Source organism: Saccoglossus kowalevskii, chromosome 4 (genome assembly GCF_978046115.1).
Source record: "Saccoglossus kowalevskii chromosome 4, keSacKowa6.1, whole genome shotgun sequence".
In the NCBI taxonomy this organism is placed as follows: domain Eukaryota; kingdom Metazoa; phylum Hemichordata; class Enteropneusta; family Harrimaniidae; genus Saccoglossus; species Saccoglossus kowalevskii.
This window is the reverse complement of record NC_140644.1, coordinates 20995012-21283369: the sequence shown is the minus strand read 5'-3', so window position 1 is coordinate 21283369 and position 288358 is coordinate 20995012. Positions and strand designations below refer to the sequence as shown.

Genomic DNA, 288358 nt, shown 5'->3' with positions numbered 1-288358 from the left:
ACGATAACTTGGCATCATGGATGAATTCTGTTAAAGATCCAAAACAGGATAATTGTTAATATATGCTAATTAGACAAACTCCAAAGCACTTTCGTGGGAAATGTGTTATATTCTTCGCATAATGAATGAATTCATTCAGTAAACTGTAGTAACAATATAATTTTACTGCTATTAGAATATAATAATTTAGTATTCTTGTAATTAATCTATTGAAAACTGGAAACTTTATACGCTCATATGTATATATGTATATGTACAGATTATGTATACATATACCGTATTATTGGGCCTAGTTAAGTTTATTTCGATTCACGTTGTCCATTGTCGAATTTGTGTACATTCTATGTATACTTAAATAGTACTAAATGTTTGTCATAATGACAAGTCAATATTTTGTACAGTTTATGTATACATAAATTATTAATACTTCATTTTGATTCTAACATAATGTTGGGTTGTTTTTTTCTGGTTCCAACTCTTGATATTGTACATTCTATGTATATGTAAATTATACAATATTTAGACGAGTAATCCTTTGCGAAAAATCTGTACATTTCTAGTATAAAACAATTATACATTATTGGATTTGTATAAAGTGCGAATACAAATAATTTACTTCTGTCTTCTTATATATATAAATTTTGTATACATATAATGTACACAATTTAAGAAAGTATACTTTTTGTATAGCATATGTAATACAATTAATATACTATTGAGGCGTACAATTTCGTAATACATGTTCAGATGGCCCCCGATACGTTGAGGACCGTCATTGCATCTCTTATGTCATAGAAAAACGTTTCATGTATATTTATTGGATAATGAATATGCATAGCATAGACTGAAATGCTCTCTTGTTCCAAGGAATAATCCAACAAGGCAACGTTCGTCACATATGACCTAACCAAGTTTGTATTACACAAATGAATATTCGTAATTTTATGGTCCGATGCGACTTATTCTATAATGGTTAGTTTGGTTTACAAGCAATGTATACGATATGTTATAAGGTAAACTTGGATGAGCAACATTGTGCACACCAGAGCAGACAAAGAAACCCGTTGTCTTAAACGATGATCGAAATTTCACCGTGAGGCAGAAAAGAGCCCACACTTAAAAATCGGGTGGACGATCGAGTAAGCTGCTATGTAATGTTCAGTTTCAAATGTTGGTGATTGTTTTAAAATGTTGTTGTACGGAAATACCGCTGTATCAAAACAGTAATGTAAAAATAAAAAAATACTTGATACCTGTGTTCAAAAAAAGACCATTTTTTATTACAAACTCATAACTTAACTTTTTTGGTAGGTTACATCAATTGATAATGATCGTCATGAATACTGGTATATATATTATACCAGTTGAAGAATAGGAGCAAGTGTTATTCAAGAAAATGAGAGATTGTCCCAAAAGAGGCTGGACACGCGGAAATTCTCTTTAATGTTATCCAAATGTGTATTGCAACATGATATGGGAATAACGCGACGTGAAGAATATTGAGACTGGATTAACCTTGATATTGAATTATTCACGTCTTCGCTAATTCATCAAAGATATTCAAAATCGTTATATGTGAGCTGTTTACGGCAAATCTTAATGATTCGCACGCAATACAATTCTGATTTGTTGACATTGATTAGTACGGCTACGTATGCAACTATTCCATTTTCAAACGTAGCTATCTCCTAATAGTATAGTTAAATCTACCATAGATTAAATAAACTGGTTTGTGTGATTAACCTGTGTAACAGTAGGTGTGTGAATAGATTAGGCTAGTGTGTACATCAATTTGGGGTTTCCAGTAGGTGTGTGAATAGAGATGACTAGTGTGTGCATCAATTTGGGGTTTCCAGTAGATGTGTGAATAGAGATGACTAGTGTGTGCATCAATTTGGAGTTTCCAGTGGGTGTGTGAATAGAGATGACTAGTGTGTGCATCAATTTGGGGTTTCCAGTAGGTGTGTGAATAGAAATGATTAGTGTGTGCAACATTTTGAGGTTTCCAGTAGGTGTGTGAATAGAGATGACTAGTGTGTGCATCAATTTGGGGTTTCTAGTAGGAGTGTGAATAGAGATGACTAGTGTGTGCATCAATTTGGGGTTTCTAGTAGGTGTGTGAATAGAGATGACTAGTGTGTGCATCAATTTGGGGTTTCTAGTAGATGTGTGAATAGACATGACTAGTGTGTGCATCAATTTGGCGTTTCCAGTAGGTGTGTGAATAGAGATGACTAGTGTGTGCATCAATTTGGGGTTTCCAGTAGGTGTGTGAATAGAGATGATTAGTGTGTGCATCAATTTGAGGTTTCCAGTAGGTGTGTAAATAGAGATGACTAGTGTGTGCATCAATTTGGGGTTTCCAGTAAGTGTGTGAATAGAGATGACGAGTGTGTGTATCAATTTGGGGTTTTCAGTAAGTGTGTGAATAGAGATGACGAGTGTGTGCATCAATTTGAGGTTTCCAGTAGGTGTGCGAATAGAGATGACTAGTGTGTGCATCAATTTGGGGTTTCCAGTAGGTATGCGAATAGAGATGACTAGTGTGTGCATCAATTTGGGGTTTCCAGTAGGTATGTAAATAGAGATGACTGGTGTGTGCATCAGTTTGGGGTTTCCATAGGTGTGTGTGAATAGAGATGACTAGTGTGTGCATCAATTTGGGGTTTCCGGTAGGTGTGTCAATAGAGATGACTAGTGTTTACATCAATTTGGGGTTTCCAGTAGGTATGCGAATAGAGATGACGAGTGTGTGTATCAATTTGGGGTTTTCAGTAAGTGTGTGAATAGAGATGACGAGTGTGTGCATCAATTTGAGGTTTCCAGTAGGTGTGCGAATAGAGATGACTAGTGTGTGCATCAATTTGGGGTTTCCAGTAGGTATGCGAATAGAGATGACTAGTGTGTGCATCAATTTGGGGTTTCCAGTAGGTATGTAAATAGAGATGACTGGTGTGTGCATCAGTTTGGGGTTTCCATAGGTGTGTGTGAATAGAGATGACTAGTGTGTGCATCAATTTGGGGTTTCCGGTAGGTGTGTCAATAGAGATGACTAGTGTTTACATCAATTTGGGGTTTCCAGTAGGTATGCGAATATAGATAACTAGTGTTTACATCAATTTGGGGTTTCCAGGAGGTGTGCGAATAGAGATGACTAGTGTTTACATCATTTTGGGGTTTCCAGTAGGTGTGTGAATAGAGATGACTAGTGTGTGCATCAGTTTGGGGTTTCCAGTAGGTGTGTGAATAGAGATGATTAGTGTGTGCATCAATTTGGGGTTTCCAGTAGGTGTGTGAATAGAGATGACTAGTGTGTGCATCAATTTGGGGTTTCCGGTAGGTGTGTGAATAGAGATGACTAGTGTTTACATCAATTTGGGGTTTCCAGTAGGTATGCGAATATAGATAACTAGTGTTTACATCAATTTGGGGTTTCCAGGAGGTGTGCGAATAGAGATGACTAGTGTTTACATCATTTTGGGGTTTCCAGTAGGTGTGTGAATAGAGATGACTAGTGTGTGCATCAGTTTGGGGTTTCCAGTAGGTGTGTGAATAGAGATGATTAGTGTGTGCATCAATTTGGGGTTTCCAGTAGGAGTGTGAATAGAGATGACTAGTGTGTGCATCAGTTTGGGGTTTCCATAGGTGTGTGTGAATAGAGATAACTAGTGTGTGCATCAGTTTGAGGTTTCCATAGGTGTGTGTGAATAGAGATGACTAGTGTGTACCTTAGTTGCTTTACAGTTGGTTTTCGAATAGAAGTATGTGCATCAAATTCATACAACTGTGTTCGTGAATAGTTCTACAAATTACTCTTTAATAATCGGTATCGGTAATAACGTGAAAAATATCACCCATTGCCTAATACGGGAACTACAATGGGCCTGTGACGTGATTCCTTACAATCGGTAGGTAATTTGTTGTATCTCACTCACGCTTCTTATTTGTATGGAATAAAACATGTCCCAAAGTCAATCGATAATCTCGGGCGTGGAATACAAGTAACATTCTCTGTGATAATACCGACCCCATGCTTTCAAGTCTTGAAATAATATCGGTATTAATATCTAACAATATAATATTTGCGGGAACTACAATGGACCTGATATGTGATTTCTAACAATCGCTAGGCAATTTGCTTTAAGCCCCTTTCACAATTGGCGCCTCACTCGTGCGATAATTTTTTTTTTCGAAAATATTTTTTTCGTCCTGTTGTAGAAGTGTTTTCTTTGATTCGCAAGCAATATATAAAATCGTAAGGCCATCAATATGACATGTCTGTCTTGAACGTTTTGGATTTGCCTTCTCAGACTTAGCAAACGCAAGAGCCTCCCAGGAGCTATTGGTCGAGCAGCAGCCATGTTTACAGTATGGATGGTCCAGACATTTGGGATGAAAGCTCAGGAGTTCTCGAGCTTATATTGGGGGTGAAAAAAAATCGTACAACGTTGCAAAGGGGGCAAGACAGGTCTTCCAATAGTCGTAGGGTGGTACAACGGGCTCGTACGACAGGACGCATCATCGTACGACATGAAAATACTCGCGCAACACTCGTTCGGGGTCTTACGAGTCCGTGCAAAGTCGCACAACACTCATACTGCCTGTCGTGCAATTATTTTTCATCGCGTCAGTCGCTCAAAATATCGGAGCAGCACGGTTTTTTTTCCCGACCGAGATGCGACCATTTTGTCGCATCTGGATCGTACAATAAGTGGAACAACGGCTACAACGAGTCGTACAACGGGAACAATTTCGAGTCGCAAGCCGTTGTAGTCTGTTTGGCACCAATTGTGAAAGGGGCTTTATCTTACTTACGCCTACTATTTGTGTAAAATGAAACAAATCTACGCGTCAATTAATACTCTTGGGGCGTGGGGTACGAGTAACGACCTTTGTGATAATACCGTTACTGTGTTTTTTAGATTAATATCAATGTTATTACTTAACAAATCTGTGTTGCATTCTGAACAATGTTAAGGACACTCATATTAGATTAATTAAATATACATGCAGAAAGGTGAGAGGGGAGTATTTGTCATTGCATAGGAACTAGAGGTAATTGTCGAAGTTTAAAGCGTAATAGTTCAATCATTTTTAATACCGTCATTTACAACGGATTCGTGATGCGATATATCCATCTCCGTTCGCAAAATTAAGCCCGCTTGGACCCAACGCATCAATTGCGAAAATAACAATACTCCACAAACGTGACTTCGAGGCAATGGCTTTATGTCATAGTATCCGCTATAAATAATATAATTAAAAATACATCCAATAAACGCGTTTCATTTTCATATGACTGGGTGGCGCCGTCTATCTAAACCATGTCCAAACCCATTGTTAAGCTCAATCCTTCCCTGGTAGCACCATAGATTAAAACATACATTTTAATTTACGATCGTAGTGATAGTAACATAGATGCATTTAGCACTAGCATGATATCTTGTGTGCTATTATTATTTGGGAAATATATCTGCAAAATGATTTGTGTAGATTCCACAATACATTACTGTATGCACAGACCCGTATTTATACACACCGTCTACCTAGATACAGTTAGGGCGTCAATCTCCATCAAATTGTTCAAGTGATATATATTTTGTATCGACTTGTCAACTTTATATTCTGATAATATATTAATTAATTAATTAATTGTTGTTATTGTACAAATAATATTAAATAATAATGTGCGCCGTGTACATTGCATAAATAATGTAGGTATTTCTTTATTAAAACTTCGCGATTTTTAATATTTGCATGTTACATTACTATGCATAAGATTGTACCTAGACACATTGATTGACATTATTTTGATTTACGCGATTTACGAGCTCTTACCATGTTTATTACAGCCTCTTTTATTCGAATAGAATGAACCACAATATTGGTCTCGAGATTGGACTGAGTATTTGGATGATATTAGTATTGAATATATCATTATTAAGTCGGAAATATGTCTAAATATTGTTGGTACTAAAATATTGTTGGGGTAATACAAGTAAATAGGAGCGTGAAGGTATATTTGGCTTAGGTCTGGGGAAGGTTTTTCATCCGCCATCGACTTTAATCATGCACGTGGCTCGAATTGTGTACATCAGTATGTACCGTCGTTTCGGGTAATCCGTCGTTTTGTTTTTATTAGTATACACATGCTATACACGTATTCGCCATTATCGCTTGATAGGAGGGCGATGACGTGTATGTGCGCAATATTGAGCCATGCGCAGTCGAGCACATTATTCAAGCAAATATATCTTCGTCCTTGCCCTGTTATTTACAGAGTACATGCCCTGTTATTTACAGTGCCATATTGGATGAAAAGGGTCTATAGCAAGATAATGTATGTGTGCTTGCACATTGAAATACAAATGTATTTGGCTGAAATACAACAACAATTAAATTACAACAGTTGCGGCCGGTTTATTTAAAAAATATTTGGGTAAAGTGAACAAGTTGTTAACATCCTGTCAAATTATCTGAATGAACGAAAATGTTATTAAAAAATTCTGAACTTTTGAACTGCACTAACATTTCCATGGCATCTGCCTTGGAGAGGAGGGTTGTCACGCCACGCACATAAAGGAGTGACGTCACCCCACACACATCAGCACAGTTGATGGCGTTGGCTATCGCTTGCGATAGTTATATGGCCAAGCCCAGCACCTTATCTCGTCTAGACCCTTCTCCGAATCCAATATGGCGCTGTGGGATACATTTATTTTATTGTTGTCATAAATCATCAACATCGGAATAAAATAAATTTAGTTAAATTTGAGCTCCGTTTGTTGAATATGAATTTACTTGCTAATAGAAATTTACATTATCGTGAGCTAATACTGTAAGGCTAAGACGTTATAACAATCTTTAATTTCGTTGGAATGGGAACACACGTTAGTAAACTATGAAAGCACGGGAACACATTGTAATTAAACAAAAAACAAAAACGTGTTTGATAATGTTCCTGCGCAATTTAAAAACGAACAAAGGTACAGTTGCTTTAGTAGGGTCTTCTTTCCTTGCCAGGGCACATGACGCAATACATGCGCTCCGTGCTCAAATGTATATTGCGACAAACGCTATTAACCAGGTCTCATGGCGCATAATTCAAAAATGCAGTAAAAGACATAGCCACGCGCATGATCAAAGACAATGGCGAGTGAACAGTCAATGAAAACAAAAAGCCAATATCCTTTCATAGAAAGAAGCCAAATATACCTTCACGTGCTTATTTACTTGTATTACTCCAACAATACTAGTAGTTTTAATCCTTTACCGTTTTCGTATTCCTATTCGTTGATACAATATGACTAGGATATTTTAATGTTCATACTTGAAAGATTGTGTTTCCAATACGACTTAGCTGATATTAAAATTCAGACTCTGTGCACTAGGTCTGGATACGCAACGATTATCACCCTCGAGTTCTACAATATAATTCCCAAAGTTTAAAGAACGACTATTAATAAAACACATATTAATTAATAATTAAAAGTAATTAATTTATAACTATCCATTTTTCTCATACACCTGCAAACACTGACGTGTATAGATGATTGAAAAACAAATTATTGTCTTCTGGGTATTATGTTTTGAAATATACAATCAATTATGTATTGTCATGGCTCGAGAATGGTATGATTCGTTTTCACGAATACTGTTAATATCTTTAAACAAACTATTTAAACATTAGATCAATGTTACACGACATGAAAATAAAAATGAGCGCAATGGCTGATATGTATGACATTTCAATATAGATTCTGACCACATTCGCTGACGTCTCTTTAAACACAATTATAAATCACATTCAGTGCTGTTGTAGAAATGATATTCACAGTGCACTATGAGATAGTAATAATTTAACTTTAACGGTATATACTTGAAACATTCCGTGATAATATAAATTACAAATTGACTTCGTTATCTTGGCGATGCTATTGATATTGTAGCCGACGTTCATAAATACTGTTCTATAATGACACACTGACGCCGTTTGAGAGTAAACACAATACAGTAACTGTAATTAGTACTGTCGATAACATACTAGTCATATTCACGTCGATAATTTGAAATGCACGAAGACACTCTTTAAGACATAGATACAGATGTGTGGGCACTTGTAGTCATAATAAATGTTGTGTATGTGTTATATGTAGGCCTTCTTGGCCTTACAATGTTAAGTACATATTAAAAAAAAATTCCAAATTACCGTAAACATACGAAAATGCTTGTTTCCGAATATTCTGTGATAATTTGCGATACATCAATATTGAAATGAGTAATAAGTCTGTGAAAAATGATATCGGTATCTCAATATAATGTACTAATAATAACAATTTACATTACAGTAATCGGTCTGTTCATGTGAGAGTTGTAATTGTCTGTAAAATTTGCACTGGCTGAATAATTATGCAAATTGACCATGTTTTCAAATTGTGTTTTACAGTTGGTCACTGCAGTTCAAACTGCATAGCTCCTACGGTACCGATTAATTCTTTGTAAACCTTGCACAATACGTCAGCGTTTATCTATACAAGAGAGCACCAGGGATTGCTGATAGTGTATTTAGCGCCATTTTACATTGTGTCAAAAAAGAGTTAGTCACATATAATTAGGCGAAATCAAGTAATAAACACTTCTGGCATTATTGACTAAGAACAAAAACCAATGTTAAAAATCAGACGCGAATCTTACTGTCCCCACACTAGCCATTTAATAATTTCGAATAGATGTAATGAACGCAGTCTTAGAGTGCAAAGATGTACATGCACAAGCCGAATCGTGGACCTTCAAGATAATTACGAATAGATGTAATGAACGCAGTCTTAGAGTGCAAAGATGTACATGCACAAGCCGAATCGTGGACGTTCAAGATAATTACGAACATATAAAACTGAATATTATACACGTATAGCAAACAATTTATGTCTTCACATTTAAATACATGAAAATTAATCACGATTTCTCAAAAACGATAAATTTAGACTTTCAATAATTGTGAAATTGAGGATTATTGTTTCAACTGTGTAACTATGTATGTAACTGTCATAGAAATATATGACAGTAATAGTAGCAATGAGTTATTTACCTATCAATAAACTCAGAGTTTGGTACATTTTTTTTTGTAACGTTTTGTATTGTATTTGGTGTATGAATCATATAATTAAATTCAAAGGAGCAAAATACAAACCTAAATTAGGTCATTAGAATATTTTAATATATTTATAAACAAAATTATACATGGTTTTATGCTAGATAAGAATGTTTGAAATATAATAATATAATTGAAGAAGCAATGTGGATATTTTCAATATCAATATTGCTCCGAACAATACCCCCACATTATCTCCGGTATTAGCCGGGAATGACCTACTTATCATATGTGCAACAGCCTTTGGAAAAAAAGCAAGGAATTGGCCAGGATACGAGCGGACGGCGTAAAAAGTAGCAGCGTCTATCTTGACTTGTAACTTAAGTTCTTTGTTGAAAACGCGAAAGATATCGCGAGTAACATACTGATATGCATGGCGCAAATCAAAACCGAAATAAAAATGAAATGGAATGTAGAAATGCCATAGAAGAGATTCTGATTACCGGCGTTGTCAAAGTTAAGCGATTGTGTTTGAAATTAAGGTGAATGAGTTCAGCATAAATATTTTACAGATCGACTGGGAATGCCCTAATTGTAAAAATCGATAGTAAATAAAGGCGCTAGTTTAATTGAAATAGAAAATAGCCACAGTTAGCAGTTAGCAAACTGTTATTTATATATGCAGACACAAAAGTTGGAAATAATGAGTTGACTTCTAATTCGTATTCACTTTGCATGCTTGGATGCGACTGATTGGTAAAGTGAACGAAGATGATTTACGAGAACTGAAACTTACATTTATCATTGCAGCTGTTGTCTTGCACATTGTAACTTAAATAACTCACATTTATAATACTCGGTAGATGTATATATATATATATATATATCTAATTTGTCTGTGTCTTTACTGAAAAGCAAGATATTGCACTATTCGATTTCAAGACCATTATTTTAATTCTGCTATTATTTCTTAACATTTTATGAAACAATCTAATAGACTTGCCAATATGCTAATATGCTAATATAAATATAAACATATCTTTGTTATTTGTTATTGTGGTTTAGTTCTATAATGACGTCAGCAACTTAAAGTACCTTTTCTGATGAACGTGGACATACAGACAAATATTGTGATAGTTGATAGTTAACTAAAAACTGTCACTGATGGTATTGTGTGCACGAAACAACATGCAACCAAACCGACGTCGCTAAATTTAATTGTAAGTCTAAGCGCAGTAGCAGTCGTTTTTCGACACGCAGTGGGATGACTGTGAGTGGCAAGTAACGGACGAACGCAGCGCTTCCCACAACACAGTCATCGCACAAATTCAATCCTGGCCCACCCTTGAGTAGTTCAAATCTTTTCCAGCTAGATTATCTAAATAATGCCCTTGGCAAACAAGGAACTTAACAAAGGAGACCCACTTTAATCTAAATATAGGTACATCGTACAACTCAAAACAAAGGAAACGAAGCTGACATATTAACAAAAAGGGGAGAGGAAAACAACATGTGTATATATGCAATAATATAAATTACAAAAAAAACAGCTGTCCCAAATCAAAGCAAATTCTTATTTAGAGTAGCTGTGGCCCTCGAGTTGGTCAAATATGTTAACGAATACACCCCATTCGTGCATCGTACCATACTTAAAAAATACCTAGAGCCTCTTAGCCAATCACAGAGCGCCATTGCTGTTTTTTATGTACACTGAATATTCAGTTTCTCGTCAAATCGTTTTGTTCTCATCAAATGTTCTAGCATGTTTTATATAATCGTTCTAGAACACTGTATTCATCTTTGTTCTCATGAATTGTTTTGAGGCTTGTATAGAGATCACATGATATCAGTGATGAAACACTGGCCAAGTTACTGTGTTAGGAGAAAACTGAAAGCTGTCCATTAAGCTATGTGGAACGTGACTTCATTCTTTGGCTTTTCAGCTTTATATGATTTTACGGGGAAGATCATGAATATTTATAATTAAATAATTATGCAGATCTTGCTTTAAGAATACACCTACTATAATTTCAATATGCAAATTGTACGAGAACAGTCACTATACATTCCTCCGAATAGTCGAAGCTCACAAACACGTGCACTGATTTACACTGCATCTGGGATATTAAGGTAGCGAGACTATTATTTGTGTTGAAAATTACGATTTTCACGTTTATTTATTAATTGATGAAATGCACTATAAACTTTCATCTGATAAAGTCAACGTAACCTAGAATGTCATGTAAGTTGATTAAAATGTAGATTTTCTGAAGGGAAGCAAGGCAGCTTCAGTTGTGTTTTCTAAAATCAACAACACAGGTTTAATCTGTGTGCCTATAAGTTTCAAAGATTAACTCAAGACAAAGCAATGTTAGGATGTGTTATCAGTAGCTATCTGACACACAATGAGTGTTTCCAAACATTTGAGTGGTTTGTCTCCGCCCCTGTTTATTTCACAGATTAGTCATTTGCATATGAATGTGTCAGACACAAGTCACACAGCCACTGAAAAAAAATCATTGATTTTGGTGTTTTCATCTGCCGATTTTATCTAACTATAGCTATCCTATTCCTTTATTTTTTGGTTTCTAATAGCCTTACACATTTGGATGCCCCTACACATGTTAAAACAGACCTTGATGGGAAAACAAATCGCTTGTGCAGATAAACAAGCTTAAAGATCTTTGCTTTGACTTCATCAGCGTTTTCTAGGAGTTTATGTTTTTCAAAATACAAGGTCTTTAACAAAAAATAACGTATACTTATTGTCGTCGGATTAACACCAAATTTTCACAGCTTTAAGGTGACAATGAGAGGAACTTGAATGTGTCCAGACAAACTATTACATGGATTATTTACCAATGTGTTATGGTTTGAGTTGGGGGCATTGCGACTAAAACAGAAATTAAAATTCAGGACACTACTTTTCAAAACGCGCTGCTTGAAAAAACTGACCAGACACATTCAATTTACCAGACTATTGAACAACTAGGAAAAGTGAAAAAAAACTTCTTATCACCAGCATAAATGCGTAATTATTTTTTTTACAAAAAAAAGTAATTTTTCACTTTTGAATAAGTAACACACCGTAGCATGCATATACGGGCATGGCAATATCACGGGTAAAATCTTCCCCTCGGGTTCTCCACACTTGCCAGGGGGGAATCTCGTCTCGTCTCTCTATCTCGTCCCCTTGAGGTACGGGATCGGGAAGTCACTTTAACTTTACAGTCAAATAAGACACACACAACGAAATACGTTTCAGTTCTCGTCTTAGTCGATCTTTTGGAGCACTCTATAAGACACAGCGCCCTGGGGAAAAGTCCCCAAGACTAATCACAAGGCTGAACCAAGACTCGCCCAAGACTGGACTGCCTCAAAGCTCGCCCCTGGACTGGGCTCGACTGCGTCAAGGCTCGCCCCAAGGCTCTCCAGGACTGCGTCTGTCGTGGAGTCTTCGCCAAGACCAACTCAAACTCTCTTTATTCATTTTCAAAACTCTGACCAATTACAAAACAGTAAAAAGACTCTAGGGCGTAACCTTCAATCATAAAGCCAATCACACTAAGTACTGAATACGTCATATCTTTTGATTAATCGTTCACTACATTAATAACTATGAATATAAACTGTCAGAATGAGTAGTCTAAAAAGCGGCGGCTATCTGGTAATTAGTTCCAAATCACTGAGCCAAGTTCCGTCCAAAACTTCAAATAGGCCTACACGATGACAGACATAACACAGCAATTCGCTAATAATCAGTTAATTAAGTCGGTCAACAGATACGCGAAATCAAATTCATGACAGCAAACACATCTTTGAAAAGCTTGAAGTCTGGCGATTCCAAAAATATATATTTCCTGGGTCTATTTGCAGTCATTTGGTCACAATTAGAAGATGAAAACAAGTATGCAAATAATAGTCCCGCTACCTTAAGTCTAAATCAGTGTATATTAATCTTTAGCTTATAAAGTGATCCCGCGTCGTATCGGTAATATTAATCCTTACAGTTGGCGACACGCTAATATTTACCCACAGGGAGCCCAGGAACTATGATCAACTGTACGCACTCCCTATGAGCGGGGGGGGGGGGTATCGGCTGGTATCTAGTGTAAGAAATAGACAAGGGGTGAAGGCTCCAGCCAGCTCACATTTTTTAAACTCGAAAATATAGACGAAAAGAATAAAAAATAAAATCTAAAAAAATACCAGGTTGAAGAATATTAGTTGCTCCTTCGAATTTCGCCAAAGCCTTACCTACATTTTACCCATATCTGCAGAATAAATCAAGAAAACTACACAAATTTACTCCATTTAGGAATTCCTAACGAAACTGTACGGACATTTTATATACATGTGTTTTAGTTGTAAATAGACGAGTGTTCCTAGTTAGCAGTCAAACAGTATACCTCGTGTCTTTACCACTTTATTTACAAACCTACCCACTACTATACGATCTACCTATACGTGCAGCGCAGTATACCAATGTCTACCAGCGTCGATTGCACTGGAATCTCAATTTATACTATCAAGCGAGGTATTGCAAGTAATTCCCCGACTCCAAAACTAAACCGTTGTATTTTTATAGCCCTTGGCTGAAACCACGACCACTCTACCTTACGTTAAATCCGACGACAAACCACATTTTTGAAACAAATCGTGAGCAAACTTGTCTTTGTTTTAGGGTTGAACGTAATTAGATATATTTTGTAAATAAATAAATAAATAAATAAATAAATAAATAAATAAATAAATAAATAAATAAATAAATAAATAAATAAATAAATAAATAAATAAAGTTGTAAATACAGAATATATACACAGTGAGTTGTTTCGGTTCTGTTATACGTGAAAGGGGTGGGCCGAACGTCTGCCGCAATAATAGAATGATTTGATTTTTAACTTGATATGTTTTTGTAGTTCAAGGTCGAGATGATGAACTGGTCGAAATGACGTTAAGATATAGTTATTTAATTTAAATTGACCATAAACAAATGCGTATAGTGAACGTGAAAATACCAAAAGAATTCTTTGTTTGTCCGTTTTTCACGTTCAATTTCACGCATAACGCAGGATTTCGCAATGAGTGAAAGCTCGTCTATTGTAAACACGTCTGCAGCTTTATTTCAATACAGATACAAATGTCAATTGGAAGTTTCGTTTAATTTTGCGAAATCATAAAAGCAAGCATCAAGACTAATCAGTCAACGAAGCGACATGCCCTTGTGGTACATACCATACTTGAGTATATTTTGGAACAAGTAAGCGTTAATGTATGGACGATCCTAATGCGGGTATGCTATGGACTCAGCGCTTTTAAGTACAATGTAATACACTGCAATAATACATCATGAGCTGTGTACATATTCGTACGATAGACATTCTATGCTTGTTGACTCTTCTTCATGAATACACTTGATCCTGCACATGAATGTACGATTCTTTTAATGGCTTTTTTTATATTTGTATGTGAATGACAGCCTGAGCGACAATAATATTCCTAACGATCTGATTCATGAGAGTACAAATATAAGAGCTACGCATTTGCAATATATATATTGTCATTATTCTTTGAAGTACTTACCTTTCCAGAGCTATGACCAGCAACGTATTAACAGAGACGTGAAGTGAGACTATCTTAACAGTGCCCACCACTGAACACATGACATCACCGAAAATCCACTTCTGGTGCAAATAGTAGTACAAGCTGAACGGTGCGCATAGAACAGCTACCATCGCGTCCGAAGCGGCAAGGCTGGCGATGAATAGGTTAGTAACAGTACGAAGATGCGCCTGGCGGAATATCGCAAAACACAATAAACTGTTACCAAAACCACATATTAAAATAATAGCGACGAAGGAAACACCTAAAAGGCATTGTACACCTGGATGAATTTCTGGCAAAAAGTTTCCCTCGCCGTAGTACTTATTGCCTGTATATGAATCGGTCATATAACGATCGAGATATTCCCATAGTTTGGGATCACTCCAGTTTAAGGATCCGTTTGAAATACCCAAGAAATTACCAATGTTCTTGATCTGTGCCATTATGTTCTTACCACAGTGTCGTTCAGTCAATGGGTGACACAATGACACTGTAGCTCGCATATACCAGAATCAGTCAACGAAGCTATTCGTGTGATGTTTTGTAGGAAATGGGCGGGATAAATGTTGATGAGTGGGCAGGGTGGAATTTTGCTCATTTTGACGGAGGGGTGTATTCGTGCAGCGTGAGTCTGGAGAACTTTGCGCTTTTGGGTGAACACTGATTTTTCTATGTACGTGAGTAATTATATCATGTTTCCTATTAGCGTAATTTCTTTTGGCTAAAGCCCCTCCCTCCAAAATATATATGAAATTAGTGCTGTCATTGCTCAATCTTGTGTTCTTAAAAATATTACTTTAACGCTGATACAAATATTTTAATATAAAGTTCTCTTTTTTTTCAAAGATATTGCAGCTACAAAGTACTTCCAAATATAGAATAATACAAATGAAATAATCATAAACCGGAAGACAAGCAACCATAACCTCACAGTAACAGCGATTCGAATGGAAGCGAAGCAAACATCCAAACGGGGCATGGTTGTTTTATTGCGTTTCGCCTCCTCCCGCATTTTTATAATAATGTATATTTAGCGGATATTTACTGTCACCGAGGTCATTTTTATAATAATAGCACCACAATTTATGTGTCAAATTGTAAATTATTTGTTTATAATTTAATTATGTTGTTGATTTTTTGCAAATGTCTAGCGGTATGGCTGGTGTATGTGTCCCTGGTTGATCTTTTCTGTGTAATAATGCGAATAAAACCGCGGGGCATTATGGGAAAATATCAGCCAATGGGAATTTGAAATGACAATTGCATACCAAATGTTGATTTTAAATTTCATAAAAAATCATAATTTGGGCAATTTTCGGACGTTTTGGTAACGTTTATAAAAGATTTCCGGCGGAGATGAGAAGAGCGTGCTGTAAATGACTATATATTATGTTAATTGTGATTAAAGTGGACAGGTTTGATCAAAGAGTTGATATCAAGCTTCCATTCAAATTCAGTCTTGTCCTTGGTGCAATGTAGTTAAAATACTAGAAGGGGCACATTTTCGTAACGCTATGTTCAAAAAAGGTCTTTGGTTGTCTGATGAGGAATCAAAACAACTAAAATTGCGTTCATGGCGGTCTGGGGAGTTGTGTAGGGTACGATTTTGGGGTACTGTAATTCACAACTCAACGAGCTTCATCTAATATTTGAGTTGAAATGTACAAACGTCGCTCGCTGACTACTTCTGACGTACGTGAAAATCAGCTAACCACGTGTTAGGTGGTAGATGTTTGCACAACGCCTGGAGTCAGCGTCGCGAGATACATAATAACGTGCCGCGAATTGTTACTTACAATGCATAAAAGTGCCGTTCATGCATACGGGGGTACATACGGTTTATAGATACAATAATTACGTTGCTCTGAAACCATTACATATCGTATTTGAAAACATAATCTAGCTGGTAAATGACATAATGCACATTGATTGAACAAAAATTGGATAAGTCTGCAGGCGTGGATTTATATCATATGTTTTACAAGTTATGGCCATGTCATTATAATCATTGTTTTATCAGACCAACATACGATTGCCTGAGACAAATTACGTCATAAAGATAGCGATATGACGCATTCAGTCGTAAAAACAACGTGTCGTATTACAACATGGTGTCTTGCACATGTATGAACGGAATATCCTTGTTTAAACATACATCTAATCAAACCATGTATATTTCAAGTCAGAGCCTTTGGGTCTGGCTCGTGAACGAACGAATTAGGAAGAGACTCGATCTGATTTCACCATAGTGTTAAATACTAATAAAGTATATAAACTATCCAAGTTACGTTTCGTCCATTTCGCTTGAATTTCCCAGCCTGAGATCTGAAGGGTACCCACTCTACTACAAGCAAAGCGAGTCCTTACGTGCATGTTGTTACGTATGGGAACCGATATCCGCAATACGAAAGCTCCGTAGAGTTGCTTTGTTGTTCCCGTCTGGCACGTCATGATTTGGTAAATGATGGGCAAGCCAATTTAGAAACCGTTTTCGTACAACGTAATAAAATCGGTATGCTATTTTGTTCGAATATTTAATAGCTAAGAGAATTGCTTCATTTAGTAGTCATATTTATTTTGCTACTCCGCCGTTTTAAATAAGCGTTATGTAGAATTGCCTTTTGTAATCACTAAGTCCGTCTACTTGTCTGTCTGTCTGACTGATAGCGATCCGCTTCCAGCTAGGATTGCCTTGTAATCACTAAGTCCATCTACTTGTCTGTATGTCTGTCTGTTGGCGATCCGCTCTAAGCTAGGGTCCCTCTAAAATCATGTCCGCCCACTTCTCTGTCTGTCTCATACGCATAAACACTTCCGTGTTGTTGTTTTTCGTTGCACCGATTACGTTCAAGCCTGGCAGACAGGTTACACTTTCCTTCTAGTCAGGAAGAAACATCTGTAAAGAAAATCCGCCCAGTTTGCCATAGCAACTGGCAAAAAATAAAGTTGTCTACCTTTACGCTAAATGTATCTGCTTCTACAAATATTGAAGTAAAACTCCCGGACATATCTCATTCTACTTTTCTTGAGTGTGCTTCCAAGTTACTATTTGTTTTTTGACATCGTTCTTCGTTACAAAGAAATTTGATCAGAAAGTTGGGATAATCTTTTCATCAATAACGGGGTTTTAACTTGTTTGTGATTGTTTTTGTTGGTCGATTTTGTTCAAACGTTGATAGACTGGTCACACCTGCAGAAGTCTGAAAAAATTCTGTCCTACATGTCTGACATGGCATCATCAAAAAACCTAAAAAATGTGTCGTGGCTTCGCGGAAAATAAGAATATTTCATTCTACTGTTTTTGAATGTGTGCCCAATGTTACTATTTTATCTTTTTAGTCGAGATTACTGGTCCACTATACTTGAAGCGGGGGAGTCGTCACCATGCGCATGCGCCAGATGGCCATAGCGTGTCATTGTTGACAAACAAGCGTCTACCCGTGCGTTTTTAGCGTGTGTTTTTATCGTCGATTGGGACTCAATTCCCGCGCGTGCGCAGGTGACGACCCTCCCGCTTTAAGTAAATGCCATTATGTCACATCTCAATCGTACCGTGCTGTGCTGTAGCCAACTCTAGCTATGGAAACTATAATGCAATCAAAACCTGCAAACTAAAAAGCGAGGTTTCAGTACTCAACCGTTACTCCATTGGTTATAACACAGGTGTTAATAATGGCTTCTATGAAAGTCAATTTCCAAACATTTTCTGAAGTCGGCTCAATGTAAGTATTGTCAGCTATATATTGTCTGTATTAACTTTTTCTGCGATTTGCTTGGTCCGACTTTGTTCAAACTCGATAGACTGGTCACACCTGCACTCTAATTAGATGAGAAACAGCTGAAAATAAAACCTACCCAACCGTTTCTATGACAACGCAATTTTGCACTTACAATTTTGTAGTGAAAATTTCGAACATATTCAACTTCACTGAGTCATATAATTCATTGAACGTTCAAGTAATACAAACAAGTTCATCGAGTGATTTTCTGAAGGCCGTTCAGTCGGTCTGCGTGTCTGTACGCATTAGCTTCACTGTGAAACAATTTGAGTTTTAAATATATTACATCGATTGTCCGTTATTAATTATGTCGTGCATGGCAACTTGAGTAGGAACATGGAACTACCAATGACGGTCAAGTGTTTATTTAAAGAAAGTATCTTTATTACACATAATTAATTTTGATATTTGGGTTTTAATTCGAATATATACATTGTGAGTACCCAAATTCGTTTGTTAAAGAGCGCCACCACGCGATCATTGACAGTTACGGTCACATTGATCATGGGAGGTGTACTCGTTACATGCCCTAGACAAATTATTACTGAAGACCAGCATAATCTGTTCTTAACGGAATTTATCTACGACATGAATTACGTTTTCAATTCAAATGAATGTCCCATGGCTTGTATATACCATTAGAACAATGTATTCGTATTTGTTTCCCCGATTTAAGTCGGATAAAGCTCTGGTACTCAGACTTTTCTGGAATATAAAGTCCTCTCCGCGATGTATTGGCTTGCGGATTCGATATTTTATCTTTGTTCGGACAAAAATGTCCTTGTACTCAGGCTTTATCCTATACTTTTTACTAAGTCCCCTCCCCGTGGTAGACGTTTTATCTCGGGTCAGTAGTCAGGGAGCCAAATCTCAGAAGTGGCCAATTTTGGGTTTTACCTTACCCGACATGACCCACTTTTTTATACTACATTTTCACATTCTATACACCTTTCTCTTAATAGAAATGCTTGTTGGCAAATGTAATTTGATTGCGCAATTGTTTTACAGGCATTTGAATCATAGCATGTGAAATCGCATATGCGGATTACAATCACCAAAGACTGACAGTTTGGGGGAATGGTGTGTATTTATCATAAATACTCATTCATTGATTCAAACCTACTTTGGTATATTTGGTATCAGTGAACAGATTATGACACAAGCAATCAAAATATCACCTTTGCTAGATTGGTAAATGTACAGTGACGTCACAATGACGTCAAAATTCGGGAATGTGGGAAAATATGTAAAATTTTATTCTTGAAAAAATAATTTTCACTCAACAAACTTCATTCAACCATTTTTTCAAAAACTAAATTGCACAATTGATGATTTTTTTTATTTCTAATTGTTAAGTTAGCCATTGTATTCCTAAAATAACAACTAATGCATTTAAAATGAATCTCTTTGTATGTTAATTAACATATATATTTACTTTTGTGCTGTAGGTTGTAAATATTTTATAGAAGCAGTACAAGGTGATTTAAGTACAATTATAACTAACCATATTGGGGTTACTTGAAGTAGACAGCATCATTTTGTGCCACCATCAAGTATATTTAGTAGTCAGGTTCGTTTTCTTAATTTTATATCTATGTATTCTTGATTTATTTCAACTGATAAAATGTTCTATTTCAATGTCTGGTAATTATAGATTCTTTTTCATTGTAATCTAGTCATGAGTATGGTGTTATCGGAATTCAAATAATCACAAGTGAATTCATACAATTTTCACATGTTCTTTATTTGATGCTTAATCTTTCGCCAACCTTATATTGTCTGCAGACTTTGTTATATATATCCACTTTGATTACTGGTGATTTGTTTGCCTATCCCGGGATTTCACAGTAACTGGGCATTATACGCGTTAGTAATCTGTGCCTCGATATCAATATGAAACCCGCTTTTAGCACTAAAAGGCAATTGACGGATGCACAGGCACATGTCAATTTCACTAAGTGTGTAATTTGTCAGGAAATTGGCAGTGCTTCAGAGATGACAAGTCAACTAACTGAAAGAGGGCTGCCGAAATTACGAGAAGCTATGGAAAATAGACAAGATGAAGTTTATCAACGACTGTCACCACTTATTCAGGATACTGTATCCTTTCTGTCTGGTAAACCAATATGCCATAGATCATGTCGTAGCAGCTACACGCATAAACGAACAGTTCAACAGTCGGGTATAAAAAAGATAAAGCTTCAAGTTGATGAAGAATCAGCGGAGCCACCAGACTTCTGCTCAAAAGTGCGCAGAGCTAACACCCCAGTGAACTACAAACAAATTTGCTTCTTGTGCGAACGAGAACGTGACATTAAAGGTGGTCGCCTGCTAGTGCTTGTTGCTACGAAAGAAAGACAGGAAGCTATTCATAAAAAAGCAAGAGAATTGAATGATGAAAAAATACTATACAAAATCCAGGGCCATGGAGAAGAAACCATTGATATGATAGCTGCAGATTTCAGATATCATAGAATATGTATGGACGAGTTTCGATTACGAAGACCTGGAGGCAATAAAGAAAGTGTGTCAGGATACGACAATGCATTTGCTACATTATTATCAGAAATTTCGTCTAAGCTACTTTATGATGAATGTGTATTTTACATAACGCAACTCAGAGATCGTTACTATACTACTACGCTATAGAACACAGCATTTACAAACGCGTATTCTGAATCATTTTGGAACAAAGGTACAAATTTTGCCACAGAAGGGAACGGCCAGTCTACTTTGTGCTTCACATATCACAATTGAAAAGCTGTGTACACTGACAACGCAACTGCAAAAAGACCTTACACAATCTCAGATTGATCCAGAATCTGACAGTGATGATAAGCTTGAAGGAGAGGTACACAATATTCAGTCTGATTCATTTGCTTGTGCCAAATATATGAGAACTGTGATGAAATCAAAAGCCAAAAATTTTAGGACCAGTGTTGGTACTAATGAACAGTTGAATACAGCAGATATGGAACCATCTACATCTTCTCAAAGTCTTCATATAACATATGAAGAGGCAACATCTAGGATACTTGCTGAACTATACAACCATATTGCATGGATGTTAACTGATGCAGGTCCAACACTTAGCAAAAATGGAAGGGTTCTCCTTGACAGTAGTAAAAATGAAAAGGTCATAAATATGGCCCAAGATGTGATGGCTGGTACAACAAATGTACCTATGCCAAAACATGCTGGCCTGGCATTACATATCTTAAAACAGACAAGAAGTAAAGATACAGTGACAATGCTTAAACGATTTGGAAACTGCACTAGTTATGATAATGCACGACGCTATATTGCCAGTATGGCAGAGCTAGCTGAAGAACAGATCAATAAAGATGGAGTTTTTATTCCAGCTAATTTGATAAATGGATGTTTCATGCAATGCGCTCTCGATAACTTAGACTTCCATGAACACACAAAAGATGGCAACACACTTCATGCAACAACGCACATTTTCTACCAGTTCTCTGAAACAGAGAGATCTTCTTCCGTGTCAATCATGAAAAGTAGAAAGAGAACCATTGCACAACCACAATTGTTCTCGCCAGCTAAGAGTCATCTGCACTTGAAAGACAGGAGAAAGCTAGGTCACTCTATGGTATTCCTTTAATGTCCGAGGCTTCAATTGCACAAGTAATGCATAGTCTATGTGATGACAGTTATGTTTGGCACATGATTCGTATGCTCCCAACAAAGTACATGACACTTGAAGAGGAAACACAAGACCTAATACCTCCCACATGGAATTCATATAATGAGCTGCTGAGAATGCATAACTGGCCAAAAACTACAATCGCTTATGGTCCAATTTTTCCCAAGAGTCCCACAGATCCAGATGTTGTTAAAGAGTCATTAGACTATTTCATTGCTGTCACAAATAAACTTGGCCAAACACATACAGTAGTTACATGTGACCAAGCCACATATGACATAAGCAAGGGTCTTGTTAAGAAATATCAGCAGAGATACACACATGTTATTCTGAGACTGGGTGGTTTTCACATTGCTGAGAACTTTTTGGGGGCTATCGGATTTTTCATGAGGAACAGTGGCTTGGAAGAAATCGTCATAACCAGTGGTATCTGTCTTAAGGGCACTATTAATAAGATCATGTCTGGTAAGGACTACTACAAGATGATTAGGATTCATTCACTTGTAAGTGAAGCCATGATAGGTTTGAAGTGGGATTCATTTGAAGACTGGCTTATTGAGGAAGGCAATGCCGATTGCTTATTGAATCTATCAGAGAAATTAAACTCTGTTATTTTGTACATTTCTGACAAGAATATGGAAGAAAGTGTCATGTTGGTGCAAGAAGTGAAAGAAATTCTGCAAAGCATTGATAATTTATGGAAGGAATATGAAGCAGAAATGGGAATAACAGCACAATACTGGCAGATATATATAGAGATGGTGAACATAATCACACGTTATATTCAGGCGGAAAGATCTAGTGACTGGCTGCAACACTTGAAAGAGGCGGAAAGCATGATTCCGTACATGATCAGTGCTGGTCATAGGAATTATGCAGCATGTCTCCCCATATATATCCATGATATGAGAGCCTTGCCTGACCATGCACCAGAAATTCATCGTCAGTTCTTAGATGGTAAGTTTAGTGTTCATAGGCTTGATGGCAGGTTCAATGGTATTTGGACAGATTTGGCTCTTGAGCAAACTTATAACAAGGAAGGTAAGATATCCCTGTTAAAGGGTGTTACTCAGGATGGTGCAACAAGAGACAAATACATCAAAAGTGCACCATTTCTAACACAGGTGTCAGAAGAGTTAAAATCAATGGTACATATGGATAAAGTAGCATCAAGTCATCATGGAGAATCATTGAAATTAGCAAAGGAAGAAAGGGATGCTGTGGCACTAATAAAGAATAACATTGATTCACAATTTATCAATCCTTTCACGACTGACAAGAGGGATCATTTGATCAATATAGCTACTGGACAAAAGGCGACTAGTAATGATTTGCTCACAATTAAACAGAGGGGACTGGAAGCAATGAGAACAGCACAGGAAGAAGATTCGGAGAAAATTGTAATGCCAAGAATAATGACATTTGCTTCACAGAAAGTTCCTATTGCACAAGGTTCAATACTTCATATATACAGAGATGAAAGCGCTGTAGCACGCACACTCTGTTTTCTCAAAGATAGTGACACAAAGTACAAAGCATTTAGTCATGAATGGACAGAGTACCCACCCTCACTGTTTGAATCAGATCCTGAATTCCAACAAGGGTTCAAGATGCGAAAAGGTAACAAGTCGGACTTTTTGATGCAGCTTCGCAAAGAGACTACTGGTGCATACATTGAACAGAATACACCTCCTCTCTCTCATTTATCCACAGCATATTTTGTTGATGCAATGGCTTTTATTCAGAGGTTCCAGCAACTAGGAGCAGTCACCTTTGAACAACTTCAGCAACGCTATTTCGAAAAATTGCTTCAACTTATGCCAAGTACAAGCAACTGTATAAATTTTATTGGAGACCGTTACGATGTTGACCAATCTAAAAGTTTAAAAGACGAAGAGCGTCAAAGACGAGAAGGGATGGCTATAATTGGTCCTGAATATGTGCCCACTGAGTCGCTCAAAATACCAGACTGGAAACATTACATGAATAACCCAAGAAACAAAGCCAACCTACTGAACTTTCTGGCATGTACGTGGTTAGAAAATCACTCGCAACTCCCAGAGCACATCACACTTGTACTAGGTGGTACATTTGCAGACAACAGGAAAGCTGTAAAGCTGACGAGTGCATCAGTTGGCTGCCAGCGAGCTATTGTCAATGCAACATATACTGATGTGATAGTCTTGTGCATGCATCTGCTGGCTACTGGCCACGGTCTTGTCGAAGTGTGGGTCAATAAGATGGATACATGGATGCCACTTCATGACTTGGTGAGAGCACTATGTGAGCAATATCATAAAGAATCAACAGACGTGATGGAGACATTGCTCTCTGTGTATGTCTTGACTGGGTGTGACACAGTCAGCTATCCATTTAGACAAGGGAAGAAGAAAGCTGCAAAAGTTGCCCTTACCATGATTGGGGAACTCAAAGCACTTAGTTCATATGGAAACAATGGAGTACAACTAGCTGTAGGTGATAATATTGTTGATGAAGCACGCAAGTTCTTTGTCGCACTCTATGGTCATAGCAGCTTTGATTCACTTGATAAGCTTCGACAACACATCTTTGCATCAAGTAAAGCAGATCTCCGAACCTTACCTTCTACCGAAGATGCTTTCAAACTGCACTTGTTGCGTGCTTTGTATCAGCTGGTGATCTACAGAAGAGCTCATTTGTGTGATCTGCATCTTCCTTCAGCAACTGAATTCGGTCGTAAGGTTGTGAATGGAAAATTAACTGCAGTTATGATGTTAAGGTCACCAAGGCCAGAACTAGTAACACCAACATACTGCAAATGTATGAAGTCAAAATGTCTACAACAGTGTACCTGTGCGAGAAAGTCACTGCCTTGCATAGTGGCTTGCAAGTGCACTGGAGACCCTAGCAAATGTGGACGGATACAAGAACGCGATTCTGATGATGAATAACACGTGAACCATGTATATAATTAAAAATTAGACATATTTGCATTATGTAGGAAAATAAATAGAAGCTACATCTTAGTATTTGAAGTACACTATCGGAAATAATATAGCAGTACTGTAAAATATTGTATTATAGTTGGAATTATTTTTCGCTGAAAAGACCTTTTGGGTGTTTTGTATGGAATTTATTTTCACTGATTTTTGGCGAGTTGAATGTAAAATATAGGAAAAAGGTTATATTTGCTAGATTTTATTTTCACTGAATCATTCCGAAAGTAAAGCATTTTGCAGCAATATATCATCAATCTACTGTAAAACCATTTATTCTCACTGACATTTACTTTCACTATTTTGATGTTTTGAGCATATTTACTGTGCTTTAATGTCACGACTTTGTCAAAGAAACAATGAGTTTTATTGTTATTTTACATATTCATGTGAATTTAATTTAGCGGATTTTACCTACCAGCGAAAATATCAAAATTAAAGCCAAGTGAATAATTAATGCGTTGACAGTAACTAATGTCATGCAAATTTATGCAAATTATAAATATAACATCACAAAGTGACATTCTGTTATTACATGAATATCAATGATGAACACGATTAGACGGTGTTTTGCATATCTAATGTAAAGAATTTAAGACAATAAAGATAATTCAATCATGAAAAATGTTAAATATTGTTTTAAGCTGACAAGCAGTGGATAAATATAAACATAGGTTCTGTGTATTTGCGCAAGAGAATTAAAATTGTCAACAGGCAATTTCAAAACCTCCAAACCATAGTTGACACAGAAAAGTGGTTTTAAAAAGTGGGTCATCTCAGGTAAGGTTACCATATTTTCAAGGTCTTGGCTTCCTGACTACAGATTGTGTTGTCAAGATAGAAACAAGTAACTCTCATTTCAAAAAAAAAAAAAAACTAACTTGGCAAACACCAAATATTATATTTGTTAAATATAAATGCAATACTTTCACTTGTTCTATCCTTCAATATTCAATAAATGAAGCAGGATTTTAGTGAGCATTCATGCATGACATTCGATGACATTTTTGAAGACTAAATTATTGTCGATAAAACGAGCTGAATTTCAAATGACTATCATTGAACATTTGTTTGAATTTACCTCGCATTGCATCGTTCCGAAGCGGTTTCGTGGTTTCTAATCTACCACGAATTCGAACCCGTGCGTGAATTATACCGAGCGGTTGCATAATTGACTTCGTTAAAATACACATACCTGATTGGAGGCCCCTCTAAAGCATGAACCCAATCACACTCGTTGAACATCATGTAACAGTACTGAAAACATACAAAACGTCGAACTATTTATGTAGACTATCACTGATCCTGTAACAATGCGTATTTGACGCAGGTGTGTTTTGATGTGCTTCGTCTCAAGCGTAGGTCGGATTACGTTACGATTTACAAATCATTATGTTTACTTTACATCAAAGTCTGGCCATTTCACAGTTTCTACCCCAGAGACCTACCGTAAATACCGTTACATACGGATATCCGTTTGCACCTCACCCTAACCATTGTCCCCAACTCTTAGGCGCGCGCTCCTCCCTTCAGCCCGCAAAACAAATTGACAAATCAATTGACAAACCCAGCCCAGCAAAGGCCTCGTCAATAGGAGCGCTTCCCCTTACAGAATTTCTGGATCCGCCAGTGATAGACGTCCTTATACAATTGGGGTTGGGGGATTGGGAGGTGGGTTCCAGTTTGGGTTAGGGTTGGAGAAAACAGTTACTGTGAGCATGCCAACTTAGATCGTGCACACGAATATTATATTGCCGTACGCGTGCATTTAACGTGCGTTTCACAGCTGTTTTCTTTAGTGTGGTATACTAATTGGCTTTGAGCCCTGAGTAACCGATTGTAAAATGTCATCTCAATTTCTTATTTCTAGTATTGTCAAAGAGGGCGTACTCAAATACACGTTGACTGAATAGAATTTACCAAGGTATAGAGGTCAGGTGATGGCTGGCGAAAATATTCGCACCGTAGCGTTGCTTTTCTTTGTTTCAGAGCTGCAAAGTGTAATTTCACATATTGAGCTCGTATATTGAATGCAGGTATTTAATTTGTACCGAAATATATTGATATACAACATGTATGTACATCTTCTAAATAACACAATGGTCAGTGTATTGCACCTTACTTAGATGTTATAGTGTAAATCTTTTGTTTTAAATGTTGAGGGCGAACTTCTAGACTATGAATATGTACTGAGCCCAACCAATCATAACTTGACGCAAAAAGCTGGGAACAACCAACCACTGGTGGCGTTGTATAGTTTCAAAATCTAGGCTTGTAAAGATAGACATATAGTATACGAAGCAGCGACACTTGTGAACAGTCTTCTAATAGCCACAACAGAGAGGTCGGAGGCCAAGGCCAAACATGTGCATGCGGCGTTTCATAATAAATACTTTCTATTAATAATTTTAACTTAAAATAATAATCATGAGTCATAATCTTATTTAAGTTATTAGCATAATATGTACACAGTGCACATTCAGGTTGTTCTTATGCATTCCACAAATAGTCCAGTGGATTTAGGGTTTGACCCGGAATAAAATAGTACATTAGCGAATTTTGTTTCAAACTTTGGCTAAGGTCATTGAGAATAACCAAAAAAAAACCCAAGACCTAAACCGTTGGGCAATTTTTTTTAGAGCATGTTGAAGATTTATTGTTTTTTAGCACTGATTTTACCTACCGCAGATATTAAATCATGCAATAACCTCTAATTACCATTGACATGTATTACCGTATAGCAACCATATTTTAAAAACAATGAATGAAATATAAATCTACATCTGTAACAGATCACTGCAACATGCATTATGACGTCATATACATGATGACGTCATTGCTGACGGCATAAGTCTGTCGACCTTGTGAAGCCGATGTCTTTTAAAAGCTAGTAGTCCAGTCAATCTATTTTGATTTTAGGTCAACCCGGACAAAATTGCAACAGAATGTTTCTTTGCAGATGTAGCAACAAGAGACATCTATAAACAACATATGAAAAGTCTACCAAAATCGGACAAAGGGAAAGTTGATTTTTTTCAGGTATTGATATTGCCCATATGATGGAAATATTAAGCAATTTTATTGATGCAGTAGCATAGAGAAGAGTTGTTCGTGAATGGAATTTTTGTACGAAGAAACTGTACCAACTCCATTAAGTCATTATGATTTCTAATTTGCCTGGTGGTAGACTTCTGCACATACATGTGTTGTATTTCTGACATACCTCTACCCCTTGTCAGCCTACCACTTGCTTTGACACTCCTCATCAACACTTGTTCAATTGCAAAATCATATACCTGCCCATTACCTGTCTGTCCGCCTAACCACATGATATCCATTAAGGAATGATCGAAATACATCAGCATTACTTTCTGGTAGTTTTGACATAATCTGAAGACATATGCACACTGACTTTGCATAAAGATTATGGTCAGATGCAGCAAAGTATGGAAGCATGTCTGAAAAAGCTTTTAGGTGGAGAGACCAGTTACAAGTTCTTTCAGCTTTAATGAACTGCTGGAGTATTTCAATCATCTCTTTGTACTGTAACCATAACTCGGATGTTCTAAGGGAAGCGACTGTTTCCTTGAATTGTTTTTTTTTCCTGTCAGTCAGTACGTCCTCCGAACAAACCGATTTTATCTCTGTCCCATGTGCAAGCAGCCTCTCTAGGATGATCCCTGCTTCTTTCAACTCATTTGTTGTATCTTCTGTTTGTGACTGATTTGCATTACTGGAATCGCCATGTTCGGGTATATCTGTTAATTCACTAGCACTGGTATCTTCTTGATTCTTTTCTTGGTGATGGAAGGTCATACATTATTGACAAAAGCAATGCATATAATGCTGCTTCCCCTAGAATGTGACCCCTAATAGCCCTGGAAATGGCCTTGCCACTCAATATATGTCCAATAGCATTTTCGGCATAAATTCAACTCAGAAAACTCATTTGCACATGCAGACCACCCAGTATGAGAACAATATTCCTCACACTGCTACTTGTGGGCTCATTCTGTTGGATTTCCAGTGATTTCCACCACAAAGGCTGGTCGAAGGTGATCACTGGTGTTACATCATACTTCTTGGCTTGTTCACTGATGAAGCACCTAGTTGAGAAGATACATGGTTCATCAGTTGATTTCATATCGATTGGCATGAACATTATAGATGAGACCCCAGGATGAGGACCTTGATGTACCATTTGCGTAAAACCATTCCAAGATGGTCTAGATGGACGTAACAACCAAGAGATTTTCCACAAAGATCCACATTCAATGTATCATCACCTGCTATTAAACTGGGTAACTGGGCATACTTTAATTTGATCATGCCCTTTGATACCTGCTTATAATATTTAATATTGAATTTTGCAACGGAATCTATAACCTCGGATGTGACATGAACTTTAGGTATGGTGTTGTTCCACAATATTCCTGGTGTTATGGTCGTTATTATGCCCATACCATGAAACGTGTTCAGCTCATTAATGGTCCGGACATTATGGTCAACATTATCAGCTACATGTTGTATAAAATGTCCGGGTGTGAAACCAGGAATGTCAGTTGCTTGGTGCAAGGTGGCACTACGTTCAAACTTCTGTACCTCTGCATATGGTGAACAAAACCCATGACTATGGAGAGAATCAATGAGAAATCGTGGGCCAAACTGGCGATGCATTTGAACAGCAAGTCCTATTTGTAGTGGAGTCAATATAACTCGTGGGCATGACGGCCTGCCCTATGGATGCCTCCTTAACATCAGTGTCTTTTCCAACAAGCATATCTTGAAGTAAAACTTTCATGGTGTACGGAAGGTACTAATGGCTTTCTCAGTCCATTGCATTTCTTCAGTGTTTGGGTATAACTGACTAGTTGTGATTTTATATGATTTTTAATAAGTTGTGCATAAGTTAATAAGTTGATTTTTTTGGATTCAGGGTCTTCATTCATTGCATGATAGTGGAATTCATGTAAAATTACTGATGCTGAGAAGTCTGGCTTGTACCTGTTGCACCCACTCATCTTCGTGGATCTTGAGTTTTGTTGTTGCAATGTTGCAATTCAGGGATGCGCAAATCTAAATTTATCACAAGCATAAACAAGACGCGTTTAGCACGCACAAAAGCCTTCAAATCTTGGTAAAAGTTGTCAGTATTTGCATTCAGAAAGTCTGAACGTGTTCAAGCAAAAAAATTGCGACATAATCTTGTGCTACTTGAGGTTCGTCTGGTTGCCATATAAGGAAATCATGTGATGATAATCAAAAGTCATATTGACTTTACAAACTGAGCAATTTATTATGATTGACAGTCATGCAAGGACTTGCAGATGACTTGTTTTAACTATATTAAATATGATTACTCTAAACAGAGCAAATAATGCAGAAAGGAAAAAGAGAAGTAATCATAGCAAGTGTTTATATAAGTCTTGCCATAACAATCTTCCTTGTGTAACAGGATTCAGCTATATTTTGGGAATATCAGGGTGTTTGAAAACCCCTGGAAATTACAAACGAGTCATTAAAAGTTAAAACAGTTTCCTAGATGCTGGTGCTTAGAAATAAAGGAAAGATATTTTATTATACCGATAGGTATCTGGTAAAACAAAAGATTGGTTGACTACTTGACAGGATTAAAATAATTGTAAAAAATGCTGACGTCAGCAAATTTCTGTTCTATAACTAGCGGATAGTTTCTTCAGTTTATCTAAATAAAAAGTGTATAGAAAACACTAGCAATATCTATATGAAATAATGTGTAGGCTGTAAGTAATATCAATTACAAAATATAAATGTAAGAAAAATCTCAAATGTACGAAAAACACTACCCCTTACTTCTACCCGTGTAAAAAAATTGCCCACGTTATCAGTTCTTGGGGTTTTTTTGGTAAATCTACAAAAAATTCCCTATCTTTTGATACCAAACTTGTTAATGTACTAATTACTTCCCGGTTCGGCCTGTTTCAGGGCTAAATCCACTGGACTAAACGTATGATACAACCATCTTCATTGTCTTCTTCTTCAACATAATGGCACAATCCTACCAACCCTTAAAACAGTACAGATATGCTAAATAATACCCATAATTCTTTATTAAATGATTTACCTCACCTTAATGATGGTTACCATGACAATGAGTGTAGAGTTTACCGTACATTTTGGAAAATTATTATTCAAGATATGTTTGAAGTTTTGTACTGAGTGATTGTGGACATAATGTCACTCACCTGTCATTTAGCATATTTACTTTGCATATTGAGTATATTCAGAGGTATCGGTTTGAAAACAGCAAAAATGAGGGTTATATACTATTTAAATTAAGCGAGGAATATTAGGGGAGTGGGAGCAGTTACTATGCACCACAATCAACATATTCTTAACTCATAACACACCTGTCCATTTGTTACTCTTATATTATGTAGTATTGAAATCTTTTGAAAAAAATCCAACTGCAATACTCAATAAATCGTTATTCAGCAATTGGTCCGTGCTACATCTCAACCTCAATAAACATGTATACTAAATCACCTTGTAGTTGCTTGCATTTACAGGCGTTCGGGACTCGATCCATGAAGTAAATACAAGATTTTAACTCCGACGTGTCCGACCGACTAGTGCCAGAATACTGTAAAATCATTTTAAAAGTTAAAAGTATAGGTGAGCAGATACCATCTAGAAAGATTGGACACTGTGTGGCGTGATCATCTCTGTTTCTCTGATTATCTCTCCGTCAGAGAGCTCATGATCATGCCCATTCCCTAACCAAAATAAAAGGAGATCCATGCACGTTGCTTATACAACAAGTGGTTTTCTGTTTAAAGCTAATCTTATTGATTTAGATAAATGTTGGCCTATTGTATTACTTATATCTCTTAGGATGTAAGTTTTTTTAAATATCTGTGTTTGCTGAATAAAACTAGTATGACTACTGTTGGCATATGAATTTGAGTGCGTCTGCGCACTTTGTACTACATCATAGCTACTTCATAGCATGCACAGTTCAACGTCAGCGGACGCGCTAATCAAAGCGAGACTTTCATATTTGTTCCACATGCCTAGCACACGGAAGAACCCTTATTGCGCAGTCTAGGACTCAACAGAGATGGAGACAGAGAGTGAAGAACAGAAATTCGCTTCCGCCACAACCTGCCACGGAATAGTAAAGATTAGCGAGAGCCGATGCCTTTCACGACGTGGGTTTTGGTCAATGATCGTGATAACATCGTTGTGTGTATGTGTTTGGCAAATTGCAGAACGAGTTTCAAATTACCTCGAGTTCAACGTGAATACGGAGATCTCCCTAATATATGAACACAAACTTGAGTTTCCAGCTGTAACTATTTGCAATTTCAACAGGTAAATACCACGGCAATATTCTCAAATAAGTTGTTCTCTATTTATATTTATTTGTTTGTATCTTTCATCTAATGGGTTATGACATTCATGTCAAAAAAGAGGAGCTGCAAGAAACACAAGCTAACTGCAAAGAAACCAAGATTTCATCTGTATCATCAAGCTTGTATTCCTTCTAAATTTTAATTATATTATCCCAGGTTCTACAAGAAAGCCATCATGTGCAGTGCTGGAATAGTCGCTGTACAATAACTTATATCTCGATTTTGATTTTCAAGTGTATAATATGTAAATGTCAGCGAATTTATATTCTATTAAAAACATGACATGACAACCTTCACATGTCACGTGATGCGTATTATTCTAATTAGTGAACAATGATAATGTATGTACAAGAGTAACATTTCAATAAAACAGGAAGTGAATGCTGGGCAAATTTGATATTGTTGAAATCATATAAAAGTGAAATGGCATTTGGAATCACAAACCAAGCAAATTCAAATGCAAAATATCCTTCTCTTTCTACTACAGCGTCTATGGCTACTATTTATATTATGAGTATATTATTATGGGTTAAATTACTATTTGCTCGTCAATTAGATCAACCGTTATTAGCCTGAAAACCTTTACAAATGCCAAAGAATTAATCAATTTTGACATGAACGACAATATTAACCGCTATACCGCTGTGAATAATGCATTATGTTGTCAGTATCATTGAATAAATGGCGTTTTTTAAATTGTCGTGATAATCCTTTTAGTCTAATTGAACAGTCGCTCTTTGAGTTTTAAACTCCAACTTTTGTGATGCCATTCCATGCACGTCTCCTGGGTATAGGATAACTGTTAACTTCACTGTCACGTTAGCATTATTACTGGCTACTGCACATAGAACATTAATGGTGTATACGATACTGATCGAGTGTGACTTTTTTATTTACATTATTAAAACAGCGAATTTTAGAATCACCTCTTTGTGTCAGTTCGTCTGTGACTGACCCAAACAACTTCAAGCTCACACGTACATCATACATTTAAACATTCATTTAAACTTCCATTTGTTTGACTATTCAATTAAAGATGGCCTACTGACGGCCATCAAACATGTCTATCATTCCACGAACAGGTTTCCTTTACAGTATTGTATTCAAGCTTGGCACATATGTAAAACATTATGGTCTACAGAATATTTTGTTACACACTACCTTTTCTTGAGTAGAACACATCAAGACACTTTTTTTTCGATCAATTACATCAGGGATTCAATATTGCTTACTGATACAGGTTGCGATTGGTAATGACAAAATTCGGCCGTTAGACCTAATATGTGAATTTCATACTTAGCATATCATCTCGGTGATTTGGTTTACTATTTTCCCACTGGCATGTGGAGTATCAATGACTTATTCCTAGTAGTTCTCAATATAGAAACAGTAGCAAGAGTGGATGTAACTACAGCCTTTCATGTAAATATTGCGATTATGTTTGCTATTATATTTTTATTATAATGATTATGCGTGTCGTGACTCGTCTTTGTATTTTTTAAGAGTTTACACTTATTTTCATTTATTTATTTATTTATTGAAAAAAAACATGTATTAATTAATTATAGCATTATTCAAATAAAAGCATGTTTTTATGAAAAAGTATGTCATCAATCTAATGTTCAACAATACATACGTATTGTAATTCAGCCAGACTAAGTAGGTCATCATGTCGAAATTATTACTGTCTAAAATCAATACGTGCGTTTGATATGAGTTACATGCGATATGAGCATTTAGTATCAAATATATTTGGTGTGTGTTCATGTAATTCAAAAGCCGAACGATGTGAGAGGATTATTGAGTTTTAAATAATAACAAGAGTCATACAAAAACAATTTAATTATTATTTATAATGATAAATAGGGGGTGCCACATGTGGAGTAAGATATGCTCACTTACTTGGAAACACCTTACGTCACTCGATAACCCCCCCCCCCTCCCCGTTGAAAAATATATTCAATTTGTTTTTGTATAATATAAAAAAATCATTAACTTAGTCTGTCGATTTGGACCTCCCCCATACAAAATCTGATACATTTCTAAGCATGAGTCATATCATTCATATTTCACAGGTACAGAAAATCTGCCCTCACCGATGAGGAAGTTCGATATGTCGGATACCTGACACAGTCCCAAAGTACACGTGACTATGATACGACATATTCAATGTACGACGACAATATGTACGATGATTTCGTCAATAGCACAGGGCTGTCCTACCCGGATGAGTTCGATTTTGCAGCGTTTACCCGTCGTGTTGGATACCAGTTTACGATGCACGACGATCTTCTACATTGTGTATGGAAAGGTGGTCAATTATGTACGTCAGATGTAAGTATTGTCAACGCATTCTTTTTAAGTACCCATCATAAATAGAACAGTTCTATTGATTGGTCAATTTATGTGTGATCAGGTGATACACATTATACAGTTATAGACCTCGCCTGGGGCCAATATCAATAATTATTTTTTCTAGCGACTGTTATTGATCGAAGCAACACAACTGAGTTTAGTTACAGCGACACGAAAAGAACGGGACAGGAAGCTAGATGAATGACGCCAGCAGCAAGAAAGCCAATACAATATTTATCGAACGATCATGTGACCCCTTGTGACCACTAACATTGCATGCTTCATAGTGTCAAATATTGGGAAAATAAAACACATATTTGATTTCATCTGCGGCGATATCAAGAATCACCACCCAGGAAGCAATGCCGAAAGAACAGTAATTATCGGTCGAACTCTACGCTATTGAGTATATGAACTGTCAATGACCCATATTATAAACGTATCGTGTCGCTAAATTGTGATTGATTTGCTACATCATATATTATATCATGTTGTTATTTAGGTCAATAGTCGTTTAATTCATTAGTTGATATGACATGGGTTGACGTTTCAGTGACGTCAGTCGATATTACACTCCCTTACAGGACTTCGTACATGTTTTTACACGTTATGGTAACTGCTATACTTTCAATGCACCTGCAAAACATCAATACTTGACTCAAGACCATGTCGGTGCTGGTAATGGATTGGTTATGTTTCTCAATGTAAAACAGGTAATTATTTCAAATTGCATTTGCGCCGCTGCAAAATGGAAACCTGCTCATTGGGAAAAGATTATTATCTGTATATATATGATACGTGAAATTTAGACATACAACAATGAATTGGATGATGTGTAGATGAGAAGAAATTGAATTTATTTTGGGGAAAACACATTTAACCTTATATATACAATAAATATACCCTATATTTATATGACTATTTAGTATCCCCTTCATCGACCACGAGGACTGCCATTTTGTTACCTCCAATAAGAAGGTTATGTGTTCGGTAGAGTTGGTTTACTGTTTTGTTTGTTTGTCAAAACGTTATTCTTGGTTCTAGTAGTTTTTTCAAGAGAAGCTGCCCTTGACACAATGACGGAACCATTACATTTTTTTAAAACTGGTTATGGATCTGGTTACCTTGGAAACAATAGTTTTGGGAATGCTTTTTCATTTATAACTTGTGCATTAATTCTCGTGAAATTATCGGAAGGGGTCGCTCTAAATAGAACCAACTGAACATATTTTGGTAGTGATTTAGATATGGTCGCCATGCAAACAACAATTTATTAAAACAAAGTAATAAACAAAATTCTGTAGTTTTTTAGTATATATTTATATATTTATATTTCATGAGAAATCTGAGGCTTGAAAGATAATGTTTATAAAGAATTCCTCATCATTCTTCATCTTTTTAAAAATGAAATTATATGCTCATTTTCCGAGTATGATGAATGTATACAACAGGGTAGAGATATTAGTGAAGATATGTAATGTGGGTCTATGGCAGAGGTTTGCACGTTTTGAGACGTATAGGGCTAAATTAAAATACAATACCAGGTGATTTTTTTAAAAACTGTTCTACCCGATACCAACAATATTCACATCAATATAGGTTCATTCGATTACATGAATATATCCCTCCTATATGTTTTACCATATAAAGGAGGAGTACACGGAGACGGCGTTCGGTAACTACGCGGCTGGTCTGAAGATATATGTTCACAACAAAGACGAACCTCCTTTAATAGAGTCGCAAGGACACGCCATTACACCGGGAACATTGTCGTATGTGGACATAACACAACATAGGGTATGACATGTTAAATACTAGAAATGTTAATATTACATTCAAACGGTGATGATATGACGATTTGATTCAATTATATAATGAGATTACTTTTCGTAGATGTCAATAGCTATATTGATATTGTTATGAATCAGGTGCATATGGATGTAAAATATTCTATTCTATGTCATTATATTACAAAACCAGAGTATATACCATCGTGATATAAAATGAAAACCCCGCAATGCTTGTAAATTATATATCATACACAATGTACATACCAATATACAACGCAAATACATGTTTTTATAATTGTTGCAGTCGTTAAATTTGCCACCGAAATGGGGTCAGTGTAACCCAAGTCAACAATTAGAGTTCTATGATTCGTATACTATTCCTGGATGTCTCCTTGAATGGTATTCTAAAATAATGACCAGTGTGTGTGGCTGTCGTCCATTTATATACCCTGGTCGGGCTCGTCATTGTACACTGTGGGAAACATTTGAGTGCGTACAGCCTACAGAAGGTAATGCATTTCATTTTGCAAAAACAGATAATTTGATTGCACATACCACGTTCTTTGTTTATGCTTGTGTTTGAGTATTGTACATACATGTTCATGTTTTTAATTTTAAATTCATTCGTCTTATAAAATTATGCTTATTATCGTGAATATAGATACATACAACGTTAAATTTGCGATTAGACTGGCACAGTCTGGGCGATTTATTTCTTTTTAAATTTAAAATTAAATAAAAACAATAGCGAAATGGAGGTGTTAACGCAAACTTTCCTGTAACCGCGAAAACCGTTGTGGTTTCGCGTTTACCCCACTTTTTGCAAAACTATGTTTTCCATTTTTTTATTATTATTATTATTATTATTATTATTAATATCAATTAACTGAAAAAAATCACCACAGCTGGGCCAGTCTAATTTGAGATGTATGCTAGCTATCAATGCGACCACTGAATATTATGAGTTCTTGTCCAGTTTTTAGTACACTGCTGAAAATATTTTTGCTAAATATAACACAAAAAAACAATTCATATAATTGTTTCACAGCTGCTATACAGTCAGGAGAATACGGTGACATGCCATGCCCCGTACCATGTAATCATACAACCTATCCAACTACGATGTCATATGCTAATTTCCCAAGCAAAAGTGTGGCGTCCAGCATGGCACAATTGTTTAACATATCTGCAGAGTATGCAAGGTATGTCGTAAATTGTTCTGATGATGTTAAGAAATTAAAAATAATCATGATAAACATTTCAAACTTACGGAAAATACTGACCAAAAAAAGTGTATATATCAGTCTTTGAGTATGGTTGCCATAGAAACCAATGTGGTATCTTCGTACCCCTACGCTATAATGAATATTTAAATTTCTTACACATACATATATAGATAGATACACCAGAATTTAAAGTAAATACGTATTACCCAGTGAAGATTCCACGAATTGCACGATTATTAAACGTGACTTTGAATTATTCAAGGAATGGCTCGTGTGTTTATGTCATGAAACTGGTTTAAGTCTCGTGTTATACTCGACCATGTGATGGTTATTCCTATTATATTATACCAAATTCATTTTAAAAGTAATTCTGAGACACAGAAATAACCTTAAAACACCAAATTGCACCCGGATTTCGACGTTGCAGAGGTTTAGTTACGTGTCGGTGGTAACACGTGTGTATGTAAAATTGACATAATAACAAATACAGACTCGATTGGCGCCGGACGCTCGATAACGTTTGGAGGATCGACAACGTTTCCGGGTTTACATTTTTCTCGCGCTTGTGTCTTGAACCCCAAATACCTGAGAAACGCATTTACGACCCCACATCCGTTACGCAAAATATAATTCCCATTTGCAGAAAGCCCTTCTGTATGTTATTCACGTTTGGGGTCTTATTCTAAACACTTAAAACCGTGGTATGTCTCTATTCGACCACGACTTGCATAATTAAAATGCACTCTCGATCAATCACAACGGCGTACTCAGGCAATTGAAATACTTGTATATTATTATTATTATAAATACATTGAACAAAAATTAACGGATAAACATATATCTGTAACGCACTAATCGTAGTTGTTTTTTCAGTGAAAACTATGTTGCTGTTGATATATTTTACGGGAGAATGAGTTATCAGCTCTCCAAGCAAACCTATGCGATGACTGCTTCTGCTTTAGTTAGTAAGTATTTATCAGTTCGCGTCGCACGTTTGGATAAAAATTTTATACATTATATATTGCGTTTTATATAAAATTCATAAACAAAACAATTTTTATACCATATTTTGCTTTTCACGAAACAAGCAAGTGTATTATAATGTATATTTGTTCTAGGTGATATTGGAGGACAAATGGGATTGTTTCTCGGTGCAAGTGTTATAACATTGATGGAGATCGCAGAGTATATTGGAAACAAAATGAAGCATTTATTCTGTTTTAAGAAAAAGAAAACGAGAGCAAATAATAGCAGCAATGCAATACATACAGAGCAATAAATGCCTTTAATATGTCACAAAAATGTGGTTCTACGATTCATGATTAATGATGATTAGTGATTGGTTACTAAAACATTAGATGACATTACAATTGATCATATAATTTTCTCCAAGTGAATATTTTTGCTAAATTGTAAATTAATGAGAATTTTTCAATTGCAATGTTTAACTTACTGTATAGTTCAGCAAATTTTAGTGCACGTAGCAGTGGTTACAAACGTGTTACTCCCACATACAGCAATTAATCCCCTCTAAGAAAGTAAAAAGCATACCTCACCGTAGATCATTTAATAAAGGTGTGCGCAAACATTGATAACTGTTATGTATGTTATAACATCATACACATATTTCTCTTTATTGTGTTATTCGTGTTATGCATTCGAGCATGTGAAATGGCAATATAGGCACAATTGGGGTCCAAATTGTGCCTAAACTTGAGAAGGAAGCAATTTAAATGATTGTAATGTATTCCTGATTCCCCATTTTCTGCTCTTTGAAAAGTTGTGATAAAGATCGATATTTAAATGTATAGGGTTAAACACTCGGTAATTGAGTGCTTCTTCCAAACAATTTAACACTAGTGGATCCTCGTTGAAATGAAACTTATTAGCAAAGAGCTGAGGTTGCTCAAGCAACCAAGGTAAATCCAATCGTCCAAATATGCATATTCCGCGTTTGACACGACGCGACTTGCATACATACGAGTTTGGCTCAGTAACCCACACTTTAGCTCGACACAACAGTTGATTATTAATAATGCCAGTTGTTCCTGGTGCGTTGTGCAGTACATTGAGTGATTGGTAGTAGTGTTCGTCTGGACAATATGTATCATTAAGCCAATTGTAGTATGCAATAGCTATGGGGTCTTTATGCAGGTATTCAACAAATTGTCTTGTTAAAGCAGTATGAAGCTCACCTTTGTAAATAGCGACATTACCCGGAATGGGTTCAGTCTTTTTGTTGTTCGTTCTCTGTATTCCATTATACGGGTCGACAATATATCGCACATGTTGTCTCCAAGTGTTGTATCCACTTCCATCTGGATTTCCTAAACTCATAACATCATTAGTACCGTTCAATTCTTGCAAGACTTCGACAATTTCCAGGTTAGTTTTCAATGGAAATTCCTGACCAGATAGGTTGAGAAGATACTTCCACTTGTCGCTATGACGTAGCAAGTCTCTTTGGCAAATCCTTTCTGCTTCAAGTACGTAAATGGACGCCCAGTGAACTGTAACAGATTGCGATGAGAGTAACAGGTTAGGAAAACACTTCGTGATTGTTTTAATCCGTCGATGGAATTGCGCCGATGATTTTCCATCAATATGAACACAGTAAAAGTTCCAGGGTCTGTAAATAGTTCGTAGTAACTGTTCTACCTGGGGAACTGATGTATATACAAGGATGACAAATGCCAGAGGAAATTGCGTTTCAGTTGTTGTCTCTGGTTTATTATAATATCCATGTAATTGCCGAAACTCCTCGCAGTTTTTGATCTCCTTTCTTTTGTGGAACGAGTGCGATCCTTTTATTAACTTCACGAATTGTCGACATGTGGCATTGCCTGGGACATGGTGACAATGTTGGCTAATTGACAACGTTTCCATGATTCCAGCTCGGTCGTTTGAAATACACCCGTCACTAGAATAGTCACGACGCCGTCCACTGCCTTGATTTACTGCACTTCTGAGACTGCCATTTTCTTCATCATAAACGCCTGGAATTGTTTCGATTACTGGTATCTTCGTTGTGCCTGTTCCCTTGTGTATCGAAGTGTAATAAATTACTGGTATAAAGTCAATTATTCCGACTAAAATCAGAATGACGATGCTCAGTTTTGTCATTCTCTGCAATGCTATCACCATCGTCAGGGTAACTGATTCAGATTGAAATTTACCTGTGAAAGCTGAGGAAATAGAGTCCAACAAATAAATGAAACATGGCTTATTGAATTTCAATAATACCGCTATATCGCGTATAACCGGATTATGTGTATTTCCTCCTTTCCGAATACCCTGAAACATATTATGTCGGTTATATGCTCAGCGCAGTCCGTTTGTGGCAAACATGTTGATAATGAATATAAACACTATTTACTTGGGGGGAAAATCACACTCATTAAATGGTTGCAATTGTGCGTTGCAGCAAATGTTGTATCTGTCAAATATACCCAACAACTTATGTGTCCATCATTTTAACGTGTAAACACGTCACGATGTGCAACAGATATTTTATATTATCGTTTAATATTTCATATAACTGTTACGTTATGCCCGAAGTGGGCGAAGAAGGATAGTGTATATATTAATACTGAGTATAATATTGTATCGATATATAATTAATCCAAGGACACTTTGATTACAATTTTTATGATACAGGTCGAACGTATTATCTACACCTTTCGTAAAAATCGACGATACAATGAAAAATTAAGAAAAAACCTTGAAAACGAGTGGCGGTGGTGCATAAAATTATCAACAACAGCCAATGGAAGCATCGATATCTGGATTTTGTTACAAGAGGTGTACTGATTGCCATCACATAACAACGTATTTATTTCAGAGAAAGCTTCATCAATGCGAATATCTACCACAGTTTTCTTCAAAAAAGAAAACAGTATATGAATATTACACTAGATATATTTACTCTGCCATACAGCTACATTCTGTTCAGTGCACAACATCGAAACATTCTCAGTATAATTCTGTGCACGATACATGACTCACGCTCACTGTCACTCGTGTTCTCGGCGTTTGTCAAAACACTCTGGGTAACTGCTTTCACTAAATGAAATTATCTCTGTGAATGGGAAAAATATTCGACACTGATTGACGCATTGCCAGCTTCTATTATAGGCCACTTTCTTATGTTACAAGGTGGTATGTGTGACATTATACTTTGAAAATTCAAGATGTTTAATTAATTATTGATTCCATAAGTAAATCCGATAAGTCAGACATTACACCGGATATTCAGCATATACATTTCGCTTTGTCGTGAAAAGTTTGTTGACCTTGATCTTTAAATAATATGAGTCTTCCCCACAAATTTATATGGTATACTAAATCTGTTATATGTGAAGCTGACAGTACGTTCGCATTCATTCCACGAATAAATTTTTCCTGACTTGTAGGAATCTGAAAAACGCGTTTCACAACTTGTCTCTTATTTAGTTTTATGCGTCATTCAAGATGGCGGCCCCATATAGTAAACTGAATGTCGCATTTATTTTATTATATCAGGTGTGCGCCAGCTGACTGTGGATGCACCACACAAACTGTAATCTATTGATTAATTAAGAATTAAAACCCTTCAATGTTGGTCGAATGTAACCTCACTGAATCAGAAATGTTATTTTTGTTCCCTTCATTTTACCCTGCGACTCACTGAGTTCAAAATTGCAAAATATAACTTGTGGCAGCCAAACTAATTTTGAAGATGCCGAGTCTCAGTTTAAGAATATTGACCAATTTTCAATTCAAAATGGACCCTAAAGATTAGAGTTAAACTCTATGGGAAATCATAATGCATTGTTCCCATGGAAACAAGTTTGGATATTTCCTCGTTATATTTGCTTTGTTATTTATATCACTCATGTCTCCCTTTCAGCTGAATAATAAATATTTGTTGTGCTTTTAGAGTCACTGCATTTCACACTAGTTAGTCTTTAAACAAAATCTCCAAGCTGAATCAAATATTTAGTCGAATAGATGCAAATTCCAGGAAAAGGGCCATGAGTGGAAAGAAAACGAAGGTTACAAAACACAAGATACAGTGATTTTCGAGTTAAAGAGATATGAAAATAAAGCAATTATCACTATTCTTTTATTAAACGTCATTCATTGGCTTACATTGAATATCTAAATTCCATCATTCTCTCTCAGCTCAGAGCACATTGACATTGTTTTATGTTACAAAACCGTGTGTAATCAATCTAGTTATACGCAATACTTATTCCGCTTCAAACGGCCGGTTACTACTATCGTCAAATAAGTAGTCTGTTTGATGTCTGATGATGTTTTAGAAAAAAACTAAAATGAATAACCAATGACAGGATCAGAATCCCCTCCCTGTGACTAAGTAAAAATGTACAACTTCAACTTGACGTATTTTTTAGGGTGACCCCTCTCTGATTATGCCGGCCAACGTCCGCTCGTAAACAGTAAACATAAGTGCACTCACAGTAATGTGCATTGTATGCACTAACACCAACTGAATTAAAGTCACTGTGCATAAAGAGGCAAGCTATCCTTACCGCGACATCGTTCACACACAGTCTGGTTTTAACTCGTACTTAATAATATGGTTTAACTGAACACCATCTGGCCACTATTTGTAGCTCAAAGGGCGATCGGCATTAACGTTCACATCTCAGATTCTAAATGAAAAAGTATCCATATCGAATAAGCTTAGACACACGCAGCTCACAAACATATTTCATGAGCTGATTTGCTGTGTGTTGCGGTAGATGAAAAGCGACACAGAAATACAAATATCCTCATAAGCTGTCTTTCTGTTACTGAAAAAAGTTGTTGGATTTACCTGAACATTGAACGATAAGCGTATATCCTTGTAGGAGATTGACCTGCGTGCGTGTGTCTCACTTGTATCTCAGACGTGCCTGGACTGATTACATTCAAACTTCGCACATATCTCATACGTTTCAGATACATAAGCACCTCCATTGATTCCTACGATTTAAGAATATTCTGTGGTAAAAAAAAAATGATCAAAATTGAGCATTTCTGCTATTCCGGAACTGGATTTCAGTCGTGTTAGCGAACTTGCTAAATTCGTGGACGAAACGAAACGATACATGTGATATAATTAACCAGACGCTGAGTTTTGTGTTCCTTTCGACTCCTTTCCGTTCACAGTCTTTGTCTTGATTGGCCGAACGAAAGCGACGGAAGATTTGCATCTTCATTTTTCTGATTGGCTGCATGGAACGTCCGAAAATTGCTGCGCCTCGCACTAATTATATATTCATCACGCCATATACGCCTATCCTCTAACTCACATTAATTTGCTGCTTTACTCGGAGTTTTAGAAAACGTACGTCTGGCGCGTAAAAAAAACATGGCCGTGCAAATTTTGGAAGCGTTCGAATATGATGAAACGCTTTCAACGCGCTTTTCATATTAAAACAACGGGGTATGACAGATCTCCAACTGACCAATAGGTGATTGCCATATGGAACAAGTGCCCGACAATTTTTCGTTCACGCTTGTACCCAGAGCTCGTTTACTCGTACGATGCCCTGCCTCGCATTGTGTTGCACGCTTGAGGTTTATAAAACAATGCACAAATCATGTTAAAACATTTGAAAACACAATCCGTTCATATTCGCCGTAAAACCCAGATGCTCGCTGCTGTGCGATCACTCTTTATCATGTATCGCAGAGCTGCATTAATTTCTGTCGCAATTTTAAGTTAGTGCATGGCGGGCGAACTAACTTTTCCAACGATAACACATTATAAACCATTGAAGCACTGCAGATAACGATGCGTTGTTAACAACTCAGTAACTAACTAATGTTTGTGCCACCGAAGACAGGATGTGAAAACTTGAGAATAGGCTCGATCAAGCGAACTTTCCAATAAGTACATGAAAACGGTGTGTTTATTTCTGTATTTCATGTCATCGTCGCAGTCTCATAATATATTTGTTTTAAACCGGCACATAAACATTACACAATGTCAGCATTTCACACTAAAATAATGAAAATGTGGTTATATGGTGTTTTCTACGAGTAACATCTTTCTCGTATGAGATATGGCTGGTACGTGGTGTGTTATACCCCGTCTCTATTTTCCGTTAGCGGCATATCATAGCGCGCGCAGTCGTAGAGATAAAGCGCAATCGTTCTTCGTCGTTGATGGCGCTGTTAAATATTCTGTATGCAGCTCTTCATTGTAGCGGCTCCAACGATTTCTCTGTTCACGCGATACGTGTAAAATGTGAAAGCGCTTGTTTTGACAGATGTACTAACTGGCGAATTTCAGTTTATTTTACTATGAAACGTTCACATCATTTAGCTAACGGTCGTACAAATAACAATATTTCATTCCAAATGTGATGGGTTGTAATTGAGTAGGATTGAAGCATAGGTCAATTATCGGTAAGTAAATACAAACCAAAAAAACTCATCGAATAATGATTTACGTTGGAAATAATCAACCTTCAAACAATCAAAGTTGATCGCGAAACGAATGAACATGCATATGTAACATAAGATGCATGATGTATGTGTGGATTCTTAATGTGATTGGTCGAGGCCAGCATGTCTGAGGTACATGTGGAACCGCACGGACACACGGTAAAACGGACGGAGTTAAACAATGAAGAAAGTAAAATCATTCCTGTTATATGTCGGTAAATATAGATATATATTGATATCAAATTGAGCGAAGAATTATTACACCTCAAACAAAGGAGTATGTTACGTGAATTATATACCTAGCCATGATTCCCAATATTCACCACTCCCCTTGGCCGCGATCACCTTTCCCCTATTTAAATGAACTTGTATAGTTCCATTGTGATTCAATCCTAATACAATAGTGCATGCAAGCATTTCGTTAGACCTGTGAGAAATGTTTGAGCAGCACGTAGCAGCTTCCCCCAAAACTGGGTAACTGAGTTGAATGAAGTCGATTGGTGTTTCAGATGTATTAGTAATCAGTGGCGGAATAAGGTAGGTAGTCCGGTCATTTCAAGGTACAGATTAGACGTACATACAGTCACTTGAATACGGGTTACCCGACTTTCGCGGTAACTCGGCTTCCGCCATTTACACTCCCACAACATTTTATTTCATTGAGAAAACAACAAATAAACGAGGGACTGTATGCAAGTGTAGGTACAGATAGTTGTATGAGGGGATTAAATTATCAACTTACACCTAACCAGTGTACTTCCACTTTTCGTTGTTTATGTCTCACATTTGTTGTGCGATAGTGACTAAATCATGACCATGACATTAAAACTATGGCGACTGTCGACGACGTCAGCTTTCTGCCGCACTGTGAAAGGCTTTCTTCCATGCCTTTGTAATTGAACCGGGTCAAGTTGTATAAGTAAAAGTGGCTAATGACCCTCGGGCCTTTCGGTCCATTAATTTTGAATTCATAGAGTATTATATGTTACGTGGAATGTTTTTTTCAGCAGAATACAATTTTATGTATCAATAAGCATTTCGTTTGGTATGCCAATTTGAATACATAGTTTGATTGGAACAGAAACCCCATTGAAAAAAAATAACACACTCAACATTAAAGGTTATACGTAACGTTACTTTGTGTGAAGTTGAGAAGTGTTATTCTAGTTCGGCTTAACTAAAGAACACATCGCTGACTTGATATATATGTTCGTATGATAAATTGCAAACAATTCAAGGACTTGAACATTTCACTGTTTAGTATGTTAATGTGAGAAAATGTCACGCTCGCACATACGTAAACATGGATATGCATAACATATAATTATACATCTGTCACCGTAACGCCATAAGTTACAGCGTGCCGTAATTTTGTGGTATTTTACGGGGTATTTTCATACTACCATATTAGGAAATGCGAATTCCAAATATGGAATGATTACGTAAGCGTTCTCTAATAATACAAACAAACATGGCTGCCACCATTTAGTACGTCTACCTGTAAACATCATAATGAAGAATCCGCGAAAATAAGATTTAAAGTAAAACATGAACATTTTATAGACATTTAGAGAATAATAATGTGACATAACGCTTAGTTCGGGAAAAACCTAATTCTACATGGCATACTACAAATTCATTATCGATGTTTATTCATCTATGTAGAATTAGTTGTCATTTTACACGTTTTCAAAATCAACGCGCAAGCATTATCAAAAAATCTTAATCCAACAAGGATTTATTTTTGCTAGCACGACGTTGATTAATAGTGTCTTCAATGTCGTCGTGTAATAACATAACGGAATGCCAACTATCAGAAACAATAATTTCAAGCAGTCTTGAATGAAAATTTTCCCATCTAGCTATTTTAATTAAATATGAGTCATAAGCTAGTTAGTGCAGCTTGCGTTGGTAGTGTCAGACATGGTTCTATCTCGCTGGCACAATTGGGCATAAAAAGCAATAAAGTATAGTAGGTCGCGATGGGAAAAAATATAACAAAGGCCGGTACTAAACATAGGCGCTCGGACAAAGGAGATGACACAGGAGTAACACTGACTCAGAGGACAAATACGCCACTGACCGGACAAAGACTAAGTAGACCAAGACGTGTAGTCAGGAACACAACAAACACAAGTCGAGTAAAATGCACGGAGCCATACCTAAGCAAGTTTTTGTTACGAAGACTGTACCCACCCGTTGGTGTGGGTGTGCTTACATCAACCACACAAGTAATATTATTCCTAATCTGAGTTTGGCTCAATTTGACTTTTATTATTTTCTCTGCCCTTGAATTTGACTGGGCTTAGTGTGAATAAAACGTTTTGGATGCGATCATTACTATCATGTTGTAGATTACCTAAATATGAAGGTACTTTCATTCATGTGTTTTTTCCTAAACAGTGGCCGAGTATACGCTACATTTCTCGCAGATATCCAAGTATAAGTTTATCCCGAACAATGGCTGACTCTACTGAAAGCATGGACTACAAATTCGCAACAAGTACCACGATGCATGGAGTTGCCAGGGTCGCAGAAAACAGTCGGTTAAGTGTACGCGTGATTTGGATTATCGTTGTGTTGGCATGTATTGGGGTTTGCGTATGGCAAATCTCTTTACGATTTATCAACTATATGGAGTATAACACCAATACAGAAATTTCAATCAATTATCCAGGCCGGTTGGAGTTCCCAGCAGTCACATTTTGCAATTTTAACAGGTATGGTGTAAATTTCGCCGCACCCGCCCTGACGCATATCATCTAATGTTCTAAAAAAATACCCCATCTGACAACTGAGTTGTACTCAACTTGCTCGCCTCGTATAATTACCCCCAGCATGTACCCTCAAATTACGCTTATTTTAGACCACACTGTTTGTCGTGAATACGTTTATAACGGTGATAAATAACACGTACGCATTTTGTAATTATTATGAAGTTTTGTAAAAAAAAAAATGCACATATGAACACCCTACTGTCATTTTAATTGGGGATTGCTGTAGTGTAATGGTTAAACTATTTTGGCACATGTTGGAACCATCTAAATGCTGCCGGAGATTCTGTCTGCAACAGTGCTCTATGGTGTGAATTGGCTAAATCAATGTGTGCACCAGAGTCTTTGTGTTCCCCGGCCAGCAGTGACATTTGGAGCGGCCATAGATGCGGATTCAATGCCAAGGGCACTGGTGAATGTTGACGATATACCCTGCATATTTCCAATCTGGCACTAGGGGGATTCATTGTTTAGAGAATAAAGAATTCCGCATGGCCCATTATTGCGTGACGACATGCCAAGGACATTGATCACACAACTATACAGCATTCTCAACCTGAATGAATCATTGGGATTGTTAATCCATACAAATGTAGGTAAACACTGAATGTTGACAAGTCGCACGGACACGCAAACTTGTTCGTTTACAAATCACTCAAGCTTCTAATAACAGAGCTGCACGTGGTACCAATCGACCACTGAAAACGTGGCGTTTTAATTAGAGGCAGTACACACTATTATAATGCGCGTAAACATTGAAATATGATGAGTCACACACACACAGTTACTCAGGTCTCGTTCGTATCTGCGTTCATTGACCTCGAGCCTCGAGGGCTGCACGTGGTATCGCGAATTCAGCGTTTAAACAATTGGCAACCAATTATTATAGCATATTCATACGGTGTTATATAAATATATCAGAAAACACATCGGGACAATGTTAAAGATCGTGTCACATTTATGATCCGGAATGACAGAATAATCAATTTTGATGATTTATAAGCTGAATAATAGCGAGCGCATATGAAGTTTGAATATGATCGGTTCAGGCATGCCCAAGATATAGATAAAAAATATAAGTCGCAATTTTCGGAATTTGCAGACGGCAAAAATATATTAGTACTATTCCATATCTACAGAACAGCGTAGTTTTTCGTCCATATTGCATCTTCAATAATTCATTCGTCGTTTTTTTATAGGTATACTTATTCACTTCTTAACAAATATGTGAACAATAGCTGGAACATTTTACTGTATCTCCAGTTAGCTAACACCCAACAACCCGTCTATCACACTGAAATGCTGCAACATTATGGAATTACACTAGAGCTACTACAAAGAGATTTGGAACGTAAATTCCCGGATGGACTTGACGTGGAAAACTTTACCAGAGCCATTGGCTGGCAGTTAAACGACTTTACATTACCATTGTGTCAGTGGAGAGGACATAAATGTTTTCCACAGGTGTGGTATACAGTCAATAATAATAATATAACTTAAGCGAAGCTAATTAAGTGTAGGAAACATCACGGGACAGAGAGTCCGTCCAACTGCCTTTAAGTTTGCAATGGGGAATCATGACCAGTAACACCATGGCTTGTCTCTCATCAATGCAAGAATTCACCAGCTGCAACGCCGTCGCCGATTGGCTACTCGCTTTGTTAATCAATTTGTCGGTGTACAGTTTGTTATGTTGCTATTTCTATTTCATTGAATTTATGTTAATTTCACTTAATTAAACACTCATGTATATAGTGGTGCATTTTAATTGAATATCATTATATTTAAATTAAATTGACTTTAATATAATTCAACTTAATTCAGCTTCTTAATGATATACGTAAAGGTGCGCGCGCGTGGTTCGTGTGTCTACCAATGCTATTTCAAGACCCACAAATCGGATTTCAATCAAATTTCGTACACATATTATCTTGGATAGTGCTCAAACCTGATTAGTTTTTTTTTTATTTCAATCCGCTATGATGTATAATAATTACCTAGTTTCACTTGCGTCTCAATGCTGCCCATTAGATTTCAATGAAACTTTGTGCGTAGGTGTTCTCGGATAATCAACCGATCTGATTATTTTAGAGTTAAAATACATGCATAATAATTAGCCAATTCACACAAATTTAAATATAATTCTCTTGATTTGCTTCAATACCATGGATCACGTTGATTTCACATTTTGCATTTCAAGCTTGTATTGGTCACCAGGCTTCTTTGTTATTTTTCTTTAAATTAATTGTAAACCTTCCCTATATCGTCTTCATATGCTTCACATACCCTCAACTCAAAGGATATCTTTCAAAAATGTGAGTGAAAACACTGTGTAAAAAAACGTTACATATGATACTACATTACTTACATTTTTTTTTTATTTTTTAGAATTTTACTCATACATTTACACGATTTGGAAACTGCTATACGTTCAATGGTGGAGATGAATATATAGATCAAAGAATCCCAGAGGCTGGACATGGTTTGTCAGTAGTACTGAATATACAACAGGTTTGTATGTTGTTTAGGTTGTCGGCTCAACATGTTATTATGTGTATGTTGTTCACCGCCCAAGCACAGTTCATCCTACAACCACAGCGAGTACCAACACCTATTCAATCGTCAGTCTGTTTGTCAATAATGTAATATGGAATTAAATTTCTTCTCCTTCTTGTCAACTTGAACAGTTTGTTGGGAATAAGATTACGTAAATTTGGTGGTAAGATCTAGAAACCAAGGGCCACATATTATACAGCATATACTATATTCTTATACAGCATTCACTTTTCCTGCCATGCTTTGGATTCTGTGTCCGTACTGATTATACGATTGTGTCCCTACCATCCTATGCCCGTACTGGTTACAGATTATAACCAATTACACATCCAATACAATCTGCACCCTACGATATGTGCCGGTAATCATACACAGTTCGGCATTATACACAGTTAGGTACATACACAGTTCGGCATTATACACAGTTAGGTACATACACAGTTAGGCATTATATACAGTTAGGTACATACACAGTTAGGCATTATACACAGTTAGGTACATACACAGTTAGGCATTATACACAGTTAGGTACATATATACACAGTTAGGCATTATACACAGTTAGGTACATACACAGTTAGGCATTATACACAGTTAGGTACATACATAGTTAGACATTATACACAGTTAGGTACATACACAGTTAGACATTATACACAGTTAGGTACATACAAAGTTAGGCATTATACACAGTTAGGTACATACACAGTTAGGCATTATACACAGTTAGGTACATACACAGTTAGGCATTATACACAGTTAGGTACATACATAGTTAGACATTATACACAGTTAGGTACATACACAGTTAGACATTATACACAGTTAGGTACATACAAAGTTAGGCATTATACACAGTTAGGTACATACATAGTTAGACATTATACACAGTTAGGTACATACACAGTTAGACATTATACACAGTTAGGTACTTACAAAGTTAGGCATTATACACAGTTAGGTACATACGCAGTTAGGCATTATACACAGTTAGGTACATACACAGTTAGGCATTATAAACAGTTAGGTACATAAACAGTTAGGCATTATACACAGTTAGGTACATACACAGTTAGGCATTATACACAGTTAGGTACATACACAGTTAGGCATTATACACAGTTAGGTACATACACAGTTAGGCATTATAAACAGTTAGGTACATAAACAGTTAGGCATTATACACAGTTAGGTACATACACAGTTAGGCATTATACACAGTTAGGTACATACACAGTTAGGAATTATACACAGTTAGGTACATACACAGTTAGGCATTATAAACAGTTAGGTACATAAACAGTTAGGCATTATACACGTGAATTCTAAATATACATGATCAATATTTTCATTTTAAAAGTTCCGATTTGTGTCTAACTGCAATTATAGTTTGTGATCAATTTAACAAATTAGAGTGAATATACAGAGAGTCTTTACGGTAATATCGAAGCAGGAATCAAATTCTTGGTACATCCGAAAGAGGAACCTCCACAAATAGGGTCACAGGGATATGCATTACATCCAGGAACCCGGGCATTTGCAGATATTAGACAAGTCAGGGTGAGTTCAAATCTGAATCAAAATAAGATGTATTGTACGAGTAATTTATGTCGTCTCTACCTGCGCTGGTTTCCCGCTCATATTTTTCTGACCAACTCTTTTGAGAGTCCATGCTCACCGGGATCGTAAATTAGTAAATCTCTGAACGTTTTAATTCCACTGCACCGTACTATACAAGTTTCGAGTTCCCTGATGTCTAAAAAAAATGTCATTGTACTAAAAATCCGACAATAGATTTTATTTTAATCAGACAGAGTGAATATTATTGCAACGAAAGAAAGAGTGTGCATTATATTCTAGTTCACAAAACTATCCACTGACTACTTTTCCGATATCGTTTATTTTTAGTTCCTTTCGAACAAATTCCCACTCCATACGAATTAATTAATACTAGTATACGAAGTATTTGATTTAAGAAATGGACAGATTATTATGTGACTGTCTGAGTATTCCTGATAATATAAATTGCATTGTGATGTCATACTGGGTTCATTATTAATATCAATGACACAATAAACTTATACTGTCTGTCTAGCCTAGTCTGAAAACAATTAATTATTTACCCAAGATGAAAACTACACCATGTGAACATACGTCAAGAACTTTTCACATAATAATGACCTTTGACCCAGATATCCCATAAAATGAATATATCAGATCAATTGGTTGTACATTTTGTGAGAAATATTTTGTTTTCAATGTGTCGAATCAATGTTTCCAGTATTTATTTTTCTAGTAAAAAATAATGCAAAGAATTGATACACTTTCCAGTGATGCTATAATAAACATAGTACCCCATAGTATGAGAAGTAGTACACGCGTGGGTTTTATTAAGTACAAAATAGTCGCCGAAACACGCGGAGATTTTTTGTAGCAAGTAATATAAATACAATACACTGATTGGTCAAATTAGCTCCTCAAAAAATTAGAATTCACAACCATATAATAAACAGACGATATTTCGAACATTTAAGGTATTTAAGAAACGTTTTGGGTGGAGAATTTTTTCAGTTGTATTCAACTCCAGATGGCAGCCAGACCAATATTCACAATATTTCAATGTAGATTATATCTATTCACACATTGCTATATTTATTTTGTTTCAAATTTAGTATATTTCCTTAGAACCACCATGGGGTCAGTGTGACAACAATGCAGCTCTCGACTATTTTACTTCCTACAGTCTTTCTGGTTGTTCATTGGAGTATTTGAAAAGTCTTATTTACAAGGATTGTGGATGCCGCCCTCTATTTATACCGGGCAATGAACCAGTCTGCTCTCTGAACCAGAGTTCAACATGTGTTCAACAAATATCCGGTAAGACGGCAACTAAAAATATGTACATTTCATTGGTCGTCACCGTCTATGTTTTTCTTAATGAAACATTTACTTGTATTTAAGGTAGAGATGCAGGTTCGTGGGCACTTGGGAGTGAAATCGTTTTTTTTGTGTTTTTTTTTTGCTTTTTATCATCCAAACAGTCTTGGCTATAGACTGTTAAAATTTTGTAGAATTTTGAATAGTGGAACATACTCAAAAGACGATTTTAAAATATAGATAACAGGTGCAAACATTCTCTCTTTTGAATGCTTAGCAAGATTTAGCAAGGCTGTACATACATAATAAAAAAGAAACATGGTTAAAAAAAGAAATGACGGGATCTCCATATTATGCACTATATTTCACTTTTTACAAAATGATAATACATTCAAATTTGGAACTGTTACAGCCATTTTAATTATGAGCATTAGCAAACTTCTTACTGAGTGAATTGTTATGCAAATTAGCAATTATCTCAGCTTCTGTTTAGTGCACATCCAAGGACTTAAAAAAAATAGCCCCTAGACGCTTTGACTTTTTGTTTTGAAATTTTCACAAATGATTGAAAATGTGTTTATCTTCAAAACGCCTTTGGGGCATTGTTTTTGGTTGAACAGTGTTACAACAATCGTACAGACAACTAGCCTGGGTGTTAATTTATGCATAAACTTGGAGTAGTGAAACTTGAGCTGCTGCCCTGCAAAACTGGTAGACAGTTTTCAAGACGGCACTTTCTTCACAGTTAACAGATGTACCCGTAAACCAATTTTGACAGGAAACAGCAGCATGGTTTAGAAGCTATTTTTTTTAAATCACTTATGACCAAAAAAAACAACACATTTCTGTGCATATTTCAAACTACAGTGTCTATAAAAAAAATACTAACAACATTTTTAAATTCATACAATAAGCTTTCCGAAAATATATAGTGTTGTGTTGTGGTTTCCTAATTAACTAATTAAAATACCTGTCAGGTAAACTGCATCTCTACCTTAATGCAGTCTATTTAAGTTGCAGTACCAAATAACCGTTTTGTATCTTTTTTGTTATCGGAATACGTCACATAAACTGAGTAAATTGCTCCTATCTTTTCCTATGCGTTCACTCCTACGTTTTCCCCGTTTTCATCTATTTATAGCTGAATGGGCGTCAAACGCCCCGGAACTTCCTTGTACAGTGCCGTGCAATTATACACTGTATCCCACGTCCTTATCGTATACAACGTTTCCCAGTACTAACGTCGCTGAACAATTTGAAATTTTACTTGACATAACATTGGAAGATATGAGGTAAGACACATACACGTAACAGCAATGTAGCGCAGTGAGTTATATCTCAAAAAGCCAGAAATGACAAGAAATTAATTAAAGCCGAACATTTCTTTCAGAGAAAATTATGTATATCTTGATGTATATTATTCTCAAATACAATATGAGCAATATAAACAGACAAAGGCGATGACGTCATCGGCTCTTCTCAGTGAGTATATAAGTAGTCTTGTCAAACACACCCGTATTACAATTACTTATTATAAATTAACTTCTGAACGAAAATGCAAAAACGTATTTGATACAATCGGAGAAATTAAATAAAGTTGCTTCATTTTTGTCTTCAATATACTACGTCACAGTAATCTAACATTTGTGTTATTTTAGGTGATGTTGGTGGACAGTTTGGACTATTTATTGGAATTAGCGTTATCACATTCGTTGAAATAATAGAGTACATTGCTAAGAAAATAACAAGAAAATGCTGCCGCGCAGAAAAATCTATGAAGGTGAACTCATACAATGGTGAGCCTCACTCAACACGAAACTGAATAGTTGTTCCGCCCTGGCGTTACTTTGGGGGGCTTGTCCTCATGGGTGCGCCATGCAACCGAATTTTCAATAGATTACGACACACCTTGTATGGCATGTTCAGTGTTTTTGAAACAGTCTATAGATGTTAACAGAGCTGTGTGTGGGGTACATACAAGGTCTCACTGAAAACGAACACCTCCTCATTCACGGACGTTATGTTATAATGTAGGTTACTAGACATGACCACTCCATTCAAATTGTTCGTATGAGTTAACGCAAGGGCACAGACAAATTTTAAATTCTGGTCGATGATTAATTTTATTCTATTAATATGCAAATGTCGGCATATGCTTTCTCGCCACGGTGTTTTGTCGTTGTATTAATGACGGGGATGTATTTTAACACTGATAAAAAAGTGAAATAAGTGTAACTATTGGTGACGTCACGCATGTTCATGAAATAATACAATTGAAGGTATCATTATCCAAATAATAAACATAACATTCAACAATAATTACGTATTGTCAAAATGTTATGCAACGACAGTTAAGCTATAAAATGATCTTATTTTCTACATTCAAAAGAAATATTATTCAGCAAGATTGTAACCACAATCTGAGCTAATTGTATATTGTACTTACAATGCATAATTATAATGCCAGAAATGGTAACTCAAAAATGTTTTAAGTTATGAAAATATATTGAATGTTTCATAAAAACAACATCTTTGGTTAAAGATAATAAAAATATATGTTATATCCGATGTTGTTCTGTCTGGGGTCATTTAAAAGGATACGACAGATTTTTATTTGCAGCCGTTTTGAAATTATGATGTTTTTCATAAATCGCGCTTTTATATATGTTTAAGACAAAAAACGCAAATTTTGTGAAACACATTGCGATAGATAATTGCAATGTGATCAAGACAGGGTATACGTGTGATCACCTGATCATCATTGGCTACACGATATAAAGACTTACCAGCCGTACGTGTCGGGTGGATTCTCAGGCTGTTAGCGGATGGAATAAAATGAGCCCCAATGAGTTGATATTATGCGTCTATGACGGCGATCATAAAACGGGTGCACTATTCAGGTTCTGATTGTTCCGAGACACACGAGTGTTTGTTTATTTATATTATTGTACATCGTTTTGAACATATTAATTATTTAATTCGCTATACGATTTTTTTCATTCAAATAGAAACATGTCTCTTTTGGTTATAATGCCATGCCATGGTTTAGGATCATTTCAATTACTTAATTCACCATTATAGAATTCGCATTCCGTTGAAGACACGTGCAAATGCCTACTTACTAGTATGTTCCTCAATAATCTATTTCAGTAAATATTTGCATTCTATTGCATTAGAGCAACATAATATTACATTTTTATTCAGTTGCATTTCCCATTTTTCAAAGGGTCATTTGGATCATTATTGATTGTGAACTTTAGCTTCTGTCATCTTACCAAGTGTACGTGTACTGACGTAAATTATAAAACTTTGAGTCTTTTGTCAAGAGATAATTGTGAAATTGCTCAATCACGTTCGTTCACAAAAAATATTAAATGTCTTTAACATTTATTGAATTATTCTTTCCATGTGAACCGAGTCGAGACATTTCTTATATAGTTTATATTCTTGTTTTAGGTTTTACTCATTCTATAAAATACATTTATCCACGTAGGTTATTTTTTTATTCAAACAATAATGAACGACCCTCCAACCCATAATGGGAGAAATCACGATATGTGCTTGAATCCATTATGGGTTGGCGGGATTTTATTATTGTTATTATTTTGTAGCGTTGTCAATACCAAGGTTCCCAGTTTCACAGTAGTGGGCCTCACTTAAAAGTACAAAAAGGTGTCTCATTTTTTATCTGGACTCGCTACACGGAATATCCCTACGCATGGCACAATAACGGTTGAAGATTATTAGATAATTCTAGAAAAAACTGTGATGATTGAATAAAAACTTGACTAATTGTTGTGGAACTACTGTCACATAAAATTGATTATTTTAATCCTGCCAGAAACTTAGAAAGTCGTAACCGTCGTATTCAGTTCACCCTACGTTATTTGTATGTTTAATTTAAAAACTGTAGTTTACAAATGCATAACTTGAAGTCCCGACAACCCATCGATAACATCTGAGAATTCTATTACGATGTTTTGAAAACATTTCTATAAAATTCTGTTCATATATTCAAAGTGGAGTCATACATTAAAACTCAGAATATAATATATACTTCTACCGTCTCCATTTGTATAACTATCCCAACCAAATATCTCATAGCCAATAGAGGGTTAAATGATGGTCTTTATTGCAATCAAATGCCTGTGGCCCAAAATACATAAACTATAAATAAAATATAAAGTAACAAAAACAGTAATGTCACACACTGTGTTTATAAATTTCATAACGTAATTTAAGGGAATGAAAACGGAAGGCTGCAAAAGATTTCAATTCGTATCTGTCTTCAGTCAATAACAAGGTTAAAAACTTCTCATATGAGGGCGGGGTAAAATAAAATCTAGGGATGTATGTTTTCCTAAATTCATCAAAGAAGGGACAAATCGACAAAAAGTGTAATTCATCTTCAATTTCTACGTTTTCACAAAGTGAGCAAAAGCGTTCATCTCTTGGGATATCATTTCTCCTGTCGGTTTCTATTCCATGACAATGAGAAGAACAACGAAAACGGGATAACATAAACCTATGATAGGGAATAGAAATAGCAAACAAATAACGCTCGGGCTCAAGCCGCGTTTTAAAATTACAATAATTAATAAGTTTGTCCAAAGTTGTGACATCTCCTTGTCAATCTATATTTTAGTCTAGAAACAAAAAAATGTTAACAAAATTACTGGTGTTCGATATCTAATGCGACTCCCACACCCCATGCATATTACAGGAAAATAATAAATTTTACCATTGATCACCCAATTTGGTTTGTATCTTGCCTGTGACATATCTAGATGAAGTAACATAACATAACATTCCCGGGGATATCTGTGTGCTGGCATACTCAGTAACTTGGCCCAATATTTAACGCATCTTTTTGCCGTGCTAAGGAAAATGTTGTAACCCCCACACTCCCCTTATACTGCACAATTTGGTACATTTTGGGAAACACCCAAGAACATTTTACATGCAAGGTGCTGGACACGTTCAAGCGTTTCATAACCATGGTGACCCCAAATTTCAGACCCGTAATTTAAAATAGGGAAATCATAGTATCAACAATTCTAAAGAAATGTTCATAGGACAAGGGGCCCAATTTACTGACGCGCTTACGTAAACACATTAACGACTTTTTAGCCTGTTGGGCGAGGATTTTAGTAGCACTGAACCAATTTAACCGACAGGAAAACAACACTCCCAAATACTTATAATACGAAACAACATCTAGTCTTTTGTTATTATAAAACCACTTTTCAGTAATTGAAATCCTACCTCTCCCTTTAAAAACAACAACTTTAGTCTTGAAAAAATTGACAGACATTTTCCAAAGATTACAGTATTCACTTAAGCTATTCAACAGCCTCTGTAGTTCAATAATCGAATCAGAAAATAAAACAACATCGTCTGTAAATAATAAACACAGAATTTCCACGAGATCGGGAGATAACTGAAACCCCCTCTGCCCTGATGTCTGCAAATGAGAAGCCAACTCATTTATAAAAAACGAAAAAGGAAAGGGCTCAGCATGCACCCCTGTCTAACACCAACGGGACAGTCAAAGGATTCTGTGAAACCATTTATAGATTTCACATATGTTTTGACATTACTATAAATATTAAATACCATTTTGAACATTTTCCCCCTGATACCACCCTTTAATAGAATATACCAAAGTCTTTGTACTTTGACGCTCTACAGTGCCAAAGGCTTTGGAAAAATCAATAAAGGCACAATAGAATTTCCCTTTTCTTCTGGTAATATACTTTTGAATGATTGCCTGCAAAATAAATACATTATCTATTGTTGAATAGCCTTTACGAAACCCGGTGTGACCCTCTGTAATTTTATCAAGAGCAGCTGACCAATTAACTAGGCGTCTATTTAAAATACCTGTGAAAATTTTACTGATAATGCTGAGCAGTGAAATACCCCTATAATTCTCAGGGCTGTTTGGAGACCCATGCCTATACAAAGGAATAATAATAGCTCCCGCCAACTGCTCTGGGAAGACACTTTTTTCCCACATGTTATTAAAAAGTACACGGAGATAGGGGATAATAAAATCACTTGTCTTAAAAAATCACCAGGGAGGCCATCTGCCCCCCCCCCCCGACTTGCCCCTTTTAAGATTGGCTATGCCTAGCTTCCGTGCTAATTGGGTAATTAATCAATTCAAGCTCAAAATCAAAATCAACATCTGGAAAAATATCATCCACCTCGGTCAACATAGTTTCTAACTCGGCAGCTAAGTGAAAGCCGTAAACAGCGCCACTACAGTCAAATAAATCACTAAAGTAATTAAACCACTGGTCAGAATGTATATTGGAATATAATGGGTTGAAGGTAATAACCAACACTAAAGTTGTATTTCAAACCCAGAGGGTAAATGTCGACGTGTAATATTCGTATCCCATGCCTCTCAGATGATATACAGAAACGTTACTTTCCAAGACATTTATCTCCGGTTAACGCGAACCTGTTGAAAAGTTTCAAGCGTCCGCCTTCATGAACAACTGTCCTCTGCCGCTCAACGGATTATCCAATTGGCAATGGACACGCTTCATTCACAGCTTTATTGATGCATGAAAATAGATGCATGTAATAATTGCAACATCTTCATTGAAACATCGTCAAGTCATTTACATAAATTGAACAATCCATTTCACAGCAGATGTTGATACAGGAATATGAAGTAAGAAGTATTGTTCTCTGAGTTCATCGAGTCCCGAGGTAAATCTAAGGTAACGTACGATTGTAACATGCGATTTGATGTTGTGTAACGTGACTATCTGTATTTGCTCAAGCCCTTGTTGTAGAGGGGGTGCTACGAATCAAAGAGCTCTGGGCTTCCAGACTAAAATGTGTGTATTCAAGACGACCACCGTTTACTCTTATTCTCAGGATCAATTTGTAGCCCGAACAAGTGCGAGGTAAAATACTTCCGTGGTATTAACAAAATCAGTAAAAATGGCCCACTGGACTTACATGAGTAAAACAAACTAGATACGGAATTAGAAACTACCAACAGTATACTCCAATTCAGTAACCATATGTTAAATTCCTAGCAAATTTGACATGTCTCGGCAAGTACCATGTACCTACAATGCGAAAGAGAGGCGTTGAGCCAACCGTACACTGTCCAACTGGACACGCCGAACTTGCACAACAAGTTCCCGGGCTAGAGAGCGCTCATCGACGCTTTATCGACGACTTTTTAACATTGTCGTTAAATTCCGAAAATCGCACTCATAAAAGTAAAACCCGATTTAATCCAATAAAACGATTGGGTATGTTATTTGTGGTGTTGGGTCGTAACAACATAAATATACACATCACGATTTGGTTTTGTGTGTCTGAAATTTAGCAAAGGTGATCAAGCCGGCTGTCGTGTCTTAAATATTCAACATCGGGTGTGTACGAGTTTGGCCTGATGTCCTTTGTTAGACGGTGCTTTCCATGTACACTTACCAGTTTGAAAATGACGCTTCCAATGTATACATGTTTTTGTTCGCAAAATTCCGTAAGGAAACCTTTCTCCCCGTGTAATCGGTTACAACGTCATCAGTAGTTTCCCAATTCTTGGCTGACGGATTTACTATTTCATATTGTCGATACTAGTTGTGTTGGAAGCTAATATTCACGACAACCAAAAACCAAACGGCGTCATCGTAGTTCTTATCACCGAGTCGCTATTTCGAGTTTAAGGAAACTAAACTGTCCAGAATTGAAAATAGAGAAAACGGCACTGTTGTGAATCAGTACTTTTGGGTAAGGTTATCTCTTGTTTTAGCACTCAAAGTCTAACATTTATAGATTTTTGAAAAAAGGGTTACCGAGGATGTAGTTGAGGTTTCAGGAAGTAAATTCACACCAATTATTTTAATTAGACCCAAATCATACTATATTATGGTAGCTCATAATTCACACTAATCAAAAATCTATCTTATATTAGATTCAAACTTCATGTGGTCATGTGACTGCTAAGTAATATTTTAAAGATTCAAATGAGTGCTGTGAAGAATTCTTTTCATAAAATGTATTTAATTTTTTTTATTTTTACATTCAGATAGCGAAATCTCAAGAATGCGTGAACACAAATCGCTATGACTGTTATGTATGTATATATATATATCACATCTCAGAAATAAGTGGAAAGATCTGATTGGCGCCTGATGTGCAGTACTCATTTGATTTTGATGTCAGAATTAAAACAAAGATATGCAACAATTTGCATATCAATGAATAAATAGTCGAATTGATGTATTACTTATTAAAATGGTAATGAAATCTTCTGTGACTAATGTTTTGACGTCAATTAAATTGTAGATGATAGGGTAAACATATCAAGATTTACTAAAATTATTTTATATTTAACTGTGTAAGTTATTAATTATTCGAAATACAGGGGAATGTGGTGTTATTTTCAAACATTAGGATTTTTATCGACACAGAAGAGCTATGGTTCCTCCCATTGAATTGAGTAACAAAATCGTGCGACGCCAAATGTCACCGCAAATAAAAGACGATAAAAGTACACTATTTTTATATAGCATGCAGCAGAAAGTGGCATCAATCGATAGTGTGAACATTAAACACTCGTCAGCGTGAAAACCGTGACAAAAATGATCTGTTCTTTTCCCGGCAATTAGCTCGCTAAACCGTACGTTTCCCTAGTGACAACCGTTTTCTTGGTGTCGAACGAGGACAAAATTACTTGGCTAAATGACGTCACTGTATTAGAACTTCCCTCTAAAACGACAGGAAATGGTCGTCTGCTACTATTAGTGATTTTTGATTTACGGGTATGTAAAACGAAATTACATTAACTGATGTAACTGATAACTTTTCCAATGAAGTCCTTAGCACCCCGTTGGCAGGCCAGTCACACTGGTTCTCACCACAAGAGGTTACGATCCCCCCTGCCAAATGCTAAGAACAACTGAAACTAATATATACATATTTACATGAAAAATTTTCCACCTATGCGGATCTGTTTGTGCAGGAGTTTTACGACCGTGTGCCTTTACTGACGTCAACCAAACTTGATATATGGGAAGTTGGCACCCAAGGCTCACAGGTGCTACACCTTGCCCAAGGGTGACCTGGAGGTAGTTGTGGCAAAGGGTAACCTCATTCTCCCGCGTCCATAGACTCCACAACCGGATGTAGTTTAAAATCTTGCCCAGGACACATATTTACATATTTAAATAAACGTAAACGTTGCCTTTAATAGGTGATACGTCACACGTGAGGCTGAGTTGGTGCAAGGCTTTTATGACCGTATGCCCTTACTGACATCAACCAAACTTATTATGTGGGAAGTTGGCACCCACGGCTGACAGGTACTACACCTTGCCCAAGGGTAACCTGGAGGTAGTTGTGGCAAGGGGTAACCTCATTCTCCCAAGTACAACAACTCCACAACTGGATGCAATTTTAACGTCTTACCCAGGACATGCCAATACAACTGAAAACCGACTAAGTCGTGAGGTCAAACCTGTAAAAATTCGGGGAGCGCTGAAAAGCACTGCGTTCACCCGCGCGTTCATTGTGCCCAAGGGTGACATGGAGGCTGCTGTGGCACATGATAACCTCATCCTCCCAAATTCCAAGGGAAAACTAAAACAATAAAAGCACAAAACAAGCAGAAAAGAAAAACGCGCGTATGTTTGCAGATAATCCACCAAGAGGACGAAACTCTTGGCTGGAGTGAATCGCAACTTTAGCCATGCACGCTAAGAAGCAAAAAATGCTTTGTGCCTGGCTAGAATGAAACTGTTTTGAGCGACGGAGTGGTAATATTATGAACCACCAACCAGGAATCCGAAAGTCTTGTTGAACCAGACGAGATGCGATGTTCGTAAAAAGGTAGAGTAGGTTATCATTAGACGTGCAATCAAAAAAGATATGTTGAAGAGTATCGACCTCATCACAGAAAGGACACTTATCAGAACTGTTCAGACGGGCTTTGAACAGAAATCTTCCAGTTGGAAACGCACCATGAGAGATACGCCACTGCAGGTCCCCATATTTTCCAATAACTGGTGCTATATAACAATCATGGAAATTGGGCTTGGCATTTTCACGTAGACTCAGTATGTCACGCCAAACAGTATCTAGTTTTTGTGGATGATGACTGACGTAGAGAACCTGAATCAGATATTTATAAATTGCACCCCTTTCAAATTTATAAAGTGGTAAGTTAAGGTCATCAGAAAAGTGGAGTTGAAAGCTGAGGTGTGATAGAGAATGGTTGCACTCTTTTTTACTTTTGAAATAGGTGTTGATTGTGTCTTTCCATTTAGTGGGGATGGAATCATGAGCAACCTTTATACTGAGCTGAAGAATACGATGGGAGTGGATTTTAATTCTATCTGCCAGATCAGCAGCACCCAACCAAATATATTTTTTTGTTTCCTGGACAAGGTCCCTGACTTTGTTTACTCCTGCATCCACAAATTGTCTAAGTTCAAACGGTTCATTTCTTATGGGGTGTAGAATGAGTGGATTGTGAAACAGTGGTTCGTTGAGAATATCAATAACGTTACTATCATTAAAATTACGCATTTTATCAACAGACTTCCAACACTGAAGGAGTTCACAATAAAAGGATGGCAGATGACGTAGAGGTGCATTAATATTGATACATAGAAGTTGACTGGCAAAGTGCTCATTACTTACTTGGTTAAAAAAGTAGTCAGTGAATTTAAAACAAGGACGGTTATGGTTGCTGTACAGGTATCTTTGAATGTAACCGAGACGCATAGCGCTGATGCGCGTTGGGAGGTGCGTGACGTTTTGCCCACTTTTTTCCAAGGGGAGGTACAGTGTTTCGGCAGAAGCCCAATGTCGGCCTTGCCAAAAGAATTCAAGCAACAATCTCTGCACCTTCAGAACTACGTCCATGGGTGGTGCTAGGCTGTTAATACGGTACAATAGCTGTGAAGAAATCAGGTTATTAATAACATGTGTGCGCCCTCTGTAGGACATGCTATGAACGAAGTGATTCCAGAAATTAATTTTATTATTCACTTTTGACACAAATTCATCCCAGTTCTGGTCGGTATATGTTTGGCTGTTCCCAAGATAAACACCCAACACTTTCAATCCCACACTGTTCCATTTGATGTTAAGAGGAGTGTCAGTGTTGTTGCGCCAGCTACCAGCCCATAGCCCTTCAGATTTTTGCAGATTTATTTTTGAGTTTGATGCTCGCTCATACACTTGTAACCAGTGAGCAAGTAAACTAAAGTCCTGTTTACGGGTTATTCAACATCATCAGCATAAGCAGTAAGTTTACAATGTTGTTTATTGCTGTGTGGTATGACTAACCCTTCAATGTTTTTATCATTTCTGATTTTCTGGAGTAGTGGTTCAATGGCTATAACGTAGAGGACAGTGGACATTGAACAGCCTTGTCGAATACCCCTAGCCACTGTGATGGGTGCAGTGAGGGCGCAATTAACGCGAATCAGAGACTGGGCGTGTGCATAAATGAGGCGAACGTATGAAATGAAGCGGTCACCAAAACCAAAGGCATAAAGAGTGTTAAAGAGATAGCTATGGTTTATTCTATCAAAAGCCTTTTCTTGGTCTAGGGCAACAATGGCCAGAGGAGAGTTAGTAACGTTGGCATAGTCAATGCTGTCACGTAGGAGATTAATATTATCATGAATGTGCCTGTTGGGAACGCTACAAGTTTGGTCTGGGTGAACAATGGTGCCAATGACCCCGCGCAGTCGCAGTGCAAGCGTTTTCGTGAAGATTTTATAATCACTGCATAACAGACTTACTGGTCGCCAGTGTTTTAGGTTGGTGACATCACCTTGTTTAGGAAGGAGAGTAACAACCGCTCTAGTACAAGATAGAGGAAGCGCTTTTTCGTTGATGGCAGCATTAAAAACTTCACACAGATCTCTCCCAATAATATGCCAAAACGTTTGGTAAAACTCGTTTGGTATCCCATCAATGCCAGGCGTACGCCCATGTGAAAGCATTTTGACGGTAGTGCTCATTTCGTCAAATGTGATCGGTTCGTCAAGGTCGGTTTCATTAAGCTTTGGTAGGCCTTCAAAAACGTTATTTTGAGCCTCGATGTCGGTGTTATCGGGAGTGTACAGGTTATTGTAAAAATCATGTATGAGTTTGCGAATTTCAGTTTGATTTTCAGTGAGCGTGTTATCTTGGCGCCTGAGCTGAAAAATCGCCTTTTTATTGCCATTCTTTTTCTCTAGCTGGAAAAAGAAGGAGTGACACACATCACTTTCGTTCAGAAACTGATGTCGCGCACGAGTAGTAAGAACAGTATTTTCATGTTTAAGGAGGCGTGCAAGAAGTTCCTTCTTTTCGGTGTAGGTGTTGGAAAGCGGTGCATTGCGGGCAGTAGTGCGTTCAATGGCTTGGATTTCCATTTCCAAAACGTGTTTTTCTGTTTTGTGTTTATCTTTTTTAAATGTGCAATATTGCTTTGTTAATAATTTGATTTTGTTTTTCCCGATGTCCCACCACGCCTGGATATTCGCATGATTGTTTCGGAACGATTGCCACTTCGCCCAAAACTCAGTGATAACAGCTACGTATTCATCATCTCCCAAAATCCCGGTGTTCATACACCACACAGGACTCTTATGTTTACCACCGTCTCTAGCGATGATGATGCTGACAAGAGAATGATCAGAAAACGCTAGCGCACCATTACTGGTATTGATATTTTTAATTTTACCGCGCAAGCACTTGCTGATGTAAATTCTATCTAAACGCACCAGAGTACCACCACGACCCCAAGTAAAATTCAACGTGTTACCATAGTGCTGACGCCATGCATCACACAGTTTGAGGCGATGTATGACAGATTTGAGCAGCCTGGCTGTGCGCATGTCAGGTTCTCAACCTTTATTTCGATCTATTTCAGGTTCAGTAGTGCAGTTAAAATCTCCTCCCATTATCACAGGGTCGTTGTTTAAATTACTAATAAAATGTTCAAGCTTCGAAAAACATTCCATGCGCTCAGCGCCGTTGATGGGTGCATACATATTTATAATGTGAAATGAGATATTATTTATTTGAATATGGGCGTGCACAATGTACCCAGGCATGATTTCATACTGTGATAAAATATTTACGTTTGCTGCTGGGGAAAACAAGATAGCTACACCTGCGCGATTAACAGTGCCATGAGAAAAGATACCAAGGCCACGCCACACAAGTTTCCATATGTTTTCATCTGATGCAAGAGAATACGTTTCCTGTAACATATACAAATTGCATGGGTGGTCACGCTTAAGATATTCAAATACACTATATCGTTTGAGAGCATCTCGACAGCCATTAACATTGTATGTTGCGCATGTTATTGAGCTTGCCATCATGAGAGTGAAGTTTGTTTGTTTTTAAATCGGCCAGTTCTGATTTGTTGTTTTATTTTTTTAATGAGTCTGTGAATGCGCGTTTTGTCTGAAGTGTTCAATTGTTGTGAGTTTCGGTAGTTTATTAGGTGTCTAGCAAGTATCTTAAGATTGGGACAAAATTCAAAGCACTTGTCTATAAATCTACGAGAATGTAGCGTGGACACCAAAAACTCTTTAATATTTTCATTTGATATAGCTGTTTTATTACTGTCAGTACACGTTGAAATCTCGGATATCGTAGACCCTTCATTGACGCTACATTCACTAACAGTTGCCTCCATTTCAACATTTGTTTGATCTGGTAGATTTGGTGTGTTAAAAAGGTCTTGAGACTGATCGGTTAGCCCACTTAAGTCAAGCGGGATAGCAGAAAGCGGTGAGTAGCGCGGGGATGTAGCAGTGAAATCAAGTGAGGGGGATGGTGGAAATGAAGACAACACAGTGTCATCGGGTTGTGGCACAGGGTTGCACTGTCACATTGACATAAACATGTGGTTTGGAGGGCGAACAGGGTGGGGGAGGCGAAGGTGATGCAATGGGCGGGGAAGGAGGGGTTTGTACCCTCTCTTCATCAATTGAAATATTTTCTTCAATAGTTTCTATTTCATTTTCATTTCCATCGTTGCGCTTTTTGAGGATCGGTTCAGTCTTATTTTCATTATTTATGTCACCACTTTGTGTTTCTCTGCTCTCTGGCGATTTTGAACGCGTGCGCTTTTTTGTCGTGTTCTTGGTTGAGCCAGTAGCCATATCAGTTTCAATGTTTTCTGTTAGATGGGTCACATTACTTTGTATAGCAATATCAGCTGGTGTTGTAACATTTTTATCGGTTATGTCATCGTTTTCGTCAGTCAGTGTGTCAGTGGTATTTAAGTTACCTTTTACCTGTTGCATATCTGTTGTTGAGTTATTTTGATTACCATTGTTTTCACTGTGTGTCATTTGCATATCTATTGATTGTGAGTTAGGACATGTTTTTCGTGTGTGCCCCTTCATCTTACATGAAAAGCAAGTCAGTTCATCGGATGAAACATAAATGTTGTATGTTTGACCTTGGAATGTAATAGGCAATAAACCATTAATATTTAGATCTTTTAAATGAACATAAACCTGGCGGCGAAAAGACTTAACGTGTTTCAGTGTTGGATTTTTACAACCGAGTGGGATCGCTCGCACCGCGCTCATAACACGCCCATAGCTGGCCAAGGCGTCAGTAATACATTTATCTGGCAAAAAAGGGGGTACATTTGATTTTAGTTGAGGGACGGACTAGAGGTTCGACTGACACATGCAAATCTCCAATATCAATGCCAGCGGTAGCTATGCCAGCGGCAGAGACCATGTCAACCCATGAGACATTAGATCGAAAAACAATGACAGATCGGTTCATGCGAGAGGCCGCCACAATATCAGTAGCCCCGATCAAATCAGCAATTGCCTCCACATAGGTTTCGACTGGAATTCCATCAATATTTTCACACCTTATCGCATGATTTCTCGTTAACTGACTTGTTGGCGTTGAAGGTGGTCGTGTGTGGGCGGCAGCCATCTTGGTCGCCGACCACCTTGCCAAGGCAGAGGCAAGGAACACTCCAAAAGGCACCAAAATATGTTAAAGTAAACCAAAAAGTTACTCACGTAGTGACAATAACAACAATATAGAACGCCCATAACAAAAATCACAACTCAGACGGAAGCAAGACACCAAAACCAGGCGAAAACGCACGGAGCGCTGGAAACGACGTGCTCACTCGACCAGTATTGTATTGTATTGTATAATATTAGTATTTTCCTATAGACTTCGTGGTGTTTACTGGTGTCGTATATTTTTCCTGCATCCTACATGCATGGAAAGACATTTATTTTCACTTTTGTCTAAAAAGAAATGTGTGTATACGCATGCATCTCAAGTAGACGACGACGACTAGTTCGCTTTACGGGAGTATCCAAAACGTTATTTGGAATACCTTCTCCGTGTAACGTCATACTGTTCTTGTTCCACCTGAAGAAAATGGCTGCCGCCGGAGTTACATGTGGTTCGGGGCACTAAATCCCGGGGGGAAAAAACATCAAACTAATTGTTTTTGTCACGATTTTGGTTTTGGTCAAAGTTTAATAAACGTATTATTGATTTGCGTTAGCTTCGATGGTGTGATGCGAGAAAATATTCTGCTTTTGTCGACTTTTCTTTGCTATGCCCTTTAGCGTCGACGTTTGTGTTACGCAAGTCTATTGGAGGAACCATAGCTCTTCTGTATCGATAAAAATTCTAATGTCAGAAAATGTACCAGAAATGCACCAAATGTATCAGAAATGAATAAAATACCATCACAAAGACTAAAGACCGACACAACAAGAGATATAGACCCACAACTACAACTATGCGGGTTGTTAATTTGTTGTTGTTAATTTTAACCACCGTTTAATTGTAGATCTCTGAAATTTTCATAGAATAATAACATGTACTTATAGTGTAAACCCGCAACATTACGTGTTTTTATATTTGGAAATTAACATCTAAGTCACGTGTGTACTTCCCCACTGACAACCATATGATTGCATTTCCCCTTTAGTTCATTGTATTTTGTTACCTTCTAAGGACAGTTGTTATTAACTGACAGTGAGCTTGGACTATGAGCAATCCATGACAAAGTATATAGGTGTCTCAAATTAGAAACTACGCAATTTGCTTGCTTATGTTTACAAAAGGTAAGAACTGTTGTTGAATAGAGAGGAACATCAGAGCAGTAACGAGTGGGTCGACATTAACATCAGCTCGATTGGTGACGGGGAGGGAGCTGCAGTCAAACGGACTGTCAGCGAACCGTACAATTTTACCAATTTTTCCGCGGCCCGGTACATACCTCTAGTCTACCAACTTATGAAGCTGAACTACGATTATTGAGCTCCCAAAACTCGGTAGAAACCCCTACCACAATAAATCGAATCGACCATTACTTAGTATCCTATAAATAATAGCGTGGTTTTAAATTCAACGTATATCATGTCAAAACACACGTGCGTATTTCTTCGACTGTGACTTTGGTGTTCATCAAGGTTCGGTACTGTTTTCTATTACTATTTTAAGTATCTTCGTGAATGATATTGAAAAGTACTCCCAAGTGTCCGTACGTTCATGTAAGTTTGTTGAAAATACTATATCTCTATCTACTATATGCAAGAGTGGGGGTTTTACTGTCATGATAACAATAATACTAGTTTTCTTTATTTTGTTTCTGATAAAATATTAAGCCTCATATATTTAACTTTTGTTTTCGATTGCCAGTGGGCATTGCAGCCGGACACTTCGAACTAGACGTGATAATAAATACAACAGGATAATGTAATCTTGATGAGAATTAATATTGAATGAAAAATAGTGTTTTATTACCGATTTAAATATATCAATAGATGTAGTCTGAAACGGGAACTTATGTTGTAGGTACCAGCTGCCCGTCTCACGTCATTTCCCGAACAGTGTGTGACTGATTTTTTCAAAGTTGATAGTGTCGAGTAACACTGGACTTCAAATGCACGCTGATGTGTTTGTCGTTTGATTAACATTTGGCTGGCTGGCGGACATTTTTGTCTCTAACAGTATTTAAACATGTTACCATTATATTGTTCCTGTACTGTTTTGGTTTGGATTTATTTCGTTTGTGTCGCGTTGTAAGTTTTTGAATATTTGTCTAAAAAAATTTACCGACGCAAATTTGTTATTTAATTAATTAAACTTTCATGTATGTGTTTGTCTCAACAGTGGTCGCATATACATACCATTCCACGGAGATATCCAAGTGCATTAAGAGTCAACTCTGAGTAATGGCTAATAGTGAAAGCCTCGACTATAAATTCGCGGCTAGTACATCGATGCATGGAGTTGCCAGGGTCGCGGACAACAGTCGATTTAGTGTACGAATAATTTGGATTATGATTGTGTTGGCGTGTTTTGGAGTTTGCATCTGGCAAATATCGTTGAGAATAATCGCGTATACGGAGTACAACACCAATACAGAAATTTCAATCAATTATCCAGGGCGAGTGGAGTTCCCAGCAGTCACATTTTGCAATTTTAATAGGTACGTACGTATATGACTGTATACATCGTGTGTGGTGTTCGAGCTAATATTTCAGATAGGAGTCTGGACTGACAAAGAGATATACAGATAACAAATATGTGTTTCCTAAACCAGATTTCCCCACAAAAAGTAATACAGCAATGTCAAACAACATACATTCAACTATATACCCAAATTTGGTCAACTTCGTGTCATATCAAGCTTATATTCACAATGTATTTTCTATTACTGTACTGTGACAAACGAGGTCATCATTCTCATGTTTATCCAAATCATAATATAATATTAAAACTGCAAGAAGCATTACGGGATGCAAACAAGTTATAAATGCTAGAGGTGGTTTGTAGAATTGTCCTAAATTGTCAATACTAGTATTAAAATACACTATATACTATACACAGATATAACTATTATTATTACAAACTGTTATTTTGTAGTAACCTGAATATCACAGATATTTACCCACAAATGGCAGATGAATACTAAAATGTATGATTTAGATGTTGTCAGTGAATGCCTCAAACGTGCCACAGATAATCTTTCCAAAGGTCATCTCAACCAATTGTTTATTCCAATGTTTGTTATTTATTCCGCCAATGAAACAAACGTTTATTGCGACCAGAACGCAACGTTCTAGACCAGCGTGTGCTTTCCCCTTTGACAATGAATGGTGCATTATATGCTGCAGTGGCGATGGCGCAGGGGGAGTAGGCAGAGGGGTCGTTCCCTCGACAAAACTGTTAGGGTGTCGCCCCTCCAAAATCAAGCTGAAACCCTTTGTGTCAGCGAAATTTGCCCTTTGCAAAAATGCAGAAAATAGCGTTTCAAAGAGTCTAGATCCCCCCCCCCCTGGATCCCCTAGTAAGGTCGGGCCTTCGGCACGAATTGGTGAGCAGACCCCCCCCCTTGCAAAATTGTGTTCCGCCACCCCTGTGCTGCAAACTACAAAATATGTATGCAACTAATCAATAAATTATAAAAAGTCCATTTTCCATCTGTACTACAGACTACAGACTGTACTATTTTTTATTGCATTAACGGTTACTTTTCCTATTTTCTGCAGATATACTCAATCACTTCTTGACCAATATGTGAATGATAGCTGGGCCCTTTCTCTATATCTCCAATTAGCCAATAGTAAACTTCTTAACGCCCATATTTCATTCCTGGAACATTACGGAATCACCTTGGAGAAACTACAAAGTGAGTTGGATCGTTATTTCCCCAATGGACTAGATGTAGAGGACGTTACCAGAACCACAGGCTGGCAGCTTAATATTATAGAATGTTTGTGGAATGGACATCGATGTGATGAGAAGGTTTGACCTTCAATCAGTATTTTTAGCATAGGTGTAGTTTTCGGTAGAAACGTCTCTATATTTTAAAATATTTTTAAAAAAAATATAGCAAGTATGATTGAAAAACAACAACTCATTTTAAAACTCATATTACATATGATATGATATATATATAATAATGTCTTCAATCGGTTACCACAGTAACGGCAGAATAAAAAAAAATCCAGGGTTTGTTTAAGGCAATGGCAGGGAATACATTTAATAGTTTCCAATCAAGATATTCTCGATAAATAATATATAGCCATGGCTGCAATGCATATATGCTAAGAGAGCTGGATATACGTGTAAAATTTACGCACTGAATCAAATCGTACAGAAGATTAATGTTTTTTTGTTTTGTTTCATACTATAACAACACCGAATTATTGTATGTTTTTATATGTGTTTGTTATTGACAGAATTTTATCCATACTTTCACACAATTCGGAAACTGTTTTACGTTCAATGGGGGAGATGAATATTTAGAACAAAGAATTCCTGGTAATGCCCATGGTTTAAAATTAGCACTGCATATACAACAGGTTAGTCTGGCAACTTTAAACATAACGTTGTGCTTATCTGATAAACATGACCATTTCACGAAATTCCTTCGTCTCATTCAAACCCATATACATGATATGCACTCTATTAGAATTCTCATTCCAAGATGATTAATTTGATTCTATGCTTATGGTCTATGAATATAATTGAGTTTTTATATTAAAATTCTGCCTTCATTGAAGATTTGTCATGAAATTAATAATCGTACAAGTACTTTATATACCATGCCATACACATTACAATATACTCTGTATATCACTGTGACATCATGCACTTTGTTTGACCTACATAATCCATCTGAGGACTGTTTCAGGACGAATATTCAGAGAGTATGTTTGGAAATGTTGAAGCTGGCGTCAAATTTATGGTGCATCCAAAAGGCGAGCCTCCAGCCATGGAATCACAGGGATATGCATTACAGCCAGGAACCCGAACATTCGCAGATATAAAACAAGTCAGGGTGAGTGTATTTAGTTCTTGAGATTTGCTGCACTTTGAATGGAACTTGAAGAAAATATGCGGTAGTTACTGACTGGCAAAACACACATTTCTGGAAAATCAATACTATTAACTAGTAACTCTCTCCCAAATTCAATATTATGCAACAAATCTCCAAATCCAGTCGCCAATGTATTGTATGTGACAATATATTAATTGGTTCCTATGTACTATGTTGTATCTACTGTCTTTAAGAATATATTTACTGGTTACTATGTACTATGTTGTATCTACTGTCTGTCACAATATATTCACTGGTTACTATGTACTATGTTGTATCTACTGTCTGTGACAATATATTCACTGGTTTCTATGTACTATGTTGTATCTACTGTCTGTCACAATATATTCACTGGTTACTATGTACTATGTTGTATCTACTGTCTGTGACAATATATTCACTGGTTTCTATGTACTATGTTGTATCTACTATCTGTAACAATATATTCACTGGTTACTATGTACTATGTTGTATCTACTGTCTGTGACAATATATTCACCGGTTCCTATGTACTATGTTGTATCTACTGTATGTGACAATATATTCACTGGTTCCTATGTACCATGTTGTATATATTATCTGTAACAATATATTCACTGGTTACTATGTACTATGTTGTATCTACTGTCTGTGACAATATATTCACTGGTTCCTATGTACTATGTTGTATCTACTGTCTATGACAATATATTAATTGGTTCCTATGTACTATGTTGTATCTACTGTCTGTCACAATATATTTACTGGTTACTATGTATTATGTTGTAACTACTGTCTGTAACAATATATTCACTGGTTCCTATGTACTATGTTGTATCTACTGTCTGTAACAATATATTCACTGGTTCCTATGTACTATGTTGTATCTACTGTCTGTAACAATATATTCACTGGTTTCTATGTACTAGGTTGTATCTACTGTCTGTCACAATATATTCACTGGTTTCTATGTACTATGTTGTATCTACTGTCTGTCACAATATATTCACTGGTTCCTATGTATTATGTTGTATCTACTGTCTGTAACAATATATTCACTGGTTCCTATGTACTATGTTGTATCTACTGTCTGTAACAATATATTCACTGGTTTCTATGTACTATGTTGTATCTACTGTCTGTAACAATATATTCACTGGTTACTATGTACTATGTTGTATCTACTGTCTGTGACAATATATTCACTGGTTCATATGTACTATGTTGTATCTACTGTCTGTTACAATATATTCACTGGTTTCTATGTACCATGTTGTATCTACTGTCTGTCACAATATATTCACTGGTTCCTATGTACTATGTTGTATCTACTGTCTATGACAATATATTCACTGGTTTCTATGTACCATGTTGTATCTACTGTCTGTCACAATATATTCACTGGTTCCTATGTACTATGTTGTATCTATTGTCTGTTACAATATATTCACTGGTTCCTATGTACTATGTTGTATCTACTGTCTGTAACAATATATTCACTGGTTTCTATGTACTAGGTTGTATCTACTGTCTGTCACAATATATTCACTGGTTTATATGTACTATGTTGTATCTACTGTCTGTCACAATATATTCACTGGTTCCTATGTATTATGTTGTATCTACTGTATGTAACAATATATTCACTGGTTCCTATGTACTATGTTGTATCTACTGTCTGTAACAATATATTCACTGGTTTCTATGTACTATGTTGTATCTACTGTCTGTAACAATATATTCACTGGTTACTATGTACTATGTTGTATCTACTGTCTGTGACAATATATTCACTGCTTCCTATGTACTATGTTGTATCTACTGTCTGTTACAATATATTCACTGGTTTCTATGTACCATGTTGTATCTACTGTCTGTCACAATATATTCACTGGTTCCTATGTACTATGTTGTATCTACTGTCTATGACAATATATTCACTGGTTTCTATGTACCATGTTGTATCTACTGTCTGTCACAATATATTCACTGGTTCCTATGTACTATGTTGTATCTATTGTCTGTTACAATATATTCACTGGTTCCTATGTATTATGTTGTATCTACTGTCTGTAACAAAATATTTACTGGTTCATATGTACTAGGTTGTATCTACTGTCTGTGACAATATATTCACTGGTTCCTATGTACTAGGTTGTATCTACTGTCTGTCACAATATATTCACTGGTTCCTATGTACTATGTTGTATCTACTGTCTGTAACAATATATTCACTGGTTTCTATGTACTAGGTTGTATCTACTGTCTGTCACAATATATTCACTGGTTCCTATGTACTATGTTGTATCTACTGTCTGTAACAATATATTTACTGGTTCATATGTACTATGTTGTATCTACTGTATGTGACAATATATTCACTGGTTCCTATGTACTATGTTGTATCTACTGTCTGTCACAATGTATTCACTGGTTTCTATGTACTAGGTTGTATCTACTGTCTGTCACAATATATTCACTGGTTCCTATGTACTATGTTGTATCTACTGTCTGTAACAATATATTCACTGGTTCCTATGTACTATGTTGTATCTACTGTCTGTCACAATATATTCACTGGTTCCTATGTACTATGTTGTATCTACTGTCTGTCACAATATATTCACTGATTACTATGTACTATGTTGTATCTACTGTCTGTCACAATATATTCACTGGTTCCTATGTACTATGTTGTATCTACTGTCTGTCACAATATATTCACTGGTTCGTATGTACTATGTTGTATCTACTGTCTGTAACAATATATTCACTGGTTCCTATGTACTATGTTGTATCTACTGTCTGTAACAAAATATTTACTGGTTATTATGTACTATGTTATATCTACTGTATGTGACAATATATTCACTGGTTCCTATGTACTATGTTGTATTTACTGTCTGCAACAATATATTCACTGGTTCCTATGTACTATGTTGTATCTACTGTCTGTGACAATATATTCACTGGTTTCTATGTACTAGGTTGTATCTACTGTCTGTCACAATATATTCACTGGTTCCTATGTACTATGTTGTATCTACTGTCTGTAACAATATATTCAATGGTTTCTATGCACTATGTTGTATCTACTGTCTGTCACAATATATTCACTGGATCCTATGTACTATGTTGTATCTACTGTTTGTAACAATATATTCACTGGTTCCTATGTACTATGATGTATCTACTGTCTGAAACAATATATTCACTGGTACTATGTACTATGTTGTATCTACTGTCTGTGACAATATATTCACTGGTTCCTATGTACTATGTTGTATCTACTGTCTATGACAATATATTCACTGGTTCCTATGTACAATGTTGTATCTACTGTCTATAACAATATATTCACTGGTTCCTATGTACTATGTTGTATCTACTGTCTGAAACAATATATTCACTGGTACTATGTACTATGTTGTATCTACTGTCTGTGACAATATATTCACTGGTTCCTATGTACTATGTTGTATCTACTGTCTATGACAATATATTCACTGGTTCCTATGTACAATGTTGTATCTACTGTCTATAACAATATATTCACTGGTTCCTATGTACTATGTTGTATCTACTGTCTGTAACAATATATTCACTGGTTACTATGTACTATGTTGTATCTACTGTCTGTGACAATATATTCAATGGTTCCTATGTACTATGTTGTATCTACTGTCTGTAACAATATATTCACTGGTTCCTATGTACTATGTTGTATCTACTGTCTGTAACAATATATTCACTGGTTACTATGTACTATGTTGTATCTACTGTCTATAACAATATATTCACTGGTTCCTATGTACTATGTTGTATCTACTGTCTGTGACAATATATTCACTGGTTCCTATGTACTATGTTGTATCTACTGTCTATGACAATATATTCACTGGTTCCTATGTACAATGTTGTATCTACTGTCTATAACAATATATTCACTGGTTCCTATGTACTATGTTGTATCTACTGTCTGTAACAATATATTCACTGGTTACTATGTACTATGTTGTATCTACTGTCTGTGACAATATATTCAATGGTTCCTATGTACTATGTTGTATCTACTGTCTGTAACAATATATTCACTGGTTTCTATGTACTATGTTGTATCTACTGTCTGTAACAATATATTCACTGGTTCCTATGTATTATGTTGTATCTACTGTCTATAACAATATATTCACTGGTTCATATGTACTATGTTGTATCTACTGTCTGTGACAATATATTCACTGGTTCCTATGTACTATGTTGTATCTACTGTCTATGACAATATATTCACTGGTTCCTATGTACAATGTTGTATCTACTGTCTATAACAATATATTCACTGGTTCCTATGTACTATGTTGTATCTACTGTCTGTAACAATATATTCACTGGTTACTATGTACTATGTTGTATCTACTGTCTGTGACAATATATTCAATGGTTCCTATGTACTATGTTGTATCTACTGTCTGTAACAATATATTCACTGGTTTCTATGTACTATGTTGTATCTACTGTCTGTAACAATATATTCACTGGTTCCTATGTATTATGTTGTATCTACTGTCTGTAACAATATATTTACTGATTACTATGTACTATGTTGTATCTACTGTCTGTCACAATATATTCACTGGTTTCTATGTATTATGTTATATCTACTGTCTGTAACAATATATTCACTGGTTACTATGTATTATGTTGTATCTACTGTCTGTGAAAATATATTCAATGGTTCCTATGTACTATGTTGTATCTACTGTCTGTAACAATATATTCACTGGTTACTATGTACTATGTTGTATCTACTGTCTGTGAAAATATATTCAATGGTTCCTATGTACTATGTTGTATCTACTGTCTGTAACAATATATTCACTGGTTCCTATGTACTATGTTGTGTCTACTGTCTGTAACAATATATTCACTGGTTCCTATGTATTATGTTGTATCTACTGTCTGTAACAATATATTTACTGGTTCCTATGTACTAGGTTGTATCTACTGTCTGTGACAATATATTCAATGTTTCCTATGTACTATCTTGTATCTACTGTCTGTAACAATATATTCACTGGTTCCTATGTACTATGTTGTATCTACTGTCTGTAACAATATATTCACTGGTTACTATGTACTATGTTGTATCTACTGTCTGTGACAATATATTCAATGGTTCCTATGTACTATGTTGTATCTATTGTCTGTAACAATATATTCACTGGTTCCTATGTACTATGTTGTATCTACTGTCTGTAACAATATATTCACTGGTTCCTATGTATTATGTTGTATCTTCTGTCTGTAACAATATATTTACTGATTACTATGTACTATGTTGTATCTACTGTCTGTCACAATATATTCAATGGTTTCTATGTACTATGTTGTATCTACTGTCTGTAACAATATATTTACTGATTACTATGTACTATGTTGTACCTACTGTCTGTCACAATATATTAACTGCTTCCTATGTACTATGTTCCATGCACAAACAGCACCCAATACCCATGCTCAGTTTGCTACCAGTCGGAAATATATGTGAACACTAAACTCACACCATTAATCCTTTATATTTTTAGTATATTTCCTTAGAGCCACCATGGGGTCAGTGTGATAGAAATGCAGCTGTTGAATATTTCACCTCCTATAGTCTTGCTGGTTGTTTATTGGAGTATTCCAAACGCATCATATACAAAGAGTGTGGATGCCGCCCTCTATATATGCCTGGTGATGAACAGGTCTGCTCTCTGAGCCAGAGTACAACGTGTGTTCAACGTTTAGTTAGTAAGTCATTGACTACAAATACTAATGTATAATCTGTATTAGAAGCTGCGGTTTTTTTACAGCAATGGTACAATGCAACAGAGGGGATGTTGCTTCTATTAGAGCATCTACACATATAAGAAATGGATTGTGAATGAGTTTTCGGCCTCAATTGTTCAAAAAGAATGGATGCCACTTCTTTGAGGGATGCATATTTCTAATACAGATTTTACGGTAGTTGTGACATCGATAAAGTAATGTACATAGTCAATTAACTGATTTTAATTCATGTATTCATCATCGTCTCATCCATTTACAATGTTTGTCTGATTATTCTATTTTGTAGATAATTGGACATCAAAAGTCATTGAAAATCCGTGTGCTGTATCTTGTAATTATTCAACGTATCCTATGTCCCTATCTTATGCAACAATTCCAAATAACAATGTTGCTGAACAAGTGGAAAAGTATCACAGTGTTACATTAGAAGAGATAAAGTAAGACATTTATGAAATGCTATAAGTGTGGGTTTAGATGATTATCATATCATATGGTAATATTGAAATTTGACAATTCTAAAGAGTTTGTATGTAATTTACATACATTAATCAAAGCTATATACACTCCTTTCAGAGACAGTTATGTATTCGTTGATGTCTATTATTCCCAAATACAATACGAACAATATACACAGACAGAAGCGATGACGTCATCTGCACTTCTCAGTAAGTATACAATAATATGACAAATCGCAGATATTTATATCATTTCTATAGTGGTGGCACGCTTTTGTGACAGCAGCACAATTACCTATATGAGGGAAGGCAGTGTCATTCAAAGCGACCAGTGTTTTTGGTTTTGCGGTAGTTCAGTATCTAGAATACAGTAGACTTTTACAAAAAACATAATTTGCATAGATATCGATGATGGCCTTTGTGGTACCTTTTTACGTCATAGAAAGCTTCGTCACTAGAGGGCGCAATTTATGGGAGAGGTGTATTATATTTTACTGCAAATACTAGTATCAAATAAAAAAGTAAAATAAAATAAAATATGAACAATTATTAACATAACCATTATTATTCAAATATCTGAATAGGATATATTTGTAAATCACCCAATTAATATGTTGTAATTCCCTTACCAGCCCTTTCTTAAATTCCAGCATTTATTATTATTATTTGCAGGTGACGTGGGTGGACAGCTTGGACTCTTCATTGGAATTAGTGTTATCACCCTCATTGAAATATTTGAATACATTTCTAAGAAAATAGCAGGTTTATGTTGTAAGGCTAAAAAGGTGAACTCCATTGATGGCGAACTGGACGAGATTCAAAACTAAACGACGATTAGATATACCTAGATTATAATACTGACATGTATGTAGACATTATCTTTTTATTTCGAATATTGTTCATGTTAGAATGAATACCTTTTTTCCAGTTACATGTAAAGTCAATGAGAAATTTATATAAGAAATTACTTATCACTAATTATTTTTTGGTGATTGCGATGTCAAAAATATAGTGCAACTTGTCATACTCATAGTTTTTGAATAACTGGTTACAATTCTAGATACATGATGGTTTAGATGGTTTCTTCAAATTACATTGTTAAATTAGATACTGCACATACAATTTTATCTCTCTATTTTGAATATTGTTCATGTTAGAATGAAGACATTTTTTCCAGTTACATGTAAAGTCAATGGGGAATTTATGTAAAAAAATACTTATCACTAGTTAACTTTTGGTGATTGCAATGTGAAAAATATAGTCCAACTTGCCATACTCATTTTTGAATAACTGGTCACAATTTTAGATACAACATAGCCACCAGTCTGCATAGCCTACAATGGTTTGTGTCAAATATAATCAAAGCAGATATCTAATCATTTGTTGCGTTATCAGAGAGCAAACACAGATAGATAAATAAAAGTCATGACGCTACATCATGAGTGGCTTAAACTGACATGCTAAATTTGGATCCATGTAATATTTGTGCAGATATTGACGTCACCTGATATGTCCATCAAATATGATTGTATATAAATTCAGTTACTAGTAATTATGATAAAATTCATGCAGTATTGTATATCATGTACACGTGGGCCATCAGCTAAAACTATGTCTTGATGGGCATAGTGGTATACATGTATATTATCATTCTATGACCTAACTGCAGCATACTAGCAACAGAAGTGAATCTGTGAGGTTTACAAACATGGCAAAGATAGAAGTTAAACGTTGGCTTAGATGCCAAAGCATTGAATAGAACATGTGTAAAAGCCACCACAAGTGTTAGATAGCGAGGCCATAAATGGTTGTAAAAAATGCACCATTCATAACTTATATAGCATGGCATTTGAGTGGTCAGCATCGTATAGCCATGGCATTCAAGTGGTCAGCATCATATAGCCATGGCATTCAAGTGGTCAGCATCGTATAGCCATGGCATTCAAGTGGTCAGCATCATATAGCCATGGCATTTGAGTGGTCAGCATCGTATAGCCATGGCATTCAAGTGGTCAGCATCGTATAGCCATTGCATTCGAGTGGTCAGCATTGTATAGCCATGGCATTCAAGTGGTCAGAATTGTATAGCCATGGCATTCGAGTGGTCAGCATTGTATAGCCATGGCATTCAAGTGGTCAGCATTGTATAGCCATGGCATTAGAGTGGTCAGCATTGTATAGCCATGGCATTAGAGTGGTCAGCATCGTATAGCCATGCCATTTGAGTGGTAAGCATCGTGTATATGGCATTCGAGTGGTCAGCATCGTATAGCCATGGCATTCGAGTGGTCAGCATCGTATAGCCATGGCATTAGAGTGGTCAGCATCGTATCGTCATGCCATTCGAGTGGTAAGCATCGTGTATATGGCATTCGAGTGGTCAGCATCGTGTATATGGCATTCGAGTGGTCAGCATCGTATAGCCATGGCATTTGAGTGGTCAGCATCGTATAGCCATGGCATTCAAGCGGTCAGCAACTTGTAATACTTAGTAGTCAGATTTATTTAGACTAGTTATAATGCCGACTATTATTACACTATGAATTTACTTCTGAATCAAAGTTTGGGTTGTGCCTTTCATATTGTCATAGTAAACTGTGAATATATTATTCATATACGATTACTGACAAGTCATGCACTGCCATGCCTGTAAAGTTTTCAAATTAAGAAAAAATGTAATGGTTTATCCTCGATTATAAAAACAATTGTTTTGTGTTTGAACCAGACTTTGATGATGGGACTTGCTACCTCCATGTATTAATTATAACCCTACGCTATGTGTATCAGAAGAATGAATTCACCAATAATCTCATAGACTTATCATTGAACTGAACCAATTTATCCACGTACTTGTATCAAAAAAAACACTCTGTATCATCAATATTCTGCAAATGTACATACATGTATGTATGTATGTATGTATGTGGAGCCACACTGAAACACCAGTACAATTGACACCAAAGAAAGCTTCGAAAGAACTTTTTTGTGATGTAAACGTATTAAAGACAGAGCGGATGCAGGATGTGTAGTTAGAAGACAGTCACATATAGTCTGGGTAAACTCAATGACCCAATTATACATTTGTTGGTGTAAACAAAATGATGAGACAAACATATGAGTTTGTTTTTTATTTTGAATTTCCAAACAAAAATAAATTATACACATTTATGCTTTTTCTGTTACGTACCGTAATCTTCATTATCATAAATTCAATGAACTAACGATGTATTTTAATAATGAAAAAAAATAATGTGGAAGGCACTTTGGCATTTCATTTTGTTCGTCATGTAATTGAGAAATGCATCGCATGACGATTTAATGTTCAATTTACTGTTAATGTCATTAATGTCACTAAGTGTACATCATAGTTGCATTTCTAGTTATACTAACTCAAAACGAGTTGATAATGATACATAGTCTATAGTCAGTTAGACAACATCCACTTTTATCTACTCGTCTGAGGAAAAATCCAAAGAAATGGCCATCTATTATATAAACTATTAATTCATATTCATGAATAATAATAATTAATATTCATGACTATTCATCTATGTGTTTTAATACAAAAAAATTACATAGTTGTGGTTTCTTCAAATGACATTGTTAAATTAGATACTGCACATACAATTTTATCTATTTTGAATATTGTTCATGTTAGAATGAATACCAGTTACATGTAAAGTCAAAGGGGAATTTATGTAAGAAAATACTTATCACTATTTTTCTGTGATTGTGAAAAAATGACATGCATGAGTATTGTGCAACTTGCCATAAAATATATCAACTCATAGTTTTTGGATAACTGATGACAAAGTAACTTTAGAAACAAAACCAACAGTCTGCCAACAGTCTGCATAGCCTACAATGGTTTGTATTTTTGTCAAATATAATCAAAGCAGATATCTAATCAATTATTGAATTATCAGAGAGCAAACACAGATAAATAAATGAAAGCCATGACACTACTTCATGAGTGGTTCAAACTAACATGCTAAATTTGGATTCAATTGGAAAACTAATAAAGAGTGCATCAGGGGAGAATTTATTCAATATTATTTTTGCACATTTTTAGCCACATGAGAATTCACATAAATATTGCTATACAAATGTTATCCTAGGGTATGTCACATAATGGAATACAAAATGCAATAAATGGTGTTGTAATGTCATATGCTAATATTTATTGTCAATTGATTCCAGACTTGAGTGTACGTATCTTAATAGTATGAAATATGAAGACTGTTTTACATTCAATTTATTCTGAACCTCTCCTCAATACAGATCTTATCATTAATTTAGGCATAGACCACATTTAGAACAAGAATTGCAAAATCTGCCTGTTGCAGAAGAGCACCGTGGTCATGGAACGATTAAACTAACAAATATCACACCATAGCATGGAAGCCTGCAATTACTTTATGCTTAGTGGTGATAACAAAACAAGGTTTATGTTTGAAATTAGCCTATACATGTACCGGTAGTACAATATTGTTAATTTGATTATGTTTGAATTTGCTAGTGTGAAGAATGTATGCTTCATAGAAATTTCATTAAAATTGCAATCTATATTTCGAGTAAGTTTGAAAATGAGAACTAGTGTTGGTGGAAATTACAGATTTTTTTTAATTATTTTTATAGTTCCGCACAAAATAATGGCAATATTGAATATAATTTGTTAAATAATGATAGTTTAAAAAACAATCATTAGCATCGTTCAAAATATTTTGATAAGAAAAAAACCTTGCACAAACATAGGATGTTCTACCATGATGTGTGTGAGTAAGACTGATTAGTAAGACTGATCAAAAAAACTTTCAATTGAAATTTATCATCTTTGTATTGCTATTTAAACATCTTTTTTAAATAGTCAAATTTATATAAAATTAATCCTTCTTAAAATAATATATTTCATATATCTTAATTAAAGAGAGACTGCACTGAATTGAGGAAATTATCATTGAACTCCTGTTCTGAAAACCTAACCACAGATTTGCGGGCATTCTTCCTCATCTCCATTCTTTGCTGGGCTGGCATCTTTAGAATGGTTTCCATGGCATTGGCATAAGACTCTTCATCATTTGCAAGGAAACCAGTAGGTTTGTCATTGTAGTTTACCACAATATCCATCTTGGGACCACCCGATTTGTGTGCAAGGATAACCGTACCAGCCGCCATGCACTCAACCACACCTACCGTACATAAAAGAGGATAAGATGTACTAGTATATTATTATACATCTGACACAAAAAACAATAGATTTATCTAAGGTACACACACTGACATGTCAGTACATGATTCAGTGTCACCTTATGACACTACATTATAATTCACTGGCACACTTAATTTTTTGTATATGCTACTATAACCATGACTTTGTGATAATCAATGTTTGTAAACATCTCAAAGCTATTAAGTAACTAATGTGACCTTTTACTACTAAATAATATAATGCCTTCAAGTTTGTTTTTAAAACTTCATATGTACCGATACTTCTTCAAAAAAAATTAAAACCAACACAAATTGCATTGAAATAACTGGCTGTTTTTTGTTGTTAGACTGTAAACTTAACTTTCACTCTCACCTGATGCCTAAATTAGAGTTACACCACGTCACTGTGCATTATAATAAACTGAAATGCACACTGGCATATGTCACCATACATGTATATTATGATTCATTGGTGCACACTGATATGACAATGTAAATTATTATTCACAGGTATAATGCACATACTTGTTATTACATTGTATCATGGGAATCAGAATAATGTATCCTTTGGAATGAAAAAGACTGAAAAAGACTGAAAAGCTAAACACAAAAACATGTATGATATTTCACTTACCAATACCGAAATGTTCATTCCACATAGTGTGGAGACCAATGGTAGCCTCTCCAAGGTATTTTTTCAACTCATCAAATGAAACGTTTAATTTAAATTCAACATTAGATCTGATTTTCAAGTCCTCGCATAGTTGTCTTAATTCATCTACCCTAGCTGCATCTCCCTGATTTCGGCAGCTACCCACCAATATCAGCGTGAGTCTATCCCGCTGTGTTTCCGATGTCGACCGAAGTAGTCTTTGAAACGAAAGCAGCTGTAATCTATGATCTTTTTCAGGTCGAAACTGAGCAACGGACACAATTGTGTGATTAAGTTTTGTGCTGTCATCTTCGAGGGGTAGTCTTAGAAAATCTTCAGTATCGCATGGCGGATACACTATCGATGTTTTCTCTTTAACACTCCACAAGTCCTGAATGTGTCCGTGTGTCCAGGTAGAATTGACCATCACTATGTCAGACCTTGCACCAACCACACCATACACGTACGCGAATATACGATAGTACAAAACTTTCAAGCTCGTCAGTACTGAACTTTGCGAAACAACGTCTTGGTTATTGTATGTCTGTCTGCGTTCTCGGACACGCGAAAGCATGTCAGTACTAATTGTTGGATAGTGAACGTAGCAACCAACTTTACATCCACCCAAATACTTGAACATCGGTAGAGTGAACGCATAACCCATGGAATCAATGTAAATATCGGGTACACATTGCATCAATCCTTCCCATCCCAGCATCAGTGAACCTAAACTCTGGCCAAGCAGTGTGAAATAAGGCCATGTTGTAGCTTCTACCCAATTGCGTCGCTTTAGGAAGATAAACTCAACAGGTTTTTTGACAACTATATTAAATCGCTGTCTCGCTTTCTGGATTATCTCTGGACCTGTTGCATCCTCATCGCCAGTGTAAACAACACATTTTATATTTTTATATCTGCAAGCAAATATATTAATATAAAAACATTAAATTTTATAATTCCAAAAAGAGGCACAAGTAGCATTTTTTTTTTTAATTTTTTTTTAATTATTACCGAACTAGAATAATTTTGGGGGTTCCAAATGAATGATAAGTAAATAAAAAAAAACATTCTGTGCCTATCTACATGTAGATGCTATCATAAACATATTACATGAATATGGATCACAAAATTTGAACAAATTTGTGGAAAAACGCAGCTTGTAAGCCTTTAAAATTAATTTACGGTTGCAAAATTATCATTATTAATTGAAGTGAAGCAATTACAAGTAATACAATGAAGCCACTCGACCAAAAATTTTATTATTGCATAAAAAAAAAGGTAAAAAATTGAAATAGATGTAATAGTGGTCGATGCCCTACTTCTACATGTAAGACTGTTTGTGGAAGTCATGTATATTTATACTATCTAAAAGACATTATTAAATAACTGCATATACACCTTCTAATTAAAGTTTTAAAATATAGACAATAAGACAGTATTTATGCCATCCACAGAAGATGCATATATTTTAAGGTGAATTGTCACACATGAGTGATAGAAAAAGATAATTAAGTAATACTCCAAATGTTAGAATGAATCTTGCATTTCTCCTAATTAACTACTCAGCATATTTCAACATTTAGTAATTATCCATACTCTACACCACATTTACTTAGCAGCTTTTACTACCTGTGCATTGTAACATACATAATTAGCGATAATGTTGTATGCAGCTCAAACTAACTTATCATGGTGAAAAAAACAGACCTTAGATTAACCGATACATGCATGAATATGCAATCCCAAAAACTCCTCGTAAACCCTTTTAAAAATACATGAGATAATTTGTTATCAGCATTATGCAAGGTACTAATACCATACAAGTAAATACAAGTTCACCTACTGCAATATGTCAATGAGTTTAATTTTTTTATTTTGCTACATGCACTAAATACATAATACTGTATTGATCTGAAATTTCGGCAACGGCAAAAGATAGTCTAAGAGTGATGTTTTAGCACCTTTTGATGCTGCAAAAAATAAATAGCGTGAAAAATAACGCAGTGGCAAAAATAATTGGTTTTTCATCTGTGCAAATTAATAGAATATAATTGGCTTTGATCAAGAATATCACACACATAACTATGTTTGTAGAAAGTGAGCAAATCATTAAAAAAACTGGTACTCTTGTTTTCCCCAAAAATTATATAATGCATGTACATTGAATAATTTAGAGGCACACTGGGAGTTGACTAGGGGAATGTTCCAATCTGACGGGAATATGCATTGCTTTAAAAAAACTATTTGTCTTGCTACATGTAATAACATCTTGCGATTTATTGAAATATCGTCACTGGTACGAAATGTTGTGATCTCCAGTCAGGATGTAAAATGATGCATCAAGGGTTTCATAAGTTTCTTTTAGAATGTGAATTACTTTCACAAACATCTAATCCACTAAAATTAAGTTTTAAAAATTAAGTAGTATGTCTGTGGAAGTTATATTAATTAGGAAAAATTATTTTAATTTAACCATGAAGAAGACTTACTTGCTTTGTAAAGCATTAATCGCACACCAAAGTACTCTCTCACCACCGCCTCCCGCATTACAGTATGGATGGAAGAATCCCACAATTTGAGGAATGGAACCATCTGGGTTTGGAGTCTTCAAATGAGGAATCAGCTGCATGGATCTTTGTTTAATCCATTGTCTCATACCAAGGAATAGTAGAACAGTGATTGGTATTAGTATAGCACCAACAACAAGCAGTAGAACCAACATGCTGATCAATAAACTGTAAATATAATAATAATATGCAGACAGTTACAAATTTGGAAAAACCAGAGAATCAGTGGGCCGTTTGTATCAAGGTAATAACAATTACTTGTCCAGAAGACATTATAATTCAGACAGTACACTCTTCTTGATTTATACATGCATTACATGACAAAGTGAAGCAATCAAAAACATAATCATGCATCACATTACACAATGAACCAATAAAAACATGTGCATCATCACATGACTCTGTGAACCAATCAAAAAGTTACACATCATCACATGACTCAGTAAACCAATCCAAAAGACATACATGCATTACTTGACAAAGTGAACCAATCAAAAACATATACGTTCTCAAGATGCATTTCTGGCTTTGAGAGATTTTATAAATAAATTTATTGATTGATATATTTTCATGAAAAATGATACTTTTCAATTATATTTGCACCATGGTATTGAGCCTCATGTTTATATGGGGATTATATACATTTAGACATTTTCGTCTTGATCCATCAACACCCATGTATCAACATTAGTGGGGGCTAGCAAATGTATTGGCAGAAAAACACAATTTTGAACTCAAAATATTTTCTATTCATATTAATGAGGTTCTTCAAGGCCATGTGATGAAAATACATGTACACAAATGTCCAGTAATTTTGTGAAGATACCACTAGCTAGTATAAATGAAGTCTAATCTGCACTGCGGTACTCCCAGGGTGCATCTCACTCTTAGCTGAGAAAGACCAAACTATGTTTATACATACAGGTAGACCATATTTGTGGATGTGATGCCATTGTCTCAGAGAAATTCATTTCCTAATTCTATGTAGATCGAACTTCTTCGAGATAATTGTCAAATCAGGACTTTAATTACACTTTCAAAAACAATATCCTAATCACCATGTACTATTGTACACAACCTCCTTCAGTAGGTTGTTATGAGTTAATAAATTGTTTAAGTACAACTAAAGCAATAGTGACATTATGGTGGCTTTTTTGCGGTATAGTGAATGTAATTTGATGTACTTACGAAGTAAAAATCGATACCCACACAACCAACATGATAATACTAGAGGACATCAGAATAATCACTGTTGAGCAGCTCAGAACATCGCATGGACTGATTGTAAGACGTGTCACTTCTACACCAAGTTCCGTGTCCTAGTTATGACGAGGTCAATCGAAAGATTGCCTCATTTTAACCTTTGACCTTTGAACGTGTGTCGTCGAGGCGAAAGAACTGAGTGATACAATACAGTGTAAATTGTGCCAAATTATTTTTTTATATGAAAACCATTCGAACCCACCAACGTCACTGTTCTGAAGCCTGTAACCCGGCCGTTTATATTTTTGATACAAACGCTATGCTACGCGTGATTGATGTGCTCGCTGTAAAAGCACGCCCTCTATGTCGTACCGACAAAGTATGAGGTATTCCCAAATGTCGGACACAATGACGACAAAGCGTCAAAAAAAATACCGTTCACAGGTAAATTTCTTGATCTGTAGTCGCCCATCAATACAGTTTTTACAAAATACAAATAGTTAATCCATTCTAAATGATTAATAATTTGAATAATAATACAAAATGTACCCATATACGCCCTTTTCACGTCACATAATTACTTCGTCACTGGAATATATTGTCAGACAGTAGATACAACATAGTACATAGGAACCATTGAATATATTGGCACATACAGTAGATACAACATAGTACATAGAAACCAGTGAATATATTGTTACAGACAGTAGATACAACATAGTAGGGGATATATATAGCTGGCAGTGTTTTTTGCCAATGCATTTCCGAATCCACCACAAAACAAAACTGATTGGTTACATTTTTGGCATTTTTCGGACCATAGTTTAAGTTAATCTTCAAGATTATGTATTCGATAGAATATAATATTCTAGTAGATGTGCATTTTTAAGAAGAGCATATTGTACATGAATTATTTGGTACGTCACAAGACGTTCCACGTTGCTACGACGCGCACCACTGTACATGCATTTCTATGGGCTCTGTGCGCGCTGCTGTGGAACGCCGGTCGAGCCGGTGAAAATTCGAGAAAACAACACAAACTCAACTTTGAAGTAATCCCGAACAACCAAATTTATATATGTTACATACGTAAGGCTAATCTTGTTACACTGTTCAGAGGAGTCTCAACAATCATCCCAAAATACCGTTTTCTGCGAGTTTTGGGCCTTTCTTTTCACCGCCTCCGGTTGCCAGGCGGTGAAAATGCCCGGATGTCCGCCCCCGAGGATAGTATTATTTTAGACTGGTCTTTATATGAATGAAAAAAGCTTATAATGGTCTACTCAGGCTGATATAAATTTTATATCAGCATTTTGTGGTGGATTCGGAAATGCATTGGCAAAAAACACTGCCAGCTATATATATCCCCTTGGTATACCAAACACCCACACGGAATATTTGTTTAATTGTATACAAATGTTTTTAATTTGGGAAATCCATTCTGCAATAGTTACATTATGCAATCTTTTACTGATGTGTTATTCAGTAATTTCGTATATTAATTAATATTATATTGTATTTATATATATAGGTCAGGGGCATTGAATTGAAATAAACAAAAAGTAATTATGGTAAAAATTGTAAACCTTTTATTATAATCTATAAAGTATTATTATAGGAAATTTATTATAAAAACATCAAGGAATGATGGCTGTGAACTGTCTATGTATCTTATAATTTGTTTTCACCTGAAAACATTTTACACTCGTAATATAAAATGAATGTATATAAGTCGGTCATCTGACGCACGCGCTATATAAAGTCGGTTGAATGAAATCCCACGATTCATACGTCTAGGCGCCCTCACCACCTTATGTTTCTTGCTTTGACTAAATGTACAGCGTTCCAGGCACTTTACATAAAACGTAACTTTAATCCCAAATTCACAAGCAAGTGATTTGTTTACTGGTTTACTCAAACGGTGTTTATCTGTTCAGATAATGATATATAAGCGGTCCCGAGTTGGACGCATAACTTGAATGATTTCTGTAACTCCAGAAACGATTAAAAGTGTTTATGGGGAGGATATTGATGTAACAACTAAATGCTCTAGCGTATTTCCTTTTAAGGTGGTTTTAAATTTGTCCAAAATTTCGCTTATGAAAGTAAAAAGGATGTACAAAGCCCATTGTACGGGGACAATAGAAAAATATCATATTAAATTTCACATCGATAATGAATTGAACTAAAACATTGTGTCTTCACACTCGTTAACGGAAAAAATTAGCTGATGAAAAAGCAATGGTTGTGAGGAGGCGGTCAATTTCAACGACACGTGGCAAGAAACGTAGGTGGGTGGGACGGTAAACTCGGCTTGACGCACTGTGACGTAGTTAAATCCTAAGTGACACACCAAGTCATAGACGGATGATTTTTTAATTACTCCACATTAATCGATACGATACTATATTTGAAGCATGTTGATATTAATTTTTAATTATAATTATATTAAGTATTCGAAGTGAAATATCAAAACAGGTACAACATTACACATTATCCAGGCCAATGTACAATACCCTATATACATAATATTTGCACATATAAGTTCAGTAGCATATTGCTCATTACATATTGTAAGAAGAGTTTTTTTTTTCAACTCGAACCAAACAAAGGTAGATGTATTCTCGTGAGACCCGAATCATGAACATCACTATCACCAGTACAAACAACGAACATGATATAATAGATAGTTAGAATTCTATCAAATTTGATGTACCAATATCATCATGGTATTGGTACATTGCAGCCAATGATTGATAGGTAAACATTTAATGCAGCTATAAAATTGACGTCATCACAAATATGTCAAATACTAGAAAGGGAAATTCCACAAGAATCCACTGAAAATGACTTCATCGTGTTCTGCTCATCACAGAAAGTGTATGAAGCCAGAAACATTGGGGGGGGGGTATTAGTTCATCACCGTCTCAGTATTAATTTTCACTCTAATATTATTATGTATTAATGTTACCATGGCAATCAAGATGAGGATTTAAGAAACAACCCGCCTTGATTGCATAATATTGTCATGAATTTGTTTTTGCGTATCTGTTGACCGACTTAATTAGCTGATTATTAGCGAATTGCTGTGTTATGTCTGTCATCGTTTAGGCCTATTTGAAGTTTTGGACGGAACTTGGCTCAGTGATTTGGAACTAATTACGAGATAACCGTCGCTATTCTGATTACGATTTCTGACAGTTGGTATCCGTAGTTATTAATGTAGTGAACGATTAATCAAAAGATATGACGTATTCAGTACTTAGTGTGATTGGCTTTATGATTGAAAGTTACGCCCTAGAGTCTTTTTACTGTTTTGTAATTGTTTAGAGTTTTGAAAATGAATATAGTTGTTTTGAGTTGGTCTTGGGGAGTACTCCACGATAGACGCAGTCTAAGTCCAGCCTAGGAGAGTCTAAGTCCAGTCCTGGAGAGACTTGGGGCGAGCCTTGACGCAGTCTTGGGCGAGTCTTGGGTCAGCCTTGCGATAGTCTTGGGGATTTTTCCCCAGGGCGCTGTGTCTTATAGAGTGCTCGACTGATCGACTAAGACGAGAGCTGAAACGTATTTCGTTGTGTGTGTCTTATTTGACTGTAAAGTTAAGTGACGTTCCCGATCCCGCACCTCAAGGGGACGAGATATAGAGAGACGAGACGAGATTCCCCCCTGGCAAGTGTGGACAACCCCGTGGAGCAGAATTCCCCCCTGATAAAATACTGAACTGAAGACGCCTGATAGAATATATTATAAAAGCGACACACTGAGTGAACATGAACTCTCAGTATTTACATAGAAGTGATTCCTAGAAAGGGGTTAGTGCGAGGGATTAGCTGGGTGGGACCAGGGTGGGATAAACTGTAGAACCCTCATGGCGTATCATAGACTCAATAAAGGGGCCATTTTAGTTAGTGAGTATGGGAATAATAGATAACAACATTTCTCTCTAGAGGGCGCCTTTCAATCCACAGGTTTTGCTGAACAATTCCTTCTAATAAATAAACAAGTGATGTATATTACACGCGTTGTATGCGTCGCTATGGGTCCATGCATAAACTAATATATTACTACTTCTTCATTACAAATACCATCACTGGCAGGTTCTATATCTCGATGTATACGTGGCAATTCATGGATGATTCATCCCCGAGGTCATGTGACACTATCTCATTATTTGTAGGTTATAGTGGTATTGGTGTGGGGGTAGTGATATTTTATAACGGGTATACACACACTGGCACAGCATTTTCTGATACAACAGTTAAGTCTTACATCTTGTATTTATCTTTAAAAATTAATACAGAACAATACTGATTATTGAACACAGTACAAAATCATGTAAAAGAACATTGTTTACCGCTTGGCGTTGACTATTACATGATTTGTGCAAATTTTCACTGATTATTTAGGTAAATATATTCTTTCTTTTAAACGATTCCCTGACTGAAATCGTACGCGTGTTTCGTGTTGAAGGGCAAATTTCCGCCCAGGCAAACTTTAAAGTTCAATTTGATAACGCAAAATCGTAATTTTATATTGTAATCATATACCTAAAAGTGTTGGGTCCATGGCCATTTACACCAATTGTGCCGTTAATGCTTGGTATTCACTCTGATTTACTTATTGTTGTCATGACTACACATATACGGATACATCTATTTAATCTCAGGTACAACATTCCACCAAAGACGATTCACGCCACTCAGATATGTAAACCGTCGATAGAGGGCACACGTCACAAAGCGATCGGCTGATGGCGGTGTCCTAAATGTACACCATGACATCATGTACTATTTTTAGCATTTCCCAATATACTGTGTACAGATAATCCGACTTGATCCCGAGTTTGATTGGCTAATAAGGTGAGTATTTCGCAATTGCCATGGTGCCAGTCGATGACTCATCAGCCAGATTTAGCAATTTGGAGCCATGTGTTTACCTAAATTTGTGTATAAATTCTGCTGATGCTACCTAGGTAAATTATTAATATGATGACGAATATACAGATAAGTACTTCAAAGAAGACGAGTATTTCCAATACAGCGATGGAACACGATTCTTCTACGAGAGAAAACAGCAACAGGTTCGTATTGATGCGCTGATGAACGCATTCCTTCATTTCGTATGACAAATATTCCTTCCTGCTATCAGTCGATCGTTTTCTTCGGGTGAAATGAACATAAACACAACTTGTCTCTCATCGCTGTTTATTTCGCTCTCTCCGCAGTATAAACATGTCTATTACAGTGAAAGCATATTTGCAGACTGCCGACGACAGTCAAGAAATTCGTCGATTTGCTGTGGATCAGGGTGCATCCACAAGCTACGAGTACCTGTCTACGAAAATAACACAGGTATTCCCATCTATTGGAAGATCGGATTCGTTCACACTCTCGTACAGAGGTAAGCATTTTATTATTTCTGCATTCCATTAGCAACGACTCGGTAACCGAATATATGACACACTACTATAATAGGCGTGTTTCTAATAAATATTTGCAAATTTTCATATTTTATTGTTTATTTCACAATTTGCCGTTATTGTAATAAATAACAAGGGGTTATATCACTTTTCATCGCAACAAATTCTGAGCATACAATGTCATACAATGAAAATGCAAAACGTATATATATATATATATATATATATATATAAATAAATGTAATTTTACGAACCCGTGTGCGAGTTGTAAACATGTATAGTTCAACTTTAACCTCTGTCATTCATTGTTTGATGTGTCAGCTGCGATAGATATTATATACCGCTAATTCCCGTCAGTTACATTGTCTAAAAACTGAGTCATAAAATATGATCGATATTCAATTTTCTGAAAAATGTTATTGTTGTGCTATTATTTTGGGTACAATTTATGGCAACTGTCTGTACATAGTAAAATGTCTGTCCTAGAGTGGCTGGCGCTATTGTCGGTTACGTACATGCAAATTCAAGTTACTTTGTTATTCAAGTTATTCAAGCAATTTTGTGGAATTTTACTTGCATCTCATGGTGCCCGAATTAAGTGCAAACTAAAATGTTTTCGATTATCGTTAGCAAATAAATTTTGACTTACAACAATAATTACACGCCTGTGAGTATTGTTATAACCTAAACTTATTTTTATGCGAACATTCCAAAACAATTAATTTATTATTCATATCATGTAACACATATTAATCATAAAATAATCATCTATACCATATATTTAAAATTTGTTTGTATTAGGACGTACAACAATACATAGACATACTTGCTTAAGTGATACAATTCAATTTATTATTCAGGTTAAAATGAAGTATTTCTCATTGTCATTTCAGATAGCGAAGATGGCCTGGTCGCTTTCTCCAATGATACTGAATTGGCCGACGTTCTAGGCCAACTCAATGAAGGTATCTTGAAAGTCTACATACATCGTGAGTATATTTACTATATCATGATGATATATGTCATATCAAAGAAACAAGCATAGACATACAACAAGGAACTTAAATTTCGTACTTCGGCGTCACGAAATATCCAAAGCTTGAAAAAAACAAGGCGTATATCACGACAATACAAAACGTACGCAGCCTACATTAAAGCGCGGTGGTCGTCGCGCAGCGCGTGTTCGAATTTCATGTAAATAAACAATGTATTTTACACGCGTTGTATACGTCGCTATGAGTCCCATATCGAACAGGACGCGGCGCGACGACTGCCGCCCTTTAAATAATCAGTACAACATCACAAATTCGGTTTATCTACCGGACAAAGACATCATTTAAAAATAGTATTTTACATTTTTTTTTATTTCAGTGACTGGTAAAAAGTGTCGCAATAACGCATCAAAATGTCGCAAGAAAGTGTATCAACCTCGAATAACGTGTAATGGGTGTGAAAGCCGAATTGCTGGGCCACGTTTCAAGTGTGTTGTGTGTCCTGGTTATGATCTGTGTAAAGTCTGTGAGGAGAAAGGACTTCACCCAGAACACGAGATGATTAAGATGCGTAAACCACAGATTGGTCGTAGCCACATGGAGGTATGTTTGTTTAAAGTGTTTATCATCTAAGCTAAAAGTATTTCCATTCTTCAAGCTGTTCGCTATGGTGGAATAATTTCCATAATATCCCACTACAAAGTAGACAGTAAATAGATGATATTGCATTCTTTAAACAGAGTGAATTTATTTATCTAACAGGGATTTACCTCCCGTCCTGGTCTCTGGCAATTCGTATCTGGTGGCTTACGACCTAAGATGAAATGGAACCGTGTATGTAGAGAACGACGGCAAGAACACACAGAAATGCGTTCTGAATATGATTCAGAAGCCACAGAAGTTGCTTCTGGGAATACAAATGAGGGAACCAACCCACAGCAGAAGCATATAAAACATACTGTTCATATGTCAGGAACGTTAAGTAAGTAGGCTGAACGTATACAATCCGACTCAGCCCTAACCATATCAGCCTCATCATTCGTCCTAGCTAATTATATCTTATATTCTAACATTGAAAGTAAATTTTATCTTTATTTATTTATTTATTTATAGCGATCCCAAAACAGAAAAGACTGGTGCAAAGAAAAGTGATTTCTAAAACATCAAATAATGATGGAATGGAGTACAGAGAAAGTAAAGCTAGTAAAAATAACCACCAGCGACATCGTTTAAACCAACGTGCAGGAAAACATTTCATATTGCAAAAACCGTTCGGATGTTGCAAGGACTGCATACCTGAAATGAACATTCTGTCAACTCAACTTAAAAGATTCCAACAAGAACGAAAAATGAAGCAACACAGGGCAACACCTTTCAAAAGTCACAAGTGTAATGACCCAAATATACTGCTCATAACGACTCCTTCGCTTTTCAAAAGAATCAATCATTTAGAAAAAGAAGGAATGATCAAGAGAAACTGTTCCACACTGACAAAACCAGTTAAAGAGCACGGATGTATTGGTCCCAAAACGTGTGTCTCCGCTGGTAAACGGTATAGAAGATTCCATCAAGCACAGAGAAAGATGTACAAAGCAAGATGTAATCCAATGGCAAAACAGTTGGGGGGTCATCGATGCAGTCGTAATAGTATAACACTCAAATCAGGTCGTTTCTCAGATGGTAAAAAGTTCAAACGATGCAGTCAGTCACAGAGCGTCAAAGGTCAACAAAAGCAACATCCTGGAAGAATTGTTGCACATATGGCTGCCGCAACGTTCAATGCACAGAAGAGACACTTATCCACCAATTCGTCTCCTGGAATGGAAAATAGTAAAGGTGTGTAACATCTATTGTCGTCATTAAAGTATGTGTTCCATGTCCTAATGTTACAAGTTATATAATTAATTTTATTTGTCTTTACAGGTTTTGATGTCGATGTACATCGCCGTGGTATGCGTAAACATTGTGGTAAGGGACAAAAAGGTAATGGTCCTGGTAATCAATGGGGAAAAGGTCCACGTGGTTATAGAGGGTCTGCTGGTCTTGGTGGTCAAGTCGGTAGATGTCAACCTACCAAAGGACACATCCAGGATCAAGCCGTTGCTAGTAAACACTAAAACACTAATACTACTGGTATTAAGAGAGATAACCCCCGAAAGATAGCATTACTGATAGAAAATTTAATCAATATTATTTTAATGAAAATATTTTTTGTGAATTGTCCAATTCGAGTCCTCTATTGTTCAATGCAACAACCCATATCTGTAAAAAAACATTCACACAATATAGTATATGATTCGGTATAACGAGTCTAACCAAACAACCAACCGAAATGCAATGACAATTTAAATGTACACTGCACTGATTGAAATGTTTGGTTTGTTAAACTTCAACAATTCAATATGGTCTGTTTGTCTGAACGGGACACGTCAACATTGTAGTACATTTTTATAGTTTTATATTTAAGAAAATGAACCAATAATACATTAGATAAAGTTGTCCTAGTTACATCAAACATAATTTATTCATCACATATTGTAGTTATTTCAGCAGAAATTATTATATTTATTCAAGTTATGATATTTCATAGTATTTTATATGTATCATATTTCTGACTCTCAACACTGGAATAGTTATTATCAGTATGGTATATATATTGTGTATTTTTACATATGCATGGGTATGGGAATTATTAAACTGTTGAAACTTACATTCTTTGTTCAGAGTCTTTGTATATCTCACACTGCATACGTAGTCAGTGCTAGGGTAGGCTGGAATCCTGCCATTCAGAGTGCCTTTTCCAGGGTACTAGTACCTTGGGAATCGATATGTAAATACACAAACGGCACGGAATTCTGGGTCATCAATATTGGCTTTCTCCCGAACTCCGCACAGTTCGATGCGCGTTACTTATCGTAAAGCGCAAAGGCCTCTGGGAAGGAGATCGGCTTTCTCCATGACTTCAGTACATTACCATGGGAACTCGCATGCGCAGACTGTCCCATACGTAAGACCTATCCACAACCTTCCTAACCGATTTACAAGTCTTTATCTGTACATTTGTAAAAGTCTCCCGATATTGCACGATTGACACGTGGCACGTGTTGGCGTCAAACGTTGACCATGTTCACACCCCCCCCGGGAGGGGGGCTCGGTATTCCAAGTCAGACCTGGTACCCATGCTGAAGTATAGCTTTTCAAAATAGCCTCTAAACACGTACTTATTTTTGTGAAATTATACCCCTTTTCAAGTGCAAAAACTTAAAATACCCTATATACATATTAAAATCATACTGTTTCCAAGTTGAAGTAATATGAATTCATGAGATTCCTTTTTTCACACTTTATTATAACACGGTACACGCGTATAGCATCAAATAACTAAATAACACCCCGTTTACCCTTGGCAAATGTAACATGTAAATGTTCACGTATACAAATGATCACAATATGCAACTTCCACCAGTAGTGGCGCTCTTCATCAAGCCACGTTCTTTACACTGTTTTGAGCGTTTGCAAATACGTCATCGTACAATTAATTTGCATTTAACAATTCACTGGTATTGCAATAATAGTAAATATCTGACAGTGTATCTAATAAATGATAGAGAACTGAAACCAATTCCATGTCATCTCGCTTCGTGTGCTAAATATATATTCTCATCTGTATACTCGTATTGTTCTTAGTAGAATATATTATTCCAGATGAGAATTAGACCCACTATTTACCAATTCACGCATAGAATCATTCAGCTTCAAATTACACAGTTCTCATCGAACCTACTTTTACTCAGTTTGGCAGGTTTGCAATTACTTGTATGTGCAATAATGTTCATTCTTACAATAAATTAACAAATCATTTCTGAAAAATTTCTGCCAGCCCGAACAAGCAATATTTCCATCTGCAATCATTTCTTTAAAATCTTATTATTGTTGGCACTGCCTTCCCGAGAAGCAACGAATGTGTGGTTAGGAGTTTCAAATGATAAGAACAGTCTCGTGACGCTGAGGTGGAAGATAAGATTACAAATAGCTGGTTGGTGATATAAAGTGTGTACTCTTTCAAGGATTAAAAAAACTCTCCACAATTGAAGATTTTCAAGCCATTGTTAACCCACCGAGATTATAACCCCAATATTCGCGGGAAATGTTTTCACTGTCAATCGACAGACAATTGATTAAAATTTGAGTTCGATCATGTCTCATCGTTTATAAGCCTATGCCTGATTTATAAGCGATGTATATCGCATAGACACAGTAAGACACGGTACCCAGTACTGGTCTGAGTCGTCTCATATGTGAAACACGTGTCTCAACAACTTTACCTTCAATGTATTCAAATAGTGCCAATTAGCAATGATTTGTGTCTTAACATGACTACAATACACATATACACATATTATCCGTAATCGTCTCAAGTTATAATGAAATAAAGTTTATTGTTATAATTTGAATACGCATTCAGAACTAAAAAATAACACTAGCATAATAATTACTGACATTCCTGACAACTTTCCCAAAATAATATTTTTTCGTTCAAAAATAATACTAGACGAGCTAACACAACCTGCAGGTGTACAAGAACGCGGTGGTTGTACTTCAAGTCTTTCTAGACTGTTTCTACAGTAAAACTGACGCTCCAAATAATTGAATATCACCAAACAGCATTTAAGAACCATGTACTATATAAAATAAATCGGATCGGTTATGATTTCAATGATTGATAATCTCATAAGAAGATCATTAAATATCCAGGTATGGCCCCGGTTTTTTGTTTGCCAGGGTGATTTTAATTTCAAATAGATTCCGTTATCCAAACGTTATCCAAATATATACATAAATTGGTTGCAGTAAAAACTGCTTCATTCACTTTTACTGATTGGCTGGTGGTAACCTGTGTACATTCACTTTTTCGCTGAATTTAAAGGGGAACCGCTCAATCCCAGGGATTGCACCAAAGAATCATGGGACACTATTGTTTATGTTGTTTACAATGTTAATCAAATCTTTTGTTATCCATTGTTATTTTAATCCAGAAAGTAAATTTGTTGTGAAATTAATCTTAACTGGAAGGTGCCCCTTTAAGGAGAAAAATGACTCGATGTACTATAATTAGAGTAGCAAGAAAATGTTCTTAAACTGTTTCTAAAACATTTCTCAGATATTATTCAGATTCATTCTTGTACATTTCTAAATCGATATGGCAGATTCATAATATTTTACGCTGAAATGTACACCGCAGTGGTGGTCAAGGTTAGATGGTATGTGACCCCTTCTTTTATACGTCGTTACTTCTTTATATAATACTTCTTACAAAAGTGCCACTTATTTAAGATCCTATGAAGAATTACCGGCCACTTATTCAGTCAGTTTATCGTGTTTCTTTTGGTAGTACAAGTTTAATGCGAGGTATTTATGGTTATCAAACATGTCAATATTAAAGTGGGGGAGTTGTCACCTGCGCATGCGTCAGATGGCCATAGCGTGTCTTTGTTAACAAATAAGCGTCTACACATGAGCCTTTGCGTTTTAGCGTGTGTTGTTATCATCGCTTGGGACTCAATTCCCGCGCGTGCTCAGGTGACGACCCTCCCGCTTACTTTATTCACTTGCTTTATTATTATTAAATAAATAAATAAATAAATAATTAAATAAATAAATAAATAAATAAATAAATAAATAAATAAATAAATAAATAAATAAATAAATAAATAAATAAATAAATAAATAAATAAATAAATAAATAAATAAATATAAGTTGTTTTGTCAAGAAGTAGTTTCAAAATATTAATTTATCATAATCTATGGCACTGATCCACAAGTTAGAGGTACGCCCTCTGGTGATAGCAGTTCATATTCAGATGACCCTCGTTTTCTTAATTTGGATTGTTTCTCGCTGTATTTCGGTCCAATCGATGCTAAATAATCCAGTTCCCTATAATCGGACGACACGGGCAATCCATTCCTGGGTACAACATCTAGTTTGTTATGCTTTGGCTTTTTGTATCTGAAAATAAAACGTTTATTGTATTCTTAAATAAATCATATCATCAATCAGATGATGCACGCCCTTTAATTAAAGTTTTTCTTGTTTTTGATAATTCAGCCATAATTCTTCATATATTGTAAAGAAGTTCTAGGTTCGACTAAAATAATCTCATTCTTAGACACAAAATATTGTCTCATAGTTTGCGCATTTGAGTGATATTCCTGTACATGTCCCTTTAATACGAAACATTGGACAGTACATTCTCTTGAATAGTACTTACAGTTTGAGAAGAAGGGAAGAGCAGATGACCGAGATAGATGAAGCAGCCATGACACCAGCAGCCATCCACGGCTCCAACATCACACATACCGGCATAAGTATACCTAAAATAACAATATTAGGATTATATAAAGTGTTTTCTTTTCAAAATGAGAGTAGTTTGTGTTCAGTAATAATATTTTTCTTTGAAATTACACAATTAGAAGCTGTGCAAATGTGTTGATGTTGCTTAAACACACTATTAATAATCATTGACATACAACACCAACTGCGACGATTTAGACCAGTTATACGACACACTGATCACAGTAAATAATAAAACATCCTACCTGCCGCAATGGGTATAGTTATTATATTGTAAATAATGGCAAATCCAAAATTAATTCGAATCCGTCGAACTGTACACTTTGATAAATCAATAGCCGCAACAACATAAAGTAGATCGTTCTAAAAAGCAAGTAATAATTTGAATAAGTTCTGGTGGGGTTAATTGACATAAAACAATATGAATAGAATACTTACGTGTTTAGTACATTAAAGCGGGAGGGTCGTCACCTGCGCACGCGCGGGGAATTGAATCCCAAGCGACGAAAACAACACACGCCAAAAACGCAAAGGCTCGTGGGTAGACGCTTCTTTGTAAACAGTGATGCGCTATGGCTATCTGACGCATGCGCAGGTGACGACTGCCCCGCTTTAATATATTATAATAGTCGAGATCAAATAAAAATAGAACGAGATAAATTATTACGCATAAAACAAAACAGAGTGTTACCTTGATAAGTACAACGTCAGCAGCCTCCACCGCGATGTCAGTCCCTGATCCTATTGCAATGCCTACATCGGCCTGTGCCAGAGCCGGTGAATCGTTGACTCCGTCACCAACCATGGCAACCGTGTGACCTTGAACCTGGAGTTCTTTAATTCGATTCACTTTCTCTGACGGAAGTACTTCGGCACATACATTGGTGATTCCAGACTGGTGAGTATATCAGGCATTGAGTCATTTTAAATATTACAAGCAGACATTATTATTACAATCATCGAAATATTAATATTTGCTTCTGAAGATTTTAAAAGTTTCTATTTTTTTTTTTAATTTGTGAACAAAGATCGTTACCGTGACTAGATTTAGAAACATACAGTGGGAGGAGCTGTTCCCAAATAACAAAACGTTTTCAGACACTCTAATTTCTAAACATCATTTTCTCAGTAATAAGTCAGTTATATGAGCAAATAGTATCCATTTAATTGCCACCTGACAGTATATGCATTAATTAAATAATTTTCCAGAATATGGCAGAAGAATTAAAATGTAAGTTCAATAGTCAAGAACCATAATAATAACAACAGAAACAAAGACAACCCCGCTGATAAAAACACAACAATTACAATTAGAATCAAAATCCTAGTTAAGGTAGGAAATAGTTTAATTTTGTGTTTACCTGCTTTGCAATTGCTGTGGCAGTTTTTGCATTGTCACCAGTAAGTAATATAACAGCTATGTCCATTCCATGTAAAATCCGCACAGCCAATGGGGCTTCCTCTTTTAGTGTGTCAGCAACAATTATCATCCCAATTAATTGTCCTGTGAAAAAAGTAATCAAACTACATGTATAGAGCAAACTAAAACTAAAAAGTAATTCGTCAATAAAAAACACACAAAAAAAACAAGGGAACTTTGTTTTACCTCTACATAACCAGACTTTTTAAAATGCTTTCATGGGGCTACATGTATTACGCCTGTCTATTAGGTGTGTTAACAATAAGTATGTCAATTTTGTTCGTACACATTCATATTCCAGTAAGTATGGCATTGTGGGTTTTACGAGTAATATGACAGTTTAAGATTCTATCTGAGCGTAAATATCATTACCATTGATGGCCACTAACACTGCGGTTCGTCCCATATCTTCGTGTTCTGCCATTGCAGAATCCATCGATGACGTCACAGTCAGGCCATTTTGCCTCATCCAATCACGTTTACCGATTAAAACGTTGTATTCAATGACTTGAAACGAATCATCCGGCTTTGTGGCATCATCTGTGGTCAATCAGAAAATTACCATAATTTAAAACTTGTAGTTCAAGTAGTACATTTATACGTCATGGACTGGTAAAAGATCACATAGAAGAGAAAAGGATCATTCCGCATACCTGCTACAGGCTTCCCAGTATGTACAGTCTTCGTGTCTGGTGTTAGTTTATCAACAGCTTCCGAGAGTACGAGCATTGCATTGCTGAATGAACCACTGTCATCTTTTACAACTGATGTCAATAATTCCTCTATTCCACTGACTTTACATGTCAGTCCATATCCTGGCACTGATTCAAAATGGTTACATCTTCCAAGTTGTTCGCTTTGTAACACCTGTATAAAACAATAATAAATATGTAGTAGTTTGCAGAAGTGTTAATGGTAATTAAAGTTTATAATAAAGCGATGAAGTGCAGCTGCAACATGGAGGAATGGAGGTTTTTCTCATGTCTATTGTTTTTGTTGAATTGTATTCGTGCAATTGACAAACCAGGCAAGGTTGTTAAAGGGCGGCAGTCGTCGTGCCGCGTCCTGTTCGATATGGGACTCATAGTGACGTATACAACGCGTGTAAAACACATTGTTTATTTACATGAAATTCGAACACGCGCTTTAAAGTGAACAACATTACGTATATCACAATTCCACATCGTCCCTGTGGCATGATTTATTGAACTTGTGATACCACGTAAATACGACGAATCTGCACGAACCAGCGACCACTTACCGTTTTCGCATATCGTGTTATGGCAATTCCATATGGATGTTCACTGTGGGATTCGGCGGTACCGGCAATGGCAAGAAATTTATGAGCAGTGTAACCAGTGGTGCCGAAGAGGGCATTGGTCACAACTCGTGGAGTCCCCTGCGTGATAGTCCCTGTTTTATCAAAAACAACCACGTCAACCTGAAAGATGTAAACAACAATCAACCCAATCAGTTTTTAAAATTGTAGATATATTGCATTACCAATATAGTGAACTCATGGAGATTGATTTATCTTTTAAGAACTTTAATTTATGCAAGTTAATGAGAAGAGAATGTTTGCTGTCTTTTTATTAGACGAAAAAGGATGTTTGCCACTTCCCTAAAATTAGATTTGGGGAAGCATCAATAATTCGTTATTCGATTTTCATACTTTAGATGGGGTCTTGATGGCTAGAAATTTAGCTGTATTCCGTAGTTTTGGAATGAATAAAAGTGGAGTTGTAACGAACTAAAGATAATATACTATAGAGTAACCTGAAGGGGGCCGGGATGCTAATGATGACGTAAACGTGGGCAAATTTCAACTTAGTTGACTGATCTCGATAGGCACTGGTTGGATGGGCAGTTATTTAAAGTGTCTTTTCAAACAAAGATAGTTAAAGTATATTTTGGAAGTTTGAATAGTTGGACTGCAAGACTACTAGTTGCTGGTAGTATCAGTAAAACTGGGAATAAATTATCCCATCACTAGACTCTCTGTTTACTGACTGTACAATGTTCGTCGTTGGAAGATCAGCAAATTTTCAACACACTATCTAGTATGTATTAACCACAAAATACGTTAGAAAATGGTAGTGGTCTCGATTTTGAGAGCTACTTAAATGCGTGGACATTCCTAGTTGCGGGAGCCAGTGACTTGATCCAATATAAAACTTTATAGGTTTTCGGTCAAAATTAAGAAACATAGTGAGCTGTGATGGTCAAAGAGGGTAAACTTGCCTTTTGCGTCACTTCCAATGGTTCACCGCCTTTGATCAGTATCCCATTTACAGCTCCGACACCAGTACCAACCATGACGGCTGTGGGTGTGGCCAGACCCAAAGCGCAGGGACACGCAATACACAATACAGAGATTGCACAACTGAAAGCAAGTTGCAGTATTGCTGCGTGTTCGCTTAACTGAGGTTCTGAAGACTTGAAATAGAATTAAAGAAATAAGAAAACAAAAACATTTATATAGGTCAATGCTCTCACCTATGTCTTAGTAACATACAAAATATTAAAAGTCAGGTGTTTATTATGTAACATTACACATAGAAGGTATGTTCCTTACTTCAGTTTGGCTAGTGCAGTGATTTAGATAATTCTCAAAATATCCACTATAACCCAGGATGAAATGTATCACCAACGTCAGCACCGATAACACAATAATTATAGGTACAAAATATCCGGCTATTTTGTCAGCCAGGCGTTGAATTGGAGCCTGAAATAAAAAAACAGTGTAAAGGTAAGCATGATAATAGCTACCGTGACGTCTGGTTCGATATGACATACTAAACTGATGGTCAGTTGTAGCGACATTATCCAAGTCATGTTCCAAGTGTGGCCGGTGTGCATTCCAGCCCCTGTCTATATATGCATATAATCGTATTGTACTATATTGGTTCCCATCAGTTTAAAGCGGGAGAGTCGTCACCTCCGCATGCATCAGGTAGCCGGAGCGTGTCAGTGTTTACACACAAGCGTCTATCCATTTTTTCTTTTCGCGTGTGTTGTTATCGTCGCTTGGGACTCAATTTGCGCGTGCGTGCGTGCGTACACATTCATACCTTTGATGTCTGTGCCTCTTCTACCAGTCTAACAATCTGCGATAATGTAGTGTCAGATCCAACACGAGTTGCTTGTATGAGAATATTACCGTGTTGATTGATGGTTCCGCCAACTACATGATCACCTGAAAACCATTAATGAAATTAGAAGTCAACTGTTAAACTATTAACAAATAATATTTTGCATCTAAATATAAGTAAGATAGTACATTATATATTAATGTCATTAAAAATTAAAATTTTAAATAATTTAACGAAGATATTGGCTTCTATATCATTATATTCACTGGAATGAATTTCCAGTTCCCATCCACATTATGTGCGATATTTCTATAGCGACGACACGCGGGCCAGATAACGTTTGTTTAGGAACCTCGTAAACCCAAGTTATTTATATATCTTTACCTCCTTGTGTTTAATATTTTACTGCCACGACGGACGGCGTACGAGATGCTTTAATTGACATACAATCTGCAACGCGAAACAATCCTCTAAAGACATTCAATTCCGCCAATAGATCTGCCAGAATGTATTTTCTGATGCTAATATATTATTGCATTTTTCGGTAATAATAATAATAATCTTTATTGTTATCGTACCTCTATGGGACTTTGATTATAGAATACAATAAAAGTATAGCAATAAAAAAATGAATGAGACTAAAAGAGTATAAAACAAAGTTTTTAATAAAATATAATAAATTAGAGTAAATGTTTTTATTTATTTTGAGGCAGCTGGTAGTACTTTTTTCATGTTTTTCTCTCGGATTTTAAAACAATCATGCATGTACTATTGAGGAACTGATTTGTTACAACCATTGTTTAGTATTGCAACTATTTTTTCTTTGTCAGGAAGTTTGGGAGGGAGCAGCAAATTTTTGAGAAGCTCATTTTGGTAATATCTTATAGCATTGTCGAGGGGGGTTTATTCATTACATTATGATAAATTTTTATAACGTTAAAAGCTGATTATCATTCCATTAATGCTTAAAAATGATTACGTTCATATTAATTACATTAATAGTTGTTACATACGCCTGTGATTAAAAAAATACCTTGTTTCTTATTGACCGGCATGGACTCCCCAGTTATAATGGACTCGTCGACCATTGATATCCCATCATACACTACTCCGTCCACTGGAATCTTAGTTCCCGGAAATATTTTTAGTATGTCTCCTTTGTGCAACAATTCCACGCTGATTTCATCTTCGCTGATTGGATGACCTTCGTCGTCGAATCGAACCAATATGGCTTCGCTACATTGAAGTGAGATTAGCTGTGCTAATGCAGAGGATGTCTTTGCCTGACACGTAAAAAAACTGTATTATAACATTTCTGTTGATTCTCATCTCGGTGTATTAACTGAAAGACTCAATATTGCAGTATTGATTTTTATATTTTATGTTGATACACGCCATAATATGTGTTTTGAATTAAAGGTGTGTACTATAAATTCAAAGAGCATGCGTCACCCAGAGTGTACATCGACAATCAATATCGAATACAATACAAATATTACAACTTAGACACGAGGTGTGCCCGATGGTTTGACTTTTTAATTAGATAAACCAGATTGAGATAAGATGCCAAACCCCTTGAAAGTTGACACTTCCATTGAAAACATGTACGAATGCATGTGTCACCGGAAGAAGTCACTTTTTTGGTTAAAAAAAAAGAGTTCTGTAATTTCAGCATTCGTTATCGGAAATATTGGCATCATTCCTAAAACGCGTTGTTTTAGTCATTAAAATAAGTATGAACTATAGTTCTAAGTAGGGGGTATACATTTTTTTGTATGCTGCTATCTGGAAAGGGGTAGGGGTCAGAACGTGACCCTAACGTTTGTTCAGGATAGTTCCCCTGCCCTGGTACAATCCACCACGATCGCCCATCATCGTTTGCGGGTGCAATCTCAAATACAAGTATCTTATATTTTAACGTATCAGTGATTTGACTGGACATACACAACTAATCTGACCACTGAAGCTATATTTAGAATACACATGGCCAAAACAAAAACTGATAGCACAAGCTCATGGATTCAACACTGAGTGTACAAGTCATGATAATAGAATGTAATTTTCAAATGTTGCTTTTACGCAATGTACAGTATATGAACAAAATGGCGGCTTTAGAATGACCTACCTTTGCTTTGTACTCCAACCATTTGCCAAGACTTACAAACATAATTAGCATAGGAGGTGTGTCGAAGAATGTCATGGGGCTTACGTGTATCCCATGTTCAGCATCAATCACCATAGCGATGATAACGATGACGACGGAGTACAGATACGCTACAGTAGTTGCCATGGCAATGAGGACGTCCATGTTAGCCGATTTGTGCCGGAGGGCTTTGAATGCACCCACATAGAAATAACGGCCACCAAGGAACTATGATTAGATCAACATTTAAAGATTAAAGAAGGTTAACAGAGATTATTCACGAAAAAGTATTTGGATTAGTTTTCTTTATCGCCTGCAATGCTAAATACGTACATTTGGTATTTTCAGGAATTTATAACTTGATATCTGAAAAATCATGACTGCGAATCGTTTAACGGGTGTTATTTTTACTGAAGGTAGCTGGGATAAAATCAAAACAAAATCTGCTTTGGATATGCCCTTAACCTTCTGCCCATCCTGTAACGCTCCCTTCTCCAGTAAAAAATGTATGGTCCAACCCGAAACTGAATCAATGTGAATGTCATTTGCGATATTTGAAAAATAAACACTGAAGAGTAGAATTATCGAAATATCTGAGTGTCTTCCATTATATACGTTTGTTTTTATCATTTACTACTAAACAAGTGATTTTCTCATGAGCCAAGCTGGTAAATTCGGAAATATTTCAGATATATCGATATGTAATTATAATAATCGCAACGGTATATGTGATAAACTGGTGTAATATGAAGTTCATATAAACATTATGATCTTCAGATCGATATTGATATTCACAAGGAACGAAAATTTAATGTGAAAAAAAAACATTGTTCTAGTACAACACCGATAGTATAAAGATGCGATAATAAACTATGTAAAGGCGCATGCGCCTACATTTACGTGTACGTGCTAATATTTAAAATACGGTACAGAACATTTGTAATTTCAGTTCATTAACACTGTTTATCATTTCTCATAAACCACTGTACGTATCCACATACAATATTGTAGAGGATAATTCCACCGAAAACTTACCTGAACGGGTGTGCACAATAAAAACAACAATAAATTCTCTATGGAAACTCCGGGAAGTAAACAACATCTATTTACATCTGGGTGGTTCTTGTAATATAAGAAGAATCCCAAGTTTACTGATATCGTAGGAATACCAAATATCAGTGATATCAAAAATGACGTGCGCCATCTGAAACGCAAAGTCGTCGTGGCTTAGAATACGTGACGTGACATAACATAACATGAGTAATGTTTGAACACTTACTAATATTGAATAATAATAGTGAAATAAACACACTTAGAGGTATCTAAATTTAATCTTTTAAAAGCAAACCATTTTAATACCTCTCCAAGCATGTTGTAATGTTATTGTAATTCAAATGCATATGACAGCAGCGTACATGAGTACGTGTATACTGTAGTTGAACCACGATGGTTGGAACTTACTGATGCTGGACGATCATGTACGAGACGAACATAGCTCTGGACTCGATTATGTGTCAAATCGAAAGCAAGAATGCGAGAATATTCTAAGAACATCCTGAATAATACATTTACAGTATAGATTAAATCGCACCGCGTTCTGTTTGATATGGGACTATAGCGACGTATACAGCGTGTGTAAAATACTTGTTTGGTTAACATGAAATTCGAACACGCGTGACGACTGACATTATTTCTAGCCTTACGTGTTAATCACTCCCTTACGTCCACCTCGTAGTATGCCTTGTTTACGCCTGCTTAGATACATCATGGAAGGTAGTGGATATATATTGATATAATTATCATGGGTTTTGACAGTGGCGGATCCAGCAAAATGTATTGGGGGGTCAAAGCTTCGCTTAAAATTTACGGAGCGTACATCGCAGAGAAGCTATGCGTAATCCAGATCATATGAACGATTGCCTGGACTAAATAGCAGGGTAACTACAGGCAGTGGATTATAAAAACCAGGATAAAGAAAAATAATAATAAAACAAAATTTAATATTACTTCAACAGCATAATTAAGAATTATCACAAAACTGACACATTCTTCCTCAGAATGTTAATAAACAAATTAATAAATAATTATCACAATTATCACTGCCTGAAATCAAATAATTAATAACAAAATTAATAACATTATGACTTTTTAACATGATCACAAACATTATGATGTCACAGCTATTTTAACATGACCACAAATATAAACTGTGATATTATAGTTACTTATATTATACATGTTATATAATGGCTTTGAACAGGTTTTTAAAATAATAAATGTACAAGTAAATATATAAATAAAAAATAAATAAAAATAAAGTCAATAAATACACTTTCAAAATAAAACAAAAAATGCACTAATATAGTCATACTCATCTTCTACTTTAACATGAAAGTATTTGTAACAAAAATATAATGTTTTAGATGTCTCTTGAAAATCTATTTTAGCATGATTATACTGATAATAATTTATCATTTTTTTTTCGTCATGCGTTTGGGGGGCATGCCCTCTGGATCCGCCACTAGGTTTTGACAAGCAAAATGCTTCGATATATAAGTAATGAGAATTAACTAATATGCTATTATCTCTATTACTGCTTTAAATAGTTGTCATTAATATTTTTTTCAATGAGAACACATGTAAAAATATTTATAAGCGCTGTGATACGCGAATGAATACAGTAATTCTATTTATATGTCATTACATCCATACAGTTACATCAATGCCATTGCAACATTATAATTTGTCAGATTTTGAGAACTACTTTCTGTAAAAATGCATCGACTACGGCTATCAACATAATCATATTCATAGCAATTAAATGTATTTCCTAGAGCATAATTGAGCATAAAAAATAAGTATATTTTCTATTTTTAAACCAGTATTTTCTGTAAATATGTACAATATCGAATAGACTCACTTACTTTCTAATCTCTTCTGCATAATCTAGATTTGCAATTTTATTTTGTGGATCGTCAGGTGCAACTGACACTTCGAATCCCGCATCCTGCAAGTGACAAAAAAAGACTTTTAGAACATGATATATATATATATATATATATATATATATATATATATGTATCATATCATATATATATATATATCATCATATATATGTATCGGTCCACAACATGTTACCCCCGGGAGGACGTTATATCCAGAAGAAGCTGAATACGAGGAATGTATCAGACTTAAAACCCATCGCTCCAATCTATAATTAGGAAATATTTGTAACGTGATGAGGGAACTACCCTATTTTCGAATGGAATATGCTATACAAGTCCGAGAAAGTTTATTGTAAATGCAGTACACATGAATGTTGATGTTTCGGAAATTGTACCCATTGTTCTCAACAAATGTGCTTACTGCAATCGTGGCAGGTGAACCCTACACGCAAGATCATGGCACAAAAATTTATATAGACCAATAGTCAATGACCGACATCGTGTCCCAGATTGGTCAATGGTCAGTGTGACAAGCCTAGACTTCGTGACATCTTCTTAGCATGGTTATATCTTGTCAGTTGTTGATCTTTGATGTACCGTGATCTATGTAAAAGGCAATTTATGATAACAGAGATTTTTGATTTGAGAAACGTGGCCGTTGTTGAAAAATACATGTACATATGCTCAGTTTGGTGTGTGTGGGGGGGGGGGTGTTATTCGATACACTACCTCGACAATTTCAACGATATCCCGAGGTCCAATGGCATCAGCGTCATAGGCAACTTTAGCGCTGCTTGTTGCCAGGGCGACAGATGCATACTTAATGCCCGCTCTCTTCATCAGCGTGGTTTCTATGGCATGCACACATGACGAACACGTCATTCCACGCACCTATTAAATTACAATATGATATCGGATTAGTAGATGTCGCTTAAGTAGAAATTGAGTCAATTGTAATAAAAAAATAAAATCTTATTTTTCACATCTCAATCTCATATATAAATAAAAATATAACTAATTAAGACAATATACGTTGTATGTTCCCTTATTCCATATAAATTATCTTGACACTTGAATATTATCATGTGACAATCTCCAAACGCTTCAAAACCTAGTGCTTTGGAGTATTGACAATATATTTTCGAAGATTATCAAAAACTAAGTTATTAATGGCCACGATTTAATATGTTCGAAACTTAATGGCCATGTTTCCAGCTGTGTCACAGAAGCTGTACACATATTGCCTCTCAAAAATAAATATACATATATCGAACTCGGTATGCAAATGAGTGGAACGCGAACGTAAACTTGATTTATTCAATTCGCATAGTAAGTTTATTTTGTTCCTCGAGGGCTTAGAAACAATGAAAATCACGGCACTTGATTAATATTTCAAATTATTCTGAGTCATTCGTGAGATACCTTATAATAATTAAACATTTTTATGGCTTACAGTGAGATGGAGAACGGCACCGCCATCGTCTTTATTAATACCTTCAGACGTCTGCGTCATCGTGACGTCATTCACTTACTCTTTGCACTGTATGAAATATTTGGCAGTAGTGTGATTGTTGCCAGGACCACGCGACTTGATGTAACAGCAATACGTAACCCAGACACAGCGAGAACTTTGATAATCTTGAAATGAACAAATACAATTGATCAGATGTCCATATTGAATTATTACTTACATAAGTCATTCAGTTACAAAATAGAGGGGGGTGCTCAATTTTCAAAAGGAATTATTGGACGGTGTGTGTTTTGAGAGATGGCATATATTTCAAATTAAAGCACTGTGTGTACATTCAGTAAGAATAGGTCGCCATTAAATGAGCTAACGTTGAATTCTCATTGTGTGGTCTGCAGAAAACATCTCACTGGTCCCTGCATAATAAGAGTTTGGATTTATGCGCATACGCACATGCGACAAGAGTCTATGCATCAACTTCCAGAGTGTTTGAACGAAATTTGGCTCAGCTTTCGAAGTCCAATTCATGATACTACGTCCCAGTTGTAGGCAATTGACATTTTCTGCAGATATTAAGTTTCTAGATTACTCCCGGCGAATTACCTGAATCCATGCTATTTAAAATTTCCCCGGAGATTACCATAATCCAAGCTAATCTCTGCTAGCCAATCTATGCAGTAATGGAATTTCTGATTTGTGTTGTCATCACGTCTGACATCATGTGTGGGTGGGAATGCGTTATGCTAGTATTTTAGTCTGTGTATGCATTATGGAAATATGTAAAATATGGAATCAACTTGTGAAAAAACACGTTTAGTTGACTAAATATTTCAATTTTTCCTTAGGAATCACTTCGTAGTAGTAATAGTAACTCATTAAAAGCGTTTAATGGAACACAGGTAATTTTCAGATACTTAAGTGTTAATTTAAATTCGAAGATTTATTGTGGTGAAATTTAAAATCCATTTCAAAAAGGGTGAATTTCCATTATTTATCAGAGTGGCCTCGGGTTGTACATTAGGAAAATAGTTTTAAAATAAGCCACTATGACCCTTGCTACGTACATTCAGATTTCGGCCATCTGAACAAATCAATCCTTAAGCTACATGTAACTAGTGAGTTCTGATGTATTGACTGTAATATTTACGATGTCAATAATATTAAGGAAAGGGCGCGACGAAACAGTACTCGTGTTTCAGCTCGATTGTTGCGAGTCATTAGTAATATGAAAATTGAAAATAATAATCATTTGGTGACAATTCATCCGTGTTTTCAATCCAGTCGTAGGAAATGAACACATTCTACATGAAATCTATCAAAAGAGAGTAATTTATTTCGTGCTGACAGCTCATTAAACTTGTACAGTCAGTGCAGGCAGCGTGGGAGAAATCACTCACATTTTATGTGACATTTCGTTTTTATTTAGCTCCATGATTCTCTAACCCCTCCCACCCTCTGTCTCGAAACTCACATCAGTGCGCATTATGAATGAATTGTTTACATTGGTAATTAGGATTGAAATTCATTACGTGCCATGATATCAACATATATACTAAAGATAAAGAAAACAAAACACAAGGGGTGAATAATGTACATTATTTAAAAGTCGGGACACACAATTGCTGTCGCCATTGTCGTCAATATCCACCCCCCCCCCCCATTAATCTCTTTACAACAAGTGCGATAGGACGAAATACGTATAACCAACCTTGATTTAAACGGCACGTTGTTCACCTTGATTTGTCCGTGACAGGGGGACTATGAGTTGTCTACAAACACAGGTACGTATCTTACCATATGGCGTGCATGACGCGTTTAGACACGACTGTAATTCCAAGACTGACTGCAGAAAGTGTGTATGACGTGACGTCACCAAGTCGGATTATTGCAAATATCAGATAGTATACCCAAACGAAGTACGTTACAAGTGACCACGGTTACTAAAAAAGATAACCGTGAATTGACGAACTGACTGGCCTTGATGTTTATCGACGCCTTTAGTTCCGAGAGACGTTCGACAGTGCACGTATCCACCAACCCACGTCTTTCTTCGGATTTATCACGTGACCATATACTTCTATTACCCGAATCCACGATAATCTGTGTAGCTACTAGTCACTATCATTTGTAGTAATTGGGTTCCTGGGACCAATCCATCACCCCCGCGTCTAGTGATGTGTTAGATTACCCATTCGTTTCAGTTTTGACACGTGATAGCTATGTATATGAGCAAGTCGAAAGTTTTAGTGCATCACTAAAGTGCTGTGTTTAAGTCAAATATCATGTGATTGTGCAGGCCTTCTTGTTCTTGTATCCAGGCCATCGCATAATCATCCTCCGGAGGGCTTCGAATTATATTGTAAATATAAATGCTTTAAGAGAAACCACGATGTTTACGGTGTGTTCATGTATGGACGCAATTGTCATGTATAACAAGCTTATTAATCAAATTACTAGTTGTATCGTATATATTTATTTTTACGATAAATTTTAAATATCTATAATATTCGCATGCTTGCCACTTACAAATTATCTGTATATTACATTCTGTCATATTCGATTATCAATAATGATACAGTCACGATTTTGTTTAAATATCAATGAGCAACTATAAACTGTGTCTACATTCATATTTCGTGTGTATACAAATTGCACGTGTTAAAGCGCGGTGGTCGTCGCGCAGGGCGTGTTTGAATTTTATGTAAATAAACTATGTATTGTACACGCGTTGTATACGGCGCTATGAGTCCCATGTGGAACAGGAAGCGGCGCGACGACTACCGCCCTTTAATACACATTCCGATCAGGTGTGGTTTATCATAACCTAACATATGGTGCAATAAACTGCGCAGTCTCCATAGGTTTCATGTTACAGTTACGTACTATCGGCATTGTCACGTCGAACGATTACTATGATGTTATTTTGTATGGTGTTATTTCAGTTTGAACCGACGAGTAGACAAAAAACATGCAAATATTCAAAAACATCACAATGTTTCATCAAATCTCAGTGCAATATTAATCTTGGCTTCCATGTAATGTGTTTTGTCGTAGTCGACAGTTCAATAAACGAATTAATTTCCAATAATTACCAATGAGGGCGACATATACATTTTAATTATATTTATATGGAACGCTCTTCGTCCATGCATCATACGTACTATGTGATGTAACTCAAAACGAACGAGAATTGAATTTTATGTTCTATTATTCTTTGTTATCGTTGAAAAAAACATTATTATATTAATAAATGTACGTTTGATGGTGTCTGTGCAAGTGATCCATATCTTGCCATATTTCTATAATATACTATTTTAACCCTGTGTTAGATACTAGTTTAAAGTGGACATCCAGAATAGATAAAAAATGCGTTACTTTATTAAATAGAAACATTAATAGCTATTTGTATATTAAATTACAATGAACTGTACGGAACAATAACTTCAATTTACCATGAAAACAACAGTACAATAAAACCTCATTCTGTTCGGAAACAGTTTTTTACCGTGTAAAAATGTAAATTAACCTGTAGTTGCCTAAACTCAAACGCTAAATCAAGTTACGATAAGTCAACCGACGTGCGGCATGATGTGATAAACCATCTTTATATTAACGCACTTTCCTCTACGCTTGATTAAAAAAAATACTAATACTAGTAGCAGATTTTAAATTTGTACAAAAGTAAACCACACTTTTCAAATCACGTACGTTAGTCGCAGATGCGAGTTTATCACAAAACAGGTGATAGATTCTATATACCGTAGTGCCATAATCATTTCTTTGTCTCCTGGTGGAGAATATGGCCAGGATTTGGTTTCCGTAATCGCAGCTTTTTCCAGGGTAGGGTGATGCTCAACCCCCAACCTGGAGGATCAGTTGAACTTTATTTCGTCTACTCTCTACCCGTTGACCAATCCGGCTTGGTTAAACCTGTCATAGGATCTATCCCCCACCGACACAGCTCGTAGGGTCACCGAGAGGAGCAAGCCCCCCCCCCCCCACCACCACGGCAAGGTAACAGTTCAGATAGGAGTATACCGTAGTGTATTCTAATTTCTACATTTATTATGTTTTATACAAGCCATATTGCTATATTTGGCCTTTCCAAACAAAATTACTTCCACGTACGCAGTTCATCGTCCGCTCAATCTCCACAAATATGTGGAAGCATTTTGCTGAAACATTTACATTGAAATTTCAGGACGACAAACCATGAATGCGCCAACATTATTTTCAAAATATAAAATCAGCGGCGCTGCCACAGAGGGCGCTATCCACAAATTACGATCGACATACATTTAATTAATACGCAATGACTAAGAGAAGTAGTTCAAATCATAGTTTAAGAGTATTTGCCAGTATTGGTAAGATTTTTTTCTGTCATACACTTATTCCTCTTATACACAAGTTGAACTTTTTTCCCCCCAAAAAATTCATATCACAGAGTCATGAATATGCAAACTGAAACATGTTAAATGGAAATCAGTAAATGAACTCAACAATTTAATTGGTCCATATTGTAAATTATTTCCAAGTCTAAATTTAACGCTTACATAAATGACTGGGGTGCGTCTGTGGTCAAAATAAGTTCTATTTAAATGGTGTATGTGCGCTTTAATTGGAAACACTACCATTTTGTTATCACCTTATTTATTCATTGTTCTTCAATATAAAACAAACAAAAATAAAACACTTCAATCCAAAAATCTGCCACATTTAGGGTTGTTTATTGGACAGATTGTCTTTTTTATATTTGTCATCTTTAGACACTTTGGCTAATGTTCCAGCAACAATTCCACAAAGAATGATTAAACCAAGTCGTTTATTAGACTGAAATTTCTTCCAGCAGTCGTCACCATTATTAATGTCAAGCGTGGCTATCTGAGTCCCCAAGTGAGCCATTGTGAGGCCGACCGCAGCATAATACGGCAAAGTCTGTTCCGTCATAATCCCAGTGACTGTTAACCCTCCCACAAAGACAGAAGCAAACCCTGCCAACCATGGTTTGGTTTTCTCACCGAACAACAACGCCGTTGATTTTACACCAATCAAAACATCATCATCTTTGTCTTGATGTGCGTAAACCGTGTCATAAAAAAGAGTCCATGCAATACATGAAATATACAAAGGTAAAACAACGCTCCAATCACAGCTGCCGCGAATAGCAGCCCAACCCAACAAGGCTCCCCAGTTGAAAGTCAATCCCAGGAATGCCTGGGGCCAGAATGTGACTCGTTTCATTAATGGGTAAGATGCAACTAGAACCAGTGATGAAGCACCCAGCACTATGCTGTAGTTGTTTAACTGAAGGAGGATAGAGAGTCCAACTGACAGCTGCAATGCTAGGAATGCCAGAGCCTGGTACATGGAGACATCACCTGCTGCGATTGGTCTATCCTGAGTACGTGTAACAGCCTTATCGAAGTCTCTATCCCACATATCATTAATGGTACACCCAGCGCCTCGCATCACCCACGCACCTAACCCGAACAGTGCCAATGTGTAGAAATCTGGGAGACTTCCAGGTTGAGCGGCTAAGCTGATGCTCCACGTACACGGCAAGTAGAGCAACCACGTTCCAATCGGTTTATCAGCTCGCATTAATTTGAGATATGGTTGGATCGTTGAGGGCGCTGCATTCACAACATCAGCAGGTTTTAAACTGAGATGACGCGACTGAATGAAAGCGAATTTGTTATGATGCATTGTTTTACTCCATCTGAGTGTACGCATGTAACTATGTAGAAATACGCTTGCCTGATTTCTCTCATGATGGATTGGTAACAGATCCTGTCGGCGATGACTTTCAATACTATTAAACTGCAAAGAAGTAGGATTTACTGCTCCTAAAATTCCCCTTTGAAATGGGAGAACTCTCAAACTATTATGTAACTTCCACATATTTTTTTTTATTTAATTCTCAATACTTAGATGTGTTCATCATGGAAATCTGTAATCAGAAAAATAAATTACTTAAAGAATCTCTCAATACAGACAACACAATTTAAATTTGAGTAGAAAGAATTACAGAGATATGAAAACACAGCTTGAGATGCTGAAAGAAAATATGAAAGAAAATAAAAATACTGTCAAAGTTTAGGAATAATGGCTTTCCAGTGTACAGGTGGTATCGTTTGTTGTTTCTCAGGTTATGCACCACAAAAAAGGTCATTCATAAGAAAACATCTTGAGAAAAAATGATAAGACGAGATGAATAAAAAGAATATAGCTCCAAACATGTGTTTCGAATAGGTAATTGTAACTTGTCATCTTGAAACACAAGTTTATGCCAAAGTCTTATCCATGGTTGTGTTGAATTTTTAGTGAATCATTAAACTGCTCTTCTGCTATCACCTGTTGCTACCTGCCAAGTCACGTGTATTATGCAAGGGTCACCTGTATTCGGATGCAGAAAATCACTTGCATTTTATAAAAGTGAACAATATTTCAGTGAAATGTACAACTTCAAGTTTGCGATATTTAGTGAATCATGTCACCACCAATAATCACTGGATGAACAGAAGTCGAGTTGAGAGAAGCTGCATGTAATTTAGCATAGCCTTTTTGATAATTAGTGAATCATGTCACCACCAATAATCACTGGATGAACAGAAGTCGAGTTGAGAGAAGCTGCATGTAATTTAGCATAGCCTTTTTGATATTTAGTGAATCATGTCACCACCAATAATCACTGAATGAACAGAAGTCGAGTTGAGAGAAGCTGCCTGTAATTTAGCATAGCCTTTTTGATATTTAGTGAATCATGTCACCACCAATAATCACTGGATAAACAGAAGTTGAGTTGAGAGAAGCTGCCTGTAATTTAGCATAGCCTTTTTGATATTTAGTGAATCATGTCACCACCAATAATCACTGGATAAACAGAAGTTGAGTTGAGAGAAGCTGCCTGTAATTTAGCATAGCCTTTTTGATATTTAGTGAATCATGTCACCACCAATAATCACTGGATAAACAGAAGTCGAGTTGAGAGAAGCTGCCTGTAATTTAGCATAGCCTTTTTGATATTTAGTGAATCATGTCACCACCAATAATCACTGGATAAACAGAAGTCGAGTTGAGAGAAGCTGCATTTAATTTAGCATAGCCTTTTTGATATTTAGTGAATCATGTCACCACCAATAATCACTGGATAAACAGAAGTCGAGTTGAGAGAAGCTGCATTTAATTTAGCATAGCCTTTTTGATATTTAGTGAATCATGTCACCACCAATAATCACTGGATAAACAGAAGTCGAGTTGAGAGAAGCTGCATTTAATTTAGCATAGCCTTTTTGATATTTAGTGAATCATGTCACCACCAATAATCACTGGATAAACAGAAGTCGAGTTGAGAGAAGCTGCCTGTAATTTAGCATAGCCTTTTTGATATTTAGTGAATCATGTCACCACCAATAATCACTGGATAAACAGAAGTCGAGTTGAGAGAAGCTGCATTTAATTTAGCATAGCCTTTTTGATATTTAGTGAATCATGTCACCACCAATAATCACTGGATGAACAGAAGTCGAGTTGAGAGAAGCTGCCTGTAATTTAGCATAGCCTTTTTGATATTTAGTGAATCATGTCACCACCAATAATCACTGGATAAACAGAAGTCGAGTTGAGAGAAGCTGCCTGTAATTTAGCATAGCCTTTTTGATATTTAGTGAATCATGTCACCACCAATAATCACTGGATAAACAGAAGTCGAGTTGAGAGAAGCTGCCTGTAATTTAGCATAGCCTTTTTGATATTTAGTGAATCATGTCACCACCAATAATCACTGGATAAACAGAAGTCGAGTTGAGAGAAGCTGCCTGTAATTTAGCATAGCCTTTTTGATATTTAGTGAATCATGTCACCACCAATAATCACTGGATAAACAGAAGTCGAGTTGAGAGAAGCTGCCTGTAATTTAGCATAGCCTTTTTGATATTTAGTGAATCATGTCACCACCAATAATCACTGGATAAACAGAAGTCGAGTTGAGAGAAGCTGCCTGTAATTTAGCATAGCCTTTTTGATATTTAGTGAATCATGTCACCACCAATAATCACTGGATAAACAGAAGTCGAGTTGAGAGAAGCTGCCTGTAATTTAGCATAGCCTTTTTGATATTTAGTGAATCATGTCACCACCAATAATCACTGGATAAACAGAAGTTGAGTTGAGAGAAGCTGCCTGTAATTTAGCATAGCCTTTTTGATATTTAGTGAATCATGTCACCACCAATAATCACTGGATAAACAGAAGTCGAGTTGAGAGAAGCTGCCTGTAATTTAGCATAGCCTTTTTGATATTTAGTGAATCATGTCACCACCAATAATCACTGGATAAACAGAAGTCGAGTTGAGAGAAGCTGCCTGTAATTTAGCATAGCCTTTTTGATATTTAGTGAATCATGTCACCACCAATAATCACTGGATAAACAGAAGTTGAGTTGAGAGAAGCTGCCTGTAATTTAGCATAGCCTTTTTGATATTTAGTGAATCATGTCACCACCAATAATCACTGGATAAACAGAAGTCGAGTTGAGAGAAGCTGCCTGTAATTTAGCATAGCCTTTTTGATATTTAGTGAATCATGTCACCACCAATAATCACTGGATAAACAGAAGTCGAGTTGAGAGAAGCTGCATTTAATTTAGCATAGCCTTTTTGATATTTAGTGAATCATGTCACCACCAATAATCACTGGATAAACAGAAGTCGAGTTGAGAGAAGCTGCATTTAATTTAGCATAGCCTTTTTGATATTTAGTGAATCATGTCACCACCAATAATCACTGAATGAACAGAAGTCGAGTTGAGAGAAGCTGCCTGTAATTTAGCATAGCCTTTTTGATATTTAGTGAATCATGTCACCACCAATAATCACTGGATAAACAGAAGTTGAGTTGAGAGAAGCTGCCTGTAATTTAGCATAGCCTTTTTGATATTTAGTGAATCATGTCACCACCAATAATCACTGGATAAACAGAAGTCGAGTTGAGAGAAGCTGCCTGTAATTTAGCATAGCCTTTTTGATATTTAGTGAATCATGTCACCACCAATAATCACTGGATAAACAGAAGTCGAGTTGAGAGAAGCTGCCTGTAATTTAGCATAGCCTTTTTGATATTTAGTGAATCATGTCACCACCAATAATCACTGGATAAACAGAAGTTGAGTTGAGAGAAGCTGCCTGTAATTTAGCATAGCCTTTTTGATATTTAGTGAATCATGTCACCACCAATAATCACTGGATAAACAGAAGTCGAGTTGAGAGAAGCTGCATTTAATTTAGCATAGCCTTTTTGATATTTAGTGAATCATGTCACCACCAATAATCACTGGATAAACAGAAGTCGAGTTGAGAGAAGCTGCCTGTAATTTAGCATAGCCTTTTTGATATTTAGTGAATCATGTCACCACCAATAATCACTGGATAAACAGAAGTCGAGTTGAGAGAAGCTGCATGTAATTTAGCATAGCCTTTTTGATATTTAGTGAATCATGTCACCACCAATAATCACTGGATAAACAGAAGTTGAGTTGAGAGAAGCTGCATTTAATTTAGCATAGCCTTTTTGATATTTAGTGAATCATGTCACCACCAATAATCACTGGATAAACAGAAGTCGAGTTGAGAGAAGCTGCATTTAATTTAGCATAGCCTTTTTGATATTTAGTGAATCATGTCACCACCAATAATCACTGGATAAACAGAAGTCGAGTTGAGAGAAGCTGCCTGTAATTTAGCATAGCCTTTTTGATATTTAGTGAATCATGTCACCACCAATAATCACTGGATAAACAGAAGTCGAGTTGAGAGAAGCTGCCTGTAATTTAGCATAGCCTTTTTGATATTTAGTGAATCATGTCACCACCAATAATCACTGGATAAACAGAAGTTGAGTTGAGAGAAGCTGCCTGTAATTTAGCATAGCCTTTTTGATATTTAGTGAATCATGTCACCACCAATAATCACTGGATAAACAGAAGTCGAGTTGAGAGAAGCTGCCTGTAATTTAGCATAGCCTTTTTGATATTTAGTGAATCATGTCACCACCAATAATCACTGGATAAACAGAAGTCGAGTTGAGAGAAGCTGCATTTAATTTAGCATAGCCTTTTTGATATTTAGTGAATCATGTCACCACCAATAATCACTGGATAAACAGAAGTCGAGTTGAGAGAAGCTGCATTTAATTTAGCATAGCCTTTTTGATATTTAGTGAATCATGTCACCACCAATAATCACTGGATAAACAGAAGTCGAGTTGAGAGAAGCTGCATTTAATTTAGCATAGCCTTTTTGATATTTAGTGAATCATGTCACCACCAATAATCACTGGATAAACAGAAGTCGAGTTGAGAGAAGCTGAATGTAATTTAGCATAGCCTTTTTGATATTTAGTGAATCATGTCACCACCAATAATCACTGGATAAACAGAAGTTGAGTTGAGAGAAGCTGAATGTAATTTAGCATAGCCTTTTTGATATTTAGTGAATCATGTCACCACCAATAATCACTGGATAAACAGAAGTCGAGTTGAGAGAAGCTGCATTTAATTTAGCATAGCCTTTTTGATATTTAGTGAATCATGTCACCACCAATAATCACTGGATAAACAGAAGTCGAGTTGAGAGAAGCTGCCTGTAATTTAGCATAGCCTTTTTGATATTTAGTGAATCATGTCACCACCAATAATCACTGGATAAACAGAAGTCGAGTTGAGAGAAGCTGCCTGTAATTTAGCATAGCCATTTTGATATTTAGTGAATCATGTCACCACCAATAATCACTGGATAAACAGAAGTCGAGTTGAGAGAAGCTGCCTGTAATTTAGCATAGCCTTTTTGATATTTAGTGAATCATGTCACCACCAATAATCACTGGATAAACAGAAGTCGAGTTGAGAGAAGCTGAATGTAATTTAGCATAGCCTTTTTGATATTTAGTGAATCATGTCACCACCAATAATCACTGGATAAACAGAAGTCGAGTTGAGAGAAGCTGCCTGTAATTTAGCATAGCCTTTTTGATATTTAGTGAATCATGTCACCACCAATAATCACTGGATAAACAGAAGTCGAGTTGAGAGAAGCTGAATGTAATTTAGCATAGCCTTTTTGATATTTAGTGAATCATGTCACCACCAATAATCACTGGATAAACAGAAGTCGAGTTGAGAGAAGCTGCATTTAATTTAGCATAGCCTTTTTGATATTTAGTGAATCATGTCACCACCAATAATCACTGGATAAACAGAAGTCGAGTTGAGAGAAGCTGAATGTAATTTAGCATAGCCTTTTTGATATTTAGTGAATCATGTCACCACCAATAATCACTGGATAAACAGAAGTCGAGTTGAGAGAAGCTGAATGTAATTTAGCATAGCCTTTTTGATATTTAGTGAATCATGTCACCACCAATAATCACTGGATAAACAGAAGTCGAGTTGAGAGAAGCTGAATGTAATTTAGCATAGCCTTTTTGATATTTAGTGAATCATGTCACCACCAATAATCACTGGATGAACAGAAGTCGAGTTGAGAGAAGCTGCCTGTAATTTAGCATAGCCTTTTTGATATTTAGTGAATCATGTCACCACCAATAATCACTGGATAAACAGAAGTCGAGTTGAGAGAAGCTGCCTGTAATTTAGCATAGCCTTTTTGATATTTAGTGAATCATGTCACCACCAATAATCACTGGATAAACAGAAGTCGAGTTGAGAGAAGCTGCATTTAATTTAGCATAGCCTTTTTGATATTTAGTGAATCATGTCACCACCAATAATCACTGGATAAACAGAAGTCGAGTTGAGAGAAGCTGCCTGTAATTTAGCATAGCCTTTTTGATATTTAGTGAATCATGTCACCACCAATAATCACTGGATAAACAGAAGTCGAGTTGAGAGAAGCTGCCTGTAATTTAGCATAGCCTTTTTGATATTTAGTGAATCATGTCACCACCAATAATCACTGGATAAACAGAAGTCGAGTTGAGAGAAGCTGCCTGTAATTTAGCATAGCCTTTTTGATATTTAGTGAATCATGTCACCACCAATAATCACTGGATAAACAGAAGTCGAGTTGAGAGAAGCTGCCTGTAATTTAGCATAGCCTTTTTGATATTTAGTGAATCATGTCACCACCAATAATCACTGGATAAACAGAAGTCGAGTTGAGAGAAGCTGCCTGTAATTTAGCATAGCCTTTTTGATATTTAGTGAATCATGTCACCACCAATAATCACTGGATAAACAGAAGTTGAGTTGAGAGAAGCTGCCTGTAATTTAGCATAGCCTTTTTGATATTTAGTGAATCATGTCACCACCAATAATCACTGGATAAACAGAAGTCGAGTTGAGAGAAGCTGCCTGTAATTTAGCATAGCCTTTTTGATATTTAGTGAATCATGTCACCACCAATAATCACTGGATAAACAGAAGTTGAGTTGAGAGAAGCTGCATTTAATTTAGCATAGCCTTTTTGATATTTAGTGAATCATGTCACCACCAATAATCACTGGATAAACAGAAGTCGAGTTGAGAGAAGCTGCCTGTAATTTAGCATAGCCTTTTTGATATTTAGTGAATCATGTCACCACCAATAATCACTGGATAAACAGAAGTCGAGTTGAGAGAAGCTGAATGTAATTTAGCATAGCCTTTTTGATATTTAGTGAATCATGTCACCACCAATAATCACTGGATAAACAGAAGTCGAGTTGAGAGAAGCTGCCTGTAATTTAGCATAGCCTTTTTGATATTTAGTGAATCATGTCACCACCAATAATCACTGGATAAACAGAAGTCGAGTTGAGAGAAGCTGAATGTAATTTAGCATAGCCTTTTTGATATTTAGTGAATCATGTCACCACCAATAATCACTGGATAAACAGAAGTCGAGTTGAGAGAAGCTGAATGTAATTTAGCATAGCCTTTTTGATATTTAGTGAATCATGTCACCACCAATAATCACTGGATAAACAGAAGTCGAGTTGAGAGAAGCTGAATGTAATTTAGCATAGCCTTTTTGATATTTAGTGAATCATGTCACCACCAATAATCACTGGATGAACAGAAGTCGAGTTGAGAGAAGCTGCCTGTAATTTAGCATAGCCTTTTTGATATTTAGTGAATCATGTCACCACCAATAATCACTGGATAAACAGAAGTCGAGTTGAGAGAAGCTGCCTGTAATTTAGCATAGCCTTTTTGATATTTAGTGAATCATGTCACCACCAATAATCACTGGATAAACAGAAGTCGAGTTGAGAGAAGCTGCCTGTAATTTAGCATAGCCTTTTTATGATAGTTGCTAAACGATGTCTTGTTAAAATGTTGCTAAATATAGTATGCAAATTTGTCATTGTTCCTGTATTATTAGATGCTAATTTGAATAACTCGTATTAAATAGCTTGTATTTAAGTTTATTGGTTTGTTTTTCTTTTATAAACACCACCTGAAAAGTGGGCATGAATATGGTGCAAAGCTGTGGAGAAAATTGTTTTGTAGGGTCTTGTGATCATGTTATTTTTGTACATAGAAAATATTCGAGGTGAGTGAGCACATTGAAATTGCTCATAAGGGGTCGATCATTTGAAATTAAGAAGAAATGAGAATATTATTTTTGAAAATTTGACACCGAGAAAAAAAACGCACGCACAGTGTTGCAGGAGAAACATGTACATTGGTCACACCCCCATGATTTCCAATGCCTATCTCCTAACGACCATTCGTTCAATTGATGATCAATTTTTATTCCATATGAAGCAGACATTGCTGGAAAGATTTTCAATGTACCTCTAATCCTAACTCTAACCCGAACCCTACCCTCGCCCCTCAAATTAATTGTATATGTCCCTCTTGAGGACACATATACTAGAGGCGCATATACAACTGATTTGAGGTGGGCTGGAAAGTTAGGGTGAGGGGTGAGGGTACATTGACAAATATTTCACAACAGAAAGACGTGTTTTTGGTGGTAGCCACCTAGCTGCGGTTCCATAGCTCTTTGGTGGGACCTACAATCAAATTTTGCCCTAACAATTTCATTTGGAAGTCTTTTTTTTAATTTTGTTGTTGTACGTCGAACATATGAGCCAGCCAGAGTCAGTCACGTAAATAATACGGTCGGCAACACAGGGCTATGATTCCACGGGGGACGGTCAATTCGTCCCAAATCACATTCGTCCCACAAGTCGATTCGTTTCAAGTCGATTCGTCCCACAAGTTAATTCGTCCCAAAGTCAATTCGTCCCACAAGTTGATATACAAATACACCGTACACGCAACGTGGAGTTATTAGTTAGCGTGTCAGTAACAGTTGGCATAGAAATTGACCCTGCTCAAGATCGTAATAATAATAATAATTTAATAATAATTGTTTTTATTAGCCTTTGAAACGGCATAAAAAGTAACATACAATTTCCATAGGTGGGTGAGAAAGTTTCGGATTTCGTTTGATGTATTATTTCCCAAATCCTTATTGATTGCCCATAAAGCATCACTGAAGAGAAAATTAAATTTGAAATTAATTCCTCCTGAGAAAAATCTATGAACAATAGTTGGTTCTCCACCACTTTCCACTATTGTATTGGTCAGTGCTGAATAGAATTCACTTCTCAAGTGGTTAGTTGATTTGCAAAGAAATAAAAAGTGAGAAACATCCTCCTTTCCATCATTGCAAAGCTTACATACCCCATCACCTTTATAATTTTCCCATCCTGTTTTATTCCCTTCCAAGTCTATTGCGTTTGACCTCACCTTACAGAGGAGTGAGATGCCATGATGATCAAGGGGATCTTTTATATAATTTTCCTTTTTGTTGTTGTGTTTAATTCAAGCATAGTGCTTTAGGGATTTCATGTCTTGAATAGTTTCAAAATGTTTCAACAAAACGCTTTATTTTATTTTCTTCACTAATTTTATAGAAACTTTTAATCCAACTAATATTCTGTGGTCCTTTTAGGCCATAAACATGATCCATACCATTTACGCTGACCAAAAATTAAAAAAAAATGGACGCATCGACTTGTGGGACGAATGTGTTGGAACGAATGTGAATTGGGACGAATTGACTGTGAATCGATTCCACAGCTAGTAGCCACCCACACAGTGACGACACGCACTTTGTAATGTACATGATGCGGGTGAGTACGGACCAAAAAAGTACAGTCCTGTACTTCCGACTCATCTTTTGTTTTGTACGTGTTACGTTAACAAGTCTACTGCCAATGAACTAGAAACAGATCACGGCCCATATAAGAGAAAAAATAATAATAGAAATACTCACGCAAGCGTGTAAAACCATCCAGTCGTGAGGGCGCAGCCATCTTAGATAATTTTATTTCGAATCGGTCATAGGTCAAATGCAGTCACATGACTTAATGGTAAATGACAGATTCCTTCAAGAAAATAGCACGTATTTCTACGACGTTCCCGTTTCTCTACAAAAACAGATGACACCTTAATCGTAATCGAAGGTGGCGTGGTATATGGAAGAGTGGACGTCCGTCTGGATAAAACCAGGTACGAAAAATCAGTTAAAAATGTGCATTGCCCAGGGCCATGGTATGTACAGCTAGTACTAGTAGTAGGAGACCGAGTCGATATGTTGTTTTCCCACTCAGCATCTGCTGTTTTTATTTGTTGATATTAATATCGATGTCCATAATACTGGCGGCTACGGTACAGTACAGTAGATTTGCACAACAGCGGCTTGTACAACTATGGATTATGTCGTGCAAATACCAGTAAACTGACCGGCTCACAAACAATACAATTAATTTATTGAAACCGCCGTGTGTATTTTAATATCTGGAAGTTAAATATAACGATCATATTCTCAGTCACGATGGGTCTATTTGTCCTGGTTGTGGTTTTCAATGGTATGTCCTTTTATGGTTCTGATATCAGTTGTCCGGCTGTATTAGTCATTGCCAGGTCTAGTGTCATGTGCCTGTCACCCGGTGGTTACCCCCCCCCCCTTATAGGATATCAAGTGTGGATAGAGAAACGAGTCTGTGGTGCGATGGTGTTTAATAATTGCATTGTGCCGTAATCCAATTGTCTAGTGTGTGATGTATCAATTGATTATTTTGTTAATTACCACAAATACCACATTTCGGATTTAAAAATTATAATTATGCATTTCTGTTATTTACCACAGCAGTTTTAATACTTCCAATAATCATCTTAACCGATTACCTTCAAATTCGTCCACAAAAATCATTATTCATATTATGGTGTTTTCTGAATTGAAAATGCTAACTTAGGTACAAAATGAAAAATAACAACTTTTGATCAAATGATGTAAAACAATGATTGCAGATTAGTAGATTACCTTACTTGATAGCTAGTTAATAAGACAACAATATTTCTTCACTTATTTTATGACATTAAAATGTTGTATATAAACTTCACTTCTGTTATTTTATGAAATTAAAAAAAGTGCCGTTCAGTTTTATGTCCCGGGAACATAGAGAGAAAACCCCTAACTGTTTAGACCATGTGCTTTTTAGGAAGTTTTATCAGCAGCAAGGCCAGTATGAACTTTGACCTTTTGTATTCGTACATAAGGAAAAAGTTCAACATGCATTTAAATATGGTAGATATTAATAAATTAATTTTAATTTCTTGATTTTATAATAAAAAAATTTAAATTTAATTTTTCATCATAATTACTGCATGTATATTCACATATCAAAAATGAAATCACAGATAGTACGGAATTTATCCTTTAAACCACATTGTAATGATGAACCAGGTTTCTTATTAACTTCTGTCGGATGTTATAGCACCTGCTATAGTGCACGTAAAATGCTGGGATGTCATGTCTAGCAGGCATGCTTAGTTTTTCAACAGTTGACAACCAGTGAATTTATCTTGCAGGCAAATAAACGTGTTAGGACACAGAAACCATCGTCATGCTTCATAAAACTTTTGTGCATCTACCAGGTATGCAGTTTGATCAATTGAAATGGTCGTCGAGCTGCATCCTCTTCGATATGGGACTCATAACGATGTACACAATGCGTGTAAAATACATTGTTTATTTACATGAATTTCGAACACTCGCTGCGCGACGAACACCGCTCTTTAATTAACCAACCTAAATTCTATATGTTGTGTTCTGTTAACATTGCTTAGAATTATGGAGCATTGCTTATTATATGTGCAATGAATGGAAGGACATAAAAAATTGTATTATTGTAAAATTATTGTATACAGTTATTCAGCCACTTCTATTTGTTAGACAATTCAAGACCATCATTTTTGGAAAAATATTTCATATTTTTGTAGAAATATTGAGTCCCCGGTAATCATTATCTTTTAATAATGAATTTCAAATTTATGCTGTCTTTTAGAAAATTTATTCAATTTATTTAGAAAACTATCTATTCATGTTTAAAAATCGAAAACAAATTACAAATCATTATCAACGAACAATAATTACACATTTGTACTTGTTAAAAGTGAGCTATGTTGAATTTTTGCAAATTGTATGTGTTACAATAATAGTTTAAGAAGTTATATTGTACTTAAATTTTTTCAGTAGTCAAACATATGACATATATATATATTGCTGATCTTTGTGAAACATATACCACTAAGAGATACCATGCATCATAATTAATACAGTGCTTATAACTATATGCTGTGCCTGTAATTGCATTGTACATGTAATGGATAATATCATCTTTGGTGGTGACCTTTGATCCTACTGACTGTTGTTACCTTTGCCCACATGTTGCGTTATCAGCTGGAATTATTGTAGACTAGCCCTAGGGTAAAACTAATTTACGTAAAACTGTTTAGCGAATTATACTGACATTAGTTTACTAGTATATGACGTGGGACATGTTTTAGACAAACCTATATTTCTTTTCAGCCAAGTGTGTATACGCGTACACATGTATATGTGGACCCTGACTATTATGGGAGAAAGGGTGGTTCGATCTTCTCAGCGGTGAAAACTGAAACGGACACGTCATGTTAACTAGAACTCAACTGAAAACAACTGAAACGCAACTGCTAAAACGAGCGCCAAAAACATGTAAGGTTGCCATAGATCACGTTGAGTTACAATATTGACGACGGGAGGCGTTCTCATTGACCGATCACAAATATGGTGTTTACACTGACGTTCAAAAAAAATATTAAAACTGTGTGTGCTAGTTTCTCGTAGCATTATATGCAAAAAAAAATGAAATATGAAGAAAACAATATGGTTATGAATAAAGATCAATAAATGAAATGAATCTCCCTATAACTATATTTCAGTCATCTCAAAATCTATAAATTCTATAGTGAAATTTACAGTGTATATTCTAAAATTCTGATTTTGTTATTGATTCAATTTTGGAAAACAAATCATATTTAAATATAAGTTCTCTATAATATATTATTGTACATTTCTTATTCAAGGAATATTAAATAACAAAACACAATATTCTGAGCATTTTTCTGAATGCCTAGTTTGTTAAAAGCGCATCTCCAATATACAGTGGAATAATTCAAATACATGTATGACTTATTATGGCTAAAGCACACCTATATCATAAATGCATATGCTACCAACAAAAATATGACAACTAAGGTAATTTCTCACAGCTTTAAACATCTTTGTCAAAGCATTTTAAATATACAGAAAAATTAATTGTGGAGACTTGATTTCATGACAAATGAGAGTTGCCTTTGGTATACTCTATATTCAAATGATTAACTTCTGTGAAACAATTTATTTTCATTATTTTAATATTTTGAGCATATTTATTGTGTTTTAATTTTACAAATTTGTCAAGGAAACAATAACAATGAGTTTTATTTTTTTTTACATGTTCAAGTAGCTTTATCAGCAAAATAGTGAAATTAAAACACAGTGAATAATTAATACATTTATAGTATGCCATTTATTGTGCTTCATAAAAACATTAAACTTCTTGCTATCTCAAATGCCTGCATCACAAGATAACCTCGTAAATTTGGACAGTTTAAGATATACCCATCTTGTGTATGGCTATAATTTACCAAATTTTGCTTGGGTGAATACATTTTTATCTCAAGGCGTCATCTATGTGCAAGTACTCCAATTATACTATATCATCTGGTTTGCATACTTTGTAATTTTCTTTTTATTTGTTTCTGCAACCACCATTACATGCTTATTATTTTCACTGAATTCCAGATATATATATGTCTCTCCAACTAAACCAAGCATTTTTTTAATACTGAAAATTTTTCTAAATTAAACGCAATCATTATGGCAGTGTTGGTAGTTTCTAGCCAGAGTAAACTGAGAACCGACTTCTCAAGGCGGAGTGAACCAAGTGAGTATTGGTCACCAAATATGATAAGAGAATAACGCACTGGAGAGTAGCACTTGTAGCCAAGGTGTTTATTGCTCAACTGCTAGGCCTGGAACTGAGTCTAAATACTCAAGGGATGTTCCATACAATGTATCAATATCATTATGCAAATAACTATAAAACTAAACGTCATAGCCTCAAATCATTACAGTCTCCTATCCCCATAGATGACAATGTAAAAACTTAAGAGGCATGGGTATTTCACACATTGAGCCATTAAGTAAAGTACGCAAAATTATAAAATAATTATTATTTAAAAGTGCCATTTGTCTATTTTTTAGAAGCAAAACATACATGTTATAAGTCCCAAAAATGTCGATTCAGCTTCACTAGTACTGTAAACTATTTATTTTCCCTGACATATAATTTCACTATTTTGATGTTTTGAGCATATTCACTGTGTTTAATTTCATGAATTTGTCAGAAAACAATGAGTTTTATTACTTCATATGTTCACACAGATTTAATTCAGCGGATTTTACTCATCAGAGAAAATAGAGAAATTAAAACCCATTAAATAATTAATGCATTTACAGTACTTGGCAAAATATATCTTTATAAGTTGTTTTCAAAATGCAGATGGTTACATATTGTGGGTGACTTTATTTGACCTTGCAACTTAATACATATGATTATTGGAGTGTGAAACCTATAGAGTACTGGGAATTCCTTTTAAACTGTACAAAACTGAAACTTAATGCCTCTGCCATTTATTGAACATTATGCAGGTCATTTAGTACCTGTATGAGTTTGTGTGGTTTCAGTGTAAGACATACAGTACAATCCAAGCATAACATTTCACTAGCTTTAGACTGGCTTAAAAACTAACTTTTCTTGCTTTCAAAACTCTGCCTATTAAAATGTGTTGATGTACATGTAAAGGAAAAATCAAAATACTGATGACAGTGATATTATTGTGTGCTTGATCATTAAAATATGATTTATTTTGACCATAGACTCACGTAGCTTCGTTATTTACATAAATGCATGCATTAATAATGTAGCAAATACACCTATAAACTGTTTATGGTATTATTGGTTAGCATATTTTTATAACAATGATCTGATCATAATCATCATCAAAACACCAGCCTCTTTGCGGCACCTGGTAGTTATCATGAGAAAGCCAAGGTTAAATATGCTAGCATACTGTGTACATGTAAATCAACAGTTTATATCAGACATTGTTTATGTACCTGTTATTACGGAAACCAGAATTCTGAATGCTGACCAACTATAATTAATTTCGTAGTTTAATTATTACATATAAATATACTGCGTTTATTCTATAAATTGCAGATCCCAGGGGTGTTTCCTGAAAAACTAATTTGATGTACTCTAATAACTGTTATAAACTTTTCGATTTTCCATGTCGAAATTGCGAAACTCACCTTTTTTTATGTAAACTGGGAAGTTTGAATTACTAAACGAAGTACAGGACGACGAAGATAAAATATCCAAGAATCAACACATTATATTATATACACATTATATCTCAAAAGTGAATATTCGTGTATTTTAAATCGAACCAAAAGTGGAAATGTGTTAGTACTCTAAATATCCAAACATATTTTTTATAAGGTAGTAAACATAGTTTCTGCCTTGCTGATTTTTTGTGTATGGTTTAATTGACCGGAATATTGAAAGTGTTTCTAAATGTAAATGTCTTTTGTATTTTTCAGAATTTAATTAGACTGATCTAACAACTTCCTCCAGAATGGACAGTAAGTGGTGTGTGATTGGTGTAGAGGGTATGACATGTCAGTCATGTGTCAACACAATACAACAACATATAGCAAAGATACCTAGTGTTTTGAATATACAGGTAAGATGTCTGAATAACACATAACAAGTGAAGGTTTTCTTGATTGGCTAGTCAGTAGATTACAGGGTGTGTTGAACAAATCACAGACAATCTTGTAAAGTCACTTCTAATTCACTCAGCCTGTTATTAACGTGTTTTCTGATTGGCTAGCCAGTTAGGTTGGTGTTTTCTGATTGGCTAGCCAGTTAGGTTGGTGTTTATTGAGACAATCAGAGTCAGTATTGCAAGTTAATCAAAAAATATGTAGCAGAAAATAATTTATCACTTTTCTCCAAATGCACTGCCTGTATTTTGGTCAGTAAATGAGAAATATGGTTGGCTAATATTTAACTTTAAATGTGCCACTCTGTGAATGGCACAGACATCTCTGACATACGTTTTTTTTATTTTTTCAAATTTAATATAGTTTCCATGGTTATCTAGGTATTAATCTATTTAATGTTGCGTTATATTCCACTGAAGTTGTTTTAATAAATAGAATAATTACCGGTACTCCTAGTTATATTTTAAATCGCTTGCGTGCAGTATCACCACGTTATAGCTTATCAAATGGATGGTGTTGTGTACAAATAGAGGTCATTGTTTGAGTTAAGGGCAGGGCCTTGGGGTTGTAGGTAGCATTATCTTCTGGTCTATTTGTCTGCTAGTAGCTGTATCGTCTAAAAGGTAAAGTACATTGTCTGCGTATTTATCAGTTTACTTTGAATTGTCACTGACTGATCGGTCATCAAATAAAAAAAGTCTATTTTACGATGATTGAGCTTTTGAATGAAACTTTACATGTGTGTACATGTACATGTTAATGCAATAGTATTGATATTATTTTATGATTCCATAGTGAATTATGTTGACAGTAATTATGGTAAATTGTGATTCTATTAATTAGAGATGTCACTTGAAATTTTGATTGAAAAATCAAGCAGTATTTGTTGGTGTATCACTATAATTTAATAATATAATTTGAAACAAGACATTAATGTCACAGTCCCTGTCATTTAGATTTTAAAATACTCATAATATAAAAGAACTACATGATACTATTGCATGCATACATACATAGCTTTAACTTTTAAATCTGAAATTTGTAGATTGGTAGTGAAATTGTAATCTGACTCTCTGAGGATAGAGTCTACCGGTTTGTGCTATATGTGGGTACAACTTTTAAGTGATTTTTCATACTATAATCTAGTATGTGCTGATAACTGAAGACTTCAATCGACACGTGTCTCGAAACCTGAGTACACAAGTGCAACAAGACTATTTGCCATCTATTTACTTACTCCAGATAGTGCATTCATAAATTTGACCCATGGGTGACCTATAATAACTTCTTCAACAAATTTCATTTCTGGTTTTAGATGATCAAAAAAAATACTTTTCCAGCTGTTTTTGTGTTGCTATCTCAAATATATATGCATGATGTCACATGACACAAATTTAGTTTAGCTGTAGTATTTAAAAATATGAAAAAAAAGCAGTTGATTAATTAATTAATTAATGCAAAAATTGACATAAGGGAGGGGGGCTGTGAATTACAGAATAATCCTAGGATTTATTGGAATATTAACAGTGAATTATGTTGCCATGGAAACATCAGTTGAATAAATAGTTATGTTATGATCTTAGTACATTCATTCGTAAATTATGATGATGTATGTAAATCACTGATCCATTAATAATATTGTTATGACAACAAACTGTGATAATTCTTGAATTAGGATTAATGTTAACAGCTGGTATATTACCATTATTGTGTGTAGAATGTATTACACGGTACATGCTGTATTTATGCTCAGTTAACAGAAATGATTTCATTGAGTGTGTATGAAATATTTCAATATTATCTCAAAACATTTACCACATGTAAAATCAAAGTTGCTTATAATGTGTATAAGCCTAGCTTGCATACATTTGTACATGTACCGGGTATGTACATTTACTTGTGTTGAAAAATGCTGGTGTTTTCACTAAATTGTTATTCAGGATTGCGAAGTGTCTTGAAAATGTAGTGAGTATAGAAAATTCCAACTTGTGACCATTGGTTTACATACTAAACCTTGTTGTGGGAATGAATTTTGTAAATTATTTTAATTTCTGACTACTACTACTAGTACATAGCGCAACACAAACGATGAAATTGAAAGATTTATCAAGCAGTTTCCAAGTCCTGTGTACAGTACTGAACAGAGATTATTTACCTAGTATATAAATACAAAAGTTCTATTGTAAGTTTTGTCATATGCTCATGGATAATTCAATGTAACCATATGATAATAGAAATGATGTTTCATATAAATGCATGTTTTAGCCGAGAACTTTCATTGGAATCTGCATTATCTTAGTTGTTAATATTATCTGAACTTGATGTTAGGGCTTTATAAACCCAACATTTGGCCAACTTTTTCAATATATGTACACACAGTCCCTCTGAGGGACTGTGATGTACATTACTATATTTAGTGTAGGGAGAATTCATTGCATCATCACTGAAGCGACACAGTCTTAGCCAAGATGTAAGGTCTGATTTTACAAAAGTGTGCCACAGTTACCGGTATATATGTACAGGTACAATGTCCATGATTATTACAATGTCCATTTACATACAGTTATATACAGTTATCTGTAGCAAGTACACTCTACATATGACTATTACTATAGTGATTTACAGTCTGCATAAGGACATGTGTGGATTTACATAAATGAATGACCAATAGTGGTATATTAGTGTCTGAAATGTGGAGCAGCCATGCAGACAAGGCAATTACTGTTAAACACTTTGAAATAGTTACCGGTACATGATATTTTAATGAGTATGTCTCTATGCATCAGTTGGCATAAGTAATTTAATTTCACAGACAGACTATTCTCTTTTAAGCTAAATTTCTATTTTAAATTCATAAACACACATTTTAGCTATGGCTATTTTGCCTCCTGATTTTCACTCAATGAAACCCTTCCACAATGTAAATAATCTGTCAATTCTAAGCCATAGCACTACCTGCATTATATAACATTGCGCCAGAGAGTCATAATAACCTAACACTTATCAATTAACAATGACAAACATAATAAAGAAACAGATGTTGTACACTGGGAAAGAACATTAAAAAATTGAATGTTTTGAATACTTAAGGTAGCGAGACTATTATTTGTGTTGAAAATTACGATTTTCACATTTATTTATTAATTGATGAAATGCACTATAAACTTTCATCTGATAAAGTCAACGTAAACTTGAATGTCATGTAAGTTGGTTAAAATGTAGATTTTCTGAAGGGAAGCAATGAAGCTTCAGTAGTGTTTTCCAAAATCAACAACACAGGTTTAATCTGTGTGCCTATATGTTTCAAAGATTAACTCAAGACAAAGCAATGTCAGGATGTGTTATCAGTAGCTATCTGACACACAATTAGTGTTTCCAAACATTTGAGTGGTTTGTCTCTGCCCCTGTTTATTTCACAGATTAGTCATTTGCATATGAATGTGTCAGACACAAGGTCACACAGCCACTGAAAAAAATCATTGATTTTGGTGTTTTCATCTGGCGATTTTATTGAACTATAGCTATCCCATTCCTTTATTTTTTTGGTTTCCAATAGCCTTACACATTTGGGCGCTCCTACACGTGTTAAAACAGACCTTGATGGGAAAACGAATCGCTTATGCAGATAAACAAGTTTGAAAATCTTTGCTGTGACTTCATCAACGTTTTCTAGGAGTTTATGTTTTTCAAAATACAAGGTCTTTAACAAAAAATAACGTATACTTATTGTCGTCGGATTAACACCAAATTTTCACGGCTTTAAGGTGACAATGAGAGGAACCTGAATGTGTCCAGACAAACTATTTCATGGATTATTTACCAATGTGTTGTGGTTTGAGTTGGGGGCAATGAGACTAAAACAGAAATTAAAATTCAGGACACTACTTTTTAAAACGTGTTGCTTGAATAAAACTGACCAGACACATTCAATTTACCAGACTATTGAACAACTAGGAAAAGTGAAAAAAAAACTTCTTATCACCAGCATAAATGCGTAATTATTTTTTTTACAAAAAAAGTAATTTTTCACTTTTGATTGAGTAACGCACCGTAGAATGCAGATACGGGCATGGCAAACACACCTTTGAAAAACTTGAAGTCTGGCGATTCTAAAAATATATACTTTCCTGGGTCTATTTGTAGTCATTTGGTCACAATTAGAAGATGAAAACAAGTATGCAAATAATAATCCCGCTACCTTAATACATCAATATTTCATTTAGAGGTCAACTCGCAAATTGCTTATGTGTATTTCAGGTCAAAATGTGTTAATTGGTTAATTAAAAATTAATTTTGTCTGGGTAATTAATTAGCACTAATGTGATAATTGCCCCTTTTTGATTAATTTAATTTAGAAGTAAGGTCTAACATAATACAGTCGGTGGGCAGCCGTGAGTGCTATGTCTGCTCTAACATCTTTCCCACCCTGTATTGTTTCAGTTTAATTTATTATGTAAACTTTTTCGTTTTCATACAAAAATTCATTTATTTATACAATGTAAAGAATGTAGTTTATTTAAAACTAGGATAGTTTCATCACTGGTAGATAAGACTTACTCTGCAGTTGTCATTAGGATTACAGTGAGTAATATGATTAATGTCAAATTTGTATTATTATAAACCACATTTCTACACTTTTAGATTATAGATATACAAAACTACATGTAATTGCACAAAGCAATAGATTGACAAATTATCCTGGAAATGGCTACATATGCGCACTGAAAGGTCAAACAAAATGAATTATTTACAATTTGGGTGCATATACATGTACAGTGACTAGCTGGCAAGAGTACATTGTACGTTTGTATTCAAAGATAAAATAGCAGTGATGTTCACATGTACATGTCTGTGTCTATGTCAATAAAACAAACTTGAGGTACATGTAGCTGTTTTGTAACAGATCACCTGTTATTGAAATGCCACATTCTCATTGGCCGATCATTATCATCTTCAGTCCTGTTATCAGATAATAACAGAACAGTACTTGAAGGCATTGCACTAGTATACAATACAAGATTGTGGTTGTGCACTTCAACATTCAAAGTTTTTCCACATTCGTATGAATATTTTTAACAGCAAAACTCAATGATTTTGTCATTATCATCTGGAAATTTACATAACGTATGTTTGTGCATTGTTTGCTCATAAACTGCTACACTTTCATGTCCATTACGTGCTGATCGCACTGTTGATTTCTATCGTCTCAAACTACCACTGTATGCTTATTCAGTATGTGTTTTAACAGACTACAGTATTATAATTGAAACAAGGGACTCTGTACTGCCATTATTGCATGGTAACAGGGCTCGCTTGGGGATGTTCGCTTGAATTATGGGCTGTACTTTGTCTCGCTCATCATTGCACACATCTCATCCTAGTTATGCATTATGGGCAGTATGGAGTACTTTATTCTCTATTTCAAAAGAATTCCTGATTTTCTCTCATTTCGCAGTCTAGAATAGTTTGTTAAAAATATGGATTTAATTTTGCCGAATATGGAGTTCAATATCCAAATTATTTTCATGTTATCACATTTGAATTTCTTGTTATCAGTGTTGATTTCATGTTACTTTTTATGAAATTAATATTATTGCCAAATATGAATCTCCTTACCTCAATTGTTGATTTCATGTTCCAGGACACCAAATATGGATAACACATTAGCATATAAGGTTTTATAAGTTACCAAATATAGAGAATTGTCCTTCATTCAACTTCAAATACTAATCTCTCACATTGATATTACTTGCATACCTTGAATAATCCAGCTTTCAGACGACGTTCAGCTTACTCTGCCTTTCAGTGATGGAATGCAGGAAACCTCTTCATACAAATCATAGTACTTCATCAGCCATCCTAGAAAATATCCATTACAATTGTCGTATTAAAAACCAACTCTATTACTGCCAACATATGGTTTTTACAAAAACTTTTCATTTTCTATGTCTTTTAGCATTTCTGTCTCTGTTCAGCTTTGTCAAAAATACCATAAGGGACTGTTTCATGTATAAAAATTCATAACGTCGCTCAAAATACAGCCCACATTGAGCTCAAATTAATTAACGAAAAACAATTTTATTTTAATGTGAGTGAATTTTAATTTACATTTTGTTTAATATACCGTAAAATGCAATTATCGTCTTCATCATCTGTAGTGTTGTCTTCATGTGGCTATGAAAACTTTTTCATCAATATTTCAGTATGAGTGATCATTATTGATTTTTAGAGTGTCCTGTAACACACTGACAGTTTCTATTTTCAGCAGTGCACGTACACAATACTTGTTTATTTGGGTGTATTTTTTTTCCATTCAATCACCATAGCCATATGTTTTTATTGTCGAGAAAACACTTTTGTTTTGTTCCGGTGTTTGATCATTAGAATTTGTTCATCAACATGCTTTTTATAGTTCCTCTGATTTTATACATTAACACGCATATAAATACATGAATTCATAATATATTCCTGAGTGTGTTACCGGTAAATGTATGGATACCGAGATATCGAGTCAAGTTAAATTTTGCCTATTTTCACTTAAAACATTACATTTTGAAATTCACATATTTTACATGTATTGTATACTGGTCCCATATCAAACATGATATGACGTGACAACTGTAGCGTTTTAAGTGTAAATAAATACAAAATGGTTTGTTACAAACATTTTTCATGTTACACACATGGTAATTAACCTAACAACTAGATATCTCAAATCTATTTATTAGGTTTATGTGTCACTTCTCTCAGTCCCCCCAGATATTGATTGAAGATTATAATTAAAAAAAATGGTTATCCCAAAGGATAAATCAACCAGCTAATGCATGTACATGTGCACGCCGTTGATCATTTTATTATGTTTAAAATTTATTTTTAATTAAAATTGTTCACATTTGATTGTTACCATTTAATTATTCAATTAACGCAGCATTAACAGTGAGATACTTGAATGATTTTACTGTCATTAATGACCTCTAATTAAATATTAACTTTATTTTTTTCTTTCATAGGTCTCTCTTGAAAATAAAGAAGCTATTATTACATTCCAAGCAGAGAACATATCACCACGGCAACTGAGAGATAAAATTGATGACATGGGTTTTGAAGCTAGCGTAAAGCAGGATGGTGGTGGGAATGTGAATGTTGTAGTAATTTCTATAGAAGGGATGACCTGCAACTCCTGTGTGAGATCAATCGAGGGTCAACTGTCAAAGGTTAAAGGGATCGAGAATATAACAGTGTCACTGGACAAAAAGGAAGGATATGTGAAATATGCATCAAATTTTATATCTGCAGATGAGATAAGAGATGCCGTGGACAATATGGGATTTGAAGCCAGAATTAAACATTCCGACAGAACAAAAACTTTTACAGTACACATCAATGGTATGACATGTGGCTCTTGTGTTAAGACGATTGAAGGAAAGATGAGCCAAGTCGTTGGCGTGAGGAGAATTAGCGTATTGCTGGAGAAAAGTGAGGCCATAATAGAGTATGATGTGACAATGTCTGATCCTGAGAAATTGAGAGATGCAATCGACGACATGGGGTTCAAAGCTACCCTCAAGGAGAGTCCAGTTCTGGCGGAATTTGATCCACTGATGCAGGTGAAGTTAGAAACCATGGAAACCGTGACAGTTGATATCCAAGGTATGACCTGTAATTCTTGTGTCAAAAGCATAGAGGGGAAAATATCTGAACTCGTAGGTGTGCAAACCATCACGGTTTCTTTAGTAAATAATAATGCAGTAATAACTTACAATCCCGATAAAATAACTCCTGAGAAGTTGCGGGAAGGTATTGATGACATGGGTTTTGAGGCGTCTTTGTCGTCAAATGGGCTGTCTACTGTTGTGCTGGGAATTGTAGGAATGACTTGTAATTCGTGTGTTCGGAGCATTGAAGAGAAGATATCTGAACATTCCGGAGTGAGTAACATCAAAGTTTCCCTGCAGGATAAAAACGCTACTGTCTTGTACGATTCTAGACTCACTGATGTTGGGAAGTTGAAAGATGCGATTGATGAGATGGGTTTTGAAGCTAGTTTCCCTGGAGACCGCCTCTCAAAGGCATCTTTTCAGACCATTACACTTGAAATTGAAGGAATGACTTGTAATTCATGCGTTAAAAACATTGAAGGGAAAATCTCTGATATCCAAGCTGTTAAAAGGATAACTGTGTCTCTGAAAGATAAAAATGCTACAATAGTTTTTGATCCAAGTGGGACTGATCCGGAGAGTCTCAGAGAAGCGGTCAATGACATGGGTTTTGAATGCCGCTTGCCACTGGCACTTCCTCAACAGGGCATTTTACGAACAGCATTGATAACCGTAATTGGAATGACATGTAACTCTTGCGTGAGGTCAATAGAAGGCAAGTTGGTGGACGTGTCTGGTGTGAACTCTATCAGTGTATCTCTGGATGAAAAGATGGCGACTATACAGTATAATCCAATGAAAGTAACAGTTGACCAATTAGTCAATGAGATTGATGAAATGGGATTTGAAGCATCTGTGCCAGGTGAGTGAAAAAAATGTGTTGTCCTATATTAGAAAATTCATATTGAATTTGGACCAGAGAGCGGGTTTGCTACCCTCCATTGCAAAAATATATTCCATTTTTATTTTCACCAGATTTACCGTTAACATTGGATTTTAATTAAATTTAACACTTACCGTAAAATCTGTATTAGAAGCTGCATCCCTAATAGAAGTCGCACGCATTCTTTTTAACGATTGGGGATCAAAAATTCATCATTTCTCATATGTGTAGATGCTCTAATAGAAGCCGCATCCCCTCTGTTGCATTGTAACATTTTATTATAAACCACGGCTTCTAATACAAATTTTACAGTAACTATCAAATCCTAAAATATGATAATTATTTTTTTTAAATCAATTTTTTTCACCTTTCATATGATAATTTTATTTTTAATATTTCTAAAAAATCATGAAAATTACCAAAGAAATTTTGGAAAAGAAACCTAAAAATGTGGTACTAAAATTTTGGTATGGAGAAATCTTGCATGTAACTGGTCTTAGGAACAAGTTTATTCAGAGAATTCTGGAATGCCAATCAGAAAATTCATTTAAAATTTAAGTTTTTGAATAGCCAGTAACAATTTCAATACGATATACCACCATTGTTTGCTCAGTATTTATCAAATGAATTTTCTTTCATGTAATCCTGACAGTGAGTAAACTTCATTGATGATCTGTTTAGTTTGGTGCTTCTCAACTGTGTTACCTCTCCAACTTTTATATTTTCTGCAATGGACTTAATAATTTAGTTTAAATATTTAAAAAAATGTATGGCACTGAAATGATTGCTCTGATTAAGAAATTTTACTGAAATTCTCGGTGAGTCTACTGAACAAGTTTTGTTTTTAAAATAGACAGGCTGTTAGACAGGATTGTTTAGAATTAACTACACTCAATTAAACCTATCAATTCCATTTCAAGGAATGAATTCACAATCGTCAATTTTCCCATTTTCTCAGTTACTATTCATCACATTCTGTCACTAAAAACTGTATTTTTATAGGTAAACGTTATATAAATATACCAATACTTTACCATACAATCATGACAAAAACAACCTGCTTAATAAATAAATAAATACACTTGTGTTATTTCACCCTAAAATTGATAATACCCTGGTACATGTACATGGAATATATAAGAACTTATGAGTAGTGCTTACCGTAGAAATTTCTCAGAATATTTGGTCTTGACTTTTTCTACAAGCAATTAATCATGTTACACAATAGTAGACGTGTACAGTGCGTTATTTTTTCCTAACATATGGGTGATTTGCATAATTGATTGATATACAAATAAGTGTAGGCATTCACTGCCAGTTGAATAGGTGTGTAGTAAATAAATATACTGGGTGATGGAGAGAATATATATAAAGTGTGTCGTGCATTAAACAACTATGACAGCAATTGGAGCCAGTCATTTTGTATCTGACTGAAGGTGATAGCGTACGCGCACACTGACTGGCTGGTGGACTTAAATATATGGATATATATGTACAGATGAGATAAGCCTAATTAGTGTTAATAGTCAGGTTGGTTGTGATTGTATTAACTATAATTTTGATATATATTTTAATAGTTTTAGATTTTTTTAAAAACATTGATTTAATACATCGCGTGCTGTATAGTTTTCCCATTGATTTTAAGTGTGTCTGCAGTGGCTATCGGCAAACATTGTGTTATTATTAGCACTTTGAGTGTGACAAAGATGCCCTCAAAATTGGCGCTGCTACATTTTTATGTTTTTTTTTGTTAAATTTGGAACCAGAAAGGCATAATTTTTCCATTGTTTACTAGTTCTCCTAAAAAAAATTTAAAATTTAAGGAAATAATTAATATGCAATTGACTTTGACATTCAAAAGTTGGCACATGGATTCAACAGGCGACAGTGGTTGATGTGTTGCCATTATAACATATTAGTTTATCTGAACGTCAGTCTAAAACATTGTAATATTGCATATGTCACATATATACATTATGACATAACCCATAATGACATCACACATCTGTGACACAACTTATTGTATTCTGTAGCTATTTACCAGTATTTATTTTACATGTTAACTCTCTCCTTGACCTTTTCATTGAAGTATGATTGTTTATTGAATACAGTTAATAGTTAATTAACCATTACTAATCAACTAGATTATTTTGTTGGAGTCTGTCTAATAATTTCAATAATTCTTGTGCGAGCCTTGATAATCTTATTAATATACCGTTATCACGAATTTGTAAAGTCATGGAGTTTTGGTCTTTGATTATATTAAACAGTAATATTGGGGTTACTTAATAGTTGTAAATTTATTAAGCTTCAGGACATGATGGATGCATCAAAACCAGAACAGCTGCCAATTCTGACATATAATTACGAAAATTTACAAATACACCTGTAACATTAGACGTTGTGTTGTCTTCCTTTTCAAATCCAGCAATCATAATATTGTTGAACTTACTTAGTTTAAAATTCCTGAATGAACTACCGGGTATTCTAATTTACCGGGTATACTAACACCTACTGGCGGATTTGTTATTTATTTATCTGTGAAATGGTTCGGAATATAAAAATATGAAAGTTTGAAATAAAAATAATCAAATTTTTAATAGATCACCAAACTGAAATGTATGAATGTTCAGGAACAAGCAAGATGTGGGCTATCCAATTAAAAATCTGAAAAAGTCAGTTCCTGCCTTACAGTACAGTCTGAACATACCTTAACATTAAGCTAGTTTGAAGAATGCCTAAAGCTATCTTAACTTGTTTTTCAAAACTAAAAGACGTATCTATCTGAATTATACTGAGTACTGTAAAATACTTTATTTTCACTTGGAATTAGTTTTGGCTAAAGGGATGATTCAGTGAAAATAAAATCCAGCGAATATACCTTTTTTCCTATTTTTTACATTCAACTTGTCAAAAATCAGTGAAAATAAATTCCATACAAAACACCCAAAAAGTGTTTTCAGCGAAAATTAAGTCCAGCTAAAATAAAGTATTCTACAGTAATCTTCCTAAGTATGTCTCTTTTTGATAACATGGGCAAATATTACAAAAAAAAGTTGAATTATTGGTCGCAATGACACTTGCTTTAAAAATAAGATTTTATGAAAATACAAAGCCAGCTGATAGTCAGCTTGGAAATTAAAATGGGAGGGTCGTCACCAGCGTACGTCCGGGAATTGAGTCCCAAGCAACGATAACACACGCTAAAAACGCAAAGGCTCGTGGGTAGACACTTGTTTGTAAACCATGACATGCTCTGGCCATCTGACGCATGTGCAGGTGATGACTCCCTCGCTTTAAGTTATGTCTGACTGTATTGTACCGGTATACATTATCAGAATCACACATTTTGCGTTTTGACTTATCTACTTTGCTAAGTTTTAAATGACATCAATTTCACCTACTCGCTTAAAATTTATTTTCGCTATTTTCACTGAAGGAATGATTTAGTGAAAATAAAATCCAGCGAATATACCTTTTTTTTTCTATATTTTACATTCAACTCGTCAAAAATCAGTGAAAATAAATTCCATACAAAACACCCAAAAAGTCATTTCAGCGAAAATTAATTCCAGCTAAAATAAAGTTTTACAGTATTATTTCATCATAAAGTATTTGTTCTAAAATTAATATTAGGTTTTAGAGAGATATTAATAGAGTGTGTAAAAATACTCACATCAACAATTTGGTAAGTTGTCTGATGAGAAATGAAATGCAAATGAAAGGAGATGAAACAAAAGAATTTGTAGAAAACGTGCATCTCAATGTGTAGATTCGTCAGTGTCATCTGGAGCGCACAGGCTGTTAGCAACACATGCACACAACGTATAATGAGAATAAGAAAATTGACACTGCCATCAATGTTTCCAAATTATATGTGAATGGTTTTTGTAAAGGTTTATTTTTAGAAGAAGTATGAGTGAGTTCTCTACTGCATATTACGTAATAGCAATTTTAATATTGTGTGCAATTTTATTGTATTAGGGATTAAGCTGTCTTAGTCCTGACTGGTTGAAGGTGTAATTTTTTTTGTTAGTGACAAGTGGGAGAAATAAAATGTTGAGTTATGAATATTCACTGAAGCTCATTGTACATTGTAGCTATATAATGCTATATAATATACCAGATTGTCTGAATGCTGAGATGTAAGAGAACACAGTCCACTTTTTGTATCATCGCTTGTTATACAGATTAGAGGGCGACAGTGATCGTGTCGCTGCGTCCTGTTCGATATGGGACTCATAGCGACATATACAACGCACGTAAAACACACTGCTTATTTACATGAAATTCGAACATGCACTGCGCGATGACAACCGCGCTTTAACATAACTACCGGTAAGTTACTGAGATTGTTGTGAATTAAAAGAAAATAGAAATTATGTTTGTAATCTGAGCCATAAAATTGTTGATACAAGTCGTATGGAAGTATTCCTACATTCTTGGAACTTGATTCACCATTTCCCGTTTCAACAGCATCCAGTTTCCACAGCCTGTACCCAACTATATTGCATATATTTGTACATGTATAGTTTCTTATATTGTCATTATAAAGAACTGTTAAATTATATATACCAATATTGTTAATTAAATTATAATTTGTTTTTTCTAGATGAAGCAAAAAAAATAGCCAAACCACCTATAACCAGTTCAAACCAAATTACTAGCTCCAAGTCCACCGGGGATAAGTGGAATGTCAAGTTCAGTGGCGATTCTGTCATGGCAACAGACGTAGAGGAAGGAAGTGGAAGGATGATGACCTGTCATCTTCACATAACGGGAATGACATGCGCTTCATGTGTGGCCTCCATTGAAAGAAATTTATCGAAGAATAAAGGTACGTTCATGTATGTGATAAAAGCCACTCATGTATTTGATAAAGCTCTCATATAAATGTTCTAGAATATAAAGTGCAACCCAAAATAAAATGTTGTGGTTTACAAGCACAACATTTTATGATTGTGAGGAATTTAAAAGAGTTTTAGTTCACCTCGGACTTAAAAATTTACTGACATTGTGTTTCAGATGGCTAAATGGACAGCATGTCTGTCATATCACCCATTGTGCAAGCTCTGAGTTTGAACCCAGTTTTGCTGTTTTTTTTAGGCCGAGAACAATTTATGAAAAAACAAAAAGATTTGACTACAGAACTCCAATGTAGTCACATAATAATGGCCAATATGGATTTTTTTATGAAAATATGTGCAACAATGCCTTCGAGAAGAAAGAAATCGACGATGTGAATCATAATGAGTTTGTCATCATAATATTGTTCGTATGTTTATGCATTGGCTCCAAGCACTCAAACGCTCGTGGTACTGGCTGACCAATAAAACCATGTCATTGCAATGTATGATGTTTTAATAATCCGCAGTGCGTATATATAACAGCCACTTATGACAGTTTTAGCACTACTGAGCATGTTAATGCACATATATACGCAATGCATTATGGGAGAGAACTTCCTAATATAATTAAAAACTAGTATTACCAAAAATTATATGTCAATTTTTGGAAATGTTTTTACAATATTGGGATTCATGTCTATAATAATGACATTTTCATCCCATGTTACGGAGCAAAATTTTGAAATATGAAAAAATAAACTCATTATCAAAACAAATTTCAGGCTCTTGTATCTCAAAAAAATGTCCACTTACCTCAAATTTTTTTTTCATTTTCTGTCTCCTGATGACATTAATTCATAGTAATGAAAATATGACAAAAATGTCATAAACATGTAATTTTCAATTTGGCTCGAACCTCATTATTAGTCCCCGTTCGAACGCAGTCTCAAAACGAGGATGGATTGATTGTATGTCTGTGTGCCGTTCATACATGTGTGCATCTGGACTTGTATCTTAGACATTGCCTGGACCGATTACATTCAAACTTCACACATACGTAATATTATACTTATGCTCATCATGATAGCCGAATGAGGGCTATTTTTGTAATGAAAAATCACCAAAATCAAGCATTTCTCGGCTGTTTACAGATGGATTTTGTTCAAACCTGGTACATGAATTGGACATTATGGGACCTTGATACACATCATTATGTTTGTCAGATCGGACTTAAAATGGCTGACTGGTGGCCATTTGTTTTAATGAATGCGGCTCTAGAGCCATATTTCTGACATGCTTTGACTGATGTTCAAATTTTATACATTCACTATATGTATTGGTTTGACGATTCAAATCAAAATTGTCCGATAGGTGGCCATTTTGTTTTAATTAATGCTGTTCCAGAGCAATATCTCTCAAATATGGACAAGTACTTGTACTATATTACTATAAACAAAACTATATAACTTTGATTTGATAACTAACAGGGACTGTGTAATGCATGGCTTGTTAATTATTAAAATAACATTAATAACACATATAAATTATAATTATATATAATTTATTTTGTTTAGGTATAATATCTGTGCTTGTAGCTCTGATGGCACAGAAGGCAGAAGTTAAATATGATAGCAGTCAGCTGACACCTCATGACATAGCAGTGTTAATTGATGACATGGGATTTGGTGCTACTGTATTGGATGAGGACAACGTATCAGACGGTGTTGTTGAACTCATGGTGAGTCAAGATGTCTGTTTTTTTAATCTCATTAACAAAGCACATGATGTGTAGATAGATACTCAAAAAATAAAAAAAATGTTTTAATTTGAAAGTTCATGATCATTCAAAAATAATTTTTCTTGCTAAAATTTTGATGCATTATTTTGCGTTTTTCTTTAATGTTTTGTTAATTTTTGATCAGAGAAGCATAACTTTCTTTCTACAGATCTGGATCAAAAGTTTTTAAAAAAATATGACCAAATATATATAAATTGTGAAAATCGTTGTCACCCATCATTCACACATGTAGGTACATTTGTACATTATACATTTTGTACATGTGTACACTTACTCACTACATTGAGTTATGTTTTTGATGTCTGCCCTCTAGTGTTGAAAGTAGATTATTACTTTTGTTTTTCCAGTCGCTTTAGATATAGCCAATGTAGATTATAACAATTCGAGATGTTAATTCACCGCCCTCTTCCTGTGACAATCTGAATCAGACATGCCAGGCCATGAATTCTGATTCGTATTTCCCTATTGACCTTCTTTAATTTTGTGGTTACTGCTCTTACCTGTAATTCATGAGGCAATTGAGAGAAATTGTCCCCTTGGGCAGTAATTGTCTACAATCAGGTATGTACGACCTAGAAAAAGTGCCATATGCGAGTACCAAGTTGCGAGTCGCAAGTAGCAAAATATGCAATATGCTACCCGGTAGTGGTAAAAACGGCATATGCGGGTGGTAAAATGTAACGTTTGCTAGTAGCAAAAAAGCCCTATGCGAGGGGTAATACAAGGGCCAGGAAAACTGGTGTATGCGAGGGGTGGAGTCATTTGCCAGTTTGCTCAACGACTGGATTTGTTTGCTTATAATATAATAACGTACGTTCAAATGTGTTTTATCACAGTAAAATCAAATATTTACCATGGTTATGAAATGATGTGTACATGGTTGGTTAAGATTGGCATGATGCTGTTGAGGCTTTTACTTTAGGGGTGATTCATATATTCATTTAAGTTTTTATATCATAAAGTTCTTCAGTCGTTTGCATAGAATCGATGTTTGCTCTTCAGACACTGCACAGGAGACGTGACAGCACAATAATTTAATAAACGACCATGACCAGCCAGCACACTCCACATAACATGTGAAAATTGTTTTTTCTTTTGGTAAAATTAGTATGAACCCGTGGGCTGCGATTAAAGAATCATAGAATTATAATTGTAGTTAGTGAAAACGGGTGTTCACAGAAGGGTCACAGAATTCTTGTGTCACACGCCGCCGGTTAAATGAAGACAATGAAAGGTTTCAAAAGTAGTCATAACACCAGTTTTCCTGGCCTTTGTATTACCCCTCGCATGGGGCTTTTTTTGCTACTAGCAAATGATACATTTTACCACTCGCATATGCCGATTTTACCACTAGCATATGACATATTTTGCTACTTGCTACTCGCAAACTGGTACTCACATATGGCACTTTTTCTAGGTCTTACATACCTCCTACAATCGTTGGTTTACTTCTCAGCTTAGTTGAATAATTGGAGTATGAAAACAATAAACATTCTGTAATGATCTTGTGGTTCTGGATGCATACTTCCAAACTAGTCTGTGGGTGCACATAATTACTGTAAAACGGTTAATTATTCACTGGGTTTTAATTTTGCTTATTTCACTGACTAGAAAATGTGCTAAATTAAAACCCAGTGAGTATGTAAAATTTAGCATAGAACACATTATCTAAATGATAAAACCGTGAATTTAAAACCCACTGAATATGTCTGAAATGGTAAGTCGACGAAATTTAAACCGATTGAAAATTAGTCATTTTACAGTATAACAGTTCATTGTAGCTGAATATTGGTAGGGTGAGGGGGGGGGGTCTGGGTTACATTGGATCTATTGATAATGCCAGATACAGGGGTACATACATGTTAGTATGTGTTTGTAATTTGTATTTAATAATGCAATATATAGAGTGAAATCTGTGTATTCCCTGGATGTAAACAGTCTGGTGGTACAGTGCTTTGGTTTAACACAATACTGGTCCAAAACTACCATGCATATCACCTTGACTGTCCAGCTGTACTATAAAGTGCCTACTTTATTTAAAATAAGGAGTTTTGTTTCTTAATAATTGAGCACATACGGTGTGAGGGAAGTATGTTAATCATCACAATTTTTTTTGAAATAATTATGTAAATAATTTGCAAATGTTGTGCAAATTAGTATATGCAAATGACAATGTTTACTGCCACAATTTCTCATTGTGTGCTGAAGTGCTTTTTATTCCATAACTACATGATTACATAATTATATACTTCGTATACTTGATTTGAATTTTGTCTTCGCCTAGATTACTGGGATGACATGCTCCTCTTGTGTTCATCACATTGAATCTGCCCTAGTGAAGGAACAAGGGATTAGATCTGCATCTGTTGCCTTGGCAACCAGCCGAGGGAAATTCAAGTTTGACCCATCAATAACAGGACCAAGAGACATTATAAAGCACATTGAGGTGGGTGTGGCATTTTGATTTATTGATTCTGCTGATGACGATGAGTGGATGATTTTTAAACGATTGCAAATTGTGAATTTTCATTGCTTCAAATAAATGCTTGTTCCTCTATCTATCTATATATTCTGTTGAGTAATATTAAGAAATTTATGCATGTAGGAACAAAATCGTCTTTTCCTGCTAGCTATCACAGTTTCAAGTTTACGAATATGATTTTATTCCAACAGGATGCAGGGTTTGGGGCAACTTTGGCGAAGAACGACTCAAAATCGAAAACAGCTGGACTACAACAAAAGGCAGAAATAAAAAAGTAAGATTTAATATATTTTTTTATACATTGTGCACGTTAATTCTATGTTTGAGTGCAATTAAGTTACAAATTAGTGGACAAACCAATGAGGAGAATGTACAGTACAATTGAAAATAAAATATAATGAATGACTCTGAACTCTCTTGCTAGTATTCAATGAGATAGTATATTTAGTCCCCGTTCGGATGCAGTCCGAAAACAGGGACTTATGTTTTGACCTCCGTGTGTCCGTGCGTGCATGCGTCCGGACCTGTATCTTAGAAATGCCTGGACCAATCACAATCAAACTTCACACATACATCACACATAATATTATACTTATGCTCATCAATTTGTTTCACAGTGTGATTCATGATAGCCGAATGAGGGCCATTTTTGTAATGAAAAATCACCAAAATCAAGCATTTCTCGGCTGTTTACAGATGGATTTTGTTCGAACTTGGTATATACATTAGACATTATGGGATCTTGATGCAAATAATTTTGTTTTTCAGATAAGATTCAAAATGGCCGGCCATTTTGTTTTAATGATTGGGCTTCTAGAGCCATGTCTCTTAAATGCTTTGACTGATTATGTTCAAATTTTATATATTCGTTATACATCATGTTATATATATACATGTATTCAAAATAGCTGATTTTGAATGCTGTTCCAAAACAATATCTCTCAATATGGACAAGTACTTGTTTGACGATCAGATACAAATGTCAATCATTTTAATGTTAAAAAATCATATTTCTGACATGGTTATATTCCAGCTATATTACTATAAAAAAAACTATATATCTTAAGTTTGTTAACTAACGGGGTCTGTGCCATGCATGGCTTGTTTATTTTTGCTTTTCAGATGGCGCCGATCTTTCCTGTTCTCTCTCATATTTGGTATACCAGTTCTTATTGTCGTTATTTACTTCAGATTGCTATCTGATAGCAGTTCCCATTGTATATTTCCTGGTGTCTCCTTGGAGAATCTACTTTTGTTTTTTTTATGCACACCTTGTCAGGTGAGTTAAAATATCTCTTTTTGTTCAGGTGGATGTATTATAATTTTAAATGATGTAGACACAGTTGTAACATTATTACCAATAATCAGTCATAGCTAATAATATGCATATCACAATGGCATTATTATAAATATACAAATTGACCTGTGTAATGTCATTGCTATGAATGTATGGATCTGTGAAGTATGATACTGTAAAATACTTTATTTTAGCTGGAATTAAAAATGTAATATTTCCCTGAAAAAAAAAAAAAAAAACGTTTTGGCTGTTTTGTCATTAAATGTGAAATCTAGGAAAAAAGCTATTTTTCACAGATTCATCCCTTCAGCAAAAATAATGAAAATAAATTCTAAGTGAAAATAAATTACTTTACAGTATACCTTGAAAACAAATCATACCGAGACCACACAAACACTGCCTGCTGTATTGCTATGTAATATTTCATTAGCACAGAAATCTGTGTCATCACTAATTACTTGTCTCCATGGCAACAGAACATTACAATGGGAACATGCATGTGCAGACTGACTTTTGGGTAACTTGCCCGCCACTCACAACACTTTGTATTAATGATGTTTATTGTAATATTGTTTATTGAAATTAGGTTTTGAATTCTGTCAAGTTAATAATTTTTGATTTTTTTAATTTCAGTTCATTGGTGGTCGATATTTCTATGTGCAGGCATTGAAAGCAATAAAACACAAGACAACCAATATGGACGTTCTCATCGTCCTGGCAACCTCTGTGGCATATTTATACTCAATAACCATTCTAGTTTTAGCGATAATAGAGGAAGCACAAGTCAGTCCCAAAACTTTCTTTGATACTCCGCCAATGCTGCTCGTCTTTGTGTCACTCGGAAGATGGTTAGAACATGTTGCTAAGGTAACATATTTAATAAAATTATGATGTGGTCACACTTTGGTAAATTTTTTTGCCTTTCACTTTTCTATGTTTTTTAGTTGTTGTTAGTGTTCAGTGACAAATTCTTTTGTTTTTGGCCTAATATTAGTAAATAGAATTAGATTGAAATACATGTACACCACATGATATCAAAATTCAACAAAGAATGAAGGTTATGTGTTGTATACATTTGACCCATATCGAACATGATGCAAAGTTAAATGAATGGGTAATTGTTTACGACTTTCAAATGAAAAAGTTAAAGAACTTATTTCCGCGAAAATTTGTGCATCATTTTGGCAACCACTGCAGTAGATGTATATACTCACAATGATACCTTTTTATAGCAATTGTTTTTCTGAAACAACCATTTTAAGATCATGTTTTAACATGACCTGCATGTACATATATTGAACATAAGTTTGTTAAAGGTAAATGGTTTAAATGTCTGATTGATTTTATGTAGTTATTGTCAATATCAGCACTCACCTATTTTCTTTCATTACTGATAGGGTAAAACGTCTGAGGCACTTGCCAAGCTGATGTCACTACAGGCAACTGAAGCTGTCTTATTAAAACATAATGAGCTTGGTGAAGTGGTGTCAGAACAACACATTAGCGTGGATCTTGTACACCGTGGAGATATCTTGAAAGTAGTGCCCGGTGCCAAGGTTCCAGTTGATGGTCGAGTTATTGAAGGTACCACAACAGTAGATGAGTCGCTTATTACTGGGGAATCTATGCCAGTAGCCAAGAAAGTTGGTAAGTTATTTGTTTGTTGTTTAAAATATATTTCCTGTGGATGTACTCATAGGAGCAATATATATATATATATATATATACAAGGGTACAAACCTACATATATAATAAACCCATGTTGGCATATTTAGTGTTTAGCGCATTTGTCTCTCATCAAGAAGATTGTAGGCTTTTTACTCACTCAGCATAAAATAAAGTATAGGGTTTTTTCTAGAAAAAAAAACTGCAAGAGGGAGCACTGCAATTCAGCGGCGCCACCAAGTGGTGGGGATGGGGTTCTCCCTACCAGGGTGTTGAGTTATTGATAATTCTAAGTTAAAAAGGAGCATTTTATGGCTTCCGTGGGGCAAAATTTACTATCAGACAGGTCACAGTTGAAGACTGTGGCCACATGTGATCCCTGGTCAATCAGAATTTTATGGTTGCCAGAGGATCTGATCCCAAGGGTAAGGTGGCGCATGGCCATGACATGAGGGCGCTGCACCCTGTTTCCTTGTTTAAAAGAATCCCTGTTTTACCTAGCTAGACTAACAAAAATGTGGTATTAGTTTGGAGAAGAATGTTCTTTTGGATGGGAAAGATACAAACTGTTTGTCCTGTGTGCTGTTTCCATCCTCATTGGACATTAAAAAAACAAAACGTGTTCTCATCGCAAAGATTCCCACAGTGTGATGGCTTCTTTTTCTCATTTTATCTCTTTGGGCTTCCATGTTATTAATTGAGCTCCTTGTCTGTTGATCTCAGTAATAAATAAATAGATAAGAAAAAAATTCATTTGATATTCAGGTGCTGCTGTTATTGGTGGATCCATAAACCAGAATGGAACTATTATACTAGAAGCAACACATGTAGGAAATGACACCACGCTATCTCAGATTGTAAAACTGGTAGAAGAGGCACAGACATCCAAGGTAACAATTTGTAATAAAACTAATGGTGGAGATCTTTATATTGCCCTCTATTCCATCCTCTCTTCATATCGCCCTCTATTCTGTTCTCTCTTCATATCGCCCTCTATTCCGTTCTCTCTTCATATCGCCCTCTATTCCGTTCTCTCTTCATATCGCCCTCTATTCCGTTCTCTCTTCATATCGCCCTCTATGACATTCTCTCTTCATATCGCCCTCTATGACATTCTCTCTTCATATCGCCCTCTATTCCATCCTCTCTTCATATCGTCCTCTATTCCATCCTCTCTTCATATCGTCCTCTATTCCATCCTCTCTTCATATCGTCCTCTCTTCCATTCTCTCTTCATATCACCCTCTATTCCCTCCTCTCTTCATATCACCCTCTCTTCCATCCTCTCTTCATATTGTCCTCTATTCCATCCTCTCTTCATATCGTCCTCTATTCCATTCTCTCTTAATATTGCCTTCTATTCCGTCCTCTCTTCATATCATCCTCTATTCCATTCTCTCTTAATATTGCCTTCTATTCCGTCCTCTCTTCATATCATCCTCTATTACATTCTCTCTTAATATTGCCATCTATTCCGTTTTATTCATATCGCCCTATATTCCATTCTCTCTTCATATCGCCCTCTATTCAATCCAGGGACTTATAATTCAGTCTCTGTGCGTCTGTGCGTCCGTGCACCCATCCAGAGTCATATCTCAGAATCCCTTGGACCGATTCTGTTCATTCTTTGAATGTGCCTAGTACTTTATGTGGGACATATGCACATGCAGTGGTTTAGTTTTTTTTTCTTTTTTGTGCGGTATCTTGGACGTGCTCTGTCAGTTTTCATTCAAATTTGGCACATACATGTACTTTATACATGTTAGGATGCATGTCAATGACAATTTGTTTCAAAATCTGGTCAAGGATGGCCGATTGACAGCCATCTGACTTTTTGGCCTTACTACTATATTTCCACAATTTATGTACCATTTTCATTCGTATTTGGCACATACATCATACATATCAGTGTGTTTCATAATCAGATCAAAGATGGCCGAATAACGACTGTTTTTATTTTTGGCCATATTACTACTACACGAAACACGTGTTTTGATGTAAATAAACAATCTGTTGTATACGCCACTTGGAACTCAAGTTTCAAGGACACGCTCGCGACAACCCCTCTGCTTTAAAATGACGAGCACAAATAGAACTTTCAAAAATTTAACGGCGACTGTGTCATTTTCAATGACTTGTTATATTCATATTGCCCTCTATTCTGTTTTATTCATATTGCCCTCTATTCCGTTTTATTCATATTGCCCTCTATTCCGTTTTATTCATATTGCCCTCTATTCCGTTTTATTCATATTGCCCTCTATTCCGTTTTATTCATATTGCCCTCTATTCCGTTTTATTCATATTGCCCTCTATTCCGTTTTATTCATATTGCCCTCTATTCCGTTTTATTCATATTGCCCTCTATTTCATTTTCTCCATAGTGCCATATTCTTCAGTCTCTCTTCATAGCACCTTCTACAATTAATTTATCATTTTTTGTCCATCTTTCTCTCACAGGCCCCAATTCAAAGACTTGCTGATAGGATTGCTGCGTACTTTGTTCCTGGAATAGTTTTATTATCTCTCCTGACATTAATGGTGCATGTATGCCTGGGATACAGGAAGTATTCTAACTTGACAGACGGTATGATGGTAAGCATTACTTTGATGGTCAAACGCCCTCTAGAGGCAATGTTGGTCTAGCATCTACTAGTATGATCAAAATTCTGTGTTTGTAATTCTGCATCGTACCATTACTAAATATATGTAACACCTACAACTGGGTACATATAAAATTAGTAAAATAGAATTTATGTACACTTTCCATTTGCGCGCACGTTTTAATTACAAAGGACGTTCTTTTATAGGTTGACAGTGGAAGAAACCATAATGAAGTAATCTGGGAGTTTGCATTCAGATGTGCCATATCGGTATTATGCATTGCTTGCCCCTGTGCTTTAGGCTTAGCCACCCCTACAGCAGTAATGGTTGGAACTGGTGTTGGTGCAACTAATGGGATTTTAATAAAGGGTGGTGAACCCCTCGAGATGGCCCACAAGGTAAACGATTGCATGACACCTCACTTGGTCCCCTGAGTGTATTCCTATTCTCCCGAGATTGGCCCATACAGTACTGGTACGTTTAGGTATAGCATGCCCTGGTGAAATGTTAATACTCACTACGAAATGTAAATTGGCATCTACCTGGTATAACGAATAAATTAGTTTTATTACAATGTGTGATTGCTGATCTAAAATCCATCTTTGATGGTTCCATGAGTAATGTTTTTTTTTACACCTTTTTCAATCTGTAAAAACAAGAGCACAAAGTTTACTGTGACATTCATTAAATAAAAGTACTGTAAAATACTTTATCTTAGCTGGAATTAATTTTCGCTGAAAAGACTTTTTGGGTGTTTTGTATAGAATTTATTTTCACTGATTTTTGACAAGTTGAATGTAAAATATAGAAAAAAAGGGTATATTCGCTGGATTTTATTTTCATTGAATTATCACTTCAGCGAAAATTAATTCCAAGCGAAAATAAAGTATTTACAGTATTTTGTATTTAATAATGCATTTTTGCATGACCTGGTGCAGTTATCTTGTTAGAAAGAAAATATTAACCCCATCATAACCATTAGTGTTGTTATACATACATTGTAATACTGTGGTTGTGTGTTTCATGCGTATTCTACAAATGTGCGATTACGGTAGCATCATACCAAGCCATTGATGCCTTGATCTTTTAGGTACAATCGGTGATATTTGATAAAACGGGTACAGTCACAGAAGGAGCACCAAAGGTTATTGAAACCCATCTGTTTGTTGATAACGCAGTGTGCACACTCCGAAAATTGCTGGCTATTACGGGTACAGCTGAAAGTAATAGCGAACATCCTATTGGTACTGCTGTTAGCAAACATGCCAAGCAGGTAAGTTTTTTTAAAACTTGCATGGGGGTAGATTATGACACTTGTAAAATTGAAGATCAATTTAAACAAAAAAAAAATCAATAATTTAAAATCCATATCATTACTGTTGATGAAAAAGCAATCCAACCAGCAGAATTTCAATATAACTCACTGTTTTGCTAACAAAATAACAATATTGATAATTCAAACAGATTTTAATAATAAGCTGATATCAGTATCCTGGGGGGGGGGGGTGCTATGTCACAAGACATTCCACATTGCTAGAGGTGCTCCACTATACCATGTATTTCCATAAACTCTGCGCGAGCTGCTGTGGAACGTCGACCGAAGATCCGATGAAAATAGCTAAATTTGAGAAAACAGCACAAAATCAACTTTGAAGTATTTAAATCCTGGACAACCTAATTTATATATGTGCAGGAGTAATCTTTGTACACTGTTTAGGGAAGTCTCAACAATCATTCAAAAGTACCGGTACCGTTTTCTGAGAGTTTTCGGCCTTTGTTTTCACCGTGATGGTTGCCAGGTGAAGAATTGCTACTTTGTTTGCAAAACAGTAAGCCATATTGCAATATTCCTGGTTGGGTTGCGCTTTTCATTTACAGTAAATTTAGTCAACTTCTTCAACTTTGTTATCAAGCAAAATTTGAAATATAAAATAATTGAAAAATATTAAAATTGCACTAAGAGTAAATATTTTGTCCTCAATACTTTGATGAGAAATATTCTTTTATGAACTTATTGAAATATAACCATCTCTGAATGCAGAAACAAACTGCTTCACAAGATGTGCATCCGAACGGGACTTATGGACTTCTGTGTCTGTCCATCATAACCTATATTTTAAACATGCCAGGACCGGTTACTTTCAAACTTCACACATACATCATACATAATATTATACATATGCACATCAATTAGTTTCATGATCTGATTCAAGATGGCAGTCATTTTTGTACTGAAAAATCATCAAAATCAAGCATTTCTTGGCAGATGTATTTTGTTCAAACTTGGTACATGCATTTTTTGTACAACAAAACTATATAACTTAAGTTTTGATGACTAACTGGGACTCTGCTATGCATGGCTCGATCATCGTTGCATATACATTTGTGGTGTGTATTTCCTTAGGTGCTGAACACAGACAACCTTGGTCACTGCCATGATTTCCAAGCAGTACCAGGTTGCGGAATGAGCTGTACAGTATCCAACGTAGAAGCACTACTCAGTGACAGAGGACAAGAAAATATAAACCAAGGTTTGCCATTGAAAGTTATTGCAAATGGCGGCATGGTGAATGGTACTCATGGTGGGGAAGGTCAAGATGCACATGCCAGTAACACTGGTAAATATCATGCATGCTGTTTTCATTACATCTCATCCAAATACATATGTACCAAATTTGCTCTTACTATTAGTAAAATGACGTCTTCGTGGTTCACATAAGTAATATTGAATAATCCAGCATACAGCAAATGCAAATTTTTGTTTATGTGCACTTTTATTGGAAATGCGCTTCTAATAGATCAAATATGGTACATATTAATGCTGATACATAATCTGTCTGTAAAAATACAGTCTCACTCACTGGGAATTTACTGCTTCTATGACATGTAAACGGATAAAAGAAATGCTGTTCTCTTCATTATTAATTTGATCTGTAGTATAAAAAAAGAGAGATTTAACATATTATGAAGGACCACAAAACCACGCTGTGAACAGCAGTGCTTTCACCCAGCTACGTCAATTTCACAAGACATGGTTTATAACTAGAGAGTTTTATTTGTTGTTGATTATCTAAACAATTGATGAATGCAGGGTGTAATTGATTGATTCAATACTGCCAAATGCTGATACACTTACTTGGCTATTAAGGTTGGACTTTTCTTTTCATCAACTTTCCTTGTTAATTATTTTTATTTCCTGTTCCTCTGTCTCTGTCAACACTCTATGCGACACTCTTCTCATTAATTTGCAAGCATCGTATAAATCACATGCAAGTATTAAAACATCAACACATATTGTTTTTCTAGGCCCTGCAGTATTAGGTCCTAGCTACGCAGTGTTGATTGGCAACCGTGAGTGGATGAAGCGCCATGGTCTAGTGATTTCCACGGAGATGAATAAAGTGATGATAGAGCATGAGAGCAAAGGTCAAACTGCAGTGTTAGTTTCAATTGACAGTAAGTATTAATTGAATCTGCTATGCAGTGCATTATGGGTAGTGCACTTTTCGGAGGAAGTCCAAACTATTTTTATTCTACCTTGTGTAATATTAATTATCTTTATTGCATTCATATCCTTATCAGAATTTTGAATAAAATGCAATACAGATTTGAAGAAAGACAAACAAACAAACAAAATGAGAAACCAATATTTACTGCATGTAATTGAGACCAATATTTAATAAATGCTAAACATTGAATATAATTTTTCTAGAGTTCAGCATTTTGCGTCTTCACTATTTTCAGACATTCTTGTTGGAACCATAGCTCTTGCAGACAGCGTCAAAGAAGAAGCTGCATTAGCAGTACACACATTGAAGAAAATGGGCATAACTGTGATATTGTTGACGGGAGACAATAAAAAGACTGCCAAAGCCATTGCCGGACAGGTAACCAATAAAGATTAAAAGGGTCAAGGTCATTGTACTACAAACATCCCCCATATGTATCCGATATGATGTATATTTTATTTACCGTACTGTAATTAGTGGGGCATGTACTTGTGTAAATGACACAGGTGTGTCTATGGTCCCATGTGACCTATGCCTCACATACATGCATACCAGTACTACCGGTATATACCTGTATGATACAGAAATTGTGTCAAGTGTGGGCTTCATGTCACCAGAGCACAATGCAAGTAATAGCTGATATAGTTTCTTTGTGCTGATGAAAAATTAACAAAGAATTTTTTTTAGTCGAAACTTACTTGTATGTTATAACCAAGGTAAAACAGTATATCAAAACTTAAAGAAAAAATATTCTATCCCAAAGAAGTATAAATAGTATTAAAAATAATACTGGTAACCTTGTTTTACAAGTTTAAACTGACATAGCCATGGTGGAGCAGAATATATGTTAATATATGTTAATATATGTTGATATATGCTATTATTTATGTATTCAACACAGATTGGTATCAGTTTGGTATTTGCCGAGGTGTTACCATCACATAAAGTAGACAAAGTACAGAAGTTACAGAAAAATGGAGTTTGCGTTGCCATGGTAGGAGACGGAATCAACGACTCACCTGCTCTAGCTGGAGCAGATGTAGGTATCGCCATAGGAACAGGAACTGATGTTGCTGTGGAAGCAGCTGATGTTGTACTCATCAAGGTAGGCCTGCATAAATCTCAGTTTTTGTGATACATGTATTTGTCACTAGTTACAGTATATTTAATTGTAAGCTAGGGGGTTCTTTATAAGAATATGTTATGCATATCTGGCATTCTCATTCCTACACATGGCCATTTTGGCGATGAAATGCCGCAAGACTTTTAACTACATGTATTCTCAGAATTGTTTTGTTATTAGAGGGGTCTCGTGTTGATTTGTTCCAACAAGTTTTAAAATATGTCATCAATAGCTGATAGCATCTACAATCATCGTTTACGCTTTCGTTGGGTTTCGAAAATCAAACACTTGCATGTCAATGTTTTAGTGAACATTTTTAAATGTAGTACCACAATGATGAACATTAGATGGCATGTTGGCAGAGATATATTTGTAGAAATACAATTGTGTGAGAGATTGCATGTTGAGGATACATACATGTTGTCTATGATTCACTATGCATGTTTAATGTGCCATATTTAGATATTACTGGTAGTCAAGTTATACAAAATTATTTGGGAATTTATCGTGATAAAGCCACTAATTATGGTGCAATATTTCTTTTTTCTTTTTTTTCCAGAATAATTTGATAGATGTTGTAGCTGCTATAGATTTATCTAAATGTACAGTTAAAAGGATACATTATAATTTTGGTTTTGCCATTATTTATAATTTAATTGGTATTCCCATTGCTGCAGGTAAGCAGTTATTTGTTGCAGAAAAACATTTCATGTCTGCTTTGGGACATTTATGATTCCGTTTTATTTGAAATAAATACAGTAAAAACAGCTAGAAATATTCACAATTATACAAATTGACAAGTTGTTTAGCATGATACATGATCCATGACATGATACTGTAAAACTATTTATTTTCATTAACATTTAATTTTACTATATTAGTGTTTTGGTCAGTTTCACTGTGTTTTAATTTCACAAACTTGGCAGAGAAACAGTGAGCTCTATTTTTTTCACATGTTCATGTGAATTTAATTCAGCAGATTTTACTAATCAGCGAAAATAGTGAAATTAAAACACAGTGAATAATTAATGTGTTTACAGTAGTTATGATGCATGGACATAAACCATATTCTCTCAAACACAACCACCTGTGTGGCAGTGAAATGTCAGTCAGCCAACTGGCCTGCATGTGATAGGTAACTTCATATTTGGACTGGCAGATATTCAGACTTACTTCTCTGTAGTCTTAACTTTGTCAATATTGAATTTTAATTGCAAGTTATATAAAACTCCTATTGTATAGGTATAGTGTTTCAATAATGACAAAATACGAAATATAGACACAAATTAAACAAATCTAGTGCATGGTCTTCAAAATGAATTGGAAAATCTCACCAAATTTAATAGACAAACTGTAATCCCCTTTAATGTCATTTTACAACCCAATGTCTTAATTGCAGAAGAATAGAATTCTTAACATTCTTATTCCGTAAAACAAATTTAACAGACCCTGTTGTCTATAACCAAATTTTGCGGAATTTCAAATATTTGTACTAATTGGCTTGTCCACTGAAGACAACTATTGGAACACATTTGGTTTAATTCACAGGTGTCATTTGGAATTAATGTACACCTCATAACAGTACATTATCATAAATATCAACACATAACTTATAAATTTAACTTCACATTGGATATTTGAGTATTAACTCTGTGTGTTGTGAATGTTTGCTCCATCAGGTGTATTGATGCCATTTGGTGTGATGTTACAGCCATGGATGGCTGCTGGTGCCATGGCGATGTCATCAGTCTCTGTGGTTACCTCATCATTGCTTCTCAAATTGTAAGTAACAATTCAGTATTATTATTTTAATGTTCCTATGACAACCTATCACTAAACAGAATCTGAATCTGGCTAAAACTAAAACTTAGCAGAATGTTACAACATTTTGGTAGAGACTAATACAATGTACTAAATTAATGATTTCTTCACAGTTACAAAAAACCTACCGCACACAAATTGAAAACAGATGACTTCAAGGCCTTGCATGTTCAGCAGAAGTTCCAGGTTTCCCATCTGAGTAGTCAACCCAGCCATGCCATAAACATGGAGCTTGAAGATATAGAATTGAGGACGAAGCGCAAATCCAACGTGCTCGAGAAACTCAAAAACTTCAGTAAAACAGAGCTTGCCCAGGATGAGAGGAGGCTGCTGGAAGAGGATGGTGATGAGGAAGAATAGGTTATTTGACAATTTCCCACAATGCAACATTTACATTTGGTGATGGTGAAGCTAATTGTAATAGAGAATGAGAAGAATGTAAAAAGACAGATACATTGTGCATGTTAATGTAAATTTTTTTCTATAGACCATACAAATCACAATTCAAGTTGATGGTTTTAAAAGTGCAGCCACAATAGAATCATTGTTACTGCCACTTGATTGTGTAAAGTGATGTGTCAAATTTATTTCTTTGATTACAAGAGATATATTTTTTAATATTGAAAGACAATTTTTCAAGAGATTTTTTTATAACGTCACAATTGTTGTTGAGTATTATCTCATGTTTAATATAGCTGCACATATTTCGTGAAGATGTATCGCAATATTTTTATGTCAATATTTTTACATAATCAAATTAATTTTATCCATATTTTAAGTGTAAAACATCAATTCAGTTTATTTTCTTACTGGTAGTACAAGATGTATTACTTGTGCACAAGGCTGTGAATTCTGTTATTTCTTAATGTTCGGATAACAGTCGAGTAGTACTATACTATAACTGTTTCAATGTACATCTGAATATTTTTCACTACAAAGCAAGTGCTTTATTTTCCTGGAATCCAGCTATCCTATCGAGTACACCGAAGAATGGACTCGTGAATAACTATGTAACTACGTAATCTGCACATATTTCTGTGTCATCACTGATAAGCTATCTCTAGTACCATGAGAACACATACTGACCTAGATTGGCGCAGTCGGGGTGATTAATTTGTTTTTGTAGTTTAAATAAAATTAAATAAATTGCGAAATGGTGGTGTTAGTGCAAAATCCCTTGTAACTGCGAAATCACCCCGACTGGTTTACTCTGCATGGCCCTCTATCGACACTGCAGGAACCCGTCGATTTTTCAACGGGTAATTATGTTAATGAGTGTTCTAATTGACAATCATCTGAGCCAATCACAGCGTCTCTTCAACTGACCTCTGACCGAGAATACGTCGACTGATTGTAGCAGTCGATATTTTTTTAGTTCTACGACGAGTACGAGTTACTTTTTTACACATTGTGATGAATTAGAAACGACGACTACGAAAAACTCGAATTTCAACGTGCCGCCATGTTGGGTCTGCAGCGTGACCTTTACTATGTTGACCTCATTATGCACGTATTTCCGCGCCCATCTCATTATAATATGTGCATCATGAATATTTAATAGCAATGAATTTCCTGCAGAATAAACCAGTCGGATTTCGCGCTAACACCTCCATTTCGCGATTTTTTTTTTTATTTTATTTAAACTACAAAAACAAATGACTGACTGCGCCAGTCTAATACTGACCATACGTAATGCCAACCCCCAGCTTTTCTGATCAATTCACTAACATATTATTCATAGATTTGCTAGTTTCGTCATCATAGATGATGCCTGTCTAGTGCTATATATGATAAATATTTGGGGATCAGGCAATATACTGGAAGTTTTCAATTTGGATATTAAATTGAAATTAGTTAAGACAGTCATACAGGGTGATAACCATGTGTTTTTAACATTATTTTGACATGACTGTGTTCACAATTAAAGACATTTGAACATATCAAATCTAACAAGGTATTATAACTATGAATTGCCCCCTCCCCCCCCCCCCCATGACCAAAAGATTTATTTTCATAAAAAAGGTCCCATTAAGTCAATATATACGTGATTTTTGTTGAAAATTAACAATGTAGTTTTATTCCATGTACATAATTTTTGTAAAAGAAATGTCCCAGTGTCAATTTTGTAAGCCACATAACATTTATCAAGAGAAATCAGAATGATTAAACATGTACCAGGTATATTTCTTGGAATATTACACTAGTTTTCAAATAGATATTATGAAAAAAATATATATATTTTACCTGAAATTGTATATAAAAACAGTAATTGAGATGGCAGCCATGTTTCTGTTCTCACTTTGTGTCGGGTGTATGGTGAGTGGTACGAAAATGTTGGTTTTTGATATTAATCTTTTCTCGCCCACATTCTTCTGCACTTTCTTTTTCATATTCTTCAGTATTTCTGAAAATGAATCCTAATTTTGAAGCCAACAAGACAAAATTTTAATCAATTGAAAGTTTTGGTATTTTTGTTCCAATCTTCCGAAGGAAAGTGCAGACTATAAACTAGACTATTTTGTAAATTTGTGATGAAAAGAGAAACTAGTGGTGAAAAGGTTAATATTATATACATGATTGGAGGAGGTTAGTAGCAGAAAATTAATTTATCACATTTCAAACACATTGATAGACATAGTATGAATCACATGCATATACAAAGATTCTTCAGCTGTTTGAAAGAAAATGTTTAAAAAAAATTTATATCTTTAATATTCAAGTCCTTCCACCCTCCTCAATGAAAAAACTCTCCATATTACAAGTAAAAAAATAGTATATATTGAATGGTTCATTGGAACATGAATGCATGATATTTAACCCTGTAACTACAATGTTCTAGTATTGTCATATTTGACAAGGTAGTCAAATTCTGATGTAAAATACTTTTATTGTGACTGGAATTAATTTTCGCTGAAAAGGCATTTTAAATGTTGTTTATTTTTATTTTGTTTCCACGATTTGTGACTTTTAGCAAAACTATTAGAAAAATGGTATTTTCACTGATTTATCCCATCCCAAATGTACTTTACAGAATTGGTCATGATAATCAAAACTGTATTTGCTTTTAATAGTGTATGCACGTCTGTAAAAGGTGCGTCTATAGTTTTGAGTGTGTAACTTGGCATACAATAAATGCTATGTTTTCTCCTTTTGGAGATGTACTTATATTACAGTACTGTAAAATTACTAATTTTCACTGAGTTTAAATTTTACTAATTTGCCATTTCAGGCATATTCAGTGGTTTTTAAATTCACGGTTTTATCATTTAGATAATGTGTTCTATGCTAAATTTAAAATATTCACTGGGTTTTAATTTAGCACATTTTACAGTCAGCAAAATTAAAACCCAGTGGATAACTAGCCCCTTTACAGTAAATACTTGTTATCAAAATGTAAATTATTTGCCTGATAAATCTAAAATTAGTGTTGAATTTTACAGTAATCTAACAGTGAAAAGGCTGGGTGCGGTAGTCGTCATGACAGTCACATGGGAGCCATTGCCAAGATCACCACCAAATGCAAAGATGATTTTTATGTTGTAGTTGTCTTTTTCCCATCAACGTGAACACTAACAGAAATTTTTAGAATGTAAACAAACTGTGAAAGTAAAATAAATATATATTGTATGCAATAAACACTTTTTACACGCATATTTTAATAAATGTCAATGCCCGCCCTCTTTAAAATAAAGGGTTTGGATTATATGATCAAGGAAGTATGATAAAACAATATAACAAAAAATGTTAAATATACTACCGAATGTAAATATAAAATAGCTCCGAAAATGAGCAAATACAATACTGGTCAGGGATTACCTGCTAACTGTACTGCTCCACTGACGACAAAATACTGGTCATGCAGATCATGAAAAAAGAAAGACTGCAGACACTTTCACATCTAATTACACATTATAAAGAACCACAATCGAATGTGTTAAAGAGGTCAGATGTGAACGTAAGCATTGCTGTTTAGGGGAGGAGTCACTGAACTTTGTAGGAGACTCACAAATAATTATAAAACACATGCCAGTGAAAAAGAAAATTACACATGCAAATATGGACTACAGTAGACAAATTGGTAATTTAAATGTACGTGATTCATATTTTTTTTCTATTTACAGAAGAAATAAATGGTTAACATATCAAGAAGTGGGACAATATTACTTTTGTTGTCTTTTCAATTTATTACCCTTAAAAAAATATAAAAGACTATTGTGTAGGTATATTGTCAAGTGGGGTTAAATCAGAATAAATGAAATGCGTTACAGAACATTACTGTAATAAAATTCTTAACTGAATTTACATCACTGCTGTCTGTACACTAACTAATAATGGTTTACATACATTAAACTTGCAATCATTCTGTATTCACATATAAAAGTAAATCAATCATGCACCTTTTTGAACTACCCAAGTCCAGTTGTTAATAGCACATGTCAAACGACAATGACAACGATAAGACAGACATTTTCCCCTCATATATTTTCCCCATTAATAGTGGTTAACAAGATTTCCAAATTTGAAAATGATCAGATAAAAATTATTATTGTAATCACAAAATGAGACAATTTTTAGGTGAAATTTCACCAATATTCTAAATGAAAAATAAATAAGCAAATCAAACTACAATTGAACTTGCAAGATTTTATAGTCACTAATATGATATTCAAGTTTAAAAACAACCAGATAATCAAAGAAAGCTTAGAAAGAACTCCCATGTGCTGAGAGTATTAGAGAGACATTAAAAATTAATTAAAAATTACTTGAACTTGAGATATTGATGGAAACTCAGAAAACTAATTATGCAAATAAGGTAACTAATATGAACTGATTTAAGTGTAAAACTAATAAGGTCTGCACAATGTACCAAGTTTCATTGAAATGTGATTAGAAACAAAAAATATTAATTATTATGGTAATTAGAGAATTAATATGAACAGATTTTACCCCAAAATTAATCAGGCTGTCTATTGTCCTAGAGCATTTATGTACCAAGTTTTATTCAAATGTGATCATCAATACTTGAGATATCAGTATTAATTATGTTAATTAGGTGATTAAGAAGCATAAATATTTTCCGATAAACTAATATGGTGTATAGTCCTAGGTTCATTGAAATGTGATGGGTACTCTTTAAAAGTTTCATTAAAATCCAATGAGTGGTTTTTTAGACATCAGTGCAACAGCCATAGAACAGCAAAAAATTAACTAATTATGCAAATTAGGTAATTAATATGCACAATTATTTATCCCAAAATTAATCAGGTCTCTACATAATCCTAGAAGATCTATGTCGCAAGTCTCATTGAAATGTGATGATTAGTACTTGAGATATCAGGTGAAAAGCTGAAAATTAACTAATTATGCTAATAAGGTGATTAATATGCAGAAATATTAACCCAAAAACTAATAAGGTCTCTGCACAGTCCTTATGAAACGGGATCATTACTACTCGAAATATCAAAAGCTGCATGAAAATTAATTAATTATGCAAATTAGGTAATTAATATGTACTGATATTACCCTAAAAACTATCAGGTCTGTGCAGTGTCATATGACATCTATGTACCAAGTTTTATTGAAATGTTATAATTAGTACTTGAGATATCAGTGGAAAAGCCGAAAATTGATTAATCATTATGCAAATTAGGTAATTAATATAAACAGATTTTTACCCAAAACTAATCAAATCTGCGCATTAGTTCAGAGCATCCATGTGCCAAGTTTCATCAAAATTCAATGAGTGCTTCTTCAGATATCAATGGAACGGTCATGGAACAGCTAACAATCAGCTAATTATCATGCAAATTAGGTAATAAATATTCATGGCTTTTTACCAAAACCTAATCAACTCTGCACATTATCTCCGAGCATCTATGTATCAAGTTTCACCAAAATTTTATTAGTGGATCTTGAGATAACGGTGGAACAAAAAAAGTGACATACATACATACAGACAGACATACAGACAGGGTAACTGCAAAGACTCCCTTTTGTGCTTCGCACACGAGAGTAAAAAAATGGATGGGTTACTGTTACCACAAGAAACAGTTAACAGGAACAATGACAACGAGACAGACATTTACCCCATTATATACCTTTCCCTTCATTATGGGCAAGCTAATAAAAGGGTAGTACCTGAATACAAATCACTGTAACAGCTTTCAAGTCAAAACTCAAGTAATAATACACCTGGTACTACCCTCGGTACATGTACTAATTTGTCTGATTCACTGTGAGGAGTAAAATGAGTGTTTCACCATACCATCAACTTGTCTCTTTTCAAATTTTAAATTGTGTTCAATTAATTCCTTTAATGGCAGTACAGAACAATCAAAATGTGTAAAACAATTGAATGTGAAATCAAAATTAATACTGGTACATCTTAAACCAAGCTTATAACAAGCAGCCTATCGGCTGAGATAGCTCCGCTGTTAGCAATGCACATTTCAATTAAAGAACTGAAGACATCATTAGAAAATGAACAATATGTATAGTATCAAAGCAATCGGACTTAGTTTTTAACAAGAAGTCGAAAATATCACTTTCTACCAAAAATGACCAAAATATTCACCAAAATTAGAGAATTGAAGATATCATCACGAAATGAACAAATCTAAGAAAGGTCTACATGTAGTATCTATATATGTAATATCAAAGCAATTGAACTTTTGGTTTTTAACAAGAAGTCGAAAATATCACTTTTTACCAAAAATCACAAAAATATTCACCAAAATTAGAGAATTGAAGATGCCATCACAAAATGAACAAATCTGAGAGAGGTCCACATGTAGTACCTATATATGTAATATCAAAGCAATCAGACTATTGGTTTTTTACAAGAAGTCGAAAATATCACTTTTTACCAAAAATGACAAAAATATTCACCAAAATTATAGAATCGAAGATGTCATCACGAAATGAACGAATCTGAGAGAGGTCCACATGTAGTACCTATATATGTAATATCAAAGCAATCGGACTTGTGGTTTTTAACAAGAAGTCGGAAATATCACTTTTTACCAAAAATTACAAAAATATTCACCAAAATTGGAGAATTGAAGATATCATCACGAAATGAACAAATCTGAGAGAGGTTCACATGTAGTACATATATATGTAGTATCAAAGCAATTGGACTTGCGGTTTTTAACAAGAAATCGAAAATATCACTTTTTACCAAAAATGATAAAAATATTCACCAAAATTAGAGAATTAAAGATATCATTACAAAATGAACAAATCTGAGAGAGGTCCACATGTAGTACCTATATATGTAATATCAAAGCAATTGCACTTGCGGTTTTTAACAAGAAGTCGAAAATATCACTTTTTACCAAAAATGACAAAAATATTCACCAAAATTAGAGAATTGAAGATATCAACATGAAATGAACAAACCTAAAAGAGATCTACCCAAGGTACATATACACCAAGTATCAAAGCATTCAGGCTTGTAGTTTTCAAGAAGAAGTCGAAAAAGTAAAACATTGACGCGGACGACGACGACGGACAATCACTCATATGATAAGCTCCGCTCGACAAAGTCGACAGCGGAGCTAAAAAGCTGACTTACATATTACACAAAGAAACTCTTCGTTACAGAGTACTCTCTACTACTAACCACAAAGATCACAATTACCTGGCACCAAGGTATGTACATGTATAACGGTGAACAGGTTTTATTAATTTCAATAAAGACTTTATTATATACGTTCACATCACCAGCACAGTCAACCATGTGAGTCAGCGTTATAAAAGGAAAATCAACACTCATGTGTGATGTCATATCAACTTTTTTTAACACTTAAGTAACATGTATTACCAGGTAGTTGTAGAAAATGTAGTTTTACATCTGGATAGTGATAAGTAATATCAAATATGTGATCATAAGCATTGAAACAAGATACAGCAATAAGTTTAAAGAAACTCATTACTAGATCACGTATTTGTGAATTCTGGAGAAAACTAAGTAGTTCTCTATCTTTAACTGAATACAACAACATCTGGAGTATGAATCTATTGCCGGGATTTATACGACCTGCAATCTCAGCAATGTTATGCATCACACTATCACATATATCATCTTTTAAAATCAATGACATGTATTCTAGCTTACTGCTTTGCAGAATATCAAGTGTAAAAATTGAATTCTCAATGAAAGGAACACCAAACCTAAACATTTTGACATTTGTATCACAAATTGCAGTGAACAAAGTCAGTATACAGACTGCTTATCTGTATGGTATCGATTGCATGGAACTCTTCTGAAAAATTCACAAAATAAACAAGTGTCAACTTTTCCAAAGCCACTGAACGATGAACAATTTCTGAAACCACATTAGTCAACTTTATAAATGAACCCAAATTTAAGATCTCATCTTTAATATAAGAAACTATTAATGTTGTAAGACATGTACATGTACTTGTAATCAGCGGAGTAGTATTAGCTAATATGACGTCAGGTATATTGTTCCAATACAATTTCACAATACTTGGGTCTGTTTGTGCCCGATTCTCATATTGGTAATGGAGGACGGACATAATTTCAGATAAGTGAATTTCAGGTGCTGTTTATGTGAGCAGAAATTCATCACGAGGACTAATCTTATCACCTGAGAAATCCCAGATACGTACAGAGCCTGGAAGCCATTTTGACAAATATGGAATAAAGGTTTGACAATGTTCACTTTCCCTTAGAGAATGAAATGCAAAATCCAAGAGATCGGCATGCTTCCTATATGTCTCTCTAGTGAAAAGCTTACAACTAAGTTGTCTAACCAATACATTACCGAAAATATCAAGGAAAGGAGCTGTATTATTTTTTACAATTCCAAAGATGTATGTTCGTATTTGAAAATGTTGGTTGTAATTCCAAAACAGGTTTTTTGTGCAATCCAACACATCAGCTTTATCAATATTATGACTTATGTGATAGGCTGCGAAATACTCTTGCCATGTTCTGTGATAAAAATAACAGAGCTTTCTTGGTCTTAATCTTTCTTTTCCATGATCTCTAACAAGCAGACCAAGAGATAAGATGACTGGGTCAGAGATCTCACTTTCATTCAACAGAATTTGCTGGTTTTTGAATGCATTATATGCGATTGAAGCAAGATGACCAAGTGCAACTTGGACACTCTCTGGGAAGCAGTCATACTCTACATTTAGTTTGTTTTTGTTACATGATCTCTTCAGAATCAAATTAAGAAGGCTTGTGTACAACTGTGTTTGTTTTTCTTGAAAAATTACGCTTTCTTGAGAATCCTCCCAAAGAAAACAGATCATACAAATATGTAGGGGACTTCGATAGATATCATCATGCACTTTATAATCAATTCTGTCAATGAGGTTATCAGAGAGTACTGTTTTGTCACCAAAATGCGTCCAAATGTATTCAAAAGCCAACTGTTTATCAAATCCTTCAATGCAAAAATGCACATCAGAATTTTTTAAATCGCTATCACAATCATGGGTTCTGGTGGTGGTAATCACAGTACATTGTGACAACAGTTTCTCACGAAGTAAATCTAAAATATCTGAATTAGATTTCAAGTCTGAGTCAATTTCATCGAAAGCATCAAAGACAAAAAGAACAGACTCTTCATTTTCAGAAAAATAAGAAGACAATTCTTGTTTTTAGATTTTGGCATCAATAGGCAATAGTTGATCAAATATTACATCAACAATTTTCCTCTGTCTTACATGTCTCAATTCAATGAGTAAGACCACTTTAAACTGATCAAATTCACCACAAGCCCAATCATATGCCAGCTTTCTACAGAAAATGGACTTCCCAATAGCTGGGGCACCTTCAACTCTAATACGTCTTGACGATGTCCTTTGTTGGACACTTCGATTAAAAATATCAGTTGAGTTTTCTACAATTTCTCCAGTTGTAAAACCACCTCTTTTTCCTACTTTAGCCACTCGTAACTTTGTATAGACATCAGCAAGCTGAAGAGATAGGTCATCGTTCCATGGTACTGTAAAAGGGGTAATTATTCACTGTGTTTTAATTTAGCTTATTTCGCTGACTGGAAAAATGTGCTAAATTAAAACACAGTGAATATGTAAAATTTAGCATAGAACACATTATCTAAATAACGAAACCGTGAATTTAAAACCCACTGAATATGCCTGAAATGGTAAATCAGTGAAATTTAAACCCAGTGAAAATTAGTCATTTTTCAGTATTGGTTGAAATTGTGTATAGTGTCGTATGTACATATCTTCAAGATGTTTCACAAGCTATAAGACAGGATCTGAAATTATAATATCAACCATAATATTTTTACTAATCGATAACAAATGTCAACTGCTACAACGTGAGCTCTAACACACATGTCTACCGGTACTATTTTTTTTTTAAACAAGCAACTTATCAGCCAAAAAAATGTTATTGTAACTTCTGAATACAATCAAATGTGAGGTCTGTACTTCTTTATTATTAATGCACAAGTACATACACATGTACAAAACAAATATCAAAGTATTAAATATGTGATGACAAGCCGGGAGGCTGGTTGGCGATCCGCTCCGCTCAAAAACAAATAACATGTTTTTGGCTGTTTCCATGGTGGGACATAAACGTAAAGCTAACGTCAGTTTATAACTAAATGGGCTAGTATACGAAGTTCGCAAAAGCCATTCAGTCTTTAGAAGTCACTTAGTTTATTCAAAGTTGCGTTGGGATTACGTTGATACAGTGTAACAATGTCGGCGCCGGTGATCTCCTACCAGTGCGCAATGTAGTCAAAATAAAAATCATGGTCATTTGAACACTGCTATTACAAAATCACAGTCAGCCGGCATCGTTGTCGCTGGGTGTATATGATAGAGGGAAGTTGTGCAACTAAATTTGCCGAGTTCGCAGTTTTTCGCCAATAAAAAAATAACTAAGGCAAAACTCATGGTTTTTCAGCATTTTTGTAAAGACATTATTCTCTATCAATAATCCGCCCAAAACAGGAATATTTCTACTAATTCTTGTGTTTTTTTGCCGTTTTTCGAAAAACCTGCGATTAGGCTGCGAAAGTAGAACATTCCGGAGGGGGTGAAAGGCAAGAGCATCGCCAGGTGATGGACGCGGGGCTCTATGGCCAGCCATTGGTTGGCCACATAGAGGTCAAAATACGCATACTATTTTTATGCGTTAAATTTGGCTCTTAATTTCTTTTTGACAAAAACGCCTGCTGGTCAGCTAAATTTCATCGAAATACAAAAAATAACTGAAGACAACATTCAACCCTTTATGTTTAGACTTTGTTATCAAATTTAAGCCAAAGCTGTAAAATGTCTCTGAGAAAAGGGCAGAACACTTGTAAACTAGCAGCCTGTTGGCTGATATAGCTCTGCTGTTTGTGATGCATGTTCTGAAAGCAATGACTAAGAAGCAATTTAAACCTAATGCTAGCGGCTTTAATATCGCAACTTTCTTGATTTGGTTGCAGAGAATATTTCACTAAAATTAGAGATTTGAAGATATCGTCATGAAATTACCAAATCTGATAGAGATTCACCCAAGGTACTTACAAATAATTTACAAAGCAATTGGATTAGCAGTTTTCAAGAAAAAGTTGGAAATAACGTTTTTGACTAAAAATTACAAAAATATTCATCAAAATTAGAGAATTGAAGATATTGTCACAAAATCAACAAATCTGACAGAGGTCCACCTGATATACCTACATATACAATATCAAAAAAATTGGACAAGCAGTTCAAAAGTCTCGTTGCTTTTATGTTATACATATACAATGTAGGTACCTCAGGTAGACCTCTCTCAGATTTGTTCATTTTGTGATGATATCCTCAATTCTCTAATTTTGATGAATATTTTTGTCATTTTTGATAAAAAGTGTTATTTTTGCTTTCTTGTTACAAACCGCATGTCTGATTGCTTTGATACTTACTATACATATAGGTACCTCAGGTACACCTCTCTCAGATTTGTTCATTTCATGATGATATCTTTGATTCTCTAATTTTGATGAATATTTTTGTTATATTTGGTAAAAATTGATATTTTTGAATTCTTGTTGAAAACAGCAAGTCTGATTGCTTTGATACATATTGTTCATTTTCTAACAATATCTTCAGTTCTTTAATGGAAATGTGCCATTGCTAGCAGCGGAGCTATCTCAGCCGACAGTCTGCTTGTTGAAATATGTCGTGGCCCTGAAATGGGCCATTTAGTTTGTGTTTCCTTCATTCAAGCAAATCTTACAGTATCCAGAGTTGCGTAGCAAGTGTCGCACTCATTCGGCTTTAGCGTCATCGGCAATTAAACCAATGTTGCAATATTGCAATTTGCACATGTCCCATTTATCTTGTCTCTTTATCGTGATAAGACATGCCAATGCCAAGCTGACAGACAGTGAAATCCATGGATTAAAAGTGCTATAAAGTCCAAACTGTGTGTGCAACATCGATGAACTTCAAAATGAAGCTGTAGGGATTTTGTTGTACGGCGACAGTGATGCTGACTTGGACATTGAGAGTTTTGACTTTCACGAAGATGGCAATGAATGTACAAATGAAGATTTGAGAAGTTTTTTAAACAACTATGAACTTTCATAATTTTTACTGTGTAAATTCGTAAATTATTATTGTTTGTGTATGGCTGTTGATCCAGTATTTGTCAAAACCGGAAATAATTTTTCGCAGTTTAACCCCAGACATTTTTATTGATATACTTCTAATGTTGTATATTGTTCATTTATTTCCGTTTTCATTTGCCATTCTATTCCCTGCCGTTTTTTTTAAGGAGATGTCTGGGCATAAGTCCACCCTTTTTTTTTTGCCAGTTTTCCATATTCAGGACCCTGGGCGCTTACCCGGACAACTACAGTACATACAATATATCTATGTTACCCTTATGTCACAAAATTATTTAATCTAATAGAGGTCCACCCAGGGTATATGTACATATATTCCAAGTATCAAATCAATCAAAGCAGAAGTTATCAAGAAGTCCTGAAGTCCAAAAATGACAAAAATATTCATTAAAATTACAGAACTGATTTTATTGTCATGAAATATTCAAATCTAAAAGAGGTCAATTTTTACCAAAAATATTCATTAGGCATCATCACAAAATGAACAAATCTGAGAGAGGTCCACTCAAAGTAGATATGTATAAAATATCGAAGCAATAGGGATATAAGTCGAAAATAGCATTTTTTTTACTAAAAATGACAAAAATAGTTACTAAAATTAGAGAATTGAAAGTATCTTCACAAAAAGAACAAATCTGAGAAAAAACACTTCAGGGCTCATACTTCAGGGCTCATGGGAAATTAACATGCCAGTAATCAAACACTTGAAAAAAACTAACATGTTGGTCAGCTCAAACTCTTGCAAATCTCAGGTAAACAAGACATACCTACTGTATTTGGATTGCACCTAAAGAAATCACTGGAAAAACATCAACAAATATTTTAAAAAATTCATTGGTTCTTGCAAGGCATTTAAATTGAGGGCTACGAGCAGCCATTGGTTGTTTAGTGGCATGAGACCTTAAGGTACATATGTAGTGAGTATGAAACCCATACAACTGACGGTTTTTAAGGGATTGGTCAGTTACTTCGGCCTAAGGGGGGTCGGTGGATCAGTAGGGGGGGATACCCTGTTTTTGATTGTGCGAATAGGGGGGGTCACTCTGTTTTTGATATCATGTTTTTTCAGAATTCACACACGCGCTCATGCATATATTTTTAAAAATTTTATTTCAGAACAAACGATAAAAAAGTTAATCGTACAAATGTGTTTTTAATAATAACTATTACCTATATTGCCTATAAATTTGTTAATGCAAAAAATGTTATAGGCTAAATATTTTGCCAAATAACTAACAGATTATGCAATGTGGCTAGAACCCCAATTATACAGTTAAGTTTTAAACAAATCCCAAGTCCATGTGCTGCTGATATCAGATTATTTTATTTAAAGTCTGAAGTCACTATTGTATAAGTTACTTACTGGATTTATCCAATTATAACAGGAGACGGAAAGACAACACAGCAATTAGTACATAGAGCAGTGACAGCTTTTGTTCAGCAAATCAAAAAAGTTAAATTTGTGAAAATGCTGATATATAAATTAAAATAAATGATGAAAAAATAAATAAATAGTTTTTTTGTTTTTTTAACTTTTAAATATGCATATTTTGCTCTGTAAAATACCAAAATCCAACACAAATTTAAGCAAAAATCAAAATTTCCTTTGTTTTTATAAGCACAGACTGTGCTTCGGGTGGAAAGCTTTCCCGGCCTATAAGATATGAAAGATATTTTAAATCCAACTTAGTTTTCAAAGAGTTCAAACTGCCTAGATTCAAATCCTCTTTTCCTATCTTATAAGGGCGTTTATCGAGTAAGTACTCCACAGCTTTGCTTTTATTTACTATCTTTAGCAGAATAGATTTCCCTCCTTCCTGCAGCCTTTTCTGTAGTCATTTTTTGGCTTTATGTTTCCCCTCCCCTCCTAAGGTCTATTAAATGCAAACGCTAAAAAATTATGTCAAAATTATGGCAAACCATATAATGCACATATAATACTTTTTGTAATCATGTCAGAGCCAAAACTGTTAATGTTTCTTTGTTTTTTAGGGGGTCAGCATGTTTTAAGTTTTAAAATATAATGTGGGGGGGGGGGGGGGGTCACCCACTTTTTTTATTTGATAGGGGGTGGGTCAACTGAGATTTACAGCTGGCAAAATGGAATCTGCCGACGCCCCCCTAGGCCGAAGTAACTGACCAATCCCTAAAAAGAAGTCAAAAATGTACTTAGTTGACAGGTGATGACCAGACGCCGGGTGATGGCAGACATTCAGCAAAATAAATAGCTCCACTCAATTTCATCAACAACAGAGCTAAGAATTGATGGCTTGTCAGCCATCTTGATTAGATTTCAAGAACTTAACAATGTTCACCCTATGTATGTATGTATAGTAACCATACCAACTTGACTGAAACCTACACAGCCATCTCAGAGTACCAAATGTGGACAATGTCAGACATGTTAGGATTTAGGCATACTTTATGTCCAAAGCAGACACCAGTGAAAAATGACTGGCATATGTACGCCTCTGTACAAGGTTTGCAAAAAAGCAGTCAATCAACACATGTTCAAGTAATGGCTTCAGGTCAACAACTGACTTTATTAGAACTCATTCACTATGTATGCATAGAATTTGTTAAGTTACCTTTTTTAGTTCTCCCTGTGAAGCTTTTAAATCTGTCTGATAACACATCTAATCCAATTGCAGTTAAAATAGTTTCCAAGAAGATTGTATTTTCTTCGCTGATTTTACCACATTTTCTTAAAGTATCAAACAACTCAAATGGTCTGGTGATCGTTGCTAATGTACGTCGAGGTATATTGCATCAAAACATCGATCTTGCAATCGACGTAACGTTTCTGTTAAAAAAAGGTAACATTGTATAGTCACTGTATTGGGAATAATTCAATAATTTATCAATTTAACCACAGCTATAACATTGAGTGCACCCATGTTCATAATAAAAAAACATAGCATTACTACTACCTCTGCATATATATAAATGTCAATCCCATTCATATTGTGCATTTCATCAAAAATGACCTGTGAGATTCAATCTTTGAGGCTTTTTGCATTGTGTTAAATACACATTGTAAATTAATTTGTTGAATTTCAGAGACTGGATCTGTTACGGCTTTCTTAATATATAGTATGTGATAATTAGAGATGATCTACTCATCCGAAGACTCCCTTTCCACACCTACAAAACATGATTTAAAAATACCCCATAGAAAATGCTCAACATAATATAACATTTAATCATCAAAATTGTGTTATTGCCGCTGGGCACAGTTCTAGAAGCCTCACCTACACACGAATTGGTGACGTCACAAAATACATGACCTTCAATCGGGGTCGTTTCCTCGGTATATACGAATTGATATATACAAATTACAATAAAGATACTTGAGACATTACACAATAAGGTGGAACAAATCACGTGACAATTTAATGATAATAACGGTAATAAATCCTAGCTTAACAGTTGAACAAAACGATCATATAGTCAGTGGGGTCACGCCAAGGGTCACGCACTTTGTTGCAAAATGGCCGTGTGGTTGTAACTGGGTCATGGCGTGACGGGTGAGGAAGACATCATTAAACACTCAAAAATCACAATAAAACGGGAAAGTGGTTGCATATTACTGCGTAGCCAACATGGGAAATGAAAAACCGCACAACACAAACACAATTGGTTCGAGTCCTACGAGGTGCACAATCACTGGAACCGAAGCGATCGGAAACCAACAATCGTTTTGGCTTTCCCGTTCAACTCATCGGAACATTGAGGTAGTTAGCAAAATGAACACCACTCAACGACCAACGTCGTGGCGTGGTACACAAGCGTGCCATCGAGATAAAACAAAATTAGCTTGAAAAAGCAGTGGGTTCGAGTCCCGCTCAGAGCTACTTTAAAAACGTAAATTAAATGAACTGAAAACCCTCAAACCATAACAAGTAAACTAAGAACTTCGCAAAAAAATAATAAACCTCACGAAACTCCACCATGCACAAATGAATGAATAAATGATAAAATAACTTATGTCTTAAACTGTTCAACAGTTTTCAGATGACAAGAGACCCAAGACAAGACAAGGCAAGTTTTGTTTAAGTGTCGATGGTGTTCCCTATATTATGAAAACAATTCAGGCAACAGACAAATGTCTTCTGTGGTGTTGTGGTATATATACGGTGTCTGCAGAATTGTTGATTGAGGATTCGAAGTCAGCAGTTAACATTTGTTAGAAAGTTTCACAATTAAATCAAATATCCAATGATACCAGTGTATTTATTTCATTATTTTAACAGCATGCAATGGTGGAAGTTGATTAAACATGAGTTCGTACACCAAAATAAGTATCAAATATTTGTCGACACATTTATTCTCTCAATTTGCCAACCTTGTAGAGGTGGAAATTAATTAAACAACAGGTATTTACTCACAAATATATGGCCAATATTTGTCCACACAATTATTCTCTCAATTTAACAACTTGCAATTGTGGGAATTAATCAAACATGATTTGTTTACACCAAAATAAGTTCCGTAAAAAAATTGCCAAAATAAATTGCCAAAACAAGCAGTCAGTTCATCATGGTCTTGTGGGTCAGTTGTCTACATAGTGATCAATTCCCATCCCTGCCTAAGTATGATAACAAATTCCCGTTTGCATGACTGCTCACATGGTTCAGTGGATTTGTACACTGTCAGCAATGTTAGAGATCACTGGTTCGAATCCAGTGGTCAGTACGATTTTTGAATGCTAGTGAGAACAGTGCTCCTATAAATAGGACTTTAAATCAAATCACTTGTGTGAAGACACTCGTGGTACAGTGGACAAGACAGTGCGTTGGAAACCCAAAGATTGCAAGTTCGAATCAAGGTCTGGACAGTCCTACGAAAGAAAGATATATACAGCTTCAGTATATCAAGAACTCAAGTCTCCCCAATAACAGAAGACAAGAATACAAGCTCACATCACTGTGCTCACATTGAAGTACGAACACAGATGACAGCTGCAAGTCTCATGCAACAACAGATACGAAGTTCATTGCTGCTCTCCAAATGGCTCCGTTCTTTTGTATTGACCCCCCGAAGGATTGCTATATATAATTCCCCCTTTCTAACTCTTGCCCAAAAAAATAATATATCGCCCTTTTAGAATGTATTGAACCATCAATTAATGAATATTCATGAGCACAGAAACTTCTACGTCATGAATAAATTAGCATAATTAAAAAAAAATTGCACAAAGTGTAGGTACGTCTTCAGGTCTCATGCCACTACTTAACCAATGGCTGCTCCTAGATCCTTTTCTTGTTTGTATATTTTTATTTTTATTTCTTTTTAAATCATAAAATTGTTTCGTTGAACTACTTTTTTTCACATAAGATTTGATTAAGCTTTTTATGTTGAGCAAATTCTATGTGTGGCCATGGTAAATCAAACCACTGTTGTGTTTTGGTATATCCAAGGTTGCCCGTCACAGGTCTCCGGCCTAAATGCAGATACCGTGGAATTGTTTTTTTGTTTTTAATTAATTGGAGAAATAATGAGCTGATGAATTAAGACTTTTGATTCAGTAGATTTTTTTTTTTTTTAAATTATAGTAATAAACTACTTTTAATTGTCATTATTCTATGTATTATTTCTAGAAATTAATTAAAATTACTAATCATGCCAAACGTTGGTCTGTACTTGTTTGTGGTGAATGAGAACATTATATTTTACAGTACTGCATCTAATAATCAGGCTTATATTCATTGCCTACCATCTATTTTGGTGTTATGCTGAGTGTGTATGTTGCCACTTTCTACAACTAATTGTCTGGGTATAGGGCGCCACCAAGTGGTAGATTTTGATAAATAACTCCCAGGGTTTAAATTTTGGGGATTTTTTTTGCATGGGAAATTACTCGTCTAATGATATTCCATCATATATAAGATCAACAAGAACTTTATTAAACCTTCTTATTTCTCTTAAGGTCTCATGCCACTAATTAACCAATCAATTTAAATGCCTAGCAAGAACCAATGAAATTTTTTAAATATTATTTTTCTCAGGTGCTCCCTGTTTGAGGGCGTAATCACCTGGGTCAGAGGTGAGACCAACATGAGGTCTTTTGTTTACTACTTAGCGGCTGTGTACCTGTGGGTTTATTCTGTGTGTTAATAGATGTTCTAATCTTGGTGTTTTTCCAGTGATTTCTCTTGGTGCAATCCAAATACAGTAGGTGTGTCTTGTTTACCTGAGATTTGCAAGAGTTTGAGCTGGCCAACATGTTAGTTTTTTTCATATGGTTGATTACTGGCATGTTGGTTTCCCATTTTTGAGCCATATTTTCAACTTTCTTCGTCATTTTCATATAGCAATCTCGTCATATGTTAACATTGTCGTCTATGGAAATTCAATTAGTGGTATGAGCCCTTCAGGAACCCTTGCAACACACCAGCATTTAGCTCCATGAGCCGCGCCACTTACCATGGTTAATTTCGTCTGCCACGTCAAACAGGAGCGCATTAAATGGGTCAATAAATCGATTTCCTGCATCGCCTGGTTCATCGCTGGCGGTTGCCATGACTATATCACCGGACAGAAAAATTAGTGAGGCTAATAATCGCGATAGTTATTCCCTGTCAGGTTTTAACTTCTTTTTCCGTCCGCCATGATTTAATGTATATTTCGCCCTCTATCGGTGTTGACACGCTCAGTTGTTTAGGTCGGCAATATAAGGGATTGGTCAGTTACTTCGGCCTAGGGGGGGTCGGCAGATTCCATTTTGCCAGCTCTAAATCTCAGTCGACCCACCCCCTATCAAATAAAAAAAGTGGGTGACCTCCCCCCCCCAACATTATATTATTATGTGCTTATGAAAACAAAGGAAACTTTGATTTTGCTTAAATTTGTGTTGGATTTTGGTATTTTACAGAGCAAAATATGCATATTTAAAAGTTAAAAAAACAAAAAAACTATTTATTCATTTTTTCATCATTTATTTTAATTTATATAACAGCATTTTCACAAATTTAACTTTTTTGATTTGCCGAACAAAAACTGTCACTGCTCTTTGTACTAATTGCTGTGTTGTCTTTCCGTCTCCTGTTATAATTGGATAAATCCAGTAAATATCTTATACAATGGTGACTTCAGACTTTAAATAAAATAATCTGATATCAGCAGCACATGGACTTGGGATGTGTTTAAAACTTAACTGTATAATTGGGGTTCTAGCCGCATTGCATAATCTGTTAGTTATTTGGCAACTTTAACCTCAAAATATTTTGCCTATAATATTTTTTGCATCAACAAATTTATAGGTAATAGTTAATATTAAGAACACATTTGTACAATTAACTTTTTTATCATTTGTTTTGAAATACAATTTAAAAAAATATATGCATGAGCGCGTGTGTGAATTCTGGAAAACATGATATCAAAAACAAGGTTTCCCTATTCACACAATCAAAAACAGGGTAACCCCCCCCCTACTGATCCACCTACCCCCCCCCAGGCCGAAGTAACTGACCAATCCCTAATGATTGAAATAAGACATACATGTATTGTCTATTTTTGTTGATTTTGGATTTTAAAAAGAAAGTGTTTCAAAGAATATTATTATGTATGTTGTATTGATATTATAGTGTACATTTTGTAGTTAGTCTGGGGGAGATCTATTATATGATACGATTTTGTTAATTAGTCCGTATCAACAAGAATAAAGAATTTTGGTGTGTAAATCTGAAATATAATTCCTTAGAATATAGCAAAATATAGCAGTGGCTCACAAACACCACGTCTGAACAAAAACACGCCCAAAGTTCACTGTAAAACGTATCTGGAAACACTGGTGACGAGCAAAAGCACCGCGAAGAAAACCCATTTAAAGCACGGTGGTCGTCGCGCAGTGCGTGTTTGAATTTCATGAAAATAAACAATGTATTTTACACGCGTTGTATACGTCGCTATGAGTCACATATCGAACAGGACATCATGGAGGTAAAACAGAAATAACCTACATGATTAAACACAGTCAATAGACACCTGGATGGTAATTCAAGCAATAAAACAAAACCAACATCGCAGGATGGTGAATAAGAAGTTTCTCGAAATGCTGATTGATGTGAAAATATTCACTTGCGCACCGGTAAGGGAAGTACAAATAAAACTGGGTGAATGTGCAAAACAACACCAAATGGCAACCCATGCACCTGCACTTGAAATTATCACCTAATTACTAAAGCCGGGGAGTCGTTACCTGCGCCTTAGCGTGTCATTGTTTACGAACAAGCGTCTACCCATGAGCCTTTGCGTTTTTAGCGTGTGTTGTTATCGTCCCTTGGGACTCAATTCCCGCGCATACTCACCACCCATATTAACCATACAAAGGAAACTTTATTTGTTACTCCAAGTGGGTTTTTATTATTAGGGGCATGCGTTATTCAGAACAGGGACGGACGCCAGGCATACGTGACCCACAATCGAACGCACTAATGACGTCAATGTAAAAGTTCTCTCGCATATTCGTACATAAAATATTTCCGTTGTACTGATGACGTCATGTCCAATGATTGTATCACTCACTGTGGGGGAAATCCCGGGGGAAAAGATAAATATATTTACGGATATAGTAATGCACGACTTCTCGCCATCTGCATGATTTCCCATTCCGCTGTCCCGTCTAACCGAGGTACTCTGTATGAAGGACAAGTTTTGTCACATTTTCTGACGTTATCTTGTACAGTTGTGTACATTTTGTTAACCTTGTTTCGTTTCAGCTTGCAGCTGTCGCAATTACATGACCTTTCCCATGCATGTAGATTGCATAAGACTGGTCATTTTCGTTGGCTTTGGGATGCAGGACAATCTGATTTCGTGAAAGTATGAAAAGACCCCCCCTCCCCCCCCCCCAAAAAAAAAATGGTGTCCCCCTTCAAATCATCTGAAAATACAGTGACCCCCAAGAAATTTTGATCTATTGGTATATTACTGGTAGCTTCGAGGAGAGCAGCTTTCGCAGTGAGTAGGGCTTTGTCACAGTAACTGATTTTTTCATCGGAGTTAAGAATTAATGTCATTGTGATGTGTTGAATCAGGAACACACAAAACATCAAAGAAACCAGAGAGCTTTCAAACTTAACTTCTTGTTTATTACTCAGTTACACCAACAGCACTACTTTTTTACATATCAATACACTCGGGTTATCAGGTGACATATCACACCATTACAAAAATATGTATTCTGACGCATGCAATAAAGTAGTCCCAAAAACGTCACACTCCTCCGCCCTTACAAAGTCAGAAACTGGTTTCTGAATAAAATGGTAAGGGTACAGGAAGTAAACAGCTAATATCAAATCATGCTATAGCGTAACAGAATGCATAATATTTTCAATAAAATCTAACTTACAATAGTACAAGCCGGTAGGCTGGTTGGCGATCCGCTCCGCTCAAAAACAAGCAACATGTTTTTGGCTGTTTCCATGGTGTGACATAAACGTGAAGCTAACATCGGTTTATAACTAATACGAAGTTCGCAAACACCATTCAGTCTTTAGAAGTCACTTAGTTAATTGCTAGGACGTATTCTGCTTTTACATTTATTATTTCCAACCGTTTTGCGATAGCATTTTCTAGAATGAAGCGTTTCCTGTAAATGCTGGAAAGCAAAATAATGAAATAACGAAATGATAAATATTTGCCTAAAGTACAGTGTGTTGACCTTCATAATAATATACTTCATAATGCAAAACACTAGTCACGGTGAGTTATTTAAATATACGACTCCTAATCGAAAAATATGACCACAGTCCAGAATTTCAGACGGATATTAAGCAATGTAAGAGCATATCAGAAGCATTTACTCTAAAATGTTAAAAAAAAAATGCAGTCAAAAGTCAAGAATGCCAGCAAATAAAGAACTCTGTTCCACAATCCTTTGTGCGCGTTATTACGGACACGCGCAAAAAACTGTACCACGCTTGTCAATCAAATCTGGGTCAAATATACAGTACGCTACTTACTATCTTACCACATATTGTTTAGTAGTGGAGTGTTCGGTGACCATTGAATTAGCCTCGTGATTCATATTTTATGTGTATTAATTTATTCATCAATTTTCGTGACTGACAGTACTGCCCAAATTTTAGTCAGAAAAATGCAACTGGTGAAACAGAAGAGCATCGCCAGGCGATGGACGCAGGGCTCTTTGGCAATGACCGCATAGAGGTCAAAATACGCGTTCTATTTTTACGCGTTAAATTTGGCTCTTCCATTTCGCCCCCTCCGGAATGTTCTACTTTCGCAGCCTAATCGCACGTTTTTCGAAAAACGTTGAAAAAACACAAGAATTAGTAGAAATGTTCCTGTTTTGGGCGGATTATTGATAGAGAATAATGTCTTTATTACAAAAATGCTGAAAAACCGTGAGTTGTTGCCTTAATTATTTTTTTATTGGCGAAAAACTGCAAACTCAACGGCAAATTTGGTTGCACAATTTCCCTTTATCATATACACCCAGCGACACCGATGCCAGCTGACTGTGTACAAAACTGGTTGGAGGTAATACATTTGGGGCGAAAGTATTCAAAAATCAGTTTTTGGATGTTGCAATGGCAGTGGTGGGTCAGGATTTTTTTCCAATTTGTGACGGCACGACCTACCTGTGAAGTATGAACAAAACCAGTCGAGCCATTGCTGGTGAAAAGTTACCCCAACTTTGGGGCAAAATTTCTCGGTAATGAAAACAGATATCAAAAATTCAAATAGTAACTTTGTGCCCACACTCAAGCTGAGTAGAATGAGCTATGTCTGAAGTGTTTTATCCCAAATTTGTAGGAGGAGATACATTTGGCGCGAAGCTATGCAAAAACCAGACCAAAAATTTTTTTCAGATTTTTCCTTATAACTAGGGTGAAGGTGTGACCTACCTGCTAAGTTTGAAAGAAATCGGCCAAGCCAAAAAAATCACAGAAGAAATCATACGTGAAAACACTGGAAATGTACACACACAGACACACACACACACAAAACGACAAAAGTGATTATAAGGGCAATCCTAGCTGAGCGGATCGCCAAAAACTGTAACACAACACTACAAATCTTTGTTTGCTTTTCGCACAACCTAACTTGCCCAAGCACAGGATAAACCATCGGCATTAATGTTATCTATGCCTTTACGATGTACAATATCGAAAGAGTATTCTTGTAATATCAGACTCCATTGTAATAACCTCTGATTCTTATCCTTCATGAGTCCTAACCAACGTAATGTTTGGTGGTCAGTTTGAACAGTAAAATGCCTACCAAACACATAATGATGTAATACTTGTATGGCCCAAACAATACCTAAACACTCTCGCTCTATAGTGGAATAGTTTATCTCCCTTGGAACCAGCTTTCTACTTAGATAAGCTATAGGATGTATTTGGCCATCATTATTCACCTGGCTAAGCACAGCACCAAGTCCTGTGTTGCTTGCATTTACTTGGATGATGAATGGTTCACTAAAGTCTGGATTTTGTAGTACTGGGTAGGTCGTCAACGCTCGTTTGAGTCCAATGTACTTTCATGGGTACTCCTTTCTTTGTTAGGTCTGTCAAGGGGATCACAATATCTGAAAACTCAGGTATAAATCGCCTGTAATACCCTACCAGACCAATGTATGATCGAACATCGGTTTTTGTGACAGGTTGCGGAAAATCTTCAACAGCTTGTATCTTACTTTGTTGAGGTTTTACGTTTCCACCTCCAACAATATGGCCCAGAATTGCGATTTCAGGAACGTATTGTCAATCCTGCTTCTTTCACTTTAGCTAGTAGCTGTTTCAGATGCGCAATATGATCTGACCAGGTCATATGAGCGATGTTGATGTCATCAAAATATGCATTTGCATAATTTTGATCTGCTAGAATCATTTGCATAAGGCGAAACTGTGTCACTTTGTTCAATTCTCTATTGTTCACACAGAATCACCAAGTCTCATCCTTTTTCTTGACAAGTACAACTGGAGCAGCATATGGGCTACTAGACTTTTCTATTATTCCAGCTGCTAACATCGAGCTCAGTTCTTTCAGGGATTCCGGAATTCTATACGGTCTTTGATATATAGTTCGTTCTTGTGTAGTGACCGAATAGTGAAGAGATCACTATATTTCTCTAACAGTGTATTTACTTCTTGTTTCTGTTCTGATGTTAATCCTTTGTGCAGTTCAACATCTTTTCAAGTTTAGTTTGATGCCATTAACTGACAGACAGACATCTCAACTGGTAAACTTTCTGTAAAGTTCTCATCTTCTTTTACTCTGACTAGGAAGGCTGTACCTTCTCCTGAGAACCATTTTCGTAGCATATTCACATGATACACTTTTTGCATCTTTTGTTGCCCATCTCTACTTCATAGTCTATCGGAGACACTTTTCTGGTTATCTTGTATGGCCCTTGCCACTGCGCTTGTATTTTGTTGGTAGGCGATGGTAACAAGATTAGCACTTTAATGCTTTTGTGAGGTTCTGCTGAGCTAGATCTGACTTTTGTGCTAACTTATCAATTGTTTCAACTACAAATTGTACCATATTTTCTCCAGGTGGTAGTTCACCTGTCCACGATTCTCTCATAACTGCTAATGTCCTCTCACTTGCCGACCATAGAGCAGTTCAAACGGTGCAAAGCCTGTGGATGCTTGAGGCACTTCTCTATAGGTAAACAACAAGTATGGAATATATCTGTCCCAACTGTCTGGGTTTGTACTCACAAACTTTTTCAACATGGACTTCAAAGTACCATTTAAATTCTTTACCAGACCATTTGCCATGGGATGGTAAGGCGATGTTTTCATCTTTTCAACTTACACAAGTCTTTCATTAAATGTGATAGAAAGTGTGTGCCTTGATCCGATAATGTCTCCTTCGGTATTCCAACTCGACTAAACACAGTCACCAGTTCCTCAGCAATATATTCAGCTTCTAAGGTAGGTACCAGTATAGCCTCAGGGTATCTAGTAGCGTAATCGTATATGGTTAAACTTATCGATTGCCACGCTTTGTGCGGGGTAGTAGACCAATCATGTATATGGCTATGCGCTGGAAAGGTGTTTCTAACACAGGCAACGGGATGAGTTTAGCTTTAACGCCAACCTTTTTATTTGCAGCCTTCTGACATGCCTCACATGTGCAACAATATTTGGCCACATCCATAAAGATTCCTGGCCAATAGTAGTGTTGAAGTAGCCTTCTTTTAGTTTTCTCCACACCTAAATGACCTGCAAGTGGTATGTCATGTGCTAAGCATCAAAGAGTTTGTCGACAACGTTGAGGTATGACCAACTGGTGTAGTATTGTACAAGTTTTAGACCTTAGAGTCCACTCTCTATATAGTAAACCATCTTCCCAATAAAACAAGCATCTTCAGTTGCAGCCTGCTTTGAAGCAACAGCCAGTCTACGCGGTCCTGATAAAGTAGTACAAGATGTCTGTAATTCTTTCAGTTCTGTCGGACCTATATCAAACACAACTATCTCTTCCTCTTGTGTTATTTACATATTGTGCATACTGTCTTCAGGTACATGTTCAGTATTAACGGGTTCAGCAGTTGTTTGCGCTTCCGCATTTCTCTCCTCAAATAAACTAGGTAAGACTTATTCTTCAAGCTGTACCACACTTTCACCTGCTGTACTATCTTCAGGTTTATCATTGTTCTGTGTATTTTGTATAGGAAACTCAACTACTTCAACATCAGTTGACTTGGGCAGTACACCAGTTTTCTGCACGTCAATCAGTTCCTCACGCAACCTTTCTTTTTGTCGTCGCGCCTGACTACACATCACCAGTAGTGCACGCGAGCACCATTCGTCATCTGTTTCCTCAATGTCATTAGGCAGAGTTTCTAATACAGCAGCAACAATTTTTCCATCATAACAAACACTCTTTACACTGACAACAACCATTGGTAGTACTTTGGAACTACCATCAGCAAATTCTATGTTTACAAACTGATTTACTAAATAAGCTTCAGAGGATACAAAAGCAGAGTGAACAATCGTTTGATCACATCCAGTGTCTCTTATTATACTGACTGCTTGACCATCCATTATTCCTGGGTGTCTATGTCGGTTACCTCTCTGTTTTGTCTTTACATGTTCTTTGGTATTTGGAACTTCTGCGGATGACAATGCAACGCTTTCTGACGTTCTGCACCATTTTCGTATTAGGACAGGCATTCGCTTTATATCCTGGGATATGACAAGTATAACATGTAAGAATGGGCTTTGGTTTTGCTTGTGTTTGTTCAGTTGACTTATCTGTTTGTTGATTGTCTGTTTTCTTGTTATCATTGAAACGCCAATTGCTACGTTCTTGTTTCTTGCGGGTTTCCAAATAATGATCTGCCATCTCGACTAAGTCATCAGTATTTTTAGGCTTCCTTTCCCTAAGCCAAATTAAACTTGCAGATATGGAGGGGTCTGTTCCAACAGTTGTTCCACCAGGATCCAGTCTTTCATTTTCTCAAAAATACTACTCCCTGAGCATCCAAGCAATGATCAATGTATCCATTTCTCCATTCACCATATGAATAATTTTTCTGCTTTCTGGTGGTTCTGAATTTCACACGATATGCCTCACCAGTAAGTTCATATCATTTCAAGATCACTTTACGAACTTCCTTATAGTCTTCACTTTTGGATAAGGAATTTTAAAGTATGCATCAAGAGTCTTTCCTGACAGAAGTCTCTGTCTTTGTATTTTTGAGATGTTCTGTTTGTAATCTCAAGTTGAAATTCTTGTCGCTGACTTCCCTGTCTTTCTTCCAGCTGTCTAATATGCAGATCATGTTCATGTCGCTCCCGCTCGAGTAGCAACACGTGTTGATTCTGTACACCAGGTGGTTGTACCGTTGGATCAGGATTCTGTTCACCAAGTTGTATTAAAGCTTCAGCCACATCCTGCTCACGATCTTGACGAGCTGCCATCTTAGCTGTCAGTACAGCTACAAGCTTATCCAAGACAGATAGTCCACTCTAACTCAATAGCTAAAACTATAGGCAATCTACCAAAACTAAATATCTACACAGTATACCCACAGTACTAAATACTGAATATTAACAGAATTTGCAAATACTAACAGTAACAGTCTACTCGCACTGTAAATCTGTTTCAAATTCACGCCACAACGTAAATCAATGACAGTTAATATGCACTTCGAATCATTCGTTAATGTCAGTTCAGCTCTCCTTTCAGCTCTCAATAACCAATTATTTTATCGTTATCTTAAATAACTCACGACTGGTGATATTGACATTTAAGAGTTACAAATAGTTCATATACCAGGCCATGTTATATTTGAATAGTAACACATGCTTGTGAGGGTAAAATCACGATTTGTTGCCTTCCCAAGAGATGGCGGTCATGACCATATTATTGATGATACCAGAGCGGAAGGCGAGGGCATCATCAATATTATGGTCATGACCATTAAATTGACCATGACCATTTATAGTCATAACATTAAAAGAAGGTTCATGAAGTTAAATATTTGTGTGCAATAACAAATTTTCTTTAAATATTGTGTCTGTTTAAACAAATAGTATGTTTTTTTCTGTGCATAACAAAATTGACAGGCCCCTTCCCAGGCAATGTAAAAAGGCACCCCCCCCTTTTTATTCAATTTTAAAATAGCTTGGTCCTCCTGATTTCCCTCGGCACCCCCTACCGGAGAACATAACCAATCCCTAATTATGGTTACCAGTGTATTTGACTTCCATTAATTGAATGACTTTCAGATAGAGGCTTGGCCAACACCATTTGAAGAAAGGGTTCAGTTTGTTTAATTTGGATCAAATCCATTTTGTGAGTGGTAACAACTACAAATGTGATAATATTATCTCTGGGTGGTTCCAAGAAAAGAAGTGATAACATTATCCCTTAGTGGTTCCAACTACAAAGGTGATAATATTATCTCTGTGTGGTACCAAGAAAAGAAGGGATAACATTATCCCTGAGTTGTTCCAACTACAAAGGTGATAACATCATCTCTGGGTGGTTCCAAGAAAAGAAGGGATAACATTATCCCTGAGTGGTACCAACTACAAAGGTGATAATATTATCTCTGGGTGGTTCCAAGAAAAGAAGGGATACCATTATCCCTGAGTGGTACCAACTACAAAAGTGATAACATCATCTCTGGGTGGTTCCAAGAAAAGAAGGGATAACATTATCCCTGAGTTGTTCCAACTACAAAGGTGATAATATTATCTCTGGGTGGTTCCAAGAAAAGAAGGGATACCATTATCCCTGAGTGGTACCAACTACAAAGGTGATAATATTATCTCTGGGTGGTTCCAAGAAAAAAAGGGATAACATTATCCCTGAGTGGTACCAACTACAAAGGTGATAATATTTTCTCCGGGTGGGTCCAAGAAAAGAAGGGATAACATTATCCCTGAGTGGTACCAACTACAAAAGTGATAATACTAGTAATATCCATGAGTGGTCCCAACAACAAGGGAGATTAAAAACACAGGTATCAACATATTGTAACTTTATCTATATTATTTGTTTTTCAATTGAACACAGTCAAATGCTGTCATAGGTGGCGGTACGAAATAGTACATGGAGGGGCGAGATCTGCTCACCAACCTCGCGCCAAAAGCGCGACCTTACTCGGGGGGGGGGGGGGTCCGGGCCATGCCTTCTTTAAAAAAAATTAAATTTAGACCCTCTGAAACGCTATTTCCTGCATTTTGAGGGGCGACCGCCCCTCTGTTCCCCCTGGGCCACCGCCATTGTGGATAACTTGTCACACAAAATGAACAACAACAATAACGATAATATCTGGAACTTCTTTTCCCAAAACCTCACTTATCGACTGCCAACTTCATTCGGTTGACGAGTTTATCTCGCTTCATGCCGTCGTTGTCTGCTACATGAGAACGTCACATTCTTTAAACAACACGAAGCTGTATGTCCAGGCACATACAGTACATCGCTGAGTACATCGTTGACACCCACATAAGAACAAACACGTGTTTCAGACAGGCCACTATCACGAGTATGTGTAATTATTAAGAATAACAACAGTCTCATATCTCCAATTAGAACGATGACATGGCCGATATATTTGCGTTTGAACGTTTTATCGGACTCGGCGTGCCGATTTACCAACAGCAGCGTGCTTAATATATAATATAATAACAATAATTACGACGATTACTCGTGATAGTGCGTACAATGCCCGCCGAAAGCCCGCCACATACTATCTTACGTCCTGACCATTTAAACGCATCTTAAGCAGCGTGCGTGGCTCTACGTCTATGAATGCACGGTTTTTAGTCAAGATGTAGTCAGATGTGACCAGATTTCAAGATTCAGCACATTTGAACGTCTCATGCATGTAATACTTGTAGTTTATATGTGATGATGCATCGTCAAATTTGAAAAGCCAAAACATACGATCAAAACATTATTGCTTTGAACTCACTGTAACCGTCATTGGTGAATATACACCGTGTGATCATTTCGTCCGCTCAGGTGTTACTAGTAGTGGATATGTTTAATATGTTCTCTGTTTTGACCACAATATTATTAAATAAAAGCAAAAGTTTTAGGTAGATCAATAATTTTATAAAGTAAATTCTTCTGTATACAATTCTGGATAGAGTCTATGACTGTTCAGGTTATAGGATTTACCGCCCTAATAGAAGAAGTATATCCCGACAATTTTAATCGGTTCAGAAGGTCAATACACTGGTAAATGTTTACGGGTACGTGACCGCCCAAGCTATATTGCTTCAGTTTTGATACTTAATTCTGAGCAAACATGAAACTTATCAAGATGAGCAAGTAATCTGTTTTCTGATGCAACACCTTCCAAGAAACACGACAAATCGTCTGCAAAAGCTGAAAATTCAATATTACAGTCATTTTATTCTACAATTCCATGGACAGGGTCGTCCATTCTTAGTGACACCAAGAGCAACTCCAGAGATAAAATAAAGAGAGCGGGTGAAACCTGGTCCCCTGTTTTACATCCCTTTCTATATCAAAATACCCAGTGATAAGGCAATGGTTTTTGATAAGCTTGAGGCATCGCAATAACAATTATGTAAAGAATTTGGTGCCTAAAAAAAAGCTTGTTGAAAATCTATAGCTATTTCAGTCAACCGTATATTGGATGATACTACATATAAGCCGAAGCTTTCTGTGCGATTTTTGTTTATTTAAGCAACAGTAGCTCAATATAGTTTAGAATAATTTATTAAAGTATCACGAACGGCCGTCGCGTGCGTTTGACTTTGTATGAATTGTTCGACATAATAATAATAATGTTTATTCAACCGTTGTATCGGCAGCATGAAAACAGTGATACATATATTTAAATTTCATTCATCATTTCTTTTCTATATTGCCATAAATCAGTTACATATTTCCTAATTAAAGCTGATGAGGTATTTCCCACATTTTCATTTATGTTCCATAGTGTATCACCAAAAAGGAAATTGAACCTATAATTCAACCCCCCTGAAAGAAAACTATTCATTAGTAATGAAGATTCAACATTGTTTCTCAGTGAGGTTTCTAATGCTAAATAAAATTCCTTTCTAATATGATTAGATGACGTACAAAGATAAAGAAAGTGGTAAATGTCTTCTTTGCCCTGATTGCAGACTCCACAAATTCCATTACCCCTGTAATTTTTCCATCCCATTTTGTTACCTTCAAGATCTAAAGAGTTTGGCCTAGTTTTAAAGACAAGGGAGAATACCATGATGATCATAAAGATCCATTATGTAATTTTCTTTTTTAATGTTTCTTTTAATCCAACAGTAGTGTTTTAATGATTTCATCCTTCCTAAATTTTGTGTAAACATGTTTATTTCATTTTCTTTACTGATTTTGATAAAACTTCTTATCCATTTTGGATTTGGGGGTATTTCATTTCCATAGATATGATCCATGCCATTAGTCACTAGAATGTTTTCTACATATTTAGGCCAATTCCAAGCCAGTTTAACTTTGTTTTTATACTGAGTATTCATTTCTTTAAAAACTATTTTAGTCCATCTATTGTTTTTCATTTTCTGAAGTCTATCCAGGTATTGAATCCGCACTTTATCTTGGATGTAATTCAAGTCTTCCCATCCTAAGTCCCCCAACACTGCAGGTCCTGCCACATTTCTGTTTACTTTGAATAAAAATTTCCCAAATTGGTACTGAATACTTTGTAATTTCTTTTTAAACTCTCTGCTATCCTGAAACCATATTCCACACCCATAATTCATTGATGGCATGATTATGCTATGCCATAACACATCACCATACTCAAATCGATTAAAACTGTTGTGTTGGTTAATTATTGATTTGCCATATGCTAAGATTGTCATTCCTTTTTTATAAACTTCAGTAAATTGTGTATCATCATTCAATGTTTTTGATATGGTTATGCCTAAATATTTGTACGTTTTACTTTCTTTTAATGTCAAGTTTCCTAGTTTCCAAATTGTGTCCTTTTTGTGGAGTTTCTTGCCAAAATACATTATCTGTGACTTGGATTGGTTATAACTGAGTTTCCATTTACTAGCGCACTGAGCTGCTATATCAAGCATACTTTGAAGTTCACTTGCATCATTTGCTATTAAAGCTACATCATCTGCCCAAAAAAGTCCTGGAATTATTTGTGTTCCTATCCTCACCCCTAGTTTTGATTCAAATAACATTTTTGCAAATTCATTTATATAAATTGAGAAGAGTAGGGGGCTTAAAACGCATGTTTTCTCATGCTGTTTACTCGTAATGGAATCGCCTCCCACCGATCGAACAAGATAACGCAATGTTATCTAATCAAATAATAGTATACACCCATAACTTAATCATAATTAGGGCTCACAATAGATCATCACGATAACGTGCGTGTCCGGGTACATTTGACACTATATATGAAGTAACAAGAGCGAGCATCACTATTTCCAGCCTTCGGCACTGCTATATACCTACCATCAAAATGAAGTACCCTATAGTCGCATTTCTATTGTCGCTTTTTTTCGTGGCAACCTGTGCATATGTAGGTAGGTTCGACAAACTAATATACTTTCACATTGCTTGTGTGTGAATGAGTATTTTGTGTGTGCATTGCAGCCTTGTTAGCCATGCTAGCTTGTTGGGATTATACATACATTCGCTGAAATGTCGATGGCTGCCCGTCTGGCCATATGCTACGTTTTTGCACACAAGTGCAAAATATAAATGTTGATTCAACCATTTAGGTTTACCGCAAGATAAATTTAAATTGCGCATTGTCCAACAAGTATTTTTTAAATACTAGATGCAAATGTTTCTACCTGCATCGTTAAGAATGATACTGATGAGAAACCTTTTTACACTGGAGATTACATTATCAGTATTCTGCCGACAATATATCTGCCGAGTACTACAATACATATATTTTTTCCAACTCCAACAAAGCATCAGCATTTCCCATGGAATAAATTGTGCCTTTGCTGAATGATTTATATCTTTATTTGTATGAAGAATAATTTCTGGAAAAAAACCCTAAAAGAATGCAAATTCTTTCATATTCATATACATTGACGATATTAGTGACGATATTCTCATAATACAATTACACAGTTACAAAGATGATCTCAGCTTAGCATCAATGTCAGTTGTCTGATGTAAAGCTCATGTTTAATATAGAAGCCTTTTGGTAATCACTCGGAATGATACCCCTGGCGTCACTTCATATTCATATTTGCATTGTTCTTCTCAATTGAATCTTTGTTTCGTGGAACTGGTGTGTGCTTGTTTTTCGTCACCTGAATACTCGTGACCGGGAAGACCTGTATGTCTTTAGGGGAGACATGACTTGTAGCATGACTTGATATTGTACATTTGTGCAGTGTAGTGTGAAATGCGGCCAACTTTGACCTGCAAATCCTAGCTAATCCTGCCATCGAACTATACTGTTTTAATAAATCAAATACATTAGAAAATCGTCTAATGTCTTTGTTTAATAAAGACTTTGTCTCTTATTTTTCCATGGTTTAACAAGATTCAGTGTCGTGCATCACACTAGTTCTGTCCATCAATTTTCAATGTCCAAAAGCGGTGTTTTGACTTGTGCGTAATGTAGGAATATATATACATACCAACTGTTTTTTTTTCAGTTCGTCATAAACATTGGATCTTAAATGCATCAAATTGGCATGCTAGAAATGCTCAGCAGTGGTGAAGCCTGTAGATGAACAGTTGAAAAAAGTTTCGCATATTTCTGACTTGTTCATATGACACCACGTGACCGAACCTTGTTAAGTTGCCATGTCACTCGAAATACATACATTGATTGGAAACCTGTTTAAATGAGTCCTCCCTCTATTTATAAGTGAAACCACGTGATATCGTGACGTCACTACGACGCCTAGCATCAGTCAACGTGGTTGGTCAGAACTTAATAACATGCCAAATAAGGAGTCCTAGACAGTCGTGTTGACATTTGACATGGGGCACATAAAAGTGTGAAAATGGTCCAGGCTTAAACAATACATTAGAAAATTACGTATTAAAATAATAATAATAATGATAATAATTTTATTCAACACGAAAATCCACTACAGAGAGTAATTTTATGATTGTAAAACAAAAACAGAAGTAATACTTCACGCAACTAATATCACGGATAGCACATTAAATACATATAATTATAGAACGAGGAAAAAACATAAGCTAATACTATTGTTTAGGACAAAGCAAAACTAAAGTACAGTTCACTCCACCAAAATCACGAATATAGGTGTTGGAATGTGGAGATTAAAGTATTATTGCATGGGAAAGTTAAGACGTACTAACATATACAATTGAATGCAATTGCCATGTCATACGTACATGCGAGTAGCACACCAGATTGGTGACAGCTGTTAACTAACTGTAACGCATATTCATCGAAGTTTTGCGATGTTACAAATTTGGCATTCCACGTCAGATGGCCAGATCATGGCGACTAATGTACTTAATAGTATTCTTATCCAGACTAAACATTTTGTTAAAACTAGGTGTGATTTTTCTAGGATGTTTAGAAACTCTGGTTCTCGGAGTACACACATTGACATTACTGTATTACTGTATTAATGCGTTCTCCGTTTGTTACCCAGCCTAGATAGTTGCTGGTGTGTATCTCTGGTCTTTTCAATGCATTTGCACTAGCTGTAATACTTTGATGAGCACCACTGATGGGGATATTCAACAATGTTATATACCATTCTCTTTCACTTTCAAATTATTTGATAAATATATTAATGTTTGCTTGCCCATGTTTCATTCCGTTTGACTTAATATAATAGTAACTTTAAATCAGTCTTTGAAAAGTTGACTTGTACATGTAAACTGTGGCCTACTGTCATTTTGGTTCATTCGGTATTCCATGTCGTGCAAATTGTGACTTGCAGTGTGTTATAATAGTGTCACAAAGTAATTAGAATAGTAAATCGTTCAACTGAAAATATTGTCTCTTAGTCAGTTCAAATAACTTATCAATGCCCATTGAATGTAATGGTGATTTATGTTTGACTTTAACGGTTCAGTGAACTAAAACAATAATACTGTATGTTTGACATCAATGACATGAAGTGAGCACAATGTCCTTGCTGATTTGACTAGTATGTTGTGTAATATACTTTTCGGTTGTTTTGCTCTTGTGGAATATGTCGTCGTTTGTTTTGTGTCTTGAACTAAACAAATTCTTATACGACTTTGACATCGTGAATTGAACACCCAGTTTTATGGGTTTTTTTTGCTTTGTCTTTTTTGGAGTGAATTGTTCCCATATGGGCAAACCTGTATCATTTCTTGGTTGAAAAACAACAACTTACTGATACACAATCTAATACGAACATTTCAAACCAACTTTAAAGGTGCACACCAAAATCATTTTTATAACTTTATTGGAGGTTTGGAATTATATGGAATATTTTCAGCCTATTATTGCTACTTTAACGTGTCAAAGAGAGGATGATGTAAATTTTCAATTAAAAATATATTGACAGTATTAAATGACTTTCAACAGAGCACAGCATAATATCTCACACTACACCAGTGGAATATCACTTCTTCGAAGATGAAATTACTTGGAGTGAAGCACAAACCCACTGCAAGTCAATTGGCGGGGACTTGGTTAGAATATACGACCAGACAACGAACGATTTGATTATGGCGCATATCAATGCATCAGATATCGGAGCAAACATTGATAGTGGATTTTGGATTGGTTACAATGACCAAAGAGTAGAAGGAACCTTTGAGTGGGTATCTGGTTTCGTTTGTCCATATGAAAACTGGGGTCCCGGTGAGCCAAACAACAACGATAATCTTGATCCCAGTGGACAAGATTGTGTACAACTAAGGTGAGATCTTTAAGTTATATAACGAGTTTTTGTCTCATCATTTAATTAGTTTATTAGCTTTATTATAAAGTACATACAAGTTATTCATTAATCCGGCAAAAGATGGATCTTTTGAAAATGAGGTGTCTGGAGGAAAAATAAAAAAAAAATGCAATTTGTGTTTTCTCCAAACATGCCAAAAAAGTTATTAATATCACCAAATTTGACATCCTGTTTTTTTTTTGCACTATGCAGAGCCGCCCTTCTTTTTCCATTAGAATTTTGTTGCACTCACAGGAAAACAATTTCATTCGATGGCTATGCAACAGTGGCCGACATTTTGCCCACATTTCAACTAACATTCCGTTTTCACGATTTTGTGCCAGGCCAATTGGTTGTTAGTTGATTTAGAAATCACGTTGGAGTGATACCATAATAATGTTTACTAGTATATTTAGCATTTGCAGGGCAAAATATAAGGCGCAATTGTGTATGGGTATAATTATTCTATGAGGATATAATGTATTATTATTTACATTGATCATAAATATTAATGATTTTAACGTTAAAAATACATAATATATATTCTATTGATACTTGATACTGGAAGTATAATGTTATTATGTAATTTCTGAAATTAATCAACCCCCAATTGAATTGGTTTAAACGACAAAATATGGGTTGCTCTTATAACCAATCAATGCAAATCTGATGCGTTTTTTAGGCACATCATTTTACGTGAAAACAAACATAAATTATACAATTAGAATTTACTATCACATGATTATTAGACAACAATGACAAGACATTACTTCAACAAAACATCACTAAAATAGTGAATATTTTTTAACATTTCTATAATTGAAGAATCCTCCAGTTAATAATCGTTCAGACACTCTCCAATATTCAAATAACTACACCCTTTACGTCATTAACAGTAACTTATACGTCATTATAAATTATGTCTACAGGAAAGATACTGCACAGTGGGATGACGAATACTGCGGAGAAATTAGAGACAAAGCGTTTATTTGTGAGGTGGAAGGTAACGTTAAATTTAATACAGTATCAGGGGGAAATTCTTGTACTCTCGGGTTCTCCACACTTGTCAGGGGGGAATCTCGTCTCGTCTCGTCTCTATATCTCGTCCCCTTGAGGTGCGGGATCGGGAAAGTCACTTATACTTTACAGTCAAATAAGGCACACACAACGAAATACGTTTCAGCTCTCGTCTTAGTCGGTCAATCGAGCACTCTATAAGACACGGCGCCCTGGGAAAAAATCCCCAAGACTATCGCAAGGCTGACCCAAGACTCTTAGACTGCGTCAAGGCTCGCCCCAAGGCTCTCCAGGACTGGACTCTCAGACTCGTCTATCGTGCTGTGCTCCCCAAGACCAACTCAAACTCTCTTTATTCATTTTCAAAACTCTAACCAATTACGAAGCAGTAAAAAGACTCTAGGGCGTAACCTTCAATCATAAAGCCAATCACACTAAGCACTGAATACGTCATATCTTTTGATTAATCGTTCACTACATTAATAACTATGGATACCAACTGTCAGAATGAGTAGTCTAAATAGCGGCGGTTATCTGGTAATTAGTTCCAAATCACTGAGCCAAGTTCCGTCCAAAACTTCAAATAGGCCTAAACAATGACAGACATTCGCTAATAATCGGCTAACAGATACGCGAAAACAAATTCATGACAACAGTATAAGTGGATATATATACCTATGCAACACCAACAATGTGTCATCAATTATTCGTAGAACCTAGAGGTAAAACACGATAACATATAAGTGCCAAACACATTAGGTTGTTTAGTTGGTGTACCTACACTATAAGAACTACATCTCACATGCACGCAGTATATACATATAATTATCAGTTTTGAAGGAGGCTGAACAGATATCAAAAACGTGTTGTGGTTCTCAAGTTCGACAATCATACTGTAAACATTTTGAAATAGCTACATATCATTTTAGCGAATTTGACTCAATGCATGAATTAACTGAATCTTAATTTAGCCAAAGTGCCAATAATCTGACTGTGAGAATATACTTTATTCTAATTAGCGACACCTTAATTTGGCGAAATTGCGGATCAGCTAAATTAGCTAAAATGACATGCTAGCTAAAAAGACATGTTTTACAGTAATCTAAACTGAGTGTTTCCGAATGTCAAGCCAATATAATGACAGTAATATCCTATTTAAAGCAATTCAGGCTGATAACGATAAGCAGAGTCAGTAATTCAATCAACGACCAGCTCTGCCTACCTTCTTTTCTACATCCATGAAGTAATTACCAGAAGCACCATTTGAATTAACCCTTCCATCAGTCTATGACTGTAAAAATGTACGACATGTCACAACTGACCAAGGTGATACCTCACTCCTCTTGATAGTTGAGATAATAAGGCATCATGTAGTCCAATTAAACTTGTCAGGTGACAAAGCCACCAGAATTCCAAAATACTTAGAAGACTTCGTCACTCTGTGACATTGTCTGAAATTTCATTTTTCAATGGTGGAATGTTCATGTTAATTTGAGATTGTGGGAAATAGAAATACCAAACCATTATGCATCTTGGTCTCGACTGTGTCCATCGTTGGTCAGTGTGATTAAACTTTTTTCCTACTGTTCACCAAATTTTAATCATTTTAATATTGACACCCAGTGCATTTGCAAACCAAATATGATTGAATTCATGGCGCCATCGGAGAAACTCTACCTAATAACCGAATGTGACTGTCTCTCCTACATGATTCTGCAAATTTTGAAAACCTTTGGGCTGTGAATATTTATTAAAAAACCAATAAAACTTGTCAACAGTAGGAAATCTGATGTACTGTAGCACCATCATTTCTTGGTAAATTGGGAAATAGCTCGGATAAGAGAGTCCATTGGAAGCGTTTTTTTATAATATCCTATTTTTTTATAAAATAAGTTACCCAATTTATCATCTGTTCTTTTTCAGTTTGTTAGGCCACCCTGACCACCAACAAAGCACACGTAGATGAGCACAGAAGTACAGCACTTAAATGAATTCCTCGTATGAGCAATTCACTGTCACATGAACTATCAATAAAAAAAACTGTTGAAACATGCTTCTTGTCATTCATTGTTATCTACTATATAGATTGAAGTACCTCAAACCAGTGAACTTTTCATTAAGACTGGTCTTCAGGTACAAGTCTAGTAAGTGTGTAAGTTCATTGGTTAGCTGCCTGGGTAGAAGTTGACGTCAGAATACGTTGTATATATTATTATGATCTAGGAAGAATACAGCGGTATGTACATAGATTGAAATGGCTATCAGACTGGGCGTGTATCAGACGTGCATATAGGTTATATGTATGTTCGGAAGATTAAGAAAAGGCAAAGCAAAGTCATACCTTATTTGTCTAAAAACAACAAATAATGTTTCCAAAGTAAATTGTTATTGCAATAACCTTATTCCGAAAGACAGCATTTATCAGGCTAACAACTTCATGCACATGCATAACTTTAGCCAATGACTAATGCCCACACACTCAACCTCCAGAGGGGCTACTATGAAAAGCCACAAGGATTATCAACTGATTTTTTTCCATGAACACAGGTGGACTTGATTCTACCTTGTACTTTTCGACCAATCAGAATGCCCCATTTCATCACTCCAACTCTCTCATCGTGAAAATGTCCAGAAATGATATTAAGCAAAGAAATATCATCAGAGTTAAAGAATTACATGCTTAAGGGTGAGAAAAACAGTGAAGATACACATGACGACCCATGCCTGTATCACCTTTGCTTTCACCAGGTTCTTTGGCAAGGTCCCACAATGTGTTACAATGAAAACTGGTGATATAGTAGAGTGCATACCAAACAACATAACGCCCACCAGGTTGCCATTTTATTCTGGTAAATAGGTCTCATAATGTTCAATGGATATAACAAAATCATGCTGTCAGATGTATATTTGAAGTTTAAACATGATTAGGCACAATCATTGAAACTAAGTGGACACAAAAGATGAATCTCTGTTTTTGAAGTAATTATGCATCATAATTTGTCAGTTAATACTACTTGTACTATATTAATCTCAAGGTCCCTTAAGAAATATGATGTGAACTATATAAAAGTATAAGATCTGTGGAATATTTGGCTTAGTTTGATAACAATTCAAAAATATAGCAAAAATATTATGACCTTACCCATTGATAGAATCTGACAAGAAAAAATACTAGCAAGATTAGAGGGGAAAGCACATAATATTTATACCGTATAATGAAAACAACATATCAATTTGCGACACTTATCTAATTGACAGATCTTGATGTTGGCTGAGATCACAAACTGGGTATGTAATATTATAAGCATGTTTTAGAAAGTAGGCATCTGTTTAGTTATCAAAGTTGTTGTGTCAAATTTTTAGCTGTTTTACATCTGTACGACCACCAATTTCATGACGTGTACATGGTATGTTTTCATAAAAAAATTGGGGAAACTTTTGTACATAGGTAGAAGTAATTTCAAGGTGATACATTTTCATTAAAACCACTGTGTTTCAATGCATACTAATTATATACAATATTCTAGTACCTATTCTAGTTTACACATAAAAATTAAGTAACCCCTTTCAGGGATTTACAATTTAAAGATTTTAAAACTGTTTATATTTATTCATCTCCTTCTCAAAGTTCTCTACTTCCCCTCTAAAAGCTTCACGCTGTCTAAGCCTTAGCATCCATGAAGCAATATTGGGATATTCCTCTGATCTGACAGGAAGTGAAGCCAATGGAAAAAAAAGCAAACGGCAGAAAACTGTAATGTCAGCAATTGTCATGTCACTTCCAACAAGGTACATTTTGTTCTGAAATGAAAGAATAGTACTATGAAATATATGTTGAAATCAACTTTTTTTATCTTCAGTGAATAGCCTTAGTACAAGTACAGATGTTTTTTACTGACAAGTTGACTTGCCAGTACATTCTATGTTGTTTTTGTTATAGATCAAGAAGGTAATTATTAAGCAAACGGATTTCCATGGTACTGGGTACTAACAAAAACATTAACCAAATATTTACGATCGCAAAGACAAATTGCATGTGAGGAATGAAATTCATGATAATACTGTAAAATCTGTATTAGAAGCTGTGGTTTCTATTAAAATGTTACAATGCAACAGAGAGGATGCGGTTTCTATTAGAACATCTCCACAAATGAGAAATTGTGATTTTTTGGTTCTCAATTGTTCAAAAAGCATGGATGCAACTTCTATTAAAAATGCAGCTTCTAGTACAGATTTTATGGTAATCCTTTAAATATCAATTGATTCATGAAATTGAAGAAGCTCACTAATAGGTATAGGCTCAATCATGTACGAGATTAGGAGAATGAAGTACTGACAAAATTGATATATTACCTTTAGATGTGATTCCAGAAACCTCAATCTTGTATTCATCAAATCATGATACATTGCTGTCATTTTCATTTTGTTTTCTGTACTTACAATAAGATGACCAAACTCTGCTGACAGAATATGCCATACTGGACTTGTTTTGCTTAGTCTGAATAACAAAACATTCACCAATGTAAAATGATACAGCTGTACAAATGTGAAACACATGAAGTATGTCAAGTAGAGTTTGTTGGGTATCACTGTGGAACACATGAAATATGTCAAGTAGAGTTTGTTGGGTATCAATGTGGAACACATGAAGTATGTCAAGTAGAATTTGTTGAGTATTAATGTTGAACACATGAAGTATGTCAAGTAGAGTTTGTTGAGTATTAATGTTGAACACATGAAGTATGTCAAGTAGAGTTTGTTGAGTATTAATGTTGAACACATGAAGTATGTCAAGTAGAGTTTGTTGAGTATCAATGTGGAACACATGAAGTATGTCAAGTAGAGTTTGTTGAGTATTAATGTTGAACACATGAAGTATGTCAAGTAGAGTTTGTTGAGTATCAATGTGGAACACATGAAGTATGTCAAGTAGAGTTTGTTGAGTATCAATGTGGAACACATGAAGTATGTCAAGTAGAGTTTGTTGAGTATTAATGTTGAACACATGAAGTATGTCAAGTAGAGTTTGTTGAGTATCAATGTGGAACACATGAAGTATGTCAAGTAGAGTTTGTTGAGTATTAATGTGGAACACATGAAGTATGTCAATTAGAGTTTGTTGAGTATTAATGTGGAACACATGATCGAAGCATGTTAATTAGAGTTTGTTGGGTATCAATGTGGAACACATGATCGAAGCATGTCAATTAGAGTTTGTTGGGTATCAATGTGGAACACATGAAGTATGTCAATTAGAGTTTGTTGAATATTAATGTGGAACACATGAAGTATGTCATGTAGAGTTTGTTGAGTATCAATGTGGAACACATGAAGTATGTCAATTAGAGTTTGTTGAGTATTAATGTGGAACACATGAAGTATGTCAATTAGAGTTTGTTGAATATTAATGTGGAACACATGAAGTATGTCATGTAGAGTTTGTTGAGTATCAATGTGGAACACATGAAGTATGTCAATTAGAGTTTGTTGAATATTAATGTGGAACACATGAAGTATGTCAATTAGAGTTTGTTGAATATTAATGTGGAACACATGAAGTATGTCAATTAGAGTTTGTTGAATATTAATGTGGAACACATGAAGTATGTCAATTAGAGTTTGTTGAATATTAATGTGGAACACATGAAGTATGTCAATTAGAGTTTGTTGAATATTAATGTGGAACACATGAAGTATGTCAATTAGAGTTTGTTGAGTATTAATGTGGAACACATGAAGTATGTCAATTAGAGTTTGTTGAATATTAATGTGGAACACATGAAGTATGTCAAGTAGAGTTTGTTGGGAATTAATGTGGAACACATGAAGTATGTCAATTAGAGTTTGTTGAGTATTAATGTGGAACACATGAAGAATGTCAAGTAGAGTTTGTTGGGTATTAATGTGGAACACATGAAGTATGTCAATTAGAGTTTGTTGAGTATAAATGTGGAACACATGAAGTATGTCAATTAGAGTTTGTTGAGTATTAATGTGGAACACATGAAGAATGTCATGAAGAGTTTGTTGAATATTAATGTGGAACACATGAAGTATGTCAATTAGAGTTTGTTGAGTATTAATGTGGAACACATGAAGTATGTCATGGAGAGTTTGTTGAATATTAATGTGGAACACATGAAGTATGTCAAGTAGAGTTTGTTGAGTATTAATGTGGAACACATGAAGTATGTCATGGAGAGTTTGTTGAATATTAATGTGGAACACATGAAGTATGTCAAGTAGAGTTTGTTGAGTATTAATGTGGAACACATGAAGTATGTCAATTAGAGTTTGTTGGGTATCAATGTGGAACACATGAAGTATGTCAAGTAGAGTTTGTTGGGTATCAATGTGGAACACATGAAGCATCATGTCAAGTAGAGTTTGTTGGGTATCAATGTGGAACACATGAAGTATGTCAAGTAGAGTTTGTTGGGTATCAATGTGGAACACATGAAGTATGTCAAGTAGAGTTTGTTGAATATTAATGTGGAACACATGAAGTATGTCAAGTAGAGTTTGTTGGGTATCAATGTGGAACACATGAAGTATGTCATGTAGAGTTTGTTGGGTATCAATGTGGAACACATGAAGTATGACTAGTAGAGTTTGTTGAGTATCAATGTGGAACACATGATCGAAGCATGTCAATTAGAGTTTGTTGAGTATCAATGTGGAACACGTGATCAAAGCATGTCAATTAGAGTTTGTTGGGTATCAATGTGGAACACATGAAGTATGTCAATTAGAGTTCGTTGGGTATCAATGTGGAACACATGAAGTATGTCAATTAGAGTTTGTTGAGTATCAATGTGGAACACATGAAGTATGTCAATTAGAGTTTGTTGGGTATCAATGTGGAACACATGAAGTATGTCAATTAGAGTTTGTTGAGTATCAATGTGGAACACATGAAGTATGTCAATTAGAGTTTGTTGGGTATCAATGTGGAACACATGAAGTATGTCAATTAGAGTTTGTTTGGTATCAATGTGGAACACATGAAGTATGTCAAGTAGAGTTTGTTGGGTATCAATGTGGAACACATGAAGTATGTCATGTAGAGTTTGTTGGGTATCAATGTGGAACACATGATCGAAGCATGTCAATTAGAGTTTGTTTGGTATCAATGTGGAACACATGAAGTATGTCAATTAGAGTTTGTTGGGTATCAATGTGGAACACATGATCGAAGCATGTCAATTAGAGTTTGTTGGGTATCACTGTGGAACACATGAAGTATGTCAATTAGAGTTTGTTGGGTATCAATGTGGAACACATGAAGTATGTCAAGTAGAGTTTGTTGGGTAACAATGTGGAACACATGATCAAAGCATGTCAATTAGAGTTTGTTGAGTATCAATGTGGAACACATGATCAAAGCATGTCAATTAGAGTTTGTTGAGTATCAATGTGGAACACATGATCAAAGCATGTCAATTAGAGTTTGTTGGGTATCAATGTGGAACACATGAAGTATGTCAATTAGAGTTTGTTGGGTATCAATGTGGAACACATGAAGTATGTCAATTAGAGTTTGTTGAGTATCAATGTGGAACACATGAAGTATGTCAATTAGAGTTTGTTGGGTATCAATGTGGAACACATGAAGTATGTCAATTAGAGTTTGTTTGGTATCAATGTGGAACACATGATCAAAGCATGTCAATTAGTTTGTTGGGTATCAATGTGGAACACATGAAGTATGTCAATTAGAGTTTGTTGGGTATCACTGTGGAACACATGAAGTATGTCAATTAGAGTTTGTTGGGTATCAATGTGGAACACATGATCGAAGCATGTCAATTAGAGTTTGTTGGGTATCAATGTGGAACACATGAAGTATGTCAAGTAGAGTTTGTTGGGTATCAATGTGGAACACATGAAGTATGTCAATTAGAGTTTGTTGGGTATTAATGTGGAACACATGATCAAAGCATGTCAATTAGAGTTTGTTGGGTATCAATGTGGAACACATGAAGTATGTCAATTAGAGTTCGTTGGGTATCAATGTGGAACACATGAAGTATGTCAAGTAGAGTTTGTTGGGTATCAATGTGGAACACATGAAGTATGTCAATTAGAGTTCGTTGGGTATCAATGTGGAACACATGAAGTATGTCAAGTAGAGTTTGTTGGGTATCAATGTGGAACACATGAAGTATGTCAATTAGAGTTTGTTGGGTATTAATGTGGAACACATGATCAAAGCATGTCAATTAGAGTTTGTTGGGTATCAATGTGGAACACATGAAGTATGTCAATTAGAGTTCGTTGGGTATCAATGTGGAACACATGAAGTATGTCAAGTAGAGTTTGTTGGGTATCAATGTGGAACACATGAAGTATGTCAATTAGAGTTTGTTGGGTATCAATGTGGAACACATGAAGTATGTCAATTAGAGTTTGTTGGGTATTAATGTTGAACACATGAAGTATGTCAAGTAGAGTTTGTTGGGTATCAATGTGGAACACATGAAGTATGTCATGTAGAGTTTGTTGGGTATCAATGTGGAACACATGATCGAAGCATGTCAATCAGAGTTTATTAGGTATCAATGTGGAACACATGAAGTATGTCAATTAGAGTTTGTTGAGTATCAATGTGGAACACATGAAGTATGTCATGTAGAGTTTGTTGAGTATCAATGTGGAACACATGAAGTATGTCAAGTAGAGTTTGTTGAGTATCAATGTGGAACACATGAAGTATGTCAAGTAGAGTTTATTGGGTATCAATGTGGAACACATGAAGTATGTCAATTAGAGTTTGTTATAGGTATCAATGTGGAACACATGAAGTATGTCAAGTAGAGTTTGTTGAGTATTAATGTGGAACACATGAAGTATGTCAATTAGAGTTTGTTGAGTATCAATGTGGAACACATGAAGTATGTCAATTAGAGTTTGTTGGGTATCAATGTGGAACACATGAAGTATGTCAATTAGAGTTTGTTGAGTATTAATGTGGAACACATGAAGTATGTCAATTAGAGTTTGTTGAGTATCAATGTGGAACACATGAAGTATGTCAATTAGAGTTTGTTAGGTATCAATGTGGAACACATGAAGTATGTCAAGTAGAGTTTGTTAGGTATCAATGTGGAACACATGAAGTATGTCAATTAGAGTTTGTTGGGTATCAATGTGGAACACATGAAGTATATCAATTAGAGTTTGTTGAGTATCAATGTGGAACACATGAAGTATGTCATGTAGAGTTTGTTGAGTATCAATGTGGAACACATGAAGTATGTCAAGTAGAGTTTGTTGAGTATCAATGTGGAACACATGAAGTATGTCAAGTAGAGTTTATTGGGTATCAATGTGGAACACATGAAGTATGTCAAGTAGAGTTTGTTGAGTATCAATGTGGAACACATGAAGTATGTCAAGTAGAGTTTGTTGAGTATCAATGTGGAACACATGAAGTGTGTCATGTAGAGTTTGTTGAGTATCAATGTGGAACACATGAAGTATGTCAAGTAGAGTTTGTTGGGTATCAATGTGGAACACATGAAGTATGTCAATTAGAGTTTGTTGGGTATCAATGTGGAACACATGAAGTATGTCAAGTAGAGTTTGTTGAGTATCAATGTGGAACACATGAAGTATGTCAAGTAGAGTTTGTTGAGTATCAATGTGGAACACATGAAGTATGTCAAGTAGAGTTTATTGGGTAACAATGTGGAACACATGAAGTATGTCAATTAGAGTTTGTTAGGTATCAATGTGGAACACATGAAGTATGTCAAGTAGAGTTTGTTGGGTATCAATGTGGAACACATGAAGTATGTCAATTAGAGTTTGTTAGGTATCAATGTGGAACACATAAAGTATGTCAATTAGAGTTTGTTGAGTATCAATGTGGAACACATGAAGTATGTCAAGTAGAGTTTGTTGGGTATCAATGTGGAACACATGAAGTATGTCAATTAGAGTTTGTTGAGTATCAATGTGGAACACATGAAGTATGTCAAGTAGAGTTTGTTGAGTATCAATGTGGAACACATGAAGTATGTCAAGTAGAGTTTGTTGGGTATCAATATGGAACACATGAAGTATGTCAATTAGAGTTTGTTGAGTATCAATGTGGAACACATGAAGTATGTCAAGCAGAGTTTGTTGGGTATCAATGTGGAACACATGAAGTATGTCAATTAGAGTTTGTTGGGTATCAATGTGGAACACATGATCGAAGCATGTCAATTAGAGTTTGTTGAGTATTCATGTGGAACACATGATCGAAGCATGTCAATTAGAGTTTGTTGAGTATCAATGTGAAACACATGATCGAAGCATGTCAATTAGAGTTTGTTGGGTATCAATGTGGAACACATGAAGTATGTCAATTAGAGTTTGTTGGGTATCAATGTGGAACACATGAAGTATGTCAAGTAGAGTTTGTTGGGTATCAATGTGGAACACATGAAGTATGTCAAGTAGAGTTTGTTGGGTATCAATGTGGAACACATGAAGTATGTCAATTAGAGTTTGTTGGGTATCAATGTGGAACACATGATCGAAGCATGTCAATTAGAGTTTGTTGGGTATCAATGTGGAACACATGAAGTATGTCAATTAGAGTTTGTTGGGTATCAATGTGGAACACATGAAGTATGTCATGTAGAGTTTGTTGGGTATCAATGTGGAACACATGAAGTATGTCATGTAGAGTTTGTTGGGTATCAATGTGGAACACATGAAGTATGTCATGTAGAGTTTGTTGAGTATCAATGTGGAACACATGAAGTATGTCATGTAGAGTTTGTTGAGTATCAATGTGGAACACATGAAGTATGTCATGTAGAGTTTGTTGGGTATCACTGTGGAACACATGAAGCATGTCAAGTAGAGTTCGTTGGGTATCAATGTGGAACACATGAAGTATGTCAATTAGAGTTTGTTGGGTATCAATGTGGAACACATGAAGTATGTCAATTAGAGTTTGTTGGGTATCAATGTGGAACACATGAAGTATGTCAATTAGAGTTTGTTTGGTATCAATGTGGAACACATGATCAAAGCATGTCAATTAGAGTTTGTTTGGTATCAATGTGGAACACATGAAGTATGTCAATTAGAGTTTGTTGGGTATCAATGTGGAACACATGATCGAAGCATGTCAATTAGAGTTTGTTGAGTATCAATGTGAAACACATGATCGAAGCATGTCAATTAGAGTTTGTTGGGTATCAATGTGGAACACATGAAGTATGTCAAGTAGAGTTTGTTGGGTATCAATGTGGAACACATGAAGTATGTCAATTAGAGTTTGTTGGGTATCAATGTGGAACACATGATCGAAGCATGTCAATTAGAGTTTGTTGGGTATCAATGTGGAACACATGAAGTATGTCAATTAGAGTTTGTTGAGTATCAATGTGGAACACATGAAGTATGTCAATTAGAGTTTGTTGGGTATCAATGTGGAACACATGAAGTATGTCATGTAGAGTTTGTTGGGTATCAATGTGGAACACATGAAGTATGTCAATTAGAGTTTGTTGGGTATCAATGTGGAACACATGAAGTATGTCAATTAGAGTTTGTTGGGTATCAATGTGGAACACATGATCGAAGCATGTCAATTAGAGTTTGTTGGGTATCAATGTGGAACACATGAAGTATGTCAATTAGAGTTTGTTGAGTATTAATGTGGAACACATGAAGTATGTCAAGTAGAGTTTGTTGAGTATCAATGTGGAACACATGAAGTATGTCAATTAGAGTTTGTTGGGTATCAATGTGGAACACATGAAGTATGTCATGTAGAGTTTGTTGAGTATCAATGTGGAACACATGAAGTATGTCATGTAGAGTTTGTTGGGTATCAATGTGGAACACATGAAGTATGTCATGTAGAGTTTGTTGGGTGTCAATGTGGAACACATGAAGTATGTCAAGTAGAGTTTGTTGAGTATCAATGTGGAACACATGAAGTATGTCAAGTAGAGTTTGTTGAGTATCAATGTGGAACACATGAAGTATGTCAAGTAGAGTTTATTGGGTAACAATGTGGAACACATGAAGTATGTCAATTAGAGTTTGTTAGGTATCAATGTGGAACACATAAAGTATGTCAATTAGAGTTTGTTGAGTATCAATGTGGAACACATGAAGTATGTCAAGTAGAGTTTGTTGGGTATCAATGTGGAACACATGAAGTATGTCAAGTAGAGTTTGTAGAGTATCAATGTGGAACACATGAAGTATGTCAAGTAGAGTTTGTTGAGTATCAATGTGGAACACATGAAGTATGTCAAGTAGAGTTTATTCGGTAACAATGTGGAACACATGAAGTATGTCAATTAGAGTTTGTTAGGTATCAATGTGGAACACATAAAGTATGTCAATTAGAGTTTGTTGAGTATCAATGTGGAACACATGAAGTATGTCAAGTAGAGTTTGTTGGGTATCAATGTGGAACACATGAAGTATGTCAAGTAGAGTTTGTTGGGTATCAATGTGGAACACATCAAGTATGTCAATTAGAGTTTGTTGAGTATCAATGTGGAACACATGAAGTATGTCAAGTAGAGTTTGTTGAGTATCAATGTGGAACACATGAAGTATGTCAAGTAGAGTTTGTTGGGTATCAATGTGGAACACATGAAGTATGTCAATTAGAGTTTGTTGAGTATCAATGTGGAACACATGAAGTATGTCAAGTAGAGTTTGTTGGGTATCAATGTGGAACACATGAAGTATGTCAATTAGAGTTTGTTGAGTATCAATGTGGAACACATGAAGTATGTCAATTAGAGTTTGTTGAGTATCAATGTGGAACACATGAAGTATGTCAATTAGAGTTTGTTGAGTATCAATGTGGAACACATGAAGTATGTCAATTAGAGTTTGTTGAGTATCAATGTGGAACACATGAAGTATGTCAAGTAGAGTTTGTTGGGTATCAATGTGGAACACATGAAGTATGTCAATTAGAGTTTGTTGAGTATCAATGTGGAACACATGAAGTATGTCAATTAGAGTTTGTTGGGTATCAATGTGGAACACATGAAGTATGTCAATTAGAGTTTGTTGGGTATCACTGTGGAACACATGAAGTATGTCAAGTAGAGTTTGTTTGGTATCAATGTGGAACACATGAAGTATGTCAATTAGAGTTTGTTGGGTATCAATGTGGAACACATGAAGTATGTCAAGTAGAGTTTGTTGAGTATCAATGTGGAACACATGATCGAAGCATGTCAATTAGAGTTTGTTGGGTATCAATGTGGAACACATGAAGTATGTCAAGTAGAGTTTGTTTGGTATCAATGTGGAACACATGAAGTATGTCAATTAGAGTTTGTTGGGTATCAATGTGGAACACATGAAGTATGTCAAGTAGAGTTTGTTGGGTATCAATGTGGAACACATGAAGTATGTCAATTAGAGTTTGTTGGGTATCAATGTGGAACACATGAAGTATGTCAATTAGAGTTTGTTGGGTATCAATGTGGAACACATGATCAAAGCATGTCAATTAGAGTTTGTTGGGTATCAATGTGGAACACATGATCGAAGCATGTCAATTAGAGTTTGTTGGGTATCAATGTGGAACACATGATCGAAGTATGTCAATTAGAGTTTGTTGGGTATCAATGTGGAACACATGAAGTATGTCAATTAGAGTTTGTTGGGTATCAATGTGGAACACATGAAGTATGTCAATTAGAGTTTGTTGGGTATCAATGTGGAACACATGATCAAAGCATGTCAATTAGAGTTTGTTGGGTATCAATGTGGAACACATGATCGAAGTATGTCAATTAGAGTTTGTTGGGTATCAATGTGGAACACATGAAGCATGTCAAGTAGAGTTTGTTGGGTATCAATGTGGAACACATGAAGTATGTCAAGTAGAGTTTGTTTGGTATCAATGTGGAACACATGAAGTATGTCAATTAGAGTTTGTTGGGTATCAATGTGGAACACATGATCAAAGCATGTCAATTAGAGTTTGTTGAGTATCAATGTGGAACACATGAAGTATGTCAATTAGAGTTTGTTGGGTATCAATGTGGAACACATGAAGTATGTCAAGTAGAGTTTGTTTGGTATCAATGTGGAACACATGAAGTATGTCAATTAGAGTTTGTTGGGTATCAATGTGGAACACATGAAGTATGTCAATTAGAGTTTGTTTGGTATCAATGTGGAACACATGATCAAAGCATGTCAATTAGAGTTTGTTGGGTATCAATGTGGAACACATGATCGAAGTATGTCAATTAGATGGCATCTGAATTACCTTGACATGTACAATGCCATGATATTTTCAAACTTCGCATGATATTTCATGTTACTCTTCAAATTGAGGAGCTCTTCAATGTTTTTTTCTGTAAATCTGAAATGAAATGATAAAGTTTAGAACAGGAACCAATTGATGCTCCAAGATTTACGATCAATTTCTTGAATCCGAGCCCTCCGATTCAATTGTATATGCAATTCTAGATAACTACAGGTGTCCTTAGGATAGGCGTACACAATTAAATTGGGTAGCGATAGAGGGTAGGGTTAGAGTTGGGGTTAGGGTTGGGGGGTACAAAAGTAACAGTTTCCATTGCAAGATTTTCTGTAAATTTGTTACAATAAAAATATTTACAGCAAATTATACTTGAATTTGAACAGACTAGTTCACTATGTGACTCTAGATTTGATAAAGTTTGCAGCACTTGGATTGGATTGTTTTACTAATAATAGAAATGACATGTTGTATACATGATATGAAATATCAAAAAGTTACATAGTGTACACAGATGATATTCAACATGGGGGGTAAGTTTTATTTTAATTTCATGGATGTAATCAAAGTCTAAATTTATATACATAAAATCATTTTTTTAAACTTCAAGAATGATTCGCAAATCGGGTTCTAATTATGAACAAAATTGTCAGTTAAATCAAGTTTAGAAAAATGTGCAATATTAATTTGAGTTAAAAAATAAATTGTCACAAAACAAAGTCAACTTTCATGTATTATCTATTTGCATAATGACTAAATTGAGTAAAAAATAGCATTGACAAATTTAGTCGTGGTAGGTGGTTTTCACATTAAACCATTTCAAGGTTTTACCTTTCATGCAGTTTTAGAGACACCATATCTGTTTCTAATAAAATACTAAATTCAATCCAGTTTAGAGTTTGGTCCCAAGCTTGCCAACATTGACATTCAGCTTTCAATACAGGATCTGATGGGTACAAAGCTGGAAAAAGAATTACCACGTACAACATTACCATGAACTAAACATTTAAATATCACAGCTTTGCACAGATGACTAAATATGAACTAAACAGATCATACATTTTACAAGAATTAAAAGTAGTTTTTTTTTACTATGGAAACTGACATCTGAACTCCAAGTGGGGCCTATTTTAATCACAACGTGATTTTTAATTAAAATACATTGACCACTTATAATTTACATTCCAACAATTAAGGCCATTCATAAATCATAATTATTGCAATAGTGCTACAACTTGATGCAGCTTTTGTAATTACATTTTGTCTTAATTGTGCCACGGTTACTAAAAAAGACGGTAAGGAAACACTATTATTAAGAGGTGTGAATCTGCCTAATCCCTCAAGGATGCGTGTCGCGCTGTGTATTCTTTTAGTAATCGTGATGGTGCCTGTGAGTCCCACCAAACAGTAGTATTAAAGAGCAGCCACAAGTGTGTATTTACCAATAAGCAATTCTGACTCTAATTCAGAAAGCTTTGTGATGTAATTATAAAACAACCAGAGAATAAAAAAACAATAACAAAATATATAAACTTACATTTGCCTGTAGCTACAGTGTTGACATATTCTAGCATAGTCTTAATGCCAGTAACCAACCTATCATTGTGTTGTAGTCTGAATAGTCCACCAGATCCATTGGGTCTACCAATCAAGTCAATGAAATCACATGAAACAGTTGTGTAACTAGTATCTCCCTAGAGACAAAAACATAGTGAAATATTGAAGCACTGAATTAAGAAAATTAAACAATATAATAATAAACTTAAATTACTAAAACTAACAGTCATAAAGGGCATTCCAACTACAAGTAAAGTAATTGAAAGCTGCAGCAGTCACTTGGTGACTTCTGAGGTAAATAATCATGGTAAATGTAAACGATGAACATTTTCACCTTTTCCTTTAGCAATATTTTCATGATTAAACTTTCAGCTGCTGTTGAATACTCATACAAGACAAACTTTTCTGTAGCAGGGATGGACGTGATCTTCTCTTTTGTGCAACTTTTGCGGTTTGAAAGAACTCTGCAGTGAAAGCATATATCTATATAATTGAATGATTTGAAACAAATGTTAACCCAGCAGCAATGTTGAATCAAGCTCTGTTAACATACCTGTTTATTACAGTCATCCCATTAAATCGTTGATGTCTTTTTCCACTTCTCCAGTTTCCAATGGCAACCAACAGTGGTGACAAATATCTAATGACAAGATCCAATATCCTTGTTTTGAGGCTCACGCTTTTCTGGAAGCATTCCCTTTTTGCAAGTTTATTGATGTAATGAGAAACGTTGGGGAAATGCTGCTTTGTGATCGGCAGTCCCATTATGTCAAACATTTGAACTCTTGGAAATACTGATAAATCAGCAATCGTAAATCGCTCACCTACCTGAAATGATAGTACAGTGTATATTATACCAAAGACTATCTAATTATGCAATATGTAAATGTACAAACAAACAAAAATGTCAAACCTCAGCTTTATGCAGTCGTAATATGCTGAACTTTGATGAAATGTACAACATTCTACACAAACACTGTACACTATGTACAATCAGAGGTACATTACTTGGGGTTTGCAACTCGCATAGTACTGTATGGTGACATCATGTCAAGATCCCATTCAAGTCTCTTCTCGTAGATAGCGAGACTGAGGCTACGACCTTCTGACATGACATATATCAATGTTCAAGGTTTGTAATGAAAAAATAAAACTTTTCTTGTTACAATCATAGTGAAAAATGTACTACATCGAAAATGTACAGAAAATATAGTTCTCGTAATCCGTCATATCATGGGCAGCTATTTTGATCCACCTGGACATCCAAGTATCCTAGTTACCTCGGGCATGCACATTCGCAATTTTCTGAGTTGGAATGCTCATGCGAGAGCGAGATTGTACCGGGATCTTGGTATCATGTCACCATAGTTGCAAACCCCAAGTAATGCACCTCCGGTACAATACAAAATTTAAATGTGTTTAAAAAGTACATGTAATATATTTGTGGTGAGCTTTCTTGCAATTTTAGCTTCTGACAAACATTTGACAACACAATGCAGTGAACAAACAACTTCATTTTCTTTAGTTTAGGTTTCATCAATCAATTATTTTTGTGAATTTCAGTTCGGATCATAGAGAAATCAAAATATATTAAAACAATAATGAATTACCAGGAAATCTTTTCCTTCCATTTCTTCCTCTAATATTAGTAAATTTTCATAGCATGCAATAGCTCTTTGTTCCATCTCAATAGGTGATTGGTAGGTTCCATGATACATTCTGTAAAGTTAGTTCAGACGCATAATTGATCCATTCACAATTACAGCAGCCAGCACACTCATGCAAATTAGATACATAATTCAGAACAAAATGTGTTCAGTCACAAAAACATTGCCTTTTTCATAATTTTTTATCCAAGAGCAATTTATTTCCATTGATTCAATTAATGCTGATTTAAGGATGTGGTTATTTGGCAGCGTGTGAAGTCTATACCAGTATTTCATTTGTAAAATACAACTTTTAATTATTATTGGTATTCTGACTAATTCCCCCTAATAGTTGGGGTTACATGAACCGGTAAAACTAACTGCATACTTTTTCAAGACTATTAATATCGTTTGAAATTTCACATGCCCAAACCTCTGCTCCATACAACAAAAAATGGTGAATTAATTGATCAAACAATTTCAATTTAATGTATTTCAAAATTTTGCTCAACAACATTGGATGAGCAAGTCGTATATTATTATAGTGAAAAAGCTTACATATAATTTAGGCGAGGGTTCTCCGAACCCGCCTATTCACATAGTTCATACCCACCATAGACTCCGGTCAGTCAAAATGACTATTTTGAATTGTAGGCATTAATCAGCGATTCTGCCGGTGACAGAGAGATATAATCCAGGTCAGGGGAAGCCCCATGACCTCAAGATTCTTTTACCCCTTACGTCACGAATCCACGTGACCGAGGCCATGTGGCAACGCCACAGGTAGCCGCCCATCATTCTGGTTCCTTTCTCTCCGCCTCGAGGACTTGGACCAACGCGACGGAAAGAGTGGGGAGGTTGGGGGTGACCCGGAGTCTATGGTGGGTATGAACTATGTGAATAGGCGGGTTCGGAGAACCGTCGCCTAAATTCACTACGTTCAATTACCCACCATAGACTCCGGTCAGTCAAAATGACTATTTTGAACTGTAGGCAGAGTCAGACACCAAAAGGTGGCGGGTTTTTCCGAGCCAACAGAAAAAAAAGGAATGATGAAAGTCTTTCCCCAGTCCGGGATGAAAACAAACTCAAAAGACCTAAGTTAAGATCCAAGAAGGGTGGTGTCTTACCTTGCCTGTGCTGTCCCCGAAGCAAGAAACCAATGCTGCTGTGGTGACAGGGTTCGGTGCGCCCGAGAAAGCTAGACCCAAGCCGAATTCGGGGGTGATAAGCTTGAAGTAGGACCGAAACAGTTCGCATGAGGGCGTAGGTCGAAAGAAGCGAAACCTGGGAGCTTCCAGGGAGTGCTAGTGGTACAGACAATCTGCCCGCAAAAATGCAGAGACTGACTTATCGCCTATGCGCAGGGGCCCCTGCGGTCATACGGGCTGGGTCAGCAAACAAAGCCTGACCCGTTACTACGGGGCCTAACCTGAAGAGACCCTGCTCAATAGATTGGGTGTCTCCTAGGTAGTAGTTGATGAAGACGTTCTGCGTTCTCCAGAAGCCTGCCCTCAGAATGTGTTTGAGGGTGGGCACCTGACGCTAGCACTAGTGAGTTAGCAATCGCACGGACCTCATGTTCTCGTACTTGGTGCCTCTGCAAGGTCTGTGTTGAGGAGGATATTGTATTATAGACCTCCAGTACAGTCGCAGTAATCCACCTGGAGATGGAAGTCGGGGAAGCCGGCTTATCCTGTTTGCCAGGGCCGTAACACAAAAATATGTATTTGGTTCCCCGTCTGGAAAACCTGGTACGGTTCTCGCGGCAACTCAGCGCTCGGACCGGGTAGAGAAGCAATTCCTCCTGATCCTCCGGACCGACAATATTTGCCAGCCGGGGGATGACGATCGGGTGAGGATCGTGTCCTGGGATTTGGTTCTAGGCGAGAAACCCGATTCGTGTCTTTAGCACAACTTGATTGTCCATAACGGCGGTACATCATCCGGGATGGACAATGCCCCCCAGCTCTGGCCGACGCCTACCTGAGGCGAGGACCAGTAGGAAGACTATTTTCCACGCCAAAAATTTGAGTGGTGCTTGATCAGAGAGGCTCAAAAGGCGGTCTGCTTAGAGCGGACAACACAGCCGACAAGTCCCAGTTCCCTTGCATGGGGTCTCAGCGTCTGGAAAGCAGTAAATAGTCTCCTAATAGTAGGACAATCGGTTAGTCTTGTTCCCGTATGTTTGAATGGTGGGGCACAAGGCCGACCTGTAGCCAACGATCGCTGCGTAGGACAAACCCACTTCGTCAAACAGGTGGACGAAGAGGGATGGTATCGATCAATCTCCCTTCCGCTACACTAACCAGTGTATGCTCGCAGCCTAGAAATGTAGGCTGCATTGGTGGAATCCCTGTTCGCCCTAGCCAGGACGTTTGCAGCCCGCTCAGATAAAGCTTTTGTATGTGCGGGTCTAATGAGAGCCTCTATGCGGGTAAGTGATACCCGCTGGGCTCGTGGTAGTGCACCGTCTGGTTGGGACGGCATGTCCGGTAAGTCCAGAAGCACTGCTGGTGTTTCGACTATCGTTTCCGACAGAAGTGGAAACTAGGCCCCGTTTGGCCAATTGGGTGCGACCAATGATAATATGCAGGTGTGCACCTGTCGAAGTCTTCTCCAGTGCCCGGTGGACTAGCGGGAAGGGAGGAAAAGCGTACACAACTAAGTGGGTCCGCGGGGTAGCAAAGCGACCCTGGCCCAGGCTCCTGGAGTCAGCAGGAGTGTTACATACGTCGGGAGCTTGGTGTTCCGGGGTGCGGCAAACGGTCTAACCTTGGACCGTCCACAGCCGAAACAGCCTGGAGGCTACCCACTGGGGTATCAGCCACTCCGTGTTCTGGAGACGGAGTCGCCCTGAAAGGGCGTCATCAGACTGTTCCTCACCCCTGGAAGGTGGTGTGCGGTTAGCTCCACATTGTATTCCAGGCACCAAAGGAGGATTTTGCTCCGCTAGGACTGACAACGATGGGGAATGCGTCCCCCCCTCCTTCTTGAAGGAGACCACGTCTGTGCGGAGCAGGACTCTGTGGTCTCGAACTACGGGTAGAAAGCGTGGTAGTGCTAAGTACACTGCTCACAGTTCGAGCCGGTTGATATGGTGGTCCCAAAACTATGCGGGAGCCATATCCTTGGGCTTGTTCGTCCAATAGATGCGCTCCCCAACCCTGGGGGAGGCATCTGTTACCAGAGTCATACCTGCAGCGAGCGGGTTCAAGGGGGCCCCTCTGCCCGAGGTTGGTCAGTGACGACCACCAGGGCAGGGCTTCCTTCACTTGGTCCGAGATCGAAACCCGCCTATCTAGTTCCCATAGGTGAGCTCGGCGTTATAACAAGCGTTATACCGGGCAGCTGCGTAGTGCGACCTGGGGAACGACCCTTCGAAGCGAGGTCATCATTCCGATGATCCGCATTAGTTCACGGAGGGACACCAAGGGAACGCTGACTAGGCATTCGGCTAGGCTGCTTAGCACTAAGCAATATGCTTGAAATAGCTAAGCCAAGCTTACCTCTGTGTCAAAACTCCATGCCCAGGGACACCAACTGCGCATTGGCTCGAGGTGGGACTTGTCGATTTACTAACGAGCCCAACTGGTGAAGTAAATCCTGTGTTAGCCTGATGCATTTGGCTATTACCCCTTGCCCGGGTTGTTGGTAACCAGTAGTCTGGGTACGGATTGAGGTGTACCGACATCTGGTGAAGCAGCAGCACTACCTGTTTCATCCCTCTGGTGAACACATAGGGCGCTGTGCCTAACCCGAACGGGGGGGGGGGGACACCGAAGTTCGAATACTTGGCCCAGCTGGGCGATTCGAAGGAGATGGCAACTCGCTAGGTGCATCGGTACGTGCAGGTAGGCCCCGCTTAAGTCTAGCGGGGCTAGCCAGTCAAAACGGTGGATGGAGAGAAGAACCCTGAATGGTGTCTCCATGTGGAACCGATCGAGGGGCACGTACTGATTCAGTCTGTCTAGGTCCAAAACTGGACGCCTGCCACTTGTAGATTTGGTACTACGAACACATTTGGGTAGAAGCCTGGAGTTCCGGCTGATGTACCCTGTGTATGGCGTCTTTCCCCAGCAAACTGCTACTTCCTGTCTGATTGCTTCCGCCTTGCGGGAGTCCCCTGGCAGTGCCCAACAGGGGAGACACTGACGGGGGGAAATGCGGTATGTCGTAAACGGATGTCACCACCTGGAAAGGTCCAGGTATCGGTCACCCGCCGTCTCCAAACCGGACTACACCGACGCAATCTGTGTACGACAGGGATGTGTGGCCATGTGTTCGACAGTACCAGACTACACCGACGCAATCTGTGTACGACAGGGATGTGTGGCCATGTGTTCGGCAGTTGCGAGGGGGGGGGGGGTGCTCCCTTCCCCCATGAGGTGAGTTCCCCAAGGCCTGAAGTAGTCACTAAGTTGTGACCTGGCCACTCACCGAACACGTGCCTGTCCCCCCCGGTTGCAGAGGTGAGCGTCAAACATGCTTCCCCTGCTGCCGGGTAGACGTCCGCCCAGAGAGGGTGAGGAGCCACCACCTGGCTCTTACCTCCCTGGGGGCGCGCCACTACCCTTCCCTCCCATGGAAGGGTATAAGCGCTTGCCTCCTGGCTGACTCTGGCTAGCGGACAACGCCCTAGGGCGTTGTGTTTTCTGTGCTTGGGGTGCCCTCCGCTTGCCCATGGCAGGACCAACTGGCTAGCGGATTCGATCTGAACCCTCTGATTCATTGCACTCCGAAGCTCCGAGACTGTACCCACCATTCCCTGAACAAAGAAGGTGGAGGGTGTCCAGTCTGCGTCACTGAGGTGGGGACGTACCCCGGCTCAGCTTGTCGGCGAAAACACATGCGTCTAAGGCCGCGTCTCATAGCACAGTAGTGGCCCTGGCCAAGCGAGCCAGGCAACACTAGGGGGTGTCGCACGTAGATGTGCGGTGGCCCACCAGTAAAAATGTTGCCTGGTCTAGGAGGCTGGTGCGTTCTGCCTCCAAGGTCACCAGAGTGCTGGGCACGCATAATAATGCGCTCAAGCAACTCTGCCCTCAGGGCTAGATGGGTCGTCCTCAATTGGCAAAGACACCCATGGAACGCGGCTATCCCCCTTTGCCCGGTTTGCCAAATTCGTGGTACCGGGGTCTGGGGAAGGAGCCTTGGAATCCGGTTGGGGGCGTTTTGGTCTCATCCCATGCTATGGGGTCTGATCCCGAAACACACCGACCGGGTAGCGTTTGGTCCAGTGGGAAGTGTTGCCTAACGTTATCCCCACCCGGGGGCCTTAAGCATTACATCCTCCGCGGCTGACCAACGCCGCCCATCAACACCGTTTGCATGCTCTGCGCCCCACTCCGCACTCAGACGGACAGGGGAGAGATGTGCCGACGGGGTTGCTTTGGATCCCGACGCCCGTGATCCCATAAGCGTTGAAGCAACCCTTAGGTGGTCGCTTTAGGATCAAGGGTGGGGGTATATACATCGTATCACTGGGATCGATGATACTCCGCCTCACCCCAAAAGCGTGGCTCACCGAGTCATACAGATGGAAGACTCTGAGGGACCGCCCGGAGTACCGGCTGTATCCAACGCGAGTGAACTGCATCTCCTTTAACTTAAAATATGTGAGAGGGAGCGTGTTCGACTGTGCGTCTCATGACAGGGTCGGTTCCCTCTGGGGACGCCCGTGGGTCGGTAAGAAAGGAGTCAAAACCCACAGCGGAAACCGGACACAAGGATAAATTCGTTACCGTTGTACCGTTACCGCGTGACGAACCCTAGCTGGCTGAAAGTGGGGGGGGTCAACGCGTGCCCTGCCCTGAAAGCCCTGCCCTGAGATCGGAGACTTGGCTGCCAGCACCCCGTTGGCATCCAGAGAAGGACCGGTGCAATTAGCCTGAGCCTTGGCCACCCCCCAAAATAGTGGAAGAGCCGTGACTGGGAACGGAGGTTCCCCGGAAGAGACGTGTTTGAATGCAAACATGCTTTCGTGTCTCTTCCTGCTTGCCTACCGAGGGGACACAGTGGAGACAGCTCGCTCCGACTGCGTCTGATCTACCCGGCCTGCCAGGTACGCAATTGCCCCGACAGTCCTTCGACCGAAGCCCTCAACTCGGAAGCAAACCCGGTGCCGTGCGAGGAAGGGTCCACAAAGAGACCCGCAACGGGCCCCATAGGAGGAAAGCCTCCAGGGGCACAGCCTCGCTGCAGCCGGTAAAATCGGGTAAACCACCGCCTGAAAAAAACAGACTGTGAGGATGCCCTTCGATCAGCGGGGGAGACCGAGAAAAATATCGGTACCTCCACCGTCGGGCCTCTTACTCGACGTCCCGGTACATGAAGTACCAGTAGCCGAGCGTGAGGACTTTCCACTCATGCAAAACACGTAACTCACTTTAACCGATTTGTTTACTGGACGCGCGACCTTGCTGTGACGCGGTCAGTCTCAGCGATTTTGATGGCTCTGAAAGAAAATCTCAGGCCTCAGAACTCCAGTGAAAAAAACACGCTTTCACGCAAAAACCCTGAAACCCGCACGTAGCTACGACAAAGTATCTCAGATGCGGGTTCTATGCTGATAAATTCTGAATATAACCACTGTACGGTCGACTCGAAACACGAGGAGACCGGAAAGAAAACGGCAGCGAGCCCTGGTGCTGTCATTACATCTATATATTGCTAAATACATTAAAAATAAAAGACAACATGCATGAGGGAAACGAATTACAGTTGTAAAAGGTGCCGCCATGAAATCAACATGTGACTACGTAGTGGCGCCGGATTTTGATTTCTTTGCTGTGAAAATACTACACACAAAGGGGAAAAACGACACGAGGGTAAAAATGACAAGGAAAACTTATCCTACCAGCTACCATGTCGGATGCCGAGCAGCGGCAACAACCCAAGCTATAAATCCGGACAGGAAAAAAAAAAGCAGGCGATCCAGCAGAGCTCGCTAGATTTCATCTCCACTCAAGGCGGAGAGAAATTAAGAGTGATGGACGGCTACCTGTGGCGTTGCCACATGGCCTCGGTCATGTGGGTTCGTGACGTAAGGGGTAAAAGAATCTTGAGGTCATGGGGCTTCCCCTGACCTGGATTCTATCTCTCCGTCACCGGCAGAATCGCTGATTAATGCCTACAGTTCAAAATAGTCATTTTGACTGACCGGAGTCTATGGTGGGTAATTGAACGTAGTGAATTTAGTGAGTTTTTAATATGAGGATAGTTTGACATTATATACAATGAAAAGTTCTCTCCAAAATATGTAGTATCGTAAAATCTGTATTAGAAGCCGCATCCCTAATAGAAGTCGCACCAATTTTATTTGAATAATTGAGAACCAAAAAATTCAGCATTTCTTATATGTATAGATGCTCTAATAGAAGCCGCATTCCCGTTGCATTGTACCATTTTAATAGAAGCCGCGGTTTCTAATACAGATTTTACAGTACTATACTCACTAATGAAACATTTGAATTTGGCTCAAAGTGTGTTTTTTTGCAAAGTTTTAAACCATTCACACAACTTTATTGCACTTCACAAAGAGTTTATTTTTATTCATCATTTCTTTAATTCGTTCAAAACTTGAGATATTGTAAAAGAGTGCACATTCACTGGTGAACAATCATGGGATTTATAAATTGTGTTTTAGATATAGCTAGAGCAAAATAAAAAAAATAAAGACTTACTTTTCATATTTATCACGCAAATGTTGCGAGCAATCTTTACCCCTTAAAGCACTGTCAGAGCTTGGTTGTGTAGCTCTGATGACAAAACTAAACAGGTTGTGGTACATGAATGGTACAAAATCCTGAAAAAGAATAAAATTACAAAAAAATAAAATAACACTGATATTTTATTATGTTACATTATGTGGTTTATTCCCTCTTACAGCATTACTGACATATTATTGATTAATAAATATTTCAAAAAATTTGTAATTTTCAAGATGCCGAATTGTTCAGTTATGGGCATTGTGTTACGAGCATCAAGTTACGATGACATTGTACAAATGACCACACTCACTTTTGCAAAACCACGCCCAAATTGTAACTCAAAGCCCAATTTACATTTAACAAACTTCAAGTTTCGGGCAACATATATTTTTATTTTTGTTAAACGTCCACATTTAGTAACTCAAACTTTAAATAACAGTTAATCGAACGTTGAGTTACAGGCAATGATGATAAGTTACTACAATGGAGGAGATACATTAATCAGAGTCATATTTTAATTTATCATGTATAACGACAGACATGATTGACAGTAACTGGCACTTAACTTGCACAGGTGCTAATTGCAAAATGACACTCCATATTTGTGTCTAAGAAGACATCTTGTTTACAACATTCGGTATTATATAGTAAAACTTGATACAAACTACAAATACAACTGACTATTAATTATAGTTAAAGCAACATGTATTTCTGATACATCTGATTCTCTCTAAATAAATTAAATAAAGAGAAATCACAACATTTTCTGAATACTTACATCAGTTAAACTAACTTCCCATTCTTGCCATCTCTGACATTGAGCTTTCTCCCAGGGGTCATTGGGATATAGTTTATTTCCTGGCAGAACAGTGTCCAGAAACTCTGTTATGACATTGGATTCAAACAAACAACAGTCTGGTATATCCTACATACACAAACATAATTCATTGGATTGCTAGTGGTTAATCTGACTATTATTTGTCATATGTTACCAATTGAATTTCATATCATACACTCTAGGATCATATTAATTGATCTGATGGTGCCTGAGAAGGCTGTACAATTGAACTGGTGTGTTCCATCGAATTGTTTCTCATTATATTAATCTGATAGTGCCTTAGGATGTACATACATGTAACATGAAATAATGTTTCAACATGATTAGTCAAGTCATGTCAGAGATTTGGCTCTTGAACAGAATTCATTATAACTAAAGACGGTCATTTTAAATTTAACTGATTTGAAAAACAAAATGACATGGATTAAGGTTTCAATGTATGTAGTAAATTTGAATGAAATCCATCTGTACATGACCAAAATCCAGTTCCGGAATGGCAGCCATGATAGATTTCAATGAATTTGTAACATTAAAATGGTGCCCATTCAGCCATCTTGAATCTGATCAGCAAACAAATACATGTACATACATGTGATATGATGTACAACGTATATGTACGTATAATGTTTTAACATGAACGGTCAGACATCTGGAACAGCATTTATTTAAAAGAAAATGGCTGCCAGTTGGCTATTTTGAATCCAAATGATGTGCATCAAGGTCTCATAATGTTCAAACTATGTACCAAGTTTGAACAAAATCCATACATGACCAAGATGCAGTTCCAAAATTTAGATAAATTTTTAAGATTAAAATGGCCGCCATTCTACCATCTTTAGGCATTTATGAATTTCACAATTTTATTACATGTAATAGTTTATGCAATATTAATGTAAATTACAAAAGTGTTTCTGTGATCAAATAAATAATATTTTAATGATTCAGTGTACAACACTTCTATTGGAGATATGCTTTTAATATAAAAATACAGTAAGCAACATACAATGTAAGTGCGAAGGAAAGGCAATGCATACAATAAGACCTATGGTACGACAATGACAGGTTGTGTCAATGTTGTATGATTAATTAATATATAGTTCAATTATGTGCAATGTGTATTGAAGTTTAATTTCTTTATTTATCTTTAATGAAGTACATAGAAAGTTAGTGTATAAAATAGATATACTCACATCCACGTTATGTACAATTATTGCTGGCACTTTGCCATTGGGATTTATTTTCAAGTATTCAGCTGTTTTCTGCTCAGCATTTAACAAATCCACTTCAACCTGTTTGGAAACACACACATGATTCAAGGTGATAAATCGAGTACATAATAACGTGTACATACATGTGCCAGACAATACCTGTCATATATCAATAATGTGATTGCAAGGAATCTAACAAAAGGCACATGGATGATGTTGTGTAACATTACATTATCAATTTAAGAATCAATTGATTCTTTTGACTTGATATTATACAGTCGTCATGCTGCATCATGTTCGATGTGGGACCCATAGCGACTCACACGTATGCAAATTACTTTGTTTGTTTACATGAAATCCGAACACGTGCTGTATGATGACAGTAGCTAAAATGCATGTCTGCTAATATTATTTTTATATTTCTTTATTTTTTATTTTTTCAGTTTTTTTTTATTACATTTGTTTATTTATGTCTTGTTATTCTCTTTACCGTACTAAATCCTCTGATGATTTAGTTGTGTAATAAAGTTATTATTATTATTATTATTATTAAAAACAGCTTGCTTAAAGCTGGGAACAGGATAAGATACACATGGACTTTACTACTGTACTATACATGACAAAATTAAACTTGGCTAAGAGGCCAAACTGGTTAATAACTTATGCAAGTTTGAAAAAGTTCATATAAAATTGTTATTGTAACCACAAAAAAAAACATGTATGCCGAGGACAGCAACAACAATGGGGACAGACATTTTCCCCATGTATACCTTTCCCTTCATCTAATGAGGATTGTGCAAGCTAATAAAATGAATATTATTATTATATCACTCATGTATATAATACCTACTGTGTTCCACTGTCGTCCTTTCTCAAGAAGTGTCATACGTACACGTCTTCCACATGGACTAGCACCAGCATCATACAGAGTGATCCCATCACGTAGACGATACTTTCTGAAAAAAAAATTTTAATATAACAATGGAAAAAATGATCATACGTTCTACTATAATCAGTGTGATCTTTATCATTCTTTGTTGCATAAAGCAAAGGGCTTTAGCAGATTTATTTTTGCATTATTCAAATTAAACTAGTGAACATCAGAAATGCAACCACAAAAATGTTTCTAAAAATAATTAAAAAGCAAAAAAAAAAACAAAGAAATAAAGAAATTCAAAATTAACTATCATAGCTCTGCTAACAATGCTTAACAGAAACAAAACAAATAAATGTTTACATCTATGGTGTAGTCTGGTTTATCAACTAACTTCCATTGAAATCTGTTTTTTGATATACTAGAAACTTACATAATGAATTAATAATGAAAATTTGGTAACTACTGTAGAATACTTTATTTTCGCTTGGAATTTATTTTCGCTATTTTCGCTGAAGGGATGTTTCCGTGAAAATAAAATCCAGCGAATATACTTTTTTTCCTATATTTCACATTAAACTCATCAAAAATCAGTGAAAATAAATTCCACACAAAACGCCCAAAAAGCCTTTTCAGCAAAAATTAATTCCAGCAAAAATAAAGTATTTCACAGTATTAAACATGGCTTTCAAACGTAATGTAACCAATACAGAAGACTAGGGTAATTGCTATGCAAGTAATTCAAGCCTAAATGACACGAATATGTGGCTTACCCCAGAGCATCTACATACCAAGTTTCATCAATGATGACTGGTTCTTGAGATATGTCAAACAGCTAATATTGCTAATTGTTATGCAAATTGGATATTCAATATTCATGAATTTGAACCAAGAACTAAAGAATTATGTACCAAGTTTCATTGAAAGCTGGTTCTTCAGATAGCAATAGAAAAGTTGAACATTGACAAATTATTATGTAAATTAAGTAATTAATAAGCATGGATTTCAAACAAAAAAAATAAATCAGCTCTATATTACTAAGTACTAGCCTAGGTAAACAGTCTTTCCCACAATGCAATATTTCAGTGGAGAGAGCTATTAAACCTTCTAAGTTTAATAACAATAATAAAATAGCACAAATGTCTCCCGAATCCTGGCCGTATATGTGTGTGTGAAGTTTGAATGTAATCGACCCAGCCATGATGTACCATGCAGATACCCATCCCTGTTTTCAAACCCTAAAAAGCAGGATTCCGGAATTCCCTGTTAACTTGCTGTATGATTAACTCCCAGCATGCAGTGCGACAAACTCCCGACATGCACTGGGTAAACTTCTGGTGAACTGTCCATGTACACTACTTTGTGTCACATGCGTGTATTTTTGGGAGCTGTGTAGTCTGTATTACTGTAAACGGAATTTTAATAAAAATTTAACTGTTTACCGATATTGAATTTGTACTTATTCCGTCAAACAGGATTTTCCCTTCTGAATAGGTACTAACAAATATGGGGAAAATACAGAAAATACACTATACTGTATTGCTAGATATTAGAAGAATTATATAGAAGATAATTTGCTACTAATTTCAAAAACACCATCAAAATTACAGAATTCAATAATAAAATAACAGGAATAAGTGTAACAGACCCCTTAACAAGGAAATATTCTTTTATGAAAGAAAAGAAATCAATATAGTTAAAGATTTCAATTATCTTGGCTTAATTATGAGTCCAAATGGTAAATTTAAAGATGCCATGAAAAACCTAAAAAGAAAAGGAATAAAAGCCTTATTCTCATTAAAGCCCAAAATTACATCTGGTAGTCTGGACATGTCCATACTACTGTCACTATTTGATAAACTTATCAGACCAGTTATTGTGTATGGGAGTGACATTTGGGGAGAAGAAAGTTGTAGAAAATCAATTGTAGAGGATGTCCAGCATACATACTATCGGTACATTCTTGGTATCTCAAAAAATACACCAATCATGGCAATATATAGTGAATTGGGAAAATTACCTCTTGACTCTTTTATTAAGAAGCAAATGATAACATATGCCAATCGTATTGCAAATTCCACAAATACTCTACTTCGAGAAGCATACTATGTCAATAAAATTATTAAAAGTAAATGCTTTAAAAAACTTGATTTGATATTAAACAAGCAGCCTGTCGGCTGAGATAGCTCCGCTGTTAGCATTGCACATTTCAATTAAAGAACAGAAGATATCATTAGAAAATGAACAATATGTATAGTATCAAAACAATCAGACTTGCGGTTTTCAACAAGAAGTGGAAAATATCACTTTTTACCAAAAATTACAAAAATATTCACTAACATTAGAGAATTGAAGATATCATCATGAAATGAACAAATCTGAGAGAGGTTCACATGTAGTACCTATATATGTAATATAAAAGCAATTGGACTTATGATTTTCAACAAGAAGTTGAAAATATCACTTTTTACCAAAAATGACAAAATTATTCACCAAAATTAGAGAATTGAAGATATCATCATGAAATGAACAAATCTAAGAGAAGCCCACCCAAGGTACATATATATATACACCAAGTATCAAAGCATTCAGGCTTGTAGTTTTCAAGAAGAAGTGGAAAAAGTAAAACATTGACACGGACGACAACGAACGACGGTGGACAACGAACGACGACGGACAATCACTCATATGATAAGCTCCGCTCGACAAAGTCAACAGCGGAGCTAAAAATATAAACCATTCTTATCTTTTAAATAAAACAAATAGTATCTCATTATCAAAATTAAAAACAATTCATGAGAAATTAAAAGAAGAGTTTACAACTGAGTGGAAAAATGAAATAAATAATGACAATAGGAGAAAATCAAATTCTAAAAATAAACTAAGAACCTACAAAATTTTTAAAACAAAATAGAACAAGAAAACTACTTAACAATTATGAAAAACGGTGAACTTCGCAAATCCTTAAACAAATTTAGACTTGGCAACCACTGTCTGAAAATTGAAACAGGTCGGCATACAGGATTGGATTTTAAAGACAGAGTCTGCAATATGTGCGACAATGACCATGTTGAAGATGAACAACATTTTGTCATAAATTGTCCTCATTACAATGAAATAAGATTAAAACTTTACATTGTAGCTTGTAAGCTAATAAATGTATACCAAATTTTGACAAATTTAGTCATGAAAATAAATTCATATCATTACTAAGTGATGAGAAAATGTCAATTCCTTTAGCACAATATTTAAAAAACTGTTTTAATACAAGACAGCAGCACCTACATAAACTAAGCCAGTAACACATTCCTTGTATACAAATTTCTATCATTTTTTTTTTATTTTTTTTATTTTTTTTTTATTTTATTTACTTTTTATGTAGTTGTTTTTCTTATACTAATATCTGATTTGTAACCCTTTTCACCCCCCGGGGATGTTGTGTGTTAATAAATAAATTAAATGTGTTAGTTTGTTGTTCCGTATGTACTTACAATTAATTACCAGTGAATTTCATCTATGCATGATAAAAAATCCCTGAAGCAAATCCCTTTTATTGAATATCGCATCTTACTTACTGTTTAGGGTCATCGTCTTCATTGCTCTTGCTAAACAAGCTACCCATAGCTGTGGTGGTTTTATTAAATACTAGTAGTACGTTTCAGTACATCGTACATAAAGCTGCAAATTTATTTAGCTGAAATGCAAATGCAGAGTCTCTGCAAAGTCAGTATTATGTCAATAAATAAACTCAAAGTTCAAAGGTTGTCGCACTTCACGCGAGAATTCGTTTGATCAACTCGTTCACTAACTTATTCATTCACCACATTTCATCCAAACTACTGGTGGCGATAAGTTTGTCATTCAAAATATTAACTCCTTTTAGTAATTAATAATAATATACAGCAATGAATTAATGTTTATATGCTATGTGAGTTATGTTTCAGTAGCCGTCTAATAAAACTATTGTGAAAGAGGCCGATATGGTGTTCATAGCAACAAGGAACATAGTCCGCCATATTGGATTTTAGTAGAACTTCGAAATTCGGGAACATCAGCCGAAAGAGGTATTGTTCTACTTTCTTCGTTTTATTAAATTCAAATGTCGCTGGTAACACATATATTAATTATACGACTTTACTTTTATACGTTTTATAACATTCGAGTGTGTGGGTTCTCTTTCGAAGCTCATATTTTTTTAAATATTGAATCGCGGTGTTCAGATTTGTTTACATTCTGTCTGAAAATTTCTGATATCGTACCCAAATAGTTGATGATTTCACTTGATGACGCTTTGTGATATCATGGAAGGTAGACCTTCTACCTTCTATGGCTACAGTAATGTTCACACTGTGAAAATATATAATAGGCATTGTATATATAATTTGTGGCGAAAAAAAAAAACTAATCATGGAGCTCACTGTTTTCTTTTCTTTACAAATTTTGTTCCTGTTAGTTCCTGAGTGTCTCCTCACTCATAACTCTAATCTCAACCATGCCCGTCTAGTGCCTCTCCCTTATTTCAATTGTATATACATGTGCACCTCTTCAGGTCACTTATAGTTATTTGGAGGGGCATATTGAATTACATTGGGGAGGGGCTTGATTGTTCGGGTTAGGATTCAGGTCTGGGGTAGGAAGTCTTAATTATTACTGCATAATCCAAATTATAAATTTTTGGCTTCCGTTTACTTTTTGACTTAAATTGCTTCGTCTGTTACACAAAAAATGCTCAGAGTTTGCTAAATGTGCCATTCTGATAGAATGTTCAGTGATTTTCTTTCAAATGTCAACAGTTTGTTTTGATCATTGTCATGTTGTGTGCGAGTCTACTAAGTTCAGTCTGTTCATTAAAAGTAGATATTTACTTATAAAATCTGATATAGTATATAATCAACAATTTTGAACAACTGTGCCCAGTGTGATATAGGGAATGGGTTGGTCTATATTGTGTATTTCCATTAATGATTTAATCTTTCATCATTTTTATTTTTCAGTTTTTTTAAATAAAAATGGCAGCACCACTGCCAGCTATCCCGCCAGGGCAGGGCCATGGCCCTGGATTACAAACAATACAACAACACAGGGTGCCAAGCCCTCCCAGCAAAATTAGTACAGGAAGCATTTCCAGATCAACTTACAGACCAGGACAGAGACTTATAGGCAAAAGGGAAAGAGAACAGCAAGCAAAACAGCAAATGCTACGAGCAAAACAGCCAGACCTTTCACACATGGACACAGCTAGGTTAGAACTCCTTTTTTGATACACTAATTTTTCAGGTCTCTGACCTCATGCAGTTTATTATATTGAAGGGCAAACCACTCAACCATAAAAATAAGTTATTTACGATGCCAAACACAAGCATGTGATTCAATGTGTAAGCCCTTTTCCAAAGTCGCATTTGTACATGTAAATGAATAATGCTCCTAGTCCTAGACTATTTTTCACCAATCATTCTTCTCCACATTATTTTTACAGATACAGGAATACATACTTCCACACATTGTGCGTAGAAATGTTAAAAGATGGTTTCCATAGATCTTTCTCTGAGCTATTTGCTCTCATCAAACGACAGAAAGCAGAAAGAGAAGCAGCAGGTCCAGATTCATTAATATGGAATTTAACACTGTTAGAAGATGAATATGAGAAATTAGACAAATTAAAACAATACCTTACAGAAGCAGAAGCTGCACTCAGGCTAAGTAAGTATATTAAATGTCTATTGAATCACACCCGCTTATGTAAAAGCCTTCTTAATAAAGTTTTAAATTACAGTATAAGTTCAGTAATAAGGCTTCCTGTGCATGGCTTGCAAATACTGTGGCAGCTAGAGCAATACTTTTAAGTCTTTAACTTAAGTAGTAAAATTAGCAATGAACTAAAATCAGTATTTACAATGTCCATGAGTTCTTTTTTATCTGGACAACCTAAAATCTGTGCATGCAACGTGGGCTTGGATCCTGCTGCTGTACACGCTCAACACAACTCCTGGATGCAGTGGTAGTGGAAAATAGATTCCTCGTATGAAGTTAGAATAAATGGTCCTAAAGGCACCAAGCAGAAAAATCTAAGTGGCAGATATTCGTTGAACAAATCATAAGGGGAATGCTTCACGTCATTGTTTTAATTGAAAGCCTGAATTAGAAATGTCAGTCAGAACATTCCGTGTAATGTGGTGGTCGTAGTGATATCTTATGATACTCATAAATGCATAGTAAATGATGTTCAGCTGTTTGCATTGAACTTCTTAGCTGGATATCTTGCAAATATTGTAATTGTTGCATTTGATATGATACATACTAACGTACTACATCATACAGTGAAGGCTACTAACTAAATATATCCAATAATACAAAGTTTAATAGCAATCTGGTCAAAATATTAGTTAACGTTGTGCATACAGTAACAGGCTACTGCACAGAATCATTTTTAACTTGTATTATGCAGTAATATCTCTTATAATTACAATTATTGCTCAGCGTCAGAAAAGTGTATACATGTACATGCATCTGTCCAGGGCACCATGCACTCTATGCATTCAGGCAGCTATTTAAATGTCTACCATTGTGCCAACCAGGAATTTCATTAACACCATTATTAACATGAGGTCTCTTTCTGATAAAGTCACATAATTTTCATTTTTGTACCTTTTTTATTTGCACTCTACACATAAATATTGTAGAACAAAAAATATTCATTGGTTTTAATTTTAACAGATTTGATGTTGCAGACATGCATTGAATTCACTGGTTTGTAAAAACAATACATTCTATTGTTAAATTTCAAGATTCACTGGATTTTAAATTAGCGCATTTAGCTGTCACTTATCAGCAAAATAAAGAAAAATAAAAACAAATACTTAAGCCCATACAGTGTGGGATTGTATTAGTCTGTCTGACCCTATGATATCAAGTACTAAGTTTCAATGAAGATAATACACCTAATATACATGTATATCGGTATGTAGTAAATCATCATATTTATCTTGCAGGCAATATGGAGGCAGTCTATACAGCACAGCATAAATTAGCAGAATATTTTAAAGCAATAGAAGATTACTGGTTATCAGATCATTTTTACACATTGTGTCTTGACACTAGCTTACAAATAAAAGGAGACGGGCGACGGAAAGAAGCTGAAGCCAACTGTAATATGGGTTTAGGATATGAACATAACAGTAAGTCCAGTCACCAATTTCGCAGTACCTTTTTGTTTGATTTTCTTCTTTTGACCCTCATAAAAATTTATATATGCCAGATATTTGTCATTTTAATCTCACTTTTCCTGGTTATGCATATTAGGAGTATATGATAAAGCAGCAGAACACTTCGAAACGTTTTATAAGCTATGCTCAAGGAATAAAAGCTGGAGAACAACAGATGGTGGCAGTTTGCATGCCATGTCATGTGATCATCTCATGAGGTTGTACACAACAATGGCAGAAAACTTTCAGAAAGCAGAGAAAAAAGATCTACAGCAGGCAATCCAGTATTTGCTGAAGGCGTTTGAAATGGCAAAAGAAAGTAAGTTAAAAACAAAGTAAAATGTTAGATTTGTCAATAGAGGGCAGCATCTGCTGCTGTGCGTCCACTGCACCTTCAATGCAATGCACATTTCCTAACTGACTATTTATTGTCAAAATCTGTTACTACAAAACTACAAAACACTGATAAACCAATTTTCATTTCATTCATTTGTTTGGTTTGGATCTCGACTTATTTGCTGTGTGTGTGAATTGGACCCAATCTTGGTGATTTTAGATCACTAGCATTTGCAAAGACTCAAGTTGTAAATGCATTATTTTTGTCCTGTAATTCTTCAGGTGGTGACACAGCTAAAGAAGGAGTGTCAAGTTATAAATTAGGTTTAGCATACAAAGATATTGGAGATCCTGAAACAGCACTCATGGTAAGGGGAAAAATCTGATAACATTTACTTTACTCTGATTCACTTTCTGATTTTGAGAACTATGAGAAGTCTCGATGAAGTATACTTTTTCTTTGTATATTATATAAAATAATGCAGTCTTGATGGTTTAACCATATTACAACATTGCTATATTATAACTGATTAGGACTCAGTTGACATAACGTTCTATTTTCCTATTTCCTAGTGTAGTTTTGTGTATGTAATCAATATGTTCTCAATCTCCAAACTGCATGGCAAATAATGCATTTTAATCTTTAAATTAAACCCTTCATTACCTTTCAGTATCATGAAGGTTACATGGAAATCTGTAAACAACTTGGAGATCAGGAAGGTATGGGAAAATCCTGTGAAGCCATAGCTGCTGCATATGAAAGGTGACTAATATTTGATTTTAAGTACGAGTACATGCATATACATGTACATTGTATGTAAACTACAGTAGTGACTGGAATTATACATAAATATATGTAATCGGTTTGTAGTTTTCTGTAAGTTATTAAACCTGTAAATTTATAGGAGTATATTTTTCAGGAAGCTAGGGTGGTAGAGAACATTTGTTCATATTTGTTTGTATTGTGGTACACCACCTGCAGCTATGAAAATGATTATGTTTGTACAGTGTGAATATGATGAACTCAGAAAGTGCCAAGATCTAGAAATAACTTCAATCTATTTTCCAATTGTTCACAATATTTATCTTAACCTAATCAACAAGGCTAAATGTTCTCATTCTATAATTGTGCTTTCAGGATGAGTTATTGAGTGTCTTAGAAATGAAATTGATGCATTTAGCATAATAGTTCTCTCACAGCTAATAATGTACAAAAATATTATGTCAGTGGATCTAAACTCTGATATTGTTATTGGGTAGATTATTTATCAGTAATCTCAGTAGTATACAATTAATATTAGCATTATGGTATTTGATGTTTTTGTTTCTCATATTAGTTTCGTTCAGACCATGAAATATTCAACTGTTTTTGTACCTATACATATTTTGTTACTTTCAGTCAAGGCAAGGCTGAAGATGCTATACGTTACCTTGAGATGTTTGTTGAAGTGGCAGAAAAAAGCAAGCAAGAAAAAGCACTTGGCAGAGCATCAGCTTGCCTTGGTACCATATATAACATACAGGTAAGAGATAGTTTCGCGAACTTATTATTATCATGATTCAGTGTATACTTCATGTTTCATTCCACAATTTACTACCTGTATATGCAATTTAAGAGGGGGCTTTGATGATTTTATTGTCTTGTCCACATCGTCTAATCATTATTGGTGGTTGTGAATTTTATCTGTTCAGTAAAAGCTTCATAGATAGTCTGTAGAAGTCTGTATTACTTCAAATGCTGCAATGGTTGTGATGTTACAAAAGACACTTGTTATATGTCACAACTTAAATAATACCTTTTTTGCTAAATTACTTGTTGGTTAGGTAATTTTTTTTTATTACTTCATGTTATAAATAATCTAAAATAATTTTTCTATTACAGGGCCAGTACCTGAAAGCGGCTGAATACTTTGGAAAAGCTTACAACATAGCACGTAGCACTGGTGATAACTTAGGTACCAGTGAGACAAGGGTGCACTATGGTATTGCCAGTGCACATCGCATCTTACTTAACTATACTGACTGTGTTGAGAAACCCTCAAAGAAAAGATTGGAGGCATTGATTTTATACAAGAATGGACGTGGTGAGCAGTTTGCTGAACCAGTCAAGGATAGCCCTCCTCCCAAAGGTAAATATATTGTGGAAGGAATATTCGTATGTATGATTTTCTCTTGCGTCAATAATGCCCTAGTGAATTACCACAACTAGTTGTCTCCTAGCAAATCTGTGTGTGTCAGTGACACATCTTGTCGACTTAGGACACACTGTTGAGGAAAAACTGATTTCAAGTTCTCGTCTTGATTATTCTGTTATTCTCAACCTATTTTACTGGTACATGTAAAGTGAATTAATTTTGTTTAACTTTCTTAAAAATATAATTAAAGGGGAAGACTATGTGAATGAAATGTTTGTCACCTTCCACAAAATTGATCCATTTTTTTACTTCAAAATTTTGATTAAGACCAGTACTGTACTCTACATGTATGTTCATTTGCACTAAAATAATAAATTATGGAAAATAAAAATGTGGCAAATATTGCAAAAAAAATTTGGCAGCAGAAATGATAGTGTTCAATCCGCTGATTGGCAGCCATTGCGTTTTTACTTAGCCAAAAACATTAGACTCCTTTCCCTTGGTTATGACAATTCTTATTTATTGAAATTCGTGTTCTTTCTATTAGTTGAAGAGAAAAAGGAGGAGAAGAAGGAAGAGGAAAAAAAGGAAGAAAAAAGTGAGAATAAGGAAGAAGAAAAGACAGAGGAAAATGAGAAGAAAGATTGAAAATATAACTAATTTCTCTGTATATGCAAGCATTCCACTGTACATAAATCATATCATTTTATAAACAAAATACTAAATAAGAGGAATTCTTTTAAGAACACACAACATTTGAAATCGATTGAAGAACAAAAACTTACATAGGACTGTTTGCAGTATAGCCCTTGTGTGTTCTAATTCAGCATCCCACTTGGATGTTTTATACAGAGGTTCTTAAAATGTAGGCTGTAAATATTTTGTAATTGACTGTTTATTTTGTATAAAACTTGAAAGCATTTCAGTGCTTTTATAATGTGAGTTTATTAACATGGTGTGCAGTGATACATATTGCGACACTCCTCCCCTTCACTTTATTTACAAACTGTTATCCATACTGTACGAGTTTTTTTTCTCAATTTAACATTCAGTCTATTGTGTTGAGAATGAATAGGGATTGATATAATTAATATTATGCTGCTTGATTGAAGAAATATTGATTTAAGGAAGATGCCTTGAAATGTGTTGATACATCCCTCCTACCTGGTAAATAGATACAGGAAGTGTTTTTGTACAGTGTACAGTAGAAAAAATGAATGCAACAGTAAATATTTCTATCCTTCAATTGTCAGTACCATAGACACAAACCCATGACTTGCATGTGTATCACATGAATCCTGTCCATGTACCCTGCTTAATGTGTTCATTTCAAGACCGATACAGTCAACATACCTGTTTTTTACCGTCCAGATTGGTAAATGCTCAAATAGTAACTATACTACCCCTGGTACTGTAGTTTACTTTGTTGTTTTCTGCAAGATGCTATTTATTTTCTGATTGTCTCACATTATTAAAAAGGGTACCCCTATTGATTAGATCTCTAGGTAATGCATTTTTATAATGCTTGCATGTACAAGATCATTGAATGTATTATTTTATATCAAATAAAAATATATCTTGAAAATTGAATATCCTGTTGAAATATTCACACTATGCTTTGGATGCTTGCTTCTTTCCTTACTGCAATGTTCGAAATTCATCATTTTTCAAATCATATTCTGAGTTTGCATCAAAAGTATCAAGAATGTTCTTGAAAAAATCAAATTTAGGTATAGGGTGAATAAATAACTGTCTGGCTACATTATTTTTTCATACCACCTGATGCAAATTGCTTATTATGTGAATCACTGACACTAGAGGGCGCTGTGTCAATATGACTTAAGTTAAGAAACCAGAATACATATGCCCTCAAAGTGGTAATGAACTTTTGAGATGTGTATATGATTCATATATGGGTGAAAATGTCCATAACATAGAAAGTTGTATCGACTATTTCAATAATTGACAGAGGACCATTGCTTCTGTATTGCATAACGGATGTACGTATTGAATATTACTATATCAATAAGACTTACTAAATCAATAATTGTAGAAGTGACAGTGGGCCATTGTACAACAGATTTAACTTCAGGGGCAACACAGCAAAGAATGATAAGGTATAATCCAGGGATGTACAAAAAAAATTCTAAACAAAGCATGTAAGTTTCAACAGTTTAATACCCATGCGGTAAATCCATACAAAGTTAAAAAATTAAATACCATTTCCTTAAAACTCTGATAAATTTATTTATGTGGCAATAAGTTATTTGTGCTTTCATGAAATCTCTTAATGTAAACAGATTTCCAGGTAAATAACTTTATTTGGTGGAATATTGGCCTTTCTTCTTAACTGTGAAACTCAACATTTTGTCAATGCTTTCTACTGACTACGCAATATATTGATGAAAACAACCAATGCTGAGACTCAATCACCAAAATGTATTGCAGTGTTGACTCGTCCGTGCAATAAAACCGACAGCCATCCTACTTTTCCCCTCAATTTGAAATTTGAGAGTTTCGGTCCAACATGACCAGCTAAACATTTGTTTGATAGCTGGGTCAAGTGTCCCGAGGCATATGAAAATAGTTGTCTGTCTGCCTTCCACAAACGATAATAAAAAGGACACACTGCATGGAACCCATGATTTTCCTTTCCTAGGCTTTCCCATACACAAGCTATATTAACTGGTAAACAGTAGAATTCTGTTATTCATTATTGTAGGAAACATTCATGGGTTCCTGCCAGTCCTTTTTTTTTGGTTATATACGATTAATATTGACTGACCCAGTGATGACATTTTAAAAATGTGCCAGCTTTATAATTGGCATAATATAATTTGTATCTGTAATTCCCACTGATGGTTTAACAGTGAAATATACTCTAAATATATTGCCATATTTTGGTCGTATTAATTAAACAATTGAAAACGTGCATTATTGGTCTCATCTTCATAAATCCAAATAAATAAATAATGCAGTCATTTCAAAACTAATTTTTAAAATTTGGAGAGAAAAAAAGAATCCAAATCATAATCGAAAACAAATGGTTCAAATTGCATTTTTCAGAAAGATGTTTTGTGAAATGTTATCAGTCACTGGGTCATTTGTAGCGCATATCAATTAAGTCAACACATTTGAATACACCTAAATAATGATAAAGCTAAAAACATATTTATAATGTGGATAAAATCAGTATCAGCAAATCCATGTCAAGTCACAATGTAGGTTCCATTGTAGTGGGTATGTTCACTTTGCGTGATGGCCCATCTTGATAGCATCCAATGCACGACCAATATCACCACCCTTGGCTTCTAACAGGCTAGTTAACCAACCACCTTCATCATCAAACCCCATAGCTTTCATCTGTTTCAATGCTTGTGCTAATCCACTATCTGTAATGAGATTTAACAACACTTTAGAAACATGACTGGCATGGTAGATGCTATTTATCCCCACTTTCAATGTAACAATATGATCTTGATCCAAGTTCAAAAAACAATTACCTTTTGCAGGGGTGCCATCTTGGGGTGCAGAACTGACCGGGTCTTGTACAACTGTCCAATCATTTTCATCACTAGATCCACCTTGCCCTTCCTTGGCAGGAACATCAGTTTCCTGCAAGTCAAACGTAAATGAATATCTTATATACAAAATAAATTGGGTAGTTTAATAAAAATTTTATCAAACCCTGAAAATATAATATATTAATTTTGGTTATTTATTTAGTCTTGTAAAATTACATTTAATATGTTGGGAACAGCAAATCATAGGCTGTAATGTGAAGAGTTATGTATAGTAATTCATAATTTACCATTGGTGAAGCAGTTTCTTCATGATTCTTTGGAGTATTCTCATTCATTGCTTCTTGGTTGTCAGTTGAAGTTGCTTCTTTAGCAGCACCAGCTTTTGCCTCAGCTTGAGCCTTGCGACGTTGGCATCTTCCACCTTGACCACCACGACCTCCACGTCCTCTACCACAACCATGTGGACCTCTTCCCCATGGATGACCAGGACCAGGACCTTTACCACAACGTTTACGCATACCATGGTGTTCTACATCAACGTCAACATCAATACCTGTGAAAACAAATCCAAATTATTATAAAATATGTTATGTTGGAATATTAAGAAACCACAATTTTTAAGGTTCTTGACATATCTATTTTTTTTTAACCGCACCTTTTTTTGTAAACATTGATAGTTGTTGTTTCCGTTCATTGAACATTGCCATTCTTCTAGGACAATGTATTTGTTGACATCTTCTGGTTTGTTTACCACTGAAGACACAGAATTGGTAGGGTATTATGGGACTAATGTCTTGATCTCTGCATGGTCTTATTATCGGGTAAAATCCCCTTCTCTGCTGTTTCAGTTGCTGCACTTGGTGAAACCTTTTGAATCGTTTGCCACCAGAGAAACCAGATGGTCCTAGGGGTACATGGGTTCTAATGAACCTATGACATTTAAAAGATCTAGGCATTGGGAAAAAATTTCCCCCATGTCGCCTCACTTTATGTCGTTGTAGCCATTCTGTCTTGTCTGCATTGGGAAAACAACGACCTGTACGAGGACTTGGTCGCATGTAATCTAAGCCAGTGCATGTTGCTACTTTATGAATTCTCTTTAGGTTTCGTTGCGGTAAACGTCTTATGAGTGGTCTTTTACGATGTTTTTTGTTTGCTTTAAAATTAATTGAAAAAAAATGTCTTTGTGAGATAAACTGAGGAATTAATCCAACTAGATATAGCAAAAGATGTAAGGAAAAGTGAGGTGACGGGAATGTAACCCAAAATTGTATCAGTTACCGTAAATCAACTTACCAAATGGTCCCAACATGTCAGCCACTGCATCACCAACATTTTTCAGATACTCCTCCTGTGGGTTGGCCCCCTCAGTTGGATTCTCAGAAGCGCCTTCTTCGGCTGGTGCATCACCTTCAGGACACTTCTCTGTTTGTTCTTGGTTTCTTTGTCTCCACATACGGTTCCATTCCTGAGCCATTCTGGGACGTAAACCACCAGCAAAGAGTTGCCAGAGACCAGGACGGAAGGAGAATCCCTGTTTGGACAAGACATGTTGTGTAAAATATGGAGTCCAATACAACATGTAACTGAAAGCAAAGGATGCCATGTCTCATGGAACCTCAACTACGAGTCAATTACTCTACAATTACTACAATCAATTTTAAATTCGAAATATCAGACACAATGCTCATAAAAGATCATTTAAACCAACTCACCCCCATATGGCTACGACCAATCTGTGGTTTACGAATCTTAATCATCTCATGATCTGGGTGAAGTCCTTTCTCCTCACACCCTTTACACAGATCATAGTCTGGACACACCGCACACTTGAAACGTGGTCCAAAGATTCGACCTTCGCATCCATCACAGATCACCCCGGGATGAAGGACTTTCTCACCACATTTTGACTCATCATGGGAGACTTTTTTACCAGTCACTAAAATTAAAAGTGAACAGTTTTAAAACATAAAGATCAAATAACGATTAGAGTTTTATAGAAGAATGAATATTACAATCAGTCTATAAATAAAATCAGTGTATGATGTCATAGAACCAAATTCTCCCATCATGCAATGCTTCAATTTTGATTGCATCATCCATCACCTCATTCCAGTTAAAATAGATACAGGCATGTTTGATACTCACGTTTGATGTAGACTCGGAAGATATCTTCACTGAGCTGACCAAGAGCGTCAACTAATTCTTCATCACTAGAGAAAGCAATCAAGTCACCCTCACTATCTGAAATATCCAAGAGAATTGAAATATAACTAATGTGTCACTGCAGTTTTTTGTTTTTAGTTGAATTGCAGTTCACAAATTTACTTTCACTAAAAAATTTAATTATTTGTATGCCAACAGGACAGGTTGTTGTTTATTTGTATGCTTGAGGACAGGTTCTGAACATCCACAAATATTAATTATTATTTATTTCTAATATAATATAAAAAAAAAAAAAACTGGCTATTTCATTCTATTAAAAAATGTCTGCCTTTCAATTTTGCAATGTAATGGTTTGTTGACAATTTCGATTAAGTTAGGCAGGCTGTTCATGTCATGTGATAATTAGAAATAGAATATGACTACTGCAGCTGACACAACACAGCAATGACGCAGATAGAAATAAAATTCTTCAAAATTTTACTATGCACATTAGTGCATGGTGTAAAATGAAGGTTTTCCTAATTATTTCTGTTTTCCCTTCATGTCAAAGGGTGAACATTTTTCACAATTTTCAGCACTGATCTTTGTTCTTATAAATGTGATCATCGCAAACTGTGATTCAATTTTGAATCAATATATATATATATTCACATCACATGTGTTTAATTCTGTTTCCTATTCAAAATCACAAAAGAGTGATAAGCATAATAAATCTCCATACCAGCTAGAATAGATTACAGAAATTCTGGCTATTCAATGCAGAAAAACTGAAAGTCAAGGGAACCAACAGTAGTGTCAAAAGTAAGAGTATGACCATTTGCATCCTCTACAGTTTTCAATGCAGTTTTGAGATTGATAATATACAAATACAACACCTAATATTAGCTGTGAATCTTATTGGTATCAAACCTGAATGGGGAAAAGCATATACATGTACCAAAGAGAACTGTGAAATACTTTATTTTATATAGCTGTAATTAATTTTCTCTGAAAAGACATTATTGCTGTTTTGTATTTTCACGGATATTTGATGAGTTGGTGTAAAAATACAGGAAAAAAAGGCATTTTCGCTAGATTCCATTTTCAGTGATTCTCCCTTTCAGTGACAACAATTTACAAGTAAAAATAAAGTAATTTACAGTACTGCTAAAACTAACCAACAAATATATGATCTATTGCCATTTGACAGTTGTCATTGCTACTTACCTCTGTATGAGAGGGTAAATGAATCCGATCTTCCAATAGATGGGAATACCTGTGTTATTTTCGTAGACAGGTACTCGTAGCTTGTGGATGCACCCTGATCCACAGCAAATCGACGAATTTCTTGACTGTCGTCGGCAGTCTGCAAATATGCTTTCACTGTAATAGACATGTTCATACTGCAGGGAAAAGGAAAACAAATTATTACACTCAGGTTGTTAAGTTATGGAGATTGATGTTTGAAAAATACGGATGAAATCACATGTACGTTGTTAGCGGAATCATAATGATCGTGAAAATTGACAAACATAGTCTAGAAATACGACCATACATATCGTTGGCTGAACTACGAAATGATGTAAATAAACAACAGCAAAGTGTCCGGACGAGGTGACGTACCTGTAGCTGATTTCTCCCGTCGAATGATTTTTTCGCACTGTATTGGCAATAATAGTCTTCTTTGAGATGCTTGTCTGTATGCTTGTCATCAGTAGTAATAGTTTCTGGAGGTTGGATCTGATGTATTTATACACAAATCTAGAGAACCAGATGGTTCCAATTTACGAAATCGTGCAGCTGAGTCACACTCAGAAAATTGCCCAATACCCGTCTCGTCAGCCAATCACACCCTGGACAGAGAAATGCAATTCGCGCATCAAGCACTGCGCATGTAAAAATAGCACATGACTTCATAGTCTAAATTTAGAAATATCCAACGTCACCGTGATAGTAATTTTAGATACCTTCGAAATATCGTCGCCAAATTTCGATCTTTCATAGTTTTATTGTATTTTAATGAAAAAAAATGAATGATATAACTATTATGCTGGAATTCTCAATAACATTTGGAATGCAAAACTCCTAACTTCGACCTCCAACCCCGAACATTTGCATGGAAGTCGAAAACAACATTAGCATGAAGTTGTAAATGACGTCAGATCGTACGATCGTATTCTGAACCCTGATTGGCTCAGTTCCGTGGTGCTACAAAGCTTTTACTCATTGAATAACAAAAATGGCCGATCACAGTCCTTGGTTGTCGGCATCGGACGCTGTCCAGGACTTGGGACCGACCATGGACACGACACACGAGTTTGATAATGTGCTCTTCAACGATTTAGACGGTAAGAAAACATATTTTATTTTTGGTGTATAAATTCAGTGTTTAGTTGGAGTGATATCATGCATGCCCATACGTTTCGGGAAGTGATAGTAAACTGTGCAGTTGATACTGAAAACTCAGCTGATTACGGGCATTGACCTTATTCAAGTTATTGAAAAAAAGTCGCAGTATCGAAGTGAAATTCAGTTTCCAGCGCGATTCTTTTTGTAGTGTAAATACTTGTACTTCAAATGTTATATTTCGTTTTCTTTTTATCTTGCATTGTTTTCCGCGCTGCAAAAAGTAACCATGTACGTATTTCTTTACCAATGTCAATGAATGATAGCAACGCCAATCAACATCGCGACAAAAGTTCATGTTGCAAAATGAATGTTCTCGTATCTTATTATGATTTTAACGTACAACGCAATATTTTATGTACAATTTACTTTTAATTTCCCACTGTTAATCAATATTCCCCTTCTCCACATTCTCAATAATACCTGGCATTTTGCACCACTGGGCACTTCCGCATTTTTTATTGAGTTGGTTACGTCTGTGTTTTTTTTTTTGCTGCTATTTCATATTTTTTTTTAATATTAATCAATTAGTTTCGGTCACGACTTTTCACGAATGAAAAGGTCTGGCGTTCTTAATTATTTTTATCTGTGCCTAAATCTGCTAAAGGCGACCAATTTGAGTTATTACCGAGAAAATGTGACATGTTTGAAGCAGGTCGTTCTGTGATTGGTTGATTCTGAACATGGCATGATTGAATATAATAATCATAATGAGCTCGGTTTAAAAAGAGCTGAGAAAGGTAGAGTCCTGGTACTTCTGCTTGGGTTTCATCACTGGCAGGTTCACTTCTGACTGTGTTATAGTTTTGTTTCTTTTCAACTGAATTTACCGCCCTGTATAATTGGCAAGATGTTGTCAGGTGTTGACTATGCTGATATTTGGTGGTTTTGGTTTATGTATGTGTTTAGACTAAATCAACATTTTAGGTAGGTCTTCTGTGTTTTTTTATTCTTATTAATGCCATGATTATCGGTTTTCATGCTGTAGTTCCTCATAAAAAATTTTCTCTGTTTTATAGATATGATAAATTTCATCAATTCAGATGAACCCACTACAACTACAGATGCTTTATTTGGCGATCCAATTGAGGTAACCAGTCCGCTGCAGGAGCCTCTACTTTCACCAACTTCTTTCCCAGTGAAGCGAGAAATAGAGCCTTTAGACTGTATTATGCCAACACTTCCTGTACAGTTGCCACAACAGCAGCAGCAACAACAGCAGCAGCAGCAGCAACAACAGCAGCAGCAGTTGCTGCAACAGCAGCAGCAACTCCAACAGCAACTAACACAGCTACAGGCAACTTTACAATTAGCTCAGCAGCAACAACAGCAGCAACAGCTACAACAACAGCAAAAGCAGCAGCAGCAGCAACAGCAACAGCAGCAGCAGCAGCAACAACATATAGTAGCTCCTGTTCAGGTTTTAAGTCCAGCACCAAGTACACCGTTATCACCAGCTCTGAGTATCCAGTCTGTGCCTTCTCCACCTGCAACCACACCAACTATAAAAGCTAGTCCAAGTCCGCAACAGGTGCAGTTGAGCACCAAGCCTCTTCAGCAGCAGCCACAACCACAGCAGCAGCAGCAACTTCTAAACCAAACTCTGCAACAGCCATCATCACCAAGATTTCAACAGGTATGTGCTAAATTGCTAAAGAGTGTCCCGTATTGTAAATAAAACGCCCCTTTTTTATAGCCACTGACTAATAAATGGATCATTAAGTAATAGTATCTTGTAAGCCCTTGTAAATACCTTGTAAAAACTGAGTGAATTTCCATTGTTTAAAATGTTACTTGGGTGACTATAACTGATTGACCAGTGAGTACCGGTAAATAGAGAAGAAGCTAATATATCAAAAAACAAAAGGTTGGTTCTATCCAAATATGGCAGCATTATTGAGAGAAGAAACACATGGTGTGTCCCAATTGACAATGATAAACGACTTTGTTTATGAATGGCTAATAGCATGGCCAGGGGCCAAAATAATGAGATATAGCTTGTCATAATTCACATGATTTATAACAATACCTATATTACCTGCTAATCTGATTTAATTTAAATTAAATTTAAATGCACAAATTATTTGCTGTTTTTTTTTTAAGTAAAATCTGCTAAATTAAATCTATGTGAACATGTAAAATAGCAACAGAAGTCATTGTTCCTCTGTAAAGTTTGTGAACGTAAAATCCAGTGAAATTGCTTAAAGCATTAAAATACTGAAATTTAATGCCAGTAAAAAATTAAGTTTTACAGTAATTTATGTCATAGATTCCAATATATATTTTGTTTTATGTTGCAGGTTCTTCTGCAGTCTCAGCCAATTACAACATGCACAGCTACTTCTATTCCTGTGGTCACCACAGTCACAACTTCACCGCTGCAAACCATTGTGGGATCAGCCAATATACAGTTGACCAGCATCCCCATGATACAGGTTGAGGCAAAAGATAAACTACCAATCAGCAGGATAAACTGTCCGAGCAATGGGCCACCACTAGTAAAAGGTGAAAAAAGATCTGCCCATAATGCTATTGAGAGGCGCTATAGATCCAGTATAAATGATAAAATAATTGAATTGAAAGAAATGGTGTTGGGAAGGGATACAAAGGTAAAATTTGATTATTATTCAATTCTTCATGAATCATATAATTTATTAGAAACCATATTATTAAAAGTTTGTTTAAACCAAAAATTAATTGAAGGTTTTAGATTGTTCCAACAGTTTATTTTTCTGTGTGACAATATTTTATTGTTTTGTCTTGAATGAATATATTGTTAAAGTCTGACATTTATTTTCTCAAGTTTTACCTTCTGAGAATATGCATGCTATACAATTTGAGAAATGCAAAGTTCTTGCTCAATCATCTTTTGTGTTTTTTACAGATGAACAAGTCTGGAATTTTAAGAAAAGCAATTGATTATATAAAGTTCCTGCAGAATTCCAACCATAAATTAAAGGAGGAGAATATGATGCTAAAAATGGGACTAGGAAAAAGTAAGTAACACCTGCAAATATTGCCTGCCTATTTATAAAAGTGTAGCTTGATATATCAATACATATTGATACACATCTATTATTTCTCCAATTTGTTTCTATTTTAAAGGTGGAATCATTCCAACTACCATCAAACAAGAATCGCTGGGTGAACTCAGTCCTCCCCCGTCTGATCCTGGGTCACCAGAGCGCAGTCCAGTTAGTAGCAACTGTACAGATCCCCAGAGCCCCAAGATGTTTGATGATGGAGATCAGGATATTGATGATGATGAAGATGAGGATGATAAAGATATTATCATGCAGCAAACTGATAGCTTTCCAAACTGCACACCAAAAGTGAAATCTGAAAAACTGCCTCGCAGTAGCTGTGGGATGCTGGACCGCACTAGAATGACTTTATGTATGTTCATGTTTGGTGTCCTGCTTTTCAATCCATTCAAGTCTATGATGAAAGGAGCTACTGGTGGCGGTGGTCCTGATTACATGCAGATGCATGGTGGTGCTAGAACTTTGATGGGCGTGGGTACAGATTCAGGTACTAATCTTACTTTATTCAATAGTGTTGATGCCAACCATCAGAATTAGTTGTGGTTTTTGTAGTCTAAACTTGCCAAGAATTTGACCTCTAAACAAGCATTAATTCCTAAGAATTTACTCCCACCTAATCTTATGTAAATTACATTTCAGCCTGTTATTGAGCTCTCTCTGCTCCACATGTTCATTCATTTTATCATAATGATTCTTACAGTGACTTATTTTCACTGCTGTCCGTGCTTATATTAGTAGCAGTATAAAATTAGCTGATAATCTGATAAGATAAACTTTTTCTCAATCGCATCTTTAGTGAAAATGAATAAATCCATTTTTTCGTTAATGGTGAGACTTTTTGCAGTGGAATAGACTGCATTTAAATGTTAACATTTGGAGTCAATTTAAGTTATAAATTTCAATAAGCAATCCCTAATCATGCTACTTTCTAGGGGGATGTACAGATCCCAGGCATGTTTGTCTGACACTTTGACATGTTTAAACAGTCTCCAGCTACCTTGTTTGCATTTCATGCATTGTTTAAATACAAGGAGATGTTTTATCATTTCTTGTTGCAATAAATCGCTCGGACACTCTCTGTAATCAATCTTTGATTGATAGAATTGTTGACTTGTTTTTTCTCAACAGTTGATCAAAGCTGGATTGAATGGTTGCTGCCTTCCATTCTTGTTTGGATGATTAATGGGGTCATGGTACTGGGGGTGTTCACTGGCATATTTATCTATGGTGAACCAGTTCTACAGCCTCACTCAGAAGCAGCTGTGAAATTCTGGCGCTACAGAAAGCAAGCTGATAGAGATCTTGCCCGGGTAAGAACAGAAGACATTTGTACTGCGAATCACTTCTCCATAAATTCTTGATACTAAGTGGAAGACATGTTCACTTGCACCTCTGTTAGAATAGTTTTCTCTCTAAGCAAATTTGGAACTTAGCTAGTTTCTTCAAGAAAGTCAAATACTGTGGAATACTTTATTTTTTCGCTTGGAATTAATTTTCGCTGAAGGAATGATTTAGTGAAAATAAAATCCAGCGAATATACCTTTTTTCCTATATTTTACGTTAACCTATTCAAAAATCAGTGAAAATAAATTCCATACAAAAGATCCAAAAAGTCATTTCAGCGAAAATTAGTTCCAGCTAAAATAATGTATTTTACAGTAACTTAATTTAAAATATGACATTTAGGGAAAAGTTGATCATCTGGTGACAAATTTAGTAACTGAACAAACCTTTTTCATACAGGGCTTTAGAAAATAAATCTACTGTAGACTGCATATTGATTATGGGCTAACTGGTATGCCACATGTCTAGCCAAAGCAGTGAAAAATTATTTTCTTTTTATTCAGTAGGCTTATTGTTCACATCTGTGACCTGTAAGCTGTATAAAACACACTTTGTAATTGTGGTATTTGTGCTTTTTATCCAGGGTGATCATTCAGCAGCTGCAGGTCATCTGAGAACGTGCTTGACTGCCCTGGGAAGACCTCTGCCAACTTCTAAACTGGACTTGACTGCCAGCACTTACTGGAATGTCTCTAGACAGCTGTTGAATCGTATCTGGGTTGGCAAATGGTTAGCTTGCAAGGCTGGAGGATTGTTCAGTAACTGCACAAGTGATAAGAAGATTGATGCCAAGTTATCTGCAAAAGATGGAGCATTGGTTTATCATAGATTACATCAACTGCAAATGACTGGTAAGTTGGAAAAAAAACCAGTGTGGATTAATCTGTTTTACTGTTTCAGTTCATGTAATAATGTACTTGTTAATTAAACGCTAACCTAATTCTGTAAAGCTCCAATGATATTGAGTAATTAACCAGAAAGTGTACAATAAAAAAAATCAAAAGCGGAGATTCATAATCAGGGACCGATCCATCATAGTAAATGATGAATTGAAATACCTTGTGTAAAAAATACTCTGTATCAGACCATGGAAACTGTGAAAGAATTTTGATTCCTCATTCTCATTCCTTCTATTGACCTTGGCCTACTGTTAGCAGTGCTCTGAAAATAGATTCTACCACTATTAGAAATAGAAGTAGGGTCAGTGAAAAACAAAGCTATAAATCTTCTACTAGTGTAAACTTTAAATCACCTAGTTTATGACCTGGATTGGTGCTTGCAGATTGACTGTAACACTAATCCCTAAGTGTTCTTTTTTGTAGGTCATGAAACTGATGGTATAATCAGTGGTATCAATCTTGCCTTGAGTGCTGTCAATCTGGCAGAGTGTGCAGGTGATGCAATCAGCAAAGAAACCTTGGCAGAAATATACACTATGGCTGCTTTGAGAATAAAAACCAGTTTTCCAATGAGGATGCATTTTCTTGCTGTAAGTATTGAAATCTGTTTATAATTTATGGTCTTTAAATATTTCAAACTTTAATTAAAAATCGCAGGATAATGAACCACCCTCTTTTCAAAATTACAAATATATAATATTGTTGTTAGTATTGTGATTTAAATATGGGTGTAAATGTTAGCCATTCATTACAGATAGATTTCAAATGCTCATTTCTCACAGAGATACTTTCTGAGCTGTGCAAGACATGCCTGTGCTATCAATGCAGGATATATGCCTGCATCCCTACAATGGCTGTGTCACCCCTTTGGTCACAGGTTCTTTGTGGATGGAGATTGGAGTTACCAACCAAAGGAAGGACTGTATAGTATTACTGGCAACCCTGGTGAGCATGGTTAAAGTAAATTTGTTTTCACCATTTTGGTAGATGTCTTATAAAACTATTTGTTATCGGGATAATGATGATGTGGTATAAATCTTCATAGAAAACTATTATTTGTTGTCTTATTTCAATTGTACGAATTTTTTTTTTATCTCAGCTGATCCACTTGCCTATGTCAGCCAGGCTTTTCGAGAGTGCTTGCTACAGAAAGCACTGTATTCCCTCGTCACTCCAGGGTCCAGCAGTGGTAATTATAACACTTCATCTGTTGCTGAGGATAATAAAGGAAAATCAGGGTGAGTAGATGTTTGTGATTTGTCCATCCACTAAGCACACCCAGCATTATCAAAGAATTTAAACCATATTTGTCAGCTTTCCATGTTTTATGTTAACTCTATATGCATGACCTGCTTGAGGAATTGACATTGAGTTTCATTTATCTTCCTCTGTGACAGGTGCCAGTCTTCTGATGCCTTAAAGTATCTGCAGCTGTTGGGAGAATGTGCTGATTCTGCTGGTGCTCCGAAAAAAACAAGTTTTGCCATTGGATGTAGTATGTCATCTGTTACTGGTGAGTTGAATCACAATCCCCATGCAACATTTCCATTATACATTCCCACAGGTTTACATTACAGTTAAAACTAGGTTTTCATATTCACCATATGTCAACTGTCAGCATTAATTAGTCTCCATTTGGACAAAGTGCCTATAAATTAACCCAGCATACATATATCTGCACACCCATTTGCACATATGAAGGATGTGCCTGGATCAATCGGATTCTAACTTTTAATGTACATTATGTATACATTTACAGTTCATTTCGTGTATTTAATTCAAAGTTATGGTATTGTAAAAATACACCTAAATAAAGCATTTCATCACCCCTTTATTTGAAAGTCAATTTGAAGTGTTTTTGTGTAAATGTTTATGTTTCAGTGTAATGTACAAAAGAAGACTTGTGTCTGATAATAATAGATAATAATGCAAGTTCTATTGTAAATCTTATACAAGTTTTTCATTTAATCTACAGGGGAAGATCCAGTAGCTAAGTGGTGGTGTAACGTTCTTTCCGTTGCTTCATATTGGTTGGCTGGTGATGATGATGCAGCTGAGAGGTTGTATGGTAGCATAGAGTGCATTCCAAAACAAGTGTTAGACTCGGAAGATCCTATTGGTAAAGCCGTATTGATAGCATTCAAAGCTGCACAGAGTTTTCTGACAGAAAGCAGTATACGCAAATGCATACCACTATGTGACAAAGCCAGTTCCCTGTTGAGAAAAAGTATTGGACATGGTGCAAATCAGTCAGCAGATAAAATCACACAGGTAAATAGATGTACTCATTTCTTGCAATTTGGGATGTATGTTCTGCATATGAAGCTTTTTCTGCTGAAAATAAAAACTAACATATGCTGAATATTACTATTGGGGTAATTTACCGTATCCATGATTAAAAGAAGTTGGAAGAAGAGGACATTGCTTGTCTCTGTGGTGCATTGTAGTTGCATTGCATGTACGATACACTCTGCAGTGCTTCTGCAGTGCAAACACAGAGCCAAGACCATTCACCATTTCCAAATACCAGCATTGAGGTGTGTTTAGCTTCATTGTGATTAAAATGTTTCACTATAAACTACACATAACTATCAAAAATCACTGAGATGAGCAATCTCTGATGTGTGGCTCAAAATTTGCCTACGCCACATTAGCTATGCCTTTGATGAACCACTTTCATATTGGTTACTTCATACTTTCTTTGTGTGGTTGTAGGAGTTGCATTAATAGTCATTTTATTTAGATCAATTAAAGAATTGTTTGCATGCGGTTGGGTGCACTCAGAATGTTCACATGATATGAGATAGAGCTCTGTCTTTTGGCTGTACTCTGTGGTGATATAAAGAAGGCAGTTTCTTGTTTCATTAACATGAATCTGACGTTATCCTTTGTCTTAATCTCGCCATTAGGTTGTTCAGCTGTTGGTTTGCGACTGGTTGTTGACAACACGTACGGCTGTGTGGCAGAAGCATTGTAGCCATGCCCCAGAGAGTAACATTTGCAGCCCAACAGAGCTTTTATCATTCCAACAAGACATTGCCAGTCTTAAGAAGTTGGCACAAATTGAAAAATCAGCACTGCCAAAAGTTTATCTGCATGAAGCAACAGCCCGACTAATGGCAGGTGCTAACCCAGCCCGAACTCAGCAGTTACTTAATAAAAGTTTACGAAGACGTTGCATCAAGAACCAGAATACAAATGGTAAATAAATTAAACATAGCCCTGGTAGTGGGAGTTTATTTTGGTACAGTCAAACCTATCTATAGCAACCTCAGACGATCTTTATATAGAGATTGATATATTATTTTATGACTGAAATATTATTATGTTGACTTCTAACTTTGATGATGATAGAAATGAAGAAAACATTTTTTGATCAAGATGTCATTGTAGACAGTGTAAAATTCAATCATCTTTCCTAATTCTGGCCTTTTATACAAAAGTCATGTGGCCATTTAGAGCCACAAAAGTAGTCACATTAAAAAAGTGGGTCGAAAATGCAAAATTCAATGGGTTGTTCAGTTATTCAGATATAAAAGTGGTTATTAACTGTACAATTGACTGTAAAATTATTAGTTGCCTGAAAGGGAATATACCAGATTCTAATACAGGCAATTTATTTATTCATGTTTATCATGCCTGAACAAGTAGGAAGAATGCAGGAAATTTAGCTGAATTTAGGAAGTGTTAATTGTGATAAGCCTAAAAAACAAAATTCAACTCAATAGATCACTTGCCATATTTACTTTTGTAGTAATGTATGCTTGTCTATTGTCAAATTGTATTTTAAATGATCCAGTGTACAAATACAAGCAACTGTTGCTTGATGTGTGCTTCTATTAGAGATGAACTCCTAATAAATGTTCTACCTGTTGTACTTGTCACAGTTTTCAAACTAATTCTCTACACTGCTGTTTGTTTTTACTTCAGATACTGAAGTGAGTGAGAGTATTGTCGGAGAGAGGGAACATGCTACAGCCCTGTTGATAGCATGCCGACATCTACCAGAACAGTTATTGTCAACACCTGGTCAGAAGGAAAGCATGCTTGCTGAAGCTGCCAAGTCTCTGGAAAAACTGGGAGACAAACGTGCCCTGCAGGATTGTCATAAAATGATTATGCGTTTAAATAGTGGTTCTTCGGCAATTGCTACTCGCTAATTCAAACAGTTTTATACTTTAATACACTAGTTAGTAGTTAGGCTGTAGCTATTTATTTTAATGATAAATGATTATTACAGTTTTACAAAACAAATTTTGTATGTAATTATTCTTGAGCAAGTACAAGATATTCTATGAAAGAATATAACATATTTTTTGTTTATGGGTTGCATCTCATCTTGTGAATAAATTTTTAATTGGAGACTGCACTTCATTGTTTTACTGTGTTATTTTGTTGATCACACAAGGATTTCTGCCATGCTTGAAAGTTATGTACAGCCGAGTTAAGTATTGTATTAGTATACTGGTAGTAATGTAACTTTTTTGCTTGCCTCTATTATTAAGTCTGCTAACCTTCAATTGCAGGCAGTTTTCGTTCAGCATTTAGTAGGAAAATACTCTTTGTTCTGAATAATACTAGTTTACCCTTTTTCCTGAACAATCTTGTACTTGCATGATGGGAAGTATAGGTCCCCCCCCCTAATTTTTTAAAAATAGGTTATTTTTAGATCAGCAACACTCAGGATTTAAATCAATAATTTCCTAGCTTAGTGCCGGGAGGGGAGTTGTGGTGGAATGCAACAAGAAGTCCACCATGACATGCTGCAAGTCATGGCCTCGTGTCCTATTCAAAAGAAGTTGCGTAACATGCATGCTGTGAATAAACACAACCGGCAATGGAGCTGTAGAAAAAACTCTGGCCTAATTCGCATTATCACTCTAAGTATGGCAACTTGAACTTCCTCGGGTCTTTGATGTTTACTAGAGACCAAAAACTGGCCATTAGCATCCTTCTTGCCATCATTCAACTATCAGTTAATCACACAAGTAGCCACGCTGTTTCAAGTATAACAACCACTCTTACGGTCAGTGTCTTGTAAAATGTTATGAGGCCAAACAAAATGATGACCGCAAGTGTCGCTGTTACACTTGAAGTGACGTGGCTATAAAGAGAAACTAACAACTTGTACCATTCGCGACAAAAACGCAAAGTAAATACATGTATACTCGTACACTAATTGGAAGGGTACATTTGCATAAACACAAAAGACTATTCAATGCGTTGTGCGTGTCTGTATAGCCATCTCAACCAAATCCCTGATACTGTCTGCCAATACAAAAGTCATGGTTCTAACCTCGTTTGGCCATCTTTTTCAATAGTTGAAAAAGAAATAGCATTTGCCTTCAAAATTTCAAACCTTGACTCCTGGCAAGCTCAAAGTTCAGAAATTCTTGACACAAACAAGTATGCAAAATATCTATGTCCATATACCATAACTTTGGTTGTTACCTAGACTGGCACAGTCTGGGTGATTTATTTCTTTTTAAAATTAAATAAAAATAAATAGCAAAATGGAGGTGTTAACGCGAAATCCACTAACGTGAAATCACCCAATGTGGTGGTGTCGCAATCAACCCACCCTTCGCAAAACTATTTTTTCCCTTTTTTTTAAAAAAAATCACCACAGCTGGGCCAGTCTACCTAATATTCATATGAAACCATCTGGCAATTACTAAACTGCATGTGAAAACAGCTACAGTGATTATTAATTTGCATATCACAGAAACTGATTACAAATCTACATAGAGACGAAAGACTGGAATGATAGAAGTAAATACACTGCCAGAACGAGTACTAGTAGTTTAATATTGTCAATTCCTACAGTAAGTAAAAGTTGTGCGGTTGGCATATTGGTGGATTAACAGACTTACTGATATAAGGTAAGTGGTAAATTGCCCAAACTATACTTCTGAATTGGTGTGATAGTGAGAATCTACTATGGTGCAATGCTTAAATTTTAGTTATTCTACAATTACAGGTCCAAAATATGAAATTGGAAGGCACCAATGCAATGGCATCACCTTGGGCAGGGATCGGGCCATATATAATTTGAAGTCCTTTATTAATGATTTCACGGCTGTGTTAATCATATGAACCAGAAATTACAAAATTAATATTGCCAACAGTTCTTGCAAATCGTTGCCCTAGAGGGCAGTACATGTATTCAAAAAGTACACAAGAAAAAAGTTCCAGGCACCCCTTGCGACTAAAATGGCAAGTATTGTTCACTTAGGGCTGGTATCAGCTGGATTAAAGTATTTTAAAATTGTCCAGAAAGCATTAGCTGGTAGCCCGAGGCAGTGTCGCGACAAGAGAATAGAACAAAGTTTAATATTTATATAGTTTGTGATTGTGATACTAAAACATTGTGAAATGCTTTGATACATCCCACCAGAAGTCGTTTAGCGGGGTAAACATTATGATCTGACATTGTGTAAACTCACGCCACCAGCGGGCGTCATCCTATATTCAACCAATAACATATTGAAATTGTACATCTGTTTATTATGCTTATTGTCAAAACTTTATTGAGCTTAATTGAATTCATTTTATTTTATTTTAGGGCTGACATTTGTTTTCGAAATATGGCTACGTTAATCATTGTATTTGGCAGTTATCGTACGCCTACCAGTACGTTAAAATGAATTAACACGTGCTATGGGTGGACTACAACCATGGTGATATGAGAGAATTCGGGAACGCAAAATAATCTACCATCTTGACATTCATTAATTATCAGACCTTGAACATGTAAGGGGGGCTTGCCTGGAAAAGTGGTAGGAGTGGGTCCCCTTTTTGAGCAACGTGTCTGGGGGGAATACATCATCATTCATTGCCGAATTTATAAAAACTCAAAAAATGTTTAAAAGCATAATTCAAGCCATAACATATATAATTCTGGCAGAAGAATGGCTCATACAACTCAATACTCGTTATTCAATACTTCAGAGAATTTCCCCAAAAATATATAACTATACATGGTTTATGGTGCTGGGTTTTAAACCAGATATTGCTATCGCACTTGGGCTCTTCTGGTTCAAATATATCCCAAAAGAGCCCTCGTAATCTGGCCACTATACATTCTGGGGGTTACTGTGACTATAGTAGGAATTACTTGTCAATTATATAGGTATCTGTAGAAACATTCAAAAGAACTTACACCGACCTTTTTTTTTTTAAATTAGCTCTTCTCTCATCTAGTCATCCGTCAACAAATGTATTTGATTTTTTGAAAACAACGATTTCATTTCGTGACGGCATCCCAATTTCCTTTTTTTTTTCAACGAACAATGTTGTCATATTGGGTTAAAAAATCATTTTCGTCTTCTAGGTAATTGCCAACTCGATTGATTTTGTTTATTTCATGACTGACAATATTTTGCCCGGGTATTTTGCACGTATAGTATTTGTAATGTTTGGTAAATGCGTTATTTGTACCTTCAAATTCTCCCGACTATATGGTCTTACACTTGACTATAACCAAAGTTATTGTTTGATTATTGTTTTTAGTGAGAACCCGGAGTCTGAGACAACCAAATATGTTTCCACAAACCGACAATATTGGCATTCAGCGGGTGAATGATTAATTACAAAAAAACAAACATGTTTATTGTTTATGTCATCTTTTTCAGTATTATACAATTTTTAAATTCAGATGATGGTAAGTTATTTTTTTTTAGATAAAACTGCTCTACTCTGCTCGTTATCATTCAATACAGACCGCTTATTACTATACAAGGTCATATGTGAAACAAAAACAACAACAACAACAATGTTTTGTGATACACGCTATATTACCCATCATTGTCATTTTTTAACTCGAAACTTTTTATTTGAAACTTCCTACATTTGTTCGCTTCTGTGTATAGTAAGCGGATTCCTAGCATGAGTTAAAATGAAAAGAAGATTTCAGTTTACTGTACCACAAACTGCTATGACTAATGACCAAAGCCAGAAGGGCAATAACTATTTCTTTATCCCGAAAGAGAACAACGAGGCAGTATAAACGAAGTAAAACTGTGCGCCCAATTTTGTTGTTGTTTGCGATAAACTAAATGTTCCGGACGTTGTGACATCATAGTCGAATGACACACAAATGACGCCAGAGGCAAGAAATACGTTGACAGAGGCCAATGTCAATATTTATTATATTTTCTGATGATATAGCCTGGGCCGACATCAAGAATACTAGCTCCAAGTGGCCAAATGTGACCGCCATTATTGACCAGTATCATTAACTGTTTTATGCTTGAGGAATGATTTCGTGCGATACACCCTATCAAGGTGACCTTGTTGTTCTCAAGGGCAGGTCATTTAAAGTGAAATGGGGTTCTATATTCTCCACTTTATTTGGCAAGGTATGCCAATGCAATAAAGACAGTTAATATTCGACCACACGCATCTACTTCCTCGGCTGTCTATTTTCCCCGCTTTACTAAATCGGTAGCGAAGCGGAAACAGAGGTAGCTGGGGGTAACGCATGCACACACGTACATGCGTACATTATTATAGATGACCATGGGATGTCGTGTGTTATTAAACAGTGGCGGTGGCACGAGGGGGGTGGGGGTGGCAGAGCGGTGGCCCCTCGAAAAAAGTTGGAGGGGGTCGTCCCTCCAGAATCAATTGCAAGCTGAAACCCTTTGTGTCAGCATAATTTATCCCTCAAAATGCAGGAAATATCGTTTCAGTGGGTCTAGATTTAAAATTTGTTAAGGGGGAGCATGTTGGTGAGCAGATCTCGCCCCTCATGCAAAATTTCGTGCCACCGCCTCTATTAAAGTTGTTTTGTCGGCTCAGTGAATTTTGTTTGAAGGTATTGACATGTCAAATAATATATGTACTGTAGTAAATGTAAGAGTTATGGTATTCACAATACATACGTACAGTTAATGTACAACTTAATTTTTGACAAGTAACATAAAATTCCCCGAAGTGGGGCGTTATATCATAAAAAGAAGTAACCTGAGTAAATCGAAAGGCTCTGTACTATCATGTGGCCTAAGTAAGTTACTTATGAACCCTCTAGGGGAGCAAATAATACATAGTATATCAAACACAAACCAGGCCTGAACACAAACAATATCATCTAGAGGCGTGTTACACGGAATCGTGTTATTTTATTTACTTCTAGGGAGTCATGCTGCCATTTTCCGAGACAATTATTTACACTGACACTACACGGTACAAACTGATAAGTTGTTGACTTCTCTAGTAGTGGGCGAGACTGAGTAAGTAAATTTAACTTTCTGGAGTCATGGCAGCTTCTAAACCCTATCAATTGGTTGAGGAGCTTGACGAAGACCTTTTAAACTGTGAGATATGTTCCGATCGTTATACCAATGCGAAACTACTTCCGTGTCAACATAGTTTTTGTGAAGATTGTCTCGTTACGATGGTCACAAGGAGTGGACTTCCTGGCGTTGTTATATGTCCTCTGTGTAGACGTAAACATGACATTCCTGGCGGCATCTCAAATGTAGAAAATAATATGTTTATTAATCAGTTAGTAGAGGTTTTCAATGTACGAGATGAGAATACCTGTCAGCCGATAAAATGTACAGCGTGCGCAGAGTCAGAAGTCATTAAACGATGTTTGGATTGTGCAATGGATGTATGTGACAACTGTGCACGTGCTCATACCAAGTTTCCAGTTACCAGAAATCACACAATCATAACACTGGAAGAATACAAGTCGGACAAGACAGGGCAACTCCACTCAGCTGTTTACTGTGATAAACATCCGGATAATCAGATAAAATTATACTGCGACACATGTGAAGTGGCCATCTGTCTAGAGTGTACTGTGATCGACCACCATCATCATCACTGCAAGTATCTGGATAATGCAGCATCAGAATTTAAAGAGAAATTAAGTGTGATGGTAAAGGAAATGAAAGTGAAGGAAAAAGAGGGAAGACAAAGTATAGTCTCTGTACAGAAGGTGTCCGATTCACTCGAATCCAATTTCAAGCAGGAAGAATCAAAGCTCTGTCAGTTTGTAGAGAAGATGATGGAAGAAACCTCACGTAAAATACGTGACAATGGAGCAACACTGATGAAGGAGATAGAAGACGTGCATAAAGTGATGCAGAGTAACTTGAAAGCTCAACTGAAACAACTGGAGACATCAACCAGTGATTTAACTCGTACAAGAGAATTTGCTGAGAATCTACTGACTCACGGAAATGCATCACATTTGATGTCTGCTAAGAAAAGCATGTCATCAGAATTACCACGACTACTAGAAATGTGCATTATACAAGAACCAAAAGAAAGTGACTACATAAAGTTCTGTCCATCACAGAAAGTAAACCAAACTGCAGACATTGGGGTGATATCGACTCACCACTGTCTTGGTATTCACTCTCATCCTAATATTGTGAGAATCCAAGATGATGTCATCGTTACCATGGGAAACAAGTTGAAAATAAAAGAACCGATTACACTTGACTGTATACAGGCTGCATTGAAGACACCCAGTGACAAACCTGTTAATATGACAATAAAAAATAGCCATGATGGGTCAGTAGAATTTAAATTTAAAGCTGAAAATGTGGGTGATTATGAACTGTCAGTATCATCATATAATAAACCAGTGATGGGGTCACCTGTCAGCATAAATGTAATTCCGAGAAAAGGATTGATTTGTAATTTTGGTAGAAATAGCCCAGGATTAGGGAAACTATCTTATCCCTTTGGTGTAGCATTGACCAAGAAAAGGAATATTTTAGTTTGTGATAGTGCCAGTAAAAAAATACAACTGTAGGGCGTCTTTCATTCCACTATTACATTCAAAAATTTTCCAAAGTCATTCCATCCAATGTATTCTGCAGTGTCAGATGAAGGGTATATATTCACTACGGACCGTATCAATAAACAGGTGGTTGTATGTGATGACACCGGCAGACTAATAAGGTGTTTTGGTAACAATGAGCTAGATGATCCTCATGGCATTGCCATTAGTCCAACAAATGGGAAAGTGTATGTTGCAGATAGAGGCTCAGATTGCATCAGATTGTATAGCCAGGAAGGAGATTACTGTACGTCTTTTGGTAGAAAGGGAAATCAGTCAGGAGAGATAGACGGATTGAATGGAATTGATGTTAACTGCGATGGCAATGTTGTTGTACCAGAAGAATATAATAATCGTGTACAAGTGTTTGAGCCATTTGGCTTGTCACTATTTACCTTTGAAGGAAACATCAAGGGTGAGTTAAACCAGCCAGAAGACGTGGTGACTGGCAGTGATATGTGTATGTATGTGTGTAATTATGGCAATGATAATATACTGAAGTTTGATAGTCGTGGTAGATATGTAGCTAGAATTGATAGCGACAAAGATAAGGTGATTTCCCCCAAGGTATATTTTTAACGGATGACAAACCTTATGCTAGAGTGATAGTTGCAGAGTATACAGGAAGGTATGTGAAAATATTTGCGCAATGAACGCAAGCTACATAAACACTCGTTATGACGAGTGGAGTTTGTTTGATGTAATAAATATTTATACAAAGTACAGTTATTGTATATTCTCCAAAATGGCGCTATTTTCAAATTCTTCAAAATTAGTTTGCCTTCACATACACATACCATAAACTTATATGAAATACTTATATGCTGATGTCCCAAAACACTCATCATAACCAAGTCAACAAAAGTTAGTGTGCATTGCATTATTAATCTTCAAAATTTTAAAAATATTTTTTTTTGACATTACATGTATAATGTTAGTTTTTTTGATTTACCAATAATATATGTATTATATGCATATACATGTACTTTTAATTCAAAGCATGTACGCATTCGCATACTAGTAGTTTTAAACTTGAACTGAAACACTTTTTTGTTTAAATTGAATCATTATGATTTGTACAATAAATGTTTGTTTATATAACCACACTTTCCAATAATAAATGCAATATGTTCTTCGACGAAATAATTGTTTTTATATGAATGTCATCTCTGTCTTCTACTTCCGGTATAGGGTATGTCCTCACTATTTTAAGAGTGAGTCATTCGGAATTGGAACTTGTTTAGAATAGCTGTGAATGGTAGGGTAGCAGCACTCTCTGTTAGCTTTGAGCTGTTATATTACAACTTATTAAATAAATTGATGGTTTCATTATGAGGTGTAGTTATAAGCTGATTAACCGTGGTAGTCATATACTAATACAGTAAGAATAACTGTAATGTTTTGAGTTACGAATTGAGGAATATTTACCGGTACTCCTACATCCACTTGTTGTACATTCCATCTATAATTCTAGAAACCATAGACATAACATGTGAAGTTGATTGATATTACAATCACAATGCAGGTTATTTCTTTGCAAAATGTTCACTCCCCGATTCTAAGCCACCTGATACAACCACCCTCACTGAAATTACTAGTGATGCATTTTGGTATGAGATGGGGCGAAACTAGCTAATCAAGTATTATTCGTAATAAACAGCATAATTACAACATAATTACAGGTATTATTATTTATAAAACAAACGTTATTTATCACAACACATTTTTGTGAGTTCACATTTATTATTAAATTTCTTTCTAAACCACCAAAAAACGTGCCCATGTGCATAATGTAAATATATAACAGTACACAATATGAGACTATTCATAAAATACCGGCATTTACGATATTGACGCAAAGTAAATTTTCTTTATGACCTTATTATTATACGCCTTTTGTTGATTAAATTGAAAAAAAGTCAATACAGGGAAATCTAAACCTGTGTTTGTACAGTGTTGAGTTTGCACTCGTTTACATAAGATCGAACAGTTTGCTGTTTCAAACTTGTTCAAACTCAGTTTCAATATAAGGGGACGTTATGGCCTGGATCACCGACTCTCAGAACTGAACTTTGCTGATTTTAAACAATATCACTCCTTAAAATACGAGGACATTTCGACAGTGTCCGTAAACGCGGCAACTATTATTCCATTAATCAGTGTTCGCATCTTCTCGTCGTTATTGCATGTTATAATACTTTCTGAAGATATTCGTAACGTGACTGTAAAAATACAATTGCTGGACATTTTTTTAAAACAAAAGAGCGGTTACGGCCTTCAAGTATGATGGGCCTGATGGTAAACTAGCTCTGAAAGCGAAACCATATTTTAGCTGACCTTTTCCTTTCAAAGTTTTTCAAAAAGACACAATAATAATGTCATTGACAAAATACCGGAATTTGTCTTCTCGTCCATCGAATGATTAGGCATATATGCTCCGCAATTATTTGGTGTGCGTTTTCATTGATCAGTTGTGGGAGGGCAAGGGTCACATAGGGTACAGCAAGTGCAACCGCCTATTCACAGAGTAAGTAGACTATATCGCATTTCGACATGTCTGCGGGATGTGCTCTTTTACATATGTAAAATAATATGGAACAAACAAATTACCATGGTTTATATAATCTGCAAATTGGGAAAAATTTTCGCAATTTGACAAATTATTATTGCGGGAATTGTAAGCGCTTGTGATTTCTCTAATCCGAAAATTCTCTTTATCAAAGTAGCTCCCTGAATTTGTGATGATATTTAAAGTGACATCTTGTGAAATATACACAGGATATCAGTTCTACCCATGATAGCCATACAGTATATAAATGCATACAATTAAAATATAAACAAATGATATATCAATAACGTATCTATTTTATTGCTAACAATAATAGCAGGTAAGTAACAAAATAAAATTATATGTAATTATGTAATATATATAATTATTGACTATGTAATATTAAAACACAATGCCACAAACCGATTACTAAACTATAAAAATGCATGTCAGTGCGTTCCTCGCAGAAATTCAGGTGATCACCCTCGCTTTAAGTTCAAGATTTTATTCCAGTCGAAGTACCAATAATCTGAACTTTTGTTCACTTTATTTACAATTGTAAAATCGACGTTTGAATAACAATGGAAAGGTTTAAAGAAATTATCCCCTATTTAACAATATTTCGTTTAGCCGTCATTTTCACACTCTATTTAGTCTATAATGTACAAATAATTTCAAAATAAATATTGTCCAACGCTGTATTGTCTTCATTATTGTCCTCTAACAGCTTCTCTTTATTGAATAGCAGTGATCTATTTAGCAGTAGCTTGAGCCTCTCTTTGAGCTTTGTAACATTGACAACGATGACAACCAATCCCGTTAGAACCATGCGGACCTCTTCCGCATGGATGTCCACGGTTTTGTTTCATCCAAAAACGTTCACGCATACCATGGTGATCTACATCAACATCAAAACCTGTAATGACAAATGAAACTAATTAATTTACTTGTAACGTTGGAACGTTGGACATGGAACACATACTAGCACTTTAATGATGGCAATATATGCTACATACCTTTACTATGTTTCATTCTAGGAGATATATTTGAGGATAAATGTTTATTCTGTGCAATGAACATTGCCATTCTTCTAGGACAATGCATTTGTTGAAATCTTCTGAATTGCCCACCACCGGAGACACAGGTTTGGTTGGGTATTACGGGACGAATGACTCGACTTCTGAATGGTCCTAGGACCGGGGAAAATCTTTCTTTCAGGTTTTTCAGTTGCTGCACTTGGTGAGACCTTTTAAATCGTTTACCACTGGAGACACATATAGGGTTTGGTGTCATCTTCTGAATTTTGATTTGGTGATCTCTGAATGGTTTTGTCATTGTGGAACATCTTGTGTGATGTCTCACTGGTTGTGCTTGATCGGGTCTTTTGAACTTTTTACCACCAGTTGATCTACATCTCCCTATGTTATGCCACATGCGTCGTGATTGGTGCAATCTTTTGACTTGTTTACCATCAGAGGCACACGTTGGTATGGACTTCATATTGGGATCAACGCTTCGGTGTGGTTTGGATGGTTTTGTCATAGTGGTAGAGTTTCTCATAGGCATTGTGACTTTCTGTGATGGGTGGAATTTTTTGTATAGCTCAGCGTCAGAGAATGGTGCTGTTTTAAGCAGTATTCTTTGGTTATTCCATTTGTGGCCTCTGAAAGGTCTTAGCGAAAGTCTGCGTCTGCACCGCTTTATTTGCTGTTCTTGTCGGAATTTTTTTAGTTGGGTTGACATGTTTATCATACTGCGGCTGCGGTCTCTGCAACATCTGGGAGATGTTTGGAATGTTGAACATTTCCCTGCAGGTTGGTTTAAACGATGTCTTTGGTGGTTATTTTCTCCAGTCTTACTATCTCCATAGTTCTTTCTAACATCAGTTGGCTTTTTGAAAACAGCTTTTCGTTGTAGAAGTCTTTTCCGTTTGGGGTTCGCTACAAATAACGAATTTGCAAATTGTTAGAATTTAAGTTTTATATTTGTTTAGCCATGTTCATAATTATGAATGTGTGAAAGGCAGATGGACAATGGATATGGTACTAGATCTGATATGCTGCCCCTTAACTAACTTACCTAATGGTTCTAAGATGTCAGCATCACCAACGTGTTTCAAACACTTCGGATGTGGGTTGATCCCCTCAGTTGTATTCTCAGGAACATTCTCCTCGGTTGGTGTATCATTAGCCGGACGCGTTTCCTCTAGTATATTTTGCCTTTGTCCCCACTTATTATTGCATTTGGGAGTCACCTTATGTTGAAACCCACCAGAGAGAAGTCGCCAGATACAAGGACGAGAAAATCTCTATAAACATAAAAGAGGAGATTCTAACTAGCAACATAAAAATGTAACACAGCAAATATTTTATTAAATATTTGTAAATTATTTAATATTATATTGAATAATTTTATCAACCAGTCCTTAAATATGAGATAGAAGTATTTATATTACTGTATAAAGCTCACCAATTACATAGCGCATAAATGTTTTCCTCTCTTTAATATATTTACATTAATGTGAAGTTTGGTTAAAACTTTGGCAAAGATAATGAAACAAACTTACCTTCATATGGCTACGACCAATCTGTGGTTTACGAATCTTAATCATCTCATGATCTGGGTGAAGTCCTTTCTCCTCACATCCTTTACACAGATCATAACCAGGACACACAACACACTTGAAACGTGGTCCAACAATTCGGTTTTCACACCCATCACACATTATTCGAGGATAATGTACTTTCTTGTGATACTTTTTACCAGTCACTGAAGAGAAAAACAGCAACTCATTGTAAGTTATATATGTAACAATAGAAAAAGCCAAATTCACGATGTCATATTGGTTATTCATTAAATATGCGCAATGTGCAATGTGTGTGTTTGTATAATCGTGATATCGGTTACTGTTCATTTCAAACTGGTTTCCAAAAGCACGAGTCAAACACGTTTTGGGTATTGCGTTTGACGAAAAGCGAGTGAGTGACGTCAATGTACGAGCGTTAAATTTATTATTTATTTCTATAAGTGTTATATTTCTTTGATATAGTATGTCATCATGCAATAAATATACTTACGACGTATGTAGACTTTTAAGATATATTTACTGAGTTGGCCAACAACGTCTTCCAATTCTTTGTCAGTGGAAAAAGTGATCGAGTCACCCTCGCTATCTGAAATGGTAATGAGATATACTTCATTTCGTTCTATCTACTGTCACAGAAGTCGACTCGGATATTCAGTCATGTATAGTCGAGGATATTTTACGTAAATATTCTATAAATGAACACTGTTCATGACATCACTGTCCGATCACGTCATCATAATCATCGCTAAATATCACAAAACAACATTAAATAAGAATTTCTCTGAAAATTGAATAGTGGCCATATTTTATGACTCAGTTTTCAGACGATATTAACTGGCGGAATTTAAAGGTATACAATAACTGTCGCAGCTGACACCAATTAGTAAATAACAGAGGTCAGATATGAACTGTACATGTTTACTATCGCGTTAAGGAAATTAACTATACAAGTTTTCAATTGTTACAATGTCGTATTTAGTATTTAATCAATTGTTCCGATACAATGTGATATAATTTTTTTTATAATTATCTATAATTGTAATAACGGCAAATTGTGAAATACAAATAAGTTACGAAAATTTGCAAATATTTATTTGAAACACGCCTATTAGTGTGTCATATATTCGGTTACCGAGTCGTTGCTTATGGAATGTAGAAAAGTAATGAAATAATAAAATGCTTACCTCTGTACGAGAGTGTGAACGAATCCGATCTTCCAATAGATGGGAATACCTGTGTTATTTTCGTAGACAGGTACTCGTAGCTTGTGGATGCACCCTGATCCACAGCAAATCGACGAATTTCTTGACTGTCGTCGGCAGTCTGCAAATATGCTTTCACTGTAATAGACATGTTTATACTGCGGAGAGAGCAAAACAAACAGTAAGACAGGAGAGTCAAATTGTATTAATGTTATGTTTAGCCGAGGAAAAAAACGAATATATTTGTAATACGAAATAGAGGAATGTATGTTCATGAATGCGTCGATACGAACCTGTTGCAGTTTTCTCTCGTAGAATGATCGTGTTCCATCGCTGTATTGGAAATAATCATCTTCTTTGAAGTGCTTATCTTGTGATTCGTCATCATATTAATAATTTCCCTTGGTAGGATCAGCAGAATTTATACACAAATTTAGGCAAACACATGGCTCCAAATTGCTAAATCTGGCTGATGAGTCATCGACTGGTACCATGGCAATTGCGAAATAACCACTTCGTTGGCCAATCAGACTCAGGGTCAAGTTAGATTATTTGTATACGAAATATTGCTAAAAATAACACATGATGTCATGGTCTATATTTAGAACAACGCCATCATTTCTTTTGTAAGCAGGTGACGCCCTCTATCGGCGGGTATACCCAAATTGACTCCCAGTAGTAGCCATGGTAACGAGAGTTAGGAAAATAAAGCATTCACTAAACCCCACTCTTCATTACCAACAATTACGCAGTAAGATTTGTTAACATGACAAATGGACGGTGATTTTGTATACCTCCATCACCACAAAAATTTCACGCCTGCATTAACGTTTCATACGCGAATTGTTGGCACAGTCAATATTCAAAATACAATTCATTTATGGAAACGACAGATGGGATGAGACTGGTTGGGTGTCGCGGTCGATCACTTTTCTTGTAAATATCAGCTATTATTAATGTGGTGCTTATATCACTTTCATCTTAGAACACGCACCTTTTAGGTATTTTTTTTCTTTTATTTTCTAGAAACTTGTTTCCGTGTGCATGCATTACAAGGAATTCATATTCCGTGTAGGTCGGCATTTTGAATATATGGAAAAGAACTAATAACAAACTCGGTATAGAACAAATCTTGATGTAAATATGAACTGATTCAAAAAGAGAAAACTATTATCTTTCTTCGAAACGCTATTCTGCTAAATTGCAACGTAAAATACCACGGTTGTCAACAGCGGGCGCTATTTCTCGGCGTATTGATAAATGCTGAAAATGACGTTATGTACTATTTTTAGCATCGCGCACTCTCGTATTCAGAGAAGCCACTCGCGAGGTGGGTATTGAGCAATTTGTTTGGTGTGACTCATCTGCACGATTTCGGAATTTGGAACCATCTGGTCTTTGGATTTGTGTATAAATACATCAGATCCAACCTCCAGAAACTATTATTACTACTTATGACAAGCATACAGACAAGCATCTCAAAAAAATATCAATCAACTGTAGGACACAGTTTCAGGTCAAAACTTATTGATAGACTGTGTTTATATTTCTGACAACTATCATACTTCTCTATATGGCGTCTTTCATTCCACTATTATATTCACGAATTTTCCTCAAATTCATTCCATCCAATGTATTCAGCAGTGTCAAATGAAGGTTATATATTCACTACGGACCGTATCAATAGTCAGGTGGTTGTATGTGGTGACACCGGTATACTAATAAGGTGTTTTGGTAACAATGAGCTAGATGATCCTCATGGCATTGCCATCAGTCTAAGAAATGGGAAAATGTATGTTGCAGATAGAAGCTCAGATTGCATCAGATTGTATAGCCAGAAAAGAGATTACTGTATGTCTTTTGGCAGAAAGGGAAATCAGTCAGGAGAGACTAGACGGATTAAATGGAATTGGTGTTAATTCTGGTGGCAACATTTTTAGAGCAGAATAAAATAATAATCGTGTCGAAGTGTTAGACCCATTTGGCTTGTCGCGATTTACCGTTACATTTGAAAGAAACATTGAGGGTGAGTTAAACCAACAAGAGGCCACGTGACTGGCAGAGATATGGGTATGCATGTGTGTAATTACGCCAATGATAACATACTAAAGTTTGATATCCGTGGTAGATTTGTAGCGATAACTGACAGTGACCAGAATAGGATGTTTTCTCCCTGCAGTGGGTAAATGTTTAACAGACGACAAACCATATGCTAGAGTGATAGTTGTAGAGTATACAGGAAGGTGTGTGAACAATATTTGCGCAATGAAATAATCTAGAGAATTTCTAAATATGATGAGTGGAAATTGTTTTTTTCTGAATTGCGTTATTAAACTTGTTTGATATGTATATTGTCCATTTTTTATTTTCCTGTAAAACAGTAATTGTCTGATGAAACTATGATCTATATATATGCACATAAATTATTGGCATGTAATTTTAATTCAAAGTATTTATGTATATTTGCATAGTTCATTGAGTTATAGTTTAAAGTAAACTATCTTGAACTGAAAAAAACACGTTTTTGTTTAAATTGTATCATTATCAATTGTACAGTGATTTTTTTATATATCTTCACACTTTACAATAAAACTATATTATTCGACGAACTAATTGTTTTGTGAATGTCGTGTACTTGTGGTATAGGGTAGGTCCTCAATACTTTGGAGTGACTCATTTAAAATAGAAACTGGTTTAGGAAAGTTGTATTTAAGAGGGCAGCGACATTTAACTGAGAGTTGTTATATTAAAACTTAACTAAATAGATGGTTTCACCACGAGGCGTAGTTGAAGTTGATTAACCGTGGTAGTCACATACTAATACAGTGAGAGTGTGCGCATGTGGAACACGTTGAGGTAAACTAGGTCTGAAAGCGAAAGCAATATTTTAGCTAAACTTTTTCCCACCCTTTCAAAAAAGGTACAATAATAAGGTTATTAACAAATTCATGGAGAGTGGACTATATTGCATTTCGACATGTTGTAAAAATTATTTGACATTCAGTGGGGTGTGCTCTTTTAGATGTGTCAAGTATTTTGGAACAAACAAATTGCCATGGTGATTTTTGAGTACACGCTAAATTTATTATAATCTGGGTTATTATAATTGGGATATATTTTCACAATCTGACAAATTAGTATTGAGGGAATTGTAAGTCTTTGTTATTCTACTAATCCGATTAGTTCTCCCTATATCACAGTAGCTCTCTGTACATAAAAGTGATGATATGTGAAATGACATCTTGTGAAATATACAAAGCATGTCAATGTTACCCATAATAGCCATACAGTATATAAACGTATACAAATATAAAACACTATGATATCCATAACATACCTATACAATGACTATTTTATTCTAACGTATTCTATCAGTAACAGCAGATAAGTTACAAAATAAAATTGCATATGACTAGAATATTGAACTACTATGCAATATTAAAACAAAATGACATAATCCGATTACTAAAATATCAAAATGCATTGTTAATGCGTTCATCACAGATATTCAGATGAACACCCTCGCTTTAAATTCATTTTTTTTACTTTATTCAGTTCGCGACATCAAACAATTGTAAAATCGACGTTAAAATGACAATGGAAAAGTTTATACAGATTATCCCCTATTTACCAATATTTCGTTTAGCTGTCATTTTCACACTCTATTTAGTCTATAATGTACAAATAATTTCAAAATAAATATTGATCAACGCTGTATTGTCTTCATTATTGTTCTGTAACAGCTACTCTTTAATGAGTAGAAGTGATCTATTTAGCAGCAGTAGCTTGAGCCTTTCTTTGAGCTTTGTGACATTGACAACGTGGACCTCTTCCGCAAGGATTTTCACGACCAAAATCTTTACGGTTTTGTTTCATCCAAAAACGTTTACGCATACCATGGCGATCTACATCAACATCAAAACCTGTAATGACAAAATAACTAATTATATAACTTGTAACATTAGGACATGGAACACACACTTTAATGATGACAATAGATAATACACACCTTTACTATTTTTCATTCCAGGAGACATATTGGAAGATAAATGTCTCTTCTGTGCATTGAACATTGCCATCTGTGCAGCAATCTTTCTAGGACAATGCATTTGTTGAAACCTTCTTAATTGTTCACTACCGAAGATACAGGTTTGGTTGGGACGAATGACTGGACATGTTCTTGCCATTGGGGAAAATCTTCCTTTCTGCTGTCTCATTTGCTGTAATTGGTGAAACCTTCTACCACCGGAGACACAGGTTGGTTTTGGTATCATGTTGTGACTTATGATTTGATCTCTGAATGGTATTGTCATTGTGGAACATCTCGTGTGTTGTATCACTGGTTGTGCTTGACGGGATCTTTTGAACTTTTTACCACCAGTTGATCTGGGTGTCATATTCGGACGACTGCATCTCCCTATGCGTTGTGATTGGTGCAATCTTTTGAATTGTTTACTACCAAAGATTGTTGATCTCTTTTCTCCCTTCGTCCTGGTCTTTGGCAATTCTTTGACGCGTTTACTACCAGACACACTCGTTGGTGTAGGCTTCATATTGAGCCCAACGTATCGATGTCCTCGTTTTGACATTGTGGAGCAGTTTCTCCTGGACATTCCGACTTTCTCTGACTGGTGGATTCTTCTGAGTAGTGCATTATCAAATAAAGGTGCTGTTTTTAGCAGAACACTCGGGTTATTACATTTGTGGCTTCTGGCATGTCTTGTAATGCTGCGTCTGCATCGCTTTATTTGCTGTTGCCGTTGAAATCTTTTGAGTTGAATTGACATGTTTGTCAAACTAGGGCTGCGGGCTCCACAACATCTGGAAGGCTTTTGGAATATGGAACATTTCTCTGCACGTTGATGTAAACAATATCGTTGGTGGTTATTACTTCCAGTTATACTATCTCTATAGTCAATTCTATCATCAATTGGTATTTTGGAAGTCACTTTTCGTTCTACCAGTCTTTTCAGTTTGGGGTTCGCTACAAATAACCAAATTGCAAATTGTTAGAATTAGCCATGTACATAATTATGAATGTGTGAAAGGAGCATGATGAGTGGATATGATACTAGATCTGATATTCTGCCCCTTAACTTACTTACCTAATGTTTCTAAGATGTCAGCATCGCCAACGTGTTTCAGGCACTCTGGCTGTTGGTCGGTCCCCTCATTTGTATTCCCAGGAGCGCCTTCCTTGGTTTGTGTATCAACTGTAGAAGACTTTTTCTTTTGTTCCTTTTGTCTTTGTCTCAACATATGGTTGCATTTGGGAGACATCTTAGTTCGTAACCCGCCAGAGAGGAGTTTCCAAATACCAGGACGGAAGGAAAATCCCTATTAAATAATATTTTGTCAGTTTGATCGATCAGCACTTGATATAAAACTAGAATATTTATGATATTATTTGTACCTAAAATTCCCCCTGTATAGTGTTTATTGATTACATTATACAAGTTTATTCTTGCTTTCAGAGAAAGAGCCAATGACCAATTTGAAGAGTAGAATTCATTTTTAGCTTAGATGATAGCAAACTTACCTCCATGTGGCTACGACCAATCTGTGGTTTACGAATTTTAATCATCTCGTGTTCTGGGTGAAGTCCTTTCTCCTCACAGACTTTACACAGGTCATAACCAGGACACACAACACACTTGAAACGTGGTCCAGCAATTCGGCTTTTACATCCATCGCACGTTATTCGAGGATAATGTACTTTCTTGTAATATTTTAATTCGTCATTGTGGCACTTTTTACCAGTCACTGAAGCGAAAAACAGCAACTCATTGTAAGTTATGCATGTATGTAATCTAAGATAAATAAAATTTACGTTGTGTAATTGATTATTAAACATGCGCAACGTACACCCCGTTAATTGCATCATCTCTCTTGTATTTTTCAAACTAGAATTTGAAGGCACGGGTCAAACAAAATGCGGATAAGCAACAGGAATGTACCAAGTTTGAATTTCGTGTTGTATTTCTATAAGTGTTTTTTCCTTTGATATGAAATATATCATCATATTGCTAATATACTCACGATGTATGTAGACTTTCAAGATACCTTCATTGAGTTGGCCTAGAACGTCGGCCAATTCAGTATCATTGGAGAAAGCGACCAAGTCACCCTCGGTATCTGAAATGGCAATGAGAAATTCAATCGTAACACTTTAACTAGTTTGTACATTTATAGGATTTCATTTCATCCACTGTCACATTTATTTGAAGAAGAGGAATCGTGCGTTCGTGGTTTAAAATAACGTTTCATGGAACACAAACTTGATGGTGTTGTAGGACAATATATATCACTATTCGTCTCTTCGTTGGAGATAGGACATACCTACCAACCAAACAACCAAGCAAATAGTATATATTTGACTTCAAAAACGGAACCGATGCTATATTTAGCGATGTCTATATGGCAATTAACGACACGGAACATTAAATAACCCCATATTTAAATGTCTACTTGTAATATCAATGCATATAATTGATTATTCATTTATAAACGGATCACTGTTTACATTTAAGTCACTCTGTAACCCTTATCAGTCACTTGTGCTTGAGTAATCGAGTCATTGTTCATATGGAAAGCTCACTGTGAATGCATAATTTCCGTAAATTGCTCCCCAAATATTGAGCCTCCCGCATACATTCTATAAGTGACGGATACGCAATGACGTCACAGTTCGAATAAATCGACCATATGTTATGACTCAGTTTTCAGACAGTAGAACTGACGGGAATTAAAGCTATATAATACATATTGCAGCTGACGCCAATCAGTGAATAACAGAGGTCAGAAGTGTACATGTTTACACTCGCGTTACCGTACATGCTTTGTTACAATTTCGTATTTAGTATTTAATCAATAATTCCGATACAATGTGATATAAATTTTTAAAATTATCTATAATTTTAATAACGGCAAATTATGAAATACAAATAAAATATGAAAATTTGCAAATATTTATTTTAAACACGCCCATTAGTGTGGCATATATTCGGTTACCGAGTCGTTGCGAATGAAATGCAGAAAAGTGACTAAATAATAATATGCTTACCTCTGTACGAGAGTGTGAACGAATCCGATCTTCCAATAGATGGGAACACCTGCGTAATTTTTGTAGACAGGTACTCGTAGCTTGTAGATTCACCCTGATCCACAGCAAATCGACGAATTTTTTGACTGTCGTCGGCAGTCTGCAAATATGCTTTCACTGTAATAGACATGTTTATACTGCGGAGAGAGCGAAACAAACAACGATGAGACAAGTTGTGTTTTTGTCCATTTCACCCGAAAAAAAACTATCGACTGATGGTAAGTGGGAATGTTTGTCACACAAAATGAAGGAATGCGGGGTTCATCAGCGCAGCAATACGAACCTGTTGCAGTTTTCGCTCGTAGAATGATGGTGTTCCGTCTCTGTATTGGAAATAATCATCTTCTTTGAAGTGCTTATCTTGTTATTCGTCATCATATTAATAATTTCCCTAGGTAGCTTCAGCAGAATTTATACACAAATTTAGGCAAACACATGGCCCCAAATTGCTAAATCTGGCTGATGAGTCATCGACTGACACCATGGCAATTGCGAAATACCCACTTCGTTAGCCAATCAGACTCAAGGTCAAGGCAGATTATCTGTATACAAATATTGCTAAAAATAACACATGGTGTCATGGTCTACATTTAGAACAACGCCTTCATTCCTTTTGTAAGCAGGTGCGCCCTCTATCGGCGGGTATACCTAAATTGAATACTAGTAGTTGCAGTGATATTCAAAACGTATGCATACATGTGTAGCCATGGCAACGGGGGGGGGGGGGGTAATGCTAAAATAAAGCATTCACTAATCCCCACTCTTCAATATCAACAATTACGACCAATGGACGATGATTGTCTATACCTCCACCACTTCAACGTTTCATACGCGAATTGCTGGCGCAGTCAATATTCAAAATACAAAGATGGGATGGAACTGGTTGGGTGTCGCGGTCGATCACTTTTCTAGTACTTATCAGCTATTATTAATGTGGTACTTATATCACTTTCATTATAGAACATGCACCTTTTTGGTATTTTTCTCTCTCATTTTCTAGAAACTTGTTTCCTTGTCATGTATTACAAGGAATTCATATTCCGTGTAGGTCGGCATCTTGAATACATGGAAAAGAACTAATAACAAACTCGGTATAGAACAAAAGTTAATGTAAATATGAACTGATTCGAAAAGAGATATCTATTATCTTTCCTCGAAACGAAAAACAATATTCTGCTAAATTGCCATGAAACATACCTCGGTTGTCAACAGCGGGCGCTATTTCTCGGTGTATTGTTAAATGCTGAAAATGACGTTATGTACTATTTTTAGCATCGCGCACTCTCGTGTTCAGAGAAGCCACCCGCGAGGTGGGTATTGAGCAATTTGTTTGGTGTGACTCATGTGCACGATTTCGTAATTTGTAACCATCTGGTTCTGTAGATTTGTGTATATATATAACAGATCCAACCTCCAGACACATTCAACTTGAGGTCACAGTTTCAGGTCATAACATATTGATACACTGCGTTAATATTTATGATGAGTTTAGCTGTCTGTTTATCATTTCTACTTTATCCCTTGTTTTAAAACTCATCTCTTCCATTAGATTAAATTGTTTTACCGCTTCCGAAATGTGTTCCATCTTTCCACAGTATAAACATGTCTATTACAGTGATAGCATATTTAGAGACTGCCGACGACAGTCAAGAAATTCGTCGATTTCCTGTGGATCAGAGTGCATCCACAAGCTACGAGTACCTGTCTTCGAAAATAACGCAGGTATTCCCATCTATTGGAAGATCGGATTCATTTACCCTCTCATACAGGAGAAAAGGTTTTCACGTAATGGAATGTTAGAAGCTGATCACAGATATTACCAATTATATTTTATGCAATATGACTTGTAAAAATGATTTGTGATTTGTAAAAATGCACAATTCACCATGACCTCTGACCTGTGTTATCTGTGTCTGGCATGTCACTGCAATAACTATTGTACATCCAATTATGACGATAGTATTTTGGGGAATTTTCAGAGATAATGAGATACAGATGATGATACCTATGCATAGGCATTGCACAGTCAATATGACACGTGACATCACATCTACAACTTAGTCAAGATTAATATTAATACAACTATCATACTCTCTATATGACGTCTTTCATTCAACTATTACATTCACGAATTTCCCAAAGTCATTCCATTCAATGTATTCAGCAGTGTCAAATGAAGGTTATATATTCACTACGGACCGTATCAATAGACAGGTGGTTGTATGTGATGACACCGGTAGACGGATGAGGTGTTTTGCTAACAATGTGCGAGATGATCCAAATGGTATTGCACATCAATCCAACAAATGGGAAAGTGTATGTTGCAGATAGAGACTCAGATTGCATCTGTTTGTATAGCCAGGAAGGAGATTACCGTATGTCTTTTGGTAGAAAGGAAAATCAGTCTGGAGAGACTAGACGGATTAAATGGAATTGATGTTAATTCTGGTGGCAATATTTTGGACCAGAATAAAATAATAATCGTGTGGAAGTGTTAGACTCATTTGGCTTGTCGTGATTTACTGTTACATTTGAAAGAAACATTGAGGGTGAGTTAAACCAACCAGAGGCCACGTGACTGGCAGATATATGTGTATGTTTGTGTGTAATTGCGCCAATGATAAAATGCTAAAGTTTAATAGCAGTGGCAGATTTCTAGTTAGAACTGACAGTGACCAGAATAGGGTGTATTCTCCGTAGCGTAAATGTTTAACGGACGACAAACCAAATGCTTGAGTGATATATAGTTGCAGAGTATACAGGAAGGTATGTGAAAATATTTGCGCAATGAACGTAATCTAGAGAAATTTAATTTGACGAGTGTAAATTGTTGGATATAATAAATATTCATACGAAGTACAGTTATCGTAATTGGCCAAATCTCAAAATCGGCAAAACTACATATACATATTGTGCTGAACATTATAAGCACGCAGTTTGGAATACTTTAATCCTGATGTTCCAAAACACTCATCATAACCAAGTCAGCAAAAGTTTTGCTGAATTGCGTTATTAAAATTGTTTGATATGTATATTATTCAGTAATTGTCTGATGAAACGATGATCTATATATATGCACATACATTATTGACATGTAATTTTAATTCAAAGTATGTATGTATTTGCATAGTTCATTGAGTTAGAATTTAAAGTAAAACTATCTTGAACTGAAAAAACGTTTTTGTTTAAATTGTATCATTATCAATTGTACAGTGATTTTTTTATATATCTTCACACTTTACAATAAAACTATATTATTCGACGAACTAATTGTTTTGTGAATGTCGTGTACTTGTGGTATAGGGTAGGTCCTCAATACTTTGGAGTGAGTCATTTAAAATAGCAACTGGTTTAGGAAAGTTGTATTTAAGAGGGCAGCGACATTTAACTGAGAGCTGTTATATTAAAACTTAACTAAATAGATGGTTTCACCACGAGGCGTAGTTTTAGTTGATTAGCCGTGGTAGTCACAGACTAATAAAGTGAGAATAACTGTCATGGTTATCACGTTTGAGTTACGAATTGAGGAATATTTACGCTTACATCCACTTGTTGTAACCCTATGCAGATTGTTTTTTTTGGTAAAATGTCCACTCCCCAATTCTAAGCCACCTGATAAAATTACCCCACTGAAATTATTATTTTTAATAAACAACTTATATAGATTACAACTATTGTTATATCTAAAACATACGTTATTTATCACATTCATTCACGTTTCTTATTAACCTTCTTTTCCAAAACACCAAAATACAATATGAGGTTATTCACAAAATACCGGAATTTACAACTCAGTGCAACGATATTGACGCAGAGTAAATTCCTGTTTTCTGTTTATGACCTTATTACTAGTATTATACACCTTTTGTTGACTAAAACGATAAAAAAGACAATACAGGGAACTCTAAAGTTGTGTTTGTACAGTGTTGAGTTGCACCAATTTGCATAACAGTCTTCTGTTTCGAACGTGATTAAACTCAGTTTAATTATAATATACGGGGACGTTATGGCCAGGATTACCGACCATCAGAAATGTACAATTTCACTGATTTGTATTCGAGGAAATTATGGCAGTGTTTATCAACCGTGACGAGTTCAGTAAATGCGTCAACTCGTAGTTATTACGTGTTATAATACTTTCTGAAGATATTCCTAATGTGACTGTACAAATACGTTTGCTGGACATTTTTTATAGCTCTTTTTAAAAAGAAAACCCAAGATAGCGGTCACGGCCTTTTTAATGTTCTGATCGAGTATGAAAACTCACACTCGGAATTACTCCAAGCCTCGACTGAATTCTGCCGCTGGTTGAGGTTCCAGAATAAGCAGAGTGTGCGCATGTGGTGCATGTAAACTAGGTATGAAAGGGAAAGCAATATTTTAGCTAAACTTTTCGAATTTTTTCCCACGCTTTCAAAAAAGGTACAATAATAAGGTTATTAACAAATTCATGGAGACTGGACCATATTGCATTTCGATTACCGACCATCAGAAATGTACAATTTCACTGATTTGTATTCGAGGAAATTATGGCAGTGTTTATCAACCGTGACGAGTTCAGTAAATGCGTCAACTCGTAGTTATTACGTGTTATAATACTTTCTGAAGATATTCGTAATGTGACTGTACAAAATACGTTTGCTGGACATTTTTTATAGCTCTTTTTAAAAAGAAAACCCAAGATAGCGGTCACGGCCTTTTTAATGTTCTGATCGAGTATGAAAACTCACACTCGGAATTACCCCAAGCCTCGACTGAATTCTGCCGCTGGTTGAGGTTCCAGAATAAGCAGAGTGTGCGCATGTGGTGCATGTAAACTAGGTATGAAAGGGAAAGCAATATTTTAGCTAAACTTTTCGATTTTTTTCCCACGCTTTCAAAAACGGTACAATAATAAGGTTATTAACAAATTCATGGAGAGTGGACCATATTGCATTTCGACATGTTGTGAAAATTATTTGACATTCAGTGGGGTGTGGTCTTTTAGATGTGTCAAGTATTTTGGAACAAACAAATTACCATAGTGATTTTTGCGTACACGCTAAATTTATTATAATCTGGGTTATTATAATTGGGATATATTTTCACAATCTGACAAATTAGTATTGAGGGAATTGTAATTTGTCTTTGTGATTCTACTAATCCGAAAAGTTCTCCCTATATCACAGTAGCTCTCTGTACATAAAAGTGATGATATGTAAAGTGACATCTTGTGAAATATACAAAGCATGTCAATGTTACCCATAATAGCCATACAGTACATAAACGTATACAAATATAAAACACTATGATATTCATAACATACCTATACAATGACTATTTTATTCTAACATATTCTAGCAGTAACAGCAGGTAAGTTACAAAATAAAATTGTATATGACTAGAATATTGAACTACTGACTATGCAATATTAAAACAAAATGACATAATCCGATTACTAAAATATCAAAATGCATTGTTAATGCGTTCATCGCCAGTTGATCTTGGTGTCATATTCGGACGGCTGCATCTCCCTATGTTATGAAACATGCGTTGTGATTTGTGCAATCTTTTGACTTGTTTACTACCAAAGATTGTTGATCTCTTTTCTCCCTTCGTCCTGGTCTTTGGCAATTCTTTGACGCGTTTACCACCAGACACACACGTTGGTGTGGGCTTCATATTGAGCCAAACGTATCGATGTCCTCGTTTTGACATTGTGGAGCAGTTTCTCCTGGACATTCCGACTTTCTGTGATTGGTGGATTCTTCTAAGTCGTGCATTATCAAATACAGGTGCTGTTTTTAGCAGAACACTCGAGTTATTATATTTGTGGCTTCTGGCATGTCTTGTAATTCTGCGTCTGCATCGCTTTATTTGCTGTTGCCGTTGAAATCGTTTGAGTTGAATTGACATGTTTGTCAAACTAGGGCTGCGGGCTCCACAACATCTAGAAGGCTTTTGGAATATGGAACATTTCTCTGCACGTTGATGTAAACAATATCGTTGGTGGTTATTACTTCCAGTTATACTATCTCTATAGTCAATTCTATCATCAATTGGTATTTTGGAAGTCACTTTTCGTTCTACCAGTCTTTTCAGTTTGGGGTTCGCTACAAATAACCAAATTGCAAATTGTTAGAATTAGCCATGTATATAATTATGAATGTGTGAAAGGAGCATGATGAGTGAATATGATACTGGATCTGATATTCTGCCTATTAACTTACTTACCTAATGGTTCTAAGATGTCAGCATCGCCAACGTGTTTCAGGCACTCTGGCTGTTGGTCGGTCCCCTCAGTTGTATTCCCAGGAGCGCCTTCCTTGGTTTGTGTATCAACTGTAGAAGACTTTTTCTTTTGTTCCTTTTGTCTTTGTCTCAACATATGGTTGCATTTGTGAGACATCTTAGTTCGTAACCCGCCAGAGAGGAGTTTCCAAATACCAGGACGGAAGTAAAATCCCTATTAAATAATATTTTGTCAGTTTGATCGATCAGCACTTGATATAAAACTAGAATATTTATGATATTATTTGTACCTAAAATTCCCCCTGTATAGTGTTTATTGATTACATTATACAAGTTTATTTATGCTTTCAGAGAAAGAGCCAATGACCAATTTGAAGAGTAGAATTCATGTTTAGCTTAGATGGTAAACAAACTTACCTCCATATGGCTACGACCAATCTGTGGTTTACGAATCTTAATCATCTCGTGTTCTGGGTGAAGTCCTTTCTCCTCACAGACTTTACACAGGTCATAACCAGGACACACAACACACTTGAAACGTGGTCCAGCAATTCGGCTTTTACATCCATCGCACGTTATTCGAGGATAATGTACTTTCTTGTAATATTTTAATTCGTCATTGTGGCACTTTTTACCAGTCACTAAAGCGAAAAACAGCAACTCATTGTAAGTTATGCATGTATGTAATCTATAGATAAGTACAATTTACGTTGTGTTATTGATTATTAAACATGCGCAACGTATACCCCGTTAATTGCATCATCTCTCTTGTATTTTTCAAACTAGAATTTAAAGGCACGGGTCAAACAAAATGCGGATAAGCAACAGGAATGTACCAAGTTTGAATTTCGTTTTGTAGTTCTATAAGTGTTTTTTCCTTTGATATGAAATATATCATCATATTGCTAATATACTCACGATGTATGTAGACTTTCAAGATACCTTCATTGAGTTGGCCTAGAACGTCGGCCAATTCAGAATCATTGGAGAAAGCGACCAAGTCACCCTCGGTATCTGAAATGGCAATGAGAAATTTAACTAGTTGGTACATTTAAAGGATTTCATTTCATCCACTGTAACATTTATTTGAAGAAGAGGAATCGTGCGTTCGTGATTTCAAATAATGTTTCATGGAACACAAACTTGACGGTGTTGTAGGACAATATATATCACCACTAGTCTCTTCGTTGGAGATAAGACATACCTACCAACCAACCAAACAACCAAGCAAATAGGATATATTTGACTTCTAGAGCAAATGAACACTGAATCCAAAAACAGAACCGACGGAACCTCATATTTGAATGTTTACTTTTAATATCAATCCATGTAACCCTTATCAGTCAATTGTTCTTGAGTAATCGAGTCATTGTTCATATGGAAAGCTCACTGTAATGCATAATTTCCGTAAATTGCTCTCCAAATAATGAGCATCCCGGATACATTCCATAAGTGACGAATACGCAATGACTGTTCGATTACATCGGCCATATGTTATGACTCTGTTTTCAGACAGTATAACGGGAATTAAAGGTATATAATATATATTGCAGCTGACGCCAATCAGTGAATACCAGAGGTCAGAGCTTTACATGTTTACACTCGCGTTACTATACATGTTTTGTTACAATTGCTACAATTTCGTATTTACTATTTAATCAGTTGTTTCGATACAATGTAATATAATTTTTTATAACTATCTATAATTGTAATAACGGCAAATTATGAAATACAAATAAAATATGAAAATCTGCAAATATTTATTTGAAACACGCCTATTAGTGTGGCATGTAGTCGTTTACCGAGTCGTTGCGAATGGAATGCAGAAATAATAAAATGCTTACCTCTGTACGAGAGTGTGAACGAATCTGATCTTCCAATAGATGGGAATACCTGTGTTATTTTCGTAGACAGGTACTCGTAGCTTGTGGATGCACCCTGATCCACAGCAAATCGACGAATTTCCTGACTGTCGTCGGCAGTCTGCAAATATGCTTTCACTGTAATAGACATGTTTATACTGTGGGGAGAGCGAAACAAACAGCGATGAGAGATAAGTTGTGTTTATGTCCATTTAACCCGAAGAAAACGATCGACTGATATTAGGAAAGAATATTTGTCATACGAAATGAAGGAATGCGTTCATCAGCGCATCAATACGAACCTGTTGCTGTTTTCTCTCGTAGAATGATCGTTTTCCATCGATGTATTGGAAATAATCGTCTTCTTTGAAGTGCTTATCTTGTGATTCGTCATCATATTAATAATTTCCCAAGGTAGGATCAGCAGAATTTATACACAAATTTAGGCAAACACATGACCCCAAATTGCTAAATTTGGCAGATGAGTCATCGACTGGCACCATGGCAATTGCGAAATAACCCCTTCATTAGCCAATCAGATAGTCAGATAGATTATCTGTACACGAGATATTACGAAATACTAAAAATAGCACATGATGTCATGATTGACATTTACAACAACGCCATGTGTTTGGAGGCATGTGACGCCCTCTGTCAAGAGTATAGCTAAATTTAATAGCAGTGGCTATATTAAAAACGTAGGTGCACATGCGTAGCCATGGTAACAAATAATCGCGCGCTTACGTGTTCAGAGAGCCGATCCGAGAGATGGGTATTGGGCAATTTGTTTGTGTGACTCATCTTCACGATTTAGTAATTTGGAACCATCTGGTTCTCTATATTTGTGTATAAATACTTACATCAGATCCAACCTCCAGAAACTATTACTACTGATGACAAGCATACAGACAAGCATCTCAAAGAAGACTATTATTGCCAATACAGTGCGAAAAAATCATTCGACGGGAGAAAACAGCTACAGGTACATCACCTCGTCCGGATACTTTGCTGTTGTTTATTTACATCATTTCGTAGTTCAGCCAACGATATGTATGGTCGTATTTCTAGACTATGTTTGTCAATTTTCACGATCACTACGATTCTATTACGATATATATGTCATTGTCATGTGCCTTCATCCGTAACGGTAATTTCCAGACGACAATCTCCATAACTTAATAACCTGAGTGTATTAACTTGTTTTCCTTTTCCCTGCAGTATGAACATGTCTATTACAGTGAAAGCATATTTGCAGACTGCCGACGACAGTCAAGAAATTCGTCGATTTGCTGTGGATCAGGGTGCATCCACAAGCTACGAGTACCTGTCTACGAAAATAACACAGGTATTCCCATCTATTGGAAGATCAGATTCATTTACCCTCTCATACAGAGGTAAGTGATTGTTTTTTTTTATTCACATAAAGATAAAATATTTGTTTCGTGGAATATCGTCTTTGTATGCAAACTAAATACCACACACTTGATCGAAATGTAAATCATGTTTATAAATACATTTTTGCAGATTCGTCATTCCTTGTATTTTATCTCACTTTAACTTCACTGTTTTAAACGTAAATAATATATTAGTAATATTTAGCAAATGCTGACAAACGATAAATATACATTACGGAATAAGCACACATATTATGAAATATATTTTATGAAACATAACTGTGATTTGTAAACATATATATTTCACCATGACCTCTGACCTATGTTAATCGTGTTTGGCGTATCAGCTGGAATCATTATTGTGCATATATATGACGACAGAATCTCGGGGAGTATTCATATTTTGCGGGATACAAATAATGAAGTACGACCCAGGCATTGCACAGTCATGGTGACAGTAATATCACTTCTGTCAACAACATAGTTTAATATGATAGTAAGCAAAGGACAATGCTCTGTTTATAATAGAAGGACCATTGTTTCCGTCGAAAATAATCATACCCCAACATTTGATATCATTTCCCGGGATATGCATCGGGTCGAAAATACAAGAGATAGCATCCTATTTAGATTTTAGCTTGTGGTCAGTTGCAATGCGTTGTACATAAACAAAATAGCTATCGGTAAACAATATAGCTAATATAATATTCACGATAAAGTGATGTCATTCTCTTGGTAATTTTAGATAGAGAGGGAGACCTGATTGCATTCTCGAATGACAATGAATTGTCGCACGCTCTTGGTCAACTCAGTGAAGAAATCCTCAGAGTCTACGTTACACGTAAGTACAGTTATCATACACTGGATAAATACCCGGATGTATGACATATGTTTGACCTTAAGAGACGACTTTAAAATGGGAAAAATCAACGACGATTCAAAAAGCATTGTGAATATGTAATAAATGTAGTAATCATTTAAAATTAGTTATTAATATTAATAATTTCAGTGACTTGTGAAAAGAGCCACTGTGACGATTCAAAATATTGTGAACAATTGTTCAACCCTGAAGTAATCTGCGGTGGCTGTGAAGTCCGAGACTGTGAACCTCGTTTTAAGTGCGTCGTGTGCCCTGACTATTATCTGTGTAAAGGGTGTGAAGAAAAGGGACTTCACCCAGAACACGAGATGATTCAGAATCGTGAACTACAGATTGGTCGTAGCCATAAGGGGGTATGTTGTATTTTATTATGAACTTAGTCATGATGTTTTTAATTATTGTGTTAACACAATTGGTAGCACACAGTGGCGAATTTAAAGGAGCGGGCGAAACCCGTCGTTACACATACATATGTATCCCATATTACAATGCGGCAACTGTCCCTGGTCCCTGTAAGTGTCAATTTTGTTTATATCATATGATTTGGCAATTAATGTAAAAACTAAAATAAACAGTAGATTCATATACATCTTATACGCATACGACCTTTGACCTAACAGGGATTCTCCTTCCGTCCTGGTCTCTGGCAATTCGTCTTTGGTGAACACCGAGTGGACGATGAACATCAGATGTGGAGACAAGGAGATCAAGAACAATATGAAAGGAGTCCTGAAGACGATACACTAGCCGAAGAGGGCGCTTCTGGAAATCTAATTGAGGGGAGCAACCCACAGAAAGGTTGTCTGAATCACGCTGGTGAGGCTGATATGCCATGCCACAGTGGTAAGTGGGATTGATTAAGTCCTTAGCAACCATCACATCACATATGTCACATATATATTAGTTCCAATATATTAAAACATATTAAACTTGTGTCTCTAGTTGTAAACAATTGAGAACATTTCAACTGGTGCATTGTCCTAGTAATGCTGTCACACAAATGTCATCGTATCCGACAATATACTAGTAATGACAAATATATATGTACCTTAAATTACATATCACATATCCCAACATAAAAACTTTGTTTATTTTTCCAGGAATTGGTGAAAAAGCTCGCAAACGTCGTGGTAAAGAACAATCCGGTAAATGTCTTGGTCATCCACGGGGAAGAGGTCCACGTGGTTGTAGAGGGCGTGGCGGTCAAGATGGAAGAAACGAACGTCGCAAAGTTCAAGCCACTGAATATGCTCCAAATGAAGACGCCTCAAACGATAACAAGGACAGCTCACAGGACGACACAATGAATGGTGACAATACTGACGAAAACGCTACTGTACACCAATGGTGAATATTCTATGTTTTTGTTTTACTTGCATACTAATTTCTCTAATGTTTTGATTCCTGATTTCGGCATTGCTGCTATACATTTAAAAAAAGTTATTTCCATCCGTTGACATTTTATTCATCGAAGTGTAATATTTCTCTTTCCGGTTTATCAGAAAACTGAAATATCTATGGACCAAGGCCGATCGAATGATGTAAAATGATATTAGCTAAGCAGTGGACACTATTAAGATGGGTCATCACTGTAGAATGATATAG

General features: G+C 35.9%; 21 protein-coding genes, 1 long non-coding RNA gene and 1 other non-coding gene across 28 annotated transcripts in view; 12 read left to right on the top strand and 11 right to left on the bottom strand.

The window, feature by feature from the left end:
- The first annotated feature begins 32210 nt into the window (after positions 1 to 32210).
- Positions 32211 to 39178, top strand: LOC102805736 (acid-sensing ion channel 1-like). Its single transcript, XM_085498307.1, has 8 exons — positions 32211 to 32464; positions 34581 to 34839; positions 35445 to 35573; positions 36511 to 36657; positions 36955 to 37159; positions 37699 to 37852; positions 38750 to 38841; positions 38995 to 39178. The coding sequence occupies exons 1-8, from the start codon at positions 32211 to 32213 to the stop codon at positions 39153 to 39155; spliced, it is 1401 nt and encodes a 466-aa protein (XP_085354433.1). The 3' UTR covers positions 39156 to 39178.
- Positions 39179 to 39583: 405 nt separating this feature from the next.
- LOC100378232 (N-acetyllactosaminide beta-1,6-N-acetylglucosaminyl-transferase-like) lies at positions 39584 to 41020 on the bottom strand. The gene has a single exon (XM_085498306.1). It carries the CDS (start codon positions 41018 to 41020, stop codon positions 39584 to 39586), a length of 1437 nt encoding a protein of 478 aa, XP_085354432.1.
- Positions 41021 to 45728: 4708 nt separating this feature from the next.
- On the top strand, positions 45729 to 56083 carry LOC100378383 (amiloride sensitive cation channel-like protein). The gene is given in 9 exon segments (NM_001185007.1): positions 45729 to 45853; positions 47720 to 48036; positions 49290 to 49554; positions 50479 to 50601; positions 52060 to 52206; positions 53319 to 53523; positions 54665 to 54815; positions 54914 to 55005; positions 55182 to 56083. Coding segments are annotated over 8 exon segments (1407 nt in total). The 5' UTR covers positions 45729 to 45853; positions 47720 to 47776; the 3' UTR covers positions 55346 to 56083.
- Positions 56084 to 70745: 14662 nt separating this feature from the next.
- Positions 70746 to 80937, top strand: LOC144357895 (bile acid-sensitive ion channel-like). Its single transcript, XM_085497950.1, has 8 exons — positions 70746 to 71002; positions 72066 to 72321; positions 72759 to 72881; positions 73214 to 73360; positions 78964 to 79168; positions 79494 to 79644; positions 79781 to 79872; positions 80335 to 80937. The coding sequence occupies exons 1-8, from the start codon at positions 70746 to 70748 to the stop codon at positions 80487 to 80489; spliced, it is 1386 nt and encodes a 461-aa protein (XP_085354076.1). The 3' UTR covers positions 80490 to 80937.
- Positions 80938 to 84579: 3642 nt separating this feature from the next.
- On the bottom strand, positions 84580 to 89372 carry LOC100378532 (asparagine-linked glycosylation protein 11-like). The gene is given in 4 exon segments (NM_001184864.1): positions 84580 to 84851; positions 85505 to 86436; positions 88012 to 88257; positions 89278 to 89372. Coding segments are annotated over 4 exon segments (1500 nt in total). The 5' UTR covers positions 89328 to 89372.
- Positions 89373 to 93475: 4103 nt separating this feature from the next.
- On the top strand, positions 93476 to 98413 carry LOC102804636 (uncharacterized). Its single transcript, XM_085497949.1, has 9 exons — positions 93476 to 93549; positions 93959 to 94151; positions 94265 to 94372; positions 94517 to 94692; positions 95605 to 95700; positions 96083 to 96306; positions 96466 to 96685; positions 96817 to 97539; positions 97627 to 98413. Exons 3-9 carry the CDS (start codon positions 94278 to 94280, stop codon positions 97818 to 97820), a joined length of 1728 nt encoding a protein of 575 aa, XP_085354075.1. The 5' UTR covers positions 93476 to 93549; positions 93959 to 94151; positions 94265 to 94277; the 3' UTR covers positions 97821 to 98413.
- A 1704-nt stretch (positions 98414 to 100117) lies between these two features.
- On the bottom strand, positions 100118 to 144141 carry LOC102806103 (copper-transporting ATPase 1-like). Its single transcript, XM_085497948.1, has 19 exons — positions 144056 to 144141; positions 140111 to 140212; positions 113109 to 113293; positions 112385 to 112546; positions 111635 to 111717; positions 109746 to 109914; positions 108693 to 108938; positions 107601 to 107850; positions 106547 to 106671; positions 106024 to 106200; positions 105717 to 105896; positions 104737 to 104916; positions 104129 to 104342; positions 103848 to 104015; positions 103417 to 103559; positions 102747 to 102950; positions 102301 to 102418; positions 101973 to 102075; positions 100118 to 101710 (listed from the first exon to the last, which is right to left on the bottom strand). The coding sequence occupies exons 3-19, from the start codon at positions 113166 to 113168 to the stop codon at positions 101506 to 101508; spliced, it is 2787 nt and encodes a 928-aa protein (XP_085354074.1). The 5' UTR covers positions 113169 to 113293; positions 140111 to 140212; positions 144056 to 144141; the 3' UTR covers positions 100118 to 101505.
- LOC100378680 (4-hydroxybenzoate polyprenyltransferase, mitochondrial-like) lies at positions 117757 to 128509 on the bottom strand. Its single transcript, XM_002737900.3, has 2 exons — positions 128411 to 128509; positions 117757 to 119073 (listed from the first exon to the last, which is right to left on the bottom strand). The coding sequence occupies exon 2, from the start codon at positions 119022 to 119024 to the stop codon at positions 117840 to 117842; it is 1185 nt and encodes a 394-aa protein (XP_002737946.1). The 5' UTR covers positions 119025 to 119073; positions 128411 to 128509; the 3' UTR covers positions 117757 to 117839.
- Positions 128565 to 167676, top strand: LOC100378830 (copper-transporting ATPase 2-like). The gene is made up of 21 exons (XM_078011935.2): positions 128565 to 128646; positions 134168 to 134310; positions 141364 to 142873; positions 147507 to 147731; positions 149316 to 149479; positions 151824 to 151985; positions 152213 to 152295; positions 153144 to 153300; positions 153952 to 154185; positions 154716 to 154965; positions 155749 to 155873; positions 157444 to 157578; positions 157794 to 157985; positions 158678 to 158860; positions 159992 to 160205; positions 160894 to 161043; positions 161332 to 161474; positions 161998 to 162201; positions 162779 to 162896; positions 163899 to 164001; positions 164154 to 167676. Exons 2-21 carry the CDS (start codon positions 134203 to 134205, stop codon positions 164398 to 164400), a joined length of 4707 nt encoding a protein of 1568 aa, XP_077868061.2. The 5' UTR covers positions 128565 to 128646; positions 134168 to 134202; the 3' UTR covers positions 164401 to 167676.
- Positions 167677 to 172614: 4938 nt separating this feature from the next.
- LOC146747183 (protein NLRC5-like) lies at positions 172615 to 174855 on the bottom strand. The gene is given in 2 exon segments (XM_085498305.1): positions 172615 to 174026; positions 174843 to 174855. Coding segments are annotated over 2 exon segments (1425 nt in total).
- A 7847-nt stretch (positions 174856 to 182702) lies between these two features.
- LOC102804751 (low affinity immunoglobulin epsilon Fc receptor-like) lies at positions 182703 to 203078 on the top strand. Of its 3 annotated transcripts, none has more exons than XM_078011936.2 (4): positions 182703 to 182838; positions 199651 to 199987; positions 200938 to 201011; positions 202949 to 203078. In XM_078011936.2, exons 2-4 carry the CDS (start codon positions 199794 to 199796, stop codon positions 202954 to 202956), a joined length of 276 nt encoding a protein of 91 aa, XP_077868062.1. In that variant the 5' UTR covers positions 182703 to 182838; positions 199651 to 199793; the 3' UTR covers positions 202957 to 203078. The 3 variants fall into 3 exon arrangements, with proteins under 3 accessions (XP_077868062.1, XP_077868063.1, XP_006820388.1); XM_078011937.2 differs by having other exon boundaries at positions 182711 to 182834; XM_006820325.3 differs by lacking the exon at positions 182703 to 182838 and adding an exon at positions 196564 to 196660.
- A 766-nt stretch (positions 203079 to 203844) lies between these two features.
- LOC100378977 (uncharacterized) lies at positions 203845 to 232887 on the bottom strand. 2 transcript variants are annotated; one of them, XM_002737901.4, is made up of 13 exons: positions 232690 to 232887; positions 229091 to 229196; positions 228223 to 228321; positions 226973 to 227119; positions 226168 to 226289; positions 218447 to 218555; positions 217390 to 217664; positions 217171 to 217300; positions 216817 to 216973; positions 216111 to 216240; positions 215286 to 215381; positions 205379 to 205523; positions 203845 to 204826 (listed from the first exon to the last, which is right to left on the bottom strand). In XM_002737901.4, exons 1-13 carry the CDS (start codon positions 232734 to 232736, stop codon positions 204617 to 204619), a joined length of 1773 nt encoding a protein of 590 aa, XP_002737947.2. In that variant the 5' UTR covers positions 232737 to 232887; the 3' UTR covers positions 203845 to 204616. The 2 variants fall into 2 exon arrangements, with proteins under 2 accessions (XP_002737947.2, XP_085354073.1); XM_085497947.1 differs by having other exon boundaries at positions 216111 to 216225.
- A 176-nt stretch (positions 232888 to 233063) lies between these two features.
- Positions 233064 to 240377, top strand: LOC100376125 (tetratricopeptide repeat protein 29-like). The gene is made up of 10 exons (XM_002737884.4): positions 233064 to 233178; positions 234109 to 234356; positions 234591 to 234814; positions 236104 to 236289; positions 236414 to 236635; positions 236935 to 237020; positions 237324 to 237415; positions 238052 to 238175; positions 238535 to 238781; positions 239335 to 240377. Exons 2-10 carry the CDS (start codon positions 234124 to 234126, stop codon positions 239433 to 239435), a joined length of 1515 nt encoding a protein of 504 aa, XP_002737930.1. The 5' UTR covers positions 233064 to 233178; positions 234109 to 234123; the 3' UTR covers positions 239436 to 240377.
- A 570-nt stretch (positions 240378 to 240947) lies between these two features.
- On the bottom strand, positions 240948 to 246325 carry LOC100376279 (sequestosome-1-like). Of its 2 annotated transcripts, XM_085497946.1 has the most exons (9): positions 246080 to 246325; positions 245684 to 245859; positions 244460 to 244555; positions 244027 to 244250; positions 243608 to 243845; positions 242967 to 243467; positions 242599 to 242864; positions 242291 to 242402; positions 240948 to 242179 (listed from the first exon to the last, which is right to left on the bottom strand). In XM_085497946.1, exons 1-9 carry the CDS (start codon positions 246166 to 246168, stop codon positions 242034 to 242036), a joined length of 1848 nt encoding a protein of 615 aa, XP_085354072.1. In that variant the 5' UTR covers positions 246169 to 246325; the 3' UTR covers positions 240948 to 242033. The 2 variants fall into 2 exon arrangements, with proteins under 2 accessions (XP_085354072.1, XP_002737931.1); XM_002737885.4 differs by lacking the exon at positions 242967 to 243467.
- Positions 246326 to 246668: 343 nt separating this feature from the next.
- Positions 246669 to 256518, top strand: SREB (SREB transcription factor). 2 transcript variants are annotated; one of them, XM_006820320.3, is made up of 14 exons: positions 246669 to 246804; positions 247882 to 248498; positions 249163 to 249471; positions 249747 to 249858; positions 249968 to 250393; positions 251035 to 251216; positions 251834 to 252101; positions 252573 to 252739; positions 252932 to 253094; positions 253249 to 253387; positions 253547 to 253662; positions 254125 to 254420; positions 255059 to 255350; positions 256080 to 256518. In XM_006820320.3, the coding sequence occupies exons 1-14, from the start codon at positions 246696 to 246698 to the stop codon at positions 256307 to 256309; spliced, it is 3426 nt and encodes a 1141-aa protein (XP_006820383.2). In that variant the 5' UTR covers positions 246669 to 246695; the 3' UTR covers positions 256310 to 256518.
- Mir33 (microRNA mir-33) lies at positions 254566 to 254666 on the top strand. The gene has a single exon (NR_037531.2). It is a non-coding gene; the product is annotated as a microRNA mir-33 (primary transcript).
- Positions 256519 to 261408: 4890 nt separating the features above from the next.
- LOC146747182 (E3 ubiquitin-protein ligase TRIM45-like) lies at positions 261409 to 262920 on the top strand. The gene has a single exon (XM_085498304.1). The coding sequence runs from the start codon at positions 261409 to 261411 to the stop codon at positions 262918 to 262920; it is 1512 nt and encodes a 503-aa protein (XP_085354430.1).
- A 54-nt stretch (positions 262921 to 262974) lies between these two features.
- On the top strand, positions 262975 to 263526 carry LOC146747181 (protein meiotic P26-like). Its single transcript, XM_085498303.1, has one exon. The coding sequence runs from the start codon at positions 262975 to 262977 to the stop codon at positions 263524 to 263526; it is 552 nt and encodes a 183-aa protein (XP_085354429.1).
- Positions 263527 to 265798: 2272 nt separating this feature from the next.
- Positions 265799 to 268693, bottom strand: LOC146747180 (uncharacterized). Its single transcript, XM_085497945.1, has 5 exons — positions 268573 to 268693; positions 268062 to 268264; positions 267575 to 267803; positions 266512 to 267435; positions 265799 to 266411 (listed from the first exon to the last, which is right to left on the bottom strand). The coding sequence occupies exons 2-5, from the start codon at positions 268218 to 268220 to the stop codon at positions 266248 to 266250; spliced, it is 1476 nt and encodes a 491-aa protein (XP_085354071.1). The 5' UTR covers positions 268221 to 268264; positions 268573 to 268693; the 3' UTR covers positions 265799 to 266247.
- A 627-nt stretch (positions 268694 to 269320) lies between these two features.
- On the bottom strand, positions 269321 to 269686 carry LOC102806788 (uncharacterized). Its single transcript, XR_013421755.2, has 2 exons — positions 269578 to 269686; positions 269321 to 269442 (listed from the first exon to the last, which is right to left on the bottom strand). It is a non-coding gene; the product is annotated as an uncharacterized LOC102806788 (long non-coding RNA).
- Positions 269687 to 272618: 2932 nt separating this feature from the next.
- On the bottom strand, positions 272619 to 276760 carry LOC146747179 (uncharacterized). The gene is made up of 7 exons (XM_085497944.1): positions 276670 to 276760; positions 276348 to 276523; positions 275324 to 275419; positions 274824 to 275047; positions 274390 to 274621; positions 273294 to 274268; positions 272619 to 273207 (listed from the first exon to the last, which is right to left on the bottom strand). Exons 1-7 carry the CDS (start codon positions 276726 to 276728, stop codon positions 273053 to 273055), a joined length of 1917 nt encoding a protein of 638 aa, XP_085354070.1. The 5' UTR covers positions 276729 to 276760; the 3' UTR covers positions 272619 to 273052.
- Positions 276761 to 281410: 4650 nt separating this feature from the next.
- LOC144357891 (uncharacterized) lies at positions 281411 to 284934 on the bottom strand. Its single transcript, XM_085498539.1, has 6 exons — positions 284782 to 284934; positions 284462 to 284637; positions 283536 to 283631; positions 283035 to 283258; positions 282600 to 282831; positions 281411 to 282478 (listed from the first exon to the last, which is right to left on the bottom strand). Exons 1-6 carry the CDS (start codon positions 284874 to 284876, stop codon positions 281832 to 281834), a joined length of 1470 nt encoding a protein of 489 aa, XP_085354665.1. The 5' UTR covers positions 284877 to 284934; the 3' UTR covers positions 281411 to 281831.
- A 281-nt stretch (positions 284935 to 285215) lies between these two features.
- The window catches only part of LOC102805166 (uncharacterized), a 3525-nt gene continuing 382 nt past the window's right edge, over positions 285216 to 288358 (top strand). The window contains exons 1-7 of the mRNA XM_085498538.1: positions 285216 to 285461; positions 285698 to 285873; positions 286619 to 286714; positions 286883 to 287106; positions 287374 to 287596; positions 287854 to 288100; positions 288256 to 288358. The exon at positions 288256 to 288358 is cut by the window's right edge and continues 382 nt beyond it. Coding sequence (XP_085354664.1) covers positions 285373 to 285461; positions 285698 to 285873; positions 286619 to 286714; positions 286883 to 287106; positions 287374 to 287596; positions 287854 to 288100; position 288256 — 1056 coding nt within the window. The 5' untranslated portion in view covers positions 285216 to 285372 and the 3' untranslated portion in view covers positions 288257 to 288358. The remainder of the gene's footprint in view (positions 285462 to 285697; positions 285874 to 286618; positions 286715 to 286882; positions 287107 to 287373; positions 287597 to 287853; positions 288101 to 288255) is intronic.

Excerpts from the sequence above, each read along its gene's own strand:
- LOC102805736 (XM_085498307.1), top strand. The coding sequence starts at position 32,211 with ATGGAGACAGAGAGTGAAGAACAGAAATTCGCTTCCGCCACAACCTGC. Across the intron at positions 35,574-36,510 it reads TGTTTCTCAATGTAAAACAG|GAGGAGTACACGGAGACGGC; the intron begins GTAATTATTTCA and ends TACCATATAAAG. Across the intron at positions 37,160-37,698 it reads GTGCGTACAGCCTACAGAAG|CTGCTATACAGTCAGGAGAA; the intron begins GTAATGCATTTC and ends ATTGTTTCACAG.
- LOC100378232 (XM_085498306.1), bottom strand. The coding sequence starts at position 41,020 with ATGGTGATAGCATTGCAGAGAATGACAAAACTGAGCATCGTCATTCTG.
- LOC144357895 (XM_085497950.1), top strand. The coding sequence starts at position 70,746 with ATGGCTAATAGTGAAAGCCTCGACTATAAATTCGCGGCTAGTACATCG. Across the intron at positions 71,003-72,065 it reads ACATTTTGCAATTTTAATAG|ATATACTCAATCACTTCTTG; the intron begins GTACGTACGTAT and ends TATTTTCTGCAG. Across the intron at positions 79,645-79,780 it reads GTTACATTAGAAGAGATAAA|AGACAGTTATGTATTCGTTG; the intron begins GTAAGACATTTA and ends CACTCCTTTCAG.
- LOC102804636 (XM_085497949.1), top strand. The coding sequence starts at position 94,278 with ATGATGACGAATATACAGATAAGTACTTCAAAGAAGACGAGTATTTCC. Across the intron at positions 94,693-95,604 it reads GTTCACACTCTCGTACAGAG|ATAGCGAAGATGGCCTGGTC; the intron begins GTAAGCATTTTA and ends TTGTCATTTCAG. Across the intron at positions 97,540-97,626 it reads TGGAATGGAAAATAGTAAAG|GTTTTGATGTCGATGTACAT; the intron begins GTGTGTAACATC and ends TTGTCTTTACAG.
- LOC102806103 (XM_085497948.1), bottom strand. The coding sequence starts at position 113,168 with ATGACGCAGACGTCTGAAGGTATTAATAAAGACGATGGCGGTGCCGTT. Across the intron at positions 111,718-112,384 it reads ATATCGTTGAAATTGTCGAG|GATGCGGGATTCGAAGTGTC; the intron begins GTAGTGTATCGA and ends TGTCACTTGCAG. Across the intron at positions 108,939-109,745 it reads TATTGTGCACACCCGTTCAG|TTCCTTGGTGGCCGTTATTT; the intron begins GTAAGTTTTCGG and ends ATCTAATCATAG.
- LOC100378680 (XM_002737900.3), bottom strand. The coding sequence starts at position 119,024 with ATGTGGAAGTTACATAATAGTTTGAGAGTTCTCCCATTTCAAAGGGGA.
- LOC100378830 (XM_078011935.2), top strand. The coding sequence starts at position 134,203 with ATGGACAGTAAGTGGTGTGTGATTGGTGTAGAGGGTATGACATGTCAG. Across the intron at positions 152,296-153,143 it reads CAAAAGGCAGAAATAAAAAA|ATGGCGCCGATCTTTCCTGT; the intron begins GTAAGATTTAAT and ends TTTGCTTTTCAG. Across the intron at positions 162,202-162,778 it reads CTGATGTTGTACTCATCAAG|AATAATTTGATAGATGTTGT; the intron begins GTAGGCCTGCAT and ends TTTTTTTTCCAG.
- LOC102804751 (XM_006820325.3), top strand. The coding sequence starts at position 196,597 with ATGAAGTACCCTATAGTCGCATTTCTATTGTCGCTTTTTTTCGTGGCA. Across the intron at positions 196,661-199,650 it reads GGCAACCTGTGCATATGTAG|AGCACAGCATAATATCTCAC; the intron begins GTAGGTTCGACA and ends GACTTTCAACAG. Across the intron at positions 199,988-200,937 it reads CAAGATTGTGTACAACTAAG|GAAAGATACTGCACAGTGGG; the intron begins GTGAGATCTTTA and ends TTATGTCTACAG.
- LOC100378977 (XM_002737901.4), bottom strand. The coding sequence starts at position 232,736 with ATGGGTAGCTTGTTTAGCAAGAGCAATGAAGACGATGACCCTAAACA. Across the intron at positions 227,120-228,222 it reads TAATTGTACATAACGTGGAT|GATATACCAGACTGTTGTTT; the intron begins GTGAGTATATCT and ends TTGTGTATGTAG. Across the intron at positions 216,241-216,816 it reads CACTGTAGCTACAGGCAAAT|CTTTGTACCCATCAGATCCT; the intron begins GTAAGTTTATAT and ends TTCTTTTTCCAG.
- LOC100376125 (XM_002737884.4), top strand. The coding sequence starts at position 234,124 with ATGGCAGCACCACTGCCAGCTATCCCGCCAGGGCAGGGCCATGGCCCT. Across the intron at positions 237,021-237,323 it reads ATCCTGAAACAGCACTCATG|TATCATGAAGGTTACATGGA; the intron begins GTAAGGGGAAAA and ends ATTACCTTTCAG. Across the intron at positions 238,176-238,534 it reads GTACCATATATAACATACAG|GGCCAGTACCTGAAAGCGGC; the intron begins GTAAGAGATAGT and ends TTTCTATTACAG.
- LOC100376279 (XM_085497946.1), bottom strand. The coding sequence starts at position 246,168 with ATGACAAGCATACAGACAAGCATCTCAAAGAAGACTATTATTGCCAAT. Across the intron at positions 243,468-243,607 it reads TGACATGTTGGGACCATTTG|CAAACAAAAAACATCGTAAA; the intron begins GTAAGTTGATTT and ends TTAATTTTAAAG. Across the intron at positions 242,865-242,966 it reads ATCAATGTTTACAAAAAAAG|GTATTGATGTTGACGTTGAT; the intron begins GTGCGGTTAAAA and ends TTGTTTTCACAG.
- SREB (XM_006820320.3), top strand. The coding sequence starts at position 246,696 with ATGGCCGATCACAGTCCTTGGTTGTCGGCATCGGACGCTGTCCAGGAC. Across the intron at positions 251,217-251,833 it reads CTGATAGAGATCTTGCCCGG|GGTGATCATTCAGCAGCTGC; the intron begins GTAAGAACAGAA and ends CTTTTTATCCAG. Across the intron at positions 252,740-252,931 it reads TGAGGATGCATTTTCTTGCT|AGATACTTTCTGAGCTGTGC; the intron begins GTAAGTATTGAA and ends CATTTCTCACAG.
- LOC146747182 (XM_085498304.1), top strand. The coding sequence starts at position 261,409 with ATGGCAGCTTCTAAACCCTATCAATTGGTTGAGGAGCTTGACGAAGAC.
- LOC146747181 (XM_085498303.1), top strand. The coding sequence starts at position 262,975 with ATGTATTCTGCAGTGTCAGATGAAGGGTATATATTCACTACGGACCGT.
- LOC146747180 (XM_085497945.1), bottom strand. The coding sequence starts at position 268,220 with ATGTGTGATGGGTGTGAAAACCGAATTGTTGGACCACGTTTCAAGTGT. Across the intron at positions 267,804-268,061 it reads TTGGTCGTAGCCATATGAAG|AGATTTTCTCGTCCTTGTAT; the intron begins GTAAGTTTGTTT and ends TTATGTTTATAG. Across the intron at positions 267,436-267,574 it reads TGACATCTTAGAACCATTAG|CGAACCCCAAACGGAAAAGA; the intron begins GTAAGTTAGTTA and ends CGTTATTTGTAG.
- LOC146747179 (XM_085497944.1), bottom strand. The coding sequence starts at position 276,728 with ATGATTATTTCCAATACAGAGACGGAACACCATCATTCTACGAGCGAA. Across the intron at positions 274,269-274,389 it reads TGACATCTTAGAAACATTAG|CGAACCCCAAACTGAAAAGA; the intron begins GTAAGTAAGTTA and ends GGTTATTTGTAG. Across the intron at positions 273,208-273,293 it reads TGGAATGAAAAATAGTAAAG|GTTTTGATGTTGATGTAGAT; the intron begins GTGTGTATTATC and ends TTGTCATTACAG.
- LOC144357891 (XM_085498539.1), bottom strand. The coding sequence starts at position 284,876 with ATGATGACGAATCACAAGATAAGCACTTCAAAGAAGACGATTATTTCC. Across the intron at positions 284,638-284,781 it reads ACGAGAGAAAACAGCAACAG|TATAAACATGTCTATTACAG; the intron begins GTTCGTATTGAT and ends CTCTCCCCACAG. Across the intron at positions 282,479-282,599 it reads TGACATCTTAGAACCATTAG|CGAACCCCAAACTGAAAAGA; the intron begins GTAAGTAAGTTA and ends GGTTATTTGTAG.